The 288,358-nt window shown below is 39.2% G+C and overlaps 3 protein-coding genes and 2 pseudogenes across 5 annotated transcripts; 3 read left to right on the top strand and 2 right to left on the bottom strand.

The window, feature by feature from the left end:
• Positions 1-8,117: 8,117 nt before the first annotated feature.
• LOC118660744 (RNA-binding motif protein, X chromosome-like) lies at positions 8,118-11,486 on the bottom strand. The gene is made up of 2 exons (XM_036318418.1): positions 11,312-11,486; positions 8,118-9,199 (listed from the first exon to the last, which is right to left on the bottom strand). Exons 1-2 carry the CDS (start codon positions 11,484-11,486, stop codon positions 8,118-8,120), a joined length of 1,257 nt encoding a protein of 418 aa, XP_036174311.1.
• An 81,103-nt stretch (positions 11,487-92,589) lies between these two features.
• Positions 92,590-213,894, bottom strand: LGSN (lengsin, lens protein with glutamine synthetase domain). Its single transcript, XM_036318042.1, has 7 exons — positions 213,380-213,894; positions 208,964-209,101; positions 128,219-128,283; positions 106,264-106,393; positions 105,287-105,481; positions 98,714-98,880; positions 92,590-94,134 (listed from the first exon to the last, which is right to left on the bottom strand). Exons 4-7 carry the CDS (start codon positions 106,352-106,354, stop codon positions 92,929-92,931), a joined length of 1,659 nt encoding a protein of 552 aa, XP_036173935.1. The 5' UTR covers positions 106,355-106,393; positions 128,219-128,283; positions 208,964-209,101; positions 213,380-213,894; the 3' UTR covers positions 92,590-92,928.
• On the top strand, positions 175,983-176,238 carry LOC118660510 (annotated as a pseudogene).
• Positions 213,895-258,035: 44,141 nt separating the features above from the next.
• On the top strand, positions 258,036-259,105 carry LOC118660525 (annotated as a pseudogene).
• Positions 259,106-266,296: 7,191 nt separating this feature from the next.
• PTP4A1 (protein tyrosine phosphatase 4A1) lies at positions 266,297-275,423 on the top strand. 3 transcript variants are annotated; one of them, XM_036316433.1, is made up of 6 exons: positions 266,297-266,542; positions 269,937-270,478; positions 271,896-271,988; positions 272,301-272,431; positions 273,226-273,300; positions 274,037-275,423. In XM_036316433.1, the coding sequence occupies exons 2-6, from the start codon at positions 270,374-270,376 to the stop codon at positions 274,152-274,154; spliced, it is 522 nt and encodes a 173-aa protein (XP_036172326.1). In that variant the 5' UTR covers positions 266,297-266,542; positions 269,937-270,373; the 3' UTR covers positions 274,155-275,423. The 3 variants fall into 3 exon arrangements, with proteins under 3 accessions (XP_036172326.1, XP_036172325.1, XP_036172327.1); XM_036316432.1 differs by having other exon boundaries at positions 269,934-270,478; XM_036316434.1 differs by lacking the exon at positions 266,297-266,542 and adding an exon at positions 268,305-268,380 and having other exon boundaries at positions 269,934-270,478.
• Positions 275,424-288,358: the final 12,935 nt, after the last annotated feature.

Below are 288,358 nucleotides of genomic sequence, written 5' to 3'. Positions count from 1 at the left end.
CTTTTCTTCTTTTAAAACATATTTTTGAATCTCTGAATTTTTTATATTCTAGTAACCTGGTTCTCCTAAATCTATGAGAAATTTTAACATTTGAAAGAAATGTCAGTGATAAAAGTAAAACTATAATTGTCACAGACTTAGTCCTTTGATCTCTACTGTCCCATGTTCTATCAAGTTACTCAAATAACTAATCCATCCATGAGATTTGAATTTTCGGATTATTTATATACAGCTCCAGCACTGCCCTTTCTTCTTTGCTATATTCCAAATGCTTTTTTTTCCCCACGTCCCCCATCCCTTTAAACGCAACATGCTTAAAACATAACATGCGTTTATTCCAAGATTAGTTATCACTCAAGTTTCCATATTTTTGTCAGAGAAGTTATCATTTTTCTTTAAAACAACCTGGCGCATTCTCTCTCTCTCTCTCTCTCTCTCTCTCTCTCTCTCTCTCTCTCTCTCTCTCTCTCTTCTCTCTCTCCTGTTTATAATAATCTTTATTTATTCTTTAAAAAGAAAAAAACCTTGCCTTCTTTCTAGTCCAGACTTTACCACCTGAAAAAAGGAAGATAACACAGTTAACTTGTAATTTATTTACACTCTTTTCCTGCAGAATATAATGCAGGGAGTTTGGGATGAAAAAAGCCAGAGTTCCGTCTGCTCTCCTTAACAGCTAGACCTGTGATTCAGTAGACAGATGATATTTGCTAGGAGGAAGAAGCTTTATCTCTGAAAATCATTGGCAGGGTGTCCCTGGCAACGGGCTGTCTGTTGTAAATGGAACCCTGGATCTAAGAGGCATTCCTCCCTGGGGAATGTCAAGAAGGCCACACAACTCTCTGGAAGATAAGATGGAAATGTTTTGTACTTACTAGTAAATGCTTCTACTGTGTGAAGCGATCACATGGGCCTCACATAGAGACCTCATTGATTCCAGGACAGAGGCAAGGATCTGAGAAGCCACCCTTGACACCCGAGACCTCTCCTGTTTCTCTGAGCTCTTTGATTCCCTGCATCCCTGACATTAGTAAAATTTGACACTGAGGACAAGCTCTTATTCATGGGAGTCTGGTTTGACAATCTGATGCTGTGTGTTAACTCATCACTATCTACTACTTGCATTAACCAATTTTATTTATCCTCTCTAATCCCCTATAAAAACTATCATAAATAATTTTTTCTCAGATTCCATTTTTTAATCACACCTCTTCCTTGCTAATATCATTAATGAATGTCCACTGTCTAAATATTAAATCCAAAAGTTTTTATCCTAAAAATTAAAGGAAGGCAGCTGTGTAACAATCACAGTGTTTGTGTAGTGCAAATAGTGGGCCATTTTGGTTTTATCTGGCCACATCTTAGCACATAAAAATTAGGAAAAATATCAATTCCAGAAGGATTTAATATTTATATGAAAAATAAAAGTTTAAACCTTAGAGAAAATAATATTGATATCAACTTAAGAGCCAATCACTTTCTTCACTAGGGAACCATCTATTCCACAGTAGGGAAGGATTTCTTAAACAAAATACATAATCACTTATAATATAGAAAAATTAAACTAAGTTCAACTACATATAAAATCCACAGTTCTATTCATTATAAGGGACTACAGCCACCTTCATTTTATTTACAACATATACAAAAAACTACCCAAAAATCAGAATTCCATATATTTTTGTAAATATATACTTCCTATGAATCAGTAACAGGAACACAAAAATAAATAGGAAAATAGGGCCTTGCCAGTGTGGCTCAGCAGTTGAACATTGACCTATGCACCAGAAGATCACGGTTCATTCCCAGTCAGGACATATGCCTGGGTTACAGGCTCCATCCCCAGTGTAGAGCATGCAGGAGGCAGCCAATCAATGATTCTCTCTCATCGTTGACGTTTCTATCTCTCTCTCCCTCTCTTTTCCTCTCTGAATCAATAAAAATATATATTTTTTAAATGTGGTATGTTGGCATAATGAGTACCATAGAGAACATCTTAACATCAATCAATCTCAAAAATGTCATGTTGAGGGGAAGGAAGCCAATGCACAGCACAATAAGTAGAGTATGATTTCATTAAGTGAGTTCACAAACATTTTATAAATCTAAATATATATTTATAGGCAGTGAAACTATGGGGAAATCAAGACATTAATAGCACAAAATTCATCATATTGGTTACTTGTGGGCATAGGAGAGATTGAGGAAGGGAATTAGGGTGGGCAGATATATCTCAAAAGTAATGGTTAAGTTTCATTTACTTAAGTAGAGGAAAAGTACACAGAGTTTATTTTATTATTATTATGAATACCCTGCATAAAAATTAGAAATGTTGTTTTGTATATTTAACTTTTAATGCATCTATTATTAGCCAGTTTTAGAGCCCTGTCCAGAGATCTAGCAATACAACATAGTGTCTATTCACACATGAAAATTTGTAGAAAGTCAGTGTATTTTAAAAATATTAGTCTGTGGTGGGTTCTTCCTCCCACCATCCTTTAGAATCAAAGGCTTAAAAGTTGGTGCTTCCCAGATCCTGTCCTTGGCACAATTCTCTCCTAACTAATTGCATGTTCTTCATTTTCAATCTCATCCACTATCATTGTTTTAACCATCACCTAGGTGCTGATGGTTCCCAAAAATGTATTTTTCCTCTATTTCAGATTCACTTATTCAAGTGCATCTAGGACAATTTCTCTCAGTGGTTAATGAACACTCTAAGACCACATGAGTACATCTAAATTCAACTCCCTCTACTCCAGACAAATTCATCTCATCTGGTGTTTCCTTTCACAGTCCATAGCCTCTCATTGGCTGTCAGAAACTGGATTCATCTTCCTCTCTCCCTTAATAATCAATTCTCATCATCCTCCCTTCCTTAATAATTGATACTAAATCTTACTAACTTTACTTCCTTGTTATTTGTTTAATTTGTCCTCTTTCCTCCATTCACTGTACAAGGGCATGTTAGTGAAGGTCAGTGGGAGTATGATTGCAATTGTGTATATATGAATGCAACACTAGACAATCCCCTTCTCCTTAATCTTGCCCATCTAAATCCATTGGCTACACTGCTTTAAATACCATCTATTCAAAGTCATATTGTTCCCCTCCTTAAAACCTTCATTAGCTTTATCATCAAGACAATGAAAACAATTATATGCATTTCCCTTCCTAACTCAGCCTTCCCTGTTGCTGTGAATTCATTTGCCATGACCTAGTTTCTGTTTATGCTCTAATTATACCACATCATGAGGCTTTGTTTCTAAGTTTTCTTATGCCTGGAATGTGATTCTCCATGCTTTTGTAACTACTAATAGCTACTCGTCCTTGAACCTTAAAACTTCTTTTTGCCATTTCTTTCTGCTGCTACAGATCTCTGTGTATATTTCTATCAATAAACTTTCCATGTTCCTTTTAACATGTTGACATCTCTGTCTTCTCTAAACTATGATATCCTAAGTACACAGACTGTACTTCATCTTCGTACTCCTCTCGTTGTACACAGCGCAGGTTTGCTCATAGTATGTATTCTACAAATACTAGTTTAAATGGACTGTGGGGATGTTGAAGAATTAGCCTTATTACCTGAGGCATTGCCTCCTCGCTCTGTTTGCATAGTCTCTTTGAGTCTGAAACTTAGAATTAAAGTTGTGAATTATCTTTGTGTCCTGGACTATTGAGAGAGCGTTATGGCTCTTTGCTCCAAAACAGGTGTTTTAATTCCTTTTGATTGGAAAATTAACTTCCTTTCAAGGGGCTATTTTGGAAAGCAGAGGTCCCCGTTGACTGGGATTAAGGATATTATGACACTTCCTATGTAGAGCTATTAACTTTCTCCCTGGCTGCAAAATTCTAGGATATTAAAGTTTAATACTTCATACTAACTGTGCTCACCCTAAATTTCATTATTTTTTTAAGATTGTAGAAACTGGATAAAGAAAATAAAATTAAAAACTGTGGAAACTGAATAAATTAAATAAAATTAGAATTTTGTGGTGTAAATGAACACTTAAATTGGTAAAGATTATAGGTTTTGGCCTCAAGTAGAGCAGTATTCAAACCTTGTGTCTTACTAGAGGCCCGGTGCACAGATTCATGCACTGGTGCAGTCCCTCGGCCTGGCCTGTGGGGATTGGTCCAAAACCAGCTCTCTGACATCCCCCAAGGGGTCCTAGATTGGGAGAGGGTGGTTCTCGGGTGACACACCTCAGAATCGGGCTCCCTCCTCCCTGGTTCCGGGTGCATCACCCAAGAACTGCAGCTGCCAAGTCACCGCAGGTTGGCAGCTCCTACTTTGAACATCTGCCCCGTGGTGGTCATTGCACGTCATAGCTGCTGATGGGATGGTCAGATGGTCGATGGTCGCTTAGGCTTTTATATATATAAATTATGACTAATTATACTGAAATGTGGGGTTCAGGATACAGACTTCTTCTCGTGGGTTCCTGTCCAATGAAGATGAAGAAAAAAATTGTGGACTAACAGATTTCTTTAATAAAAATGTAGAAGTTTATTGGAAGCATATACAAACTTCATCTGGGCAGAGGTATCCCCAAAGAGGACCCCATGGGGAGGGGCCCCCAAATGGGAAAAGCCTGCTTTCTCTCTCTCTCTCTCTCTCTCTCTCTCTCTCTCTCTCTCTCTCTCTCTCTCTCTCTCTCTCCCTCAAATTTTTTTTAAAAAAATCTTGCCTTGTGTCCCTTTGTCTCTGGTTTACATGTGCTGCAGTTCTTTGTTTAAACCTGACCCTTTCTAATTGGACCATTCATTAATTTAGGACCCCCATGCTTTCCTCATTGATTATTTTGTTACATAGTATCAGCTTCAAAGGCCAAAGCTCACGTGGTGCCTCCCACTTTCTCTCCCCCTTATCTTGCAACATTCCCCTATTCTCTGTGAAAATGTTTCCTTCTTTCCATTATCCTGTGACTTTTCCTTATCCTCTGTGAATATATGTCTTCCTCCCCCCTTATCCTATGGCCTTTTTCTATCCTTTGTACAAGTAAGATACGCATGTTGGCATCTGCAAGCCTCCATCTATGCATTCCTCTCCCATGGACCCTCTTTATTTCTAAGACTCCCTAAACCTGCCAATTTTGTCCCTAGAATTCCTTTAATATGACTTTGTGTAAGTGGTTTAACTTCCTGAGCCTCAGTTTTCCTAGCTGCAAAATGAAGAACTTAATACATAACTCTAAAGGTTGTACCAAATAGTTTTATAGGCAAATTTTATCAAACATTCAATAACAGGTAATGTTAGGGAAGAGATGAGGAGACCTCTGTTCTTGTCTTCTTGAGGGAAAGATTTCAATCAAGACACAAAGTATAGAAAAGAATTTATTTGCCACAGCAAAAACATACTCAGGACAGTGAAACAAGAACCATTTCTCCCCTAGTTGCAAGTCTTATGGGGTCTCTTAGAGGTTAGGGAATGTGTGCCTGTGGAGGAGTGAGAGGGGGAAGGGACTAGCACTGGCAAGCTCTCTGGAGAGAGTGCACTGGGACCTTCATTTTCTGGAGTTTTAAAGACTGGGCATTTAGGGAAGGTCTTAGGGGTCTGATCAATAGAATATTCATCAGCTTTATGCTGATGTACCAAAATGAAATTTATTCTCAATTTGTCTGTCCTTGGGTGTGGTTGGAAAACAGCACTAATTGGATTTCTGTTATCTGTCTCCCTGAGTAGGGTGATTTTAGCTATTTACCCTCTGGTTGGGGAGGAGAAGTACAAACCATTTACTCATAAGTCTCCTTGGTTTAGGGAAGATAGGATTTACTAGATGGCTGTAAACTGCTGTTTAACTGTCTTAGTTTCCCTATTTCGTTTGTCCTGGAATTTTTCTAGCTTCTTAGTATGCTATAATAATAATTCCAATATTACACTAACTCTTCCATATAACAAAAAGGGGACAGGGGACAGTTCCTGTGTCAGCGGTCCCCAAAACCTGCCCACTAGGTTATTCACTAGGAAGATTCTCATGACTCGGTATAGAATCATATTTATAGCTATGATTTATTGTAGTGAATGAATACAAAACAGAAAATCAGGTACAAGTTTCCAAGCATCACACAAGGAATCACACAGGCATGCTTAATTTTTTCAGCAACTGAAAGCTGTGGGAAAATGTATAAAATTTTATCCATTAGGGAAGCTCATTGGAGCCTCAGTGTCCAAAGTTTTATTGGGGGCCGGTGGTATCAGCACCATCTGCCTGGCACATGCCAAAATTCCAGACACCCAAAGGAAAGCAGCTGCTCAGAAGAAGCCAATCTAACAACAACAAAAAATGCTCTTCATGTGGAAAGTAATAAGACTTCTGAAAAGCACTGTTGTGCCCAGATTTCAAGGTTCCCAAAAAGCCCATCAGGGAGCCAGCGAGTCTGATGCAAAAGCAAAGAGTCCTTCATTTCAAACTAGTTCGGCTCCCCAACCACACTCACCGATACAACAATGGTAAGCCCAGTGGCCGAAAAAGAGCGAGGCCTGATGGGATTGTGGGCTTTATAGTAAGGGCAGGGGAGGGGACTGTGGGCCTCGCCAATTGGCCAGGCACGAGTTGGGTCTTGTGACACAGGATGTGGTCATATTGATGGCGTGCACTTCCCTTGATTATCATTGGTTAGTCCAGAGAAATCCTGGGCGTGGCCAGCAGAGGCCTGGGCCTCCGGGAAGAAGCCCCCACCGAGCACATGGCTCTGCCCAAAAATGGAGGACCCAGGGCAAGATGGAGGGCGCAGTCCTCGCCCCCCCAAGGGCGAGCTGAGCCCGGGCTCCAGGGGCCAGTCCGGTTGCCGGGGGTCCAGCAGATCGACCAGTTCCAGCCCAGACAGGAAGTCCACATCCTCCGTCTCATCCCCGGGGGCACCGGCAATTGCCTCCTCCTCCATCTCCTCGGGCAAGGGCACACGCCCCGCCCCACCGCCGCTGCTGCGTGGGTCCAGTCCGGAGGCGGCGGGCGGCTGGCCTGCGCCGGGCTCCCGCCGTGGGCTGGGGATTCGGTGCCCGAGGCCGCCAGCAGTGTGGTCAGGCTGTGCCTCATGGGGCCCGGAGGCCGGCCCATGTAGGCCCCGCGATGACTTGCCCTTTCAGCACCAAAGAAAATTGAAATATATGGAGATACATAGAGATTTATGAAACAGAAGACATATCATTAAAAACAGAATAAATGTAATTTCAATAAAAATCCCAACACAGTGTTTCCTGGGAAGCTGATTTTAAATTTTTTATGGAAGAGACAGATACTTCTGAAAAAGAAGAATAAAGTAACATGACTTGACATATCAAAAATTAATCATAGGTGATGTGGTATCAGCCCAGGAAACAGGCAAACAGGTTCATGTAATAGAATAGCAAACACTAAAACAGACACATACAACTAAGGGAATTTGTTATATGGTAGAACCAACAGTATGGATCAAGTAGGACAGGTTACTACTTAATACATTGATTACATAAATCAGAGAAAAATACAACTGAGTCCCTCCACTCATGTCATGCTCAAAAATCAAGAGTTTGAGAACTTAAATATGAATGGCAAAATCTTAAAACTTTTGTTAAAATATACAAGAAATATCTTTATTACCTTGGCCAAAAAAAAAAATCTACTTTTTAGGAATCTAGATGGATGGATGGGTAGATAGATAAGTGGATAGATGATGATAGATAGATAGATAGATAGATAGATAGATAGATAGATAGATAGATGATAGATAATAGAGAGAGATATAGACTAAGCTAAAAAGAAAGCAAGAAATGGCATAATTTCCCAGATCATGTATTTTCTGAGGGAGAAGGGGATCAGGAAAAGACACATAGAAAACATCAGATAATTAAGGACATTGATCTATTTTTTTTCAAACATGTTTTACTTTATTCCTCTCAAGAACATAAAAATTATGAAGGGGGAACTTAACAGGAAATTTAAAAATGTAACACAATTTTTCCTTTTAGTAGTCCTTGGGTAGTTATGACAGAATAGGTTCCACTTTCTCTTCATTTCTTTGAACAGGGATTTTGGTCCAAAGTTTCGTTTTTAATATCTGCTTCTGCCTCCCCCTCTATCAGATCGGCTTCCTCCACATCCACCACCCCTGGGTGCTCTGCGGCTTGAACTGCTTTAGGGATCACGTGGAGGAGGGTACCCCCTTTCCATAGAAAGGGGAAGCCCTCTTTCTTGTCTGCCAACCCAATCACGACCACTTGAGTAGAGGTCACTTCGGCTGCTTGAGTAACTGTCTCGGCTTCCACCATATCCGTCACATGAGCTGCTGTAATCATCATAGCGACTGCTTCCACCATAAGATGGAGGGGGCCCTCGTGTAGGTGGAGCACTACGTGAATTACCATTACTGTCATATGAATCCCTGTAGGACCCACCACTTGGATGATCTGAATAGTCATGATCATGACCATAGCCATCTCTATCACTATAGCCTCTTGATGGATAGTCATCACGTGAACTGGAATGACCATAATCACAATAAGTATAGTCTCTTGGTGGTGAAGCATAATCTCTTGTATCACGGGAGCTAGGGTAATCTCTACTTGGGTAGCTGTCTTTAGTAGAATATCCATCATCTCTTGGGGACAAATAAACAACTCTACAGGAAGGCAGGGGTTCCCTTTGACGTGGGCCTCCATAACTATCTCTTCCATGAGATACAGGAGCTCTTCCTCCCATTCCACTGCTGCTGCGAACTGGCCCTGAAGGAGCAGATCTTTTAGCAGGAGGACCCCCACTTCCCGGTGGTGGTCCTCTTTTTACTGGAAGTGGTCCCCTAGAAGAACTCATGTTGAAATTCATGGAATAGCCACCATCATCCATGTGCCCTCCACGTGAGGGAGGTCCCCTTGTTCCTCCACTTCCTCCTCTTCCACCTCTAAGACTCCTTGGAGGGCTTCTGCTTCTTGGAGGTGGAGGCAGTCCACGCCTACCAGTTACAAATGATGGTTTGGTGGCTTGTTCTACCTTGATGGCTTTTCCATCTAAGGACTTTCCATTCATATATCTGGCTGCATCCTTAGCATCTGCTGGGCTTTCAAAGGTGACAAAAGCAAATCCTCTCGATTTGTTGGTTTCATGATCTTTCATCAAGAGTACTTCCACTATCCGTCCATATTTTCCAAATACAGCTTCAAGGGCTTTCTCCTTTGTTTCTGTATTGAGGCCACCAATGAAGAGCTTTCCTGGGCGTTGATCTATTTTTTTTAGACTAAATGGTAAAAATATAACTGTTCATTTCATCATTGTTTATTGTTATCATTATTTCACACACAAAAAACACTTTAGATTCTTACATATGTCTAAATCATTTCCAAAATGTTTTTAGATTGAATATCACAGTTCCAAAAGAATTAGTCAAAAAATCGCTATTCAATGTCAGTTACAGGAGAAACTATTGACACTTCCCCCACATGCTTTTCTAATCTGCTGCTTCAAAGAACAAGCATAGAAGAGGAGTTTTCTATGGATGTGATGTAAAGAACCCTAGTATCTGCTTTTGGAAATTTATTTTAGCCAACACATAGGAGATGAAAAGATGCGGGTTTTCTAATTTTGGATTTACACATAGATACATTTCATCTGCATGACAACAATCACCAGAGATAGCATATAGGATTTTCCTGAAAGCAGATGAGCTATTATGTGTAATTCTGATCTTTTAAATATTTCCCAAAGACCTTAAACCTCAATGTGCTGCAATTTCTAGTATTCCTGTTGGATATTTCAGATCAGTCTTTAAGTAGCCTGCAAGTGTAAGTGCTTGAAAATTTTTATCTCAGACCAGGAACAAAAATTAAAGCACCCTCAAGAGGCAGGCTTTATAAATGCTTTCAGTGAGAAAATAGAAATTTAATCAAAACAGCATTTATCTAATAAGCACCTTCTGCTCCATTTACCTGGGGAGTCAGGGGGAGCGGGACTTTGCTGGCAGCTGTGTTCTCCAATCTAAGTGCAAGCCGTTCAAGTGCTCTGCCGACATTGTGACTCTTTATTCGAATTCACTTCACTAAAAAGATCCAGCTAATACTTAACACAGCCTTTCCAGAGAACCTACAAATCTATGAACTGTCTACTTTCTCAAACATGGATGAAGCTAGTCTACCGCATTTTCTGAGAGGGTCTATTAGAACTGAGGCCTGTCCTTCCAACGTAAGAGCCGCAATTAAATTGCAACCTAGATCCGATTGCTGACATCTTCAGAGCATGGCATTTCGAATACTTTGAGGCATATGATGCACAGAGGGATCCATAATCATTGAGTTAGATATATTTTGTTGAATTACTAGCTAATAATCATAAGGGATCCTCAAACAGAAAACTATCCTAGGCCTCTAACATGACCAGCCCACAGTTTTCCAAAATAAGGTACAAGTACAACATATCCTGATGCTGCTTTAGTGCCCAATAAACTACAAGGTTATAGATTAGTCAATCTGATAAATCCACTCATAGTTTTGTAGTTCTATGATCAGTGTGCAAGGCTTTTTATAGCTCAGTAAAACTCAGGACAGCTTTACAACCCAAGACTAAACCTGTAATAAAAAGGAAAAAAGAGAAAAAAGATAGACACATATTAAAGAAAAATCTTCAGAAGTCACAGAAAGATGTATTTATATATTAAAATCACACATATCTAGAATCCAGACCACTACAAAGAACAGATAGTGAAAAATTTTTTCTAAAGTATCAAATACACACAATGGATACTCATTCAAAGATCCTAAGACACTGTTTGATCCTAAATGCCTTCAGGAAATAAAACATAAATTAAATCCTGTTTAGTGTGATTATGCATTTTATTATATCCTAGTTCCTTTAAAACTAACTGTGCAGGAAAAACCCAGATTTTTCCCTCTTACATAGGGAAAAGGCCAGTTCTTCTCTACTGTGTTTGTTTCCTGTGTTTCTTTTACTACCCAACACAATACACTTCACTTCTGAAACTTTTAGTTACCAAATGTATGGAGGTTTCCCCACAAAAAAGCCATTCTCTGTAGCACCAGCAGGGTGTCCCACAATTTAACTCAATTCTAACACTACCCCAGAGTCAGCATCAGATTCCACTGGTTAAGCCCAGTCCCAGAAGACCGCCCACCCCACATCTACCTCCCCCAACCCCAACACACACATACTTCAGATGCTAGTAGCAAGCCCAGGTTATCTGTCACCGGTGCTTCTGACTAACCAGCTCTAGGACGAAGGTCCCAAAGACCCCCCTCCTTGGCTTTAACTGATTTGCTACAGCAGCTCACAGGATTCAGAGAAAGACTCACATTTGCCAGTTTATTAAAGGGCATGAGAAATACAGAGGAACAGCCGGATGAAGAGGGTGAAGTCTGAGAGTGTCTCTAGCACAGGAGCTCTGTCCCTGAGGAGTTGGTGAGCATCACCCTCCTGGTGTGGAGGTGTTGGACCACCTGGAAGCTCCATAAATCCCTGGGATTTTACTAGTATGGAGGCTTCCTCAGTTTTTAACTTCATCTCTAGCTCTTCTCCCCTCTCTGGAAGATGAGGGGTGAGGCTGAAAATTCCAAGCTTCTCATCACGGCTTGGTCTTTCTGGTGACCAGCCCCAATCCAGGAGTCCGCCCTGAGTCGCCTCATTAGAACAAAAGATGCTTTAGTGCTGCTGACACTTGGGAATTCACAAGCTTTTTAAGAGCACTGAGGCAGGAAGTGGGAACAGAGAACAATATATATTTTTTCTGTTATCTCACACTAATCAATCATATTTTAATTGGGAAATACAGTTAAACAATATATTTTATTTCCAGTCCTTTCAAAAAATGCCCATAGTCTTTTAGGGCAATAGTTTTAGCATTTGTGTCCATTAGTTTACAAATATATGTGCAATTTGCAACCCGCATTGAAATGTTGATTTATTTTTGGCATGTTTGTTTGTTTCATCAATTCATTTTCCATAGGCAATATAAGGTCATTAAAATATTATGTGTTTATATTAATATTTTTATCTGTTCAAAGAAAAATGATTTAGAAGATGGAATTTTAAAATTCCATTCTTTTAATTCCTCAGTATTTTAAGGAAAGACAAAATAAGTTTAAGGATTTTTTATACAACTAATCTAGCAATTCAGTAAAAATTCAGCCCTTTCTTGAGGTTTTGTTGGGGTTTTCTTTTTTTTCAGTACCACTTTGGACAAACCTGAAATGAAATAGCATTCTGTTTGCATATGTTATTTGAATTATGAATTTCTTCTTAACTCTCTAATAAAAATAAGTGATTTTGATCAGAGAATGCCTCAAGGAAAGCTATCATATTGAAGGATAGAAGCTCCCAGAATTCTTTGAATAAAATGTCCATTATTCTTTGGATTATTAATGATAACTCTATACTATGGAAAAATAATGCCCCAGTATGCTTTGTGTTCTCTCTAGAGACAAACTGATTACTCAGAACACTGAACACATCTATTTTAGAATAGAAATGAATCACCTAAGGGAACCTAGAACTCACTACTTGGATGGAAGTATTGTTCATACATTTTCATTCCTGTTAGAAAATTCAACAATTCAACATGCCTGCCTTATAAAATTGCCATCATGTTAGATTAAATCAGAAGGGACTGCTTTCTTTATTATATTGCTTTTGCTTTGCTTATTTATACATTATATAACTTACACTTTTACTTTAAATTCCACTTTAGAGGGTATCATAAATTAGCTTGTCAGAAACAATTCAAACCTGAAAACTTTTATATTGCATTTAGAATGAAGCTGGTAACACTTAAATTTGGCCTAGAATGATCCATTAGATAAAATATATAGCATAAGGTATTCACACCAAGCTACTTATACCACAGATCTGTCTGCTGTTTTTCCTCATTGGATATCAAACTAACATTTCTTGAGCCCCTTAAGAGTTGATGAGGGGGGAGAATTTAATATTTCTAAAAATAGCACCACACAATATGTTTTTTAAAATAAGATTAATTCTCAGCAAAACTAAATAAATAAAATAACTTGGGCATTTTCAGGTTCTCATGTCTGGATTGAGTTTTGTTCCATAATCTGAACTCCTAAACATTTGTTATTATCTCTCAACTGGCTGCATTCTCTCTGGAAAAAAATTTTTTTCAATTTTAATTCTGATGCTTTGTTAACAAACATCATCCAATTTCATACCTGCTCAGTAAACAAAATGATGAACTGACAAGAAGCCCCTTCTTCAGTTTTGTGTCTTATTTCTAGTTATAAACCTACACTGATGTGTTTTAAAAAGTGTGGAGGGTGATTCATCTAGTCTCTGCCAAATTCCTATATCAAATCACCCACCACTGTACTTTAATGTGCTCTTCAATACATCATTTTCAAACTCAAAGTAATTTTTAAAATTTCTGCATAGAACAGTTAACATCATTTTTAATAATACCCATGAAAAGCAATGCTAATCTTTAATTGTAATTTTCATTGTTTTGAAAAGACTTGGATTGAAAAAGTCAATTAAATGAAAGTATATAAATGACTGAAAGTATATAAATGACTATCAACTCTACTGGGGGGAAATAATAGAATGTGTATATTCTGCTATCAGTAATTACTTTAAATGTAAATAGATTAAATTCCCCACTTAAAAGATAGATATTGGAATAAGGGATTAGAGAAAACAATCCAACAATGTACTGTATATAACAGTATCACCTTAGATCTGAAGACATAAATAAGTGAAAATAAATGACAGGTTGAAAAGATATTCCATGAAAATAATAACCAAAAGAGGATCAGGAGTGGCTATCCCAATATCAGACAAAATAGACTTTAAGTCAAAAGAGTTATAAGAAACAAAGAAGGATTAAATATTAATAAGAGTTTTAATACAGCAAGAAGATAATATTTTATATACATACATCCTGCTAATGTCACCTTTGCATATAATTGTTCATTATCTAAATGAACAATATTATGTTGAAATGTGATTAACAGAATCAGTAGAATGTCTTTCTAAATTTTTTTAAATATTATAATTCTAAATTTATGAGCTCTCCTTTTTTACTTGCATCCTATAATGATGTAATGGCAAGAAAAAAACACCAAACATCAATATCTCAAAGTTTTCATTCTTAAGATTCAATCTGGGTGGGACAGAAGAGATCAACCAAAGAGCTTGTAGGCATTTATGCATAACCCATGGACACAGACAATAGAGTGGTGAAGGCCTAGGGCAAGGGTGGGGATAGGCTAGAATGGGTCAATGGGGGGGGCGGGGGAGGGAAAGGACATATGTAGTACTTTCAATAATAAAGATTTTTTTAAAAATTTCATTCCAATAATATTTGGAATAATTTATATGATCTTAGATTTAAAGTCATCCCTCAGAATCCCGGGGTGGTATGGGGGGATTGGTTCCTGGACTTCAATGGACACCAAACTCCACAAATGCTCAAGTCCTTATGTGAAAGGGCATTGTATTTAAATATAACCCATATTTGCATAGAGGCTACAGCAGGTTATGCCTACACATCACTTCATTCATATGATTCAGCATAGTCAGTGGCACAAGGGAAATTCAAGTTTTGCTTTTTTGAACTTTCTGAGATTTTTTTCCCCAAATATTTTTGACCTGCAGTTGGTTGAATCCATGCATGTGAAACCTGCAGATACGGAGGGCCACATGTACTTATATTTCAGTTCTGATATAGTTGTATGACCTCAATCATGTTATTATTAATGCACAATCAGTTTCCTTATCAATAAAATCAAGTGTGTGTGTAATTGTTTACTTTTATAAGTTAAGTAAGAATAAGGGTGCAAAAAGACAGGTTTATGGCTCAATTGTGGCACAAATGTTATTAGAAGAAACAAACCTCACCCTTAACCCAGTGTTTCTGACTCTACCTCCCCTTGAAGCAGAAGAGAAAGGAGAATAAATAGGATTCTGCAGTCTCTTCTCCAGAGACTTATGGACCGGGTGAGGTCTAGTTGTTAGATGGCACAGGACCAGCAGCTGATAGGTTAACTTGTATACTTGGTAAGATTGCGGTCACAGATACAGAAGTTTTGAAGATGAGGAAATAATATGTGGCAAATACTTGTATAGGAGTCTATTCTCCCTAATTCTTCAGGGAAACCAATACTGATCTGAAACCTCCAAGACTAGAAGCCTTGGGAGAGAGCGTTCAGGGGCCGGTTGCTTAATATTGACATTGGAGGTCCCAACATAAGCAGTGGTTAAATGTCTTCTCAGGCAATAACTATAAGTAGATGGGAACTGGAAGAGAGTGAAGAAGGTGATACAGTAAACTGTACCTGACTGCTGGATTTATGAGAATATCTACAGTCCCATTTGAGTACTTCTAAAAATAATAGGAAATACATTAAAATACATTCAGCAACCTAGAGAGATGACGGTTCATGGGATTCTAAAGGAGATATAAACAGTTTTATTGATTTTTCTAGGCACAGGCTGGTGAAGCCTATGCCACAGGTGTTAACATTTTACTGAGCCCTTATTGTATTTATCTTACAAATAGCTTATAAATAATCATCATCCTTTCTCCCATCCCCTCCTCCATCTTTAATCCTGAAATACAGAAGGGACTGAGTCTTTGAGAAGTTATCTGGACTAATGGTTTGCCTCCAGACTGGACTGTATTTTAAAACTGATGTGTGTGTGTCTTTACCACTCACAACTCAGAAGTAGGAGTGTAGCACATAATTGCTGAGATATTGGTACTTCCCATAGTAATTGGGTGAGAACAAGAAATTTTTACAATGTTTATCTTTTTTTTACTATGAGTTGTAAATTTTGTAATCATTCATCTTTCATGGAGGAAATGTCAGTGTGTTTTTGTTACCCACACAGTGTTCAAGACTGAAAAAGAAAACTTTTAGACATCTACTCTAGTACAGACTGTGGCAATTTAAAATGTTCAAAGCCAGGTTAAGTCTTCAATTTGAAATATATTTCCAAATAACATAGCGCACTCAGAAATAAATTTAAAGAAATGAACACTGTCATCATTATATCATCAAGAAATTCAGAACAATTTAGCAACAAACTCTGGCATCTACCTAGGGTATACCTAATCTCTAACAATTATTTTATGCAGACATAAGTGCAAATCCATCGTTACTTTAATTATTTAATCCATTATACTTAAGGTTTTCCTAGCTTTGCTAACAACTTGAGTTCTCAGCTCTCATGCAAATCTGAGCTAGAAATACATCATGAGGGATCCTTGGGGATTATGCAGATATGTGTCATTTTTTCAGAGCACAGGCACTCACATAATAAGAATAAATTTCAAAAGCAGCATTCCTGTCTCATAGTAATTGCCAGGCCTCTCAATTTCCCATCATCTACAACCTGTAATTCTTAATATTCATGAAATATGAGCTACTGTCATTCTATTAAAACTGGCTCCTTTCCCATATTCTTAACACAGTTATACATATGCCAGACCCTAAAAAATAACGTTAGTGCTACTCATACTTTTATTTTTTTCTTGATGTACTCAGGAATCACATTATGTCATATCCTTGGCTTCCCACAGTCTAGCCAGGTAACAGTGTTAGGATGTTATGCTGTCTCTGTCATTGACTTTACAAATCCTTTGAAATGTCCAATATAAATTTGTCATTTGCTAAATTCTGCTTATAAAGAAAAAACATGTAGATCCATATTGTAACAAAATTTTTTCCACAATAATCCAATGAGATAACATCAAAATAATAGTTGGAGGAACTGAGTCTACATCTCCAAAATATTAAGTAATAATAATAAACACAACTTGCAAAAGAAGACTCCAGGATGTGAACTGAGGTATGTCTTATTTAATATGCCATTGCCCTGCAAAATTTCAGCCCAGAAACATGGGGTTAATGCCACAGGGGCAACTCTCAACAGTGGCTAAGAAGCAGGACAGTCAATGCTTGCCATTTTTCTGGATATACCAGTGGAATGAAGTCCTCATTCCTCAAAGCAGTGGCCTTGGGAATGTACCATAATTTTGCTTCTATATTCACTTTTCCCCAAATCTAACTCAGCTTCCTGAGATAATCTTCCCAATAAACTGCTTGCTCCCAAGACCTGTCTCAAGCTCTTTTGGGGGAAAAGGCAAACTGATGTCTGCCTTTCCCCCATATGTGTCTTGCTATCATAGTCAGTTGCCTCCTACGGAGGTTGATCCGAACAGAATTGTGTTGATCTAATTTTGCAAACTTCTGAAAGATATATGTTGAAAGAATACAAGATGCTGTAGAAGAACCTGATAGCAGTGAAAAGAGTGTGGGTTAGAAGATTGAACAGCCTATGAATAATTTAAGTGTCTTTGGACCAGTCAGTTATATATATTTTGGCATATTTCTTCATCTGGAAGAATCGAACTATGTCATTTATAAATTACTTCTGACCTAGGATCTAAATTCAGTATTTCAAAATCTCTTAGATAAGAAAAAGACATATAATCAAATAATAGGCATAACCTAAATTAATCCAAACTGGAATTCTGAAATGTTAAAGTTAGTTCTTCATGGTTAGCCAGTGACTCACAGTCTAAGTGATATGGCATGAGAGCATTTTAATAATTGCTGGACACTCTTTTTTGAGAACTTACACTTTTTTTTGTCAGCCACAGTGGAATTTAGAGGACTTTCTTCCTACTGACATTATCTAAGAGAACTGCTCTCTGCAGTTATACAAAAAGAGAAATACTGCACAATGAGATGATATACTGAGGTGAGGCATGAAAAAAAAGATAAATTTAGCAGATTATATATTTTGCCTATACAGGACATTTTTGCTGATTATTGAGATGTCAAAAGAAAAAAAAAAACATTGTTTCTGTAACTTTTGCATGTTAAGCACTCTTATCACTGGGAGTCCTAAACCAGTTCAAATTTGGAATAAAGAGGAAGTAGGTGAAGGAATCATTAACCTCATTGTTTCCTGGGTTCTCTTCAGTGTGTCATAAGTGAGTAGGATGTTCTATGTGACTGGAATGAGTCTTCTTCTCAAAAATCAAGATGATGATAAACAAGACAAATTGTAATGGTCTCTTTCAGCCAACTACTTTATGATAAGCCTAAAAAATACTTTGCTTTTGCCCTAGTTGGTTTGGTTCAGTGGATAGAGCATTGGCCTGCGGACTGAAGGGTCCCGGATTTGATTCCTGTCAAGGGCACATGCCAGGGTTGTAGGCTCAATCCACAGTTGGAGGCATGCAGGAGGCAGCTGATCAATGATTCTCTCTCATCATTGATGTTTCTATCTCTCTCTCTCCCTTCCTCTCTGTAAAAAATCAATAAAATATATATTTTTTTAAAAAACTCCTTTCCTTTTCTTCTCACATCCTTCTTTCTTCTGAAAATCCCCCTCCTAGCAAATGACACCATCATCCTTAATTTTTTTAGAAATCTCAGAATAATCCTTGAATCATCCCTCTCATTATCTGTTTTGGTCTGCTTGGAATGCTAACAAAATACCATAGACTGGGTGGGTTAAACAAAAAACATTTATTTCTCAGAGTTCCGGAGGCTAGAAAGTCCAAGATCAAGGTGTCTGCCAATTCAGTTCTGAGGGTTCTCTTCCTGGCTCACAGATGGCCCTCAAGGGCCTGCTGTGTCCTCACATGAGAGGAATAAAGAGAGAGTGACAGAACAAGAGAGAGAGAGAGAGAGAGAGAGAGAGAGAGAGAGAGAGAGAGAGAGAGAGAGAGAGAATCTGGTCTTTTATATGGACATTAATTCCTGGGGGGGGGGGGGCAATCTTAGGATCTTATATAAAACTAATTACTTCCCAAAGGTCCCACCTTCAAATATCATCACATTGGGTGTTGGGACTTCAACATATGAGTTTGGAGAGGACACTACATTCAGCCCATAGTATTCCACCCCTGCCCCCCAAAAATTCATGACTTTCTTATATGCAAAATGCATTTATTCCATCTCAACAACCCCAAAAGTCTTAACTCATTCCAACATCAACTCTAAATTGCATATTTGTATCTCAATATATAAATGAGATATGGGTGAGACTCCAGGTTACTAATATCCATCCTAAAGCAAAATTCCTCACCAGGTATGAACCTGTAAAGCCAAGTAAGCTATGTGGTTCCAGAATACACTGGTGGGCCAGGCATAGGGATAGACATTCCTCTTCAAAAAGGGAGAAATCAGAAGGCAAAAAGGGATCACAGGTCCCAAGCAAGTCCAAAATCTAGTCAGGTAAATACTAGTAGATCTTAAGGCCTGGAAGCATCCATCTAATTCTCTTTGGATTGATAATCTGCCTTCAGGACCCATGGGGATGTGGTCCTGTCTCCAAAGTTCTACCCGGTGGGGGTCTCCGGGGCGCTGCTGTTTGGCTTATAGAAACTGAAGTAATGTCCCTTCCCATCCCACTTTAAAGGCTGAGGAGGCAGCTCTGATTATCTTAAATCATCTTCAGGGTCATTCATTCTTAGTATTGAAGAACAGCTCACACTCACTGCCAAATAGCTCTATGCTCCAGTCCTGAAGTTTGTAAGAAATTGGCCAGCCTTCCTTCATTTAGTCCTGTCTCTGTTACTGTTCATTCAGACTGGTAGTGTTTCTGCTCAGGAGGCTGACAGGTCGGTGCTTCACACCGATAGTCCTCTTATCAAATGGTTGTTCAACCAAACCCTTATTGAGAACAATCCTTCGCAATACAGATAGACTGAGAATTTTCCAAATCTTTAAATCCTGATTTCTTTTTGTTTAATTTCTTCTTCGTTCCTCTCTTCTCAGGGTTGTAGTATAAACAGTGAGACAGAACTGTTAACTAGGCATTCCTCTAAAACTTGGCTTTGAAATTTCCTCAGCTAAATAATCCAGATTTATTGCCTACAGATTCTGGCTTCACAAAACGCTAGAACACAGTTCAGCCAAGTTCTTTGCCATTTTATAACAAGGATGGCCTTTTCTCCGTTGTCTAATAGCATGTTCCTCATTTTCATCTGAGACCTCACCAGAACAGCCTTTGCTATCTATATTTCTACCAAGGTTCTATTTATGATTATTTATGTATTCTCTACGACGGAAGTTTTCTCTACATCTCTCTCCTTTTCTTTCTAAGTCCTCATGAGAATCACCTTTGACAGCTCCTTTATGACAATCTTGGCTCTTTCTAGCATGCACTTCCAAACTCTCCCAGCCTCTACACATTATCCAGCTCCAAGCAAGCCTCTTCCATATTTTTAGATATTTGTTACAGCAGCACCCTACTCATCAGTATGTATTTGTCAGCATTCTCTAGAGATACAGAATCAAAGGAATTTGTATACACAGAAAGAAAAAGAACGCGTGTATTATAAGAATTGGCTCATGTGACTAGGGAGATTGAGAGAGCTAATGGTATAGTTCCAGTCTGAGCTCAAAGGCAGGAAGAGACTGATGTCCCAGCTTAAAGACATTCAGACTGACAGGGAGAATTCTTACTAAGGCTTTTAGTCTATTTAGCCACATTGGGGGAGGGCAATCTTTTACTCACTCTACTGACTCAACTGCTAATCTCATTGGAAACACCCTCACAAAGACACACCCAAAAATAACCAATCAAATGTCTGGATACCCCATGGTCCAGCCAAGTGGAAACAAAACTATCACATTATCCGTCTAAACTAGCAGCATCAAGTTCAAATTTTCATCATTTATTGTCTGGGATAAAATGTAATATCCAACCTAGCTCTCTCTCTCTCTCTGTCCAGCTCCTACCTTCCAGAAGTATGAGCCCAAAATACAAACTGATCACTACCATTTTTGGGATATGCCATCTGCTTACATTTCCTGTACTGTCCAATCTATCATCCTTCCTCACTCCTTTTCTTTGATTAACTGAATTATTTCTTTTCATCAACTGAACCTATATTCTCTTATCCTTTTGCATTTTTAGATAAATTCAAAATTCAACCCCTCACTCATTCCTTCATCTATCTTTAAACTATTTTAAGCTCTGTCTATATAGAGAAAGCGAAGTAGAAATATCAATAAAAATAGAGAATGTTAAGGGAAAAAAGGATTCATATTTATAAGACTTTTTTCTTATTATTCTGTATTTCTTATGCTCTGGGAGATAAATTCTGTGGACACCTCCATGGTGTGCCCTGCCTAAGGGCAAAGGAACAAGAAGAAGCTTCCAATATTAGATATCCCACCAGGAGGCAGGGGATACTTCAAGTTTTTCCTTAGGACGTCTTATCCCTTGGATTAAAATATGGTACTTTTAACAATTTACAGCAGATAAAGTAAAGCTTCAGACTTCAATTCTGAAGTGATGGCCACTGAGGAAGTGATAAAGCTGAGGGTCACGAAGGCAGGTGTTTTGTAGTATGCATCCTCTAAAGTAAGGAGACCCAGAACTGGCTTCATTAATTCCAGTGCACCCGCTGCCCCGGAATCAATGAAGCCATTGGATGCTCAGAGTGCAGAGAAAGTACAGAAAGAGAGGTAAGAGGGGAGGTCTGCTCTCCTCACAGGTTTGCACAGGTAAAAGCAGGCATGCTTCCTACCCCTAGGTACACTGCATAGAAGCAAATAGGAGGTTCTATTGTGTAAACTTAAGAAAGCAGAGTAAGATGTTCTGTCATGTTTGTCTTAAGCAACTATATCAGTTACATCAAAGGTATATAAAATGCACAATATGTATTTAAGTTAAAATGGATTAATTTTTTATTAATTGTATTAATTTTTATTACTAATTTGTATTAGTTTTTATTGAGAATACTAGCAATTTAGTTGTTTTGTTGTCATAAACTAAAACTTCCTAACTGTGGATATTTTTCTTTTTCCATCTAAATCCCTTACATAAGTAAAGGTGAGATATAATTGGCATCAGTAGTAGCCATCTGACCTAATTAACCTTAATGAGTCTTTAATTCCTTTTTTAATGCTAGTCCAAAAAGCATATATTTTTGCAATGGACTATAGAGAATATTAACTAATTATACAAAACCACCATTTCTTCCTGTTTTATTTATTTACTTAATTTTAATATATATATATTTTAATTATTGATTTCAGAGAAGAAGGGAGAGAAAAAGAGAGATAGAAACATCAATGATGAGAGAGAATCATTAATCAGGACCATGAATTGAACCATGACCTTCTGGTTCATAGGTCAATGCTCAACCAATGAGCAACACAGGCCGGGCTATTTCTGCTTGTTTTAAATTAAAGGTATATTGGTCACCAATTTTCTTAAAGAGCATTGAAATAACTAATGTTCAAATGTTTACAATGGAAAATATGAATTTGGAAACACTTGTAAATTTGAATACATTTGTTCTCTCCTTGTTTATTTTATCCAGGAAATGAACTTACCTGCTTTGAGCTAACTCCAGGTTTACAGATGTCACTTTATCATCAGAGAAGTAGACAGCAAGGTGGGATAGATGTGCAAGAGTTTTACTTAGGAAAACTCCTCTGAAGGATATAGTGACTTTCTCGAATTCAGTTACTTGAAATCCAGCTAAGCAAATTTACACCTCCTCCTCTCTCCCTCCCAACTCATCCACCAGGAAGATCTGGAAATAAACATTCCCAGTAATTGTCATTCCATTGATATAAGTAAATTCTATTAGGTGTGGGGTTTTTTTTAATACCAAGGGTTTGTTTTGTTGTTGTTGTTTCTAAATGTTTGCCTACATATATAACAAGTAAATGTTTTTCTATTCCCAACTCTTGAATAGGTTGGAAACTGAATACTTTTAGTCAAAAAGAAAAATCTTTCCCTTCCTACATCAATGCCATTTTTCATTTATTGCTTGATAAGTTATATTGTAATATCGTATTAAAATGTTTTGCTTGCAAACATAAAACATTTATAAACAGCAGATGTGTGCAAAGCACAGTCTCACAGATGATATCAGTGATGAACGCCTGTGAGTTTAACATAAATTATAATTTACTTTCTTTGTGCTCGTAGGTGGTTAATATGGAGCCAGTAATTAAGACTCTTCAATTATGTTTGTTGCCTTTTGCCTCGATTTTTATTGCATATTTGTCATTTAGAATTTTCTTTGTAGTCTACTGTCTTCTATTAATATGGAAGTTTAAATTACAACAAAAATTCACCAGCAAGGGAATTCAGTGGGATGTTAGCCACATCGAATCATGTGTCCAGAGTTCCCTTCAATCAAAAACACATGAGATCTATAATTTCAGCACTGATGCATGACTATAAAAGTTCTAAGATTGAAAGGCCTGCAGCTACTATTGAGTTCATTATAGAAAGCTGACAGTATTTCCTTCAGCATATGAAAGAAATATAATAATTGGCCTCTCCAGGAGATAGTTTTGTGTCTACTTTAAATGATACAAGTGTGATATTTAATTTCAGACTTTTTTATAACCTATCCTCTCACTGGTCCTCTACAGCAGCATCGTTCCCTAAATTTATTGGGTGTTTTAGCCAATCTTTTCAAAAACCAATTACCTTAGCAAAATGTCTCCCCTTTTTAATTCCCTTATCACATAATAAACATGAACTGCCCTCTTCAAGAGGGCTACTCAAGTTGATGGCAGAATTTCAAAGACTTTTATTTATTGTTTGTTTTTTCATGAAAGGTGCAATTATGGTGCTCACTGGCTTTTGTATAAAAATGCTGAGAAGAACAGAATTGAAGCCTCTGAGAAATGCTGACCTTTACTTTTCGTGTTTATAGGGATTTTTTAAGAAAAATGATCATATGAGGTTTAAATGAATGTTTTTCATTTTGTCTTTGGAGGAAACATCCTCATAGATTCAAGAATCGAACGCCTAATAAAAAAAACTCTAATCTGATAAATATACTCTTCTCCAGACTATTTTGATGATATACAGGATGGGGCAAAAGTAGGTTTATAGTTGTTCAAATGGAAAATAATACAATAATTAATTAATTAATTAATTAATTAATTAATAATAAACTGTGTTTCACATACTTACAAATGTAAACCTACTTTTGCCCCACCTTATATACTTTTTTAAAAATCCTTACCCAAGAATATGTTTTTTATTAATTTTAGGGAGAGAAGAAGGGAGAGAGTGAGAAAGAGAGAGAGAGAGAGAGAGAAACATGGATGTGAGAAAGAAATATTGGTCAGTTGCCTCCCACACGCACCCTGAAGATTGAATCCACAAAACAAAATATGTGCCCTGACTAGCATTAAAACAACCAACCGACGCCCCAACCAACTGAGCATCCCACCCTGTATACTTTTAACTTCATTATATTTTTAACTTCATTGTGCACTTTCCGGATTATAAATATAATTAGTGAAAGTATTCATTAATTCCTATCATCAAGAAAAATAAAGAAGAATGTTCATTCAAAAGCAAACTACTTATACAACCTCCCCCAAATTATTAAAAGCAATAATGCATTGCCCCATTAGAAAGCATCAAAGTAGGTCCTATGTTTTTTTCCCCCTGTATTTTCAAAATTTTCTCAACATTAGAATAAACAAAAAGCTTATGATATTTGGGTGGCAATTTAGATTTGTTTTCACTGACAGCAGTAAAATAAAAGGAATTAAAGAAAAAACTTACATTCAAGGTCTATACAAGAATGATATGTTTACACATTCAGATCCTGGTGCTGTCTGTGAAGTAAACTGTTTTTGTTGTGCTTCATGAGACTGGCTTTCTTCTTGTGAAATTGTTTCACTATTTTATAGCCACAACTTAAAATTAGATTAGACCAAACTCCCTGATCAAAGCAAAAATATACAATTAATCAAAACAATCACAGGAGTAGAGCGTGAATAGATTTCTCATTGTTTCTCAGTGTATTCTTCCATTTCAAACAAATACGTTGCAAGTCTATAGATGGCATGTGTATTCTCCAAAAACATTTACATTCATTCACCTGCAAGAGGCACAAAACCGAAGGCAACATTCGATACTTGCCACATAGCATACTAAACAAGACATTACGGAACCATCTTCTCCACTTGTACCAACTCAAGTCCACAAATTTCTAGAATTTCCACTATGAATTAATAACTAACCTTGTAGAAAGTGCTATAAAAATACTGTCAGTCTTGTCAAATAAAATGAGTCCTCTGACAGATACTAATCAAGGTACACCATTCATTAAAAAAACTGACTTTAGGAAAGATAAATTCTTGGTATCATGAAAAGAACCTAAAAGTGGGCAATGAGACACTTCAGGTGTCATCAAAGATCTGCCACCAACTCAGTATTTAACCTCTCTAGGTCTCTGCTTCTCCATCATCAGATAGAAGAACCTAATAAGTGAGAAAGTTGATAACATGCCATCTAAGCCACTCAAAGATATATATATATATATATATATATATAGTTTAGAGAGATAGATAGAGATAGAGATAGAGATAGAGATAGAGATAGAGATAGAGATAGAGATAGATGTCTTCTTGAACTAGTCTCAACCTCTGTGTGTCAATTCCTTCCTCCCTTCCCCCACCAAATGCAGATTTTTTTAAGATAGGGATATAGAAACCATCTTATATTTTGGGGACAGGATTGATATAAAAGCTCTTAGGAAGTACTTGTTTGATTGAGTGAGGGTACTGGGAAATCAGAGGTGTGAGTGGCCACTCCTTGTTTTTCCATAACTAATCTCTCACACAGTAGGTAGGTTTTACTTCTAAGGAACCTCTAACTTCCATGCTCTCATGACTCTTTTAGTTGATCTTGGCTGGAGAGGGAGGCATTGACATACATGAGGCCTGTGTCTAATGTTTCCTCTGCTGATTAAGCTGACTGGTTGGCACAGAGTTCCATCACACACAAGAGGTAAAGAACTAGGCTCATCATTAATCATATAGTGCAGGAGTCCTCAAACTATGGCCCGCGGGCCACATGCAAATACAAATATTGTATTTGTTCCCGTTTTGTTTTTTTACTTCAAAATAAGATATGTGCAGTGTGCATAGGAATTTGTTCATAGTTTTTTTTTTTTAAAACTATAGTCCAGCCCTCCAACGGTCTGAGGGACAGTGAACTGGCCCCCTGTTTAAAAAGTTTGAGGACCCCTGATATAGGGTCTATACAAGAAATAAATACATGTGTTGGTGGGCAGGGTAGGTAAGTTGTTTTATAGAGTACATTTAGGAAGGAACAGAGCGGTCATGTTGCCCAGGGATTAAAGTAGATTCTCTATTACCAGAACTCTGGGTTTGAATACCAGCTCTGCAGCTAACTGTGGGACACTTGGGAAGTTGTGTAACTTATAGCTCAGTTCCCACATATGTAACATGGTAACAAGGTCCTTGTGAAAATTCAATTAACACATGTAAAGCATATACTTAGTCACCCTTAATAGACGGTGATGTGAAGAAGTATTAGCAGGCCCAGCCTCCTGGACATGCCACCTGTGCAGAGGAACAGGGTGCTGAACTCAGTTGGGTCTTGTGTTTGGTTTAATGCTCTGTTATTGCTGCCTTGAAATTCCTAATAAGATTTTAACAAAGGATCTCGCATTTCATTTTACACTGTGCCCTACAAGTTATGTAATGTAGCCTGCCCTGAGAACTAGCCAGGCTGGTATAACATTTTTTCAACTCCATTACAAGGACTAGTTTGCAGCCATCCCTACTATACTGTTAACCCTTGAAGGTAGAAAATAGTTTTGTCCTTTATATACCATCACAAAAATAATTCCTCTGTGGAGAGTGAACAGAGTATACCCCATTCTCTGAATTCCAAGAACTTATATAGTAAAAAGCCATGGCAATTTGAATTGAGAAATGGCTCAATTGTGATTGGTCCCCATCTTCTACCAGGTCCCCATTCTCAATTCTGAGCAGAAACAGGTATTGTCTTGGGCAGGGAGAGAGAAAGGAATCCAGGGAAATGACAGGTGAACTACTCGAGATATGGAGAGGGCATACAGAGAGGCACAAGGGAGTTTCTCTTTCCCGCCTCTTTTCCTGAACCAAGGGACTGGAAGATTTCTGAAATCACTACCACTGCGCCAGAAGTCCCCGTCATTAACAGCACTCAATCCTTCCCACAGATATTTCAGCTGTCAGATAACTACCACCAGATGGCGCCAAATACAGCAAAGGTAGGACTTACCTCGGTTCCCACCCAGAATTCTGGTCTTCCAGAATTCAAGATTACCTAGCTGGGCATCATGCCATTCATTTCACAAATCTGTTTTGGCCCCAGCTTGTATTTGGTGGGGATATTGTTTCTGGAAAAAAAGTAAAATCAATACTCAAGAATTGACTAAATATAAGTTACAATTGAATGGGTTCTTCAAATATGTGCCTTGAATCCTATGAGGCATATGTGTGTTGTTGTTTTTTTCAACTTAAAGGTTACATACTCTATTTCTTGGCTTGAAGATTTGTGTCACCAAATAATATAGTAAAAGCCTTCTACGTTCTTACAAGAAAAGAAGCTATTTGATTGTGTTTAAACCAAATATTTTCAAATTATTAACATTTTCTTACTGATTTCTGCAGAAAATATCTAGGAGAATGTTCAAATAGCTATCAAAAAATATAAGGGTTCAGAAACAGGAAAATTTGTGTGGCCTTGGAAAGTAGAAAAAATATTCAAGGTCTAACATCTCATATCTCTGATATCACTTCAAATCCTCTGTGGGACAAGAGGTATTTTGTCATCTTCACTGAAACAACCAATTCAACAGCACATTCAAAAGATAGCAATTTTCCTGACTATTTCGCAGAGATAGTTGGAGAAAATATTCTTGTCACATATTACATAGCGAAAATGTAACAAAATCCCCCACTAGATGTTTGTATTTTTTATTCTTTCCCAACCCGACAACTTAATTTCTTCTCTTCCTCCACCTAGATACAATTCCCAAGAAACACACACAGTTGAGCTGAACAGTTCAGCATCTCCCTCAGCTTGCTTGCCCCAATTTACAATGATGTTACTCGTCACCTAGACGATGGGCACTGGCCCATCTATTTGAAGCCCCTTCAAGCTTCCACTCCCCCCTACAAGTGGTTTATCAAAGCATTTACATATAAAGTCTCCTACCTGCAAAAATCTGTTACTAAGAAATTAGAATTTCTTCCATGTTAAAACAAATTTAGACAAGGATTCTTGGGTATTTTAACCTGAGGATAAAAGTCTGATTCCAAACAATTTTTTATGGAGGTGCTAGGAAAAGGATTGAAGGACTTAATGACTATTTAATATCCTTTATAATGAAAGGCTAATATGCACATTGTCTCCTCAACCAGGAGTTTGACCAGGGGGCGGGGCCAGCTGGCCAACTGCCCGCAGCCCCTCCCCCTGGCCAGCCCCACTCCGAATCAGCCCCCCCACTTCCGCGGCCCCTCCCCCTAGCCAACCCACACCCACACACGAATTCGTGCACTGGGCCTCTAGTTTGTATGTATTTAACAAATACTAACAAAACATGCTATGTTGGACATCGCTGCTAAATGCTCTACAAATGTTAATTCATTTCAAATGGAGGCTTACAAATCCAAACTGCAATGCTAAAAGGCAGTAACTAGGCCTCCTCAAGCCTGCTTCTTTCCAACGTGCAGAATCTAAACTGGGAAACTTTCAAGGGTCTGCTAGGATAGTCAGTCCTAGCCCCTTCACACATAATCAGGTTCCATCTTCCTAACTCTGTTGCATTGGTCAACATTCCTCCATGAGTCTTTAGTCAACCATAGTATTATTAAGTATATTCCCTATGCTGTACATTACATCCCCATGACTTGTTTATTTGGTAACTGAAGTTTGTACCACTAACTCCTCTTCACCTTTTTACACCCATCTCCTCACCCCCATTTCCTCGGCAACCAAAGATGTGACACACACACACACACACACACACACACACACACACACACAGGAATATTAATTGGCCATGAAAAGAATGAACCAACTGATGGTTTGCTATAACTCTTGTGTATGCCATACTGTCCCCCCAACACACAGGACAAACTTCTGCTTCAGGACCTTGGCACTAACTGTTGCCTCAGCCTGAAATACCCTCCTTCAGAATGCTCATTCTCTATTCTTCTCCAGGTATTTCCTCAAATGACAGCTTCTTATTGAGGTTTGCTTTAAGAACAAGCATTTTTGTTCACTGGGGAACTTTTGAATTGGTATCAATAAATTCAAAAATACTGGTTTTTACATTTTTTGTTTTTTAATTACCATCTTCATGGCAAATAATTGATTGTCACTTCAGTCAAACACTTTAAGCCAGTCAAGGGATAGTCATTATATGGCAAGTTGTTTGTTGCTAGAAAAACAAAAATTCTCAAAGAAACTGTCTTCAAAAATTAGGTTTACCAGCTGCCTTTCTTCCTCTGTTCTTTCTTCTAAATTAAGTCAGTCGCCCACATGGAAGAAAACATCTTCCATGTTTTCTACATAATCCAGAGCTGAAATTGTGGTTGCTTTCATCAGTGCTGCAAGTGTTTAATTTAATAGCATCAAGTGTGTTATTATACACTACATTTACAATATCACGACAGCTTAAGATGTGAGATTTCAGGCTGTACTTTAAATTCCTTATGTTGAAAAGGAATAGGACTTGTTTCTGAAACTTTCAAGGACTGGAACGTTGATTTCTGAATCAATATGTTAGAGTCATTGAGCAACACTATCCTCATTGGGGTCTGAAATGTGAAAGTCAACCAGAAGTAGTGAGAATGGATGATAAAACATCATTTGCTCTATGATAGACCCACTGAGTGTGTGCAGTTAAGCCCAATCATGCAAGCATTCAATACATGGCAGACCACAAAAATGCCCAAATTAAAACTATTTCAATCAAAATGATAAAAGCATTTTGTGTATTCAAAAGTCAATTTCTCTGAAGGACCATTAAGCTTAATGGAAATAGTACTTTGACATTAAAGAACAATATGCATAAGCTTTTGTGAATATGTCTTTCAAATAAGCTGTGCCCTGAAAGCCTTATGAAACAAAATGAGAAAAATAATTAAATAATATAATGAATAATCATATAAATTATGTGAAGTAGTGCGATGCCATTATACAATGAATACATTCAAGTCATTCATTCACCAAACCAATTATGAGAGAAAGCAATTAAGGGAATAGAATGGGAGGAAAGTATAATTTCAGAGTAGATTTGAAAAGCAAAATAACAAGTTGACAAGATGTGCTTAGAGCCTTTCTGGTGTCAATACAAAATCCATCTGCACCTACAGATGGACATATGAAAGGCAGCATCCATATATACTCAGAGAATAAAGGTCGGAATATGTATCCACATCTGCCAGGTTAAGGAAAACATTTGCCAGAATAGCTAGCCTAAAGAGTTTAGCAAACCTCAACTTTGTTTCAATCTCCTTATTTTTCTTTTTTTTTTTTCTCAATAATTATTCCTAATAGATTTGTCTTTCAATCTGCCTCTTGTGTACCATTCCTCACATCTCAATCCCTTGCTTTCTAAGCTCCTTTCCTTTTGTCTTCTTTTCCCTATTGTTTTGCTTTTCCCATTTTAAATAAAGTTTTTCTTCAAATTATGAAAGGATAACATCAAATGAAGATTTGTAAAAGTCCTTCTACATTTTAATACTGGTCCTTAAATATTTTTTTCTTAAAATAATTATATCAAACTAGAGGCCCAATGCATGAAATTCATGCACAGGTAGGATCCCTAGGCCTGTCCAGCAATCAGGGCTTATCTGTGGGGCAACCGGCGGGGCGATCAGGAGCCCCACTCACACCTGCCTTGGACAGCCTGGGGCCTGCCATCTGGGGGCAACTCCTGCATTGTATGTCTGCCCCCTAGTGGTCAGTGCACATCATAGCAACAGGTCATTCCACCAGTCATTCCATCATTCAGACGATTTGCATATTAGGCTTTATTATATAGGATGATGTCAGTGTTGTATCAGTCAATTCACTTATTTTTAATTGAGTCTTTGTTAAGATTACCCTAGATCAGCCTTGGGCAAACTACGGCCCGCGGGCCGGATCCGGCCCATTTGAAATGAATAAAACTAAAAAAAAAAAAAAAAAGACCGTACCCTTTTATGTAATGATGTTTACTTTGAATTTATATTAGTTCACACAAACACTCCATCCATGCTTTTGTTCCGGCCCTCCGGTCCAGTTTAAGAACCCATTGTGGCCCTCGAGTCAAAAAGATTGCCCACCCCTGCGATACAGATGTTATAGCTCTCCATATCGTGGATTTTTTTAATACTGCCTTCCTGTCAATGGTCAGTGGTCAGAAAAACAGTAAACCTTGAGAATCATACTGTTTAAAAATCTCAAGGTTTCAGAGGAGTAGGCAGTATTAATGTTATTGGTAAACAACACATGAATTTTCCAGCTGATACGCCTTTCTTGTGAATACATTTTGGAGAGCTATTAATTCTTCAGAGAACCTTAACAAGACAATCTATGTATAATGGAAATGTGATTTGTTAAAGTTTAGGTTTACAAACAAAAGTCTATAACAGTAATGAAAAATCAATATTTCATGTTTCTAAGTCCATGGTATAAAAACTTCTATGTTGCTTCTAAAGGATTTTTATGTGCTTAAAAAAAAAAAGCCTTGAACCTTAGAAAATTTAACCAGATAAATCTGCACATTACAAATCTTAAAACTAGAAACCATATTATTAACTGTGAAACTATGTAATTAGTTTCTTTATGGGTCTTCAATTTTTTGCTAGATAAAATTAAAACTGCCACCAAAAATTGAGGCCATTATGAACATGACAGGTCATTTGTTGAGAAAAAGGTTATGTAGAAATAGCATCTGATAATTTGTTGGAAATATTAGCATATAGATGGCTATGGAATATGTGAAGTATTATCAGAAGAATTCTAATCAAAAAATTTGCCATGTATGTCAAATACAGTCCTATTCCAAGTGTAGTTCGGTTGTTAGCCCTAAGGGCAAGCATAAGCTACATGAAAGGCATTTAACCTGACGACAACTTGAGAAATTCAAAATTTTGTGGGTTTTATTTTTTAATCACAAAAATAGCCCAGATGGAATGGTTCAGTTGTTAAGCATCAACCTGTGAACAAGGAGGTCAAGGTTCGATTCCCAGTCAGGACACAGGCCTGGGTTGTGGGCTCAATTCCCAGTGAGGGGTGTGCAGGAGGCAGCCAATCAGTGATTCCCTCTCATCATTGATCTTTCTGTCTCTCCCTCTCCCTTCCAGGTGGTCTCAACAACACATTCCAATGCCAATGTTGCGTCCTTGGGGCAGCTACTAGTTCAGGGAAGGCAAGCTGGACAGAGGAAGGGGTGAGGACCCTCCAGTTGCCCTGATCCAGCTCCCAGGTCAACCAGTGGTCACGCCCCCTCAATGACCTCCACCAACAGTCTGTGATAGATGTAACTTCAAGGATGCAAACACAATGTTAACAATGAAATAACATTTGCAGAAGTGCTGGAAAAGTTAAATCTCAAGATTCTTGAATGACTAAATCAAAAAATATGCTCAGAAGGTACTAACATGGAATTTTAAAAGTTTAATACCATGATATAAGTTTTCTGTTGTAATTTTCTCACAGTGAAGAGGGGTAATGTGGCTTGTCTTATAAGTTCTCCTATAAATGACTCGGATTAAACTATCGACTCTTGACATTATAGTTTCGATGACTCAACACCCTAAGTAAAAGTACATTTAAATTAAATGCTTGGAGCTAAAATACAGCTAAATTCACATTATAGCAATTTCAAGTTATGCTTTATTGATCTCCAGCTCTTTAGAATTGACATGTGATTGTAAAATGAATTTTAAAACTGTAAAATAATTGAAGGCACATGTGACAGACTGTTGCCCCCACCCCACCCCCCATTCTGTTCTTCCCTTTTTCCACGATGAAAACATTTCGACTAGGCATCTAGCCACCCAGATGAAGACTGCATTTCCAGCCTCCCTTGGGAATATAACTGGCCATGTAAGTTCTCACCAATGGACCCTGCAAGAAAGAGAATGTGCAGTTCCCATAACATTTGTCTTTTAAGGAAGATTGCTTCCCTGACCTTCCGCCCTTTCCTTTTCCTCACAGCTAGAAGCGGCTGCAACAACTTTTAGATCCCCATTTTGGGACTGGAAGAGCAGCCCCGCAAACCTGAGGCGCGGGCCGACCTCAAGGCGCAGATCCCACCTGCCCACCCTGGACTGCGAATGTGCTATCTGGTTAGACCCCTCTACTTCAGGGCCTCTTTGTTATTGCAGCTTAGCCAATACCCTAATTAATCTAGGTCCTCCATGTATATATGAATGACTTTTTTTTAATTATTGTAAAAATTGACCTTAAGACTACCAGAAAAACACACTGTTCTCTACTTATTGTTGCAAATTCATCTGTGAGGCCACATGTTCATATTCTACTATTATTCACCATTATTGTACTGCTTTTTATAACAAGGATATTTTAGATTTCAAAATTATGAGACTTTCATTTAAGGGAGCAAAATAAATTTATGTTTAAAAGCAAAAGATTATTCCTGAATCGGCAGCAAAAAGAGTTTCATTTCCTCATTTCTAATCTTTAGTTAGATCATAGAGTAGCATGATAAACAGATAGATAATCTTGCATGAATTATGCATAAGGGAAAAAAAAAAAGAAAGAAAAGGTGAGAAACAATTGCCCTTTCCATTGAGGAAGTGTTAGTCAGTGCTGCTGAGCTGATGAAGCACTTTGGTGGAAAGCCCTTGAGTTTCACTTGATGCCCTACATCAAACGCATCATCTCAAGATGAGAAAAAAATGGCATCTGGTGTCAAAGGTAAGGAACCCATGTCGTTCCCCAGGGGACCACTGCTGTGCTGGTGAGTGACAGCCCAATCTACCCCACCCCCAGGGCACCTTAGTCTCTGTGATTATTGGAAGACCTTAAACTAATTCTAAAAAGCTAAACTCAAAAAACGGAGTCCTGTTTCTCTTAAAGGAAAAAGGCACAAATGTGTGTAATTTTTAAAGAAACTACTATAAATATACAGGTAAGATGGTAAGAAATGTAGAATAAACTCTTATTGCTACATGAAGTTCTCTGTGGAGGTTATGTCCGTCTTCTTTGTGTAGTTGTAATTTATTAAATTTCAGGAACACTCCCAAGCAGTTGCCCCCAACAACCTTAACAATTACATACTGAGACTGGAACTCAATTCAAGTGACTTTGAGGAAATTACAAACTGTTTCTAATCTTCAGTATGGGAAAATGAGGGATATTTTGATGTTGAAATTGGCAAAGCAGTTCATAGAAATCTTGGCATATAGCATATGCTTATCACATCTTGCTGTTATTTTATTTACACAAATAGGAGTATGATATATATATATACATACTAGAGGCCTGGTGCATGAAATTCATGCACGGGGAGGGGGAGAGCGGTCCTTCAGCCCTGTTTGCACCCTCTAACAATCTGTGACCACTGGCACCTAACCACTTCCCTGCCAGCCTGCTTGATTTCCCCTAACCACTCTGCTTGCCTGCCTGATCACCCCTAACCACTCGCCTGCCTGCCTGATAGTCCTTCATATTACACTTTTATTATATATATATGCCTAAGTGACTGAATGACCAGTCAACTGGTCGCTATGACACACATTGACGCCCAGAGGGCAGACGCTCAACACAGGAGCTGCCCCCTGGTGGCCAGTGTGCTCTCCCCTGGTGGTCAGTGTGCTCCCACAGTGGGAGTGCCATTCAGCTGACTGACCCATCCTGGTAGCCACCCGTCCAGCGCCAGCCACTCAGGCACCAATGAACCAGTGCCACTGGCACAATACCGACAGCACCACTGGCCTCCTGGATGTTTGCCTCAGGCACCATGGCCACTTCCCCTCCCTAGACACTTCACAAGGAAGAAACGATATAAAAGTGGCCACCAGGTGGCTCCTGACAACCAGCACGAATGTCAGCAGGACAAATCCAGATCCCCGGCTGGCAAGGGCATCCCACTGCCTGCCCAGAGGGCCAGTCACATCCAGGCCCCCTCCACCCCCCTCGGGCGGGAACTAGACACAGGGCTCATGGCTGGTAAGTGCCACTGTGGCGACGCCTCTCCCTATTGGACTGATGGGCACGAGCCTGCGCAGTGGGGCCAATATGAGTGGGAGCAGCAGGCAGGAGTAGCAAGTGGCATTGGACTGCGGGTTTCGGCCCAATCCCCACAGGCCACCTTGAGGGATCCGACCCATGCACAAATTCGTGCACTGGGCCTCAAGTATACATTATATTATGTATTGTATCTTGAAGCTTGTTCTTTTTTCCCCCATGCAGATATTTCCAAATCAGCATATACAGATTTACCTCATTCTTTTGTATGAACTCCATGGTAATCTACTTAGATAGATTACTAATATTCATGGAATGAGTAGTGGCACTCATGTAGTTTCCATTGTTTTGACATTATAGATAATACAAGAATGTATATGGGTATGGTTGCAAATATATCAATAGGGGTAAATTTCTAACAGCGCAGTTGCTGGGTGAAAACTCTTATGCCTTTTCTATTGCACAGGTTTTATAAAATTACACTTCAAAAAGTTAGCAGAAATATATAGTTAGTGGAACTATATCTCCATCTATTTCCTAATATCATTGTCAAATTTGAATGTTATCAAGCTCACTTTTTCCGAAAGACATGATAAATGGGTTTTGTTGTTTTAATCTGCACAATTTAATTACTAGTGGTCTTTACTTAGCCTCTTTTTTTGTGAAATGACTATGCAAGTTTCCTGCTTTTTTATTAAAAGATAAGAGCTTTTCATACACTAAAAAGAAGTGGACCTTTGCCATTTGTCTTTAGCCTCTGTTCTTTTTTTCCTTGTAATTCTTTTTAATTTTGTGTGGATACATTTGTCAGTCTTTTCCTAATGTTTTATGTCTTCCTTCATTTTTGTGGGTTTTTTTTTATTTCCATATTATTCTAAAAATTGTTCCTATTACTTTCTAATATATAGTTTTATATTTACTATTTTTTTTGGAATATCCATTGATTAAAAGTTTGGGTTATGCATTTATATCTGGAGACCTTCAGAAATATGATTTCCATATTACATAGTTGATACACTAAATGTACAAGTAGATGTGAACTATACATGTATTTATAATTGCAGTCTTAAGAAAAAGATTCTAGTAATCATCCAAATGTTATTAAAATTATCTTCTGAGCTTCATTTGGATATCTTAATATCTTTCCAAGCTATAATTTGCTACATATAAATAAGGTACTGTTAAACAAATAAAAAAATGTATTTCTTGCATTTCTACCAAAAACACTTCTTACCACCAGTCTTAATTATCTAAAATATCTCACATGAAGTTTCCCAACTCAAACAAGGTTAAGTGATGCTGAAAGTTTTTACAGGCCTTTATTTTTTATTCTTAAGTAAATGATTATCAGTGCAAACACTGGCAATATAACTTAGTTCATGACAGGGGACAGATGCTCAAGCCCGCGGAAATTATAATCAAATGCTTCAAACAGCTCAAAGTTTATGGCCACCGTTATTATTTCTATTTCCCCAAAGTAACAATCAAACTGCTATGTTTCAGAAATATAATGGAAGGATGTAAATAGTTTAGTCATACAATTACTATAACATTCACTAAAGCAGTGCAAATACAATATAAATTATTATTGAGGTACAGAAAAAAGCATAGGCCAAGTTCTCATATCATTTGTACTATCCTATATAATAAAAGGCTAATAAGGTCACATATGAATACCTTAATCAATAAAGAAAAATTAAATAAATAAATAAATATCTAATATGCAAAGTGACCAAATGGCAGAACAACCAGTCTCTATGATGCACACTGACCACCAGGGGGCAGACACTCAATGCAGGAGCTGCCCCCTGGTGGTCAGTGCACTCCCACAGGGGGAGTGCCATTCAGCCAGAAGCACTGAGCTGGGCTTATGGCTGGCGAGCGCAGTGGTAGTGGCGGGGAGCGGGCCTAAACTGGCAGTCAGACATCCCCCAAGGGCTCCCAGACTGCAAGAGGGTGCAGGCCGGGTTGAGGGACCACCCTGCCCCGAGTGCACAAATTTTGTGCACTGGGCCTTTAGTATAATATACCAATGTATAAAAATTATGCTATAAATACAGAGTTATACTTGAAAGCAAATTTATACATCTATGGTAGGGTGCTTGTTCTTTTTTAATTAAGTATATCTTTATTGATTTCAGAGAGGAACAGAGAAAGAGACAGAAACATCAATGATGAGAGAAAATCATGGATCAGCTGCCTCCTGCACACCCCACACTGGGGATTGAGCCTGCAACCTGGGAATGTGCCCTGACCAGGAATTGAACCCTGACCTCCTAGTTCATAGGTCCAAATTCAACCACAGAGCCATGCCATCTGGTGGGTGCTTGTTCTTTCATCAATTTGGGGATTTGCTATTTAGGGAGACCTATCAGCACTTAGAGCTTCCAGCATAACATAAAATTGAATGTGATAGCTAAACATGTTCTCTACAGAATTTACCTCCATTTTAAAACTTTAAAAACAACAATATTTGTGTCATCTTCATACTGTTTCAAAAAGACTTTCTCCCTAGTAACAAAAAATGACCAGAATACTGCACCCTCATTTATTTTCCATATTCTTTCCCTGCTTTCTCTCCTACTTTCCCTGGTGAATGGATATTTATATTTTCCAATGTACATAACAATCTGAGCCCCAGCTACTGTGTAAGTTACAAAGACCCAGAGGCTTGAAGTTGTGATTGTGAATTCCTCACTGTAGTTGTGTCTCAAGCAGATGCTGGCCTAGCAGCTATCTACAGCCATTAAAAACACAAAGAGAATTACAGGAGCCAATGGCTATGGGGGGAAAAAACCTCACGATGGGCCAGCTGTTGTGCTTTGAATGCTGCTGAAACACAAGTTCAGGAAAGACAATATGGGAATCCCAAAGTATTCAAGCACAGTGTAAATGCTTATGTTAGGAAGATGTTCTGTTTGAACACTGGGGGAAGGGCTCATCGGGTACATGAACAGGGTAGGAGGGACTATTTTGAAAATTACAGGAACTAATATTTCTATTGCCCTATAAAATGATTGAGATATGCCAAATTGGCCAGATCCTCAAGCTGTACTCTAAATTGCTGCATTTGTGGAAAGCCAGCCAAAATATTAAATTGGGTAATGTTAACAATATCATGTATTATGTGTGTTCTTTTGACTAGGATTGTATTTCTTACTGTTTGAATTGTGTGTGTGTGTGTGTGTGTGTGTGTGTGTGTGTGTGTGTGTGTTTCCTATTACCATTTTCTGATAATGAAATTTCTGGAGAAGGGGAATATTTCATTTTTAAGCTATTTTTTTAATTGTAAGAAATAGCATAATGTCTCTAAAATTTAAAATGTATCTGCTTTCCTAGATTAAAAGCTCAAAAATGATACAGCCAATTGACCAGCATGATACAATGGGGTTTAAAATATTATGTTACAGAAAATTCATTGCATAAGAAAATAATTGTATTACAATACCAATAGGCCAGCCAGCATGTCTCAGTGGTTGAGCACTGACCTATGAACCAGGAGGTCACAGTTGGATTCCCAGTCAGGGGATATGCCTGAGTTGTGGGCTTGATCCCTAGTGAGGGGAGTGCAGGAGGCAGCCAATCAATGATTCTCTCTCGTCATTGATGTTTCTATCTCTCTCTACCTCTCCCTTTCTCTCTGAAATAAAAATATATTTTAAAAAAACTTAACCCCAAAATAGGAAGTGCAAGTAGAATTTTCAAAATAGATTCTAGATTCAAGTTATGTCTTCAAAATATTAAGAATTCAGCTGAATCTCTAACATTACTAAAGAAATAAGCTTTGTTATGATGTAATAGACTATTTTGCATGTAACCCCAACTATCTTGCATGCCAACTATTCAGCTGAAAAGTCAGCTTTGGGATCAATTGGGGCATTGAATAGATACTTTACCTCAAATTCATGAATTACAATAGACCTAAAAATAACAGAAAACAAAAATTCAACTTGCAGAATTATTTCTATACTGGAGGCCCAGCGCATAAATTCATGTGCAGGTGCAGTCCCTAGGCCTGGCCTGTGATCAGGGCCATCTTCCCCAGCTGCCCACAGCTGGCCCCGCCCCCCGCTGTCACCCACCTCAGTTCCCCATTTGCCTTTGGGTGATTGGAGTCTGATGGCTGGGAAAGGGATCAAGAAGTCAGCTGTTCCCAACCACTTGCCGGCCCTGCCACTGCCGTGCGTTGCCCTCTATGTGTGGGTCGGCTGGCAGGGTGGGGGCCTTGGCCTGGCACCAGCCACATCCCCTGCCACCCACCCCCGGTTCCCCTTTCTTCACCAGGTGATCGGAGCCTGTCAGCTGGGCAAAGGGACTGAGAAGTGGTCAGTGCTCCTCATAGTGACTGGTCAAGCAGTCGTCCTGGTCGTTTGGCCCTTAGGGTCAATTTGCATATTACCCTTTTATTATATAGGATTGCAATGGATAATATAAAAATACAAAGTAAAAAAGCAGATGTTTTTCTTAATTATTTAGTAGAAAAAGTTGAAGTAAATTTTTAAAAAATGAAAGCACTTATAAACATTCTGGTTCATTTGTTTACTGGAGGGAAATTTCATGAGATGTGATGGGATTTCTAAATATAAGCGATTATTTTCTTGTCAATGACTCTGCTGTGCCCTGTCACATGGTTGGTAACAGATAGCTACAATCTCAGTGAACATAGATCACAGTTCATCAGGCTTTATTGAATTACTTCCCTCCCTCCACCTCGTCAAGTTCGATCTCATTTTGACAGTTGTTTCAATTTCAAGATTTCTGCATCCCACATAGCACATGTTTATGCATTACTGTGAAATAAAAATTCCACTGGTATATATCCCCCATACCCTCAAAGGTATTTTTTAGTGGCTGAGGAAGAACATTTTGGAGTAATTTATAACAGAATGGATTGAGCACTTACCAAATGCCAGGTCTATACTCCGCATTTAGCAAACATTATCTCATTTAAATCTCTCATTGTCCCTATGAGGTAGGTACTCAGTATTCTCATTTTACAGGTGAGGAAACTGAACTTAGGGTTGTTAACTTAGTTTGCTCAAGGTCACACAACTAATAAGAGTCAGAGCCCAGATGTGATGCTGCAGTGAATTTTATTAAATTCCTAGAGGTCATTCCTTATACCTATTATTTATGATTGTAGCTGGTTTTTAAACTTACATTCATTTGTCCAGTTTGCTAGCCTATAAACTATACTTCTCTTTAGATTTGTTTCCAGTTAAATGGGTTGGTGCTTACTACAGAGGCTAAATTGATGTTACTAATTCCTCTTCTGTTTACTGTTATTTTCTTGACATCTCAACTCCTACTTACTTTGTAAAAGGAAGTGTTCAAAAACCCAACCCTCCTATCCATGCAGGGAGAGTGCAGAAAGAACCAAGCCTGCAAAAGGTACCGACATGTACTATATCCCAAGCTAAGAGTGAGTTACAAGATGAAAATAGAATTATAATGACATGGAGAAAGCAGGTGTTCTCACCTTTAACTGGACTTTCTTCTTTTAAAATCCTTATTATTGAAAGTATTACATATGTCCCTTTTCACCCCAGTTGACCTCTTCTAGCCTGCCCTCATCCCCCACCCCAACCCTTACCATAATTGGACATTATTGAGTGTGATCTCACCATGAGGCAGTTCTGCAGTGATAAACATTCTCTTGAAGTCAGATGGCAAGTGTTTGAATCCCAACTCTAACACTGTATACCTCCATTTGCTCATCCATAAATGATGTAGTACCAACTCCATTGGGTAATTCTGAAAATTAAATGAGTTTACATATAAACAACCAGAACAGTACTCAGAACCGAGGAAGCACTATGTAACATTATTTAAAGAGAATTTCTAAAATATCTGCCACGGATTCTCGAATACTTTCAAGAGTATCTATAGAACAAACATCAAAAAAATAAACATAAAATAAAATAATAAACAAACAAACATCACTTCTTCTCTGAGAAAACACCAAATGGTGATGACATTGGTGCTGTGGGTGGGTCTGAAGGCCCCAGGGCCCCTGGAATCCGAGGCCCAGGCAGCTTCCATGGAGGATGTGGCAGAAGCCTAGAGGCCAGAGTCTGCCGGTGAGTCCGTGGAGCTTGCAGAGGAAAGGTCGAGGGCAAGGAGTGGAGTCCCATCACTAAGCTGGGCCACCTGGTCAAGGACATGAACATCAAGTGCCTGGAGGAGACCTATCTCTTCTCCCTGCCCATCAAGGAACCTGAAATCGCTGACATTTTCTCAGGGATATCTCAGGGTTGAGGTTTTGAAGGTTATCCTGGAGTATAAGCAGCTGACCAGAGGATCCGATCCAAGGCATTTGTCCTCACTGGGGATTACAATGGACATGTCCATCTGGGTGTTAAGTGCTCCAAGGAAGTAGCCACTGCCATCTGAGTGGCCATCATCCTGGCCAAGCTCTCTGTTGTCCCTGTGCTGCAAGGCTACTGGGGGAACAAGATGGGCCAGCACCACACTGTCTCTTGCACGGTGACTGGCCAGCTGCTGTGACTGTGCTGGTGTACCTCATTTCTGCGCCCAGGGGCGCTGGCATGTCTCAGCCCCTGTGCCCAAGACACGGCTGGTGATGGCCGATTTCCATGACTGCTACGCCTCGGCCTGGGTTGTGCTGCCACCCTGAGCAACTTTGCCAAGGCCACCTTTGATGCCATCTCCAAGGCCTGTCTATCTCACCCCAAACCCCTGGAAAGAGACCAGGTTCACCAAGTGCCTCTATCAGGAATTCACTGAGCATCTTGTAAAGACCCACTCCAGAGTTTTCGTGCAGAGGACCCAGGTGCTATTAATTAATTAATAGCATCAGGGTGTTTAAAGTATCTAGTGTTCTCAATTTTGAATGTTGCTGCTGATCCTCTTCTTTATCCCCATTGATACAGATAATAAGGAATTCACCAAGTATGAGAAAACCTGTTTACATGTCAACATCTACTATGTGGGTATGGGGCCGGGGAAGAGGGCGGTATTTGTTTAGATTTACTGAGTTGACTATTAATACTGTTCACAGACCCAACCTCTGCTAAGAACTTCTGGGTGAGCATAGTCTCAGACACCAACCCATCACAACTCGTCCTGGTGCAGACTTTCCTGTGCTTACCAGTGGTTCTCAACCTTCTGGCCCTTTAAATACAGTTCCTCATGTTGTGACCCAACCATAAAAGTATTTTTGTTGCTACTTCATAACTGTAATGTTGCTACTGTTATGAATCGTAATGTAAATATGTGATATTCAGGATGGTCTTAGGCGACCCCTGTGAAAGGGTCGTTCAACCGCCAAAGGGGTCGCGACCCACAGGTTGAGAACCGCTGGCTTAGGCTGTTCCCGGATAATGTTTAATGGTTAAGAACTCAGAATCTGACTGTGCTGGTTTTAAACCCTAGTCTTCCACTTAATTCCTGTGTGGTCTTCCACATGTTACTTAAGCTCCCGTCTATAGGATGCTGATAACAGTCCAATCTCAAAGGTAAACAAACTACATTGTGAAGGGCCTGGCCCGTGGTAGATTCTCTAACATTAGTTATTTTTCTGGTTACTATTACCTTTGTTACCATCATCTCTATCTTTCTTCATGTGCTCGGCTCCTAACAGAATCCCCATTCTCTCCCTATCTAAGAGAAATGAGCTTAAACTAGCTGTGAGCATTGGGGGATTAAATAAAGACACTGAAAAAATGAACTGCAAGAATTATCTATTAATCGTGCTGATTCTCCAATGCTTTCTCACAATTAGGTTTTAAAAGTTACTCACATTTTACTTTTAGCTTATTAACTGACCTTCGTTGTTGTAGCTGGTTTCAGCCAAGCAAGGACTTATATACATAAATGCATAACCTATGGACACAGACGATGACAATGGTGCAGTGAAAGATTGGGGGGGTGGCAAGAGTAGGGGGGCACGAATGGGGGGAAAGGGGACATCTGTAACATTTTCAACAATAAAGACAATTTAAAGAAAAAAGGGAGGGTGGTAAATTTTTTAATCAGCCCAGAGAAGAGTTTAGGGTCAAGTCTTTTTCCTAAAGGGCTTACTGGGGGAGCAGATGGGGCAGAGAGAGGAATAGGAAAATAATTTCAAAAGGGTGAAAACTTAATAATATACTATTATAAGTGTTAGGGGAAACGTGAATGACTTTGATATGGGTAAAAAGATTATTGAATGTCCTTTCAGTGGAATGTTGAAGGTTATATAGTTCTATAAAAATTTGTGTCTTTCATTGTCTTTGACTAGAATATTCTACAGCTCTGTAGAGATGGAAATTAATCTCTAGAAAACTAATGGGAATGCAGATATTCCTTGTCCACAGTAGTGTAAATGGTTCCTGTGCTGGACAATGCAAATGGATTTGTCCAGAAGACACATAAATCCAATTCTCATTTGAAGTTGTTGTGACATCTTACTGGTTCACTTATTAATTGATGACTTAAATAAAATAGTTCACATGTGCTCTATTTTACATTTGAATGAGAGACATAATTTTATTATTTTGAAAATTACTCTTTAATGAAAAGTACAAAATTAGGGCAGAGGATCAAATCATCAAATCTGCTGCAGTGAGAGAAGAAATTAAGAAGGATTTGCAGATCAATGTTAGGTTTGATCAAGCAATTGAATTGATATCCCTCCCCCAGGGAACTGGCTTTTCAGGCCATTTCACTATGGACATTCCCTTTGCTGAGACCACATTTCACTTGTGGTGACCACATTCCATTCTCTCCCCTCTGGGTATGCATAAAGAAGTCTCCGCCCAGGAAAAAGCCCCCCAAAAGTCCTATAAAAGCCTCTAATTCCCCACCACTGGGTGCTGGAGCCATCCAGGCTCAGCCACCTGGTGTGCGGATGATCAAATAAATTTGTAATCCCTCACCACTCTGGCCTCTGGCGACCTAACAATCAGCTTAACATGAAGGATATTAAAACATATAAGGAGAAATTTCCCAGCAAATAAGAAGGAAGGCGTTGTAGGCAGGGAAATAGCAAGCTTCATGACTCCTGAATGTGAAACAGCGTTTATTCACTCAACACAAAGTGAGGTGCGAAAACAGTTAAGACACAGTTCTTACTGTCAGGAATTTTACACATAAGTAAAAGACAAACAATTAAAAGGACCAAGTATGATTTGGTGTCATAAAAAGAAGCTAAAAATGACAAGGGTGCTATGACAGCACAGAGGAAGGGCATCAGATTTAGAAAAAGAAGGTTTTTTTTGGAGAAGTTACTGTTTGCAATGAATCATGAAAAATGACTAGAAATGATCTAGATAAAGAAGGAACAATGGATATCTGAGACAGAGAATAAAAGCATGTGGAATGTGAAACCTTGACCTTCTTGCAGGCTAGAAATATTTTGAATCAGTAGACCCCAAATGCTAGTCCTTGACAAAGTTTTCAACAACCAGGAGAAAAAGTGTTATAAATACCCTAGGAATGGGTCATGTGCAATCGATTGCCCAGAAGTATATCTTATTACGAAACGATGTCATGTATAATGTCCAAATGATATTTTTACTTTCCTTCCAAGTTAACATTCAGTCAATTCAGTGTCTGCCTCAACATCCGGAAACTCCCCCTCTTCTGTTCACCTCCCTTCCCCTCTTCTCCCTCCCTTAACCATCCTGTCCCTCGTGATCTTGATCTTTTTCTCTCCTCTGCTCTTCTCGCAGTTTTCCAGGTCCTCTCTGAACGTGTTATGTTAGGTCCCCAGTGTATGCCACTGGAGGGAAATTAGGACCTTCAAATAGAGGTATCTACGAGACAAACAAATCTTTCTCTTGCCAATATTGATTGCCTCTCCTAGATTAAATCTATATAGTATTATGTTAATAAAGTCTGTCTTTAAAATAAATCCCCTTCTTTTCCATAAGTGATGAGATGGAAAAAAGAATAAATATGAGGATAAAGGGGAAAAAAATTTCTTCTTTCACTGTTGTCTCTAAGGAGTTTTTATTTAAAAATAGAGCCAAATTTATTCAGTCTAGTATCATAATTTATTTTGCATTAGTGAATTCATGGCTCTGTGTGTGTGTGTGTGTGTGTGTGTGCGCGCGCGCGCGCGCGTGTGTATTTGTGTCTATGTTAAAATTTTCTCTTTGTAAAGATTAGTTATAGTTACTGGTACCATATTTTAATGTTTTATTGACTAAACTAAAAGTCACCAACCCATTTTTTAAAATTTTCTTAGTAAAACCCATAATGACTCATGAATGTGAAACAGCGTTTATCAGAGAACTAAACTGAATAATGCTAAAGGGATCTAAATCAGAGAACTAAACTGAATAATGCTAAAGGGATCTTCCAACAAGATTAGATATTCAAAACCACCAGAGCCAGGACTATGATCCAAACTATTATGGTCTGGTCCAGTGTTCTTTCTACGATTACATGCAAGATGAATATGCAACACATTACCTATAACTTCAAAAGCATTAGTAATACAAGCAATGTCAGTTCTTAGCACTGAAATATAATAGTTTAATATACATTTTGTTATTGGACTAAATTGGCATTCAAATTTCTCATCACAGCATTCATAGAGATCTTATAGAGCATTATAGAATTCTCTGGACTTGAGGAACTAAAAGATAATTCAGATGGTTATGCAATCTCATTTCAAGAACTCAAAGATAACAGGTCTAAATTATTCATCTGCACAGAATCCTAATAAAATAAGTGGGGTAGGTTATCTGTAAGGAGAGTTTTTTACTCCCCTTTAATAAAAAGAAAAAGCTTTCAAAACCTGAGCTACATGTTTCATGAGGGCAAAAACATTATACTCACCCTTCACGGGTGAAATACCATCTATTTGTAATGACTCACAGAGCCAAGTCAAGCAATTTGAAATGACAAAAGTAGGAAGAATTTTTTTAACCTTGTGTGTTTAAATAAAAAACAAAGATGAACCCAGAAACCATGAATTCTACAGTAATTTTAATGAGACTTTACCAGCACACAGATGCTCACATGTTGAAATTGCAGATTCTACTTGAACTGAAACATCAACTTATAAACACATTAATTTTTTTTTTTCCATTTTAAAATCTTCAACTCCCCTAAGACTATGGTCAAAAAAGAAAGCAACTAGTACGGTACCAACTTGTATCAGACAAGGCATCTGAGAGTCCCTCTTAAACACTATTAATTCAATGAAGGAATTAAATGATGTGTCTGTTTAAATTGGAATGCAGGTCATTTCTTATTGTTCCACAATATTTTTAAATTTTTGATTAGCATTTAAATTTCACTTAGCACAGTAACAACAACAAGAAATGAAGAACGTGGAGTGCTTTCCAGAAGATATTTTCGGCTGCAGCATAGTAAGTGGATGCCAGTGGTCTTTCTGAGTTGGAGCGTGTTACTCTCTCAAACTCACTTGGTGTGGTTCTCACAAAAGGAGCCAACATAGGCTCCTGGGGACACTGCTGCCCTTGAAGGGTCCATTTCAATGGTACATGTATATTCGCTCCAACTCCTCCGGCTGTGTGATCCTTTAAAACGACGTATCTTATTGCCCCCATGGGCTGCCAAATTTAGCAAATGAAAGGTCACCCAACTAAATTTGAATTTCAGATAAACAATAATCGTTTTTCATATAATTATTCTCCCAATATATGGGAACTCTACTTTTTCGGGATGGGAGGTGTCCTGGCAGGAAGTCTGGAAGGTTGTCATAAATTAATATTTCCCCCAGGCTTAATATGTCATACTTGAACCCACATTTCACGGTTCTCACAAGAATGTATTCCCTTGTTCCTATACCTCATAGAAGTCCTCTGGTGGAAGCGCTCAGGGCAGAGAGGCAGGCGGCTGGGGCTTGGTCCCTAACCAATATTAAAAGGGAAGGATCGACTTGTTGACTCATATCTAACTCCTCGGGATAAAGGGAAATGCAGGAAGCTACTTAAAGCCGGGTTGTCTCACATTTTGAAAAAGACGACGTACCCTGTTGAGGATCAATATGCTACAATAATGTTCACAGGCTTCTATGGGACAGAGGCAGAAAGAAGGTAGGCCCACGCTTTCACGAGCGAAGTATGTTTTAACTTTGGTAACAACTGTGCAAATATAGATGATCCTGGACTTAAAATGGTTCAACTTAATGATTTTTCAACCTCATGATGGTGTGAAAGCAAACACATAAAAAATCACATGAGATATTCAACACTTTATTATAAAATCGGCTTTGTGTAGGATGATTTTTGCCCGACTTTGTAAGCGTTCTGAGCTCATTTAAGGTAAGCTAAGGTGAGCTATGATGTTCAGTAGGTTAGGTGTATTACATGCATTTTCAACTTACGATATTCTCAATTTACGTGGGTTTAATCAGGATGGAACCCCTTACAGTGGCCCTCAACCTTCTGGCCCTTTAAATACAATTCCTCATGTTGTGACCCAACCATAAAATTTATTTTCGTTGCTGCTTCATCACTGTAATGTTGCTACTGTTATGAATCATAATAAATATCTGATATGCAGGATGGTCTTAGGCGACTCCTGTGAAAGGGTCGTTTGACCGCCAAAAGGGTCGCGACCCACAGGTTGAGAACCACTGCTAAGTGGAGAAGCATCTGTAACAGCAAACATTTCATTGATCTTATGCAGACTTGGCACTTTTCTAAGCATCAAACACACATTAACTTACTGAATGTTCGCAACCCTCAAACATGGGTACTCCATGAAGAAACTAGCCAAAGGGGCAAATAATTGACCCACTTCACACGTTATAGTTTAGGACCTTCGTTTTCAGGCTCCCAATGCTGTGCTCTTTTTCTTTTTCTTTTTTTCCCTCATATCTGTTTTATTAAAAACATTGTATTTTTAAATGATAGCAAGTCAGAATCACAATAAGATTACTTTTTGAGATATGAATATGATGCAAGCTCACGTAGATATAAGTACTGTTAGGAAAGAACACTTTGAGTGGTTCTGCTGACATAATTTTTCATAAAATGAGAAACACAGTCATCATTACTATCACTAGGACCCAAATGTCACTGATTTAATATCAAACAATATCTCCAGCTGTTCTTTATGCTATTTTAAAAAGACAACCAGATGCTTTGTTGCACAGTAATAAAACTACACTTGTTTCTTATTAATTTAGTCTATGTGTATGCAACAACATAGTCATACTCTCCTGTAAGGTTGTGATTTAAAGGTGTAGAGTCTCTTTCTGAAGAATCTGATGAGAAAAACGAATTTTGCATTTAGATTCAGCATGAATCTCTCTTTCCTGGTCTTTACCAGTTGTCACATTCTGTTTAGCGTATACTTTCAATATTTTAAATTTGGGCCACTTTGATCTGGGCACCTTTTTGAGCTTCATATTTTAAATCTTAAACGATGACTTCCACTCAGTTGAGGTCTATTGGGAATTTGCTGCATGTCCTCTACGCTCCGTGCCACACTGCCTCTTGCCAGTCTAAAAAGGACTGTGCGGTTCCCTTTGCTGAGCCTGTGTTCTTAACTGTTGTACCATACACCGCTTATTTCCAAAGCTCACTTTGAAAATCACTCAATATGGAAGAAATACAGAGACCCAGAGGTGCCATTTTCACAGTAGGTGTGGCAACTTGAAGTATTTCGGACATCTCTGGAATACTCCACAGATCCAAATATACTAAGGTTACTTATGTATTGCTGACAATCCCAAGTATTTGTTACATTACTTTTGATGTTAGACATTTTATATAGTTTACGCATTCAATTATCATAATCTCCATAAGAATTAATTATTTCTCCTTTTTTCTCATTTAGTTATATTTGCTTGTTTATTGTGGGGGGGTTCAATTTTTTGTAATTATAATTTTAAAAAATAAATACAATATTATATTATACTAGAGGCCCGGTGCACAAAAATTTGTGCACTCAGGGGGGGAGGGGGTCCCTCAGCCCAGCCTGTGCCCTCTCACAGTCTGGGACCCCTCAGGGGATGACCACCTGCTGGCTTAGGCCCGCTCCCTGGGGGATTGGGCCTAAGATGGAATCAGACATCCCTCTGACAGCCCAGCAGCCCTCGGGGGGTGTCCACTTGCCAGCGGGGACCAGGCCTAAACTGCAGTTGGACATCCTTAGCGCTGCTGAGGAGGCAGGAGAGGCTCCCACCACCACCGCTGTACTGGCAAGCCATCAGCCTGGCTGGTGGCTGAGCAGAGCTCCTCCCATGTGAGAGTGCCCTGACCACCAGAGGGCAGCTTCTGCATTGAGCGTCTGCCCCCTGGTGGTCAGTGTGTGTCATAGTGACCAGTCATTCCCAGTCCTTCTGCTGTTAGGGTCAGTTTGCATATTACCCTTTTACTATATAGGCTAGAGGCCTGGTGCACGGCTGGGGGCCAGCTGGTTTGCCCTGAAGGGTGTCCCGGATCAGGGTGGGGGTCCCGCTTGGGTGCCTGGCCAGCCTGGATGAGGGGATGATGGCTGTTTGCAGCTGGTCACACTCCCTTCAGGGTGGGGGTCCCCACTGGGGTGCTTGGCCATCCTGGATAAGGGGATGATGGCTGTTTGCAGCTGGTCACACTCCCTTCAGGGTAGGGGTCCCCACTGGGGTGCTTGGCCAGCCTGAATGATGGGCTGAGGGCCGTTTTCAGGCTGGTGGGTGACTGAAGCTCCCAGCCTCTTTTTTTTTCTTTTTCTTTTTTAATTCTTGGATTTATTTACCTTCTATAGCTGTCTCTGGAGCTGAGAGCTGGCTCCAGCTCTGAGGCCGTGGCTGGCTGAAAGCAGGTATCTGGGGTTTGTTTAGCTTCTATAATTGAAACTCTGTTACCATCACTGGCACTCTAAGCTCTAAGCCCACTGCCACTGAAAGCAGGTACCTGGGGTTTGTTTAGCTTCTATAATTGCAACATTGTTGCTTCCGGAGTTCAGAGCTGGGCCGCGCAGGCTGGGAACCTTGGCTTCCTCCATCGCCGGGGCAACCAAGCCTCATGTTCACTTCAGCTGAGTGGCTGCTGGCCGCCATCTTGGCTGGCAGTTAATTTGCATATCTTGCTGATTAGCCAATGGGAAGGGTAGCAAAGTTACAGTTAATTACCATGTTTCTCTATTATTAGATAGGATTAGTTTAAAGTGCACAACCTTAGACATTATATAACTTACTAAGTAATCACCCCAATAAGTCTAGTACCCATCTGACACCATACATAGTTATTACAATATTTTTTATTGTATTCCCTATGCTGTACTTTATATCCCCATGACTATTTTTGTAACTGGTAATTTTGCTTCTTAATCCCCTCACCTTTTACACCCATCCCCCCAGGCCCCTTCCCAAAATCTAGCAACCATCAATTTGTTTTCTGATTCTATTATTATGTTTCTGTTTGGTTTGTTTGTTTTGTTTTTTAGATTCCACATATAAGTGAAATTATATGGTATTTATTTATCTCTCTTTAAATCAATGAAACTGAATATTAAAGAGTTTAAATGGTGGTCACATACTAAGTGCAAACACTAGCAGTTGAACCCCAAACTCATGCCCCACAGCCTCTGGGAAATTGCTCGAGAAATATATGTTACAATTACATTTACTTACAGTTTGCTTTTAGAAAGTTTTAGTGCTAAGAATGAGCTGTGGCTTTGGGGGAATTTATACTTGCTGATTATATGTTGTGAATCCCTATTCAGACATTTTCTTTAAAAAATTGAAGACTTTCTTTCTCCAATAGGTATATAATTTGAAAATAGACTATTTCCTCCATCTGGCATATCTTGTTTTAGTCTCGTCTGGCATTTATTGGCATTGTATAAAGCAGTGTGTTTTAATGAGATTAGCACAATTTAAAGATAATATACTGTACATGGATTACTCTTATTTATCTAAGTAGCAGATGTACATTCTAAGGTTGTAATTTCACAGACAGACTAATTTTAGTAATTTTTAAAATAGTTGAATTCTAATTACCATGTACATATATATATATATATATATATATATATATATATATATGCATGTACATACATAATTACAGACAACAACATAACAGAACCTGACAGCTTACTCTGCTCCAACACAATTAATGTGTTCTTAGGAAATCTCAACTTAATAAAAATCTTATCTAATAACCATATAATTTAAAAAGCTGGGTCATGATGGGAGAAAGAAGGTAGAGACTCAGAATGTCTGGTTTGCATAACAGAATTATTTTTCCTGCAAGAATTCAATAATATTGAAGGGTTTTTTAATACAAAAAAATGCATGAACATCTTTATTTTAAAATTTCAAACAGTGCAGACAAAAACAGAGTAAGTATAGTTCAACTTCCCTTCCCCACACTCCCCTTGCCAGCTTCACTGGTGTATATTCTTAACCATCCGGTGTGTATTGTTCTACATACTTTTTTATGCCTTTCATACATAGATATATTTATCACACTATCCACCCATTCCTTTCCAAGTTGTTTTTCCAAAGTTTCAGCATATATCCACACAAAGAATTACACACAAATATGCAATATGTGCTTTATAAATAACAGCCAAAAACTTGAAACAACCTAAATGTCTATCAACAAGTGAATGAAAAACAAATTGTAGGATATCTGTACTATGGAACACTACCCAGCAATAACAAGGAATGGGCAATTGTATATGAAATATTTTTTTAATCTCAAAGTATTTACGCTGAGTAAAATAAAATAAACAAAAGAATACAGCCCTAACTGGTTTGGCTCAGTGGATAAAGCATCGGCCTGCGGACTGAAGGGTCCCAGGTTCAATTCTGGTCAAGGGCATGTACCTTGGTTGCAGGCACATCCCCAGTGGGGGGTGTGCAGGAAGCAGCTGATCGATGTTTCTCTCTCATCGATGTTTCTAACTCTCTATCCCTCTCCCTTCCTCTCTGTAAAAAATCAATAAAATATATTTTTTAAAAAAAGAATACATATTGGCTCCTAAAGGTTCGATTTCCAGTCAGGACACATGCCCAAGTTTTGGGCTGGATCCCCAGTAGGGGGTGTGCAGGAGGCAGCAGATCGATGTTCCACTCTCACATCGATCTTTTTCTTTCCCTCTCTCTCCCTTCCTCTCTCTCTAAAAACCAATTTTAAAATCTTGTTTAGAAAAGAATACATACTGTATGATTTTGTTTATATAAAATCCTAGTAAAAGGCAAACTAATCCATAGTGACAGAAAGCAGATCTCTGGTTGCCTGGGGAGATATACAGGAAGGGGAAAGGAGGAGAGAAAGAATACATAGGTGAAAAAGGAAACTTCCTGGGTAATGAAATTGTTCATTGTCTTGATTGTGGTGATGGTTTCATGGTATATCCATACCATGAAAACTTACTAACTGTAACTTCAAAAATGTGCAGTTTATTGTATATCAATTTTACAACACACACATACACACACACACACACACACACACACACACACACACATACACACACATGTTCTATGGAGGATACACCAAGAAATCCCTTCTCAGTTGAAATTCAAAATGTTCTACTCTATCCTATCCACAAGCAGACCACAAAAACAATAAAAGTATGTAGGAATTGGGACTAATGGTGGAAACAGTTTATTTTTTATATTGGAAACTTCTGCTTTATTTGATTATTTTGCACATGAAGGTACTTGTCTTATTTCAAAAATCATTTCTGAAGATTTTTTAAATGTTTGCAAAATTTATAAAAAAGAAACAACAAAAATATTTACTGTTGCATAACTGTCACTAGTGTGGCTCATTAATAACATTTCATACCATTATACTTCTAAGTTTTTTTTAGAAACTTACATTATTTTTTAAACTAGGGGCCCAATGCATAGATATGTGCACCTTGAAAGGAACTGTGGGCTGTGAGGCTGTGGGGAGCATGGGCTGTGGGTCTCAGCCCATCCTCTGTGCCCCCTCCCAACCCCTCCTGCCACAACCCCCAGTCCCCTGTCTGCCATCAGCCCCACTCCCGCTGCCACTCCCACACGCTGACAGTGTGGCCCTGTGTGGAACGATTGGGGCTGATGCGAGCACTGGGCAGGACCATGGCGCATGGGCACAAAGAATTTTCACTAACCACCATAGGCTCACCCAGATGACAGTGACTGGTGCCACACCTTGGTCTGGTGCCCCCACTCACCTGCTCCACCATCCTGCCTCGGCAGATACCCATTATGTTCTGCATACACCCCCTGGTGGTCAGAGCACATCATAGCGACCGGTTGTTTGGTTGTTCCACCATTCAGTCTATTTGCATATTAGGGTTTTATAGAGAGATTATGTTTAAATACTTATTTTTCAAGCTGATTCTTAGCAATGGTACTCTTCATTCAAATAGAACCTGTCAAGATTTCCAATCTATAAGACAGAAAAAAATTTCCTAGTTCAGGCCCTCATCAGTTTTGCTTTTTGTCTCAAATCTCAATATCTTGCAATCTTTTGATCATGATGCCAGAATAATATTTCTAAATGTATCCCCCTATATACAACTTTATAGTACAGCTCTAGCAGACCCAGCATCCTCTTTGATCAGTATTTTCTAACTCCCTTTTACTATCTGAAATGCAATTAATATGGAATATTACCTGTGGGTATATACATATGTAAAAATACATGGATATATGGTATGTGTGTATGAATGGAATATAAATATACATGTAGTCTATATGTTTTTTATATATGCCATATACTATATATATCCCATGTTCAAAGGCTGTTAAATCGCGTTGTTTACCCATATCTTCAGAAAAAAATCACTTCTACTGTCGTGGTAAGAAACCTGCTTTCCTAATTATAATGGTCTGGCCCTCCGCAACTTTAGCGTGAAATTATAGCTAATTTGCCTACATACATCAGGTGGTCATAATAATCTGGCCACTTCAGTGTATATACCACATATATTATTATTCACTGAGTGGCCAGATTATTATGACCACCTGACATTTGTAGGCAAATTAGCCATACACTGCATTGTATGGGATATGGAAGCCGAAGGCCTGTTCAAACACCTTTGCTGTCTGCAGTTACCAAGATAAAACGTCTCCAATTCACACAGGAACACAAGGATTGGACATTCGAGCATTGGAAAAAAGTCATGTGGTCCGATGAATCACGTTTCCAGTTGCATCATGCAGATGGCAGAGTGAGAATTTGGTGGAAACAGCATGAAAGCATGCACTCCACATGCATGAGTACAACCCTTCAAGCTGGTGGGGGCAGTGTTATGGTTTGGGGCATGTTTTCTGGCATGATTTTGGCCCTTTAATTCATGTGGAACAATGTCTGAATAACACAACATACCTAAGTATCATTGTTGATCAAGTTCATCCTATCATGTTGATGGTGTATCCCAACGGATATGGCTTCTTCCAACAAAACAATGCGCCATGCCACTGTGCTCGTATTGTGCAGGAGTGGTTTCAAGAACATGAGGGAGACTTTACCTTGCTTAGGTGGCCCCCACAATCACCAGATCTCAATCCAATTGAGCATTTGTGGGACGAAGTTAAAAGAGCCATCAGGCAGCTGGTTCCACAACCATCAAATCTCACGGAACTGGACAGTGCTATTCATCAGGCATGGTGTCAGATTTCTCGCATCACCTTTCAACATCTTGTGGAATCAATGCCAAGAAGAATTGTCGTAGTATTGAAGGCAAAAGGTGGCCCAATGAAGTATTAATGGGATGGTCATAATAATCTGGCCACTCAGTGTTTATTTTCTAAATAAATTTTACAATGATATCATCTAATATTTTGGTGGGAGTACTAAAATATTGGTATCAAAATCAATGAGGAATTTAAAATGAAAAACATATTTTTTCCTAATTGTGTTCAAAGCAGGGTAATAGGGGGTCAAATGTGCTTCTGATACATAATTTCATAATTTCTCTTAGCTCCTCAAACTTTCCTTTCCACCCATATTTTGACCAAAGCACATCCTCAGACTAGAAAGTTTAAAATCTTTGACTCAATGCAATGAGAAGACTGTTGTGGCCTGGGAGCAGCTTCAGTGATCTAGGCAGAATTTCCACAGGGCCTTGAGGAAGAAATAAGATTTGGATAGGATTTTAACAGGGAAGGCACAGTTATGTCAACTTTTACTTACTTCCTGAATTAAAAGTTTATAGTAAGCCATTAGGATGAAGATAAAATGTTATTGGTTGTTAATTTGGCTGCTTGCAAATAAGTTAGATAAACTGATACTGAACAGCCTACACAATTGGGACCCATTTTATCAAACTTATTTTCCAATGATTTACAAAAACCTTACTCTTCAGCTAGATTGATTGATTTCTACAAATGCCTTACATATGTGTTTGAAAAAGGTTTGGAAATCTATATACATAAAAGCCTAAGTGACCATTCAACAGTCTGACCATTCGACCAGTAGCAATGATGTGCACTGACCACCAGGGGACAGACGCTCCAACCAGTAAGTTAGCTTGCTGCTGGCGTCCAGCTGATCAGGATTGGAAGAGATGGGCCGGACACGCTCTGGAGCCCTCTCCCAGTCCCTCCCCAGCCCTGATCGTGGACCCGTGGGGTCCCTTGGCCTGGCCTGCATCCTCTCACAATCCAGGACCCTTCAGGGGATGTCAGAGAGCCAGTTTCATCCCAATCCCCACAGGCCAGGCCAAGAGACCCCCACCAGTGCATGAATCTGTGCACCAGGCCTCTAGGTGTAATAAAATGTAAATAGTAGCTCAATATAAACATGGTTCTTATTTGCATTAAGTAATCCATTTTAAAGCAACACACAACTTTATTGCTTTCTAAACTGAAACATATTGTAGGTGATATTTCAGAAGGTGAGGCAACAGAGTCATATTCGTATGACAGAAATACAGTAATATAGATGAGAAATGAGGAGGACAGTGACCTTTTGGTTCTCAACTGCAATTCCCATCAATTGTTACACAAGTTTTAGTTAATAAGAGTTTTATGTTTTCATTCCATAAATGCTTTGCTGCAATAATTATATTATTTGCTCACAAGTATTTGTTCTCTTGCCAATTTAGTTGTGTTTACTTTCCAGCCCACAGATATGACAGGCTTTGGTCACTGAGATGTGAGTGGACATAATATTTGTCATATCTGAGCTGCAGCTTCAAATCCAATTGCATTGTTTGGCTTGCCCTTTCTTGCTCCTGTGACCACAGACAGGAAAAAAAAAGACCTGTCCCAGATAAAAGCTGTTCTTTCCATCTCAGACACAAAATGAAAAAGAATTTAGGAGGATACTTGAACCTGATATATAACCTAGAACCTAATCTAGCTCAGTACAATCCACAGTCAAACCCTAAGCCCTCATGTAATATGAACAACAGAAAAAAATTATCGTTATTGAAACCTATAAAGGTGTTGGGGTTATGTTCTTGCAGCAGAAGCTGACAGTTAAAATTACATTTTTGTGATATTTTTGCACTATTTTTTTTTTACTGAGAATGATTAGCTGTTTCTAAACATAATAGCAAAATATATTTTTTCACCTTTTTAATATTAAAAAATAGTCAAGTGGCATTTGTTTACATTAACATTAAAATAATCAGTTGAAACATTCTATTCCGTTTCTTCAGGTTGCTTTTATATCATAGCATCAAAATTTGTCAATTTTTATATATCTGATGTGCTTTATTAATTGATGAGATTCTAAATGTTTAGTATTTTTTTGTTCAACTATGATCTCCTAAGTAAATTTTTTATGCTTTGGTTCATTATTTTAAAAATGTCAGTTTGTAACCCTGATTAAGTATGACCTATTGATTAACCAAGCAATTTTAAGTGACAATATGCTCAAAACTGTGTAACACAAATTTTTATTAATAAATTTTTATAAATGCAATCAAATGGACCTCTAAATACTCACTTTAAAGACCAGGCTATTGTAGATTAGCCTCTTAATATTTTTTAGTAGACCATGCACACAATCATAGGCCTAAAACTATGAACCATGCCTTGGAAATCTTTAAATTTATCTAGAAAATGTAAGAAAATGATATAGACCTGCTTAATGAGCAAGTATTTCATCAGCCATTATTTAAAACTAGTGGGCCTGGCTGCCTCGTGGCCCCACCCACTGGTCATTCTGAAGGTCATTCTGGAAGGTCATTCTGCCGGCTGATCTAATTAGCATATTAGTTCTTTATTATATAGGATTATGCCCTGGCTGGGTAGTTAGAGCATCATCCCATACACCAAAAAGCTTCAGGCTTGGCTCCTAGTCAGGGCTCATACCTAAGTTTTGAGATCCAACCCTGGTAGGAGTGAGTATGGAAGGCAACCAAACAATACAATATTTCTCTCTCTCTCTCTCTCTCTCTCTCTCTCTCTCTCTCTCTCCCCTCTCTCTCATCAATTAAAAACTATCCTTGGGTGAGGGTTAAAAAAGTAAATAATAAAAAGTAAATTTAAATGGTATGCTTATCAAGGACAACAAGGTTTCTGAAATTATTCCCTGCGTAACTAGCCTGCCAGCTTCCTGGATGTTTTCTCTGTTAGAGAAAAAAAACTTTATTACTCTGAGCCCAAGCATACTGGCATCACTCCTCCTTGCCCCAAGTCCCACAGAGGGGATGCCAATGGCTTGCAATGCAGGAGAGAAACTCTGAGTTTAGGGAACCTGAATATTTTGTAATGTTCAATAAGCATGCCTGCTGTTTGCTCCGGAGGGAGACACTATGTCTGTTTTCCAAGGCTGTTTGCTATGCAAACACCCCTGAAAAAGAGTGTGAAACAAAGACAAGTTAGCGCCTCTCATGCAACATGTGCAGAATCATAAGATTCCTGGAGGATTGTCTCCCAACACACTTCCAAATATGTCTAAGTGGACTCAAATTAATATAAAATAGATCAATAAAATCAATCATTTAAAATCCAAATTTTCAAGCTACAAAAATATTAATGAATATTTATCTAATATCTTTTTTTTGGTTCATTGGTATGATCTAACACTTTATTTTTTTTAATCTTTAAATTCTTTATTAGTTAAGGAATTACAAATGTGTCCTCATTCCCCCCCCCCATTAACCCCCATCCTTCCCCCTCCCCCCTCATGCTCTCATCCCCCTGTTGTCCATGTCCATTGGTTTGGCTTATATGCATGCACACAAGTCCTTTGGTTAATGAATATTTATCTAATATCTTTTTTTTTACATTTTTATTGAGAGGAAGGGAGAGGAAGAGATAGAAACATCAATGATAAGAGAGAATCATTGATCAGCTGCCTCCTGCACACCCCACACTGGGGATCGAGCTTGCAACCCTGACCAGGAATGGAACCCTGACCTTTTGGTTCACAGGTCAATGCTCAACTACTGAGCCACACCAGCCGGACTTATCTAATATCTTGAGAGAAGAAATTTCAAACATTAAAGTAAAGGAAATTACAACATAAAAGATTAATGAATTGTACACAAAATTTGACTTTAAACACAACAAACCACATAAATGAAAATAATTAGCAAGTGAGAAACTGGGAAAATATTTACAATAAATGTGATAAATAAATGCTTGGTATCCTTATTATAACAAGAGATCAAGATGAACAAGAAGAGTGTCAACTCTGCCCATGTGACAGCATGCACATCAAGAATTTGGCTCCTCTGGAGCAGATAAGGGTGAGCAGCTGAAACGGGTAACATGCAGCCCGAATAGGCAGAGGATCTTCAGCTGAGAGACTGTCTGCAGCTAGGAAAGACCGAGAACCCCCCAGGAAAAAAAGGACGGTTGGAGACTGCGGCTGAAACCTCTCCTGGTGCGCCAGCTAAGCAGCGGAGACTGCGCCATCTTGGGTGCTTGTTGCCGGCATCCAGAGACCAGCTACTAACCTGGAAACAAGGGATTCAAGCTGCGTGACTGCCTGAACTCAGAGGAGCACTGCTTCTTCTCACGGAAAGGTTGGACACCCCCTAAAGGTGCGGTTTGCAGTTCGGGTTGGAGGGAGGACCGAGCTCGCGCGCGCGGGGCGGAATCTGCGCCCCACAGAGTCCGCAGCCGTTGGGACCAGCGTGACCCGCGAGTGGGGAAGGGGCCCCACAGAGCTGCTGGCAGAAGGGAACGTGAAAAATGAGCCCATAGCTGGACTGGATGTAAAGGAGCAGCCTTGGACTTTGCCAATCTGCTGGCTGCTTGGTGCCAGGGGCGAGTGGGCGCGCGGAGACTGCGCGCGGAGACTGTGCGCAGACCTGGAAGGTGGAGGCTTGCGAATTCGCACAACTATCAGGCTCTTGTTACAGTTCCCCTTAGATCCGTGCATTTGATTATTAAACCCAGTGCATGGGATTCCCCAGTTGGGGTCATTCGCAGAGCCTGTAGGGGAAAGTTCTTTTTGGGGAGCCTGGGAAACAGCAGGCAGTGGCAAGGAACCAGCTCTGGGCAGTGGTCTTTCCCGAATCAGTGCCAAATACCATAGAGGGAAAAAAAAAAAAAAAAAAAAAAAAAAAAAAAAAAAAAAAAAAAACCCTACTGATAGAGAGGACTTATAGCCTCGGAGGTCAATCCAGACACACTGCCACCCAGAGGCAGAGCCACGAACTGTCTCTTCTGTGATCACAAATAAAGGCAGTCTGGTAAACAAATACAAGCCGCCTTAAAATCAGGTCTGTGGTTTACTGCACGGAGGGACAGTGTATCGCAGGGAAGTTCAACACTCCCCTGAATGCCTGGCAGGACTGAGGCGTGCCAAAAAGAAGAGTGGAAGATCTGAAGCACCTTCACTTCCGAATATTTTTATATATATATATTTTTTTAATTCTTTTTTCACCATTTCATTAAGAACATATTTTATTTTTTTATTTTATTTTTTATTTTTTTCATCACTTGATTTTACCTTTTTAATTACTACATTTTTTTAACCAGTATTATTGCTATCCTTTTACCATTTTTTCAAGTGTCATTTTATTTTTTATTTTTTTTTTCTTTATTTTATTTTGGGATTAGTGTTATACACACTATTTTCATCGTTCCTTTAGCATCATTTCTCTCTAGCTCACATTTACCCTTAAGCCAAAACTCTCTTCCTCACTTTTCCCCTTTTGTTGTCCTGTTTCTCTTACCCTATTCCTGCTTTGGATTTTACCTATTCCTTCTTTCTACCCACTGTCTAAATTTCACCCTACTTATATATCTAATTTCCAATCCCTCGCTCTCCCCATACAAATAGCCTCTTCCCCACCTCTATTTCATTCTCTTACTTTTTTTTTTTTTTTTTGTCTTTTTGTTTTATTCTTCTCTCCCTTTTCCCAATCTCATTTCGGCACTCCTTTTTGTTTTTTATTTTTCTCTTTAATCTTTTTCTCTTTTTTCTTCTTTATCCCCTAATTCTCTTCGCTCGGGGGGTCACCTTTATTTGGGGTTATTAATATCGTGAATGCATTGAGTTTGTTGCCTTGTACGTTGTGCCTTGTTGTGTTGTATTTTGTGCCTTTGAATCAGCGCAGCAGAGAGAGAACTACATAACCAAACACCTTGAGAAGAGAAATCATGGTGAAACAAAGAACCAACCCAAATATGAAAGAAAAACAGGCATCATCAGAAAAGGAAGTAAACGAAATGGAGGCAATGGAGGCAAACAACCTGTCAGAGAAAGAATTCAGAGTAATGGCCATAAGGTGGATGAAAAGAATGGAAGACCAATTCAACAATATGTGTAGGAACCAAGAGGAAATGAAGAAGAACCAAGAGGAAATGAAGAGAAACCAAGAAGAAATGAAAAACGACATCACTGCCATAAAGAACTCAATAGAAAGCATCAACAGTAGACTAGAAGAAGCAGAGGACCGCATCAGCGAGCTAGAAGACAAGGTAGAAAAAAATACCCAAACAGAACAGCTTCTAGAAAAAAAAATTAAAAAGCAGGAGGAAAGCCTAAGAGAACTATGGGACAATGCTAAATGAAACAACATCCGAATAATAGGGGTGCCAGAAGGAGAGGAAACTGAGCAAGGAATAGAAAACCTGTTTGAAAAAATAGTAACAGAAAATTTCCCTGATATAGGGAGGAAAAAACTCACACAAATCCAAGAAGCTCACAGAGTCCCAAACAAAATGAACCCGAAAAGACCGACACCAAGGCACATAATAATTAAATTGGCAAACACCAACGACAAAGCCAGAATCTTAAAAACAGCCAGAGAGAGACAGAAAGTTACCTACAAAGGATCCCCCATCAGACTAGCGACCGATTTCTCAACAGAAACACATCAGGCAAGAAGGGAATGGAATGAAATATACAAAGTCATGCAAAGGAAGGGTCTGAATCCAAGAATACTATACCCAGCGAGGCTATCAATCAAAATTGAGGGTCAAATCAGGAGCTTCACAGACAAAAACGGTCTACGGGAGTTTATTACAACCAAACCAGCAATGCAAGAAATGCTAAAGGGTCTGCTGTAAATAGAAAAAACAGGAAACAAAGAAGGAACGCAGCGGTAAAGAACAAAAATGGCGACTAACAAGTTTCTATCAATAATAACTTTAAATGTAAATGGATTAAATTCCCCAGTCAAAAGGCATAGGGTAAATGACTGGATAAGAAAACATGACCCATATATCTGCTGTCTACAGGAAACCCACCTCATCAAAAAAGACGCACACAGACTGATGGTGAAGGGATGGAAAAAGGTTTTTCAAGCCAATGGAAGTGAAAAAAAAGCCGGGGTAGCAATACTTATATCTGACAAATTAGATCTCAAAGTGAAGGACATAAAAAGAGATCAAGAAGGCCACTTCATAATACTAAAGGGAGCAGTCCAACAAGAAGAAATAACTCTGGTAAATATATATGCACCCAATATTGGAGCACCCAAATATGTAAGAAATCTTCTGGAGAAGATCAAGGGAGAGATTGACAGCAATACAATCATAGTAGGGGATCTTAACACCCCATTATCTCCACTGGACAAATCCTCTAAACAGAAACTCAGCAAAGAAACATCAATCCTAAATGACTCACTAGATCAGATGGAATTAATTGACATCTTCAGAACATTTCACCCCAAAGTCACAGAATATACATTCTCCTCGGGTGCACATTTGTCATCTTCAAAGATAGACCATATATTGGGTCACAGACAAAGTCTCTTCAAATTCAAGAAAATTGAAATCATATCAAGTATCTTCTCAGACCACAAAGGCATAAAACTGGAAATCAACTACAACAAAAACAATCCAAAAAAATCAAACACATGGAGACTAAATAGCATGCTATTAAACAACGACTGGGTCACCAGTGAGATCAAAGAAGAAATAAAAAACATCATGGCAACAAATGACAATGAAAACACAACAATCCAAAACCTGTGGGACACAGCAAAAGCAGTCTTGAGAGGGAAGCTCATAGCTCTACAAGCCTACTGCAAGAAACAAGAAACAATGAGAATAAATGACCTAACTCTACAACTCGAAGAATTAGAAAGAGAGCAACAAAAAAAGCCCACTGTAAGCAGAAGGAAGGAAATAACAAAGATCAGAGCGGAGATAAACGACATAGAGACCAAAAAAACAATACAAAAGATCAACAAAACCAAGAGCTGGTTCTTTGAAAGGATAAACAAGATTGATACACCTCTAGCCAGGCTCACCAAGAAACAAAGAGAGAGGACCCAAATAAACAAAATCAGAAATGAAAGAGGAGAAATAACAACAGAGCCCATAGAAATACAAAGGATTGTTAGAAAATACTATGAACAACTCTACTCCAACACACTAGACAACCTGGAGGAAATGGACATATTCCTAGATAAATACAACCTTCCAAAACTTAACCAGGAAGAATCTAAAAATCTCAATAGGCCAATAACTATGGAGGAAATCGAAGCAGTAATCAAAAAGCTTCCAGCAAACAAAAGCCCGGGGCCAGATGGCTTCACAGGGGAGTTTTACCAAACATTCAAGGAAGACCTAAAACCTATCCTCCTCAGACTATGTCAAAAGATCCAAGAGGAAGGAGCACTTCCCAGCTCATTCTATGAAGCCAACATCACCCTAATCCCAAAACCAGATAAAGACAATACAATGAAAGAGAATTATAGGCCAATATCCCTCATGAACATAGATGCCAAAATCCTCAACAAAATCCTAGGAAATCGGATCCAGCAGTACATCAAAAAGATCATACACCATGACCAAGTAGGATTTATCCCAGGGATGCAAGGATGGTACAATATCCACAAATCAATAAATGTGATACATCACATAAACAAATTGAGAGAGAAAAACCACATAGTCATATCAATTGATGCGGAAAAAGCATTTGACAAAATCCAACACCCTTTCTTGATAAAAACTCTCAGCAAGATAGGAATTGAGGGATCATACCTCAACATAATAAAAGCCATATATGACAAACCCACAGCCAACATCATAATCAATGGGCAAAAACTAAAACCATTCCCCCTAAAAACAGGAACAAGACAGGGATGCCCCCTCTCACCACTCCTGTTCAACATAGTACTGGAAGTACTAGCCATTGCAATCAGACACGAAGAAGAAATAAAAGGCATCCAGATTGGAAAAGAAGAAGTAAAACTGTCCTTATTTGCAGATGACATGATACTGTACATACAGAACCCTAAAGACTCCATCAAAAAATTATTAGACTTACTAAATGAATTCGGCAATGTAGCAGGATACAAAATTAATGCTAAGAAATCCATGGCATTTCTTTACACCAATAGTGAACTTACAGAAAGTGAAACTACAGAAGCAATCCCATTTACCATTGCACCAAAAAAATTAAAATACCTAGGAATAAACTTAACTAAGGAGGTAAAAGACTTATATGCTGAAAACTACAGGACACTGAAAAAAGAGATAGAGGAAGACATAAACAGATGGAAGAATATACCGTGTTCATGGATTGGTAGAATCAACATCATCAAAATGTCCATACTACCCAAAGCAATTTATAGATTCAATGCAATCCCCATTAAATTACCAACAGCATATTTCACAGATCTAGAACGAACGTTCCAAAAATTCATCTGGAATAAAAAAAAGACCCCGAATAGCTGCAGCAATCCTGAGAAAGAACAAAGTAGGTGGGATCTCAATACCAGATATCAAACTGTATTACAAAGCCACTGTTCTTAAAACAGCTTGGTACTGGCACAAGAACAGACATATAGATCAATGGAATAGAATAGAGACCCCAGAAATCGACCCAAACCACTATGCCCAATTAATATTCGACAAAGGAGGCAAGAGCATACAATGGAGTCAAGACAGTCTTTTCAATAAATGGTGTTGGGAAAATTGGACAGATACATGCAAAAGGATGAAACTAGATCACCAACTCACACCATACACAAAAATAAACTCAAAATGGATAAAAGACTTAAACGTAAGACGGAAAACCATAAAAATACTAGAGGAATCCACAGGCAGCGAAATCGCAAACATATGCCGAAGAAATTTCTTCTCTGATAATGCTCCTAGGGCAATGGAAACTAAAGAGAAAATAAACAAATGGGACTACATCAAAATAAAAAGCTTTTGCACAGCAAAGGAAACCATCAACAAAACAACAAGAAGACCCACTACATGGGAGAACATATTTGCCAATGATACCACCGATAAGGGTTTAATTTCCAACATTTACAGGGATCTCATGAAGCTTAACAAAAGGAAGATAAACAATCCAATAAAAAAATGGGCAACGGACCTAGATAGACACTTTTCGAAAGAGGACATACAGAAGGCCGAAAGACATATGAAAACCTGCTCAAAGTCACTAATTATTCGAGAGATGCAAATCAAAACGACAATGCGTTATCATCTCACACCTGTCAGAATGGCTATCATCAACAAATCAACAAACAACAAGTGTTGGAGAGGATGTGGAGAAAAAGGAACCCTTCTGCACTGCTGGTGGGAATGCAGACTGGTGCAGCCACTGTGGAGAACAGTATGGAGCTACCTCAGAAGACTAAAAATGGAACTCCCATTTGACCCAGTGATCCCACTACTAGGAATATATCCCAAGAAACCAGAAACGCCAATCAGAAAGGATATATGCACCCCTATGTTCATAGCAGCACAATTCACCATAGCTAAGATTTGGAAACAGCCTAAGTGCCCATCAGCAGATGAGTGGATTAGAAAACGGTGGTACATATACACAATGGAATACTATGCTGCGGTAAAAAAAAAAGGAACTCTTGCCTTTTGCAACAGCATGGATGGAACTGGAGAGCATTATGCTAAGTGAAATAAGCCAGTCAGAGAAAGATAAATACCACATGATCTCACTCATTTGTGGATTATAGAGAACAACATAGACTGATGAAAAGGGACAGACCCAAAGACTGAGAAACAGCAATCAGGCTATCAATCCCCAGAAGGAAAGTAGGGGAGGGCGGGGGTAAGGGGAAGAGATCAACCGAAGGACTTGTATACATGTATATAAGCCAAACCAATGGACATGGACAACGGGGGGATGGGAGCATGAGTTTGTGTGTGGGGGGGAGGTTGGGGGTTAATGGGGGGGATGAGGACACATTTGTAATACCTTAACTAATAATAAAAAAAAAAAAGATGAACAAGAAATATTAATCTCCCTTATCCCTAATAATTAACAGAATAAGTTCAAATAAACTATTAAAATTATTAACTCAACAATAGTCAAAGAAACAATGTTATTTATCAACAATGAGTTACCATTCTTTGCCTATCAAATTTTAAAAAGTCTTTTTGAATAATACTCAAACTTTTTCAATTATGTAATGAAATTAGAACATTCTTCCCTGCTGATGAGAGATTCAAATGTTGCATTTTCTACAAAGCAAAGAATTATATATCATTTTTAAATGCATTATGTATCATTTTAAAATGTTCTTAACTTATGATTTAGTAATCCCTCCTAAAGAAAAAACTACAAATATAAATGAATAAAGAAGCCACTACAGCATTATTTATATGAGTAAATAACAGGAATCAATCTAAATGTCTAAAATAAAGAGCTGAGTAAATTATGGCAAATGCATTAAGACTGAATATATATTATTTATATGCATCCATCTTTAATTCAATATTTATCAAAATTTAAATTTATTCTTTTTTACAACAACCTTGAGAGAATAAGAAATTGCTGACATGAGAACTTTAGAGAATATATAGCAGTTTAGTTTTATTTAGGTAAATAAGAGTTTAAAAATGTGCACCTCATGTTACAACAAAATGTAAAATAAAATAAGCTATCTTTAATTTCTATCTCTTTTAAATTTGTTTATTTAAGAGATTAAACATCTTATTCTAATAATGAACTTTTAAAATATTTTTATGAATTCATCACTTTTCATTAACATTATATATGCTAAAGGAAATGCTACTTCATAAAATTTTTATTAGAGAAAATAGTGTCTGTTGGCTGAAAGTTGTAAACTTTAGATTTTATTTACTGACAATGATAATTATTATAATCACACTGGTCTAGTTATGCTTATTCTAACCAGTATGAAAGGAGATATCTAAAGAATTTCCAACTTATAATAACAATTATGGTTAAGAAAACAATAAAGAATGCCACTTTTCCATTATAGCAGAATACTTATGAGATCTCAATTAAATGCAAAAATAATCTTGATATAATGTTAAGTGCAAAAAAAAAAAAGATTAAAATTGTAGAGCATCAGATTGAAAAATCTACCTGAAATAATTTCAGAAAGGAGCACCACTGTAATTAGCAATTGCTAATATGATTTGTTATAGGAAATATTTGTTTTTGTGTACTTATCTATATTTTAAATTTTTATATTGAGGAAAAATTATTATTAAAACATATTTAACAATTCAGAATATATCAGCTTCGAATTTCTACTCTATACAAAAGATGGCAACATATCTTGATATCTTGTGTTTTGAGAATTCCTCCCCACCCCTGGTTCTGCTCAAATTTCTCTTCCAAAAATTTGTCCTGATACCTAAAAGTCTCCCATTGGTATTTCCTTCCCATGGCTTTTTTCTAAAATATATACATGCCTCTCCAAAAGCTAAGTACTTCTGGTTATTTTCAACAAATCAGACTGAGCCATAATAATAGAGTAGTAACTTACCAAATGTTTTACTTTTGATGAGTGAAACATAGAGCAGAGGTAAGAATTAGGTGGAGGAACTATCACTAATGATGAACAACCCCAGAAAAGTGTAGCAATGGGCATCAACAATGAGTTTTGCTTCTTCCCCATTTTAACTATAACTGTCTCTGACATCTCATTCAAACATATTAACCTCCAGGATAATCTAATAGATTGCTTAACTGATGGCTATGCCTGTAATTTTCTATTTAAAAAGAAATTATGAGTAGTCCTCTAGCTCTACAAAACTTGATGATATTTCTTACTCTCTTTTTTGTACTATCAAATATATTAAACATAAACCAGTGTGTTATCAACTTTTTATTTTTTTTAATATATTTTTATTGTTTTTTTTACAGAGAGGGAGAGGGATAGAGAGTTAGAAACATCGATGAGAGAGAAACATTCATCACCTTCTTCCTGCATGCCCCCTACTGGGGATCGAACCTGCAACCAAGGTGTATGCTCTTGATCAGAATCAAACGTGGGACCCTTTAGCTCGCAAGCTGACACTCTAGCCCAGGGGTGGGCAAACTTTTTGACTCGAGGGCCACAATGGGTTCTTAAACTGGACCGGAGGGCCGGAACAAAAGCATGGATGGAGTGTTTGTGTGAACTAATATAAATTCAAAGTAAACATCATTACATAAAAGGGTACGGTCTTTTTTTTTTTTTTTGTTTTATTCATTTCAAACGGGCGGATCCGGCCTTCGGGCCGTAGTTTGCCCATGGCTGCTAGCCACTGAGCCGAATCAATTAGGGCTGTTATCAACTTTTTAAAACATATATTTAATTACATGGCTATACATTGTTTCCTGATGATGCTGCAACAAATCACCACAAATTTGGTAACTTAAAACAACACAAGTTTATTATTTTACAGTTCTCGAGATCAGAAGTCCAAAATCAGTCTCACTGAGCTAGAGTCAAGGTGTTGGCAGGCCTGGTTCCTTCTGGAAGTTCTAGGGGAAATTATGTTTCTTGCTTCTCACAGCTTCCAGAGGCTGCCACCATTCCTTGGCTTGTTGCCACATCACTCCAATCTCTGCTCTTGTTAGATTACCTTTTCTAATTTTGATCTTGCTTTTCTCTTATAAGGACATTTGTAATTACATTTAGCCCACCCAGATAATCCAAGATAATCTCACCATCTCCAGAGCCATATCTTTGGAGAACCATTATTCTGTCTATATAGTGCAGAATAATTATTACCAAATAACTTACTAGTATTTTATTTCTATGAAACTAATTATAGAGATATAAACAATATTATAATTTCATTGACAGCTGAGTAAAATCTAATACCTTTTCACTGAATCAAGTACATCATCAATATTTTTAAATAACATAAAATAAGTTTTAGAGAATGTTGTTATTTGATGGACCTACGATGTGTCAAAAAAGTGCATAAAATGACTTTAAAGTTAAAGCTGTCCAAACCTTATTTTGTGATCATTCGCTAAATCTGTAAAGGACTTTTTCCTTTTGAGTCTTTAAAGACCATTTGAAGATTAAATTAATTGTCTCTGGGTGTCAGTAATTTATTCAGAAAAGAATGGCATTTAATTATATTGTAACTAGTATAGTGGTTGTGACTGCACCCTCAGGACTCTGAAAATAAAAAAGAATGAATTAAATTGTTTTTTCTGATTAAAAGTTAGAAAGTTGCTAGGAGAAAGTAGTGCATGTTAGTAGAGAAGACAATTTTATTTTTTTTCTGATAGTGACAGGCAGTACGGGTAACAGAAAGGCCTGGAATAGGGGTTTGAGCTAAAGGAAGAAGCAGTGCAAAGAAACCCCAAACAGTACAAAACACAGTGAAATCACTTCAGTGACTAGACAACAAACATCTGACTTCTCTTTTCTGTCAGCTATGTCAGAAAAATGCTGCCTTAGAGAAAGACTATTATTTTTTAAGAAAAATAAAGTACTTTAAGTTCTCCAAACATTTCTCATAAGTTTCCAAAGTATTTAAGAAGAGGATATAGAAAACTTTACACTTACTTTTATGAAAGCCAGAATTTGTTCACTTTTTAAGAATTAACACTTTGGAAAATACAAATATTTCATTAATAATATTTAATTACATTTTTATTGGTTATTTATGATTTTCTTTAATCAGAATAAAATTTTGCTTGTATTTGTAGTATACCAAAGTGGTCAATCAAATGAAACAATAGACAGGAGAATTTCTGTCTGTGTATTGGCAATACTTAAAAATAGTAATTTATAATATGAATTTTGTTTCACAAGTATCATCAAATGCACATTGGATGCCCACTGTGCATTTAGTGTTCTATGCACTAAAAGCAAGTAAAATGGAAGTCAGATCATGTCATCTTTGCTCAAACTGGAATGGCATCCAGTGTGAGCCAGAGGAAAAGCTGAACTTTTTATAGGGACCTACAAGGCCCCGAATGTTCTGCGCCCCTCCCAGCCCCCTTATTTCCCTGCCGATCCTCAATCTGTCCACGTACCTGTCTACAACCTCAGCAGAGAACACTCCCGTCCATCTGATCAGGCTGGCTCCTGCCTGAGGACATTGCTGAGGCACTTTCTTCTTCCAGGTATCTACTTAGCAAACTTCCTCATCTCCTTCAAATCTTTGCTTCCATCTCACCATGACAGTGAGGCCTCCTCTGACTACCCTATTCAACACTGGGATATGGTCCCAGCACTGCCACCCACACAGTTCCAATGCCCTCTCTCCACTCTTTTCTTTCTTCCTATGGCACTTGTGGCTTTCCAACATCTGCTATAACTAACTGATGGGTTGATTGACTGATTCTTTTTATTGTTCCTCTCTTCTGCACTGTAATACAAGTTCTATGATGGCAGGAGTTTTTGTTATAATTTTATTATATTTAATGTATCTCAAGGTCATACAACTATGTCTGAGACAAGCCAAAGACAGGAATTTTTTTTAATTACACTTTAATTGTTGCAATAAATTGTAAATTAAACGACATTACTAACTTATTTTTGCAGATGGCTAAATGATTTACCCATATCACATAGCTAGTAAATAAACAATCTGAGCTCAAAATCTTAAACATTTTCCAACCTACCATGCAGCAATATCAGTTCTCATTCTTCAATTCAATAATTCTTTCCTGAGTACCTAAGTCACACTAAGCATAATACTGCAGTAATTATAAAGGATGATAAAATGTGGAACTTGTCTTCAAGGACCTTAACCTCTGATAGATTTTAAATGAGAACACTCACAATGTGGACTCAAACCCATCCAGTCATCCAGCTATATGTGCAGAATCCTTAAGCTTTATCCTGATCAACCTACCTCAGTTTCTTCTGTGATTCTTGGTTGGAAGTTTTCCGCATAAATAACAACTTCTCTAATATTTTACATTTTGAGGAAAGGAAAGTCTTTCTGAATTCTGTTTTCTCTTGAAATATTTTACAGACTATAATTACAATCAGGTCATTGGAAGTCCTTCCAACACCTGAACCCTATTTGTTCTGCAGAGTCTCTGTAAGGTGGGTTCTTATTGATCTATGGATTGTGGACAAGAGGAGAATGAATAATAACCTAAGTGGAACACTTCAGGCCAAGATCTCAGACATTCTCCAAAGCATCTGGAGCTCAAACTGGAAACTTAGCAGGTACAAATACATGAAGGCCAGTGTTATGGACTGAATGATTGTGTCCCTTCAAAATTTCATATGTTGATGCCTTAACCCCTTATGTATTTGAAATTAGGGCCTTAGGTAGATAATTCAGGTTATATTAGGTAGTGAGAGTGGGGCCCTCAGGATGAGATTAGTGCCAGAGGGCACTCTCTTTCTCCGTGGGCTTGCACTGAGAAAAGGCCAAGGGCACACAAAACAGACGGCTGCCATCTGCAAGTTGGAAGGGAGGTCTCACCAAGAACTGAATCTGCTGGCACCTGATTTTGGACTTCCTAACCTCCTCATCTGTGAGAAATAAATGAATGTCTGTTGTTTAAACCACCAGTCTATGGCATTTTGTTATAGCGTCCGAGCTAAGACAAAAGACATTAAAAAATAAGAGCACCAGATGAAATACCTGAAGAGAAATGTCAAAAGGTTCCTCTAATCTGCATCCCCTTCTGACTCTCTTAATAAAAGATCTTGTCAGAACAAGGACTCGGGTTTTTCTGTTATGAGAAGGGAGCTGAACTAATAAGTCTTTTAGAAAAGACACTGTGCCGTTAGCATGGGGATTGTTCATATTAGATGTGAGAAAATGTTTACTCCCTTGAGTCTGGATGTTACTTTGATTGCTCACAAGATCCTGGTTGGGTTTGTGAAATCCATAAAATCTCCTAATGTGCAAGCTGGACTCAGATTTCAAATAAATAAATAAATAAATAAATAAATAAATAAATAAATAAAGCATATTTTCAATTTAGGGTGTGGCTTGAAGGAAATAAGGGAAGGAGAGCAAAAGAGTGTTGTAGCTACTAGTAGTCTGTGGAGGATGAAAGATTCAGGCAGAAGCGATGTGGACAAATGGCAGTTCAGGTGAAAGGACAACCAAGAGAAAAAGCAGGCATCATGGTATAAAAATAGCAAGCAAAAAAAAATAAAATAAGGACTGTGAACAGTTCAGGAGGACTATGAGGTTTTGGAGGGGAATGCAAATAGTAGCTAAGGAATATAAATGTTCTATAGGCAGCTGTGAGCCATTAATGCCTTTTGTTCGGGGGCGGGGGGGCAATATCTGGACTATATCTGAAAGATTAATCTATGTGTAATAAGGATTAAATATCCATATCATTAGTGGAAAAACAAATAGTGAGAAAAGATATTGTGTATAAGATGTCAACACATTAATGCATGCAACTCATTATAAGAAGACATATACTTATTTTGGCATCCAAGAACCAAAACAGGGAAGGTAGGACAGGACTTGTGCATAGGTTCCCTAAATTACTTGCTCTTATTAAAATGAATGACCAGGTGTGTGCCTCCCTGTGAGACCGCAAATGTTAATAGGCTTTTGGATTATTCATTATTCTGCCTGAAAATTCCTCTGGAGAACCCACCCACTGAGAAGACCTGAATCCTCCAGCCTGGGAGAATCTGTCTTTTTGTTAATTATCTGAGTCCAATCCTCAGAGATGTTTTTATTTTGCATGAATAATGGAAAGCAAATGTAATAATGGAAAGTCCCCCCTCCCCCCCCTCCAAGCACTGCTCCTCAGCTATTGAGAAGAATGCCCGGTACTCTTAGCATATCCTAATGCAGTGATGGTGAACCTATGACACGCATGTCAGAGGTGACACGCGAACTCATTTTTTTGGTTGATTTTTCTTTGTTAAATGGCATTTAAATATATAAAATAAATAGCAAAAATATAAGTCTTTGTTTTATTATGGTTGCAAATATCAAAAAATTTCTATATGTGACACGGCACCAGAGTTAAGTTAGGGTTTTTCAAAATGCTGACACGCCGAGCTCAAAAGGTTCGCCATCGCTGTGACCTAATGCATAATTACCTTGGTCCATCTGACTCTGCTGGTCTCTCAGAAGTAGCGTGAGCACTGGAGAATAAGTCTCTCATTTAAGCTAGTTATTCTATAGTTCTGATCAAATACAAACTGCCTTTAATAAGCTATTCCTAAACAACATTATAATCTTATATGATATTATAAATGTCCTTCATTATAGAAGTCCATTTAAAGTCTTCTTTTCTTATCTTATCTTTGAAATGATTAATCTTATGTTTGCTCTGCAGTGTCTCTTGAAACTTGAAACTTTCTCCCCACAATCTTAAGCTATTGTGTGAATTCCACATCTTCCGTTCTTTCTCCCCCTGGAGTTACTCACCTCAAGAGCGTAAGTCTGTGGTTCTCACCTCTCTATTACCACTGGGCCTTAGCAGTCTTCTTCTCTGTTCCTTCCTCTTTTGTGTTTTCTGAGCCTGTGGTAGTTACCAATGGCACTTTTAAAATAGATCACCAATATTATATTATTTAAAAAGGGATAATTATATTATAACTCACTTGGGGGCATTGTATGTGGAGGTCATGTGAACAAAGGAAAAAACTTCTGTAATAATAATATTCTCTTTCTCTCACTCTCTCAAACTAGGCTATGATGAGATGATTTTCTATTGGCAGACAAGGAGATATCCTAAGTCTTTCTGCCATTTAAAATGACAGACTTTATCTTTTAATGAAGGAAAAGAAATGTAGTCAGCCTGCTGCACATACTCACATAGACTATTCAGTGGCTTGGATATATTGAAATTGATATATCAAATAGATACCGTATTTAATAAATATCAGAGTCAAATTCAGTTGTTGTGTTTTTCTATAATTTAAGAAACTTATCGGGTTTGGAGAATAGAAAAGGAACTCAACATAGTGAAGCCAAAATTGGTCTTTTAGGCTATTTTTGCATATCTAAGATAAAAAATAATAATTCTGGGGATGATGATTATAACAGTGATGATAATTACAAGTGTTCTTGGATAATTAGATGGAAGGCACTAATGATAGTATAAGGAAATGTTTCAAAATAAAATTGCATTTTTGAAACCACGTACATTTTTGAAAGCAATATAAGTACGACTAAAATAAAAGACAACCTTGAAATTTTTATTTTTCTTAATAGATGGTAATTAAGTTTTATGATTGTTTCAGGCTTGATATGCTTCTGCTTAATTATCCCTCTCCCCTTGTAATCCTCTCTCCATGTATTATTGCTCAGAAAATAATTTATGTATACACTATGAAAACAGCTGCCTCTTACTAAGTACCTTCCACAGGAGGACTGTTTTAGGCACGTTATGTATGTTCTTTTATAATAACTGCGCAAAAAAGGTGGTCTTGTACTCATTTCTTTGTTTTCAATTGAATTTATTGGGATGACATGGGTTTGCAAAACCATACAGGTTTCAAATGCACAACTCAATAAAACATCATCTGCACACGGCATTGTGCACCCATCACCCCACACAAAGTTTCTTCCTACCTCCATTTTCTCCCCCTTTGTCCACCTCCACCTAACCCTTACTCTCCTTTCCCCCCTTTCCCTCTGGCTATCACCACACTGTCATCTGTGTCTACGATATATATATGGTTTTTTGCTAATCCCTTCACCTTCTTTCATCCAGTCCCCCAACCTCCCTCCCTTCTGACAGCTATCAGTCTGTTCCATGTATCCATGTGTCTGTTTCTATTTTGCTCCTCATTTTATTTTATTCATTAGATTCCACATATATGGTACTTGTCTTTCTCTGGCTGGTTTATTTTACTTAGCATAATGCTCTCCAGGTCCCTCCATGCTGTTGCAAAAGGTAAGAGTTCCTCCTTTTTTATGGTCATGTAGAATTCCATTGTGTAAATGTACCACAGCTTTTTCATCCACTCACCTACAGATGGGCACTCGGGTATCCATGTCTTGGTATTGTAAATAATGCTGCAGTGAACATAGGGGTGCATAAATGCTTTCAAATTAGTGATTTGGGTTTCTTAGTCCCAGAAGTGAGACCACTGGGTCAAAAGGCAGTTCCATTTTTAACTTTTTCATGTTTTCCAGTCTGCATTGCCACCAACAGCATACTAGGGTTCCCTTTTCTCCACATCCTCACCAGCACTTGTTGTTTTGTTGACTTGTTGATGGTAGCCATTTTGACAGGTGTGAGGTGATATTGTGGTTTTAATTTGTATCTCTTTGATGGTTAGTGACCCTGAGCATGTTTTCACATGTCCATTGGCCATCTGTACGTCCTCTTTGGAGAAGTGTCTATTCAGGTCCTTTGCCCAATTTTTATTTCATAGCTGAAAACACAGCTCTCTCAAGTTTATATATGGTGAGTGAAACTCCACAATATAAATCCAAGTCTTTACACCATTAGGAAGTCACTTGATGGATTCATACTCAGGTGAGGTACGTTTATCAATAAACAGTAGTACATCTACCCAAGATTTTCTTCTCCTTTTCTATATTTCCTCCTATTCTTCTTCACTTGGAAGCTGTTTTCCAGCATAACTTCCACTTCTCTGTAAGCTCCCCTCCCCCTCTTCAGCTATGAATAGTAATGTCATAAGGGGTTCCTGTGGAACTCTAAGGATATAAGCCAGTAAAAATTATTTAATAATTGTCAGAGCAGATCAAAAATTCTCTGTTTATGAAGTAGCTGGCTGCGTAAAATATCACTGAGGAGGTATTTTCTTCAAAGCCTATCTTTGGGGACCCACTCTTAAGTAATTTTGCTTAGTTGAGCTGGGATGAGGCCTAGGAATCTGTATCTTTAATTGCTTCCGAAAGTGATTCTCATTCACAGGCAGATTTGAGAACTACTGGCTAAATCAAAAGCAGAATTGCTAATCAATGATTCCTTAAGGCCAAGATCAAAATCAACTCTGCTGCACATTAGACTCACCTTGAGAGATTATTAACACCCTAATGAAGGCCCCACCCCAGACCAATCACATCAGGATGTCAGAAGGCCGGACCTGAGCACCCAGGTTTCCGTGTTTTTTACGTCTCCCTGGGGAACTATAATGGGCAGCCAAGGTTGGGAACCAGTGCTTTAAGGGGTGGAAACAATCAACAATCGGCCAGACTTTGTTTTGTTTTGTTTTTCCCCCAGATCACCTCTCTCTGTTTCTTCTTAAACTCTGGGCTGCAATTGCAGAGTTGTCACCTGAATGAGATGACATGTGACATCTCTGTCTGCAGCTGGAGTACAGCTCCAACAGGAAACAGGGAACTGGGTCTGCAGCTTCCGATTGGCCTGTCTTCCACTGGATCAAAATAGCCATATGTCCAAAATGGAAATGTGTGTGTGTGGGGGGGGGGGGGGGGGCGGGGAAAGTATCCTAATTTCATTCATTTGCCCTACAGACATTTTTCTTAATATATCTTTATTGATTTCAGAGGGGACAGAGAGATAGAGAGGGATAGAGAGTTAGAAACATGATCAGGTGCCTCCTGCACATCCCCTACTGTGGGTGTGCCCGCAACCAAAGTACATGCCTGTGGAGAGTGGCTACAGTGTTTGGACAGGTTCAAGCCTCGGACTGATGAGAGGGCACAGTCCTCTCATGGCCACGTGCAAGTCCCAGCTTGGAGGGCAGAGCCAACAACTATACAGTGGGGCCTTGACTTAGGAGTGTCCCAACTAACGAGTTTTTTGAGATACCAGCTGTCTCTTGGCTGATTTTTTGCATTGAGTTGACAGAGTAATTTGAGTTAACGAGCTCCTTAATGAGCTCCTTAACGAGCTCGGTCTCAGAATGAATTAAATTCGTAAGTCAAGGCCCCACTGTAGTTGTAAGCTTGAAGCTATGGTCCGAACACATGGTCCCATGTGTCTGAGTGATGTGGGCTTGATAGAGTTCAGGTGCATGTAATTGAGTAGGCTCAAAACCCATGAGAATGTTGTAAACATCTCGACCACGCCCTTACATTGCCTCGTGGAATCTGGCTTTAAAATACAGACACAGCTTGCGGTTCGTGGCACTGTCGCTAGCTCTCCATCAGCGAGGCTCTCCATCAGGAAATAGGCAGCCAGTAGCTGAGGCTGAGTAGCGGGGAGCATCCAGGGTCAGGAAATCAGGAGCTAACGAGGTGATAAAGGACTGGGCGACTGTGAGTCACTAACCCCTGCAGGCATTTTCTCTGGAACAGGTTTGAATCCACTTATTAGCTAAAATCTACCACCACTCTTTTTTTTTTTCTTTCCTTTATGAGTTTGAATCTGGCCCAAGGTACTCTAAAATCACCTCAAGGGTTGGGATGCTTTCCTCAGTTCCTGTCACAAGACGGTAAAACAAGACAAGAGTCTGACGGGTGATTGGGAAGTAGAGAGAAATTGGAAATTATCTCCAGTTTATGTCTAAGTTGATTTAAATCAGAAGATGGGCCGAAACTCAAGCAGGACAAGCTCATAGTCTTATGAGCCAATTCAAAATGAGCTTTAAAATAAATTTAGAACCCAAAAGGCAATTTAATTCAAAATTCCTCTAGGCAGAAAACCAATGGGACTTTAAAACATGGTAAAATGCAAATAAAAGGGCAGATTCAAGGGTAAAAATATTTTACAAGCTCCAGTGACAGCACAAAAGCCCTATTTAAAATATAAGATAGTAGGAAGCTGATATTGTACAGCTTTTTATTTTTAAAGCACTAGACTGGAAATGAGCAGATCCTGATAGAGTTTTGGCTCTGCCAATAACTAACAGCCTTGAGTAGTCATATAAAATTTTCTGATCCTTAGGCTCCTCACTGTTGAAAGAAAGGTGAGAGATAATTGATATATTTCACACCCTCAAATGCTTGGTTTTGTATCTACTTGGGAACCTTGTACTTTAGATTGTCTAAAACAGTGATGGCGAACCTATGACACGCATGTCAGAGGTGACACGCAAACTCATTTTTTTGGTTGATTTTTCTTTGTTAAATGGCATTTAAATATATAAAATAAATATCAAAAATATAAATCTTTGTTTACTATGGTTTCAAATATCAAAAAATTTCTAGGGTTCTTCAAAATGTTGACACGCTGAGCTCAAAAGGTTCGCCATCACTGGTCTAAAAGGTCTACACCATTTGATTATCTTATAAAATGGAATTGCTTTAAAATTCAATTTGATACTTTAGTCTACCAACCTCAACTAACCCTATGTAAATTTAGTTTACAGAAAATTAATAGTTTTTGTACTGAAAAGGCAAGAAGTTTCCAGAATTGAGGAGATATTTTGAGGTTGGCAAAATATTTTTTCTTCAAATAGTTTTTCCTATATCCCCAAAACACTATAATTAAAAGAGACTATGAAATAAAGTAACTATTTCTCTCTGGCAAGAAAGAATAAAATGTTTACTAAATGATGGGTGGAATTTTTCAATCAATGCTTGGCCAGCATCCCATCTTCTTTCCTCCCACAACTTCCTCATGCTCTCTCCACCCTTTGTCCCACCATCATCTCGCCTCCAACCAATAGGAGGACTTCTCTTAGCCCTCAGTTTCTTCATGAGCTTGTGACTCAGAAAATTGTCTTGTTCCTTCCAGTAAGTTTTGCTCCTTTCCTCCATGTGACTCTAATATTTGACATCATAGAAGGTACTACTTTTATTTTTGAAAAATTCATATCAATCTTAAGGTATATCTTAAAAATAAAACTTTATTCTTATCAGAAAGGGTATGCCTCTGAGCTTTATTGCCTAATGTGATGGGCAACTATCCAGTTTTAAAATAAATAAAGACACTTGATTTGCCATGCAATTCATAGACGCTAAAAGGTGAACCCTAGTATGAATCTCCATTGATTGAGTAAAGCACAGTGAAACTTACCATGTAATTCTGTTGTAAAATGCTATTGATTTACTGTACAATAGATAGAAGCTCATGGCGTGGCCTTATTGGGAGACTCTTATTCACCGCAGTGTAGCATGAAACAACGGAGTCCCTCGGTGGCCAAACTCTCTGGTTTAGTATGGATCTCAGAGGACTTAATTGTGTCACTCCATGGGAACAAAGCTTGAACTTTCATTAATCCATTGTGAATTTCTCATTAGAGGCCCCTCTGTACCCTGAGATGCGGCTCCAACCAACCATGAACAATGGCAAGCACAGTCGTACTCTATGGATCTCATTCATGAAAAAAGCAACCTCGGGAGAATAGCTTCTGGCAGAAGACATGTGTGTTACTAATCTTTCCCTTAATAAGAAGGAGAAAGATTTTTTTTAATATATTTTTATTGATTTTTTACAGAGAGGAAGGGAGAGGGATAGAGAGAAACATCGATGAGAGAGAAACATCGATCAGCTGCCTCCTACACACCCCCTACTGGGGATGTGCCCGCAACCAAGGTACATGCGGAATTGAACCTGGACCCTTCAGTCCGCAGGCCAACGCTCTATCCACTGAGCCAAACCGGTTAGGGTAAGGAGGAAGATTTTACTCTCCAAAAAAATAATTTAATCAGAATTCTTAGCATAAAAATGCCAAATATGACAAGAGAAAGAACAATGTGATCATCTTTAGTGTTCATTCACTTTAAGAGTAGCTATGTTTTATAAATGCTTTGAGATTGCTTGTGAATATTTTAATTTTCTCATACTTGATTTTTTATTTAGAAAATTCTGTTAATCATTATTTAAACCATGTACAACTAAACGAGGTAACACAACATAAAATAGATTATTATTCTAGAGATTTTTTTTAAAAGTCTTCCAAGATTTTCAAATTTGAAAATTATATAAAAGAAGTCATAAAATGTGTAAAATTGTATGATATTTTTGGTCTAAATACTGTTATCAATTTGTAACATTTTATTTCTAAATTTAATTATAAATATCCCTCATTGGGAAAGAATTTTTATTCCAAAGGTTATCATAAATCTGGTGCTCTTTAGGTCTCCTTGAAATCTAATAAAATAAGCTCTTTTCAGAAGAAACCCCAGTGTCAAACATAATTTTTTGTGTATGTTAGGTTTATGTCCTTTATATAAATTATTCAAATCTGCCTTTCTCATAACCCTGCATATTTCTTCTTTGACTTAACATAAAAATGTACTTACTAGTAAGAAAATGAGTGAGTAGTAATTCATTTCAATTCTTTGTACTGTTCAAGAAACACATTTTGATTTAATATGCTACAAAGACTCCTTTCAACTTCACAGGCAGATGAAACTCCATGCTACATGGGATTTCTTCCATAAACTTTAGTTTACAAATGTTCTCTTCTTACGTGAATATAGAGTGTAACTCTGAAGAACAATGTCTGAGGGGCTGCTGGAATCTGATATACTACTATATTTTCTGTCAGTCAAAGACTAATTACCTCTGATGTGTATTATCCTATATAATAAAAGGCTAATATGCTAATAGACCGAACAGCAGAACAAGAGAACAACCAGTTGCTAGGATGTGTCCTGACCACCAGGGGGCACACAGGGAATATGGCAGGTGTCGGCAGCAGGCAGCAGAGCGCTGAACATGGCGTGTGCCGGCGGGCATCAGCCATGGAAGGATGATGGAGGTGAGTGGGGGTGCCAGATCAGGCAGGGCACTGGTCACTGTCATTGGGTCGAGCCTCTGCTGGTTACTAAAAATTCTTTGCTCCCTCACGCTGAGGTCCTGCCAAGCGCTTGCACCTGCTGCTGGCACCAGCTCCACTCACACCCCCTGCAAATGCCCAGTGCCAGCCCCGATCCCTCAGAGCTGTCAGCGTGTGCGAGTGGCAGCTGCCAGCCCCAATCACTCCTCAGGGCTTCTCCACCTCCTCCTGCTCCTAAGGAGAGATCAGGGCAGCAGCCGCCATTTGCACCCGCTGATGGCACCAGCTCCAATCACTCCACACCATCAGCGCATGGGAGCGGCGGCGGCGGGAGCCAGCTGCCAGGAGACAGGGAACCAGAGGCTGTGGCAGGAGGGGCCAGGCAGGGGCGTGGAGAATGGGCCAAGACCCAACCCTGTGCCCACCGCAACCTTGAGGCCCACAGTTCCTTTCAAGGTGCACGAATTTCATGCACTGGGCCTCTAGGACAGTGATGGCGAAACTTTTGAGCTCGGCATGTCAGCATTTTGAAAAACCCTAACTTAACTCTGGTGCCGTGTCACATATAGAAATTTTTTGATATTTGCAACCATAGTAAAACAAAGATTTATATTTTTGATATTTATTTTATATATTTAAACGTCACCTAACACAGAAAAATTAACCAAAAAAATGAGTTCACGTGTCACCTCTGACACGCATGTCATAGGTTCGCCATCACTGCTCTAGTAAGTTATAAAGTATATTTGTAAAAGTAATATATACTCCAAAAAAGTGCTCACTTATCCTGTCCAGAGTGATGAAAATTATTTGTAATGGGAAGAAGAAAAACAAACTGAGAAGCCAGAAGGCATCAGGGTTCAATGCTACAATTGGCCCCTCCACTTGCTTCCTCTATGCACACCCCCCTCATAAATGTCTCCAAGGAAACTCCTTTTTAAAGCTATAAACCCCCAGATGGGGAGATCTCAAACCATATGGACAGGGTGAAAGGGAATCCATGTTCTCTCTTGTCACAAAAAATGAGTAACACTGTAGTTCACTTGCAATCATTTACTGCATGCTTAACAAAAGTCAGGCACTATACTAGGGGCTTTTCGCGCATTATCTAATTTAATCCTCAAAGTGACTTTTGAGGCATTATTATGAACCTCGTTTTACAGATGCAGAAACTGAGTACAGAAGCATACAAAACCGTCCCACGGACACAGAGATAGTAAGTGGCAGCGCAGGACCCCGAGCCAGGCAGTCTAATCGCAGAGACTGTGCTGTACAGGACTCAACCCTGCACTGCCCCCATAGAGACAGTGACCATCCTTTTCCAAATTGTGCAGTTGTGTGTGTTCTTATGTAAAGGGTCAGCTCTGTTGTCAATAAACACATTGTTTTGCTCCCTTCTGTTACCATGTGTGTGTGTAGGTGTGTGTGTGTGTGAATAAGGCATTTCAGAAATTTAAGAATCCTTTAGAAGAATGTGGACAAATGCAACGTGTATAATGTGTTTTCCTAGTGTTAGTATATATCCTGACATAGCTGCTTCTGTCCTATGGGGGGAAAGTGAGCTTATTATTAGAGAAAATTAAGAGGCATTGAGGGAATTAAGAGGAATTTCATAACCCTAACCAGTACCAAACAAAAACTACATGACTTCTTGATCATGCAAGAATTTTGCCTCCTGGGAAATCAGATAGTTCAATAAGGTTAAGTGTGCTTCCAAAATTATATTCTTAAAAATATCCCCAAACTGGATGGGAGCATGAGTTTGTGTGTGGGGGGGAGGTTGGGGGTTAATGGGGGGGATGAGGACACATTTGTAATACCTTAACTAATAATAAAAAATATATATATATCCCCAAACCAATAAGTAACAAGCCATTCAATCAGAGACTTTTTTTATTTATTTTCTTTTGGGTGTGTTTTTTTAATTGATTTTATAAAGAGAGATGGGAGAGGAAAAGAGAGAAAAACATCAATGTTTCAATCGGTTGCCTCCAGAAAACGTCCTGACCAGGAATCGAACCGGCAACCTTTCGGTACACAAGATGGCACACAGCCATCTAAGCCACACCAGCCAGGGAGAGACTATTTTGTAGTCTTTCTCCTTCCTTAAAGGAGTAAGTAATGAAGTGAAGTGAGATCATTCACATGTCAAGAAGCATTTAAGTGTCTTAGCTGTAAACTTGATTAATAGTCATCACATTGAACCTAATAGCAGAGCAGATAGCATACTTTTCTGAAGCGTGTAAAAGCCTTCCTTGGGTATTAAGAAGATAGCCTAGGTGTGAGAACAGCTATTTGGCTTCTGTAGCAGTTTAGAATAGCAAACTTTTGCCCCAGGGGCACAAGAAACTAGCAGCATGGAAGTAGCATCTTCAAAACAACAGAAGCCTTCATGTGTGTGTTTTTGGCCATAGATTCAGGGCTTAGGGAAATCTCTGTGAATGTTCAGGCAGGTCTCGATCTTGAGGAAAAGTGGTTCTTAAACTTGGGCATGTGGAGGAATTGCCTAGAGCACTTGTGAAAACACACATTCCTGGGCCTAAGAATTTGCAGCTCTAAAAAGCCCAGCGGTGTGCCTCTGCTGCTGCAAGGACCCCTTGGAGCAGCTTTGCACTGTGTGAGGGCATCCTTGTAACCAGGGTGATTCCTCAACTGCCTCTCTTTCTCACTATGTTATTCTCTTTTCTCATACCCGAGAGACAGAGAAACTGCTCTGGCAACCACAGGACATGCAAAAACAATCTCTGTCCCCTGACCAAAAAACAAAAACAAACTATACAGTTGCCATGCAGCATAGGGCTTCCTCGACTGGGTACCTGAGTGTGAAAAATGAGTATCGCTGCAGGGGGACCAATTCTATCTCACCCTCCTCGAGAGCTGCAACTGTGGCAGGCGACCTTGCCGATTGAATCCTTAGGGTGTCGCTTCACACTATAAAGAGAAGCCAAGAAGATTCGAAGTTGAATACATGTGGTGTGCGACTCACATGTTCTCAGCAGATTTCAGTCAAGACATTTCTTTATTCTTCATTCAGCTTTAGGTTACTATTGATCCAACTCATAGCAAAATTTTCAGTAACCATTAGATGATCCAATCATACAATCATCCATTTAATGTTACATTTTTTAAAGGTATGTCCAAAGGAGCTCAGCACAGTACATTTTAGATGCTCCTTATCTATGTGATATAACATTACATGTAGTGTTTTTAAGGTAAAAAGTGAGGGAGGAATTATTGTAACAAGTCTTCTGCTGTAGATAAAAAGGATATCCTCATTTTATTGATTGAGGAATTGTGATTAAAAAAATTAAGTTATTGGGGATGTAAACTACAACATAGAAAATATAGTCAATAATATTGCAATAACTCTGTATGGTGTTAGGTGGGTACTTGAAACAGCAGCGGGACCACTTTGTAAAGTATATGATTGTCCAACCACTATGCTATATGCATAAAATCAGTAGAAGAAAATAATATGGACAGTACACTGTAATTGGAAATTTTAAACATAGATAGGTTATTTGTCCAAGATCATGTGCCAAGAGCATAGAGAGACAGCAGGCCTGCTGTGGGCCACCGTGTAGAGGGTGAGATGAAGCCATAGCTGAAGCTGCTCAGTGAATCATGTAGGTCCTTCAGTGGCTAGCAGACAGGCTAAGACTCAGAGGACCTCTCGTGCCAGAAAGAGCTGAAGGACTGAGGCAGCAGATGAGAAGGATCTGGGGGACGCCCTGCCTCTGTGAAGAGGAGACCCCAAGTCTCGCCAACCCTCCCGGCTTGAGCTATGGATGGCAGCAGATGATCAATGACCAGGTGTGACAAGGGATTTTTCTTAGAAGGAGGCCAGTGAAGACTTAAAAATAGCAGAGAACCAATATGTAGACTTGCAGCCAATAGGTCATGAGTTAAACAGTGGAAATATTGAGTTTGAGGTACCTGGGGGACGTTCAAGTAGAGGTGCATTTTGAGAAAGCAGTTTGGCAATCACCTGCTTGTAGATGGGAATGGAAGGTATGGAACGTACCATGGACAGTCACTGGGTTTTCACATCACCCCGCAAGGGTTCTCCTGCTCTGTCCCAGCTGCATTGCAATAGAGAGAGTAGCCATGATTGTACACTGTGGCTTCTCCCTTCCAGGCCACAGTTAACTGGGTGAGAGAGGGTACACTGCCCAAACTGAACCAGGCAATTTGGAATTGGAACTAGAAAAGTCCAACTTCAGTCAGGTTGATGATTATAAAAGATATAAATTTAGTCTGTGGTTTTAGCCACCATGTTCCAATGTGTAGAGGAAGAAACAGAGAAAGCCAGTCTACCACAAAAGAGAACACATACAGACAAGGATAGAGAGGAGAACAAAGAGAAAAACATGTTTTTGTTTATTTACAGCTCTGTGGCCCTTGGTTAGGTTCATCCCTGAGACATAGCTGAGGCAAAGGTCTTTGGGTCCACGAGGCAATTTTCTATCTCTACCAAAAAAAAAATATTTTTTTTAATTTAATCAAATTTAATGGGAACACATTTTATTTTAGAACTAGAGGCCTGATGCATGAAATTCATGCACTGGGGGCGAAGAGAAGGGAGTCCCTCAGCCCAGCCTGCACCCTCTCGCCGTCCAGGAGCTCTCCAGGGACGTCTGATGTGGGGAGCGGGCTAAGCGGGCGGTAGGACTTCCTTAGTGCTGCTGTGGAGGCAGGAGAGGCGCCTGCCACCACAGCTGCACTTGCCAGCCTTGAGCTTGGCTCAGGGCTTCTGGCTGAGCGCTACTCCCCCTCTGGGAGCACACCAACCATCAGGGAGCAGCTCCTGCATTGAGCCTCTGCCCTCTGGTGGTCAGTGCATGTCATAGTGACTGGTCATTCTGCAGTTCAGTTGATTTGCATATTAGCCTTTAATTATATAGGATGAGGAAAAGACTTTTTAGAGAGAAAAAAGAGATCCTGAATAATAACCAACATTAAATATCAGAGAGAAGTTTGCAGGAGTTTGAGAAGTGGTGAGAGAAAGAAAGAAAAAATAATAAAAAACCTAGAGACTATAGTGTCTTACAACTCCAGAGAAACCCATTTCAACAAAGGGTCAAATTCTGCCTGTCTACTAGTCATGAACTATAAAGAATGAGACGTGGCCAATGGGTTTAACAAGAGGGAGGTCACTGTTGGCTTTGGTGAGGACAGTTGGAGTGGCTTGGTGTGGAGCTGTGAGGAGTAAACAGTAAGAGAACAAGGATATGTGTAACCCAATCAATACATTTGATTTTAAAGAGGAGAGAGTATGAAGGGTTCTTGGGATTATTACAGGGTTTTGTTTTTCCCTCTTGGAACATGTGTGTATATGATACACATTGGAAACATGTCACATAGTTAAATTCTTATGGGAAAGGAACATCAGGAGATTGATACACTCGAGATACAGTAGAAAGGGGGTATTTGGTATCATTAGGGCCTGAGGAGGTCGGAAGGGTGGGATCCTGAGAACACCTAAGGGACACCTCTTGCATCGAAAGCAGAAGGAAGGGGGAACCATGGTGATATGATATTCTAGTTTACTCCAGAGAATTGAGGAAGTGGTTTTCCTCTCTCCTTTCTGACATACTTCTTTTCCTTCCCCAAGTCCTGGAGACATGAGCTCTGACACCCTTGTCACCCCAGGAAGTCTGTGATACGAGACCTTAGTATTATTTAATCAGTGTCACCCTCCTCTATGCTGTTAGTTCTCTTCTGCAACAATATAGTCTGTCCTCAACCCATAAATTTAGAAATAAACCTAATTCCCTCAATTAAATTGGAATCTCTCTGTGGGAGAAAAACATGTCTTATCCAGTTGTGTGCCTTCCTCTTCAGTACCTACCATACAAATGATTTCTCAGAAAAAAATTAGTTAATAAATTGAATAGAAATAGTACTTAGTATCTAAGATCAATAACAATTTAAAATCTCACCATCCTTTCTAACATCTGACACCAAAGCATCATCATTTCTGATTACCTCTTAAAAAACTGAATTGGTATATGTGTTTTCCGGTGAACTCAGAAAGAAAACTAGCCCTTTGTAGAAATTATGTAATTTGTAGAGGCTCTAGAGGCTTTTACCCTCTGATTCATATAAATGAACCTCCAAATGAGTAAAAAATTATAGATTTTTTTATATTCCTTTTATAGTTTATTTAATGTTAAACATTTCTTCTTTACTTCTTTTCAGAACTATTTATTCCAAATCCGCTGCAGAGTCACCCAGAATTTTTAAAACCTGGATTAATTTCAGACATCACATAATGCAGCTAATGTTTCCATGGTTTCATATTTCTAATGGCTCTCGAATATACCCTTCAGTATCAGTAATATCCTTCCAATGCTCCCTTCTGCTCTCTCCACTGATACTGAGCCTGTACTTAATAACTGTTAACCAAAACATATTCAAATATAAGTCATGTGATGGAAAGTGCATTTCTGCTGTTAGTATTTCTAATACACTTTTTCAATTTCTATTCATTTAAGATCTGGTTACTTTCATGTTTAATATTAGGTTTTTGTGATGATTTCTGAGCCACTAGGACTGACTCTTTAATGGTGCGCTGCTGCCCTCTAGCTCATGTTTGAGAAGTTCCTTACAATGTAACAATTTCTTCAATAATCTCTTGTATATGCCCACTGAATAGATATCCATTCTTTTTCAATGAATTATATATTGGCAGTTTTATGTAAATTCAATTTGCATGTTGATTAATTAAAATTATACATCTCTTTCCTTTCCAGATAAGATTAATATGATCAGTTGGTCAACTGATCATATTAATCTTAAAAGGAAAAATCCTTAAAAGGGAGGGGGAAAAAAATCTGTTTCTCATTGTGTTTTGTATTCTCAACCAATTCTCTTTTCACCATAATTTATACCTTTTCCCTTCAGGTAAGCTGCCTGTTTGTTTTTTTTAATCAGTGTGCTTTCCTATCTGTTATTCCTTAAGCATCCAGAGAGGATCAAATCTTCAATGTGCTTGGTAAATGTGCTTAGTGAATACTTGTCAAAGGCTATTTTTCAAGATGGAACAAAATAATTTCAGTTCAAATTCCAAGGGCTGTCAGAAATTTTATCAGGTATCTGTTATATTTAAAAAATTATAAAATTCTTTAAGGCTTGATGTACTATTCTTCTTGGAGAAATGTTCTGAAATAAATCCTGTTATGGAATGATACTCTTTTGTGAGAAGATTTCCCTGGCCTGGATAGAGTAGCTGGCAGGTAGCTATTACCTGAAAAATTCCACATATGGTTTGCTGAGATTTGTTTGTAGTCAAACTTATTAACTATAACTCAATGAAACTACATTGAACTGTATATTAGCAAAAAGGAACAGTCCCATTATTTAAGTATCTACCTGCATTTGGTGCCCAGAAGCCTTAAAATTGAAATGTAATGTGCAACATAATTTTCAGTTTTGTGCTCAGCTGAAACTGTATGGTGAATGGCTTTTGGGTATAGCACAGAGACGATGAGGCTCAAAAGGTGGAAGAAATCCACATTTGTCTCAACACTTAATTTCTTTGAGTCTTACTTCTCTTACTTTTAAAATAAACAGCATGCCCTTTTCGTGAAGTCGTAGAGAGCATCAAAAAAATGCAATGAACAATAAAGTATCAGAATGAAGTATGCTCTATACAAGGAGCTTAACAGATCTTTGTTTCATTTAAATTTCATATAAACATTAAATTGTTCCTACTCTTCTGACTAAGGAGCACTCCTTCCCTTTTTCCCCTCCCCACTTATCCAAGTTGCTTGCTCTCTGTGTATCTTTTATATGCTCCTTTTCAGTCAGTCTTCATTTTGCAGATTCTAGCTAGTTTAAGCAGGAAATGGATTTATAAAAAGATATTAGGTAATTCACAGAACCTGGGGAGGATCTAAAAATCAGGCTTGGAAGCTACACTTGACTGCTCCGGCGAGAACCTAAGCCACCACCACTGGGATGCTTGTCACTGCTGCCCCCTCAGGCCGACCCCAGTGGAGTCCCCAGAGGGTTGAATGATTGCATCAGATTGGCAGTCTTTACAGCACTGTGGCTGCAAGAGAAACTGGACAGGTGAACCTCTAGACAGGAGGCAGGAGACAAAAGGAGAGGAATCCCACAAACATGAAAAAGCTAACGGAGGGTTTCACATGGCCCAAAAAATCATGGCCATTTCTCCCTGCTCTTTGTTTTCTATGAACCCCATCATGTTGGTCAAATGTGTTTCTTCAGGAGTTTCTAGAAACAGAGAAGCTGTAACCAATAACAAACCACAAAATATTGATTCTCTCAGCTGTCCCCATCTCTATTTCTCACTCTCTCTGGGTATATGAAGGTATGTGAGAGTATTATACTGTCATAGGATAGAACTGTATTAAGCATATAGTATATAGGATGATGGATTAATCAATTGATTAATTAAATAGTTATTGAGTTCCAGAACATTGGCAAGGGACAAAAAATATAAATATAACTATAAATATGAATAAGATCTGTGCCGTTCATTCTTGGAACTCACATCCTAATTAGGAAAGCTGTAAGGTAAACCACTAATTATAGGCAACATGAGAGGAGCTTTAACAGGGAACATGCAAGGCACTGTGCGCATATGCAGTGTTTAGAGATACAGGTTCTAACACCTGTAACAGAAAACCCAAGATTAAAGGTATCGTTCGATAATACCTATACCACAAACATATTGGTAAGTCTGTTTTGTTATACAGGTGACTGGAGATATGTCAATAGGCTGTTGTGTGATGCTGATAAGTTCAGACTGCACTGTGTGCTTTCAATTTTTATTCATATTTAGTTTTTAGATCTTTCAGTGCTTTCAAATCATTTCAAGCTTCATTGTTATTCAGACACTCACTGTAAAATGAAATTTTAGATCATAAAATGTCCTTGAAAATAGAAACTTCTTACTATGATACTAATGTTTTACTTTCCAGTCTTAAAATATTATCGTTTTTAATTTACATTTCTCATGTATACTCATTTAATAACCAACTTTAAATTCAGTAATCACATTTTCCCCTAAGCTTTGATTAGAACAATTATAGGGAATGAAAATAAGAAAGTAATTTCTGTAAAGAGATCCATAAAGCATCCTTTTCAAGCCATAAAAGCAGCCTTTGAAGTAGGTTTTTGTTTGTTTTTTTTTTCAGCATTAGGGGTACAAACAAATTCTTTCTGTTCTGCTTAAGATACACAGATCCAAAACTCTCCCACTGTCTGCTTATCTTCTTTGTCTTGGTCTCCCCTGGTGCTGAGTCCCAGCAGAAGACTCAGCACACAAAAGGTGCCTAATAAGTGCTGCTGAATATCTGTCTGGCCTTCTTAGCTAGATTCAGAAGGTACCTAGAAGCATCAGCAGAAAGTCCCCTACAAAATAGAACCAACAACTGAATTTTTATACCTACCCCAATTTTTCTTTAGCCTAAACTCTCTAGGCCAATGTTTATTGCTGGTTTGCCTTATACAATAAGAATGAACATCGGCCCACACCTATGGGAAATCACCATGAAAATGGCCACACCAACTTATGCTATAAACTGACTGGTAGCACATGGCTGACTATTTTCTGTTATCTCACTACATTAAACCCTGAAGATAATATTCCCATAATTTCCTCACTCTGGCATGCTGAATGTTGTGTTTTTTTAAATGCTAATAAAATGTATAAGGGAAAAAATAAAGGCTACAAGCACTGTGATTAGCAGAGTTTTTTGTTTTTTTTAATCACATCTTTAACCCATTGACGTAAAACCAAGCCAAAGCATGAGATGTGTTTCACAAAGGCCCATAGACTCTGAATGGGTCTCTAGAATTCTGTTAGGGTGGGAGACAATACAATTTTTTTGCATGTGTGGATCCCTCTAACTCATATTCTCCTCTGCGAAAGTGGAAAGATTGAGGAAGTAGGCTTTCACTTCTTATATCTTTACTTGAGGCCTGATGCATGAGATTTGTGCACTGTGGGGGGAGGTCCCTCAGTCTAGCCTGCACCCTCTTACAGTCCAGGACCCCTCTGGGGATGTCCGCCTAAGCCAGCAGTCAGACATCCCTCTCACAGTCCGGGGTTCTTGCAGTCTGGGACCCCTAGCTCCTTACCACCCACCTGCAGCAGATTCAGGAGAGGCTCCCACCACTGCCTCTGCACTCGCCAGTTGTGAGTCCAGCTTCTGGCTGAGTGACACTCCCCCTGTGTATGTGTACTGACCACCAGGGGGCAGCTCCTGCATTGAGCATCTGGCCCCTGGTGGTCAGTGCACATCATAGCAACTGGTCATTCCACCGTTCGGTCAATTTGCATATTAGACTTTTATTATATAGGATTCTTTCATCCTCAATTTTTCAGATTTCCCACACACACCTACATTCAGACATATCACTCATACTCACACAGTCAGTCACACTCACACACAAGTAAGGTAGAATATAAAGTTTGTCACAAGTAATGAAGACCCTAAATCACTGTTCCTTTCAGGAGATAGAAGTTTGTTACTCTCTCAGATTACAATCTGAATGTGGGCAAATCGAGTTCTGCCCCACAAAACTGAGGTTCCCTCTTATTACTTCACCTTGTGTGGCCTCCATCCCCTGGGGCATTACTCCAGCCACCTGATCTGAGGCCAGCCAGCAGGAAGGGTAAAGGCAGAAAGATGGAGAAAGGACCAGGGGCAGAGCATCTGTCCTTTAAGGAAGTTCCTCAGAGCTTCCATACAGCACTTCTACTTCATTCCCCTTGCCCTGAACCTAATAACATGACTTTACTCAGCTACAATGGAAACTCAGAAATGCCACTTTGATTTTTCAAACTTTGTTCCCAGCTGACATATTTAGGTGTTATTACTGGGAAGAGAGGGGCGAATGAACATTGGCAGACAACTAGCAAGCTGCCATGGGCTTGCTCCCTCCTCTCCCTGACATGATGTAGTGTGTGGTATCTCATTCTCAGAAGATTCAGGGAAGATTTCCTTTCCTTGTTCTACCCGCCCTACACTACCTTCCTCTCCACCACTTCATCCACAAAGATCCTTATTCTTCTGTATACAAACACATTCCTGCTCAAAGAAAAAGGGGGAGGAGCAATTAGTGAAGGACAGACCAACTGTCACTATTTAAGCTACTGAGTAGAGTCGTCCCGTCCCCCCCCATCTGCGGTTCTGAATTTTCATGGTTTCAGCTATTCTAGCCACAATCTGAAAAGATGAAATGGAAATTTCCAAAGATAAACAATTCATAAGTTTTATTTATGTTTTTACTGATTTGAGAGAGAGACAGAGAACGAAAGAGAAACATCTATCCCTGACCCAGAATCGACCTCTCTGTGCACAGGATGATGTTCAACCAACTGAGCCACACCTGCCAGGGCAACAATTCATAAGTTTTAAATTGTACGCCCTTCTGAGTAGCGTGATGAAATCCCACACTGTCCCTCTCTCTCCGAACAGGACATGAATCATTCCTTTGTCCATCATATCCATGGTGTACATGCTAGCCACCCATTGGTCGCTCAGTAGCCCTGTGTGTTATCAGATCAACTGTCACAGTATCACAGTACTTGTGTGCAAGTCACCCTCATTGTATTTAATAGTGGCCCCAAAGCTCAAGAGTAGTGATGCTGTCATTTGGATATGCTAAAGAGAAGCAGAACGTGGTTCCTTTAAGTGAAAAATTATGTATCTACGTACAGAAAAAAAAAACAGTATATTTAGAGTTCAGGCCTATCCTCAGTTTCAGCATCTACTGGGGGGTCTTGGAATGTAATCCCACAGATAAGAAGGGGCTACTCTACTACAAAGTTGAATAGGAGAGTCTGAGCCAAATTCTAATCCTCAGCTCGTGTGTTTGCTATCTAAATCGAGAACACAGTCAGTTTTAATTGCACACAAATCTCCTGTTTGATCCTGAGCACTAGAATAGGGTTTTCATTTGCTGGTAAGTGGATGTTGGCATTTTTCCCAAAAGAAGCTAACCTTTAGTGATAGTTACAGTATTATCTCATTCAGGTCCGGAACAAATATTCTCTAGAGAGACACCAACCTCTGTGGGCAGCAGAATCAGTCATTTAAATACAAATTTAAGCTGCAAACATAGCCCTCATTATCTAGGCAGTTGTTCTCACACTTCACAAAGCACCAGCGGTATCTTTGAAATCTCTAGTTTCAAAGAAGGGAGCAAAGCACACAGAGCCCACCCACGCCCACACGCATACCCATTCCACCTTACTTTATAGATTGGGCTTCTAGGTGAGGCATTGTTTTAAAATATGGTTTTAAACACTTGGCCTCATCATTCCCAGCCTGAATTCTATTTCTTGTGGATTTTTTTTTTTTCTTATGGACCTTAAAGCCTTGAAGTTCCTTGGCCTTTGAATAGTTGCTGATGAAGAAGGGTAAAAAGAGAAGGGACATATGGGAACACTCTTGCTGACTTGTCATCATGACATATTTTTTGCCAAACTTATTTAACTTATTTGGAAACATCACAATGAGGCTTGCAAAATAGATCCCCAGTATGTCGTGATCCATGAGATTATACTCCCAGTCTATTTGTCTCCCTGGCAGTCACAACCTATCTGTATAATCAAAATTATTTTTAAGTGATTAAATTTTGCTTTCTAATTCTTAAGACATTTTTATTGTGTGAATATACTTGTTGCCTGAAGAAAAAAAAAAACTGAATATTTGATCGAGGTCAACATCCACAGGAAATGATGACCCCCTGGACAAGACATGGTGAGTTTGCGTAGCACAGCCCCACGGCAACTTTATTGTCATCAGCGTCCTCTCAGCAGCCCACTTCGTCTGTCAGCCATTCCATGGCGACAAAACAGAAGAGCGACAGCACTTGTAATCTCCTTGTTCATTACAAACGCGCCGTCTTTTCTTTCTGCTAGCTCGGCTACTGAGGTCACAAACCCGCATCTCTAAAGGAATCGGGAAGGGAATCCATGCTAAATAAAATACTCCAGGAATTTATTTCTCTCCGCGTCTGTGTCTTCATTTTCCAGCTCATATTTCTTCATGGCAACAAAATACCGAATGAAAGTTTCTCCGAGAGCCTGTCGCAGACACGGGTCTTCCTCCAGCGCCACAAGGGCATCTTCCAGCTTCAAAGGGATCTCAGGAGGCTTTGACGGGTAAAGCTCAGGGCTGTCATCATCCTCGGGGCCGGGCAGGGCGCCCTCGCGGCTTTGAAGTCCGTCCAGACCTGCTGCCACGGTGGCGGCCAACACCAGGTAAGGATTGGCCGTGGCGGAGCCCAGCGTGTTTTCTACCCGGGCGCCCTTCTCCCCGTGACACTTGACATTAAAGGCGCAGCTGTTGTCATTGTAGCCCCACGTTGTGGGCACGCCCTCCTGCTGCTCTTTGCTCTCCTTGGAGTAGCGTTTCCGGCAGCTGCGGGCAGGAGCCAGCAGGCAGCTGAGCGCGGCCGCGTGTTTCAGGAGTCCGGCCACCCATCGCCTCCCGGTGGCGGAGAGCGGCCCGGGGCCGGGGCTGCTGCAGAACAGATTGTTCTCCCCTCCCACATCCCAGAGACTGTGAGACAAGATTCCTGAATGGCAGAAGCCAGTCTCGATGAAAAAGCTGGTGATGTAGTTGTATTTCCGGGCCACTTCTCTGACGCCTGCTCTGAGGGTGAACGCGTTGTCGGCTGAACCGATGCCAAATTCGGGCCGCAAACAGATTTCCACCTGCCCGGGCCTGGTCGAGGAGGAGAAGCTCTCCACATGGGCTCCGGTGCGGCACAAACCATCGACGAGCTCCTGGATGAAGGGCTGGTGCTGGTTGTTGAACAAGGTTGCAGCGGGAAAGGATATGGTCTTGGAATTGATCACTTCGGGCGCCCCGAAAACGCAGAAGTCGTAGAGGAAAGCAGAGAGCAGGGAGAAGCCCGCGCCCTGCAGCTGGCGCAGCTGCCGCTTGGCGATGTACCGCGGGGACGTCAGCAGGGGCTCGCCCGTGACCGTGAACGTGTCACAGATCACTCTCGCCGTCCTCTCGGCCCATGGCAGCGCCCGAAAGGTGGACAGCTCGGGCATCAGGACGATGTCACTGTTAAAGCATGTGGCTCTTATGTGATCCACTTCGTGGCCCTGAGGACTCGGCATCAATTCGAGATAGCCTCGGGGCATGAAAACTCCGTGGGTCACTTTTTCCTAAAGTTAAAGGATAGAGCAATCAAGGTTTTGAAACTTGAAAGCAAACATAAATGGGGAAGGGAGGGGTGGTAAGGGGGAAAAATGTGTTTAACATCTATTAGTTAACATTAACTTAATTTTAATTTCTTGAAAGAAATCCCCAATAGTGCTTTTATAAACAACTCATTATTGTTAGCCTTGAAAGGCTTCATAGGCTCTGGAATCTGAAGATAGCCGTCATAAGTAAAAGGTATGCTGATTAGGAAAATGCCTTTAGAGCAAATGACAAAGGTCAAGTAAAGCCTTATGGAATTATTTGAAATGGTCGTGACCAAGAGTACTTTCCAAAGCTCTTTTTATATAATGGCATAGTTCCTAACGCTTCGGATAAGGCTTGCCTTTGGCTTGTCCTATTGTGATCCCCATGGTTAACTGCCTCTCAGAAGTCTACAGTAGAGAATTGGAAGTCCTCAGAGAGCTGAGTGTAGTCAGTCCTACAACACACACCTGAGAAGCCAGGTCTGCTGACAGCTACATTCCTCTCTTCATTCACTTTTACATCCCTCTAAGAATGAGCTACCTCACAGTCGCACAGAGTCCCAGAAGCCTTGCCTGTGAATGTGGACCTGTGTCTCCACCGTTACCGCTTCCAAAATGTTGTAGCTTTCAAGTCAGCATGAACTGGGGCTCACCAAATCTGATTCTAGTCCTGGCTCTTCCATTAATTATTTGTGTGAAGTTAGGCAACTTGGACTATGTACCTCGGCATCCGTGTCTATGAAACAGAAGCTAGACTAGGTGATAGCTAAGGTACTTTTTAGCCCTATACCCTCTTGGGTTCATGGATTAGGTCATTTATTTAACTTTTGCTATGTGCCAAACAACAGGAAAGTAATGAAGTTATAAAGTCAATCAGACACACACAAAAACCCAATTTCTAGAAATGGTGTAATAGGAATATCAACAAGGCTTCATGTGTGGAAGTTTACATTAATGGACAGAGGAAAAAGCCGACTAGAAAGTGTGGTTCCCATGATGCCAGTGAGCCTTTTGAGGTTAATAAAACGTACTGCCATTCTGCAAGCCAGATTGTTTCCTATATTACCTCCAAACCCCAAAAGCATGGCTACCAAGGAGGTGTTGGTGCTAGCAGACACAATCTACTAAGCCACTCTTCTGCCTTTGATTGTGAGCCACTGCCTCCTTCACTCTCCACTGTCTCTACACATACTTTCAAATGCCACTTGACTTGGCTGATCCAAATAGGCTTTAGCAGTAATAATGTTGAGTAAGGTGAGCACTACTCATCTGCTGCCTAATTTTTTAAGTCATTCATAGACTTGTCTATATAAACTTTACACACATAAACACATTATGGGATTTTAGGGTACTTTAGTATGAAATCCTTTCATTCAAGTTTTTGCTGTAAGAAATAATGTGATTTCCCGAACTCGTCAATTTTTTAGTTTGAAAATCTGTATGTTAGTACTGTATCTAAAATGAGGAGGGATGTATTTTATTCATGAGACTTCCAAGAGTTTCTGCAATTTAAATCTGTGTTTGCATGCACTTGATTGTGAACAATAGAGAACAGCTTGCTACCATTTTACTCTTCATGAATTTAAAGAATAGTAAAAAGTACCACTTTACCTTTCAGGTTATTTAATCTGTGTTTTTCTGAGCACTCTTTTTAAACTGTCATTTTCTTTATTCTTTTATGAACATTCAGAATGCAAACTACTCTTTCTTAATAGTGGGAAATACATAAGTATATACACACAGACTTTGTTCATGACAACTGTTATCTTACATTATGTTTAAAAATATAAACAGTTGGGCAATTTCACACCACAATATAAATCACCAGCGAATCAATAAAAATTCTTACAGAATAGCTCCAATCTCTATGATCACTGACATTTGGACCATATTAAAGGTCACCTTTTGAAACAACCAAAGAATTAATCATGCGTTCTATATCATGTTTTGATTAAGTCAAAGATAGAAAGAATCTGCATACAATTTAAACAAAAACTAATCCTTTGATAGAGCAGATAGTATAAGTTGGTTGCGTGGTTTAAATAAACTAATATTGGTAAGGCATTGAGCATAGTGCCGGGCACATGGTGAGTTTTCTCTAAAAAGTAGATACCATCATTTTCAGAGGTTCCCCATTTGACCTTTTCCAATTATATAACAGTCTTTTCCTCTACTCTTAGTAGATGGCTTGTTTAAAAAAAAAAATCAATTTTTTTTCAATTTTATAAGAAAGAACACTTAGCTCAAATTAACAATAAAAGGAAATATAAAAGCAGAGCTCGAGGCAGAAGGTGCAGTTAAAAAAAAAAAAAAAAAAAGAGGCAGTGGAAATGGAAGAGAAGAATCACTGACTAATGTCCCAGCTCTACCACTAACTGCCTGTACTATTTTTTTAAAAGCTTTCCTTAACTTCCCTGGGCCTTACTCTCCTCATCTATAAATGAAGTCAATGGATTAGATTATGTTATATCTTTCCGTGGTCTAACAATAACTCTCAAATTGATACTTTATTTTCCCCAAATAGAAAAAAAAAATTTAACTACTTTACAAAGATTAAAATTACTTTTCTCTAAGCCATTGGCAAATTCAAATTATTGACTCCACTCTTTATTTAACGAATTTCCCATACAGAATTGTATGTCTATACATATACAGGTAGCTTTATATATATACAAACATACAATGTTTATTTTTTTTAATATATTTTTATTGATTTTAGAGAGGAAGAGAGAGGAGAGAGAGATAGAAACATCAGTGGTGAGCAGACCTGGCTGCTCAGGTGTGTATTGTAGGACTGAGAAGGACTTCCAATTCTTTACTGTAGACTTCTGAGAGGCAGTTAACTATGGGGATTACAATAGGCCAAGCCATTGATCGGCTGCCTCCTGCATGCCCCTCTCCCCTACTCCCCACCCCTGGGGACTGAGCCTGCAGACTGGGCATGTGCTCTGACTGAGAACTGAACCATGACCTCCCGGTTCACAGGTCAACTCTCAACCACTGAGCCACGCCAGCTGGGACAGACACACAAGGTAAACATTGGTTCACACAGATTAACCTGTTTTTAATGTGTAGTCATGATAAATGTTCCAAAATCAATTTAATCTTAAAGTATAAATATTCATGCTACACATAAATACTCATTCTCATTTATACCTTCAAAAGTTCCAAAATAAATTTGAGTTGTTTTGTTAAAACTACTGTACAATCATTAAATAATAATAATGGTAATGAAATGTATTAGAAAACTGGGGTTAAGAATAAATAGCAATTGCCCTATCTAAACTCCAGAAAAATAAAAGTGGTTCTTATATGTGAGACATTGAATAAGATAATGGAAAATATTTTCAATAGCAATAAAAAAAATAAAATGCAGAAATTTTCTCTGTACATCAATTGTATCAATGCTCAGCAAATACAGGGAACATATTAAATTATATTTTCATAAAGGAGTTCCATTGAGGAACTAAAGTAAGGTTTTAAAAATGTAGTTTCAGATGCCATTAGTAGAATAAATGATTAGAAGTTGGCAAAAATTGAGTAACAAAAAGTTTTATATTGAGGTCTCTGGCAAGTACCTGAAGTGCCAGTTATGGTTTCTTATTGATTGAAAGAAAGTCATGTGAATTAGATCCTGGGCCTATCCACAGTAAATTTCACATTTTGTTATCAAAAGTAACCAACATTTGCTCTTGCCTGGATAAAGAGGAAACAACATCTGCAGGCTGATCTAAGTAATTTCTTACCAAACAAATTTGAATCTGTTAACAATTGTTTTAAAAGGCGTTTTGAAGACACCCAGTTTTTTTCCAGCATAAAGCCTATGAGAAAAACTACAATTTGATATCACAGTGATAACAATTACATATTTTTTAATTTAGAGCAGGCTTAACAATTATCTTTTTTATATAAGATTGACTGATGTCTCATTCCTAAAAAGTAATGTTTCAGTTGCACAATATACCTGTCATTAAAATGAAGACATGATATAAACTGAAAAAAATCTTAAAATCTTAGAACATATCCAAAACTACAATATTTCTTAATATCACTATTTTAAAGAACTTAATAGTCATTAAGTCATCCAACAATAGAGTATTTTCTTATCAGAAATAGAAGCCAAAAGGGATATGCTTTTTATCTAGCAAATTCTTTCTATTTAATTATTTTTTCCCCCTTTTATATTTGCTCCTGGGTCTTCTGTTGCAATTTTCTCATGTCAAACAAAATATAATCTTCATAATTGCAGTAAGAGAGAAAAGATAATTCTGTAGAGGGAAATTATTCAAAGCAGAAGGACTAAAATTACCAGTCTTAATTAGTTTTATATTTCTATTGGGTAAAGGAATGGCTGTTTGGGAGCTGAAATTATGTGTTCAGCTCCTTGGGGAGCAATAATGTGTTTGGGAAGGAACAAGAGAAGAAACAAAATGAAGTATTGGTTTTCAGCTAAACTTGCTGTGTAGATTACAATAAAATAAGAAAGAGTAGTAAGGACCATTGGCTTGCTAATGGTCATGAAATTACATTCAGTCATAACTCTACTTGTAAAACTCACCTGGAAGAAGTGTGCAGGGATACTCTTAGACCTGGACACCCCATGGAGATCTGTTGCTTCAAATCGCACAAACTGAAGGTGATTTTTGGCCATCTCTTTTTTAATGTGCTTCATTCTAGAGGAGAGTTGAGGTACCTTCAGAATTTGTGTGCTGTCCCCAGTGTCATCTGTAAAACAGAGAATGGTTCTAAAGCATTAGACCATGATGAAATGAGAAGCAAAAGGAGGCTGGATAGCAGTGGATTATTCTTTATGATTATTAACTATGACATTCGTGTCATTGGCTTAGAGCTAGAAATCTTACCTTTCTTACTTGACCTTACGTATTCCCAAGAACATTGTCTCTAAAGGACCTAGGAGATTGTTTATCACTTGGGACTAGGTGAAAGTTAACGTCATTTGCATAAGTACATAGCAATATCATATGTAAATACTTACTGAAAATGCCTTTGCTTATGGAAATTAGAATATATTTGCATAATTAGACAGCTTTGGCATCATATAAATCTGTATATAGATGACTACCATTGAAAAGAAAACACTTTGAGCTCCTTGAACTGGTAATATCTAAATTAAAAGTTCTGGGATTGTTTTGTTTTGTTCTGTTCTGTTTGCCAAAAGGGCTTTATATCTTTAAAATGTCTGAATCTAAGGCATCTACATCTTTCTGTCAAATTTAAAATTTGTGTCAATAAGCAAACAAAATAATTTTTCAAGAATGAGAGTGTAGGAGATGAAATATCTAGACTGAGTACTCAATTTTAACATTAGAAACCTAGAGCAACCAGAAAACAAAAGATGGAATGACAAAAGAGGTATAGGCAGAACCCCCCCCCCCGCCCCCCGGTACCAATAATCACTAAAATTAGAAGCCAAAAAAGTTTTTTGTTCTTTTCAAGACGTTTAAAATAGTCTTCAAACTCTAAAACTTTACAATTAGAAGAGACTTTGGAGGATAAATCATCTAATCCAATCAACTCATTAGCTTGAGTCCCAGAGAGGTACGAGGTGCCCCAAATCACACTCCCAGCTCATTGCCAAAACTGAAACCAAAATCTGAACCTTCGGTTTCCAGTGGGTAACGCATCACCATAAAATGACTGAATATATAATGTTATGGTGATGAGTTATAAAGCACATAGAAGGGTCAGGCACACAGTACCCATCACAAATGTTATCTGCCGTCCGCACCTTTGGAGAGGCAGCAGACTGTAGGGATTCATCTGCCAACCTCCAAATCCTGCCTTTACCCCAAAGACTTATGCTCTCTGTGCCTCAGCATTCCCATTGATGCAATACACCTATAGGCTTGCTATGATGATGAAAGCCTATAGCACAGGCTTGTTGTGACAAGTTATTTAACAGTTCCTGGAAGATAGTAAACACCATATCAGTGCTTCTTAAAGGCATACAGTAAGCACCATTACTGTAAGTCTAGTAATGGTACTGTGATCATATGTGAATCGAATACCCATCAACCTGTCACATCCCTGACAGTGAGCAGCTTTAATTTTAAAGTGATACCTGAGTATCCTTTTTGACATATAATTGGGCTTTAAAAATAAGCATAAAGATGGACAGTTTAAAATATAGATCAAGTAGATTTAAAGTACATGAAGCATGAGGAAAACAAATTACTGGTTTCACCTATGCAAATATATTAGAGATAATGTCCTGTTACTGATACATTTGGCTACACTGAGATTCCTGAGGGTTTATTACTACCTTCCATTTAACACAAACAATTAAGCTGTAGCAATTACAGTATTTCATGCTAAATTAGCAGTTGCTGTGTTCCCAACCTATTCTGAATGATTGGGTATTCAGCCCAAGTTAAATAATTCTCCTTAAAGAAAATAAAATTTATAAGCATGTTAAAATAGGGAAATTTTCAGATAATCGGGATTCTAAACGTCATGAGCAATTACATATAAGCTACAAATTTAGTTTGTTGTTTTTTAATTTATCTTTATTGTTGAAAGTATTACAGATGTCCCCCTTTTTTTCTTCATTTTTCCCCAATAACCTCTCCTTCTCCCCACTCCCATATTTTAACAACATAAAAAGTTAGAATGTCAGATTACAGGTAATCCTATTAGTCTTTTACCTTATCTGTATCTTCAAAGTTTCTACAATAAATGTGTTATTTTAAAAAAATAAAAATATCAATCCACTCAAGATAGATTGTTGTTGTTTTTTAGTTACCACTACTATTTATTCGGGACATAGTCTAGGGAGCTGCAGAAAAATCCCTGCCCTCATACAGCTTTATATTATTGAATGAGGGAACTGTAGACAATAAACATGCCATTGAATGCAAAGCTGAGATAATTTGTGGTGAAAAATGAATAAAACATAATCACCTAGAATATCAATTCTATGGGATTTGATCACAATGTGCACAGGTCCAACCATCGATTCGGTTGAAGATCACCAAGTTTCTCTATGGCTGGATAGTGAGTATATGTATTAGTTTGCTAGGGCTGCCATAGCAAATACCAGGTATCTTTAACAGAAATCTATTTCTTACAGCTCTAGAGGGTAAAGGTCCAAGGTCAAGGTGTCAGGAGGGTTGGTTTCTTCTGAAGATCTCTCTCCTTGGCTTACAGATGTCCTCTTTACATGGTCTTCCCTCTATGTGTGTGTGTGTCCTCATCTCTTTTTCTTATAAGGACACAGTCATACTGGACACCGGTCATATTGGATGTAGGGGAGACCCTACACAACTCACTCAACATTAATTACCTCTTTTAAAATCCCATATCCAAGTACAGTCACATTATAGGTACTTGGAGCTTGGACTTCAACATGTGAATTTCGGGGAAATTCAATTTAGTCCATAACAAATTTGATCTAGTTTCGTTCAGAGTCCTCATCACCACCTGCATATTGTATGACACATGTTACTGCCTGTCTTTCCCACTTGCATGTCAGCTCCAAGAAACCTGGGGATGAGGTTTACCTGCTGCTGTAACCCTAGTACCTGTAGCAGTACAGGCATATCATAGGCACTGGATGGCTTTCATAAGCAGGTGTGTGAGTCAATTAATTCATTCATTCATTCATCAATGCATGCTGTGTGATTTGACCTTGTCTAATTAAGAAGCAAAAATTGACATCACATATTTTGGCATGTTTCCTAAGTATCCATTTTTCATTTGAAAGTTCATTTCTTTCACCAACTATGAGAACCCTATCCAACCTAATTTCATTTTTAAGGCAGTAACTAATCTTGCTGCATCATTGTCTGAATTTCTTTTCTTCAAATAAATCATACTTGTTAGTTACAATTAAACCTTTTGGTCAGCCCTTCCTAGATGCCCATGATGAATAGCAGGCAGATAATTGCTAGTTCAGGGTCTCATTTGTTTTTCTTACAGTGTGGTTCCTGGGAGGTGTTCTCCTTTTCCATCCCCTCAGAGGACTAATAAATTAAATCAGTGTGCTTTTTAGAGGAAATTTTACCAGTGTGAATGTTTAGGGGGAAGAAATCAGAAAATGCATACAAAAAAACATAAAATCTCCAAGCTCTGTAGCAACTAGAAGGCTGTGTTCAGTGACAACAAGGACATAGTTCAGTTGTAGTGAGCAAGCCATAGTCACTTATAAAAGGCAGATTATAGGCATGTGGGCTTTCAGAAATATTAATTCAGAAAGTGCACTCTATAAGCATTCAGCTTATGGAATGCCGGGGATAGTCTGCCACGTTCCCTTCCCAGGGCCTGCTCCTCTTTATCCACATGTCCCCTCTGAGAGCCACCCTGCTAGTGCAAATGTACCCCACCCTTGTGCTAGCCCCCACAGTGTTGGAAAGCCCAGGTGGCAGAATAACCTGGTACAAAGCGGAGACAGAAACAATAAAATGTAGAAATGTGGGTGGGGGAGAGGGAGGAACTTTTCATATACATATGAAAATTCAGAGTAAGTATTATAGAGAAGAAAATACAACGTTGAAATTCCTTGCACTTACTTGGGGGGTTATTTTTTATGATTTAATTTTAAATTAATTTAATTTTAAATTAATTTAATTTTAAATTAATTTAAAATACACATGAATGTGTTTTGTTTGGGTTTGTAAACTTTTTGGTGCTTAGGGCTTTAAAAACTTCATCCTGCCCAGGGCCAGAGAGGGAGCTTCTGAATTAACTAAATTATGTCAGTAATGGTACCCAAGCACCTCGCTGATTTGTGCAGAGACAGCTCATGACACAAATTCTTTCCTCAGATTTTTTGACTTGAGACTAAGCCATGAAAAATTCCATCCCCCTTTTTGGCTGAAGGTTACAAATGGCTGTGGAAGAGCCAATGTGGCTGGCAGGTGTTTCTGAATTAGTCTTCCCAGTGTTTGAAGAATATTTTGAATGAGTTGACACTCAAAGATCAGAAAGTTTCATATAGAGATTTTGAGCTCAAGCTTTTCTTGATAAGACTCGATTTGAAATACTAGACGGATATGTCTTTACAGCAACCATTGGCTGGAGCTCTGAGGTGGCCTGGAGTGGTGTATGCATGCTCTAGTTCGTGGATTGACAAATACCTTCTATAAAGGGCCAGACAGCAAATATTTACAACTTTGCAGGCCAAATGCTATCCAACTACTCAACTATGCCATTGTAGCACAAAAACAGCCATAGACAATACATAAAGATTCTTTACAAAAACCAGCTCGCAAGCTAATTTGGCCCGCGGGCTATCGTTCGTCACCCTCTACTCTAGTTTCTCACAGCCAGCCCCGCTTCCTGTCTTCTTATACCGGCCCACCTCGCGCATTTGTATTCTTTACCGGGCCCGTGCCACTTGTGTTGATGATCCCTGATGTTTAGGGGCTGTCAGTGCCCATGCTTTTCATGGAGAAATTCATGAAACCAAAAAGCGCAGAGAAATGCAGAGATGGGAGATAGTGTGATAGGCCTCCCAAAGACTTTCAGACTATAAACCCTGGAACCTGTAGATTACATCAAACTGTATGGCAGAATGGACTTTGCAGATGTTATTAAGGTTATGTACAAACCTTAAAAATTAATATTGTTATGGATTATCCATATTGGCCCTTAAAGGCAGAGAACTTTCTCTAATTGTAGGAAGAAAAAAAATATTATTTTGCGGAAGAAGGGGAATTCAGAGAGATTCCAGACACGAGAAGGATTTGAGGCATTGCTGGCTGAGAGATATAGAAACAGAGAGAGGATTCTAGGAGCTAAGAGCCACCCCAATTGGCAGCCAGCAAGGAAATAGGAACCTCAGTCCTGCAACTGTAAGGAACTGGATTCTCCCAACAACCTCAATGAACTCTGCCAACAACCTCAATGAACAGCAAGTGGATAGTCCCTGGAATCTCTGGCTAAGAAGCTAGAGGTCCAACACTCTGATTTTGACCTTGCAAAACCTGTAAAAGAGAAACCAGCTCAGCCAACCCAGACTTGTGACATACAGAAGTCTGAGATAATGAATTGTGTTCTTTCAAGATGCTAAGTTTGTGGTAATTTGTTATGCTGGCAATAGAAAACTAATGTATATGGAGTCCTGACAGCGTTCACTCCCAGGCTCTACTTCCTCCTCAGGCCCTGTGTGTAGTAAAGAATTTCCCCTTGCCCAAGAAGAGCACTGGCCTTTACCTCTGGTCCCTGGGAAGTCATCTCTAAGCTTTCGGAATTTCCGGCCTGACAAGAGTAATTTACCGGGAGCTTCTGGCCCCACTAGAATATCTAGCAATGTCATTTATTGTTGAGTCATGGGGTATCAGCTTGACCCTCAGCAGGACTGAAGACTCAGGTCAGTCACATGGCCAGTTGGCTGTGGAACCCCAATAAAGGTTCTGGACATCAAGACTCAGGTGAGCATCCCTGGTTACAACACTCACACATTGTTGCCGAGAGAATAGTGTTGTCCATGACTCCACTGGGAGAAGGCAAGTGGAAGCTCTATGCTTAGAACTTTCCTGCACTCCCCCCATGAGTTACTTCTCTTGGCTGATTTTAACCTGTATTCTTTCACAATAATAAACCATAACCTTGAGTATAATCACTTTCAGTGAGTTCTGTGAGTCCTTATAGTGAATTATCAAAACTAATTTTGGGGAATTCCCAAATATGCAATTAGTGTCAGAAGTAAGCGTTGTTTGGTGGATACTGTACCTCTAACGTCACAAACAGCTATTTCCTTACTTTCCAAACCTGTTTGTTCAATCCTTTCAACATTGATTCCCTCATGGGGAGAAAAAAATACCTCTTTTTAACTAGTTTCTGTCATTTGGATCTCAGAGATTTTTAACTAATACATTCATAGTCCGAATTAGCCGTATCCCTATTAATAAGCCATAAATTTAGAATAACAGAATTTCACTTTTAGAAGACTTGAGAGATCATCCATTACAACCTTTCCATTTTCTAGATGAGCAGCCTTGTGTGTAAAGAAAACTGTAAAGCACTTTTATCAATGATAGCTGTATAAATTATTTAAGTATTCTGACTCCCAGGCTAGCATTCCTCAACCAACATCACATTATCTCTAATTCACATACACATTTAGGACTAGTGGCTGGAACTATATGCCAGTTTGTCCCAGAGTCCTTACCAGTACAGCTGGAGTCTGCGTTGAATTCATTACCAGGAGCCCTGGCTGATGTTTTGAGGGGTGAGGGTTTCATCTCTGCTGTATGATCCTGGGAGTCCTTGTCATCTTGCGGATGCGATTCATCAGAGCCAGGTCCCACAGCTGGGTTGCTCGTATCCCCTAATGTGTGACACACCATTTGTTCTTTGATCCTTTCTGTAGTAATACAGAAAAATGTTAAGGGATGTTGCCATTGTTTTCAGCTGTCTTCCAATGTGATATGGAGAGAAATGCTTGAGGAAATAATTTATTCCTAGGCGGTAAAATGCCAAATAAAGGGCAGTGAGCATAGTACACCCTGGTTGCAGGCCATAAGGGGGTGCAATGTCTCTAGAAAATTTAAAAATAATTTTAAAAATCTATAGAAAGTCTGACTGCTTTTGATTGCTGCCATGCACTGCCCTTTCCTACTGGCCTGCCTTGGAAAACACCACTGCTCCTAGAATGGAGCCTGTTGTCCAGTCTAACTCCTAGGTTCAGCACTGTTTCAGGCCCATGAGAGTCCAGCTGGAATTCCAACATGTGGTATGAAAACGTGCCTCCACCTTTACTGTGGCCTCCCCAATCTTCAGTAACGATCTTTGTGCTCATTCTCAGAACAGAAATGTGCTTCTCTTCTTACTTATGTGTTGCTTCTTTTATATTCTCTCTTTTTATCCCACTGTATCTCCTCATTCTTCCCCCTTTAAATTCTGAATATTTTGGCTGATTGTTTTTATATATTTACATTGTAACCCTGTATTTGCCATCTTTTATGTTGACTTTGTACAAATAAATTTTATTTGTTTTTGCTTCTTCCATAGAAGAAAAGCAAATGTATTATGAAAATGTGGACCAAATAGAGATTGTCATTGATGACATATTCTTGAGAGATAATGGTAGCAAGATATTTGAGATTAAGTGTCTCATGCTCTTAGCTGAACAGTTGTACAAACTACCTTTTGAGATGGACATATCCATTTCTCCTATTTCAGTTGAAGAAATATGTGATTTAGTGACTTTCTTTCTTGTCCTTCTTAATTTACTCATCCTGCTGCCTTCCGTCACATTACATTCATCTCTTGAATCCTGTAATAGTTAATAAACAAAAAGTCCAATAACAGATCATGCACACAACCAAATTTGGTTGTCAAGAAAGTATGATGATTGGAGAGCTAAATTTTAAAATTAATATAGGAGACTTTTATAATGAGGTAAATTTTGTCATTTCCACATCCAATTGAATAACTTAAAATTACAAAGCCCAACATTCTGCTGACAAGCTGGATATTCTATATCACCTTACACATGTGGTTTGGAAAATATCATGAAATAAATTAAGATCTTGTCCAACTAGTCAAGATTTCTATTCTTACTTTATACTCTGGGGTATTTTACATTATTTATTCCTTAATAATTTTGCATGTCAGCCCAAAAGTCTTCTTTTTTAGCATCTCTAATGTCTTTGACCAGAGGCATAAGTACCTGAGATTTGATTCTCTTCTCTCTTTTTTCTTACCTCAAACTTATTGCATCAAAATTTACTTTACTTCAAAAAAGCACTTCATGAAATACTATTCTGTAACTGTGTTTTACAGTGTAAAACTGTCATCCCTAAACTGTCATATAGCTTGATATGTAAAGAAAAAGATTTTTAAACAAAATAACCAAACCTCCTACACTCTAGTTATAATCTTTGCAAGGATCCCTTGATAGACTTGACATGGCCTATTTCCAGCAGGGGCTAGAGGTGAAGAGCTTCAGGGTTTTCATACCAGCAGCGGACAGAATCACCCCTGAGTCCCAGGACACACACAAAAAAATTGACGTGTTGTGCTTTTTTAAGCTAACTCTGGTATGTTTAATGTTGTTATACAATAGCATTATGGTTTCAGAGGAAAGAAAAGTGGCAGAGTCAGGGTCAAAAACTACATTCTAAAATGTTTTAAGCTATTGTCTTTTTTGAAGAGCATGTCCTGAGAAGTTTCATATCTGGGGGCGAGTTATATAAATACATGACCAGAGTCACTGCTGAGGCACAATTGTCCCCATTTATCAATAAAGCCAAGGCAAGTCAGCTTCTGGAGACTGAAAGAGGGGGTACAATTTTTACTTTTGTAACATTCACCTGTCTTCAGGTAATCCGGACCAAAAAGAAAAGATTCTCAGGAAAACAACAAAGACAATTCACCTAGTTACTAACCTGAGAATTGCACCAACAAAATCCCAAGAACTAAGTCATAGGACATGCCTCTAACTCCATAATAGACATTCAAATCAAAAGTTTTCATCAAATGAAGAATACCTTTAGTTCAGTCTTTTGACTTTCTCTTCTATACTAGGATAATCAGAGTATAGGCATAGCTATAATAACTGAAACAAATTTAGGGGAATCCCTGGTTTATCTTGCCTCAAGTGGAGTATTTTTATTCTCCTTAATCTTTCAATTACAGTCAGCTACAATATGAATGATGTTTCATTAAAAAACCTATGAGCCAGGATTCATGTGGTTTGGGTTCTAATTCTGACTTTTCAACTATGTAGCAAGTCCTTCTGGAGCCTTTGTATTTTCATCTAGAATCACCACCATAAAAACAATCATACTCAGCAAGTATATTAACATTTTACTAGCATTTCATAACCAGACAATATTATGTCTCACTTAGTACTTACAAAACACGCAGGGAACATTTGCTATTACCTATACTTTTGCCAAGGCAGAAATAGGTCTGCAGGAGTTACGTGATTTGTTCTAGGTCATATAACTGCCAAGGAAGAATGGGAATTATTTAAGGAACTTCCCACATCACCACAGCCTGACAGTTGAACTAGATGGAGTTCCAATTCTAATATTATCTGTGTGACTCATAAAAACTTGTTCACTCAACTTCCTCAATTATATGTTCTTTTAAAGTTGTATTTTTGTTGTTGTTATTTTTACTAGCTGTGCTAATGGTTAAATATTTCAACCAACATCTCTCAATATCATTCTAGATACCACTGCTGGGGAAAAATTAGGGTCATTACAGCTATCACTCTACCCAGGGGCCCTCTAGAACTTCTGCATACTCTGAGCAGCATTCCAGTCTTTTTGAGATCTTCTATGTGGTAATTGAGAAACTTTCTTTTCTTCTTTACTCTCTACTTTATAGTTTAATTGCCAATATTTAAAAATTATAAAATTTAACATAAAAATCCAGATTTCTGGCATTCTTTGGAGATTTGGAAAACTGGCATCACTGGGGCCACATTTTGTCATGGCAATGACTGGCTAGAGCCACATGTTGGCTCCTTCTTGGAAAGGGGTGTCAGCTCTGGTGTTCACCATCTAGCCCATCATGTCTCTCCATTATCTGCCTGGAATTTGAGTTTACTAATCCCTGAACAACCTGAATCACTTTCTTTACCACATGGAAGCCTTCAATTCCATCACAGTACTTTATTGTAAGACTAGAGGCCTGGTGCACGAATTCGTGCACCAGTGGGGTCCCTTGGCCTGGCCTGTGGGATCAGGCTGAAACCGGCTCTCCAACATCCCCTGAGGGGTCCTGGATTGCGAGAGGGTGCAAGCCAGGTCGAGGGACCCCACCAATGCATGATCAGGGCCAGGGAGGGACACGGGAGGTTGGCCAGCCAGGGAGGGACTATGGGAGGGCTCCAGGGCATGTCTGGTACATCTTGCCGGCTGGACCACAGCAGCAAGCTAACCTACCAGTTGGAGTGTCTGCCCCCTGGTGGTCAGTGCACATCATAGCAACTGGTTGACCAGTCAACTGTCTGCCCCCTGGAGGTCAGTGCACATCATAGTGAGCGGTTGAATGGCCTTAGCATATTATTAGTATATTACGCTTTGATTGGTTAAACAGATGGCCAGATGACCAGTCACTTAGCATATTAGGCTTTTATATAGGATTCTTCATGAAAGGGATCATGTTTTATTTGTTTTTATGTCTTTGCTTTTGCCTCATCCATAGCAGGTGATCCATAGTCCTCATTATTTGGGTTGATAAAATTTAAGTTGGTGGGGAGTTAAGATGGTTTTAATCCTTCTACAAGAAAGAGTTATAAAAAAAAAAAAATACAATTGTAGCCCTGGCCAGATTGGCTCACTGGATAGAGCGTCAGCCCTCGGACTGACGGGTCCTGGCTTCAGTTCTGGTCAAGGGCACACACCTCGGTTGCATGTTCAATCCAGGCCCTGATTGGGGAGGATGCAGGAGGCAACCAATTGATGTGTCTCTCTCACATCAATGTTTCTCTCTTTCTGTCTCTCCCCCTTACACTCTCTCTAAAAATCAGTGGAAAAATATCCTCAGGTGATAACACTTTTATTGTACCTACTATGAGTCAAGTCTCTTCTAAATGCTCTGTATATATTGATGCATTTAATTTCAAAACCATCCCTTGAGATAGATACATTATCATCTCCCATTTTAGAGGTGAAGAAAACTGAGTAAAAAAGAAAGATTAATTTGCTTCAAATCACATTTCTTGTAAATAGGAGAGTTAGGATTTGAACCCAGGCATTTGGCACTAGAGCACAAGTACTTAATGCTCCCTAAATGAATACTGTCAGTAAGACTGCTCCCTGGGGTGCTGCAGTGCTGGGAGGCTAGAGCAGAATTCAAGAGAGCTCTGCAGGACCAGGTGTTAACTATTTAGTGCATGGATTGTAGACAGGACCAAGGGCCTTAGGGAAACAGTAGGACAGCTAGAGAAGTTTGGAGAGTTTGGGGGGACCCTTTGCAGCTGTTACCTATAAGTTTGGAAACGTTTCTCAAGCAGTCAGCAATGCAGTTGCAGCTGACAAATCTTTTGGTTGCACGTTTATGCTGCACAAGCAGTGCCTGGTGCCTAGTAAGTACTAAACAGATGTTAGTCCTGATTGTTATTACCCAGGCACCATGCATTACTGGGTATTTCTATTGGGAGAATACTTTATGTTAGGTTACCTCATGGGCCCCTAACTTACAGGAGATGGCTCCCATTGAGTTAGACTCATTTATAGATTCTGAACTCAATAAATGACAGGAACCACTCAGGTGAGGTAATGTCAAGTAGTCTAAGGGTTCTCAGAGAGGAAAGTGTGTCCAACATTCTCGTACTTGGACTCTAAATGCTGCTATTCTTAAACAGGCAGGATATTTTATAAATAGAGTCATCAGAAAGCCAGAGAAACGAGGCCAGAAAAGGGGGCATATGAGCCGAAGATAGAGAGGGATGAAGTAAACCAGGTTGGAGGAACCATGAGCATAAGCACAGATATTCAGTTTTATTTGATCGCATAGCATAAATATGCAAATCTGATTCATGCTTAATGTAGATGATCTCAAAATTCTACAACAGGTTGATTCTGATTTCTTTTGACATTTCCACCAGAGAAGCTTTTCCCACTTCAGAAATGTTTCTGCTATCATCCCATCACATGGCTCCGTTGTCTCATACACAGGAGTGACCTTACAGAATGCTTTCTATTACAAAATATTTTCATAATGCATGTTTTTCTCATCATAGTTTTCTTTTGAAAGTTGCTTATATGGATTAATATAAGGTTGTCATTTTGCATTTAAAATCCATGGTTTGATCAAATTAACTAAAAGAGGCTTAACCTAAAGGGATTCTGCCAAGCATTAAATATAAACCCTAATTTGACCTAATAAGTTTCCTTTTAATAAAGTAACCAGTGTTATTTACATTCTAAATATCACTGATTTTATTCATTTACTTTTAATTTTCTCTAACAGTTAGCTTTTTAATGCCAATACTTTAAAAAAAAACAACTTTGTTTTGACCCCTATATATTGGCTATCGTCTGAGGTATAATCCTTCATACACTTGGATTTTGTTAAAGACAAAGGTGCACAAAAAAGAAAGCAAGCCAAGAAAATCTCACAAGTTTTCATCTCTGTTAGAAATAATGGGGGGAAAGGGATTAATGATTATCAAAAGAATATGTCAAACTGAAAAGAATGTGTCTTCAGTTTTCTTAAAGTATATTCTTCAAAGAAAATGGGAGGAAATGCATTTAAAATATTCACAGAAGGGATATTTCAAAGAGCATATCATAAACTTGCATCAACTGATCTAAAAGGATCCCTGCCTACTAACTCCTATTCTTACTCTGGCAACCTTGTCTGGGAAAAATAATTCAAAATACGTAAAGTTACATGTATGTCCAGTGCACCTCTGTTATAATAGTGAAGACTTGAAAGCAGCATAGATTAAAGTAAGAGGAGTTAAATACATTGTGATAATTCTGTTCAGTGAACCCACCATTTACTAGTAAAATTGAGTGCTGTCACTTCCCATTTTCTCACCTGGATTAACATAGCCATTACCAAACTGTTCTCCCTACTTTCAGTGTGCCCATTCTGCTATCCTCTAGAGTCTAGACTACTTCCTGAGTTACTGCTCTAAATCACAATTTTGGTCTTGTTATTTCTTTGCTTAGAACACTTACACAATTTCCCAGCACCTTCTGGAAAAATTCGAATTAGTATTACCTGAGATGCTGCATAACCCAGCTTCACCAATCTCTCCGGGCTCCATAACTGGTTATTTTCACCCACAAACTCTATCTCCATCTTGACAAAACTGGTTTTATCATTTCTGTGGCCAACATTGTTTCCTTCTTGCCCAGGCTATTTTTGATTATCTACTATTCTGGCCACTCCTCAAAATTAACCCAACTCTCTGGACAATTTGGTATAGCCACCCTATTCGAAGATGATTATTTTTCTTAAATCCCCAGTGAAAGTAGATCTCTTATTAAACTTTGTAGCCTGTTAAAATAAATCATAATTACTGCCTTTTTCATCAAAATTGGTAAACTGTTTAGTCTCCTATTAGAAATTTTATTTAGTGCTTTGTAAAATGATTATCAGTATAATTAAAGTAGCTTTCTTTCATCTACATACTTTTTTCTCCAAATCAAAAGCCAATAATTAGTTTAACTCAAGTATGGTGATTCCTTAAATACCATGTGTATACTTAGGTGCCCCTTCTAGAGGTAAGAAATACTGCAGCAATAAACCAAGGAACTAGGTAGGATTCCCAATATCCACTAGGGCAAAAAAAAAAATGAAGATATTCCAGATATTTGCGAGGTAGATTTGGTGGTTTGGTGCTTCACTCGATACAAAACTTTACTATATCTTCCTCTCTAAGAGAAAGAAAAGAAGAATGTTAGAAGAAAGAGGAAGGAAGAAGAGGGGAATTATCAAAAAGGAAATTGTCAACATTAAATGATCACTTTTCAAATGACATAACTGAGCCTCAGGAAGATTAAGGTCACTTACGTGGTGGACAAGAAAGGTAGACAGTTCTGGAGCCTTCAATTTCGTCTTTCAGGTGGAAAAGCCTCAGACAGGAGGGATATGGAAAACTAAAGTTTTTAAGGAGGATGGAACTGGTTTGACATAGTCAAAGCAGAGAATGAGAAAGAGCCAACTCAAGAAAGAAAAATGTTGAGTGTCCCACAGGAACTGGAAACCTTAAAGTTGTGGTGGCACCAATCCGCACCACACAGGTAAGTAATTTTTCTCCAGCAAAGCTCTGTTTGAGATGTTAAAAACATGGTTGAGGTTTGTGAGGATACAAACTCAGGAAGACAATGACAAAGTAAGTTGAAGATATTGGCAACTAAGAGACTAGAATAATAAAATAAGAAATCCAAGATAGATGGACTAGGAAGTGAAATTAGGAAAAACTGACAGGGCAAACCTAGTCAACGGACTGGAGATTTCTGGAAGGTGGCATTTTAAATGTACCCTTGTGCTTAATCTATTGCCTAGAATAAAATGGAAATTTAATATTTTCTTTTTTTAATATTTTTATTGATTTCAGAGAAGAAAGGAGAGGGAAGAGAGATAGAAACATCGATGATGAGAAAGAATCACTGATTGGCTGCCTCCTGCACACCCCTTACTGGGGTTTGAGCCCACAACCCAGGCATGTGCCCTTGACCAGTATTGAACCTGGGACCCTTCAGTCCACAGGCCAACGCTCTATCCACTGAGCCAAACCAGCTAGGGCTAATAAATATTTTCTAATGAATGAATGGCAACTAAACCCTACCATGTTGGAATACAAAGTCAGAAGGGACATTTGACTCTGATCTCTCTTTCAGAAATGATTCCAAATGAGATTTCTTTGGCTGTCCAATAGGATCTGATGATAACCCAATAAGCTAATGTAATCAAAACAACTTTCCTAGAGAAAATATTACATGGACGCCTTTGAACTTTCCTCAGGAAAGGCTTTTAAAAAGAAAAGTTTCTGCTGATGACAAGCTGCCCCCTAACAACTTTGTGTCTTGACCTCATTAATTTCACCTTTCCTTAGTGGCGGGGGGCGGGGGGGGGGGTCACTCTATTTATCCTCTAAACCACAACTTATCACCAGGCATATGATTATTTCCTTTAAGACATGGGCAAAATCTTATTTCCTGCATCTCCTCATAGCATAACTAAAACATGCTGATATCTCAAGAGAATTTTCTAAACATTAAGGAATGATAGTAAAGAAACATTGAAAAGAACCAATTACAAAATATTTACTCAGTCCTGGCAATTAACTATGTTTGTAGACTCTGATCTATTCCACATCTTACTCAAGACCCTGCCCAAACTATTCTCCTTTTTACATATCTAGTTCACCAGCCAGATAAGTAAACATGATTTGGAGCTTATTTGAAAACATATAACACTTATTTATGGCCTAGTAAGTGATTCAACCAAACTGTTTCTGCAAAGTCCCTTTAGTCTCATACAAAAATTAGGAAATCTCTGAGATCATTATGCACAAGGACCCAAAAGGCCACCAATTTCCAACTTACAGAAAATGAAGATATTCTTAGGGACCCATTACCCACAGAGCTATTTATCCTGAAAGTTAGACCTTCATCTGTATATTTTTAAAGAATTGTAATCCTTAAAGTCTATTGGATTTTAGGAGGCTCCATCTGAATACATGGACTCTCTGAAGATTTTTGTTGTTCTTTGTTCTTTATTACAAATGTAATAATCCTCATTGAAAAAAATTAAAAGGTACAGAAACTCATATAGTAAAATGGAAAACTAAAAATAAAATAATAAAAGTTCTTTATTTTCCTATAACCTTTAGGTTTTTGACAAGTAAATATTTTCAGAAAGAGTTGATTCTTATTACTATAAATAATTCTTATAATGGCTCATTTTCTAATATAAATTCTTTAATAGTTGTTTGTAGTAAATATTTACTGTGTCAATACTGATTGGGACCACACACATTTTAAAATATACCAAAAACAGAAATTGAAGAGAATATTTATAGTACATTCACACCTCTTATTGACAAGTGACTTATTGGGACTACTCTACTTGCATTTATTCAACAACTGAATACCTAGAATACTAGATGCTTTAGGATAACTAAAGATGAATTACTTGCTGTTTCATGGAACATAATATAATACATAATTTTTTTTAAAAGGTGTGTTAGCATGTGTTATATAAATGATTTTTTAAAAAAATAAATAAATAAAAAGGTGTGTTAGCATGTGTTGTATAAATGAGGAAGGTACTGCCAGAACCAAGATGTGGTAACTCACCTAATTTCACACCTAGAAAGTTCAGAATCCAAACGGATGGTTTGAAACTCTTCTTTCATTCTTCATGCTACTTACAAACTTTACAGACAACAAAACACTGAAAATTAAAGATGTTACCTTTAGGAATACTAAAGGCAGGGCAGTTTTATATAAAATGCAGCAGGAAATGCAACTCCTTTGTCTTTTAACTTTACACTTCAATTTAGCATTCAGTGGAATCTATTTCCTTTGAGGTAAAACTAAGCACACAAGGAAAATACAGATAAAATTCTTGGAAGTTACAGAAAATCAGAATTTTACTAAATATAATGATATTTAAAGAGAATTTTATAAACATTAAGAAATGAAATTAAAAGGATGGGCTACTTGGAAAAGTGTCATGTTTCTCATTCTCAAGCACATCTGTGGATGAGTGAGATAGTCCAATGTCAGGGATCACCAGATGGTTTCCAGTTCTACCACCAGAGATGCCAGCACTTTTACCATAAAATAACCTAGGTCCAAGCTGGGAGATTAGGTGGGACCCTGCTCCACCTATATATCCACATTCATCCGAGAATTATTGAGAAGCTATCATTACAAAGAGCCTCTGTGTGAAAGAAGTGCCACATGATAAATGGTGGGATGGATCCCTTGTCCATCCCAGCAAGATGGTAAAATACACAGTAGGAGCACCAAGCCCAGGGCAAATCCCACCTCTGGGGCAAGGCCATGCAAAGTCTGGCACAGAACATTCTGTATCAGAAAATGTGCCTGACCAGCCGTTTCACAAAAGAGAAAAGATTTATTTTCTACAGATATAGCACTATGTTATTTACATAAGATGAAGCTAAATAACAAAGGATGCTAAAAATTTGGTGAATTCCCTGAGGTTGGTATTAGCGCTGGTCTTATTTAGCATTTTCATCAGTAAATTGAATAATAAATCCTTATTTTTTTTCAGAGAAATTAAGATTTTGCAGCTAAATTATATTTATCTTGTATAGAGAGGATCAAAGTGATTTCTGAAAGCTTTGTGGATAGGCAGAAAAGCAACAAATATACTTCAAAGGTAAGGAAGACTTGCAAATTTTTTTCCTTTTTTAGTTTCTATTGAATTTATTGGGGTGACACTGGTTAAGATAGTGCAGAAATTTTAAATATACATAAAGTATATAATAATATTTATGAGACTGGGTTCTGTGAAATAAGATCCAAAAACAGAATTGTCGGTAAAGAGATCAACTAATGGGCTGCTGCAGATAGAAAGACTGGGCCTCATCAAAAAGAATATTTTAAATATGATGGGAGAAGGCATTCTATCTTTTAAAAATATAATAAGCCCAGAACTAGAATAATAAATATAGTTCCAGCCACTGTACCTTAAGAAAACCTTCATGGGCTATAAAAGAATGAGTATGGGTTTATATAAATCTATACCACATATAATTGTTATCATTATTATACCAAAGGCAAATAAAGTTTTACTATGCAAAAGAAAAAGTGTAAAACTCTTTAAGACTATAAAAATGAAAACTTAGTTGGAGATATTACTGGCCAGTCTACAACACAACACACAGGCATTCTGGTTCCAGTGAGTAGTCTTTTAACCACTATACATGAAACAGAAACCTATTTTTAACATTGAGAGAGGTACTTGAACTCAAAAAAGGTGGATTTAAGGTAAATAAAAATTAATATGAAATGAACTAAAAACCTTGAGATCTGAAAACAAAACTTTGAATCCTAAGAGACAAAACACATTTACAATACAAAAATAGAATCAGGAAGTTTTTATAGAGTTGCACAGAAAATAGCATAAAGCAGGGAAAGTAGGGTAAGTTGGGGCCATAGCCTCCCATAGAGCTGCATTAGTGCCCTGGTGCTGGGGTCCAACCCCAGCAGGTCCAGGGGTCACCAAAGGTGTGGACAGAGTCGGCGAAGAAGGAATGACACGGAGACAGCGTTCAGTTGATCAGCAGCCTAGCCAGGATCTCTAGCCAAGTTCTGGTCAGGATCTCCAGCCAGGTTCTGTGTCCATGTTCTCCAGGTTCTCCAGCCAGGTTCTGTAGCCATGTTCCCTTGCTAGGTTCTCCAGCCAGGTTCTGTCCAGGTTCTCCAGCCAGGTTCAGTCACTAGGTTCTAGTCAGGTTCTCTTGCCATGTTCTATCCAGGTTCTGTAGCCAGGTTCTGTCTCTAGGTTCTTCAGCCAGGTTCTCTCGCTAGGTTCTGTCTCTAGGTTCTGTGGCCAGTTTCTGTCCAGGATCTTTTGCCATGTTCTCTCCAGCGAAGTTCTTCTGTCTCTAGGTTCTGTGTAGGTTCTGTGTCTAGGTTCTGTGTCCTGTTGTCTTGTTACATCTGTATTAATACAAGTTGATTCCAATCCTATCAATCTCTATTCCAAAGGTTAGGGCGTTTCTTATCTCCATTCCAGGGAGTAAAGATTATGTAGCTTAAGCATGATTGTTCGTAGTTAAAGTGATTAATTACCCGCCTGGCACTTAGTTAAGGGGTTTTATTCCCTCCCTAACTTCAGGGGGAAATCCCTACCTGGGGAAACAACCTTTCTCAGAGAGGTGACCTTGGTTAAAACACATAGTGCCAAGAAGGTGAGCAAACATATTAAGAACAGTATGCCATATATGCCAGGTCCCTTGAAACAGCAAGGATGGACCGGGCTCCAGGCACCCTGGCACACAGACAGATACAGGCTGCAGAGCAGGATGGACCTCTGGTCTCACCCCAGGTGGCATCCGTTCCCCCTGCACTGTGGAAGCATCAGCTCTCTGTGTCTACCTGGGCAGGTGTTTTCTGGATGAGTCATAAGCATCTACAGGGCAGAGAACAGATCTTATCTTGACATATCAGCTAGCTCAGTGCCACACACAAGGTTTTTGATAAATAGATTTTAATTATTATGATACATTGCCATCTCCCTCAATTTCACAATCTCATACACCCATAAGCTCTATTTTTGGTGATAAGAATGTGTTTTTTAATCTATTTTCTGTTCAGCACTGCTAAGAATTTGGCTGAATGCATGACTTTATGACATTGCTTTGCATAGGGAAGCTCAGTAAAATATTCTGTATTGAAATACCAAATCTAAGATTAATAACTGTTCGTTTTTATGGGAGATTTTTGCCGATGAATTTGTTCTGCTTGGGAAGTGATCATCCTAGCGGATTTTCTTCACACACACTATCGGCCCTTCTGAATCCATTGAGCCTTTGTTCAGCTGCCGTGTTTTTGCAGTTAAGCTCATGCTGCTGCTGCCCACATTACCAGAGCATCTGGTATGGAACACAGTCTTTGCCCTTTTCCAGACATTAGTTAACTGGGAATGTCACACACCATCTCCTTCCCTCCTCTCATGTACTTTCTCTTCCTGAGAATATGGCCCTACTCAGGAGAGCACAAAGGAGGTTATTCAGTGGAGAGTCAGATCAAGTGGACGCCAAGGCTCACCTTTATTACATCTATTAAATATAATGTTCCATCCCAGTTATCAAGGAGAGAGAGTATGTCTCTTGCTGTGAAAATTCGTGTACCCTAAAATCATATTGTTACTTTTTCTATTCCCCTAAGAGTTCATCAACATTGGCCTAGGCCAGTGGTTCCCAACCTTTTTTTGGTCATGCCCCACCTAAGCATCTCTAAAATCCTTATATAATTCTTATTATTCAAAAAGTGAACTCCTCTTCACATGGAGGAAGCCTAAAAGGCCATTAATTTGGTCTAAACAAGCTTCCAAAGAACATGGCATCCATACAGAGAAAAATAAAAGAATGAAAGGACAGTTGAAGTACTGAGGAAGAAATCACTAAGAAATTGTTAAATAATAATAATATGAGGTGATATGAAAAAATAGCAAATAAAGTTTCAAAACATATAATGGAGAACTGAGATGCATAAATATGTCACAATATATATTTATAAACTGTATATGAGGCCCCTAGAACCATAAGAAATGAAAAAAATTCACTGTTAATATCTCTTTCTCTAATTGCCCGCCCTTAAAAATCAAATCCCTCCCTCCCCCGTGGGACTTGTGCCCCATGTTGGGAACCACTGATCTAGACTGATCTGGAGATAGCATGACTCTTAAGAGTTTTCGCAAAAGCTGGGTTGCCTAGAATCCTTGGCTAAAACTGTATGGGGGTCGGGGAGAAAATACAGTTCTACCATAAGCTCAGGAGTAACAAAACTTACTCCGATTTAATTAGAAACCAAAATTTCAAAAAGCTGATGATGTACATACTAATTACTCTCTTTCTCTAAGCCGTCATTTACAGCTACAAATTTACTTTCAGATAAATTGGTTGTCTTACACAAACATATGCATCATTTGATGCCTCTGACAATGACAGGTCACTACTTGATAAGCCACAGCTTATCACTCCAGTGAATCCCTTCTTCACATACTTACCCACTTTTTTCATGGCAAGTACACTTGTCTCCATACCAAAGCACACTGCTTATACTCAGTATACATGTCAGTGACCTCATTCTCCCTTAGGTTTTTTTCTACATCTGTTTTTATTGATTAGATAAAGAAGGGGAGAGAGGGGGGAAAGAAAACATGGATGTGAGAGAGAAACATCAATTGGCTGCCTCCTACCAGCCCCCTACTGGGGATCAAGCCCAGCAACCCTGGCAAGTGCCCTGACCAGGAATCGAACCTGGGACCTTTTGTTGCATGAGACAATGCTCAACTAATTGAGCCGCACTGGCCAGGGTTTCCTTAGGTTTTTATTGGTCTTCTCCACTAGAGGAAGAAGCAGTAAGGACCAGGTCTATTCTCTGCATGACACTATTCCAGTGTATTGGTCTACCACTGTGCCATACACATGGGAGGTGTGCTTCTTCCCTTATATTTCCTTAACTTCATCTAAAGAAAACTGACACCCTCCCAGACCTGAACACAGCACTCCTCCCAGTCTACATTTCAGCTTTTCAGAATAATCTGTCTGAAAAACAAGAGTAGAACTCAGAAACATTACACATAATGAGAATGCTACCTATTGACAACTGAGAGTTTTAATATATTCTAGAGCAGACGAGTAGGCTGTCCTATTTAAAATGCTGAACATTTGAAACTGCGGTCTGAAAGGGACCAAAGTTTTGCCACTCTGAAGCTGTCTTTTTAATATACTGATTTTAAGCTGTTTATTAAGAGGAAACAAACAACAACAACAAAAAGATGCAGAAAGAACCTTGGCCCTTCCCCTTTTCCTGCCCAAGAGAGTCAGATAAAGAAACCCGCTCCAGGAAAGGGATTTCAGGGTTTAGTTTAGCCTCATTTGAATTAAGCAAGCAGGAGGGCTTCAGGCAGAGGCCTGACAGCTAGCTAAGCCCTTCGTTCCATTGTTTCTGGGTTACCTAACAATAACTTGCCTGCCAAGTGCGCTCCAGCCCATTATCACTTTTGTAACTAATACCCCTTTTTTTCACCTTTTCTCTTTGTCCAAAATGTCATATACACCCAATTTTGCATCACTGTTTTGGAATTTTCATGCTTACGTGCATGTATTAAAATTTGATATTCTCCTGTTAATCTCTCTGTTCATTTGATTACGAGCCCAGCTAGAAGAACTTAGAAGGTGAGAGGAAGAGTATTAATTTTTTTAATTCTCCACAGCTCTCAATTTTAATCACTTAACCTCAAACATTTTTATTAGGATGAGACAAACACTTTGAGCAAAACAAAGATGATGCTCTTAATAACAATCAAAACAGGCATAAAAATTTTATAGCATCCTCATGCTTCTGAAACTCAGTGCCTAATGAAGTTATTTGAAATGATTATTAAAACTAAGCGAGCTTTCCAAATGCAAATTCTAAATTAAGTTTTTTTTATTATATTTTATAAACTCAGTGTGCAGTAGAGAAGAGCATTTCATCACAAACTTCTCCAAAGCAGACATAAAACAAGTATAACCATGCTGCCCTTATTCATACTGACAGTCAAATAGCTGACAGACAACAACAGAAAGCTTTGCTGTCAGTATTTTGGTAAATAACATTTTAATTATTAACTTCATACCTCCTGCAGAAGGTCCCCTTCATTATTCATCTCGCACTTTTTTATTCAAGTTGCCCTTGGAAACCACAATATCCCCAACCAATGCATTCACATGTATTTATATGTATACCTGAAACAAACACTGTAGGTGATGAATTCCATGGAGGCTCTTTCCAGAGAGGACTGGCAGGTAATAAAAGATGAACACCAGACTCTGATGTGTCATGCCCAAGGCACAGTATGCTGGAAACGCACTAGAAAAGTCGAATGACAAATGCTCCTTTATGCCTGACTCCCTACAAACAAAAGCATACAAAGCCTGAAACTGTGTTGATTGACTTTTTCTCCAACACATTGAATTTTTGTTATATAACAATTGTATTCTGGAATGAAATCTATTGTTAGACTCGGATGATGAACACTTATTATTAGACAATTGTGCAATCAAAGTCCCAGACAAAAGCACAAATGGGAAAATACAGCTGTCAGTGACCCAGATTTTTACCAGTGGCAAAAATCTACTCATTTGTAATTCTCATTTTTATTTGCTTTTTCAGGGTCCCTTCCGGCTTCTAAATTAATTCTGGCCCTTCGTTATATAACTGCAGCCATCTTTCTGTAGCCTTTCCAATTCTCCAAATGTTAGTCTCTGACAAGCCCCAGCCCTTCCCAGCTGGCCACAATGAGCATAGAATTATCTACAGGCTGCCCTACGTGGTCCCATTAACAATCCTAGCTCAGTCAGAGGAAGTAGGGAAAGCTTCTCAAAGGGAGTTTGAAGTTGTGACTTCAAGTACAGTTGATGGAGGAGGGGAGCGGAGGGGAAGGAGGGGTGGGAGGGGAGAGGTGTTTTTCCTGAATCAAATCAAATCCTCTAAGCATTTTTCATGTATGAGTGTACAGGCTCCATAGCTGGTCATTTCTGACCGGGATTTGTAGGCCTGAGGAAGGTAGGCCAACACTCCAGCCACTCAGCCAGGTCTTGTTCTATTTCTGCAATTGCCGAGTCATTATTTTATGTTGGTTGTAATCAACTCTCCTTTTTCCTTTGTTTCTTTGTTCATCTTTCTACCTGTCACTCCCTTTGTCCCTCTTTTCTACCTGATGAATTTCAATTTCTTCTCAGTTTTCCCTCCATGTCTCCTTCTAATCAAACCAAAATATTAAATTCAAACATACTGTTTATAGCAGTTGCTATATTGCTGACAAATTTTGTTCTCTATTCTTTCGCTTTTTATTTATAGTATTTTATTTTTTCCATCACCATTTATGCCCTCTATGCCCTCTTACACCTCCACCACCACTGCCCCCCCCACCCCACCCCCACACACACATACCACAGTCACCACACTGGTTATCCATGAGTTCTCTGGGTTTTTTTTCCTTTTTTGCTCAATCCCTCCACCTACCACCTCAACACCCCCTTTCCACCAGAGCTGTTTGCCTGCTCTCTATCTGTGAGTCTGTCTCTATTTTGCCTGGTAGTTCAGTTTGTTCATTAAATTCCACATATGAGTGAAATCATATGGTACTTATCTTTCTCTGACTGGCTTATTTCACTTAGCATAATGTTCTCCATTTTGTTCTCTATTTTTAATCACAAAACTGAGTCTTTTTAAAGTTTTCAATTCTCTCTTGAAACCTAAAAAATTAAATTGGCCTTTTTTACCTATTCACCCAGTTGATTTTTCATAATTTTATCAAAATCCAAATGCTGATTCTTTTATAAACTTAATAACCCATCTATTTATTTTATACAATTAAGACAAAGTAAAAAATTATAGCTGAAGTTTCCAGATAATCAACATTATTTATGTAAAACACGGCAATCTAAATGCTGTTTGCATCCACAGCCACACGGTCTTTCCTTAATCCTCTAAATTAATAATGAATCCTAATTCTAATATTCAAGATGAAATGGAAAATTGTTTTTCATATAACATGGGGTTGGTACTTTTCCGACAAACAAATCAGTTAAACAGTTAGATCTTAATAAGTTGTTAGACCTTATTTATTGCTCATTTAGAAGAGTTTTCGTATCACAAAACTCTTGTCCGTGTATTAGTGGCATGAGCTGCATGCACATCGTAAGTCAGAGATACTCATTTCCAGTGAACCTCCTCACTGAGCATCTTTCTAATTCTGTGGTCCTCCCTGGACCTGGACCCCATCATCCCTAACCTCCTAATCCAATTGCCTTTAGCCTCTCCTCATTATGACTGGACTCCTTCCTTCCTGACTCAAAACCTCAAGGTTAGGTGTTTTAAACAACTTTCCACCAACTTCTTCTCCCACCAGTCTAGTTGTATACTTATTAAAAATCAGTTGTACTTATTTCACAATTGCTTATTCTAGTCACACTGGTTATTGCAAATAAAAGTTTAATTAAATATTATGTAAACTAATGTAAAAAATATTTTTTTTCTTTTTTTTAAATTAAATCTTTGTTGTTCAGATTATTACAGTTGTTCCTCTTCCCCCCTCCCCCCCATAGCTCCCCTCCATCCAGTTTCCACCCCACCCTCTGCCCTTACCCTCCCCCCAACTGTCCTCATCCATAGATGTATGATTTTTGTCCAGTCTCTTCCCGCACCCCCCCACACTCCTTTCCCCTCTGAGAATAGTCAGTCCACTCCCTTTCTATGCCCCTGGTTCTATTATATTCACCAGTTTATTCTGTTCATCAGATTATTTATTCACTTGATTTTTAGATTCACTTGTTGATAGATGTGCATTTGTTGTTCATAATTTGTATCTTTACCTTTTTCTTCTTCTTCCTCTTCTTAAAAGATACCTTTCAGCATTTCATATAATACTGGTTTGGTGGTGATGAACTCCTTTAGCTTTTTCTTATCTGTGAAGCTCTTTATCTGACCTTCAATTCTGAATGATAGCTTTGCTGGGTAAAGTAATCTTGGTTGTAGGTTCTTGGTATTCATCACTTTGAATATTTCTTGCCACTCCCTTCTGGCCTACAAAGTTTCTGTTGAGAAATCAGCTGACAGTCGTATGGGTACTCCCTTGTAGGTAACTGAGTTTCTTTCTCTTGCTGCTTTTAAGATTCTCTCTTTGTCTTTTGCTCTTGGCATTTTAATTATGATGTGTGTTGGTGTGGTCCTCTTAGGATTCCTTTTGTTTGGGGTTCTCTGCGCTTCCTGGACTTGTAAGTCTATTTCTTTCACCAGGTAGGGGAAGTTTCCTGTCATTATTTCTTCAAATAGGTTTTCAATATCTTGCTCTCGCTCTTCTTCTGGCACCCCCATAATTTGGATGTTGGTATGCTTGAAGTTGTCCCAGAGGCTCCTTACACTATCTTCATATTTTTGGATTCTTTTTTCTTTTTGTTTTTTTGGTTGGGTGTTTTTTGCTTCTTCGTATTTCAAATCTTTGACTTGATTCTTGCAATCTTCTAGTCTGCTGTTGGAACTCTGTATAATATTCTTTATTTCAGTCAGTGTATGCTTAATTTCTAGTTGGTCCTTTTTCATAACCTTGAGGGTCTCACTAGATTTCTTGAGGGTCTCACTAAATTTATCAGTGGTTTCTAGAGAATTCTTGAAAAACCTTAAAAGTGTGGTTTTGAACTCTATATCCAGTAGTTTGCTTTCCTCCATTTATGTCATTTGTGACCTGTTTCTTTGTCTCTGCATTTTTTATGCTTCCCTGTGTTGATAGAGTGGTTTTCTGTGCTAGGTGTCCTATAGGGCCCAGTGGCTCAGGCTCCCCAATTACCTGAGGTAGACACTCTTGGTGCACCCCCTTGTGGGCTTTGTGCACAGTCTTGTTGTGGTTAAGCCTTGATTGTTGTAGGTATCACTGGGAGGAATTGACCTCCAGGCCAATTGGCTGTGAGAATCAGCTGTGTCTGCAGTGGGAGAACTTCTGTGCTGGAGACACCCTTCTGGGGCAAAACTTGCTTCAGTGGGGCTTTCGTGCTCACTGAGTCTGCCCCCTGAGGGTGTCCCTTATGGATCTGAGGAGTTGTAATCTGGATGGTCCAACTCTGACCACTGGGTACACTGGCTCTTGGATCTCTAAGGAGGTGCTAATTTAGCTTCTGCCTGAGGCTACCCAGCAGGTGCCCAGCTGTGAAGCAATGCAAGCTGCTGTGGGGCTTTGGGCCTTCTTTTGGAAGTTCTGGGTTTCTCTGACCCAGCTGCAGTTTGTTAGGTAATTTTCAGATTGCAAAGGTCTAGGCCTTTCATATGCAAAAGCCTCTGTGCACAGCTTGGGTGGGGGCGGGGTCTCAGGGGATCAACAGGGTGGAGTAAGCAGCTAGGCTGCCCCTCAGTCCTACCCTAAGAGGCCCAGCTTCTCAGTGTCCTGGTAATCGCTGCAAGTACCTCTGAGAGAAAGCCGCCCTCTAGTTCTGCCTGCTGCCAGACAGTCCAGTTTCTCCTGTATGAGTCTGGGTCCCCAGAGACTCACCCGGAACTGGAGTTCAGAGCAGTTGGGAGCTTGAGACTCCCTCCTGATTGAAAAAGACAACCGCGTCCTCAGCTGCCAGCCCTTTCTGCGTGCGCCTCCGTACCTCTGCACTTTACTTCCGCACCTCCTCTGAGTCTCAGTGTGCTTTTCTCTTTCCTTCTAATTGTAGAATTTCCACTCGGCCAGCCTTCCTGTGGTTCTGGATGATGTCCGTTTTGTCTTTTAGTTGTATTTTTGAAGTGGTTGTGTGAGGCAGCAATTTCCGGTTTTAGCTATGCCACCATCTTGGTTTCTCCTCCGTAAAAAATATATTGAATATTCTTTAAAACTAAGCTCGATGTTTAAAAAGATTTAAAAATGATGCATGTCTTAGTTTGAGCTACTATAACAAAAAAAAAACCTGTAGACTGGGTATCTTATAAACAACAGAAATATATTTCTCACAGCTCTGGAAGTGAGGAAGTCCATGATGAAGGTGCCAGCAGATTCAGTGTCTCACTGTGTACTCTGTGGGCAAAAGGTGAGGAAGCTTTCTGAAGTCTCTTTTATAAGGATCCTAATCCCATTCATGAGGGATTCAGTCTGTACTATAGACTGGCACTGTCCCTGGAGTGGGTCATGCTCACCAGTGGCCCTTTTTTTTTTCTTAATTTCATATAAACCATAGAATATATTTAATTCAAATTAAACATGAAACTAGAATAATGTCGGTGCTTATCAAGTAGCAATTACATAGTTTTTAAAGAACAGTACATTTCTTTCTACATCCTGGCAATCCAGCAAGGCACAGGACATCCAGTTGGCGGAGGTGGTGGACCCAGCAGCCACCATCGGCGCTCATGGTATGAGGGTTGAGACAGACTGCACTTCATGCCAACGACTCTGCAGCAAGAATGACGGTCCAAGGAGCCGGGAGGAAGCCAGTTGCACAGTGAACGTGTTATTAAAGGGACTAGTCACGCGCTGCTTCTGATTCACCCCGAGTGGCCGCCAGGGCCGCACTGCCTCCTCTAGGCCTGCTTGGTGTGTGTGGCGTGATGTCTTTCCCACGTAAAGAAAGCCAAGTTCCTCGAGACACGGGTCGTTCAGCTTCCGTGGCAGCACTGCTGCTGGCGCACAGGCAACGTCCTGCGGGGCCAGGCTCGCTCTCTGCCTGGAAAGCTGCTCCCTGCTGGGTCTGCAGAGATCCGCCCGCCTGCCCTGCTCCCTCTCCGGGAGGAAGGGCCGCGGCGGGGCTTTCTTCCCAGGGCGGTGCTTTCTGTATCATGGTCCATGTCCAACCAGAGGCGGCCCCGCGCGCCTTTGCTGTCTGAGCCTGAGCGCAGGTCAGGAAAGACGCTGCGAAGAGGATCTGACACCCTCGCATGGGCGGCCGTCACTATTTGGGAGGCAGTAGGCACTGCGCTGGAGAGGCTGCCATCCGCCGCTGGGTGGGCCCCCGGAGGGCGCGGGGGTGGGGTGTGTGGGGGCTGCTCCAGTCCCTGCTCCCCCGGCCTGGCCTGTGGCTGCGGCGCCGGCGTGGGGGCTGCGGTGGAGGGTGGCTGGGTGCCTGCCTAGGAGCCAGGCTGCCTGAGGCTCTCCGGGGCCCACACCGCTGTGAGGTGGCGCACGGCTGCCCGGGAGCTGGGCCTGCGCGGGCCAGGAGGAGACGGACTTCCCGTGGCTGGCTTCGGTGACAAGCTGGGTGCCTGCTGCGCTGTCCCTGGGGCGCTCTGGCCCCCGGGCTGGCCAGGAGGTGGGTTTCCTGCTTTCGGGGGTGCTGGAGCAGGTTTCTTAACAGCTCTCCGCAAAGTGTGAGGACTGGAGCCAGTGGAGCTGTGCGCTGGGCTGATGGAGAGCCGATGGGAGCCGGCAGGGGGCTGCCCCTGCCCCTGGCATTGGCCACCGGCCACCTGAATGCTGTTTCTTCCCGGCGCCAGCGTGGGCACAGCTGTAGCTGCAGAGTCCTTGGGCTGGGGAGGACTGCTGTCGCCTGGGCTCGGCCCCTGCTCCAGCGCGCACGCAGAGGAGGGAACAGGCCCACCCCCTGCGCTATAGACTCCATCGCCATACATGTCTAATAATTGCTGTTAAATTCAGTTTAGATGATACAATCATAAAAAATTAAGACAATTAATTAAGGCTTATTCTTTCAGATTGTCTTACAATGGTCTTTATGATTTTTCGTTACAAAAAATTACAAAAATCTTATTCTTATATGATGCACTACGATAACAGTTTATACAAAGAAAAGACAATATGGGATTCAAATCAATGGATACATGGTCAAAAGAGGCATTGTTCAAAATCAATATATTGACTAATAAATGCAAATTATATGACTTAATTTAAAATAATATGTGTAAAGGGAGTACTCTTTTTTATGATTTCCTATTTCAGCTGGCTTTCTTGATTAACCAATCAAATTTTTGCCTGATTGTTTAAGGGAGAACAGCTTCTTTATTTTTATAAACTTTTCTTTAAAAAGTGGATGAGCCCTTTGGGGAGAGGTATCGGATTTTAACACGTGCACTAACTTTTGACTGCCCCCCCACAAAAAAAAAACAAAAACAAAAAAAAACAAGAACCAATGCAGTATACAACACAGACTTCCCAGAAATAAGTGAAAAAAAAGACCAAAAAAAGAAGAAGAAAAGGAATAAACATCCAAAATAAGAGATTAAACAAGAAAAGAAAACAAAAGACCAGTCTAGGAGATCCAACATATGAATAATAGGAGTTTCAGACAAATATGAGAGAAAAAAATAAACGGGAGAAAATCTTCAAATACATTAATTTCCCAGAATTGAAGGTCACAAGTTTCCAGAACACAAGCGTACATTCAGTGCCAAACTGAAAAGATTACAATTAATCCACATCAAGGTTTGCCATCATAAAATCTTAGAACACTAACCCATACAATGAATGAGGAATCAGAATGAACTCAGACTTCTTAATGTCAACACTGGAAGCTGGAAACTGGAAGACAACAGAGAAAAGTTTTCAAAATCCTGTGGGAAAATACTTAGCACATAATTCTATACTGAGTCAAAACTTTCAATCAAGTAAAAAGAGAGAGATATTTCAGATACCACTCCTAAACCCTTTCTCAGAAAACTAATGAAGAATACGGTTCTCCAAAATAGGAAACTAATACAAAGAAAAGCCAAAGATCCAAGTACCAGGAGATCTAACATGGGGAGATTAAAGAGAATCCCTCAGAAATTGATAAAGTGGAATCTCAGAACAATAGCTGAATACTAAAAGAAAAGTAGTCAGGTATTTTCAGGACAAAAGGCCCAAAAAATATTTTTCAAGAAAAATAAGTTAATAAAATAACTCTTATGTTGGAATGTTTGGGGAATAATTGAGATTAACTTTCTAATATATACATAGGATACTAAGTAACTGGATAAAAGGTAATTTTTAACTCCATGGAAACCAAAATATAACATGGGCAAGGAAAAATAATAATATAATAATACTATATGGCTCAACTGTGAATAGCTTTACATAATCATAATAATGTAAATACTACATATTGATCATATTAAAATTACAATATTATTTTATTAGGAGGATTAGGATAATTGAAAGTGTGCATGTGCATTCAAGGAAGAGGGAGGAAAACATGTTAAAGCCTCATTAATTCAATGTGAAAAGTCAATAATAGTAATGTAGGTATAATTTTTAGAGATATTGAGTTAAAACAAAGAAATACAGCTAAAGAAATTGAGAATGGGTTGCCTTGGGTAGGGGGGAGTGGGAATGGTGGTAGAGTGAGGAAATTTGACTCTTTAAACTATAAGCAAATATAACTTTAATTTTTAAAATACATTTTTATTGATTTCAAAGAGGAAGGGAAAGAGAGAGATAGAAATATCAATGATAAGAGAGAATTATTGATTGGCTGCCTCCTGCAGGCCCCCACTGGAGGTCAAGCCCACAACCTGGGTATGTGCCCTAACTGGAAATGGAACCACAACCTCCTGGTTCACAGGTCAATGCTCAACCACTGAGCCACACCAGCTGGGCCATATATAACTTTAATAAACATGAAAATGGAAGGAGGGACATGAATTGTTTATATTCTTTCTTCAAAAAGTTCTATTATTGTATTTACTTGATTTTTTTCTTTCTTTTTTTTAATGTCATATTTAATTTCTTAATATACAGTTAGTCACTCTATCCTCTGGCTTTCACAAAACTTTACACAGTGCTTACCATATTGTACTGTTTTTTACCCGTCTTTATATCTCCCACCTAAGCTATGAATGCCTAGAGCAGTGGTCCTCAACCTTGGCTGCACATTAGAATCACCTGGGAATCTTTTTAAAATCCTGATTTCTGGGCCTCATCCTCTGGAAATTCTGTTTCTTTGTTACTAATGTTGTGGCCTCACCCCATAACAAAGAAACAGAATTTCCGGAGGATGAGGCCCAGAAATCAGGATTTTGAAAAGATTCCCAGGTGATTCTAATGTGCAGCCAAGGTTGAGAACCACTGGCCTAGAGAGTTTTGATTCTGTTTTGTAACTCAAGCACCTGGAACACTGCCTGTTTCACAGTAAGAGATCAATATACTTCTGTTGAATGAGTGAATGATGTCTGGGAGAGATTAAATTTATTATCTGGGAAAAAATGCCCAGACTTCTATTATAAGAATTAAGTATGTATTGCCAAAGAACATATAGTCTCTTATGCCCTCCTAAATCAAATTTTTATGATGGCTTAGCGTCCAGTGATATCCGCTATGCTCCTGTCAATCGGCGCAGCCACTGAAGCTAACATGAGTGCTTCCTTTCTATTAGATAAAGGACTGAAACATCTATTGTCAGACATCTTCACCCATAAATAACAATTTATATTCATGGTTCTTTTTTAGGTAGAGTCAGAACCCTTCACACAATTTATATACCAAACACTTAAATGTTCTCTGACTAGATTGCTGATTTCAGAACGTAATCTATATTATTTACGCCTATTTCAGGTTTGTTGAGAATCAGTCTAGGGTTGCTCAATTCAGAATAATTCACATGGAGCACTTAATACATAAAGAATGTGGAAGGGAAGGGCACAATAGAAACTCTGAGAAAACAGTCTGGAAAGTGTCTGAGTTTTGCACCATCCATTATTCTCGCCTGTTTGTATGGAAGGACATGAATGTTACCCATAATTTTAAATAGTGTTTTAAGAAGAAATTGTAAGTGATCTCTGAACCTCCTGGTGATCTTCCTTCATTGTGTCTCTTTACTTCCTCTTGTTTGTATCTTGGAAAAACACCTCTTGAATTTTTAAGCAGAATGTGACTCTTCATTTGTAAAATAAAAACAGATTTGAAAACTCAAAAGAAAAAAAGAAAGAATAATTCACAAGCTAAACACAATATTCCCACCACATTTCCTCCTAGATAAAAGACAGAATTAAAGATAAGTTGTATCTTCTACCTGATTCTAGATAACTTATGACTAATTTTATTCTGTAAAACAGAGAGAATTATAATCTATATGCAAAATAAAACAAAAAATCTAATAAGTATATTATACACTAGAATAATAAGGCCTAAGCTCATTTGAAAAATTGGTTTCCATTATATACTGGCTATAATAAGGATAGGTGGGTGATAATCTAAACGGTATATATCTCATTTCCATTGGTATGTTTTATGTTACATCACAAATAAACTTCTGTTGTCATCATACATTTTAAAGTAATATGTCTTTATTAAGCAAACATACTTTAGAAAAAGAAATGAAAAATTTTTCAAAAATAACTTCCTTTGACTCATTAATTGAGCTTCAGTGAAAGTCCTTGTGCCAAGACAATGCGTATCAATATCTTCACTTTGAACTGTGACCTAGATAAAGCTGGAATGTCCACACCGCTTCCTCTGTTCTACTTGTAAAAGTTTGTAATTACAACAAAAGCTTTACAAAATTTATAAGTATTTAGCACTGCTACATTATTGTAGTAAGTAAAATAGTATACACTTATGTGGTTAGTGCATACAAATGAACTTGTAAGTGCTTCACAGGTACTAACTCATTTAATCTCCCAAAAATCAATGAGGTACTACTATTAATACTCCCATTTTACAGATGTGCTAACAGAAAGCTTAAGTGTCTTGCTGACACCCCACAGCAAACGAGGATCTGAACTCCTATAGCAGTGGTTCTCAACCTTCTGGCCCTTTAAATACAGTTCCTCGTGTTGTGACCCAATCATAAAATTATTTTCGTTGCTACTTCATCACTGCAATGTTGCTACTGTTATGAATCATAATGTAAATATCTGATATGCAGGATGGTCTTAGGCGACCCCTGTGAAAGGGTCGTTTGCTGCGACCCACAGGTTGAGAACTGCTGTCCTATAGGCTGGACGAAGTCCATACTTTCAACCAGAAGGACAAGATGAGAGGGAATTCATGCTTTAAAAAAAATGCAGCACCTAAGAAAACATAAATATATACAGAAATAACATGAGGAAACTTCAATAACCCTTGTCCTTTTGCATTTGTGAGAACCTATCTGATGTCACACAGAATAAAGAAAACTCTTTTGGTCTTATTTCTTGGTCTAAAATTGTCTGATGTGAATGAGGAATTTATTTGACCACTTGCAACAAAAATCAAATTGTCAATCTAATTTAGGAAGGCACAGGTGGTTTATAGTTTTTAGGAGTGGTGTTTGATATCATATATTTAGTATTCCTAAATACTGAAGACTTCAGATAAAAGCAATAATGGTTTTTCACCCACCCAGTGTGACTCAGTAATTGAGTGTCACCTATGAACCAGGCAAGAGGTCACGGATCAATTCCTGGTTAGGGCACATGGAGTCTGTACAGGAGGCACCCAATCAATAATTCTCTCTCATCATTGATGTTTCTATCTCTCTTTCTCTCACTCTCCCTTTCTCTCTGAAATCAATAAAAATATTTTTTTAATAATAATCATGGCCCTTCATCTGTAGAAAGTTGGTGATAACTGAATATATGAGGAAATAGGAAAAACTTTAGAATTGTGTTTATAAAGAATTTGAGACCAATATGTATTTCATATATTTTCTCATCTTCTTCAAAAATTGTTAATTTGATTTTTTTTCTCAGTTTTTCAAAGAGAAAGAAAAAAATCCTTGAAGGTAAAAAAAATGTTTAAAAGAAACTATTGAAATATAATTAACATGCACATGTGACTTTAAGAATAAATCTGAGGAAAGAAAACCCTTGTGCACTGTTGGTGGAATTGCTAATTACTGCAGCCACTATGGAAAACAGATGGATGTTCCTCCCAAAATTAAAAATAGAACTACCATATGACCCAGTGATCCCACTTCTGGGTATTCATCCAAACGCAAATTCAAAAAGATATACACACCCCTGTTCACTGAAGCATTATTTACAATAGCCAAGATTTGGAAGTAACTTACTAAGTGTCCATCAATATATGTTTGGATAAAGAAGAGGTGGTACATATATACAATGGCATATTACTCAGCCATAAAAAAGAATGAAATCTTACCATTTGTGACAACATGGATGTACCTAGAGAGTATTATGCTAGGTGAAATAAATCAGACAGAGAAAGACAAATACCATATGACTTCATTTATATGTGAAATCGAAAAATAAATAAATAAATAAACAAACAAGACAGAAACAAACTCATAGATACAGAGAACAAGTTGATGGTTGTCAAATGGGAGGGGGTGGTTGGAGGATGGGTAAAAAAATGTGAAGGAATTAAGATGTACAATTGGTAGTAAAGCACAGCATAGGGAATATTGTAATCTATAATAATAAAAGCGTAATATGCTAATTAGACTGGACTACCTTCCAGACAAAGGAGGGCCTGCGAGGGAAGCCTGGGTCCCAGGTGCCTGCCAGCGGCTGGAGAAAAGCCCCAGTCCCAGGTGCCGGAGGGAAGCCGGTGCTGGCAGCCGGGGGAAGGAAGGCCTACTCTTGCACGAATTTTGTGCATTGGGCTTCTAGTAACTACACATGGTGACAGCTGGGTACTAGACTTATCAGGGGATCACTTTGTAAGTTATGTAAATGTCTAACCACTATGCTGTACACCTGAAACCAATGTAATATTGAATGTCAACTGTAGTTAAATGTTTTTAATTAAAAAATAAATTAAAAATAAACCTGGGTTTTTTAATTTTGTTGTTTATATTTGTTTTTGTTTGTTTTTTTGTTAATCCTCACCCAAAGATATTTTTTCATTGATTTTTAGAGAGAGTGGAAGGGAGGGGAGAGATAAAGAGAGAGAAACATCAATGTGAAAGAGATACATTGATTGAAAACCTGGCTGTTTGTTTTTTTTAATCAAGAACACCATCAAACTGTTTTGGTATAGGCCATATAGTAAATATTTTAAGCTTTTTGAGTCATATGGCCTCCACTGCAAGTACTTAACTCTGTCATTGGAGGATGACAACAGCCATAGACAATACGTAAACAAATTACTATGGCTGTGTTTCAATGCAACTTCCTTTACAAAACAGGCAGCAGACTAACCAGTGGCCCCCAACCTCTAATAGAGAGGACTTGATCCACAAATATATACACTTACTCTTTCTATCTCCCTTGAGACTTCCTACTTTCATTTCTATTAAAGTAAAAGTATGTACTGTAGCCCATACATATTATATATCATTTTTAAATAAATGTAAAATGATTAGAGAAGATACATGAATAAAACTAAGTTTGTTTTTTTATAAAATCTCCTTTCATCATGGTCCATATTCCTGGTAGAATTCTTATTTAACACATTGCCTCACATTCTGTTTAGAGTCAGCAATAGGATATGCTAAATGCAATATCCTTTCTTCTGATATGCTTTGTGTCTTTTATGAGGTTTATACATTTTTCTCCTCAGAATTATTTATAATTTGTTCTTTAAAATATTGATTAAAAATGTATTATTTAGCCCTAACCGGTTTGGCTCAGTGAATAGAGCATCGGCCTGCGGACTCAAGGGTCCCGGGTTTGATTCTGGTCAAGGGCATATACCTTAGTTGAGGGCACATCCCCAGTGGGGAGTGTGCAGGAGGCAGCTGATCGATATTTCTCTCTCATCGAAATTTCTAACTCTCTATCCCTCTCCCTTCCTCTCTGTAAAAAATCAAGAAAATACATTTTTTAAAAAAATGTATTATTTAAGGTCCAAGAATCAAATTCTCTAGAACAATTGTCATTTTAACCGGGAATTTTATTATATTAAGAGTTTATAAAATGTTAAATTTCACTCTTAAAAGTTTTAAAGTAGAAACAAATCGTGTGAATAATAAAGTCTACTATTTTATTACACATTTATGTGCATATATTTTATGACTTTTTGGAAAATTCTTGCCGCTTTCTTTGTTTATTCTTCATTGCTTTATTCATGTTGTCAACGTTGTCAGTTCAGTATATGCATGGCTTATAACTGCATCATAAACTACACAAGCAGTTATTAGAATCATTGGTTGTGCCTAGACATATGGTATGTAACCAAATCCATGATATTAACATGAGATATATTAAAAGCCTTACTGTTATTTAAAATCAGTTTCCAAGAAACCAAATGTCAGTAAAAGGCTTGGGGGAGGGAATAAATTATCAATAAATCCATATTCAATATTTCTCATTCACAAGCATTTGTTCAAAACCTACTATATTCAGGCTGTCTGTCAAAATGATTGAGCCATGAATATAAGATTCAAGTCTTTACCCGGTCTACCACTTCCCAAGATAGCATATGGGAAGACTGTTAAACTCAAGTACTTCTCTTGCCTGAATATGTAATCTAATTGAATGGATCCAAAGAGTGACTAAAATGATTAAACAAATGATGGGATTCATTTTATGAGAACAGATTGCACAAGCTAAAGTTTACTAAGTACCAACAAGGGGAAACAGTATGTTGTTTAACACAAAGTTACTGCCTTCTGATGAATTATTTAACAGGATTGGAGGAGCAAAGGATGCAAATTAAATAAAAGATTAAACTTTTTCTTTCATTGTAGGAGAAACAGTGGGAGAAAATAAAACCATAATGACTCTAGTTTTATTTCATGTTTATGTATATTATATGTTACAAAACAATATGTTGAGACGCAAAGTTCAATAGGATAAAACATGCCCAATGGGACTAAGGATATAAACTGATTTGTGCAAATCAGTCCATAAAAAAGAATGGTCTTTCTCACCACCTCCATCAATCACAGATACATGATTCAAGGTCAACATAGGCCATGAGAGAAGGATGCTCCCACTTTGTCCTTCTCCAGACATGTACTTGCTCTGGAAGCTGCATGGGTTTCTTCTCTTGTGTATGTTTCCAGTTGTGACAGACCACCGGAAGACTGCGACTAACAGCCTTTCTTGTAGAGAATATAACAAAAAATTGTGAAGAGTACCTGAGCTCTCCTGGTAGTTCTGGAATGGCTAATGACAAAAGCTTCCAGATGTCCCCTCACATACCCAGCACCACCTCTCCCCAGTTCTGCCTAGAAACAGCTTGTTTTCTAAGGAAACAGTAGATCTGTCTACAGGAATGAAATTTAAAATCCATCATTTGAAAAGAAAAAAAAAAAGCTTGGGTGGGGCTGAGTAAGTATCAGTGAATTCATGGATGAACAGAAATACACATTGGCAGAGGACATGAGAAGTGTTTTCTGTTTTGTCTTGTTTTGGTATGTGTGTGTGTTTGCCCATGCGTGTGTTTTGTCCTTTTCATTTGCTCTGGAAGGGGAATTTCTCCTGTCATCCTCCCCTTCAATAAACTTAAGCATCGTGTAGAAAACAATGTAACTCCTTGAAAAAGTACATGACAATTATGCAGAGTTGATCAAATAAATAACTAGTTCAAGTCACCTTACTTTAGCATTTCAATTATTGGCACACATCTACAAGCATTCATGTATTTAGCACAAACTTCATGAAGTTAAATGAAATCAATCATGACTGTGAAAGCATGAAATTCTGAGTCCCAAGGCATAAAAGGAGTTTGCACTCACTTGTAATGAGTTAAATATTATTCCAAAACAGCCAGAGCTATATTTAGGAAAAGAAGGGAAGTGCCACAGAATACATTTTAAAACATCACTAATTTAACAGATTTAATACTTGGTGTCCGTATTTCCTTCTCTTTCTGATGACAGCATTCTAATTACTGGCACAGGGCTTAAAAATTATTGAGGACCCCAAAACCCTTCATTTATGTGGGTTATATCAATCAATGCTTACCATATTCTAAAATAGAATAACAATAAACATAGTACCTGTTAACATAAATAACATATTTTTAAGGAAAAATACCTACATTTTTCAAAATATAAAAAAAGTAATCGAAGCTTGATTCCATTTAAATTTTTACAATTTTTTTTTTTAAATATCTAGAAGTAGAAAATCACTAGAATCTTATATCTGCTTTTGCAACACCACATGACATGCAGGCTCTGGAAAACTCCACTGTACACTCAAGAGAGAATGAAACTGAAAAGGGCACAAATAATGTCTTATTATGAAAATAATTTTGACCGCAGTCTCCTCAAAGGGTCTGGGGATCTCCAGGGGGCCACACTGAGAACCTCTGCTGTAGTGAAATAGCTAGCAGATTAAAGGCCTGAGCTCTAAATGACAACTTGCTCCTTAAGGGCAAATCACCAAATTTTCTTGATCTCGGTTCCTTCATGTGTAAAACAAGGTTTGGGGTGCGATGATCTCTCGGGTTCCACCTACTTTTAATATTCTGTGAGTCTGTTAAATATTAAAGAAAGGGAGACACCCCCTCAGTTCTCTCACTTATTCATGCTCCTTGTGGTATTCAAGTTTTATGTGACTTTTACTCCCACGCTGTAATTGTCATAGTAGGAATCTGACTTCATAAATTAATTTCAACTAAGCACCTATTTTAGTGATTAGGCCAGGTAAGAATTGCAAATTTTCTGAGAATAGAGTATCTGAAATAATTTTTTTAAAATAATTGCCTTCTTAAAGGTAATGTGAGATTTAAAATAGAAAAAGGACAATAGTGGGAAACTAGTTGATAGTACTGTGCCAAGGTTAATTGCTTAAATTTGATAAATGTTCTATGATTATGTAAGATGTTAACATAAGAGGAAGCTTGGAGAGGAGCATACTGGAACTCTGCTGTTATTGAAACTCTTCTGTAAGTTCAAAATTATCTCAAAAAAATAAACAAGGTGGCATTCTGGGTACTGTTACATCACCATGACTGAGATGGTGAGGGTGAGGGTAGAGCCTTCAGATAGCAACTATATGCTCTTCCGGCCCTCACTGTTGCCCAATTATTTTTCAAGAACCCCAAAGAAAAAGGAAACAACCAAGATATTTCAGAATATGATGCAATATCCCACATAGGAATTTAACTTTTAGGTTTAGGGTCATTTTAAATTTTATTACCAGTGAATATTAAAAATACAAATATTTAATTTGCCACTTGCTTTAGCAATTCAACTAGTTTCATAATGAGCCCCTTATTATGGATGGTGGTGCCATTTTATTTTGTTTGTTTTATTTTGTTTACTGCCCAGCATCTAAACCCCTTCCTATGTCTGGGGTGGGGGAAAGAGGGAGGACGCCTATGCTGAGAGTCCTGGAGGGAGCAAGAAACCGGCTCTCACGACACAATCTAAAAATATCAGATTCTTACATTTCTAACACCACAGCCAACCTGTGTGTACCTTATCTAGGAACGGGTTTTTGTCCTCTGATCAGCCAGACAGAGCAATCAATCAAAAGCATTGGTGCAAAGGAGCAGGGATAGAGAAGTGGATTTTTTGTTGTTGTTTTTGTGTGTTTGTGTGTGTGTGTTTGTTTTTTTGGTGTGTGTGTGTGTGTGTTTGTGTGTGTGTGTTTGTTTTTTTGGTGTGTGTGTGTGTGTGTGTGTGTGTGTTTTTGGTGTGTGTGTGTGTTTGTGTGTGTGTGTTTGTTTTTTTGGTGTGTGTGTGTGTGTGTGTGTGTGTGTGTGTGTGTGTGTGTGTTGAGGTGGTAGCAGTAGCTGAGTCAGTGAAGCAGAAGTGTCAGGGTCTGATGTTGGGGAACAGGTTACATCATGCAATGCTCGGTGGTGGAGTATTTTTGCCTTTAGCCATAGTTCAGTCTGTTCCTCTCCATTTCCTGAGGCCAGTTTCAGCTCCCCTAATGACTGCAAGAAGTCCAATGTCTTTACAAGTTCATTTTCTGCTTACATCAATCAAAGTCGATTTCAGTCACTAAGAACCCCAACTAATAACACACTCATTTATGTAACTCTAGAACTAGTTCAGTCCAAAGAATATTAGCAATAACATGTTTTAAATTAAACAAAGAACTTAAGCGCTTATATGCATAATCATGGACACAGGCAATAGTGAGATGAAAGCCAGAGTGGAGTGGGAGTAGGGTGGAAGCGGGTCAAGGGGAGTAAATGGGGGACATCTGTAATACTCTCAACATAAAAATAAATTTTTAAAAACTTTACTATTTATTTATTGACATATAAGATCATTTTAAATAGTTAAAGAGGGTTTGAAATAATCATGACATATGTGTTATTATTCAATAAACATGATTTATGAGACAAGAAGTATAAAGAGAATTAGCTATGCTTTGTGTCTAAGAAAAATATTAGACCTTATGTAAATATGTATATATGTATTTTTTAATTCAGTCAACCAATTGAACTTCAATGTCAGTAGCCAAAAACTGCCAAACAGAAAATCACTGTATGATCTCATTAAAGTCATTGAAGTATTATTCTATTTGGGGAAGTTCAATAATCAGCTTTTTAAAATATCACTTGATTATTGTTTTTTTGGTGTTGAATCATATAAGTTCTTTATAAATTTTGGATATTAACCCCTGCTCAGGTGTATCATTGGCGCATATGTTCTTCCATTTAGTGGGTTGTTTTTTCATTTTGTTGATAGTTTCCTTTGCTGTGCAAAATCTTTTTAGTTTGATGTAGTCCCACTTGTTCATTTTTTTCTTTTGTTTCCTTACCCAAGGAGATACATCCAAAAAAATATATTGCTACAAGAAATGTCCAAGATTTTACTGCCTATGTTTTTTCCTAGGATGTTTATGGTTTTGAGTCTTACATTTAAGTCTTTAATTCATTTTGAGTTTATTGTTGTGTGTGGTGTAAGAAAGTAGACTAGTTTCTTTTTTTCTTTTGCAAGTATCTGACCAATTTTTCCAAACACCATTTATTGAATAGATTGTCTTTACCTTATTGTATGTTCTTGACTTTTTTGTCAAATATTAATTGATCATAAAGGTTGATTTCTGGGCTCTCTATTCTGTTCCATTGACCTATATGTCTGTTTTTATGCTAGTACCATGCTATTTCAATTACTACAGCCTTTTAGTATATTTTGGTGTCAGATATCATGATTCTTCCAACTTTGTTCTTCTTTCTCAAGATTGCTGTGGCTCTTGGGTGTCTTTTGTGGTTCCATATAAATTTCTGGAATGTTTGTTCTACTTCTGTGAGATACACCATTGGTATCTTGATAGAAATTGAGTTGAATCTACAGATTTCTTTGGGTAGAATGGACCTTTTAATGATGTTAATTCTTCCTATCCATGAACACAGTACATGCTTCCAAGTATTTGCATCTTCTTCAACTTCTTTCTTCGGTGTCTGATAATTTTCTGAGTACAGGTCTTTTACGTCCTTGTTAAATTTATAAAAACACTCATAGATGCAGACAATAGTATGGTAATTACTAGAGGGAAAGGGGGATAGAGGCATGTAGAAGAGGATAAAGGGAGTATAAATGGTGGCAAACGGAGGTGAACACACAATACGATATACAAATGATGTATTATAGAATTATACACTTGAAACCTAAGTAATTTTATTAACCAATGTCACCCCAATAAATTCCATTAGAATTTTAAAAAGAAATAAGTAAATATTACTTGAGAAATAACAGGATTTAATACTATCCCTTTTTACATAAATTAGAACCATGCATTGAGAATCAGACATAATTACTTGCCTTCTAAATTCTGGCCCAGACTAAATCAGTTTGATTGTGCCAAACAGCACTAATTTGTTCTTCATCAAACAGGTTTCTTACAGTGATATCACTTCAGCTCTCAACCTTTAACATATTGGAGTTAATCTCCTCTGCCTCTTACACTCTCCCAGGCTTATCAGCCCTCATTGAGTTGAAAGTTTCTCCTCATTGATCAAAACATTGCTCCCTCTCAAACATGTAAGAGCCATTTTTAGATGCACATCTTGACTTTGCTAATATAATACATTTTTTAATATAAAAGACTTTAAATGTCTTATACTTTAATTGTAGTAATGCCTTGCCTACTCTTATCATAGTTAGAAATATAATAAATGGAACAGTGTTAATTATGATTTTATGCCAATAAGATAGTTGAAAGAAAACAGTGAGCTAATTCATTATGTATGCTTGCATAATTTTTTAATTGATTCATATTCACATTTTAACCTGAATTTACATAAAAGAGTAGGCTTTCAGTTACATGTTTATTATTTCCTATTTATTTTAATCAACCTGATATGATCTGGCATTTAAGAGTACATATTATTTTGAATTTTATGTTTATAAAAATGAACAGTCAAAAGTATGTAACTTAAGTAATGTGTATGTCAAAAAATGGATTACCCACCTCACAATTCCTTTATTTACAAATGCCCAGTTCTTTACACTCTTAGTTGCTCTTCACGGAAACTGGCTCTGGCAATATTGAATTTGAACTGGCAGATGCCCGGGAATAAGGTGAGGAGGGTATTCCCTAATCAAGCAGCAAAGAGGAGTCTCGGAATTTCCAGGAGAGGGAGGGATCTTTTGCAAAGTACAAATGGTTACTGTGGTAGGCAGAATTCTAAAAATGGGATCCCCAAGATTTCCATCCTCTGGTTATTCAATCAAGCACTAATCCATACACGACTATGAAGGGATTTTGCTAAAGCAATTAAAATCCCAAGTTATAGATTTTAAAATACTGCCATTACCAGGCGGACTTAATCTAGTTTTAAAAGCACAGTGTTTTATCTGACTGGCGGCAGAAGGGAACGTTGGAGATGGAAAGCACCAGAAGGATGCAGAGCACCGTTGCTGGCTTGAAGAGAGATACCAGGTGACAAGCAATTTGAGCAGCCCCCAACTGATCACTAGCAAGAAAATGGGAAACTAAATCCTACAAATAAAAGTTAAACTTAGCCTGGCCGGCGTGGCTCAGTGGTTGATCATCAACCTATGAACCAGGAGGTCTCTGTTCAATTCCCAGTCAGGGCACATGCCTAGGTTGCGTGCTCAATCCTCAGTAGGGGGCAGGCAAGAGGCAGCCGATCAATGATTCTCTCTCATCATTGATGTTTCCATATCTCTCTCTCCCTCTCCCTTCCTCTCTGAAATAAATAAAAAATATTGTTTACGTCAAATTTAGCCAAATATCTGAAAGACCTTGGAATTAGATTTTTCCCCAAAATCTTCATAGGAGGGCCCAGCCTGGCTGACACATTGAATTTGGTATTTTGAGACCCTAAAAGCGGAGAGTCCTGCCAACCCACTCTAACTTCTGACTTACAGAACTGTAAGGTAATTAATAGATATTATTTTAAGTGCCTACCTTTGTGGTAGAAAATGAAAATACAAAGGATTAAGAGTCAGGGTGGTTTGGACTTTTCAAGAACAAAGCTGTAATGTAGAAAAAAAATCAGCAATGCTTTTGAAATTCTGAGGAAAGGAAATCTAAAGTCATCTACCTAGTCAAGCTATCAAGAAAGTGTGACGATATACTAAGATGTCGAAGAACACATCCTTCATTATCATCCTTTATCATCAGGAGAGGTATAGGATGTGCTCCACCACAATGAAAGCAAACAAAAATGTAAGACATCATGTAGCTCAAGAAAGGGGATCCTACTCTTGGGCATGTCAAGAAAGTTCCCAGGGTGACAGCTGTACCCAAGAGAAACCATTCCAGATGGAAGAAGTCCTGAAGATCTGGGAAACATTCTTCAAAATAATGGGCCTTGTATGAACACCTAGTGGGTCTGAAGGTATTAAGAAAAGATTTTGATGCCCTAACCAGTTTGGCTCGGTGGATAGAGCATCGGCCTGCAGACTGAAGGGTCCCAGGTTCGATTCCAGTCAAGGGCATGTACCTTGCTTGCAGGCACATCCCAGTAGGGGGCGTGCAGGAGGCAGCTGATCAACATTTCTAACTCTCTAGCCCTCTCCCTTCCTCTCTGTAAAAAATCAATAAAATATATTTTTTTAAAAAAGAAAGAAAAGATTTTGACAATCGATTGAGAGTTTAGGCACAAATTAATGGTTAGTACAAAGAAGGACAAGCAAATGAAGAAAATAAACTGAAAATAACCCCAGGAAAACAAATAGGTAGCAAAGAAAAAATAATCATAACATAATATCGAGTTGAGCAATAAACATAGCTCTAGTCATGATTAGAGGCCCAGTGCACGAAATTTGTGCACTCAGCAGTGGGGGGGATCTTTCATCCTGGCCTGCACCCTCCCACAGTCCAGAAACCTTCAGGGGATGTCCGACTGACTGACGGCAGTCAGACACCCTTAGGTCTGCTGTGGAGGCGGGAGAGGCTACCACCACCACCACTGCACTCGCCAACCGTGAGCACACTGAGCACCAGGGGGCAGCTCCTGTGTTAAGCACCTGCCCCCTGGTGGTCAGTGTGCATCATAGCAACCGGTTGTTCCACCATTTGGTCAATTTGCATATTAGCCTTTTACTGTATAGGATAACATAAACACACAAAATACTTTAACCTTAACAGTGGGATTTTATTAGAACAATAGGGGACTAGAAGTGCATACTACTATCAATATTCTAATTCAAAGTCCTGCGTGTTCATCAGAACCAACCATTGTCCTCTGCAGCATTGGCTCATAGGGAACTCAACTATTCTACAACTTAATTTCTTTCTTTCTCTCTCTCTTTCTTCCTTTCTGTCTTTTTTCTTCTTTTTTTAGAGGAAGGAAGAGGAGAGAGAGAGAGAGAGAGAGAGAGAGAGAGAGAGAGAGAGAGATGAGTTGCCTTCCATACATGCCCCCCCAGGAACCAAACCTGAAACGTAGGTATGTGCCCTGACTGGGAATCAAGCCTTTTGGTGTGTGTACAGGACATTGCTCCAACCAACTGAGCCACATTGGCCAGGGCCACAACTTAATTTCTACAGGAAAATATATTCCAGGTCCTAATCAAGAAACTTCCAAATGAACTTTGGGAACCAACACCATTATCCCACAAAAATAAATAGACATCCCTTTAAAGAATTATTACATTAGCAATGGATAGATGAAAAACTAGGTTCAAAAATACTTTGGAAATTCTTGCTTTTCTCTTACACAGATTTTAATAAGGTGGTTTCTTTTTAATTTCTTCTCTTTTTGCTTTTTTTAAACTTTAAATTTATTATTTTTTAAATGCATAGTCAATAGTATTACATCTGGTTCAACTAGAACAGGGTAGTTCAAAGTAATAGAAGCTTAAACAAAATAGAATTTTATTTTCCTCTAAAAATAAAATTTAAACATAGGCAAGCCAGGACTTGTAGTGAGGGTCAGGGACCCCTGTTCCTTCTATCTGAGCCCAATTAAGGTTTTCCCACATGGACAAAATTGCTTTAGGATAGCAGTTGTTGTGTCCTTGTTTTAGCCAGCAGGAAGGATGGAGGGCACCAGTAGCCATGCCCTTCACTTTATGATCACAGCAAAAGTCTCATGCTTACATCCCATTGATGGGGAATCAATCACCTGGCTACCTTGCTGCAAGGTGGCTGAGAAGCACTGTCTTTATTATGGGCAGCCATACTCCCTGCTGGAAATCATGAGTTCTATTACTATGGAAGCAGAGAAAAACAGGCCGACTAGCAATCTCTCATTCAATACCATCTACACTAATAAAAGAGTAACGGGCAAATTGGTGTCACTCTGCTACGCCCACCAGTCGGCCAACAAAGATGGTGGTTAATTTGCATATGCAGGTGTGGAGCGAAGACTGAAGACAGTGTAGAAGGAAGCCAAGTGCTGCAGAAGGGAGCAAAGCGGCGAAGAAGGGAGAGAGCCAAGGCAGCAAAGACAGGAGCGGAGCTGAGGCAGAGGAGACAGGAGGGAGTGAAGCAGTGGAGAGGGGAGCGAGGCAGGTTTCACTCCCTTCTCCGCTGCTTTGCTCAGGCCACAGGAAGCCCTGTTCTTGCAGGAAGAGGCCTGGGGAAGCCTTATTCTTGCAGGAATCTTCCTGCAACGGGCCTCTAGTTTACTTAGTAATTTTCCCAACTTAACTAAAGACCATCCCTTTCATAAACTAAATTTTCAAAATAAATGGTCTGCTTCTTAATTCCATATTCCAGTCTGTTGACCTATTTGTTTATGCTTACACTAATTCTGGGCTATTTCATTTGGCATAAATTTAAAGTACACTTTAGATATCTGGTGGGGCAAATCTTCCTTTATGGTTCTTTTTCACAAGTTTCTTGAATTGTGTTCTGCATTTTCCCTTACAGATGAATTTCAAATTATTTTTAGGTTGTTTTTCCAATTGCAGTTTACATTCAAATTATTCTGTATTAATTTCAGATGTACAGAAAAAGCCAGTATTCTTTAAAAACAAAACAAAACAATTTGATACTTTGAATTCACATCAATTTGTAGAAAATTTAGGGAAAATCAACATTTTGTCAATTAAATGATATGATTATTTATTTATTCAGGAGTTCTTTGTGTCTTTTAGTTAAATTGTAAGGTTTTAATTGTTGATAAGACATTCAATTTTAAAGTCTATTTTTTTTCTGCTTCAGTTTATTTTTTAATCTATCATTATTCCATAAGTTCATTCACTTTTTCATTCACTCATTCAGCCATATTTTTCCAAAACAACTTATTCCAATAAAGGTTAGAGGTGTCTCTAAGATAAGGTACTATTTTTCACAACCATTGAAACACATGCTTCATGAAACAAAATTAGGTAATTAATGCCAAAGTCCTTTGAAAATTTGGAAAATTACCAAGTAAATTTCTGTTCTGTTCTTGTTTTCAACGAGTCACTACCTGGAAATGTACAAGCTGAATCTTGCGGTGACTAATCATGTTCTAAAGCCTGTTTAAATAAATGGTAACATTAAAAAATAATTGTTGAGTCACACATGACTCATACAGCAGAGTCCACGAGTCAAGAAATGACTTGAAAAGTGCCTAATATTAGAAAAAGGTTTCTCTGTGAATGAGAAAATAAGATAGAAGACTAAGTCTGTCTCTAGCCCTTGAAAGTTTTCTTAAATTTAAACAGAAAACATTTTTCTCCAGGAGATAACAAAAAACATTTATTATAGAAGAAAAGATAAGTGAGTTGATTGCAACTCAAAAGTGATTAGCTAAGCACTGAAGAATTTGGTCTTATTGTTATAAGCACCTCTCACTGACACCCGGGAGGTGTTACCAGACAGGACAGCCACCTGAGCCAGAGGAGAGGGCTGCCCCCAACCTTGATCCTTGTCTCTCATGTAAATGAATTTATGGGAGACATCTTGACTGCACTGTGAAAAGCCAATTTATTAAAGCATGCTTTTCCAACTTTATTGAAAAAGCAAAACAAGCAACTCTATACATTTGGCTTATGAAGTGCAGACAGGCTCTCGGCTCATCTGAAGAGCAAGTTGGGTGGGGATTTGAGGCATTGCATATCCTCCTGTCTATACGTCGCAGGAGTCCTCTGCTGAATATTTTGGTACAGATTAAGTCTCAAGGCCCCTTTTTACTTGGTTGGGGCCTTCCCAGAAAATCATGAGAAGCACCTGGCGACTTTGTCGTGCCAAACTTTGGTACTGCTGGCTTCTCCGCTTAGGAAGTAAAACTGCCCTTTTTCCCTTTCCCTTTTCCGCCTCCCTTTCTCCATTCTCTCATTAGGGAGTTGTTGTTTGTTTAACTACTGCTCTCGTGTCCTTGGGTGGGGAAGATAATGGCTTGTTACTTACAAGTTGGCTGTAAATTGCCCACATGGTTTGGCCTTGTTTTAAATTTCCTGCCTCAGTTTCCTTATTCCTCCCTCCCTGGAATCCCGTAACATAACTTAAAGCAGCAGCTCTGGAATCAATGACCTTGAAGAATGTAAGCCACAAAAGAAAGAACACAGACTATCAACCTGAACTGCAAAAGAGGTGGAACTGTAATTAAGCATTCCCAATGAAGAGCTCTGAACGCTGGGCACATTCTGGTTTCTATTTTGATTTTGAGTTAATGGTGCAACAAATATTTTTAAACATAAAATCTTTACATAGTACTGCTGGAGGTGGCAGAGAGACAAAAATGAATCAAATCCCAATCGGGCCTAGAAGAATCCACTATTTGATAGGAGCAAGGAGGCATTTATTAATTACCTTAACCCAAGGTGGAGATACAGATTTTTAAAACAAAATTGAACAAAAGCTTCTAAAGGAGAAGAGGTTAGTACAAAGGTCTTTGGAGGAGTTAGCATTGGAATGCAGCCTTGAAATAACATTTGGGATTTGCACTTGTGAAAATGAGGGTAAGGATAAGGGGGAGGAGTGAAAGCACTGAGCTGGCTGTGCACAGGACAGACGGTGGTTTCTCAATTTAATGACGTCTGAGGGAAGGTAGAGAGAAACCGGGGGGACAGATCTTGATTTTCAAAGACCTTCCTGAATGCAAGAAGAGGCCTTCAAAGTGTTGCTTGTTTTGTTATTGATTTAAGCAAGATATTAAATTTAATCAGAGCTGTGCTTTAGAAAGATTTATTGGGGGGCCCACTTTGATTTGTGAATTCATGGGCGTATTAAGACCGAATCGGAAAATGTTCGTAGCTGCCCAGATGAGAAGCATGGTCAGCAGAATTCTAAACCAGCCCCACATTCCCAGGCCTTGGTGTACACAGACCTTCTCCAGTTATTGAGTCAAGCACTACTCTGGGTGTTGCCATGAAGGAATTTTGCGCTGTAATTAAGGTCCAAAATGAGTTGCCCTTGAGATAAAGAAATCATCCAGGAGTGCCTGACCCAACCACGTGAATCCTTTAAATCTGTGGCCAGAGGTCAGAGCCAGGGAAGTTAGATTCAAAGCAGGAGAAGGGGTTAGACACAGGGAAACAGTCTTCTATCACTGGCTTTGAAAACGGAGGAGCTAAGGAGTGTGAGTGTCCTCTGGAAGCTGATAATGGCCCACAGTCAACTGTCCCCAAGGAAATGGGAACCTCAGTCATACAGCGAAAGGGGGCTGAATTCTGCCGACAGCCTGCATGAGTGTGGGAGTGGATTGCTTTCAGAGTCTTCATGCAAGAAGTCAGCCTGCCCAATGCCTTGCAGTACCTTGAGCACAGGACATCCTGCTAGGGCACCTGACCCACAGAAGCTGAGATGTCATATTTTTGTGTGACTTTAAGCCTCTGAGTTTGTGGTAATTTGTTAGCAGCAATAGAAATAGTAACAGTAATGAAATGTATGTCAATGTACTTTATATCATCTTAAAGCACCTGCTTTTTACTAAACCAAGTATGCAGTGTGCACTTAGAAAAGGCAACATTTGGGGACCTGCTTGGATAAGAATAAGGTAAGAATAACATTTCAATCCATTTCAGTTATTAGAGATCCGCCCAAACATTTAGAAGTGAATGGCTTGTTATTTTAAAACACTTTGAAATTATTCACTCAACAAGCAAAAGTTTAAAGAGTCAAGTATCATGTAAATTCAACTAATTCATAAGAAATATTTTTAAAAAGTAAATAAGCTTTGGAATTAAGATAACTACATTTAGAGTTATTTTGACCGTGTAATACTTAACAAGTGCCTTGATTTCTTTTAGTCTCACTTCCTTTATAGCTATGTACCTGTAATATGGAAATGATTACTGTACTAATTACTTCGTAGTATTGTGACTATTACCAAACTTACAAAAATATACAAAGACATATATAAACTGTCAAGTAGTTCGCAGATTTCAATGATGATTATTACTGGGTCTAGTCATAGTTGTTTATCTCAGGGCATTTAAAGTAGCCTGAAATATGGTTTCAAAGATTTTACAAATTTTACTTTATTTCTGGTTTGAATCAACAGCATAGTTAAAATAGTGCTCCATACATATCGCAGGATTACAAAGTAAACAATTCAGAAAACCAATTGGTAAGTAAAGTAAGCAGTATTTTATCCTAACAGTAAAAGCTTGGCATGCAACCACTGACAAATATATTTACAGGGGGGAAAAGTAGATATTTTCCTCATAAATATCTTGAATTTGAATCTTTAAACTAAAAGAAATCTATTTTGTCTTAACTTCTTTGAATTCAATTGGAGACCAGTGTATTTTTAAAATGGGGTCTTAAAAATTAAAAATTTACATATACTGTTGTCTTTTCAATCCTGAAAATGATTTCACCATACTGGGGAAGATTTAAGACAAATCCTTAGGATTTTCCAGTAGATCAGTGGAAGAATTTCTTATAATGACCTTGCAGATGGAGTACTTAAGAGTAAGTAAATGAATTACTTTCTAAAAAGGAATTGAGATAAAGATGGTGACTGCGGAAAAAGAAATGCAGTTAGAGGGAAGAGCGTTGTTATATAAAGTGAATTCTAATAGTATATTTCCAGGCAAACAGTAGGTGGCAACATCTACACAGTCTTATTTTTTGAAATGATTGTATAACATCAAGATAAAACAGGCTAATGATTCATGAAATATGGGACTTTCCAAAACTCACGAATCAGGAGCGATATTTATGCACGGACACGTTCTTTGTTTTTATTCTATTTTAGACTATCGTGCTGCTACCGTATCAGAAGGCCTTCGCTGAGATCATTAATCTTTACAATGTTTTATTCATGAGTCATATTAGATTGCTCATCTAAATGAAGGGACAGAATCTTTTTCCCTCACAGGAATTGGCCAGAGGAAGTGGTTGAATTAGATAAGGGGGAGGATTAATTGAGCCATGCATACATTTTTTTTAATGTTTAAAAATAAATAAAAAGCTGTAGCGTGACCTCGATAACTAGAGTTTGCAGCAAGTTGCAGCAGAAGGCACATCCCGTGGTCCAGAGCAGGCGGAAGCTGCCTGAGTTTCCTTTTCTCTGGGGAGCGCGCGCGCACACACACACACACACACACACACACACACACACACACACACACACACGGCCCACATCTGCCCCTCTCAGCAGCGCTGGCGGCTGAGGACCTGTGACCCTGTGCGCGGTTCTCGCCCATGAGCTGCCAAACCTACGAAGCCATTTTTGGAGATAAAGAGCAGACGTCACTGTGGGGTGTTTTTCTTTTCCAGAATGATGAGGCTTGTGATTGAATGTTTTCCAGGTTGGAAATCAGAGAGTAGCCCTGGAGGCGGGCGGAGGCGCTGCGCTGTGACAGCAGAGGTCAGTCACAGCAAAGGGAAGGAAATGGAGCAATCGGCCAGGACTTGCTGTGGCTTTCTTGGAGTTACACAATCCACAGGCAAGAGGCTCTCACACACACACACACACACACACACACACACACACACACACACACACGATAGCCTAATCCTAAGGGCCCCACAGGGTCCCCAGGGCACACAACATCTCCATCCCTGGTCAGAGTGCCTTCCTGGACAGGCTCAGATGTTTAAGACTCCCCCTGCCAGAGAATTGGTTACTACCACAGAAGTATGTTTTAGGGAACCATAATAGAATCTAAAGTGAAATTTCCCACTATATTCTTTTACAATTACTGAATTTTTTTTTCCTATTTTATTAATCCTGGAGTTCACTTTATCTTTAGAGAGAGAGAGAGAAAAAAAATAGTGGCCAAGAAAAGAAGGGGGAAAGTAAAATATTTTATCCCTACATTCTTTCAGCAAATATTTATTGAATACCAGGCACTGTCCTAAGTACTTTGGGTACAAAAGTAAACATAGCAGATCACGTCCCTTTCCTCATGGAAGGTGGAATCTGGTAGGAGCCAGCAGAAATTAAACAATAGAATGGTATATTGTGTCAAGTGGTGTGGTGTTTGTTCCCTAGAGCTGCTACAAGAGCATACCGCCACCGGGTGACTGACAGTAACAGAAATGTATTGCCTCACCGTTCTGGAGGCTAGAAATCAAAAACCAGGGTTCTGCAGGGCCCTGCTCCCTCTGAAACCAGTAGAGGAATCTGCCTTGCCTTCTCCTAGTTTCTGGAGATTTGCTAGCAATCCTTGGCACTCCTTGGCTTGTCTGTGTATACTCCAATCCTCCATCTTCACATGGCGTTCTCTCTGTGTCTCCTCACGTGCCCTTCCCTCTATGTATATCTATGTCTGTGTCCACATCTCCCCTTTTATAAAGACACCAGTCATAGTTGGACTAGGACCCACCCTAATAATCTCATGTTAACTTGGCTATAGCTACAAAGACCATATTTACAGATAAGGTCACAATCTGAGGTACTGAGGTTTAGGGCTTCAACATAGCTTTTTGAAAAAATCATTTCAGATGTCCTCCATTTCCCGTCACCCTTTGCCCTCCTCCACCCAGCCCCTATCTCACCTCTTGCCTTCTTGTCTAGATGCTTCACTTTTTTCAAGTGTTTTCTAAAATGTTGCCTTCTCAGTAAGCCTTTCCCAGTTACCCCATTTTAAATTAACCCCCACCCCCTGCACCCTGCAGCTACCTCCACTGTCCTTATTCCCCTTCTCTGTGTTCTTGTCTCCAAAGCACATCACAATCTAATGTTCAACTCATTTATTTTTATATATTTGTGTGTGTATATATATATATATATATATATATATATATATATATATATATTTGTATTGATTTCAGAGAGGAAGGGAGAGGGAGAGAGAGATAGAAACATCAATGATGAGAGAGAATCATTGATCGGCTGCTTCCTGCACACCCCCTACTGGGGATTGAGCCGGAAACCCAGGCATGTGCCCTTGACTGGGAATCAAGCGGTGACCTCAAATTGAACCATGACCTCCTGGTTCAAAGGTGGATGCTCAATCACACTGAGCCACACTGGCTGGGTGAAAGCAAAGATTTTTATATTTTTTTATTTACTCCCATGTCCTCTGGCATGAGAAGCATGCCTTGCACAGATTAACTGCAAAATGAATGTTTGTTTAAAGAACAATCATTTAAACTTACAATCAATCAGCCCTGGCTGGTTTACTCAGTGGTTAGAACGCCGGCCTGTGGACTGAAGAGTCTCAGGTTTGATTCCTGGTCAAGGGCATGTACCTCAGTTGCAGGTTCAATTCCTGTGTCTGGCCGGGACACAAGGGAGAGGCAACCAACCCATGGGTCTCTCTCACATCAATGTTTTTCTTTCTCTCACTCCCCTCTCACTATCTAAAAATCAATGGAAAAAATATTCTCATCCTCGGGTGAGGATTAAAAATAATGATAATAAATAAATAAACTTACAATCAATCAGCAACCCCTGTATCTGTGCTAAAGAAGAGTTGATTAAAAGGCATCAGCTTGTCCCAGATGGGCCACAACTGAATATTAACACGATGAGCACTATCTTCAATTACAGTTGTGGGAAATTCAGAGAAATTGTTCAAAATGGTGTTGCTCATATATTTGTTTTTATACAGGTGAGGGTGTGTCCTGAAGTCTTAATAAAAAGGGGAAGCGCAATTCAAGTCTGCTGTCTTATGATGAGCTGACTCGCATGGATAGAACTCAGAGAGCTTGACCCAGCGATTTTCTAGTTATTCCACCCAAGATTCAGCAGGATCTGTAGGTAACATAGGTCAAGGGACTATGACAGGTAGAGAAAGAAACCTTGGGGAAATAAGATAACACATTTCCCCTGCTTTTTGAATGAGGAGCCTGAATTTTTATTTTGCATTGGGCTCTTATATAGCTGTTATATAGCTGTCCCTGCTTGTGAGACATCAATTTTTATTGGCCATAAGTTTTGTGCAAACAGCAGAAAGAAAACATGAGATAAATAGATTGATTCTGTCAGAGTGGAAAGATTAGGAAACTTCTCAAAATTTTTAGTTCATTCTCTTCATCTTTTTCAATAGTTTCTTTTCAACAATGCAAGTTGTTAAACTACTAGTGGGCACATGTCTATCCAGACTTCTCTAAAAAATTAGAGGATAACCTAGAACATGTCTTGGATGCTTTTCTTCTAATAATTTCTATTTTCTATTTTTAAAAATATATATATTTATTTCAGAGAGGACAACAGAGAGTTTTAGAAACATCAATGGTGAGAGAGAATTATTGATTGGCTGCTTCCTGCATCCCCCACACTGGGGGTTGAACCCACAACCCAGGCATGTACCCTGACAGGGAATCAAACCGTGACCTCCTGGTTCATAGGTCAATGCTCAAGCCAGCCGGGTCAATAATTTCTATGTTCTAGGTGTTTTGGAGCAGGACTAGGGTGGGTCTCTGCCACAGCAATTAAAGTCAGAGGGCCTTGTTATATAAGGACCAAACTACATCTATAAATCACCAAATTAAAAGGTTTGCTTTGTAAATCAATGGAAATTATATTTCCCCTTAGGGCAGGGGTGGGGAACCGTTTTTATTTTTCTGCCAAGGGCCATTTGGATATTTATAATATCATTGGAGGGCCATATAAAATTATCAACTTAAAAATTAGCCTGCTGTATTTGTTCAAACATTTAATTAACTCACCCCTAATGCCATGGCAGGGCCAGGCCAAACGATTTCTCAGGACTTATACGGCCTGCAGGCCAGACAGTCCCCACCCCTGCCCTAGGGAGACTTATATCCAGAACAATTAGGAGTTTCTACTCTGGAAATTCTTTTTAGAAATAGGGCATAAATTTTAAAAATCAATGTAATCTCCTTTCAAGCCATCTGGTGTTGATTTGTCTGCTGTACCTCCTGAGAACTCAAAAGAACTAAAAAAGGAAGGAAGTAATAATTCTTTCTTCCCTGCAGCTGCTGAAGTAGTCACTAACATTTTTTCTACATCACCTGTAAATGAGAACCAGCATTCAAAACAATACAGTCTAAAGACGTGTTAGCCAAATATGGAATGATTTGTGTTGCTATGATGCAATGCTAATGACTTTTGGTCTTTTTAGTTCCTGTAATTGGGCAATGTAATTTCTCATGTCCAGGATGATGGTGGTGGTACGTAAAATACGTTATCAATGCTAAAGGACTCTTTTTGGTAACTGTGCTACGGTTACATAAGAAAATGGCCTTATTTTTATAACATACACATTGAAGTATTATTTAGTGGTAAAGGGAATCATGTCTTCGTGTCCGCAGTTTACTCTCAAACCATAAAAAAAACCACATATATTATTACATAAAAATGGATGGATAAAGCAAATGTGGTAACATGTTAACCTTTGTGGAATCAGGATCAAACTTATATGGGAATTCTTTGTTCCATTCTTCTGAGAGTGTGAAATTATTTCAAAATAAAAATGTTTCTCTGAAAAAAAAAAATGTTTCTCTGACATTTTCTTTCAAGTGGTTGGCACTCATTCTGCAAGTATTATTGATGGTGCTTTTAGATCCCCAAAAGAGTGGGTAATGTCTGACTAGCACACCCTTTGCTACCTGGCTGACAGCAATTGTGAGATATCATTGAGTTTAAGATGCATCACAACCTCTAAAAAGCTAAAATGGGGAAAATGTGCATCTTAGTTTCAGGGACCTATTTTAGTTAATATAACCAAATGGAGAGACCAAATATAAGCAAATGATGGTTTTCCCATTTAGTATCTGTATCTGTTTCCTGTTGCTGTTGCAACAAATTACTTACCACAGACGTAGTCGGCTAAAAGCAACACGAATTTATCATCTTACAGGTCTGGAAATCAGAATCCAAAATGAATCCTCAGGGCTGCATTCCTTCCAGAGACTAAGGGAAAATCCTTTTCCTCACATTCCTCAGCCTTACATCCCTTGGCTGGTGGGCGCTTCCCATTATTCTATCTGCCACTGTATCTCTGTCAACAAGTCCTACTTATGTTGGTTGTGAAGTGGTCAAAAGGTCAGTTCCCAGGAGAGGGGATATCAATTCAATCATTTGCTCAAACCTCACATGGCTGGGGTATTACATGTGTTCCTCCTTGATTTCTCAATCTCTCATTTAAAGAAATATTGCTGAACAAACATATGACCTTGTAAGTAACAGAAACTTGTGACTGGAAATTTAAAAAAAAAAAATAGTTGCTGATGATAGCATGTCAGGAAGACCTAATCTCTCAAGGAAGACAATATGACGCTTTGGAATAAGTATTTCATGGGAGCTCTGTTGAGGCTCTATTGTTTTTTTGTTTGTTTGCTTGTTTTGTTTTTAATTTTATTGTTTAAAGTATTACAGATAGTAGTACATATGTCTCCTTTCCTCCCCCCAACCATTGACCTTCCCCCAGCCTCCCCTACCCCCTGGCACATGCCCTCACCCCACCCCCACAGTATCTTATGTCCATTGGTTATGCTTATAAGCATGCATACAAGTCCTTTGGCTGATCTCTTACCTCTCCCACACACACACAACACTCCCCAGCCTTCCCACTGTAATTTGACAGTCTGTTCCATGCTTCTCTGCCTCTGTATCTATCTTTTTGTTCATCAGGTTACAATGTTCTTTATTATCCATAAATGAGTGAGATCATGTGGTGTTTTTCTTTCACTTCCTGGCTTATTTCACTTAACATAATGCTCTCCAGTTCCATCCACGCTGCTGTAAATGGTAAGAATTCCTTCTTTTTTATAGCAGCGTAGTATTCCATTGTGTAGATGTACCATAGTTTTCTAATCCACTCATCTGTTGATGGGCATTTAGGTTGTTTCCAAATCTTAGCTATTGTAAATTGTGCTGCTATGAACGTAGGGATGCATATATCCTTTCTGATTGGTGTTTCTGGTTTCTTAGGATATATTCCTAGAAGTGGTATTACTGGATCAAATGGGAGTTCCATTTTTAAATTTTTGAGGAAACACCATACTGTTCTCCACAGTGGCTGCACCAGTCTGCATTCCCACCAGCAGTGAAGGAGGGTTCCTTTTTCTCTGCATCCTCTTCAGCACTTGTCATTTGTTGATTTGTTGATGATAGCCATTCTGACAGGTGTGAGATGGTACCTCATTGTCGTTTTGATTTGCATCTCTCAGATGATTAGTGACTTTGAGCATGTTTTCAAGTGTCTCTTGGCTTTCTGAGTGTCCTCTTTCGAAAAGATTCTATTTAGGTCCTTTGCCCATTTTTTGATTGAGGCTCCATTGTTATTATTGTTGAATTTGCCGGGCAATAAAGAGACATGTTGCTGAGAAATAATAATTTAGTTGTGTGTGTTTTTTCACCATTAAGATGACCCAACGATACAAATGCTAGTAATTAAGAACTTCTTAAAGAAATGTTCCCAAAAAGTCAATAAATGTGCTGTAGGTTGTTGGTGATACTCATGGTTAGTATAGACTTTCTGTAATTATGTTAAATTAACACATGCACACACACATTAGAAGAATGCCTGACATCATAGGAATTTAATTCTTGTTTATATCAATTAGCCTATGGTAAAATTGGCTTCATTATGCATCATTTTGCATGAAGTCACAGAACCTATGGACGAGGTTGAGGACTTAGAAAAATTTTTATTCATATTCTTTAGGTTGATACATGAAACAAAATATACAAACATTCGTTTGTGTGGATATGTACATATTAGTTTGCATATAGTACCAACTTTATAAGCTTTTGGAAGATTAAGTAGGTAATGTATTTAAGGCACTCTGCACTTGGCAGGTACGTTATTTTAATAATATCATTAATTGTCTTTGAGTTTTAAAAGGTGTAGAAGGTACTGAATTTGGAAATGAATTAATTCTAAGTTAGTGAGTAATTAATTCTAAATTATGAATTCATTCATTCTAAGTGATTTCAGAAACACTGAGCTATGTTCTCTTTGCATTATATGATTCTTTATTCCACAGGCCCTACTTTATACCCAATTATCTTGCCCATTTCCTCTGCTGCTTTCTACTTATGCTTGAATTTTCTAGGTGTTGCCTCTGTAATAATTCAGATACTTCTCAAAGGCTGAGAAGAAGTTTTATCTTTCATTTTCACTTACCCAAAGGTCTTATTACTAAGGGCAAACCACAGAGCATTTCTGAAGAGGCACCCATGGGGCTCTCCGCAAAGAGTGATGCAAATAACAAGCACCCAAGAGTACTATTTGAAACCTAAGAAACAGCAAAAATAATCCCATCCTCACTCCTGTTCATCAGTACTTTCTATTTATTCAGGGCTAGCTGATGAAGGATAAAGATTGTCTTGATGAAGAACAAGCCCTCTGGCATCTAGAAAAATCACAAGGCTTGTATTCAATATTCTGCAATATAACTCCCTAATAGACTCAAGCAAATGGTAATAGATACACTCAGCCTTTTCTGAGCTTCTAAAAAACATCTATCCATTGCACTTCTCTTTAATTACTTTTCTAATTATCTGCCTGTCTCTTACTTGAGCCCAATAGAATTTTAAATATGAAAAAAAAAAACATTAGAGAATAGGCTTTAAATGAAGGGGAAAGTGGGAAATTTGGTGTTTGTTTGATGTGGGGTTTTTTTATCAACCCATCTACTTTCAGCATTTGAATCAGTTTGCTGAGTTTGCTGGCTAAAACAAGATTGCTGGGAGAACAACTCATTAAAATACACAGGGTGCATTTCAACCACTGTGTACATTCAGAAATGACCACTATTTTTATCGAAACATCACTTGGCAGGAGAAATTATGTTCCTGGATTGCCAAACCCTGAAGAAAACAGAACAATAGAAAAATATACTATGTGTGGTGCCTTCTTTCAGCTTTTCTAATCTGGAACAGACTGCTCCCATTTTAAGAAAATTACTTGGAGTGCAAAGGATACTTCAAAATGAAGCAGACAGATATTCACTGATTCTTTTTTTTTTTTTTTTTTAACATTATAGCAATCAAATTTTAGAGTAATTTTCCTCTTACTTAGAAGCAAAATACTGCTAAGGGAACAGGCTGTCTTCATCTGGCTTATAGTAAACATTTGCCACTTAGGATTCAGGAGCCAGTTGGATTTTTTAATCTTTGCCAATAGACACTAACACATCTCTGATAAATGATGGCAAGCCAACAGGGAAAGAGCAAATTGGGGGGAGCCGGAGGCCCAGCAAAAAAGCAGGCAGCAGAGCAGAGAAGGATAACCATCATCCATGTGCCCCGGGGGCAAATTTTCAGCAGCCAATTGCTGCCATGCTATCCCCTCAGTCTGCCTTTTGTCCTGGCTCCCAGAACTCAGCCTGGGTGAGTTTGTTCATTCAATCGCTTATTCAACTATTTTTTATTAAATCAAATAAAAATACAGATATTTTAATCCAACCCTTCTATGTCAACAAAGAAATAAATTATATACCTGATTTCAAGTAACTTTACATAATAAATGTTGGCAATGTTCCAGAATTGACTGGTATGAGATCATAATGCATAATCAGCCAAAAATGATATTTTCTTTTTGGCATTTCTAGAACTCATACCTCCTGTTCTCAATAAATAGTCAACAACCCAGCTGGCATGGCTCAATGGTTGAGCATCAACCTATGAACCAGGAGGTCATGGTTCAGTTCCCGGTCAGGACACATGCCCGGGTTGTGGACTCGATCCTCAGTGTGGGGCGTGCAGGAGGTAGCCGATCAATGATTCTCTCTCATCATTGATGTTTCTATCTCTCTCCCTTCCTCTATGAAATCAATAAAAATATTTTTTAATAAGATAAATAGTTAATAAATTTTTGTTGAGAACTTAACATGTGGCTGGTACTAGGCTCCATGTTAGGAATACAATGGTAGTCAAAACAGATATAGTGTTTGTCCACACTTGTTTATAGCCCAAAGGAACACCAGGATAACTAATCAGAGAATTACTTTATGGTGTGATAAGTACAGAAGAAATTCAAGTAGCTGATGATAGCATGTTAGGAAGACCTAATTAGGTCACCTAATTAGAAAGCGTATCTATCTAATTCTCCATGGAACCCACTGTGTGGGATGAAACTTTTTAAATCAAAAACAGTTTCCTGGAAGAAATGATGTCCTGGCTGAGAAAAGAAGGATGACAAATGAAGAAAAACTGGAAAAGCAATCTAGAAAGGGAACAGTATGTACAAAAGATGAGAGGTAGGCATGGTCAAAGGACCTGAAATTCAGTTTGGCTGCACAGCCTCAAGTGTAAGGAAAAGAGCAGGAAAAGATGAGTGAGAAGTATAGGCAAGTTCTACATATTAATCAGAATTATCTAGGTTATTCTCAATTAGCAACTAAATGCTAAAATATCAGTGATTTGACATAACTGGTTATCTCTCACTCAAGATACATATCCATTGTAAGTTGGAGTCAAGCTAGTAGTGGTGGGGTGCACACAGCTACTTAGGGATGTAGGATGATGGAGACTCACCATTGCATAGCTGTAATACCTGGGATGCCTGGCTTTCCTGGTCACCTTAGCACAGAAAGAGACATTTGATGGTCTCATATATATCAGCCTAGAAGTGATATACATCACTTATACCCACAGCTTATTGGCTAGCACTACTTACACCCTTCCCAACACCACTCCCACCCCCACCCAAAATTATAAGGACCTAGAAATCTAGGAAAGCAGATAGAATGTTTATACGAGCTGTGTCTCTGGTGTAGCCACGATATTGATGGCCTTTGTAAGTCATGTTTCCATAGTTTGTGATTTGTTCTGAGGGCAGTGAAGAGCCAATGAAGAATTTTGAGCAAGATAATCAAGGGTTCATGTTTTTATCTTTATTTTATAGCACTGCAGGGTTTCCTGCCCCATTGGACCATTGGCCCTTCTTTTTCTCACCTCTCCTCTAATTGGATAGGGGTTGTTCAGAGTAGTCACCATGGAAGGAATGCTAATAGGGAATTAAGATCCACAGGAGAACAACTGATTATACTTCATCCCTCAGTAAAAAACATATGCTTTTGAGTGCCTCGTAGAGCAAATGCCCCAATAAAAACTGAGCTCCTACTTATGATGCAGCAGCTTTGGGAAAGATGGCTCAGTCATGCACGGACAGGCTTTGTTAAATAGAACTAAATGAAGGAGACACCATGGGTCCTGAGCTCTGAATATAAAGAGAAACTACTGTTATTGGCATGTCCATTCCTTTCCTCTATACATCCAGTAGACACCCCATGCCATCAGACCCCAGTTAAAGAAGGGCCTCAGCATAGCATCCACAGTCAGTCACAAACCCCTCAGAGGTAACTGCTTGCATATGGGAGGGAAAATTGGAGGGAGAATGGATAAGTAGTTAATGTCATTTCTTTATTTACATTGCCAATAAAACCATGTCTTTTCCATTTTCTCAATGACTGACATTAACAGAAATGTGTCTAAGCAGATGATAGCAGGTCCTCTTGTCCTGTGGTCAATATCTAGTTGGTTATCAGAAACTCCTCAGAAGATTTTTAAAAAAATACAAAGCCCTCAGTTATGCACTCAATTTACTGAATCAAATTCTAGGAGTAGGACATATAAAGCTGTATTATTTTTAATTTGCCAGGCTTGGAATATGTTGCTCTAGTGCAGTGGTTCTCAACCGTCTGGCCCTTGAAATACAGTTCCTCATGTTGTGACCCAACCATAAAATTATTTTCGTTGCTACTTCATAACTGTAATGTTGCTACTGTTATGAATCATAATGTAAATATCTGATATGTAGGATGGTCTTAGGCGACCCCTGTGAAAGGGTCGTTCAACCACGAAAGGGGTCGTGACCCACAGATTGAGAACCACTGCGTCTAGTGAATGTAGGAATAATCCACCATGCAATTATTTTCTATCTGAAGAGCCACTATGACTTTTAGTCATTTGCAGTTCTTCTCATTATGTAAATGTGGGGTGTCTCAACTTACCTCTCCCAAGAACCAGAGAGCTTACCTCCCCACTATTGAATTTCTGTGCCACATTGCACGGGGGGAGGCACTCAGCAGACATCTCAAAAATACAGAATAGAAAGCAGCACAATCAAACTGAACTGGTATTCTGGATAGAGATGAGTCTGATACAGATCTCACAAGGAAAGAAACAGCATTTCTCCCTAGGGCACAAACCTATTTTTATATTCAAGCTATTGTCTTTTGGTAGACGGTGTCATAAGCATCACCAAGCTGAATCTACTGTTTGACAGGTAGTCTTATGTGATTGATTTGAGAAGATTCACTTTTTAGACACACTTTCTCAGCCCTCATGGGGAAGTTATGGAGGGGGTATGCCGGGGCTGACCAGCAGACCCTGAATGACAGATGAATGGATTACTCTGACACAGCATTTGCTGTGAAAGAGAGGGCTAAGGGACAGCCTGGCTAAAGGAACCAGGCAGCCTCAATTGCCTGACTTGTTAGACTTTTATTGTAGCAGCAGTTTGAGATAAAGTTTATCTTTCAGATATAATCAGTAGGGTGAGTAATATTGAGAGGACACATGTTTTTATAATGTCCCTTAAGCAAGGAAACCCAAAGATTAAGTATAAAGATTCCAGTAAACACCTAGGAGTCTGCATGTGCACAGATTTGTTTGGAAAGGTCAAGGAATAATTAAGGGCACCCCTTCGACACTCCCCTAAGACAGAATTCGGATAAACAGGCAGGTGGCCTTCCAACGCTTTCCTTTTCTCAGAATGTCCTCTTTACCAACTTTCCAGCCAAGTCTCATGTGCTCCCCAGCAGGGGTATTTTTATTTGTCAGGTTGGCCACCAAGGTAAAATTGTGTTTTATTGTTGCATCAAGATGAAAAATAGTTGTATTCTTTTTTTTCCCCCTAAATATGTGTGCCCTTTATCCTCATTCTAGCTGTCTCAAGTTCTATTTGCCTTTTACATGTTAAGTTTTTTGCTTTGCATTTCATACACATTTAAATATTTTCAGTAACTTCATGTCAACACAGAAACCCTATTTGGAAATAGAACTCACTTTGCAGGAGGAAAAAGATGGAATTTTTTTTGTCCAATGGAGAACCAAGCAAGTAGCTATCAAAAGTAATGGTTGTCAAATCTGTGTAATAACACTGAAACTTCCTAATATAAAATTTTACTATTTTTCCAATCACAAAGATAAGATATGCTCATTGTTGAAAAAGTTAGAAAACATCAAATCACAAAGGATGAGACTGAAATCAGCCTTTGGGTCCACTACCACATAATGGTTTACAACTCCATTCCAATCCCCTGTAGCTACCCTGCAGCATTTTTGAGGATGGACAGATGAGGACTAGAAGGCTCATTGAGTTCAGTGTCCATGTATAGCTTCACTTCCACCAAGCAGATGTACCCACACATATTTGGAAGAAGGAAAGAGGTCGTGTCTGCACTTCTGCTCTCTGCTGTCCAGCGCAGTCCCTCTGGTGTTAGTCTTTCTGCTTCAGTGTAACAGAGATGACAATGTCTGTTCCCTGGCTTAGTCACTGTACCATTTTGCTGGTGTAAATCTCAGCTGAGGTAACTTGGTCCTGGAGCCAGCAATCATGGCAACAGCTTCTAGATCATGGCAGAGAAAACAGCCAACCTGGCAAGTCTGACAGTCATTTCTGGAAACCCAGTCAACAGCCTGCTTCTTAAGCCTTTACAATAATTTTGTAAGCACATACTTCTCTTATAAATTTTCTTTCTAGAATATCTTTTTTTTACCTGCAACTGAACTTACATTGTATTAATGATAATCTCATAAATCAGGGTAATCACTGTTAACATTTCATTGTCCCTCTTTATAACTATAGCTGTATGCTAGTATATGTGCACACATGTAGTTTTTTTTAAGTGGAATGGTATAGAATATTAGAATATTATTTGCAACTTAAGAGAAAAGTTTATAATGGAAAATAAAGAGGTGGATGTAAATCAGTTTAAACTCGCCTGTAATATGTGTGCCTGTGGTCACAGGAAAACTGTTTGAATCAGAGTTTACAGTAGTAAGTAGGTGGTCACAGTACACTATGATCTACTTACTGGCTGAGGAAATACCTTTCTTTGTTCAAATGTAGCCACCACCCTGAATTCCCACATTAGGTTGACTTTGGTACTGAAAGAAGGATGTTCATATCAGGACAAACTTTGCCTTTTTCTCTAGACCCCACTCTTCTGTGAAATAACTTCTTCAGAAAAGCAATGTCAAACAGACTAGCATTTCTTCAGTGAAAATCTCCCAAGGTGAAGCCTTTTCAATACAACTTTTTGATGCTATTTTAAATTGTTTTTCCTAAAAGACAAAGGTTACTACAAATTACCTCATCACCATAGGTTTGCAAAGTAATCCATTCATCTGGAAAATTTTAAGTGGTACCAACATATGACCCATGATAACTCTTATTACAGTAAGAAATCATATAGAAAATGCAGGTGATAGTGGTTATCATCCGTCCATCTTGTCCAAACCTAGACAAGGAAGCAAAGGAACTCAGACTTGCTGGCAGAGTATGGCATTATACCTGAAAGCATAGTGTCATCTAGGGAAAAAGAAAGGTCTCTCTCCACCATTAGTTGAATGTCAGCAAAAAGTCACTGTGGGATAATATTGCTTCTTTAATTCCAAGGAAGATTTTCTTTCCTTACTAGGTGACAGCTCTTAATTAAGTATTATATAATGTTTTCACCCTCATGCTGGACCTATCAGCACATATATTAAGCTTTCTGGTAACTTAAGAATAAAGGCAATTCTCAAATTGCCATTTCTTTTAAAACCATCACTGTTTCTCTTAATTTTCCAGAGGAAAGGGAAGCATAAAATGGAATTCGCTAATATTGTATTTCCTCTGCAAAATCTATTAAATTGAGTAGGTAAGCATTTTAAAATATATAGAATGCCAGCCACATTGGGGAGAGCTTTATACTTCTAAATGCATTCAGATAAAATATCTCCCCACCATAAATACTTACCAGTAATATTTATTTCAACAGTAAAACTCTGTTTATCCAAAATTATTTGTTTGTATGTGAGCACACACACATATCCTTGTACCCAGGGTGACAAGTATATATTCACCAGGGAAAGTATACACCAGCACAGACTAGACTAAAGTTTAGAGATAAACATTTTGAACAGGCTTTTTGTTTTTATTCAGATATCCCACATTATCTGAGGATTGTAGTGCAAATCATGCCCTTATGACTAGAAATGAGACATAACAGATTACATTAATTCTGCTAAATGTTTACTGAATTAAACTCCTCTCCTATTTGTGCGGGACACAAGCAAGTCAAAAGTAGTAGAATAGCCCTAACTGGTTTGGCTCAGTGGATGGAGCATCAGCCTGCGGACTGAAGGGTCCTGGGTTTGATTCCAGTCAAAGGCACATGCCTAGGTTTCAGGCTCGGTCCCCAGTAGGAGGCCTGCAGGAGGCAGCCAATCAATGATTCTCTCTCATCACTGATGTTTCTATCTCTCTCTCCCTCTACTTTCCTCTCTGAAATCAATAAAAATATATTTTAAGTAGTAGAATAAATGCTATAATTATACAGTACAATAACCTCTAATATCCATGGAGTAATTTATAGCTTAATAACACCTTTCACCCAAGGTATTATATTTAATTCTCTAAATCTGTGAAATAACTGATTTTTACCATCTCCATTAAAAATAAAGTTCTGAAAAGGGTAAATAACTTATTTAGGGTTCAGTATGCTATCTGTACTATAAACTTAGGATTTGAGAAACTATTTTTTGAGCCACCCTTTCAAATTCTCTCTACCTCATTTTAGCTCTGGTTATCCATTACCACCCTCTCTCATACACCAACTCTCTCTTTTTTTCTTAATTTTTTTATTGATTTCAGAGAGGAAGGGAGAGGGAGAGAGAGAGATAGAAACATCAATGATGAGAGAGAGTCATTGATCATCTGTATGCCCCCTACTGGGGATGGAGCCCACAACCCAGGCACATGCCCTGACAGGGAATGAAACCGTGACCTCCTGATTCACAGGTCAATGCTCAAGTACCGAGCCAGGCCGGCCGGGCCACCAACTCTCTCTTAACTACTCCCTCTAACTTGACATTCTAAAAGGCACCCAAATGCCTGGCTTCATTTCCTAGACTCCACGTATGCTTATCATATTCATACTCTCCTCTGCTACTAACCCTTTAAACTAGCCTAAATTACCCATAAACCACAAGCCCATGATTACTGTGGATACAAATTGGCTGCCTTCCTAACAGTCCTCCTCAGCAGCTTCCTTGACTGAATGGTCTTGAATTCATTTGGTGTCTACCTCTTTCCATAACAGGAACCAAAGAGGGGTTACCCCATTCTCAGTTCCCAGGGTAATCCTGATAAGCCTATGCCAATAATTACAACCCCATTTCTTTGGTTAGGGATTGGTTTAAGCATGGTCACATAACATAATTCTGTCCAATGAGACATGAGAAGAGAGTATTGTTGTGCCCAGATTTCAAGATTCCCAAGAACCCACAGGGAGCCAGCGAGTCCGATGCAAAAGCAAAGAGTCATTTATTTCAAACCTAGGTTTGGCTCCCCTGGCCCCCCCCCCCCTTACTGGCACAGCAGCAGGTGGCAGAGAGAGGGAAAACTCTGTGTGGAGAGAGGTTTTATAGGGGGTTGGGGTAAGGGGAGGAGAAAGGACTGTGGGCCCTGCCGATTGGCCAGGCGTGAGTCGGTGTCTCATTACACAGGATGTGGACATAGTGATGGCGTGCACTTCCCTTGACTATCATTGGCCAGTCCAGAGAAATCCTGGGCGTGGCCAGCAGCGGCTTGGCTTCCGGGAAGAAGCCTTGCTGAGCACATGGCCAAGGTAAGATGGAGGGCATAACCCTTACCCTGGGGCAAGGTGGAGGGCGTAGTCCTCGCCCTTTCAAGTATATGGGAGAAACTTATGGGGAGGTTTTCCAACCTTGTTTTAGTCTCAATTGTGTTCTCCCAAAATTTATGTTGAAGCTTACGAAAGGGGCCACATGCTAACCTGACAAGCTCAGGGAAGGCCTGCATGGAAGTCTTGCAAACTCAAAGACCTAAAGTAACCACAAAGGATGGTCTGAAATTAAACTTTAACTAAAAGCAGTTATGCTTGGTAGTCGCATCCTAGGCCGGTATCTTCATTGACAAGGTCAACCTTTACCTTAACTGAGCCTATCTGTCTTTTTGCATCTATGATAACATATCCTTGAAATGTCTGGGTAAATTGTAACTTCCCTTTTTCTGAAACCCTTAGGGCACAGCCTAATGTGCCTGGCTGCCAGGACAGATACCATAGATTCCTTCATTGTTATTGTTATCATGTTAATTGTTGACTTTTAACTATCCTGTACCCATCTAAGTAAAAGAAGTATGTGTCTATCATTTTACTCTTTATCCAGTCCCAGAGTTTTCCCTGCTTTGCTTTCTCCCGCCTCTCTAATCTATCACCAATGGATTTCATGTAACCCACCTACAGCCCATCCTTTGATTGCAATGTATAAAAACAGATGAAAAACCACCATTCTCTGGAGCATTACCCCAATCCATTGAAATTCTGCCTCCCAGCAATTGTCAACAGTTTGGCTCAAATAAACTCACAAAAATTTACAGGTTTGAATGTTTTTACATTAACAAGCTCTAATCTCCACTTCCTCAAAATGTGATTATGTCTAGAGATAGGGCCTTTGACAAGGTAATTAAGGTTAAATGAGATCATATGGATGGGCCATTATCCAATCTGACTGGTGTCATAATAAGAGACAATTTGAACACACAAAGAGACACCAACAAGAGAAGAAAGCCCATGTGAGGATGCAGCAAAAAGGTAGTCAGGACCACCTGCAAGCCAAGGAGAGAGGCCTCAGGAAAAAACAACCCTGCTGACATCCTGATCTCAGATTTCTAGTCTCCTGAACTGACTAAATAAATTTCTGGTGCAAGCTGCCCAGCCTGGTGCTTTGTTATGGCAGCCCTAACTAACTAATGCAGGTCCTAGAGCTAAAGATAAATAGTATTAATAATGGTCAGGGAACAACTGGCTCAGAGCGTCTTTGGAAAAATAAGAGTGACCTTGTGGTTAGTCTAATGTGGTTGTAACAGACAAAAAGGCATCAGAACAGAAGATAATCTTGTCCTTAATGCAAACCTTGTGCTTTCGCTCAGAAGTCATCTTGGGATGCACATATTTAAGCACAATGCACATGCAGTAATAACTCCTGCTTAGTTTATAAAGATGAAATACAAATAGGAAGAAGAAAAAAGAGAAAGAAGGAGGAGGAAGAATTGGGAAAGAGCTAAACCAAGCATGTCAAACTCGAGGCCCGCAACAAATATTTTTTGTGGCCCAGCCAAAATAACGGTATGTATGTCATGACTTAAGTTTTACAATATCCTGTTATACATAATTATTAATAATGAACTACAACGTTTGCTAATGACTGATTACTATAATTGTGTTGCATTCATTTCCCTTGTGCCCCTTGCAAGCAGGCGCACAATTTCTCTCCACTAATACTAGCAGTGAATATTCTAGCAGCCGATTGCCACGTCATTAGTCTTGGACTGATTTGTTTGGTGTGCGCAACAGGAAATATTTCACTTTCAGGGTACCAGAAAAATAGGTTTATTGGTGTTACACTTATTAATTTGTGCAGTTATTCAGTGTCTGGTAAATTAATGTTCAAGAAATGCTGGGGTTGGACCAGGGGTCCCCAAAGGTGTGGACAGAGTCGGCGAAGAAGGAATGACACGGAGACAGCGTTCAGTTGATCAGCAGCCTAGCCAGGATCTCTAGCCAAGTTCTGGTCAGGATCTCCAGCGAAGTTCTGTTCAGGATCTCCAGCCAGGCTCTGTGTCCATGTTCTCTTGCTAGGTTCTCCAGCCAGGTTCTGTAGCCATGTTCCCTCGCTAGGTTCTCCAGCCAGCTTCTGTTCAGGTTCTCCAGCCAGGTTCAGTCACCAGGTTCTAGTCAGGTTCTCTTGCCATGTTCTATCCAGGTTCTGTAGCCAGGTTCTGTCTCTAGGTTCTTCAGCCAGGTTCTGTCCAGGATCTTTTGCCATGTTTTCTTGCTAGGTTCTGTCTCTAGGTTCTGTGGCCAGTTTCTGTCCAGGATCTTTTGCCATGTTCTCTCACTAGGTTCTGTCTCTAGGTTCTGCCTCTAGGTTCTGAGGCCAGTTTCTGTCCAGGATCTTTGCCATGTTCTCTCCAGCGAAGTTCTTCTGTCTCTAGGTTCTGTGTCTAGGTTCTGTGTTCTAAGTTCTGTCTCTTGTTGTCTTGTTACATCTGTATGTATACCAGTTGATTCCAATCCTATCAATCTCTATTCCAAAGGTTAGGGCGTTTCTTATCTCCATTCCAGGGAATAAAGATTATGTAGCTTAAGCATGATTGTTCGTAGTTAAAGTGATTAATTACCCGCCTGGCACTTAGTTAAGGGGTTTTATTCCCTCCCTAACTTCAGGGGAAAATCCCTACCTGGGGAAACAACCTTTCTCAGAGAGCTGACCTTGGTTAAAACACATAGTGCCAAGAAGGTGAGCAAACATATTAAAAACAGTATGCCATATATGCCAGGTCCCTTGAAACAGCAAGGATGGACCGGCTCCCGGCAAAGAAAAATAATTTTTATTAAAATGTTCTATTATTTTATGTTAATGATTACTCATTTATTGCAGCCTTTTGTATTCAGCACGTCTCTATCAAAATAAACCTACATTTCTATGGAAATTGAAGCTTTTGTTTTTTTGTGGCTCACATAAACTTAAACCTTGTTTATATGGCCCATGTTAGCCTTTAAGTTTGACTTGCTTGAGCTAAATCTTTTAAGTGTTAACTCATCTAATTTCTAGAACCACCCTATGAGGAACTAAATGTACCAGTATTGTCCCCACTTTGCATAGGAGGAAACTCAATAACGGAAAGATTAAGTTAATTGTCTAGAGGCACACAGTAAGTGGAAGAGCTAAAATAAATAGCAGGTCCATAAGAAAGAATCACAAGAAAGTTTAAATTTTTAAAGACTCCATTTTCTAGTACTACTCTTACATTTTGTTACTAATTGAGTAGAAAAGAACCTTACCTTAATTTACATTTTCAGATAGACAGGGGAGGATATTGGCTCTGATTCATTTCTTATCTTGTGTTTCTATGTGCTCATTTTTAAACAAGCAAAAGTAACATACACTCAAATTATAACACACCAGACTTATTCTGGCAAAACAACCCATTGTCTTCTGCTTCTACCCTTGACCCCATTGCAAAATCCACACAATCTGATATAATAGGGAGAGAGGAAGGAATAGGAAAATTTGAATAAACTGTGTGGTTTTAAGCTTAATGAAAGCATGGCTTATGTTTTGAACAATGATTCTTTGTGGTTATCCCAAATCCGATTTGTATACTGAACTCTAAACATGGTTGCATTTCAATATGAAGTATGTAAACCAGTGAACAAATTATATTTTGTGACTATCTTTACCAATGGAAAAGATCATGTCGCTACAATTATTCCAATACAGAAATACACAAAGATGGTGTATACAGAAATAAATTGTTAAAGATCATGAAATGCAATCATTTTTAAATTATTTTTGGCAATAAAAATAATATTGGTCAGTGCTCTCTGGAAATAAAGTGCATTAATGATAAGCACATGTTTCAAAATTTAACTCCTTTTTCTACCCCAATCCAATAAGAAAATGCTCTAGGTTGAAATTAATATGGCCTGAAGAAAAGTTACCTGCTGTGAATGCTAAATAAGGAGACTGTGGGAAGGAAGGGAAAGCATCCTATGGGTGTCAGAAACTGCATAAGAGAAAGAATAATTCTACAGCTGAGGGATGTGGGTTCCTTCTTTATGAATAAGCCTCTGTAGGCTTTGCTTAGGTATCTATTATTTATTAAGCTCCTGAGTGTGTTTGCTGCAGGTGGATTCTTTTTAGAAAGAAACAGAAAAATCTAAAGTTTAAAAAAATATCAGATTTAGAATAGTTGAAAAAAGGAAGAAAAAGATTCTATAAATTTGGGTTAACTGTTATCTCCATAAGGTACATGATTTATTGCCAAATTCACCATGTCAATGCTAGTGATACTTTTTTTATTATTAGCAGGGAGCATATTATGACAGACAAAGTGAATTTGTTTTATTGAAAATCAGAATTGAATGAGTTCAGATAATGTCTTTTAACTTTCTTAATTTACTCCATTCACTCAAATTTTATCAATGTGAGTGGGAGAATATGCACTACTTTTACTTTCCCTTTGAATTACAGGCCTCAGTTAAATACACAAACAGCATTACTGAATATTGCCAGATCACAACTATTGCTAATAGAAAGAATATTTACACAGGTAAGACTCATTTAAGGTCACATGAAATGTCACTTTTTTAAAAAACATGGTAATAGAGACATATTTGCTGTTATATAATTTACTTATACTATATAGATGCCGTTAGTAGTCAATCTTATGTGGGTCTCAAAAAAAAAAAAACAAACAACCCCAAAACATGACATTTTCAAATTATCTTAGTTGTTGTAGGTTTAAAGATACATAAGGAAGTCAGGTTGTATCTTAGCAACTACTCAGCCAGGCAGCTGGAATTCCAGTACAGTTTATTCAAGACACATACTAACCTTGGAGTACTGACAGCAGCTCTCACACCCAATACCTGCAGAAGCCTGTTCAGTAGTCAACCTCTATGGCTTCCTATGACAAGGACTCCATCTCAACTTCTGACTGGGCTGATCTTCATCTCTGTTTCTGCTACTTCTCTGACTGCATTATGACTTCTGAAGCCTCAATGGTTCTCTTAGCTTCTGCTCTCTTTTTAAAATTTTCCTCCAGAAATTCCAAAGAGAGATCAGCTTTGTGAGTCGGTCAACACACAATATTGACCATCCTTATTGGGCAGAGTGTAGTAATGGGCCACTTCATAGATGAATGAATAGTACTTTAGCTTTCCGTCTTGGTTCAAGGATCAATCCCTTCAATTTAAGTCACCTGGCCCCTAAGAGAAGGAGTCACGTGATACAAAAGCATGATGGTCCAGTGAGTATATAAACACTTCCCGCTGCTTTTCACAAAATGAGGCTATAAACATGGAAACTTTTCTCGGAAGAGTTTCTGGGGATGGTGGACACATAGAGGAATGTGGTCTTCTCTCCAGTGTATGCTTTCTTTGAAGAAATCGGTGACATTAAAGTTTAAAATTTTAAAAACAACAGTGCTGGTTTTATCCTCCCACACAAAAGTTGGGATTACACTTAGTTATTTTCAGGATTTTCTTGCTTTCTACATAGATTTAATTCTCTGTTAATGTATTGCTACATAATTGTCTCTGCTAATCTGATCCGTAGCCCAGGCTCCTCCACCTGGAAGGCTCCTTACTGGGGAACTTGACACTTTCCTCCGCTCTGAGTACACAGTACTTTCCTACTCCTAGCCCTTCCCTCCTTTCCTGCGCCCGCCCGACCCTTGGGTTCATTAAATGGCAAGAGCCTTCAGTTCAGCAGAGATGATGCCCAGACTCTCACATCCGTGTTGATCCACATGACCCTCAACTGGCACCCAATTCCAGAAAAAGCGAGAGCCAGCACTTTCTCTGGTTTAGCCATTCATTTATCCTATCCACGTAAGTGATTCAAGGCTTGACTGCTGCATTTATTTTGTTGTTGTTGTTTTTAATATATTTTATTGATTTTTTACAGAGAGGAAGGGAGAGGGATAGAGAGTTAGAAACATCGATCAGCTGCTTCCTGAACATTCCCTACTGGGGATGTGCCCGCAACCAAGGTACATGCCCTTGTCCGGAATCGAACCTGGGACCTTTCAGCCCGCAGGCCGGCGCTCTATCCACTGAACCAAACCGGTCAGGGCTAATTTGGCTTGTTGCTTTAATGGGCAACACCTGGCAACGCATCTTCCTCCAGCTTAGCTAGCACCCCTCCCAGGGAGGGAGGTATGGAAAGCCTGGTCAGGAGCCGGAACTCCCACACCCACCAGGCAACGGCAAGGTGGTGTCCCTCTTCCGCTGTTGGAGGGGTATCCGAGAAAGCTGGCCATAGCAGGAGGTTTAAAGAAGGTGCAGGATCTCATAACACTCAAAATGCCCAAGTTTCCATCAAAAATCACCCTAAATCCAAGAACCGGGAAGATCTCAAACGATAATAAAAAGACGTCAGAGATAATAGGATTACCTGACAAAGATTTTAGAGAAACCAACATAAAAACATTTCAGAGCAATTATAAGCACACCTGAAAGACGTTTTTCAAAAAGAAAATCTCAGCAAAGAAATAATGTCAACAAAGTAATAGAAGACATGAAGAAAAAGTAAGTATTCTTGTAATATCAAGAAGGAGGAAAGAAAACACATAGGTCATTACAATAGACTTTTCTTCTCTTGAGTTTTAAATTATGTTGAAGCAACATAATTTAATTATGTCTGATATCATTCTAAATGGAGAGAGTACAGGAACATAAAGGATAGTAAGTTTTCTATGTTTTATTCAAACTAGCAAAACGAGAAACTCAGTAGAAGTTTTCTAAGTTTTGCACATGTAACATAATACTAGAGCAACCACTCCAAGGTCTATACAAAGAGATACACTAAAAAATAATATAGATAAATAAAAATAGAATTTAAAAATTGTTCAAGTACCCTCCAAGAAGGGGAAAAATAAAGAGAATACAAAAAGAAAACAAAAATATTAAATGGCAGACTTAAATCCTAATATATTGATCATTGTATTAATGTAATTGGTCTAAATACACCAATTAAAAGACCACTCCCTTCCCCCTAAAAAAACCACAAACTACAATAACTCAATACAAAATGAATAAAAAAGATTCATTATAACTATTAAGAAAATTTAATTCATATTTTAAAATTCTCAGAAAAGAAATTTCTAGACCAGATGGTTTCACTAAAGAATTGTACCAAACATTGAAAGAAGAATTAACTACACAATCTCTTCCAGAATGCAGAAGAGCAAGGAACACTTCTCAATTTATTTTATAAGGCTAGTGTTACGCTGGGACCCACACAGTACCAAAAAAAAAAAAGAAGAAGAAGAAAGAAAGCTGTAAACCATGATTTGCAAACCACATATCCAACAAAGACTAGTATTGAAAATATAAAAACAACTGTCAAAACTCGCCAGTAAAAAAAAAAATAAATAAACAATCCCATTAGAAAACTGGCAAAAGATATGAAGAGACATTTTACTGATGACTATAAGCATATGAAAAAAGTTCAACATGATCAACAATCAGGAAATTGCAACATGAAAACCACAATGAGGTATAACTATACCATTTCAAAACGGCAACATTAAAAAAAAAAAAAGGAGTGACACTAAATGTTAGCAAGGATTCAAGAAACTGGATCACTCAGTGATTGCTGGTGGGAATGTGAAATGGTACAGCCACTCTGGGGGCAGATTGAGAGTTTCTTAAAAAGCTAAACATGCAATTACTACACAACCCAGCAATTGCATTCCTAGGTATTTACCCCAGAGAAATGAAGACTTATGTTCACACAAAAACCTATACATGAATGTTTACAGCAGCTTTATTCATAATAGCCAAAAACTGGAAACATCCCAGATATCTGTCACTGAGCAAATAATTAAATGAACTGTGGTATAGCTACCTTGTATGTTGTGTAATACTGTTCTGTAATAAAAATGTATGGACCTTTGATACTTGCCTCAACTTGGATAAATCTCCAGATAATAATATGTAGGCGATGGGTGGAGCCAATCCAAAAAAGGTTATACACTGATTCCATTATGCAACCTTCTTGAAATGATAAAATTATAGAGATGGAGAGCAGATTAGTAGTTATCAGAGGTGAAGAGGTGATAAGGGTGGATGTGGATGTAGCTATCAAAGGCAACAGGAGGGATCCTGGTGATAATAGGAAGTTATGTATCTTGACTCTGTCAATATCTTGGATATGATGGGTACTAGAGTTTTACAAAATGTTACCATTGGGGAAAATGGGTCAAGCATACAAAAGATCTCTCCGTATTATTCCTTACAACTGCGTGTGAATCTACAATTACTCAAAATTAAAATTCTATTTTTAAAACTTTTTTTTAAATGCAAGGGAAAAGATGACAGTCCTCAGCCAGTTAACATGACAAGGAAATACTTGGGGGGGGGGAAATGAGAGTGCCTTCGGTCCCAGACTATGACACCACAATTTTTCTCAAACTACAAAAAGGGGTTATTTTACATTGAATTTCATAAAGCATGTTAACTTCCTAGCATCCAATGTTTATGGCCCATAGGAATTTGGTTCTCCCTTTTGATTCTACAGTTCTGATACAAATTAAATTTATGTTGATCCAACTAGGAGTTGCTAAACCCCATAAAGCAATTATAGTCATAAAGAGATGCTGAAAATTGATACTGAAACTGTTCAACCCACACCCTCCTCCCACCCCTCCACCTCCTTCACACACACACAAAGTGCTTGCCTTCTGTGCATGTGCTGAGAGTGTATCCCAGGGAACCGTGGGTTGCATGAAGGTCTTGATTTTAAATTCTCCTTCATTAAATATAAGTCAAGAACAAACTATTACCATGACTTTCTGAATAACTACAGCATAAAATAGCTAATGAAACAGACATGCCCTGTTTCTCCATCTTTCATAGTTTGGGGCATTATCCTTTTGTATGCAGATGAGGGTCCAACACTAACAGTTATGTAAAAACTGACCGTTGGCCCTGGAGGGGTAGCTCATTTGGTTAGTGTCCTCCTGATGGTCCAATCCCCATTCAGAGCACATATATGAATCAACCAATGAATGCATAAATAAGTGGAACAACAGATGGATGCTTCTCTCTCTTTCTCTTTCTCTCTCTAAAACCAATTAAAAAAATAAAATAAAAAGACTGACCCGTGGGAAGTTATTGACCTTTTCTCTTTTCACAGTCACTTCTTTTTTTTCCCCCCAAGATAATAAATACCATAGCTATTGTTCTGCTGCAAATCTGTATTTTCCCTCACCCCAGGTGTAGAAAACTAAAAATATAAGCAGAGGCAGATTGAGGAAGGGGGGTGGCAGTTCAGGGGAGGATATTCCTGATCTGCCTCCACACAATTTAAAAAGTCTCAAAACAGAGTGTCAATTATTTAATGTACTAATTTGAAATGTTTGGAAAACAAACATGCAGAGCATGAAAACAGTTCATCGTAGTTTCCAGTCAAGTCAGTTCTCAGTTTTGCACTCTAATCCTTTTCTTAGTAATTCAGTGTTTTTTTAGTTACTAAATTATTATAAATGTGTTTTTCTCTTTGTGGAGAGCTTGGTTAAAATAAGATTATGAAAAGGAACACTGTCTTCTTGTGACTAAATTATAGAAAGCTGTTATCATAATCAAATTGCCTAAATGTTAAAAATAGTCTCACTTCCTCAAAACTCTGCACACAACTGAAAACCAATCTGAGGTAGAATGAGTAGATGAAATTTACATCCATCGGTTCAAATAAAGTGTAGCCTCCACTAGAGACCTGTTTTCTTCAAGTTGTGGATTTAAAAAGCTATTCACATAACCTAATTATCTCTACAGCCCAGTATTCAACAAATAGCACAATAAATAGTAACACCATCATTTTTAATTTGATATATAATTGAAGTCATGTGACAGAACATAAATTATAGCAGTTAGAGTATGCTGTTTTCATAACAAAAATAATTTGTTGAAAAAATAAAACAGCTATTTTTGTGATTTTCCCTCAGACTTAGACCAGCATTCCAGTGGCTCTAGGTGTTCGATTTTTTTGTAACCAAACACTACTATTAATAACACCTCAATATAAAAACAAAATGTTTTCACAATAAAGCAGGTCTCCCACCCACCTTCTTCTCCCACAAAATGCTGCTTGTATTCCAGCTTGTGTCCTCCTCCCTAAGTAAATTTGCTGTTAATTTTGTGGCTTGGGGAACAGGTATTTGTCTACAGGGCTGGACAAATGACTGAATAAGCACATAATTCTTTTAAATAAGCAGGACATTCCAACACAGCCCGCATAACAACTTCTAGGTACTCAATCTTGTGACCCAGAACTATCTGCAAATTTTCTGCTGTTATTCACTCACTCACATTCAAAGGAATGTCCTCACATATTTATGACTGGGAGAAAAATCAGAGTCTCTGATGTTCAAGTCTTACAAGATAAAATTTTGTCTCAGAAGCTGTGACTGAAAAATTTTTTCATCTAATGAAAGTATAGCAAGTTTTTGACCTTGGCAAAGGTCAAGGAAAGCAGGGGGGAAGTCAATGTTTGACTTTAATCATTCTAGAAACTTTTTAAAAAAATATATTTTATTGATTTTTTTACAGAGAGGAAGGGAGAGGGAGAGTTAGAAACATCGATGAGAGAGAAACATCAATCAGCTGCCTCCTGCACACCCCCTACTGGGGATGTGCCCGCAACCAAGGTATACATGCCCTTGACTGGAATCCAACCTGGGACCCTTCAGTCCGCAGGCTGACACTCTATCCACTGAGCCAAACAGGTTAGGGCCATTCTGGAAATTTTTTATTTAAATCAGCAACTATTTACTGGGAACACACTCTTTACTAGGTACTATATGAGGAATAGCAGTCAGCATAGCCAGGCATGGTCCCAACAGTATAGATTGCCTAATCAAAGACAATCATCAACACATTGAGCAGCAAGCTACCTCAGGGACATCTTTAGGAGTCAGCAACATGACAGAAGACAGCAAGACCCCAATCAAGAACTAGAAAACTGCCCTTCTTGACACCCCCTTCCCTAACCAGACCAGACCAGACCAGGAACTGTTGGCAGAATTAGCTGGACTTCCACTGCTGTGAGGAGACAATGACCACTGATGTCTCCATGTGTGAATGGTACCAGTAGGTGTACTAGTCCCTCTGCCATGTCCTGGGTGTCTCTGCCTGGGATGATCACAGGGCAGAAGGCACATTTCCTGAAAAGATCTGAACTGGCTCCACCCCGCCTCTCCTCTGTCCTCCACACTTTTCTCAGGGAGGTGAAGGGGGATCTGGGAATATCCCATCCTGAGATCCTAAAATATGGCTTAACTCATAATAAATACTTGTTGGAAAAGTGTAAAAGAAAGACAATTATCAATCAGGTATTACAGGTAGAAAAAGTATGACAAAAGTAGCTCTGGCTGGGTGGCTCGGTTGGAGTATTTTCCTGTACACCAAAAGGTTGCAGGTTCAATTCCCTGTCAGAGCAAATACCCAGGTTGTGGGTTTGGTCCCTGATCAGGATGCAACTAATTGATGTCTCTCTCTCTCTCTCTCTCTCTCTCTCTCTCTCTCTCTCTCTCTCTCTCCCCCCACCCCTTCCTCTCTCTTTAAAATCAATAAAAACATAGCCCAGCCCGACCGGTGTGGCTCAGTGATTGACTGTCAATCTATGAACCAGAAAGTCATGGTTTGATTCTGGTCTGGGCATATGCCCAGTTTGCAGGCTTCATCCCCAGTGTGGGGCATGCAGGAGGCAGGCAATCAATGATTCTCTCTCATCATTGATGTTTCTATCTCTCTCTCCCTCTACCTTCCTCAATGAAATCAATAAAAGCAAGAATAATAATTTTTAAAAAAACACATAGCCCAGTGCCAAGACTGACCAGTAGATCCTGAGTGATGGATGAATGGATTACTCTGACACAGCATTTGCTGTGAAACAGAGGGCTAAGGGACAGCCTGGCTAAAGGAACCAGGCAGCCTCGATTGCCTGCCTCATTAGGCTTTTATTGTAGCAGCAGTTTGAGATAAAGTTTATATTTTAGATACAATCAGTAAGGTAAGTAATATTGGGAGGACACATTTTTTTGTAATGTCCTTTAAGCAAGGACACCCAAAGATTTTTTTTTTTTTTTTTTTGGAGCTCGTTTTTATTTTTTATTTTTTTTTATTTATTTATTTATTTATTTATTTATTTATTTATTTATTAATTAAGATTTTTAATTAAATCTTTATTGTTCAGATTATTACATTTGTTCCTCTTTTTTCCCCCCATAACTCCCCTCCTCCCAGTTCCCGCCCCACCATCCGCCCTCACTCCCCACCCACTGTCCTCATCCATAGGTGCATGATTTTTGTCCAGTCTCTTCCCGCATCTCCCACACCCCTTTCCCCCCCAAGAATAGTCAGTCCATTCCCTTTCTATGTCCCTGATTCTATTATAATCAACAGTTCATTCTGTTCATCAGATTATTTATTCACTTGATTCTTAGATTCACTTGTTGATAGATGCATGTTTGTTGTTCATAATTTGTATCTTTACCTTTTTCTTCTTCTTCCTCTTCTTAAAGGATACCTTTCAGCATTTCATGTAATACTGGTTTGGTGGTGATGAACTCCTTTAGCTTTTCCTTATCTGTGAAGCTCTTTATCTGACCTTCAGTTCTGAATGATAGCTTTGCTGGATAAAGTAATCTTGGTTGTAGGTTCTTGGTATTCATCACTTTGAATATTTCTTGCCATTCCCTTCTGGCCTGCAAAGTTTCTGTTGAGAAATCAGCTGACAGTCGTATGGGTACTCCCTTGCCAAAGATTAAGTATAAGGATTCCAGTAAACACCCAAGGGGTCTGCACCTGCACAGACTTGTTTGGAAAGGTCAAGGAATAATTAGGGGCACCATCTTCGGCACTCCCCTAAGTCAGAATTCCAATAAACAGGGCAGGTGGCCTTCCGCACACTTCCCTTGTCTCAGAACGTCCTCCTTACAAACTTTCCAACCAAGTCTCGCATGCTCCCCAACAGCCCAGCTGGTATTGCTCAATTGGTTGAGCATCATCCCATGAACCAAAGGGTCACTGGTTTGATTCCTGGTCAGGACACATGCCTGGGTTGTGGGCTCAATCCCCAGTGGGGGGCCTGCAGGAGGCAGCTGATTGAGTTTTTCTCACATCGATGTTTCCCTCTCTCTCTCCCTCTCCCTTCCTCTCTCTCTAAAATAACATAAATCTTTTCTTTTAAAATCAATGAAAACATATCCTCAGGTGAGGATAAAAAAAACTAGACTAAAGTAATAAAAATATGGCACTGGATGCAAGGTTCACTCTTTGAATGTTGGGATTACATAAACCCAGATGCCATATCTTTATTTTCTCAATCATGAGAATCCTTTCCCCTTCGCTTCTTTGAGCTCTTTTTTAATAAGACATATTTTATTGTGTCTCCTCAAACCAGCTGTAAACAAGATCTATGAAAGGAATATGCTATATCATGTAGGACTTGAACCAGATAAAGAGACTCAGAAATCACTTACAAAACAAGTTCAAGACAGTGGTAGCAGGAGCTGATTCACCTGCTTAACGATGCCACCAGAGACCCAGGCTCCTATGATTCCGCTCCGATCCTTGTCCTTCACCTTCATGCCTGTCCCCTCATGATTGTAAGATAATTGATGATGCCCTTTGGCCATCATGTCTTCATTCAAGCAAGGAAGGAAAGGAGGAGTAAGGGGAAATGCCATCCATACCTGAACCCTTTTATCAGAGAAGCTAAATCTTTCCAGAAATGTCAACAACAGGCTTCCCCTTATACCTACACGCTGAGCTCCTTTGCCTCAGGCTCCTGATGAGTTTGGACAACTGAGGGACCTGAGCAGAGATTGGAGGGTGAGGTTGAGAGGATTCCTTCCCTGTTCCTCCCTCTGTCCCCTTAGAGCACTGGCAGCGGCCACACCTCCCATAACCGCAGCTCCAGCTGGGCACCCTCCTCCATGGCTTCAGCTCTCTGGACTCTGGTAACAACACTCTATCGCTTGCCTCTTCAGGTCTTGGGATGGTAACAGCCCTTGCTATAGCCGGTCTCTGGATGCCTCATTGATACTTTTAACCCTTCCCACATCTCCGTAAATGGACTCTTCATTAAAATGTTTTTATTTGACCGTCTGAGTAAAATTCTCTTTCATGCCAGGACTCAGACTGAAACACAGAGACCTTTAACTGCAACAGAGGCTGGAAATATAGGGAGAAGAAAGCCATACTAACTCAGGCAAAATATGATCCATTGCCAGGAGTTGGGCATATGCCACCATGGATGAATGTATAAGTAGAGTAACAAAACAAAACAAAAAAAAAACAAACAAAAAAAACCCAGCAGAGACATAGGGATTGAGTGGCTGCCTATCACTGTCTACTACACATAATTTACAATTAGGGTTAGTTTAAAAGCAACCTGTGTGATTGTGTCTTTTTCATTTTTTATTGCCCTTCAACTAACTCAATGTCTGTCAAAATACATTTCTGCTAGTAAGTAGATAATAATACCTTATTCTTATAGAAAGCTTTGCAGTCTACAATGTACTTTCACCTATATTATTCCATTTGATCCTTGCAAATAGCCCTGGGAGTAAGGCAAGACAGGCATTTTTATCCCCATTTTACAGATGAATAAACAGAAGCTCAGAGAGAATAACCACATTGCCTTGGGCTACACAATTAGTAAGTGGTGGGACTAGAAAGCAATTAAATCAGGCCTCAGGGTCAAGTCCTGGCCAAGTGCCTGACTCTGGGTTCAGAGCACAAAACCTAACCTGTGTTGGTTAGGGCCATGCAAAGAGGAAAAGCAACATCTTCCACAGCTTCTCTGATTCCTGATTGCCAACATCTACCAGCAGAAAAAATGGAGGACTCATGAGTTTCCCTACATCTAAAAGTTTTGGTACATTGTTAACATGACCTTGAACTTTGCAGTTAATGCTGGATGTTAACTTGATGTTGGTTGGGGATTTTATTTGATCCAAGAAAAATTCAGTTTATGTAAAAAAAGTGAAGTTAATAAGAATCACTTTTCCACTTAATAGTAGTTAGCAAAACAGATTTGTTTGTTTTTTGAAATCTTTCTAAAATAGTGTAGACTCTGCTAGTCATATGCCTACCAATGGCAGCCTTTCCTTTTTTATAAACAGTTGTGAAATGAAATATCTGCTAAATGTGATATTCCATTTGTGAGGGCTGACATGTCCCTTCCACACATAAAGTACAAGTTTTTTGGGTTTTTGTGCTTTTAGGTTTTTTGTTGTTGTGTGTGTGTTTTTTTGGCTGGGGGGGGGGGGAGGGGGGACGGGTTTATATCTATTGTGACCACTCAGAAGCTTTTTATGTTTATGTTCAGGTTCTCAGCTACAGGTTTGGGTTGGGGATGCCAAAAGTATGGCTACTAAATAAGCGTTGTCACTCTATTTAGAATTTAAATGGTAGTCTACAAAATAGAACATCTGCTTTTACCACCTTATTTGACTTTATTTTCTTAGGATTTATTCAGGATTTTTAAAAATTCAAAACATGTATATGAATACTTTTGTTACAATCATTTATTTAGAAAATAAATATTATATAAGTAATATTTTTCATGTCAAAATCTTTTGCTTATTTATGCCTCTAACCTCTGAACAATCTTTGTGGAACTCCCTAGATATTTGAGTTAGTTTATAGATGCTAGTTTCAGGTATAAGAATGCTATAAGCAAATTATTGATAATTAAATAATGGCATTTATCCCTAACTCAAGCTAAGAAATCCAACTAAGTTGCCCATTAGACTTTCAATGCCATTCTTCAAGAAATTAAAAGAGCCTATTCAGCTGTGATCATTCAAAAAAAAATTAACAGTAGTCATTTGATTCTCATTGTTCTCCAAATGTATGTTTCTTTCATTAAACTATTATTTTGTATAGCTGTACATAAGGTAATATTTCATCTCAGAATGAGATGCTTTTAAATTGAGAACAAAACAATCTCTTCTTCCAGTTACAAAGTACTTGGCAAACCTTCAGGATAAAAGCACTGTGCAAATATAGAGCCTTACTGTCTCACTATGCCATTTCACAATGTCCTAAATGTCTTTTGTTGTGCTACGGGAAAATAATATAACTTGGAAAATACTCACCAAGTACAAGAGGAGATCTAGACACCTTAAATTCCTATATCAGAGAATCAGCAATTCAGATTTGTATATATTAAAAAAAAAAACTAAAACTTAGCTTATACCTAAATCTCCCCTGGCTTCATCCTCATTTACTGAATATTTCATGGAGGATTAAGCATCTTTCAGCATGAGTCAAAGGAACAACTTTCTGGGGTATTTCAAACCAAATCTATGAAAAGTTAACAAATTTGGTTCAGTGACAAGATATATTGAACCCACATTTTTATCTTCACTTTTACCCAAATAGCTATAAAATGACAGTTACCAAAATGTAAATGGATAAACCCACAGGGATAGCAGAGAACAGGAGATTCAACAATGATACAGGGGACATAAAAGGAAAAAACAAAGAAAAGAAAGAAAGATGGGGAAGAAATACCTAGGATAATGATGAATAAAATCCCAAGATGAAAGTTGTTCAAAATAGCTAAAAAGCAACAACCCCAAATTGGATCAAGAGGACAAAAAATCAATATCTGATGTACAAGCTATTCAAAGAGATTTCTTTTAGTCTATAGATAGAATTTGGGGATGAATTAGTGATCAAATCATTAAAAAAATAGAAACAAAGCTAATTCTGAAAAATGCCAACTCCTGGAAATACAAGAAGTTGAACAAAATGTGTAAGTATAGTATAGTATGTAATTTAGCAGTAGATAATAGTCACATCCTATCTAATAAAAGAGTAATATGCAAATTAACTGTCACTCTGCAACAAAGATGGCAGCGCCCATAGAAGCTTGGCAGGACTCTGGCAGTGTCACCCCAGAAACGTGAGCCCAGCAGGCAAGCGGGCTTCAGGCAGCACCCAGCAGGGCCTGCTGGGTGGTGGTGGCAGTGACCTGCAGACAGTACCCAGCAGGACCTGCTGGGCTGTCACTGTGGAGACCAGGGAACAGGCAATTGGGGCCACAGGCAGCACCCAGCAGGGCCTGCTTGCACATCCCAGTGGTGTGGAGCAGGCAGGCCCCGCAGAGAGCAGAGAACCATGGGGAGTGGGCCCAAGCTGTCAGTAGCACATCCCCTGAGGGTTCCCAAATTGGAGAGGGTGTAGGTTGGGCTGAGGGACCCCCCTCACAGCCCTCCCCCTACCCCGTGCATGAATTTCATATACCAGGCCTCTAGTAATAATATAAACACAGATTATTGACTGAATTTTAAAAAGTATAATTGACAGGACTTAAAATACGGAACCAAGAAAGACAGAACCAGGAGGCACAGAACCTCCACAGAACGTTCTCTAGAGACAGAAGAACTTCGCGGGAGAGAACATGGCAAAAGATCCTGGACAGAAACTGGCCCCAGAACTTAGGAGACAGAACTTAGAACACAGAACTTAGATTGAGAGAACATGGCAAAAGATCCTGGACTGAACCTGACTACAGAAATTGGCAAGAGAACCTGACTAGAACCTGGTGACTGAACCTGGCTGGAGAACCTGGCTGGAGAACCTAGCAAGAGAACATGGACACAGAACCTGGCTGGAGATCCTAACCAGAACTTCGCTGGAGATCCTGACCAGAACTTGGCTAGAGATCCTGGCTAGGCTGCTGATCAACTGAACACTGTCTCCATGTCATTCCTTCTTCGCCGACTCCGTCCGCACCTTTGGGGACCCCTGGACCTGCTGGGATTGGACCCCAGCAATATTTTAGGCTTTTCAGGCCATAAGCCTCCCTCACAATTACTCATCTCTGCTACTTCGATTGTTAAACACAGCAATATACACTATATACATGGATGGATGGGCTCCAATAAAGTTGTTTTGTACAAATATAAAAAAAAAAAAAAGTATAATTATATTTTTTAGGGGATCTGAAACATAGAGAAGTATCTTAAAATGTGTGTGTGTGTGTGTGTGTGTGTGTGTGTGTGTGTGTGTGTGTGTAAGGGAGAGAGAGAGAGAGAGAGAGAGAGAGAGAGAGAGAAAGAGAGAGAGAAGGACAGAGAGAAATCATCTCCTTTCTTAGCAAAGCAATAGATAATGTCAAAAACTAAAACATTAAATCCTTAAGAAGCATGTTATCTACAAATAAAAATACCAAAAGAAACAGCTAAAAGAATTGAAAGTGGTTCTTTCGGGAAAGCAAAAGTCAAAAATTAAAAGGGACAGGGGATGACAGCCTGTTTATATAATACCATTTGAAAAGTATTCATTAACTGAAATAAATTTAAAATTCCAAAAACCAAAGTTATTTTAAAAGAGCAACATACAAAGAAATATACATGAATATATTTTATGCATCCATTAAGATAATTATCTGATATTTTAGTTTATTGACATGATATAGTAATTGATTTTTCAAAATTTAAACTACTAGTAAACTTGAATTCCTAGAACAAACTCATTTGGCCATGCTGTATTATGTTTATCACTATATTCAATTTTCTAACAATTTGTTAATTTTTTACATTGCATCTAGGTTAATGAGGAATACTGGAATGCCTTTATCAGAGTAATGCTGGCCTCATAAAATGAGTTGGGACATGGTCCCATCTTAATTTTATGAAAAAGCTTGTGGAGAACTAGTTTTAGTTCATCCTTAAATCAAATAGTTGGTAGATTGCACTAATGAAGCCACCAGGGCTGGGATTTTCTTCATAGAACAGAGTTTTATTATAACTTCGGTAGTTTTTAATAAATAAAACTAGAACTACTCCAGTTTTCTGTTGTTTTTTGCATGAAATTTTGTGGTGTGTGACTTCAAGAGAATTGGCCTAATTATCTAACTTTCCAAGTTTATTAGTACAAAATTATTCATAATATTCCTTTATTTATGCCTATTAAAGCACCTATAGCTGCTGTAATGTCTATTAGTTCATTCCTAAAATTGGAGTCCTAGAGGCCCAGTGCACGAAATTTGTGCATGGCGGCGGGGGGGAAGTCCCTCAGCCCAGCCTGCACCCTCTCCAATCCAGGACCCCTCAGGGGATGTCCAACTGCAATCCAGGACCACTGGCTCCTAACCGCCCACCTGCCTGTCTGCCTGATTGCCACTAACTGCTCTCCCTGCTGGCCTGATCACCCCTAACTGCTCTCCTCTGCTGAACTAATCACCCCTAACTACCTCTGCCTCAGCCCCTGCCACCATGGCTTTGTCCGGAAGGAGGACCAGACAACCGGAAGATGTCCGGTTGACCTGGTCTAATTAGCATATTACCGTTTTATTAGTATAGATTCTTTCTTCTCTCCCTTTTTTTCTTCTCAGTCAGACTACAGATTTATCAGTTTCATTGACCCTTGTAAAGCATAAGTGTTTCTTTCCATTGGTTTTTCTTTTATTTCTTTACTCACTACAACACTAATTCCTTCTCTTATTTTTAGAATTTCCTTTCTTACTACTTACTTTGAGCTAAAGTTTTTCTTTTTCACTAGTTTCTTAAGATTGAAGCTTAGATCATTGATTTGACTTTTTTTTTTTTCTCTAATACAACCATTTACTGCAAAAGAAATTCCCAACATGTACTATTCTGGCTATACCAACAAATCTTGATGTATTTTATTTGTATTTAATTTAGTTCAAAATATTTTATAATCCAATGTGGGATCTTGCTTGAGCCATGTTTTATTTAAAGTATATTATTTAATTTTCAAATATTCGGGATTTTCCATATCTTTCTGTTATTAATTTCTACTTTAATTTTATTGTAGCCAGAGAACATGCTTTGTATTATTTCACTTGAATCCAATTAAATTTATTGAGATTTGTGTTGTAACCTAGAATGTGGTCTGTCTTGGTGAATGTTATATGTGCATTTGAAGAGAATATATATTCTGCTGCTGTTACATGAAGTATTCCACAAATATTAAATAGATCGAGTTCATTGTATTGTTCAAGCCTCCTATGTCTTTACTGATTTTCTATTTGTTTGTTCTATTAATTATTAAGAGAGGATTGAAATCTCCAACTATAATTGTGATTTATGTATTTCTCTTTTCAGTTCTACCTGTGTTTTACTTCAAGTATTTAGAAGTATTTTTACACTTAAAACAGTTATATTGTTTTGTTCTTTTATTTTAACCAACACATGCCATTATACTTAATCTTCAGACCAAACTATAAACTAAGTACTGTTCTCATCTCCAAGATAGAGCGCTCAAGGTGACCCTGTACTGCCTCTCTTCCCACCCTGTTCAATACTACCCTGTACTGCCTCCCCACCCAGCCTATTTCCAAAGCTCTCAGCCTTCTTCTCCTGATGCTACTTCTCAAATATGTCCAGGTCACAATCTCTCCAGTGACAATGTTTTTCATTTGCACGCCAATATAAGTAAAATATCCCAATAATATGTCCTTTTTTCCATCACCACCATGCTACCCAATTAGACTATCAGCATTTTTCACAAGGAAAATAAAAATGTAGATTGAACCCTTGGTTTCCCTGAATTGGTTCTGGGAACCTCCCCCACCCCACCCCCCAAAAAAGATACATTTTCTTATGGCTTATCTATAGATACCTACTTTTGTTGTTGTTGTATGTCAACTAATTTCTGTTTAGATAAAATAATATCTTATGTATTGACAGATAACAGGTTTAAGGCCAAAACCTATGCAAGAAGATTTTTCATTTTATTTAAGGGACTAAGCCGCAGCATCCTCACCAACAGCACCGTCTTCACATCAGTTATTAGTTTATGTCTCAGAAGTGATTGACACTGTGAGCAGCGTTTCCTGGAATATGCCACACTGCCCTACAAACTCAGTGGAACCTCCTCATCCTACCGCAGGTGCAGGTGCTTGGAGCTTGAGCTTGGACTGCATGGCTCATTGCCCTGCTCCTGAGAGACTTAAAAGATGATAACAAGCCATCAGCTCTGGCAAAGAACAGGGGTTTGGAAGGTGTTCTTTATAGAATTCCTTTCATCAAAGCAGAGAAGGGAGGAAACAGTTACTGGGCAAATAGGTCAGGCCCCAGCACATTGCTGCTGGCTTCTCTGAATGAGGAGTTCTCTATGCTTTACCCTGAGCATATATGTCAACAGAAGAGTTTAGAGTCCCTTAACTTCTACTCAGGAAATCAAACTGCTTCTCCACCTGAATGCGGAGAAAACAGCCTTTAATACAAATGTTTATTCAAAAGCCAAAATGCCTAACTCTACTAGGACTGTAGCCCAGATATCAGCACTACCCTAACTATTACCTCTGGAGACCAAGACCATTAAAATCGTGAATACGTGGAAGGTGGTAGCTTAGCCCACACTACACCAAATTGCTGGCTTGACTGATTTTTTTTTTTCAGACTAAATGATTTGTCATCTTATAGATGTGTTTATACTTTCTAAAATATATATGCTAGCAATGAAATAATCCAGATGTTTTTCTAGTTAGAATTTTTAATTTTTTTAAATCACAATTAGTACACCATAGGGATATAGTCAATAACATTGTAATAACTATTCAGGTGGGTACTAGAAGTATCAGGGGGACCACTTCATAAATTATATAATTGTCTGACCACTATGCTGCACACCTGAAACTAATATAAAATAATATTGAATGTCAAAAATAAATACAATAAGTCACTATCAAATTTAACTAACACTTTTACATGCTGATCACATGCCTAGCACGAGGTTAGGAACCTTTATTTATTTTGTTTAATAGTAGTAAAAACAATGAGCTAATATTCCAACAATTTTTTCTACAGAGGCTATCATTTAATTTTAAGAAGTAACCACATGTAATAGCACTGGAAACAAATGCTGTGTCTACAGTTTTCTAAATGTCTTCATCTCCGTGTCCACAAGTATGACAGTGTTGTATCTCTATATACCTTCCTTCAGAACACAGGGTGGGCAATAACTCTCCTTAGAGAAGAGCACTGAGCTAGGAGTCTGAAGATCGTGGGCCCATGAACAGCTAAGGTTGGATGGAAGACTTTGTGAAAGTCACTCCAACACCCTTGGTCTGTTTCACTGCCTGTGAAATTAAAATATTACACTAGGTGCTCACCAGAGGCCTCTAATGCTAAACTCTAAAAGATCCTTTAGAGAAAAAATGTACTTTGGAAACAACCAAGCAGGTATATGATTTTTGAAGTGTTAATGATTGATAGGTTGTGACACTGAAATCAGTAAAACACGAATCAAATATTTACACATACCTCCCATGTGGTGTATTTTCCATTATGGGAAGGTATTGGGCAATGGAAAATTTCTAAAATACTTTTACTGGAAGAGATTAATTACGCTCAGTTTTGTGTTACTATTATGTAAAGTTTATACTAGAGCAATAAAGATATGTGAAACCCTCTGTTTATTTATGGACTAAAATATCACATTAAGAATGGCCTAACAAGTTGTTCTCAGACTGAGGCTTATGATTTGCTTAAGAATAGAGTGCTTTTCTTTACATAAGATGGTGATTTAACCTAAAAGACAAAATCTATTGTTGTTGTTAATATTGTTAACAATTATAATTCAAAATATCAACAACATTTTCATTTCAAGGCACTGTTCCTTGAAGTTATCCTAAAATGGACGTCAGAAATCAGGTTCACATTTTTAACTCAGCCTCTGACATATGAAGCAGTAAAATGTCAAGCCATTTCAATTCTCTAACAAAATGGGGGAGGGGGAGAATGCCATTCAGCGAAGTACCCCAATTCCGTATGTGGACAGGTAGAGACCATGTTACTTGTTCTCCATGTGTCAACATGAAAAACTTTGAAAAACACCCCAGCTGCCTAAATGTTTATTACAAATTGATTATCATACTCTTTTAAATTTTAAATTTTCTGTTTAAATGTTCAAACTGTTCATTCTTTCAGGATGAATTCTGCATGTAGATGATGCATTTTTAAAATTTTCCCCTTTATTTGCCCTGAAATAACCTTTTGAAGCTTTAGTGATTACCGAATAACGCTGGAATTTAGGGATTTGATGACCAGGTCCACCTTTCCCCCATCCACATACACATTGTGGAACAGACTTTGATCCTATCTCCTTCTGGGCCTTTTCCACCTCAGAATCCTATTCTTTTAAATCTGCTTCTAGGTGGAAATTTTCATTCTGTAATTTTTAATTACCTTTGCCCTACTGAATCTTATTTATTTACTTTTAGAGTTATTGTCTTTCTTGAATATGTTGCTAAAAACACTGGTTTCTTGAGTAAAAGAAAATGATGCTGTTTTTCTTCATTCTAGTAAGTTTCCTAATAATATCCAATATTCTACTTGTCTTGTATTAAAGCAACCCAGTGAGTGCTTAAATAAAAATCTACATCCTTGAATTCAAATTGACATCTCAGTATTCTTTACCTTGAAATCGTATTTCCTCTCAGTCATTACTGGACGCTGACCATTACACTTGCCCATGCTGAACACTATTCTCACTTACTTGTTCATTTTTATTGTTAGGAGTTTTCTCAGTTCCTTCCCTTCCACTATCACTCAAATGGAAACTGTGTTTCCCAGAACACAACAGCGGGGCGTAGGGGAGGACAGGGGGGCGCTGGGGAGTATAGGAATAATCACAATGGCAATCAGGCATCAGGATTTTTCTGGTTCTGTCCCAATATGTTCTGTGGAAAACTGAGCCTCCCCAAAAATTAAGAATGTGTTCTTCTAACTGTTCTTTCAATGGCTCTCTTCTGTTCTGGCTCATTGAAGTGATGTTAGTGATGTTCCCAGTGTCCTTGACCTCTAAGGCAGTAGCCAGGATGACATCATCTACTAAGATCTCTACTGCCCCACGCCAAAGCACGCTCTCTGCTGTGATCCCCTGAAGTCTACACTGAATGGCTGCCATGGGGGCAGGAGGGCAAGTGTGCCCCCAAGAGCTTCGTCTGTAGCTATTGGCATGACTGTCATTGCCATTTGCACCCTAGATATCTCCGCTCTTTGGATTTTCACTTGTTCTCCATTCATTGGAATTTAGTCTAAGGAACTTAAACTACTAATAAGGGATAATGCCTCCCCTCAAACACTGGCTGACCAGTCTCAAACCAAACTTATTCACATCAACACTGTGAACTTTCTTTTCACATGATGAGCTATTTCTGTGAAGTTCTTTGTTGCCAGAATGTTTTTTACATATACATGACTTAATTTAACCCTTATGACCATTCTCAGAATAGGTGGTGCCACCAATTTTACAGATAAAATGACAAAAGCATCAAGAAATTAAATGAATTAGAGGCAGAGCTGCCTCAAACAGATTGTCAAACTGCAGCGGGAAGGCCGGGGAGGGTTAGGGGGCAGGAGGGAGGTGGGTAAGAGATCAACCTAAGGACTTGTATGCATGCATATAAGCATAACCAATGGACATAAGACACTGGGGAATAGGGGAGGCTAGGGGACTGTCAAGGGCGGGTTGAAAAAAAGGACACATATGTAATACCCTTTGTAATACTTTAAGCAATAAAAAAAAAAAAAGAAATCAATCCTATATAATAAAATCCCAATATGCTGTGTCAAAAAAAAAAAAAAAAGAAAGAAAGAAATTAAATGAATTAGCTCATATCACATAGTTGGTAAGTGGCAGAGCCCAGCATTAAATGTGCTTTTCAGACCCCAAAACCTTGAAGTACAATATGCATTCTTCTCCACCTTCTAGGGTTTTGTAGGTTAAATATGCTGCTTCCTAAACAGCATATTACACTGCCTCAGTGTCAAGGAACCTTGGTGGCCTGATGCCATTTCTTCACAAAACATGCCCAAACGTGATAGAATCCTAAAGCAAACACAGTTCTTGTTCCAACCCAACTCTTATATGTAAAAGTGTTAGGATGTAGCCATAGCTGGTTTGGCTCAGTGGCTAGAGTGTCAGCCTGTGAACTGAAGGGTCCCAGGTTCAATTCTAGTCAAGGGCACATGCCCGGGTTTCGAGCTCGATCCCCAGCGGGGGTCATGCAGGAGGCAACCGATCAAAGATTCTCGCTCATCATTGATGTTTCTATCTCTCTCTCCCTCTCCCTTCCTCTCTGAAATCAATAAAAATATTTTTTTAAGTGTTAGGATGCAGTCAAGGGAGCCTGTGCTTTTTTTGGAGACAGACCCAGGCATAGAGATACATTCTGCACATATTGGTAAGATCCTTGAGCCTCTGTTTTTCTCCTCTATACAATTGTTCAGTAAATATGTTCTGGGATTGGAAATGGGCTAGCACTATTAAGCTTTTCTCTTCCTTCTCTTTTGCAAGCTTCAGATCTTCTCTGAAAGTCATAAATAAGCCTTCTCTAATTCTCCCAGGCTGAGCATTAACTCTCTTACACTATCAACTTATCACCATCTTCAAACCGCTCTCAGCCTCCATATCACATTGCTTAAGAATATCAACAGATCTGTCTTGCCCAGTAGGCTGTGAGGTACTTGAAAACAAAGATTGTATCTTACTCAGGGTGTACCCCTAGTGTCAGGAAATAATATGTCTTCTGAAAAACCCCATGACTAATACCTGCTGTTTACTAATATGTCACCCTAGATTTTGTTTTACGTTTCCTAAGCCTCATTCCTTAAGAAGTTTATTTCAAACTTCTCACCTACATATTTGATGGCAGAAGAATGTGTCCAGAGGGTTCAGAGGCCTAACTCTACACAACTTACTTGCCATAAGTTCAAATTTTAATATTTTAATTTATCAATTTGTTTCCATTTTGCTATCTACCCCATAAAAACAACGTGACCAAGATCATGATCAATTGCATCATCTAGAATGAAATTTTTATTTTAGTAAATGTGAATTTATTTTCAGATGTGTCTTAGGAGAAAATATGACAGGCTAACCAAGCCATTGATTTCATGGATTTTTTTTTTTTTTTACAACGTGTGAAGGTGGCCCAAAGGTACAAACTTCCAGATATAAGATAGGTAAGTCCTGAGGTCATGATGTGCTACATGGCAACTACAGTAAACAATACTGTGTTGTATATCTGAAAGTTGCTAAGAGAGTAGATCTTAAAAGGTCTCATCGCAGGGGAAAAAATTGTACCTATGCGTGGCAATGGCTGTTAACTAAACTATTATGGTCATTGTTTTGACCATATACATAAATCAAGTCATTATGTTGTACACCTAAAACTAATACAATGGCATATGTCAGTTATATATTTTTTAAGTTATAAAGAGTGTACTTGAATAGCCAGCTGTTTGAAAAATAATGCTATATTGATTTGTTTTGAGAAGGAGAGAGAGAATGGTGGCAGCACAGGTTAAAGCCAAACACATGAGTTTAAATCTTGGCTTCCCCACTACTAGTCATGTAATGTTGGCAACGTTCTTAACCTCTTTGTGCCTCTGTTTCGCCATCATCCAGACGGAGGTAATGATTGTACCTACCTCATGGAGTTGTTGTGAGGATTAAATGAATTAATATATGTTACACATTTAGAGCAGTGCCTGACACATATTAAGAACTATGCAAGTGTAGGTTGATATTATTATTATCATTTAAAAGAATGTTCTATATTATTCATGGTAGGATGAGGTTCCACTAAGCTGTGCCAAGGCTTGTCGTGCCATCTCTCTCACCCTTGTGCATTGCTACCTCCATCTAGAGATGCTCAGACTCCTGTTTGAGAAGCAAGTTGTGGTAGGTTCTTGTAAATATTTAGGATCTTCAATAGCGCCTCTTTACCACAATATAAAAGTAATACTTTGTTTTCTCTTAAGGTTTTACAGTCTTGCAAGGGCTTATGTGTTCCATGTGACTGCTGACTCTCTGGCATATTTATGAGGCATGGTGTTATTTGGGAAACCACATGGCTGGGGAAAGCAGGTCATACTTTGTATGCACTCACCAAACCAGGCTTTGATGTGGACACTTTAACTGTGTCAGTAACTCATTGTGGGAAATGAATGCCACATGAGTTGAAAACTCAACCTTTATATCGTGCTTTGTAGTGTAACAAAGTGTTTTGAATATATTGTCTTATTTAATCCTCAAACAAATCTGAGAAAAATTAGTATATTCATTTTGCAGAAGAGGAAACTCTGTTTCAGAAAACTTAAGTAACTGACCAACAAACTTTGGGCCAAAAATGAATGGCACCAAATTTTCAAACAGAATGTGGTTTTCATATGTATCTTTTAGAGGTAAGCATTGAAATGTTAATAAGATGATGATATGGATTTTCTTCAAAATAATCTATTCAGGAAGGAATCATAAATGATAAGAAATTGACTAGGAGTTCATCAATATTGAAGTGAGATGACAGATATTTAGGGTTCATTATCTTATATTATCTAATTTTTTCCACTTTCTTTAATTTTCCATAGTTCAAAAAAAAAAGAAAACTTAAACAAGATATTTTTTGCAAGTGCTGTTTTGGGAACCCAAATGTCCACAGTATGAACTCTGGCAGTGTTCTTTGTCTGCTGTTTGTCACTGGGCAGTTCTGGGCCCAGTTTCCTCATCAATAAAATGGTAATAACAATAGTACCTGCCTCATAGGGAAGTTGTGAGAATTAGATGAGCTGCATGTAACCATTGTTTGCAGCTATTACAGACATTATTATTCTGATTCCCAGGTGTTTGATTTTTTTAAAATAATAGGCTAATATCTAATTTGAACAAAATATTTTTAAACTCATTCATTCCTCCAATAAATAAGCACCTAAATAATGTTCAGTACATATTCTAAGCACTGGCGATAGAGAGGTAAACAAAGTGAGCAATGTACCTAGCCTTATCTAGCTCAAATGCTAATAGGAAGGAAAAAAAAAAGATGTGTGTGTGTGTGTGTGTGTGTGTGTGTGTGTGTGCAATGTGTTAAATGCTAATGGAAAAAACTATAGTTGGATAAGGGGAATAAAGAGTGACAAAGAGGGAAAGCTATTTTATATAGGGTGATCAAAGAAGTGGCCAGTGGTATGCCAGACCCTGCTCCTGTCAGCTCATGAAAACCAATTAGGGTTACAAGAAATTTGTAAATCAGTTGTAAAACATTGTCATCACTAAAAATTAAATTGTATGAACTTAAAATTAAATTTTAGAGAAACAAAGTTAATAAATACTTAAAACTCATCATTTCCTAACTATTTTATTAGATTTTACTGGTACCCGTGGTCCTGAGGTACTTGTGTCTACTGTATCTATTGGTAGAAATGCTACATCATGGTGTGTGCTACCTACCACTGCAACCTCCACCTTAAAGGACATCATTTTAGTTGCCTCAAACTGGCCAGGGTGGGAATATTTACACCAGGAAATTCAACAAATGCAACAAATCAGGATTTGTTTTATTGTGTGTTGATAGCCAACCTAAACTTCAAAAAATGATGAATAAAATGTCAACAATACATAGGAAACTTAAAACTGTGTTACAATGTACATATTAGCATCATTTTTTTTTTCCGGAGAGCCAGTTGTTAAACATTTACCTGCATCCCACAGGGCAAACCTCTCTGTTAAAGTGATAGGTGATTAATAAAGTGATAAGGAGACTTGGAGACGAGAGTGAGCCTTTCAGACAGCCTGGAGAAGAGTGTTCCAGGCAGAAGCAGCAGCAAGTGCAGGCCAGCGTGGCTGGAACCAAGTGAGGAATGTTTAAGGTCAGAGAGCGAACAAAGCAGGTCTTTGTGGCACCTGATAGATGATTGTAAGAACCACCTTTTAATCTGGGAGAGATGGAAAACCCTTGGAGGGTTTGGAGCAGAGAAGTGAACTGATCTGATCTGACTTCATTTTAATAGGATGCTCTGGCTGCTGTGGAAAATACACTACAAAAGGGATACACAGGAGCAGAAAGACCATTTAGGCGGTAATAATCCAAGGGAGAGGTGAAGGTGGTTTTCAACTTGGTGGTAAGCAAGATGCTAAAAATGGTCAGCTTTTAGCTATTTTTTTGTTAGAAGAGCCAACAGGACTTGCTGAAAGATTGAAAAGTAGATATAAGAGAAAGGAAAGTCAAGGGTGACTCTAAGGTTTGGGGCCTGGGAAGGATAGATTTGGTGTTGACCAGGATGGAGAAGACCAGGATGGGAAGATTTGGAGTCTGGCTTGGCTTTGGACATCTTAAATAGAAGATGCCTAGTAAACATTCAAATAAAGATATTTAATAGCTACTTGGATATCTGTGTGAGTTCAAGGGGAAAGTTTAGGCTAAATGGATATATAGCCGGTGTTCAAAGCCATGAGTCTGACTGAGATCATGCAGGGAGTTTACACAGGATAAAGGTAAGGTCTAGGAGGGTTGCGCCCGGCAGCACTCCAGCATTAAAGGGTCCGGGAAATGAAAGGAACCAGCAAAGGAGACTGAGGAGGTAGGCTTGAAACATTGGAGAAGAACCTGACACTATAAAGCATTCATTTAAATTCCTATTTATTTCCTTGTACCCTGGTTCTTTTTGACAAAGGCTTTGAGGCCATAAACAATGAAACAAATAATAAGCTAATAAAATTGACATTTAAAAAAAAAAGTTTGTGTCACAAAAGAAAGACTAGAAATATGTGAACTGTGAGAACTAGTAGCATAGTCACTATGAACTTTACATTTGGTTCTGACTTTTCCAGGACTCACAGCAAAAAGGAAACGCAGTCAGTGTATCATTTCACTAGGGCTGCCATAGAAAACACATATAATTGAGAGGCTTAAGCAACCGAAATGTATTTTCTCATAGTTTTGAAGGCTGGAAGTCCAAGATGAAGCCGTCGATAGGTTCGGTTTCTCCTGATCCTCTCGCCTTCTCCTGATAGCTGCCCTCTCCCTGTGACCTCCCAGGGCCATTCTTCTGTGCATACACCCGTTAGTGTCTCTTCCTCTTATAAGGCCAGCAGTTCTATTGGATTAGGGCCCCACACTTTTGACCTCCTTTTTGCCTTAATTGCCCCTTTAAAGGCTCTAATCTCCATTATACATTCACATTGCAGGTTAGGGATTCAACACATGAATTTGGGCGGAGCCTGGGTAAAGACACAATTCAGTCCATCACAATCAGTGACACTGTTTTTATTAACAAAACTCTAAAAAATATCCTCATTTAGGATTGTATACTATAAATGTTGTGTTAATCCTCTTTAAGTCAGTGTTATTATAGGGTTTCTGGTTGCCCTAGTGTTACTTTTAATAATTTTATTAAATGTACATGAGAGAAAGCCAGAAGGAATATTCCTGTGCCAAACAGAAGAGCTAGGAACTACTGGGCCTGCTGCAGTGTGCTGTCTTTAGAAGTGCAAATGCCCCCTCTAGGAAGTAAAGGTTATTGTTACTCTGCTCTGATTGCATCTTTAGGCTTTGATGCTGAGGTAGTCAGGCAGGAAGAATTCTACATAATCCTTACTAAAAACCAGTTCTGATGTTGGGAGGCAATGCCATAAGCAGCCCTATCCTTACTAATAAAAGCCTAAGAGGTCGTCACGCCATGATGCCCTCATGCCATCACAAGATGGCTGCACGCACAGCAGGCACATGCAGGTGGGCGGGGCTCGGCTTGTCCCCCGGCTCAGTGAGGTGAGCCCTGCCTGGGGGTCCTGGGAGTCCCGCCTTCTGGCTCTGCGCAGTGTGGAGGCAGGACCCCCGCCTCTGGCCTACCTCTTTGGGGCAATCAATTGCAGGGCTCCCGCACTGTGACAGGGCACAGGCCAGGCTGGGGGAGCCCCCCCCCCAACCGCGTGCACAAATTTCATGCACCAGGCCTCTAGTTAGAAATAAAAGTAAAGATCAAAGGCCCAGAAAAAACACTGTGGACCAGAACCACCAATATTTAAGATCTGAGAGAGAGTCACAAACTGTATTAGTAAAATTACCTATTCAAAACATGACTCCTTTATATTCTCTAGGAAATGTATAAATGCATTTTTATATTTTAACCTGAAAAAATAAATGTGTAAAGATTCTTGAGACTATGGCTTCTCATGGTTTACGGGGGCATTGTTTCCCCCATCTGTTTCCTTGCTCTGATAACCTTAAAAATGAAGTAGGGCTTATTTATTCTGGGGCCCAGGGGTGTTATGGAGTAGAAATATCACTGTAGACTATTCCCATTTTGAGGTCATGCTTAGGAAGAGCATCCTGAGGGATGACTAGCTAGTAGCACTCCAGATGGAAATAAGTGCCATGAAGAGAGAATTCTATAAGGAGAGTGGTTACTTGATGTTATTGACTCTGAATACCAAGACCTTGAACACAGTTCATACTCAGCCCTTCAATCCAGATAGTGTAACTAAAATCCAGATTCTTCTACCTGCCACAAGGAAAGCCAAACTCATGAGACAGGTTCTGGTAAAAGGAAATAGGTTTATTTGAATGCCATCATCTCAAAGAAAATGGGGGACTTTCCCCAGTCCTCAAAAAATTATTTTAAGATCTCAGTGCAGGTGGAGGTTTTTATAAGGAGGGAGAGGGAAAGCAGAACAAAGAGACCCGAGGGAGGGACTGTGGACATGCAGGCAGTCCTTGCGGGTCCCAATATGGATTTTCATGGTCAGTGTCCTTGAGTTGGCCATCTGTTGTTGGTTTTTTAATCAATGAATTCCTGTGTCTGTGTAGTCCATGTTTGCCAGGTCCTTGAAGGTCAGGCTGCTCCTTAGGTTCACATAGGAACTGAAACTGCTGGATTGTGAAGTATACTTAAAAAAACTTTTGAGGGGGAGAACCAAGATGGTGGCATAGGTTAACGCCGGAGTTTGCTGCTTTGAACAACTACTTCAAAAGTGAAACCAAAAAACGGAAGGGACATCACCCAGAACCACAGGAACGCTGGCTGAGTGGAAGTCCTACAACTAGGAGGAAAGAGAAATGCATACGGACACTCAGAGGAGGGGCAGTGCTGAAGTCAAATTCTGAGGTGCGGAGTGCGCGAGCGGGCTGGCGGCGGAGGGCGCGGTTGGCGTTTTCAATCGGGAGGGAGTCGCAGACTCTGAGCTCCAGATCCGGGCGAGTCTTTGGGGACCCAGACTCAAACGGGAGAAGCGGGACTGTCTGGCTTCGGTCAGAGCGAGTGCAGCTTTCTCTCCGAGCTTTGCAGCGGGTGCTGGGACTCAGAGAGGCAGAGCCCCTGGGGACAGGACTGAGAGCCGCCATAACTGCTCTCTCCGGCCCACCCTGTTGATCCTGTGCTACCCGCCCCGCCCAAGCCCTGCACAGAGGCTTTTGCCGGATAGCCTCAGGCAAAGGCTAGATTAGCACCTCCTTAGAGGACAGAAGTTCTCTCACTGCTGACACAGCTGATTCGCATAGCCACTTGGCCTGGAGGTCAAACCATCCCTGGAATTAGCTACAACAATCAAGATTTAACTATAAGACTTCGAACAAAGACCACTAGGGGGTGCACCAAGGAACCATAACAAAATGCGGAGACAAAGAAACAGGACAAAATTGTCAATGGAAGATATAGAGTTCAGAACCACACTTTTAAGGTCTCTCAAGAACTGTTTAAAAGCCGCCGATAAACTTAATGAGATCTACAAGAAAACTAATGAGACCCTCGATCTTATATTGGGGAACCAACTAGAAATTAAGCATACACGGACTGAAATAACGAATATTATACAGACTCCCGACAGCAGACCAGAGGAGCGCAAGAATCAAGTCAATGATTTGAAATGCGAGGAAGCAAAAAACACCCAACCGGAAAAGCAAAATGAAAAAAGAATCCAAAAATGCGAGGATAGTGTAAGGAGCCTCTGGGACAGCTTCAAGCGTACCAACATCAGAATTATAGGGGTGCCAGAAGATGAGAGAGAGCAAGATATTGAAAACCTATTTGAAGAAATAATGACAGAAAACTTCCCCCACCTGGTGAAAGAAATGGACTTACAGGTCCAAGAAGCCCGGAGAACCCCAAACAAAAGGAATCCAAAGAGGACCACACCAAGACACATCATAATTAAAATGCCAAGAGCAAAAGATAAAGAGAGAATCTTAAAAACAGCAAGAGAAAGAAACTCAGTTACCTACAAGGGAATACCCATACGACTGTCAGCTGATTTCTCAACAGAAACTTTGCAGGCCAGAAGGGAGTGGCAAGAAATATTCAAAGTGATGAATACCAAGAACCTACAACCAAGATTACTTTATCCAGCAAAGCTATCATTCAGAATTGAAGGTCAGATAAAGAGCTTCACAGATAAGGAAAAGCTAAAGGAGTTCATCACCACCAAACCAGGATTATATGAAATGCTGAAAGGTGTCCTTTAAGAAGAGGAAGAGGAAGAAAAAGATAAAGATACAAATTATGAACAACAAATATGCATCTATCAACAAGTGAATCTAAGAATCAAGTGAATAAATAATCTGATGAACAGAATGAACTGTTGATTATAATAGAATCAGGGACATAGAAAGGGAATGGACTGACTATTCCTGGGGGGGAAAGGGGTGTGGGAGATGCGGGAAGAGACTGGACAAAAATCATGCACCTATGGATGAGGACAGTGGGTGGGGAGTGAGGGCGGAGGGTGGGGTGGGAACTGGGAGGAGGGGATTATGGGGGGGAAAAAAAGAGGAACAAATGTAATAATCTGAACAATAAAGATTTAATTAAAAAAAAAAAAAACTTTTAACATGTAAGCTCTAGTTTTGAGAGAAAAATCAAGTTACAGTAACAGTCCAGGTTTAACATTTACTAAGATTAATATAGGTTGCTTTATATAAGTACTAGAGGCCCAGTGCACAGATTCGTGCACCATTGGGGTCCCTTGGCCTGGCCTGTAGGGGTCGGGCCAAAACTGGCTCTCCAACATCCCCCAAGGGGTCCCTGATTGCAAGACGGCACAAGCCAAGGGACCCCACCAGTGCAAGATCGGGGGCAGGGAGGACTGCAGGAGGGCTCCAGGCCATATCCAGCCCATCTTGCCCAGTCCCAATCAGCTGGACCCCAGCAGCAAGCTAACCTACAGGTCGGAGCATCTGCCCCATAGTGGTCAGTGCATGTCATAGCGACTGGTCAAGCGGTCAAACAGTAGGAGGGACTATTAGCATATTAGGCTTTTATATATATAGATAGCAAATTTATTCCTGGTTACAATCGCAATACATAATAATAGTAGGGGATCTTTACTTAGGAATTTGTTGAAGATGACACAACAGTAACTAAGGATCACTAAACCAACATTATATGTTCCACATAACACCAGTCTCATGAAATGCTATGTCAAATATATTGGGAAAATATCATGGACTTTATAGCTAACATACTGTAGTTCAAATTTTATTTTTTTTATTTTTTTTTTTCAATATTTTTAAATTTTATTTTTCAATTACAGTTTACATTTAATATTATTTTGTATTTGTTTTAGGTGTGCAGCATAGTGGTTAGACAATCATATACTTTACAAAACGTTCCCCCCAACATTCCCAGTGCCCACCTGGCACTATACATAATTATTACAACATTATTTAGTATATTCCCTCTGCTGTGCTTTACCTCCCTGTGACTGTTTTGTGACTACCAATTTGTACTTTTTATTTTTTTTTTTTAATTAAATCTTTATTGTTCAGATTATTACATTTGTTCCTCTTTTTTTTCCCCCCATAACTCCCCTCCTCCCAGTTCCCACCCCACCCTCCACCCTCACTCCCCACCCACTGTCCTCATCCATAGGTGCACGATTTTTGTCCAGTCTCTTCCCGCATCTCCCACACCCCTTTCCCCCCCAGGAATAGTCAGTCCATTCCCTTTCTATGTCCCTGATTCTATTATAATCAACAGTTCATTCTGTTCATCAGATTATTTATTCACTTGATTCTTAGATTCACTTGTTGATAGATGCATATTTGTTGTTCATAATTTGTATCTTTACCTTTTTCTTCCTCTTCCTCTTCTTAAAGGATACCTTTCAGCATTTCATATAATCCTGGTTTGGTGGTGATGAACTCCTTTAGCTTTTCCTTATCTGTGAAGCTCTTTATCTGACCTTCAATTCTGAATGATAGCTTTGCTGGATAAAGTAATCTTGGTTGTAGGTTCTTGGTATTCATCACTTTGAATATTTCTTGCCACTCCCTTCTGGCCTGCAAAGTTTCTGTTGAGAAATCAGCTGACAGTCGTATGGGTATTCCCTTGTAGGTAACTGAGTTTCTTTCTCTTGCTGTTTTTAAGATTCTCTCTTTATCTTTTGCTCTTGGCATTTTAATTATGATGTGTCTTGGTGTGGTCCTCTTTGGATTCCTTTTGTTTGGGGTTCTCCGGGCTTCTTGGACCTGTAAGTCCATTTCTTTCACCAGGTGGGGGAAGTTTTCTGTCATTATTTCTTCAAATAGGTTTTCAATATCTTGCTCTCTCTCATCTTCTGGCACCCCTATAATTCTGATGTTGGTACGCTTGAAGCTGTCCCAGAGGCTCCTTACACTATCCTCACATTTTTGGATTCTTTTTTCATTTTGCTTTTCCGGTTGGGTGTTTTTTGCTTCCTCGCATTTCAAATCATTGACTTGATTCTTGCGCTCCTCTGGTCTGCTGTCGGGAGTCTGTATATTCGTTATTTCAGTCCGTGTATGCTTAATTTCTAGTTGGTTCCCCAATATAAGATCGAGGGTCTCATTAGTTTTCTTGTAGATCTCATTAAGTTTATCGACGGCTTCTAAACAGTTCTTGAGAGACCTTAAAAGTGTGGTTCTGAACTCTATATCTTCCATTGACAATTTTGTCCTGTTTCTTTGTCTCCGCATTTTGTTATGGTTCCTTGGTGCACCCCCTAGTGGTCTTTGTGCGCAGTCTTATAGTTAAATCTTGATTGTTGTAGCTAATTCCAGGGAGGGTTTGACCTCCAGGCCAAGTGGCTCATCTCAAATCCCCATTCATAGCCACTTGGCTATGAGAATCAGCTGTGTCAGCAGTGAGAGAACTTCAGTCCTCTAGGGAGGTGCTAATCTAGCCTTTGCCTGAGGCTATCGGGCAAATGCCTGTGTGCAGGGCTTGGGTGGGGCGGGTCGCACAGGATCAACAGGGTGGGCCGGAGAGAGCAGTTATGGCGGCTCTCAGTCCCGTCCCCAGGGGCTCTGCCTCTCTGAGTCCCAGCACCCGCTGCAAAGCTCAGAGAGAAAGCTGCACTCGCTCTGACCGAAGCCAGACAGCCCCGCTTCTCCCGTTTGAGTCTGGGTCCCCAAAGACTCGCCCGGATCTGGAGCTCAGAGTCTGCGACTCCCTCCCGATTGAAAACGCCAACCGCGCCCTCCGCCGCCAGCCCGCTCGCGCACTCCGCACCTCAGAATTTGACTTCAGCACTGCGCCTCCTCTGAGTGTCCGTATGCGTTTCTCTTTCCTCCTAGTTGTAGGACTTCCACTCAGCCAGCGTTCCTGTGGTTCTGGGTGATGTCCCTTCCGTTTTTTGGTTTCACTTTTGAAGTAGTTGTTCAAAGCAGCAAACTCCGGTGTTAACCTATGCCGCCATCTTGGTTCTCCCCTGTAGTTCAAATTTTAAAAGGCCTTTTGTGATACTGTGATTTATAAAAATATATACACTTGGTCATTCCATTGATCAAAGCATATTTCTTAGATATATTTGATCTTCATTCATAGTTCATAATTCACATAGCTGCCAAAAATCCATGGAATTTCCTAAATAGTGCTAGTGATGTGTCTTTTGTTATGTTAATGAAGTGACTTTCAGAGAGCACCTAAGAAAGAGGGCTAGTCATCAAGAGACCCACCCTCTGGTTGGAGGGTTGAAACTTTTAGTCCCACTATCTAGCCCCCCACCCTCCTAACCTCTCCTACCTGATGACCCCACAATGGAGAGGTGCTTTTGGAACTTGAATCAACTGCAAGCAGGCAATGACTTAATCAATCATAACTATGTAATGAAGTCTCCACAAAAACCCAAAAAAGTACAGCTCACCCTTTTTTGGAGAGTTTCCATGTTGGGGAACCAGAATGTTTTCATGTGCCACCTTACCGGGCCTCAAGTTCAACATGGACAGAAACTTCACCTGGCTGTTGATTTGTATCCTTTAAGCGCCTTTGTAATAAATCAGTAACCTGGTGCGTAAATGGGTTTTCCTGAGTTCTTTGAACCACTCTCATAAATTCATCAAACCCGAGGAGGGATCCTGGGAATTTCTGATTTATAGCCAGTAGGTCAGAAGTACAAATATCAACATTGGCATCCTGAGTTGGAGGGCTCATTGAAACCTCCAATTTGTAGCCGGTTGGTCAGAAACACAGGTAACAATCTGAGCTTGCAACTGGAATTTGAAATTGAGCTCTTTTCCTGTGGATTCTGATTTTATCTCCTGGTAGGCACCATAAAAATTAAGTTGAATTGTTCAAGAATTCCTTATTGGTATGGGAGCTGCCACACACACATTGGAATTGGTTTCAGGGGACCATTTCACCATTAAAACTTTGTTTAAAAGGTCAAATTTACTTGACCAAAAAACACTTTTTTTCATGAGATACTTACTAATGTCTTGATAAACTAAAAAATATTTTAGAATAGTGACAATTTTTTTTAGAACAACCCACAGTAAATACATTTTTCATTGTAACCCACTTACCTAACTGTAAGAAAATCTTCACAAAATAACACTAAAAATATTTTTTCTACTTATTTATTTTGTTTTTACAACATGAGTAACAACTACACTAAATTTATTTCATGCCCTATTAAACAATTATAATGCAGTTTTAAAACCACCACTTTTGATGATGATGTTCAGGATTTGTTGTAGGCAGAAATTGGTGCAATGATTTTAAGTATACAGAAGAAGTTCTGTCCATGGCCCTTTAAGTCAGCTGACCAACCCATGTGAGCATGCACCTATTCTCCCATTAAAGCAAGCTTAGACCACTCTTTTTTTTTATTTATTTATTGCTTAAAGTATTACAAAGGGTATTACATAAGGGTCCATTTTATCCCCCCGCCCTAGTAGACCACTCTTTGATGTTCTTCCAACTGCTTCCCAACTTTTCCACCAAGGTACCTTCATAATAGCAAAGGAGAAAAAGTAGGTATGCAACCCTGGATGGCTACAGCATAACATAGCCCAACAGCCCATGGCAAGAGTAAAATGTCTTTCATGCCTTAGATTTTACCTTAAAAAATTTATGCAAAATTTGCACTTGACTGAAATGGAGTAAGTAATGTAATGTATTCTGTCATTAAATACAATTGAAGTTCCAGGAAGGGTGTTTCTACATATTTTCCTGCTGAGCCCAAGGAGAAATTTTGTCACACTGTTCCGAAACAATTGATTAGGATTGCTCTTATTCTTCCACCCTAATTTGATCTGGTGTTGTATATCTGTCTCACCATTTCTCTAATCCTCACATTCTAACTTCATTTCCTGCCTCTGTAGCCACAGATTTAGCAATCTTTTTCATTCACCTTCTGTCACTTTGAGGTTTTGTTTGTTTTCTTTTCACCTCTGGCATTTTGGATCTTTGTATTTCTTTATGGTTTTGATGATGCACAATATTGTCAAGTCTTGTGTCTAAAGCCTTATTCTAGTTCCCTGTCCAAAGACACCCCATACCAAACTCCAACCTTCAATCCATGCTTGACTCAATCCAGCTTGATCACAGCTTCATTGAGTTTACTCAAAAATAGAAATGGGAGCCCTGGATGGTTTGGCTCAGGGGATAGAGCATCGACCTGCAAACTGAAGAGTCCAGTTCGATTCAGTCAAGGGCACAGGCCTGGGTTTCAGGCTTGACCCCCAATAGGGAGCGAGCAGGAGGCAGCTGATCAATGATTCTCTCTCATCAATGATGTTTCTATCTCTCCCTCTCCATTCCTCTCTGAAATCAATAAAAATATATTTAAAAAATAGAAATGGGAGATGGGGAGTGGGTAGGGAAATGCTATCAAGATTCCAAGGACAAAATGAACTAGATTTATTTATTTATTTTAAATATATTTTTATTGATTTCAGAGAGAGGAAAGGAGGGAGAGAGAGAGATGAAAACATCAATGATGAGAGAGAATCATTGATCGGCTGCCTCTTGCATGCCCACACTGGGGATCCGACCCGAAACCCAAGCTTGTGCCCTGACCAGGAGTCAAACCGTGACCTCCTGGTTCAGAGGTTGATGTTCAACCACTGAACCACACTGGCCAGGCTGAACTAGATTTATTGATGCTTAAAATGCCACAATACTGGACCTAGTAGAGGCATTCAAACATGGGTTTAAAAGAAATAAGCTGGGGCATATTAAATACTTTAAGAGTTTATTTGAGTAAAAATCAATTCAAATCTGCAGCACCAAACTGGAAGTGATTAGAACACTGCACTGACAGGAGCCAAGGGAGGGCTCAGAAGAGAAAATGTGGAGCCAAAGAAAGGAAATTATTTGACTGGCTATAGTTTAAAGCCTAGTTGGCTATTTGTCATTGATTGCCCTTAGGTTTCAATTTCATAACATTGAAGCATTTACAACCTTAGATTTCTACTTGTATATATGTAGGCCACCATGACAGTACAGCCACCTCGGTCTAATGGCCTCATTGTTTAATTAATTTAACAAGCACTACCCTCATGTATCAATAGAATCCTGTCTATCTCTGTGAATTTCTTAGAGAGATACAAAAATCAAGCTATGGAATTCCTGGACTTTCTGATACTAGTGTAAGCCTACCTATGTATCTATAACTCACAGTTTGGGGAGAAGCCTCTGATCCTATTAACCAGTAAAGGCCAAAAGGCAGCTCGCTCCTTAAAAATTACACTCAGTTCCAGGCTATCCTTTAAAAGTTTTGGCATTTCTACCAATCAGGGTGTGGTGAAGGGTAAGATGGACCTCCCAGGTCAGCCAGGAAAAAGTCCACCAACTAGCTGTGCTCCCGAGGAAAGGGAGTTTGACACACTGTCCTGGACTCAACTGAGGGAAAGTCACAAAAGGCTGTTTCCATTAGAAGGTGTATTACTGATCCACTCCCAACTCCAGCCCATGCTGAAGTTCAGAGCTTGACCAACAACTCGGTTGCACCAAGCCACTCTCCTGCCTCTACCACATACCCCATATATACTGTCTGGGGGAAATAGATCACAGCAGATTTTATATCAGTGTTTACTTCCTCATCACTATGAAAGAGGTGAAATAACCCTTGGCCAATGTGGTTAAGAGAAGAGTCTCTGATGTCTGTCTTCCAGACTGAGGTCCAGGTGGTCCTCATTCCATTTATTTCCATCTGTATATGCCACATGGGATTCGTTCCACACAGTTCTTCTTATGATGTCTCTTTCCTAGTTGAGGCTCATTCTGTCTCTAAAAAATTGTCCTTGCTTATACAGTCTCAGTGTTAACTGCAAATAACAATTATGTGCCGTAATTACCTAGAAAAACCAAGAACTACAATTCCATCTCATAAACCTCCAGATTCAGATACAGACACAGTCTCTAAAACCAAAATCCCCAATGGGCAGCCCCAAGCCATGTATTGCCTGCAGTGTGCCCATGGGTTTGTTTATAAGTTGACTTGGTTGCCAATATTTAGAAATCAGAATATTTTTATTCAAATGTTCACTTTTTTCATGAAAAATCAGAAGATCGTGCAAAGCTTGGCCCATATTCTGACATTCCCATATGACCCACAGCTGAGCTGAGGAGCATGGTCCCCTTTAGATGCTGCTGCCCCTTTTCAATTCAACCCAATAATCACCACTCTGTTTTCTCTCTAATATACAAACCAAATGTGAACTGCCATTTATAATTATATTTGCATTGATTTGCTTATAATGCAGAAATATTTCTTTGCATTCATACCTATATCAATAGGGGGAATAGACTATATCAATAGGGGGAATAAGAGGTAGACTTCCTCACAGATTTTGTAAGAAATGAGACAAGAGTACTTTTTTTTTTTTTTTTTTGGTGAAAGTAAGATATATTTCCACAGGTATGATATGCAAAGTGTATTTTAAATGAAGACATTCACATTAAGACATCATTATAAAACAAGCCACTACAATGCATTCACAAAGCTGACTGCCCTCACTCATATAGCTCTTCATACACCCTGCACCCTAACCTCCACCTTTATCGCCCATCCCACCCCATTGACTTTTGAGTTTGTAACTTATGCTCTAAAAGTATAAATCTAGAAAAAGACACCCACATAAATGTCAAACATCACTATGTTGTACACCTAAAATTAATATAATATTGTGTGTCAACTATACTTTAATTTAAAGAAAAAGAAATGACACTTAACTACCCCCATCACTAGCCCCATGAACCCAAAATGCCTGTCATCCAATAGTGACTACAAAACATGGAGAAATGATATGTGTATACTTGGAGAGGCTTGGTAAAACTCAATGACTTAATGATGAGATAAAAAATGAGGCATTTGTGGAGGGCGGTACCCGGTGGAAGGGCTCAATGGGAAAGGGGAGGGATTTCTGTAATACTTTCAATAATAAAGATAATTTTTAATAAAAATAAATGAGGCATTTATACTGAGCATTTCAAACAGGTTGGTGGTGAGTTTTGTCTCCTGTTCTAGACCAGTGCAGAACTATGTGGAAATAAGGACTGAAGGATATTTCAAATTGGATATAGAGAATTCCAGATGGGACAAGGGATGACTAATGGATGTGGCAGGAACACATTTCTAACAGTTAGGCTAATGGTAGTTAAAGAAATCCCCCAGCACTGATTAGGCAAAAAGGAGGAGGAGGAGGAAGAGAAGAGGCGGCGGCAGCATAGGCAACCTGGGCTAAGTCAGAAAATATTTTGGGCAGATTAACATTTAGTCACACACAGGTTGTGATGCCAGCAGGCCACGCTCAGGACAGTCTGCCCTAGAAACAACTATGAGCAGGCGGTGCTGACATCCTGGCAGGCCCGGCAAGTGCTGTAATCAAGGACAGCCCTTCCCAGGAAGAGAGAAAGCACAGGTCTGGAGCAAAGTTCGAATTCCTGGAGCAAAGGTAGAATACCTACTTCTTAGGCTAACATATTTCTGATTAAGGGTGCACTAGAGAGAAAGGACATTATTATATAGTGGTTATTTTTTACAGTTAGATGTAATGAAGACATAAGAGATAGAGGGTTAAGGAGATTCTTCACTAAGCAATAGAATCATTGAAAGTTCACCTTGGTGTAATGGTACTGCCTCATAATTATATGACTTGTTTGTTGCAAGTTTTCAGACTGGGTTCTCCTAGCAATTCCAACAACCTCGTCATGTCATAGAAGGCCTGATGTGACAGAAGTTGCTAGAGCAGTCTGACATAACCAGGACTGTTCAGTTGACTTCTTCTCCTTCTCCTCCCCCTTCCTCCTCCTCCACTTCCTTCTCCTCTGTGTGCTTCTTATTTCCTTTCCTTTCTTTACTAATCTGTATCCTTGAATTAGATCTATCTTAAAGAGAAATCACAATAAAAGATGAAAATTTTAAACATGAAGCCCTATATACCTTCAAAGGATTTATGGAATTAAATGCATGGCTCTTCAGTGAACCTCCCTAGATTATAAGAGTTTCAGCTTAGTACAATTAAATTAAATTAAATTAAATTAAATTAAATTAAAAAGGCTATTTAATGCAAAGAGGGAGAATTTTAGAAGGTTATTAGAATAATAAGCTAAAAGAGATTTCAAATATATAGTAGGTGATCGGCAAACCTATAGTGACAAACAGTAGCTAAGTGGTTGTCAGAGACTAGGGAAGGGGCAATGGGTACAAATTTCTTTTTAAGGTGATGAAAATGTTCTAGAGATAAAGTTCAACTCTTTCTCTAGTATTTTCCCTAACAACACTATGGGCCTATGACCTGTTTATATCCTGATAAAATCCTAAATTTCCATTATCTATCCTAAACAGGTTGTAGTACAGATCCTTGTGGGGTTGTGAGCAGTAATCAGAAAAAATATTGTTCTCGGGAACAAAGAGCCAAAAATAATCTGGAGATGAAAGTGCTGCCTTGCCATCCCCATGTATGGCTCATTCTAATCACACAAATGATCATAGTTTATTCTACTCTAAATAACCAAGAATTTAAACTTACTCCCTCAAAGGGAACTACAAAAATCTAACACAATCTTGAGTAAACAATGAAGGTGTTGAGTGGTTTATGAACTGGACACCCCAATACAGACATAAGTAGAAAGAATTATAATAATTATTTCAACATCAGAACACACACTATCGAGTTTTGTTTAATGATAGACATTTAAGCTTGTGTCAGTTTCATGCACACTTCTTCCCTATGTCCCATGTAAATAAAAAGACAATTTTTGAATTATTTCCTTTGGTAAAGAAAATTGGGTTCTTTACCATCTTCTCCTTGAACTTGCTTCAGGCATTGTGCTTTGTGTTGTTATTTGAGAGGGATGAGGTTAAGGAGGTACTGCCTGTTTCCTATGATTACATTCCATAACCTCTTTATAACTAACAGCATTTTTGAAAGCCTAATAGATCAATTAGTGTGTTAGTCTGTACAAACCTGTTTTTCTTCCCCTCTGAGAGCCATGAATGTGAAAATGAAGGTGTATGAGAAGATTATGTTTAAAAGAGAGGAAGAGGAGGAAGAGGAGAGGCACAGGGTGAAAAAGGCTTGTAGAGAGTTAGAGCTGAGACATGGGATTTGGGCTTGAAAACTGGTTCAAAATCCCTGAGATTGGGGAGTATCCTGACTATTCATAAGTGGGAGAAATCACAGGCCTCAGGATCCTGGAAGTCTCAAATAAGCCTGTTGGATTTATATTTTAGTTCAAAATCAAAGCCAACTTCATTTCTGTGTCTCCTGTTTTATTTCCTCCTACTGAAGAACTTCCATACAAGGAAGCTCCTGCCTCCCTTGGCCAGCTCTGTATTCCCTCTGTCTGGTGTCTCTGGGGTGCCCACACAAACCAAGCAGGCTTCTTCTGTCCTTTCTTTGTGTGGCTATGTCATTACTGTATGGGTAGTAGTTTAAGAGTCTTTGGACTTACTGTTTCTTCTTTGAGGAAAGGCTCTTCCTTAGATGTCCTCATGGCTCCCTCCCTGTCACAGATTGGGTCCTCCAGGAAGCCCACCCTGAAACAGACATCTGTACACAGGATGTGATGAGGGGTGTTCTTGGGATCAGCCTTGAAAAGAAGGGAAAGGAAGCAAGGAAGGGTCAGCCACAGCTGGCCCTAGGGCTCTGTCAGGTAGGTCCTGTTTGAGCTTTTAAACACCCAGCTTGATCATCATTGGATGTGGGCTACCTGAAGGAAGGCCATGCCCTTGAGAGAGCAGCTCTTTGCAGCTGAGGCAACCCCTGAAAGTTCTGACATTGAAGGCTGTCTGGTGACAACTCTCCAGCAACTGGGGAAGAAAGTGTTTCTTTGGAGGGGAATCTGAGGAGAAGGGAAGGCACATCTCTGCATCTATGAATCCCTCACTTCATGCAGACTCTGCGTAAAGGTTACCACTTCAGAGAGGCCTTTCTGACAACGCTTTATAAAATATCATCCCCATTCCTAGGTTTCAAACAAGATCCCAGTCTTCGTTTCCCCTTACCCTGCTTTATTACCGCTTGACATAGTGTATTTTCATTTAAGTGTATATTTTTTGCATATTCCCCTGACCCACACATACATCACACATGCTAAATATGTTTCATGAGAGCCTGAACTTCAGTACAAATGTATATGTCCGCAGCACCTAGCATATACAACAATTTCTGACAAATGGTAGGTAACCAAGAAATATTTATTGAGTAAGTAAATCAAGTCTGTCTGCCACCTAGATCCCTTCATTTGAGGGAAATACCCACTGAGACAATTAGTAATTCTGTTGCTTAAGGCTGAGATTCTTAGGTACTATCCAAAAAGATTTAATGAGCAGAATAAAACAAGGATCTTAATATCAAATGGTGCTAAGGTTTGACCCACTAAAAATGCCCTCTAATGCTAGAAGAAGGAATACAAGCAAACTTATTCTAATATAGGAGGGACCTGCCTTGAGAGGCCATTAAAAAAAAACTCAATGTACTCATTTGTTAGGGCAGCTACAAAAAAGTACCACAAACTGGTGGCTTAACAACAGAAATTTATTTTCTCACAGTTCTGAAGATTAAACGACAGGGATCGGGGTGTACACAGGATTGCCTCTCTCCTTGGCTTGTAGATGTCTGTCTTCTCCCTGTCTTCACATGGTCTCCTGATATGTCTGTGTCCAATTTCCTCTGCCTATAACACCAGGATATTGGATGAGGGCCCAACTGAATTGCTTCATTTTAAATTAATTGCCCCTTTAAAGACTTTATCTCCAAATATAGTCACATTCTGAGGTACTAGGGGTTAGGGCTTTAACATATGAATTGGGGTGGGGGGACACAGTTAGCCCATAACACACAACCAGAGTTAACACAAAATAGGATTAATAACAAAATAGATGTTAAAATTAATTCATGCACTACAAATCTACTGTAAAATAAATGAGCATCAGCCCACATAGAAAATTCCAGAAGGCTGCCCTGATGTGAAAGCTAGTTGACAGAACATAATAAAGGAACTAGGAAGCCTTACAGGAGTACTTTCAGTCTTTTGGCAGGTGGACAGTCTTAGTCTAGCTTCAAACTGGCACTGAAAATCTTCACTCTGCACCAAAGCACATGTTAAAAGAAGACTTCCTCCCACATCTGCTTTAAAATTACAACTAAACTACAAAACAGCCATCATTCAGAACCTCCTGAAATCTAGCTGAATATAAGTCCTACAAGTAGGGATTTAAAGAAGAAACTACATCAAGACTAGTAGTAGGGGCAGAGACGTGGAAGGGACTGGTCTCACACTCAAGTTATGGATAAAAATTGGGAGGGCTATCTTAGCCCCTATGAAGAATGATGGGTCCCAGCCCCACACCAGGCATCACAACCCAGGGTCCCAGTGCTGGGAAAGAAGTCCCCATAATTTCTGGCTATAAAAACCAGGGGGTGTTATGCCTGAGTCCCAGGAAGTTCATCTTAAAGGGTGCACACAGACTTACTTGCACTCACTCACTCTGAGCTCCAGTGCTGCGATCATGGCTCAAAATGTACCAGGGACATATGAGGCAGAAATGAATTATCTGGCATCAAGACAAGAGCTGGAAGGGCAGCTTTTTCTCAGACAAAAGTTATTTTTGTTTTTGTTTTTGTTTATATTGATTTCAGAGAGAGAAAAGAAGAGGTAAAGAGAGATAGAAACATCAATGATAAAAGAGAATCATTGATCAGCTGCCTCTTGCATGCCCTACACTGGGGATCGAGCCCACAATTCGGGCATGTGTTCTGACCAGGAATAAAACCGTGACTTCCTGGTTCATGGGTTGATGCTCAGCCATTGAGCCACATTGGCTGGGCTCCCAGACAGAAGTTCTGCAGAAGTCATTGCTCCCTTGATGAGCCCTTCCCCCACAAAGTCAGCAGGTATGTGCCCATATCTGAGTTTCCATCAACCTGGCTAACACTGTTCACCCCACCCTGGTGATTCCCTGAGGCCTCACCCCACCCTCCTTTCGGAATCACCCAAGTTGTTTCCAGTAGCTTTTTCATACAAATTGCCTGTCTTGGCTCATGCTTCACTTTCCTAAAATCTCTCAAACAAGCAGCATCTGGCCTCATCATGCCCAGTTGCTCTCTCTAAGTGGCCCCAGGCCCAGTACTAGCAGCAACAGGCCTTGATATGCACCTTGGCCTCTCCTGGGCCACCTCCAAGCCCAGCATAAGTAGAAAGCATCTTTAAGAAGAAGGAGGGGAAAAAAATCATCAAAAATATGAACAATAAAGTGGCAATAAATACATATCTATCAATAAATAAATCTTTTAAAAATACACAAAATAAACAAAGAATCAGAACAGAAACAGATTAATAGATACAGAGAACATTGTGATGATTGCCAGATGGAGGGGATGTTGGGGGAATGGGTGCACAAGGTGAAAGGATTAAGAAGTACAAATTGGTTGTTACAGAATAGTCATGGGGATGGAAAGCGCAGCATAGGGAATATAGTCAGTAATACTCTAATAACTATGTATGCTGTCAGATGGGTATGAGAGTTATCAGGATGACCACTTAGTAAGTTATATAACATCTAATCACTGGGGTGTACACCTGAAACTAATAAAATATTGTATTGCCTTGACCGGTTTGGCTCAGTGGATAGAGCGTCGGCCTGTGCACTGAGGGGTCCCGGGTTCGATTCCGGTCAAGGGCATGTACCTTGGTTGCGGGCATATCCCCAGTAGGAGATGTGCAGGAGGCAGCTGATTGATGTTTCTCTCTCATTGATGTTTCTAACTCTCTATCCCTCTCCCTTCCTCTCTGTAAAAAATCAATAAAATATATTTTGAAAAAAGTAAAAATAAAATAAAATATTGTATGTTAACTATAATTTTAAAATAAAAACTAATTTAATTTTTTTAAAAAGATTTACTGTCCAAGACGTTATACTGAAGAATGACTTGGCCCCAGGGTGGATAACTTCTGAGCCAGTTACATCAGTAACACCTGCTATTATTGTTGGGAGGGAAATAGTGAGGCCTTTACAAAGGAACCCCTGAAGTGGCTTCAGTATTTTGGAATTGAATTAGGGGTGAAGTGCTGAGTCAGTATAACACAATGTGGACACTTTTCTCCTCCCTACCTGCCGCACCAATCAAACCTTCAGAGATTGAAGGAAATTGTGGATGTTACCCCACTTTTTCTTTTTACTTAAAAGGACACTATTATGTCTTCTAAGATCTTGTTTCTTAAAGTGTGACCTTTTCCAGCAAGAGAGAATCACCTGGGGTCTTATTAGAAGACAGCTTGGCTCTCCAGAGCCATTCAATGTGATTCCCTGGGGATGGGATCCAGTAATCTGTTTTTGTACCAAACTCTCCAGGTGATTCATATGTGCAGTAAAACATCAGGAGCATTGTTTTTACTTGATCAGAATTTCATATCCAAAATATTTACTTTGGGGGATAGATTTTTTAAATACTCTTTAAGGTAGAGGGAAGAGAAATATTAGTTTTGTTTCAAACATAGTGTATAGGGTATAAATGTCATGATGCATAACCAAATGTTATTATGAATACTCTTACTAAAGTCTATCACATGACTAGGGGCTCTACTATAAAGTAAAAAGCATAGGGAAGAGTGGGAGTTGCCCCAGCTGGTTTGGCTCAGTGACTAGAGCATCAGCCTGTGGGCTGAAGGGTCCCGGGTTCAATTACGGTCAAGAGCACATGTCGGGATTTCGGGCTTGATCCCCAGTAGGGGGCGAGAATGATGAGAGAGAATCAATGATTCTCTCTCATCAGTGATGTTTCTATCTCTCTCTCTCCCTCTCCCTCTCCCTCTCTGAAATCAATAAAAATATATTTAAAAAAAAAAAAAAAGAGGTGAAGGACCTACCTGTCAAGCAGCCAAGCAGATCCTGAACAGCAGCCACCATTGCAGCTGCTAGGTCAGTATGCCAAACTTCCATAGATGCAGCCAGTACAAGACAATTAGCCCAAATGGATTTGAACTGTTTATTACACTTGGCACTAAAAACAGCATGAGCTCCGTGTTCGCAGTGGTTCCTCTTGCCCCTCAAGTCCCATGGCAGCAATGCAAAAGTAGGCCCAGGTAGGCACTGCATGCCCTGTGTCACATCAGGGAACCTCCAGTTTAGGAAAACACCAAGCTATTTAAAGGGAGCTACTAGAAACCTGTTCATCCACCCCTACAGAGAGCGACATTATCTTTATATCCTGATCAGAAAACAAATCTGCCTTCTGACTCAGAGGGAGATGCTATCTTTATTACCCTGGACTACCTCCAAGACAGGAGGAAAACTACCTTTCTTATCGTGGAGAATAAGCAAATTTGCTCTCTGCCTGGAGCAGCTTTACAAATATCTTTAAACAAAGCTACCCATGCTCTTTGCTCGGGAGGCCTCCAGAAATGTGAGATTCATCACTCAACACTCCTTTTTTATATGTCTTCCTTCCATGACTCACAGGGTAGCCTGGGTGTTAGGAGAACTCAAGCCTGTCTTCTTTCCTGCACTTCAGAGGGTAAATCTTCCTATTTAATACTTTGTATCATCAAGAACTCAGGCTTCAGACTTTTTAAATGGAGTATCCTATAGCCCAGGCAGAATCTTACCTGGAGCCTTATCATATAAAACGGATCAAAGCAAACCTACTCCCTCAAAGGAATGAAGTGATGCCCGCTTCTCTGCACTTCCTTGAGTTAGATTTTGGTCCATGTTGGCCTCTGAACATCCTCAAAACCTCCTACTCCTCAAAACACAGTTGAAAGCCACCACTATACTGAAGAGTGATGTTTTGTAATTACTAGCACTCCTCAGCAGGTTGGTAGGTTGTCAGACAATGAGAAAAAGGTTGCATAGGTTTGAATAAATAAAACACAGTTTTTCCTGGCATCAGCGCAGACAGGAGAAAGCTGTTCTCATTAGTCACTAAGTCATGGAGGCAAGTAGTTTGGTTTCTGTTAACAGAAAATATATCCTCTTTAAGGGCAGCCTTAAAGAGTAATATTCATTTCTGTACTCATTTACTTATTTATTCACTCATTTATTTTACTCAGCAAGAATATTGATATTGATAACCCACTAAATATATATTGTTAGTATGTAAAAGTGATTAAGACATGATCCCAATCAAAGAAGGGATAAATAAAAGCAAGTATTATATAAGTAACAATTATATAATTTTTATAATTATGTCCATGTGCCTTAAGAGGGTATGATGTGTTTTTATGACGTTTCTGCTGCTTGACTTTGAATACCTGAGACAGTCACCTAGAGCGTGTGCAGCAGTCCTCTGTGATGAAGAAGACAGAAAGGCTAGAGGGACACTTTTGTTTTTTAATCTACTACTGGCTTTGAAGGCATTGACTCATAAACTCTGAATACTCATAATCTTTCAATTTTCTGATTAGCTAACCAAACTGTGAATGGAGACACCTTTTCCATATTAAAAACATCCAACTGCTTTTCTAACAGGATAAACTCATAGTCACAAATAACCTAAGCAGAGAATAGCTTTTCTCAGGGAAGGGTCTAGAAGCTTGATACGGATAATGCACACCTTTTATCAAAAATGACGATCATATCACCAAGTGTTCTAGATACACTATATCATTTAGTTGAATTCTCATAGCTACTTTATGAGTAAAGGGCTATCCTACTTTTGCAAGTGAGAAAAGGGTGGGTCAGGGCTGTTAGGTAATTTCCCAGTTGCTGCCAGAACTAGGAGGCAGAATCCGGGCCTGTCCTCCCCATTCCCAGGCTCCTCAGAGCCCTGTTCCTTGCTTGATGAGCAGACAGCCCTGCCAGCACCTCTTTACCCAGCTATCTTTTTAGCTTTTACTATCAAGGGAAACTCATCTCCTTTCGTCTTCTCTGACCAGTAAGTTCGCTACCTCTTTCTTTTCTAAATAACGTCTAGAGAAATAGGAGAATATATGTGACTTGGAGTATGAATTCCTCTCTTCATGATTCAAAAAGACTTCTGCAATAAAGAAAGGAAATAAATTGGCAGAAAAAATTCGCACGAAAAGCATTAAATCTTAACAAATTTTGAACAGATGAAATAATTTTTATCTTTATGTTGATGACACAAACGTTTATTGAAGATGAATTTTCTCTTTCAATTTTGAACTTAAACAAGATAGGAAATAAATGTAGCAGATACCAGAATGGGTACAATCATATATTTTTTTACTAAGAATCATTAAAATAGTGTTGATATAGTACTAAACAAAAATGCACACCTTTGGATCATTTTTAAAATATAACATATTCAGGAATAAAGGATTATAAAAATCAATTCATAGAATAGTTTAACTAACCTAAATTAATATTCTTGCTCCACAAAATTAATTTTGCATGTAATACATTCAATAATTACATTCTGCTAAAAATATAAAAGCATTATTTGCCATATTTATATAATTGATGGTTCTGCTATGAGTATGTCTAAGTTGCCAAGAATAAGATTTCTTCTTATTCAAAAACTAATTAAATCTATATTTTACTTTTAAAATATAAAAATAATCAAGGAAATGCCATCAGGCCTACACTCCCTTTTGTTGTTAGACTGGCCACGGGGTGTTACTTCAGTGAAAAACCATGAAATGACACGTTAGTCTATTGAATGTACTTGTTTACACAGGAAAAAAAACATATTCCAGCCCACACGCAGAAGGTTCGATCAAAAGTAAAATACTCGGTTTGAAGTCTTTGCACAGTTGCCGACTTCACTGATTCACCGGTGCCTGAAGAGCATATGCCTCTGTGTTGCTTCCAGGGAGATAACAATCATACCTCCTTCCCGTCTGTTGTCACTGGTACTCATGTGGATTGGCACCAGCAGAAAAGCTCAGAAGGAGGGGCAGTTCCAGAATAAGAATGTGTGGCACCCACCTCCAAAAGTGAATGGATCAAGTCAACCTTATGATTTCCAGTCAAGCAAAAGACACAGGGAAAGAAAACCCTTCCTTCCCGTCACTGAGCCTGACTTCTAACCACACCCCAACCAGAGTTCTTTGTCACCTGACGGAGGGGACCTCCCTCTTCTCTGACATTAACAGACTGAAGGAGTGCCCCTCGCTGGAAGCTGGAAGTTCACCAAGACCCCAGCCGTCCTAGATCCATTTCAGGACTGGCACTAGGAAGTCAGCCCTCCAGTTCTGGCAATTCTTACCTCAGCTGGGAGACACTAGGAATTTTCTTCAAAAACACCAAAGCTGAATTCTAAAAGAGGTCCAAAGGGGCTCTGTAAACTCCTTCAGAACTCTCACAAACCCTCGAGGACTGTTTCCTCTTTTTCAAACAAATCTTAACTATTGTCACTAAAGCTGAATGGACAGAAGGCAGAGGAGTTAATGCGTCTTTTAATCTATCATAAATAATCAAAACTTCCTGGGCATGTTTTCTTAATGGCAATCAATGTATTCCTGATAAATTGCCTATAAGTGGAATCTCTGCATGTATCATGTGCCAGTATGGACCCCCAGTATAGATTTATATATATTTTATTGCCATTCTATTTCAACTCCAAGTTAGTGTCCAATGATTTAGCATCATTGTCACTGCTTTTTCCTCCTTATTTCACACCTTCTCTCCCCTATCCAAGCATGTTCAAACTTCCTCAAATACTTTTTAGTAAAGGTGGGAGTGAGAATAACTTCCCTAAAGCAGGACACGCCTATCTCTACGTTGAGTATAAAGGCTAACAAGTTCAAAGTAATCTCAGTAAATGCATTGCCAGCCAGCCCCGCCCTCCAAGCAGCTGTTATACGAGCTTATGCTACATTTAATTTATTAACCTGGGACAAGCTAATTGCATAGTTTCCACAAAATAGAACATGTTGTTCATAGCAACTACATGCTAATTCCTTTGAAAAAAACTCACTAATTATACAGTGACTTTGCATCTCCCAGCAATTGTATGATTAACTGGTGTTACATGTTCAAAGCTCTGAGTGAGCTCAGCATCAAGGCAGACAGAGTTCTCTGGCGGGGTTCATGCACAAAAGGACCTTTTACTATCCTACCTCTGTTCTCCTAGACTTTGCTTCTTTACTAAGGCAAGTGGGTTTGCACACGGCCCCACTGAGCTAGGAGGGGTTGCCTTGACATTTAAGCAACCGCATAGAGGCAGCAAACCTTTCCCAGGCACAGAACAGCGTGTACTCACAGAAGACAATATCAATGGTTGCCCAGTAAATCTACATCTATAAAAAGTTCAGCAAACACACAGGTGTAATGGCTTGAGTTTTATATCTAAATACAACTACAAAATCGCACTTCAGGCTGAGTACTTCTGAGAAATGATTGCAGTTTTTAAAGGTGTTTGAAAGTACATGGCCTTCAGGATTCTTTTAGCTCCTAAAGCTAAGAAAGAAATGTCATTTTTGCCTGAAGTGCTGATTTGGCTTTGAACATCACATATTCTGAATATTCCGTTTCAGGTTAATGTTTATACAAGTGAACACCCTTGGTGCTTTTAATTGACATTTCTCTAATGTCTTATGGTTTCCTCTTTCCTCTCCCCAAATCCCTCATTCAGCACTTCTAGGTCTGATCAGAAAATGGGCATATTTTGTCATCACATTATTTTTCTCTGCATATCTGCTTTGGTTAGTTGCTTCAACAGAAATGATTCTCGGGAGAATGAGCTCACAAAGACTCCCTGTGGGCTTAAAATAAAAAGTGTTTTCCTTATAAAATTAAAGGGAAGTAAAGAAAAGGCAAAAGTGAATAAAGCAATGATTTTGCAGAGCATAGATTTCTTAGCCAAGTTTTATAACGTGCAATCAGCAGTCTGAGTCAGACTACAAAACCCTTTTCTTCTTCCCCACTCTTCAGGTTGGATGGGGAAAATGTTCCTTCTATTTCAACCCTGGTAGTTTGGGGTTGGCACCTCTCTAGGACTCTCCAGGTTTTCAGTCTGATAACTTGATTTCTGCTATTTAATCCAGGTGTGGAAATGTTCAGGCCATCCCTGTGATACTGAGTCATTGTGTACATTGGATTTCTGGTCTCCCTGGAGGATGGTAACTCCAGCCTGGAGGGGGAGACTCCCCGCTTGACCTTGCCTGTACAAGGACATGGGTCCCCAGCTATCTCTTCCTGCTCTCCGTTTCTGGCAAAGTCGTGGGCCTGCTGGCCTGACATGCCTAAGCCCCATGAATGATCGCCCTTTCTGACTTGGGTATCTTTGATGATTCATTTTCAAGTGGCCCCTGGGGAATGATTTCTGACATTCTATAAACTATGACTTTATAAAAGCAAAATTGCTTTTCAGAGGCAGATTTAATTTTCAACAAAGGAAAAGGTGAGTCATTGGATCTTCGCCTCCCTCGGAGCAGGAAGAGAAGGAATCATCTCTATGGTTCCTTGGATCCTTTTATTTACCCCAAAGCAGCAGCCTCCAACAATTTATCATTACAAGTCCTATATACTCACTAAGCCTCAATGTAAAAGATGTAGAATAAGCAATATATATGTTGTTCCATAGAGTAATATATATATATATATTCCCCCAAAAATGCACACACACACTTTGAATAATTATAAAGGCAGTGTTTATTAAAAGACATTTCATTTTCAAAATTGTATTATCAGATGCTAAAGTGTCTACACTTTGGGGGACACCCTGTATACATGGGAGCAATAGAGAAGTAAAAGAATAAAAAAGTAAAGAGAAATAGTGGGACCTATCAAGAACATATATATAGGTGGTTCAATTTCCAATTTTAATTATAGATCCACATTTAAAGGTATTTAAGAATTGGCATCTCACCAATTAGTGAAAGGCCCACCATCCAATTTCTAAAAAGAAATAGCATTTGAGAATTTATAAATCATGCTGCTCCACTTCTAAAGAAAAGGTGTGTTATAGGCAAAAACTTTTACGTTGCTTTTACAATCTATAGGGTCTGATCAGTTTGTTTATTTCAACTAAAGTCTGGTAATATAGACTTGATATTCTACTAAATTAGATAATATGAGTAGAAGAGTGTTCTGAAACAAGATACTTGCTAGGAGAATATTGACTACTGGTTTCAATATCAATAATCCCTATTTTATAAGTTTTCATGTCTTGTTTTCGTAAATAATAAAATATCATGTATTTTGAGCTTTTGAGAGTGAGGGGAGAGGGATCTCATTGTCTGTACTTTAAATAATGACAAAGATAATTCATTGTCTATTATCTATAAAACACTGTACTACACACCCTATAGATTACACTGATTTTCTACTTACTACAAGCTCTATAAAAAGCAATTATGAGTACAGCTTATGTTTATTGAGCACTTACAAATGTCAGACTTTGCATTTAGGATTTACATGGATTATATCAGTTAATCTTCATATTAACCCCAAAGAGTACCATTTTATCCCATTTATAAAGAGGAAATAAGGTGCAAAAAAGCTGAGCAACTTTCCCAACTTCTTGCTTAGCAAGTAGCAGAGCAGGAGTTCTTCCCGCCCTCCCTCCCCCCCACCCCCACCCCCATCCCAACCTATTCACTTACAACTCTGCTGCAAGTCTGCTCCCTCTTCTCAAATGTACTTCAATCTAATGAGAGGAATAGTATAAGGATCATCAAAGAAAAAATTGAATAAATACTGCATACACCTGAAAACATGAATGTAAATTATTAAAGCTGTAGAATGAAAGATTGTATGCATGAGTGCTAAGTGGGAATCTCACAGGTAATGCCTTGTGACCCCTCCTGTTTTAATTTATAAAGCTACTTAAGGCATATTCTTTTCAGCATTTTGCATGTATACGAATTCTTTCTCAGCTGGATTCTGACATGACCCATGGCAGACTGTGCTTTCTAGTTTAGGAATCTGCAGCTGATGGCACATACATAGTAAGTGCTTTATAAATATTTTTGGAGTGAATGAATGAAGGACTTATAGGCAATTAAGACAATTTTGCATATGGCTCTGTGGAATGGCTATACACAAAGGAGTGGCAATAGCTTAAGTGAGATAGCAAAGGCCTGGATAAAATAGATAAGAAAGAAGGGATAGAGTCAGAAAGTAGGTTATAAAGTAAGCAACATTTATGAAGTACTTACATTTAAAGTGCTTTTGAGGTACTAAACCCTTTACTCTTTATCACAACAATCCTACAAGGTAGGAACTATTGTGATCCCACTTCTTGGATGAAACACAGGTAAATAACTTACCACCACCCAGGCAGGAAGTGTTGTGTCAAGAACTCATGCAGGCCCTAGCCAGTTTGCTCAGTGGCTAGAGCGTCGGCCTGCAAACTAAAGGGTCCCACGTTCAATTCTGATCAAGGGCACATGCCCGAGTTGCGGGCTCAGTTCCGCCCCCCCTCCCCAGTATAGGACCTGCAGGAGGTAGCCAATCAATGATTCTCTCTCATCATTGATGTTTCTATCTCTCTCCCTTCCTCTCTGAAATCAATAAAAAACAAAGGAAGAACTCGTGTGGTTTCATTCTGTCATTGGGTATACAGGCTCCAAGAGTACTTTGAACATCCACATGGGCGTTAAGAGTAAAAAAGAACAATGATTCAAGGATGGCAATAAGAATCTTGATTGGGTTGTTAGACAGTTATAGCATTGCCTAACACAGAAAGTTGGAATCGGAAAAGTACAGAAGGAAAGTGAGCAACTGTGCTATTTTTTCCACATTCAGCCTGTCACCTTCAGAACATTCCCAGGAAGGCATCTTAGGAAAGGAGGACCACAGAAGACTGGTCTGGGAGTTGGGGGGATGGAGCTTGATAATAATAAAGGAACAACAGCCATTTGTATCACCATTTATATTTTGTGAGAATTACGTTTAGTGAGATAATGTACATTCTAAATTCAATGGCCGAACATGGTAACTCTCTTCACATATACAGCTATTTGACAAGCTGTTTCGTTGTTCTTCACAGTTCTAGAATGTTTTTATGTTTCTTAGTTGTAGAGGAAAAACTGAGACTCAGAGTTTTAGGGACTATCCAGTGGTCTCCCTTCTAATAAGATAGATATACAAACAATTCAAAGCCTGATCTTGTCAGGTAGATTCCAGAATAAAGGAAACCCAGTCAGAGCGGCCTTCCCTACCTGGCTGCACAAACTCCAGTCACCCCACTGGATCACTCTTTATCTCATCCTCTATTGTCTTTGGCAGCAGACTACCCGAACATTCCCCACCCCCACTGGCTTATCTGTAGTTCTGCTTATTTTCTATTTGCTCCCACTGGAACATAACTTGGGGGGGGGGGGGGGGAGGCTGTGGGGGGGAGAGAATGGTGCGAGGGCACAGGGGGGTTAGTCTTCTTCTCTGTTTACCTACTGAATGCCTGGCAAGTAGTAGGCACTCAATCACAGTTAGTTGCAGAAATTATTGAAATCCAAATCCCCAAAGCTAGTAGTCTCATCAATGGCAGTGGAGTAATGTGGTTCCTTCCCCTCCCACTGCTCTGGCTGTGAGATAACTGCTAATTCACAAGAGGTAATGTGGGCAGGAAATGAAAGAAAACAGGAACGAATTGGGGAGATTTTAAGGAAACTCTTCCCAACAGTGAAAAGTGCTTTTGGATTGAGCAACTCTGGGAAGATTGTGGTGTGGCGTGATGTACAAAGCAAACCGGATAGCAGCAGTATACCAAACAGTCATTGGGTACTTACCTGAGTTTATACTGAGTTTATATTAATAAATTCATTAATTTATTATCAGCTCCTACCAAACCCACATGTTTTAACAAAAAATTACATGAAATATAACATCTCTAGAGTTTCTTCCCCACTTCCTATATTCTTCGGGGAATTTTTTTTTTTTTTTTTAATGTGTAAAAGTCAAGCAAATCTTTATGCACACATTGTTTCTGGGATGTTGTGTGCCACACCCGAAGGTAAATCAGCTCTGATTCACAAGCTTAGTCAGTGATCTGTCCATGGCATGTACATGATCCACAATGCAATGCACAGAATTTTACTTTAAGCATTTGAACTATGATAATTTTCACCTCAATGTGTGGGCATGTGTGACCTCCCATTGGAAAGAGAACTTTAGGAATTTGTATAAAAGCCAGAGTGCTGTACCAGCCCTCCCAGTTCTACTGCTCAGCAGCTGTGTTGCAGCTGGAGTCTGTGAAATGGGAAGAAGAATTATCTCTAATGGATAAACTTGTGAGAAGTAAATAAATCATGTCTGGCAAGAATAATAACTCAAAATTTAGCTATCTTATCTTGTCCTCCTCTAGGGATTAACCCCCCACCTGTGATAGCATTATCATTTCTCTTCCCACAAGTCCAGATCTCTGATTTTGTCTGAGATTCAAAGATTGAGGAAAAATCATTTTTGCTCTTCAATAAACTAATCTGCCTTCTTCCCTAAGACAACTTTATTATTATGTAGATCAGTGAAGTTCTTTATTAATTGTATCCCCCAGTAATAGAATAAGGGTTTTATTTTGCTCTGCAAACCACAAGTTCCATTAAAGTGCTTCTTCCCCAAAGAGGTATCATTCTTGGGGTGATAGGGGCAAAGAGGAGACAAACAATAAAATAAATCAAAAAATGCATAATTACAAACTGAGAAGAATGGTATAGGTATTTTTTTGTGATAAAAAATAATCAAGGGATCCCTAGCAGGTTTGGCTCAGCAGATAGAGCATCGGACTTCAGACTGAAGGGTCCCAGGTTCGATTCTGGTCAAAGGCACATGCCTGGGTTGTGAGCTTGATCCCCAGTAGGGGACATGCAGGAGGCAGCCAATCAATGATTCTCAGTTCTCTCTCCCTTCCTCTCTGAAATCAATACAAATATAATTATAAATAATAATAATAATAATAATAATAATAACAATCAGGGGATCTACTTCATATTATATGGTTAGAAAAGGCCTGTTTGAAAAGATGGCATTCAAAGAGAGACCTAAAGAATGAGAAGGAGCCCTGGTCAGTGTGGCTCAGTTTGTTAGAGTGCTGTTTCATATACCAAACAGAAGACAACTGATCTCTCTCTCTCTCTCTCTCTCTCTCTCTCTCTCTCTCTCTCTCTCTCTCTCTCTCTCATCTCCCAAAATCAATTTAAAAATAAATAAATAATTTTTTAAAAAGGAAAGAGAAGGAACCAGCTTGGCAAATGGTGGAAAAATATCACTCCATGCAGAATAACATTCTCCCTTTCTTCTCTCCAATTATTTATTTGTTTTGGAAATCAGCATGGGTACCTTTATGGTATGGAACTTCCCCTTTCCCCTCCCTGAGATAAATAACAGTTGGTTTTAGCCAATCATAGTTTAATGCTAGTCACCTTCACCGGTGATTTGGTTTAGGATGGGTGTGAGACTATATTCTGTATTCTGGCAAATGAGAACATAAGCAGAAATATGATAGAAGGTTCTGTAAGCTTTGTTTCTTTGAAAGAAAGTGGCTCAGGTGGTTGGAGTATCATCCCATACACCAAAAGGGTTGCAGGCTGGATCTCTGCGTGGGGCTGTACGGGAGAAACCGATCAATGTTTCTCTCTCACATCAATGTTTCTCTTTCTCTCTCTCTAAAATCAAAAAACATACCCTCTGGTGAGAATTTAAAAAAACAAAAAAAAAACCACAAAAACCTAGAGATGAGAGCTTACTGTCACCACCCCTTCTCTCTCCTTACTTTCAATGTAGAATTGATGGATGGAACTGTGGCAACTATTTTGAGACTGAAGCAACAGGCAAAGTAGATTTTGTATGGCTGGATAGAAGTGTTGGCTCTTTTGAGAAAAAGCAGAGAGTTAAATCGAGGTATAATTGTCACTGCCGGGAGCCGGTCCATCCTTGCTGTTTCAAGGGACCCAGCATATATGGCATACTGTTCTTAATATGTTTGCTCACCTTCTTGGCACTATGTGTTTTAACCAAGGTCTCTGAGAAAGGGTGTTTCCCCAGGTAGGGATTTTCCCCTGAAGTTAGGGAGGGAATAAAACCTCTTAACTAAGTGCCAGGCGGGTAATTAATCACTTTAACTATGAACAATCATGCTTAAGCTACATAATCTTTACTCCCTGGAATGGAGATAAGAAACGCCCTAACCTTTGTAATAGAGATTGATAGGATTGAATCAACTGGTATAAATACAGATGTAATAAGACAGCAAGGCCGAAACCGGTTTGGCTCAGTGGATAGAGCGTCAGCCTGCAGACTGAAGGGTCCCAGGTTCGATTTCGGTCAAGGGCATGTACCTGGGTTGCAGGCACATCCCCAGTAGGAGATGTGCAGGTGGCAGCTGATCGATGTTTCTCTCTCATTGATGTTTCTAACTCTCTATCTCTCTCCCTTCCTCTCTGTAAAAGTTCAATAAAATATATTTTTAAAAAAAAAAAAAAAAAGACAGCAAGACACAGAACTTAGAACACAGAACTTAGATTGAGAGAACATGGCAAAAGATCCTGGACTGAACCTGACTACAGAAATTGGCAAGAGAACCTGACTAGAACCTGGTGACTGAACCTGGCTGGAGAACCTGGACAGAACCTGGCTGGAGAACCTAGCGAGGGAACATGGCTACAGAACCTGGCTGGAGAACCTGGAGAACCTAGCAAGAGAACATGGACACAGAACCTGGCTGGAGATCCTAAGCAGAACCTCTCTGGAGATCCAGACCAGAACTTGGCTGGAGATCCTGGCTGGAGATCCTGGATGGGCTGCTGATCAGCTGAACGCTGTCTCCGTGTTGTTCCTTCTTCGCCGACTCCATCTACACCTTTGGGGACCCCTGGACCTGCTGGGGCTGGACCCCAGCATGTCACATCAAACTTCATCCAGTTTTTTCTTTATGCCAACTGGACAACTGTTAGGACAATAATTCTCAAAGTCTTTTCGTAATAAAGATTATGATATTTGATATCCTATGACTCATTCTATTCCATTTTACATAATTTCTGTGAGAATGAAATTCAGGCATGGGATACAAATAAGCCTTCATCTTCATTGCCAAAAAAATGCATGAAAAAAGGAAAGGTATTATGATATATTAAGTCTATTGATAAGGATTACACCTGATGATCCTATAGCCCACTGCATGGGAGAACGTATTTGCCAATGGAACTCCCATTTGACCTTATAGAATAATGATACAGATGGAATTGACAATCAGGCCTTCACTTTCTAAATATGATATATCAAGACATTCTTCCCACACAAAGTCATCAATGTTGCTGAACCGTCAAAGTGAAAAATAAATAATCCTGAACTTTGCATTCTATTAAGTCCCATATGAATAAACTCACTATATGATCCTCATTCCTGGGAGAATTTGAGTCAAATCAAGTTCCATAGGCCTGGAATTTTATACCTCCGCACTTAGTAATACAAATCTAGCCAGAATATTTCTGTGGGACTTAAATAATAAAAAAACAATTAGTAATGAAGAAATAATTCCAACTAGAATAAGACCTATGCTCTCATCTGTTAATTAATTAACCATTCAATATTGGATATTTTTAAAAACTTATTGTCATCCTTTTCATATTTTTGCCATAAGATAATTATTAAAAACACCTTCCTGGCGTCTTTTCTGTTTTGTTGTTGTTGTTGTTGTTCAATATTAATTTTTTCAGTCTGGATTTTTCTCTATAAAATGTTTGTATTTATTATTAATAAATATTTTCTGCAGGGTTTTTTTAAAAAGTGTTTAAATAATTAAGAATGCCATTACTTTTGGCTATGGTTTCATACTAGTTAACTTAGAACAATAAAGTCAAGTTTCCTTTAACCTGCCTAATTGGTAAGGTACACCTTCTGAATGAGTCAGAGTTCTACAGATGCAAACAACAGAAACAGGCTCTAGTTAATTTATACAAAGGAAACTTCTGAAAGATATCAGACCTCATTATCTGGCAGCAAGGCTGGACAATTAGACTTGAGAATGTGCAGAGCCTCAGTGAGGCCAGTGGTGCAAGATCCAGGGATGATGGGAATGGTGACATGGTGGCAAAAATCCAGGACCTAGCCCCTGGATTAAATGAGGTCCTATTATTTTCTCTGTCTCTAATCTTCTGCCCAAGATTTAAATTCCAGGGAATAAATGTTTGATTGACCTAGTTACAACTGTATTCTCAAACTTTGATTAAGAAAGTACGGGGACCCTGGAGTAAAAGTCCATCAGGCTGAATCCAAAATAATGATGCTAATACTACTACTATTAATACCGCCACTACTGGTGCTAATAATAATAATGATAATACAATTATAGTTCCTTTAAAAGAAATGCAGTGTTCTTAAGAAGGGGAAATGAATGCTGGGCAGTCACAAATTACAGATAACAAACACCATTCTTAACCATTTTTTGTATATGTGCATACCTATTTTCAATGCATGCTTAAATGAAAATAATTATTTACATCCATTCTAAAAACCCAGGGAGCTCTTTATCATTTGCTTGGCAACCTCAGTCTGAAATATAAGAAGTGCTAAGTGGATTTTATTCAAGCTGAGTTCAGCATGATGGAAGCTCTGTATATTAACAAAATCAGTATTTTACCTGAGTTTCTCCCCATTGCTGGTGGTGACACAATCAGCTGATTTGATGAGAAAGTTGTTTGTCACACATTCTGTTTAGTCATAGTGAAAGGTATATATGATGTCACCTGAAATGATAAGATCCACTGTGATTCATTTCTCTCCCAAACTGGCCAGTCATCACCATGGACATGACATGGCCTTCCTACTCCTCTTTGTTGTTCTATAGGATCCAGAATGTTCACCTCATCCCACATTTGACTCTCCCTAGTGTTTCCTTGCTTCTGCTGCTAATTTGCTTTTTCCACCTTATCAATATCTCCCCCACCACCCAACCAAGCATTGTAAAGAAAGGCCAGTGATGTTTCTATGTTTTTCTCTATCTCTTTGGTAATGAAATCCTGTAATTCTTTATTTTTATGGGACACAGGTGTCTTGGAAGTCCTTAGGCTTAGAAAGAAGATGTGCCAAATGTGCTAAACTAAGGAGAACAGTTACCAGCTGTTTCACAGCTTCAGACTCATCAAGGAGCTTAGTGAGAGAAATACTTTAAAAGTACTTATGTTCTTTGCTTAGGTTTTTGATAGTTGACAGTATTGAGAAATAGTCCAATTCAATCTGTTGGGTAGCTTTAAGAAAAAAATGAAATGTTTTATTACGTATTTATTTTTCTCAGGGTAAGGAGAATTAAAGTAACTGTTTAATTTGTTGATGAGACAATTTTCTTATCCAGTCTGTTATTAGAAAGTTCTCTATCTCTGAATGCTAACTCAGTTATTTTATAAATGGTTAAGTTATAAATATTTTCAGAGAAGGAGTATTCTTGAAAGTTATCAGAAATAATTTGCATAAGCATTTATTCATTTTCTTTCTCAAATAATGGAAACAGCCATAAGAATAGTTTGGGCTATCACTGACATATACCATTGCTTAGGCAGAGCATGCATAACTTAGTCTGGGAGTCTAAATGGCCCATAAATGATTCACTGACCTTTCTAAGAGGTTGGTTCCCTTCAAAGCTAAGGCAAAGCTCATGTCCTACTGCCTAGTTAGTATCCCTGCAATCTTAAGGCAGCAGGGGTGAGGGAACAGAAGAGTGAGAAAAAAAGGGTGGGAGAGCCAAGTCAGTGATGCCTTTACCAAGACAATCTTTCCATTTTACCTCTGCCAGGCCACTGACATAAACACTAAGCCATTCCTGCCTGCCCCAGAGTCCCAGTATATCCATACAAAGTCAATGACCATCTGCACTACTCATAACATTGCCTACAGGGAGGATTTTCTTTCAAGACTGTCTTTCCATCCCTGGCTGGGGCTGTGATGTGGTGGCAATCCATTTTCCACTAATGTATTGTGAGAATTTGTGTGAAAGCTAGGTTTAAGTTGTCTCTCCTTCCATCACTTGGTCATAGGAGACCACCCACTCTCTCCACACTCACCACCCCCACCTGAGGCCCTAGGTGTATAGTAAGTTGAGTGAGGGGCATTAGTGCAACAGTGGCAGGTGACGTGAGAGTTTGAGATACATGTATGTGTAATTTATTCATGCCTTCTGCACATATTCAGGTTGGATCCCAATGTTTCATTTCTATCATAACTCTGCTGATACATTCACCCAAATTTACCACTCATTGTATCATGATGGGCAGCTCTAGTGTAGTCACCTGAGGATCCATGACCAGGCACACAGTTTCTACTAGAATCTAATAATATATCCCGAGACAATTTTTATATGAGACCATTTTTGTCATTCTAATTCCTAGACCTCCTAAGTTGTGTTAGATTATTTTAGGACAGTCAAACTGAAAACATAACAATACCATTCATATGCCCCGTTTTCCTCCACATCAACTTCCTAAAAACTGGTGATAGAGATAGCAAGATGACTAGAGGACAGAAATAAAGCAAGACTTTTCACTGCATTCCTTTTAAACGTTTGAACTTTTGCATTTTGTGAACAGATATCTATTAAAAAAATAAAATAGAGCAATAAGCTGTCAAGAATGAAAATAGCCCTGACCAGTGTGGCTCAGTTGGTTGAGCATCGTCCCATGAACCAAGAGATTGTCTTTCAATTCCTGGTCAACCCACATTCCTGGGTTTCAGGCTCCATTCCCAGTAGGGGGCGTACAGAAGGCAGCTGATCGATCGATCTCTCTCTCTCTCTCTTTCTCTCTCTCTCCCTTCCTTTCTTTTTCTCTAAAATCAATTAAAAATACTTTTTAAAAAGATAGTATTTTTTAAGAAGAGTGAAAGTAAATAATCCAATAAGCTGTACTTGCATCTACTAATGTAACTTTACATGATGGAACATTAATGTCCATTAAAATTATATTTTTAGACAACGCTAAATGATAATGTTTAGGGATGCATAGTGGTTGATAAAATATAAGGAAAAATAAGGAAATTATTACCATAAAATATATTAGGGCTATAGATTTCAATGGGGAGGGAGAGAGTTATGTTAGAAGTGTGTTTCTTGGGTGACTGAGAATGGTGGTGGCTGCAAGAATGTTTGCCTTATAATCATTTATACAGTTCTTTGTATTTGTGTTGCATTAAACAATATAAACATTTTAAGAAAGAAAGTTATTTTTAAAGATTTTTAATAAGATGGGAAAATACAACATAGAATTAAGTGAGGAAAAGGAAGATACACAATTTATATGCAGTATGATTAATAGATTATGGCTATAAAATTTTAGAGCTAGAAGAAATAATGAAAAATCATATTCCCACACATCTCTGTTTTACAGATGTAGAATCCAAGCAGAGATAAGTTAACTGACTTGCCAAGGCCCAGGATTAGTCAGGCCTGGGACAGGCCCGGTCCGGCACAGGCTCTGCCTCGCTGTCACACTGACGCCTGCCTTGTGTGGAGGCAGAACACAAAGCCTTGCTCTTTAAGGCAAGTTCCACCGACTTTTCAAAGCAGGGGCGTGTGAGGATTATAATTAAGCAATAATGCCAACGAAATATAAACTTGTAATGCAATAGCAATCTAATAAAGCAAATGTTAAAATTAATATTGGAGAACTTTTATTTTTCAATTTTTTAAACAAAGAAAGCAACAAACAACTTAGAATTTCTAGAAAACCTACTTGAATTCACTTACATCTAACATAATAAAGGTAGCTTGTGACCACAATGAAGTCCTTCATTGCTGCTTTCCACGATGTAAAAATAATACAATATATGCAGCAACTGCTCTAAATCACGCTTGTTTTGACAGGCTGTTTCTGAGTTCCACCTCATTTGCACTTTAGCCTCACTTCTGTGCCATGTAGACCCAAGCAATTTGGATAAACACCACATGACCTCAACTGTACCTCCCAGAGGAGAACAAAAAAAAAAAGAGAGAGAGAGAGAGAGGGACAAATTAATCCTCCTAAGTTCCAGTTACCACCTAACTTGTTTCTGTTTGACTATTTTTCATTTCTAAACACTTCAAGTTTTAACTCCTTAATGTCTAATATTTGAACTTTCCTATCCACATTTTACTCCCTGAAAGGTAATTTCCAACCTCCAACCTTCATTGAATACCTACTATGTACCAGACACCATCCTCAGGGTTATGAATACAAAAATAAGTAACACACAGTTTATTCCCCCAAGAAGCTAATTATTTAGTGGAGCAGCTCGACAAATAAGCAGATGATGGCAATAAGGTGTGGTTGGTGTTATAAGAAAATCATGCTCTGCTCATGGCACTTTTTACCCCAGGAGAAAATATTTGCTAATACTTACCACAAGCGTCTGGTTCTTCATTTCCATCCTTCTGTACAACATCTTAGATTCACAAGATTAACCCAAGCAAAGTCCTACAGATCCCAATCCCCAATTCATGAAAAATTTAAAAGCAAATAGCCTTCTAGCTGAATGTGCAAAAACAGACAAGTAAGGACTTCTTAGTATACAAATTCCTTGGACATAATTTCAAAGACTAGCATAAAAAAAATACTCCTGATTTACCTCTATCTTTCCATGAAGCGGCTAGAGAATTAATTCCATGAAGAAGGGACTATAGAATTTACTACCCATCATCCATGTCTCCCCTTATGAATAGAATCTCAATTTTATTTGGGTAGCAATGTGTACAACCTATAATACTTTGTGAGATAATTACTTTCCCAAACTCCTTTCCTGTTGAGGGCACAGTTCTGCCAATGAGATTTCAAGAAAAATCTGCTGGGGGGCTTCTGAGAGTTTTTCTGTGTTTGTAAAAAGGACAAGAATAAGACAAGAGCTTCCTTGGCCATTTCGTTCTGATTTAAAAGCAGATGAGATGTTTGGAGCTATGGCAACCATGACACAATGAGGAGACAAGAATAAAGACAAAAGCCTGCATGCTAAGAACACAGACAAAAAGGAACCTGTATCCTTGGTAACATTTTAGAGGGCTGGACAATGGACTGCCTGTCATAAATTTCTGTTAGGTAAACATTACATGTCCCAGTGGTTTAAGCAACTTTTTTAAATTTTTTATTTATTTATTGGTTTTTAGAGAGAGAGATTTGTTTTGCCACATATGAATGCTTTCCTTGGTTAATTCTTATGTGTACCCTGACCAGGGATCAAACCCTCAACTTTGGCACATTAGACAAGTCTAAGCAACTGAGCTACCCGGACAAAGCTAGGCCACTTTTTAATGCCTATTGTGTTACTTGTTGCTGAAAGCATCCCTAATGCAGATAAATGTCTGTCTTGTTCACCTCTCTAGCCTTAGTATTGAGAACAGTGGCTGATATGTAGTAAGTGGTCTAAGAATATTTTTTGAAAGAATAAAGAATGAATGGCCCTAACCAGTTTGGCTCAGTGGATAGAGCAATGGCCTGCACACTGAAGGGTCCCAGTTTGATTCCAATCAAGGCCACATGCCCAAGTTGGGGGCTCGATCCCCATTGTGGGGTGTGCAGGAGGCAGTCAATCAATGATTCTCTCTCATCATTGATGTTTCTATCTCTCTCTCCCTCTCCCTTCCTCTCTGAAAGATAGATAGATAGATAGATAGATAGATAGATAGATAGATAGATAGATAGATAGATAGATAGAATAAATAGATAAATAGATAGATAGATAGATAGATAGATAGATAGATAGATAGATAGATAGATAGATACTTTTAAAAAAAGAATGAATGGATTTTAGATCAGAGACTAAACATCATATCTAAACTTGTGGGTGGTGATTTATATTGAATTTTTCTTTTTAGTATAATCTCTCTGAAAACAAAAATGTGCAATAAAAATTTTATTTGCTTTACACTGCTTTTTCCTTGCTAACAAAATGCCCTATTTGTTTACCCTTAAAAACATCATCCAAGGGAGGATAGATCCCTCTCCAGTCCCAGAAAAATCAGTCTTGATTGGTCCAAGGAAATTGTGGTAGTCTCATACCTTTTGCACAGCTCCTCTCGTCATTTTTTTTTAAATATATTTTTATTGATTTCAGAGAGGAAGGGAGAGGGAGAGAGAGATAAAAATATTTTACTGGTCAGTGATTCTCATCATTGATGTTTCTATCCTCTCTCCCTCTCCCTTCCTCTCTGAAATCAATAAAAATATATTTAAGCCCTAACCGGTTTGGCTCAATGGACAGAGCATCGGCTGCAGACTCAAGGGTCCCAGGTTTGATTCTGGTCAAGGGCATGTACCTTGGTTGCAGGCACATACCCAGTAAGGAGTGTGCAGGAAGCAGCTGATCGATGTTTCTAACTCTCTATTCCTCTCCCTTCCTCTCTGTAAGAAATCAATAAATTATGTATATTTTTTAAAATGCTACAGGGGGGCGGTGAGGGGTTAGGGCATGTGCAGGGGGGCAGGGAGAGTAGGGGAGGCCCGGGGAAGGTCAATGGGGAAAAAAAGGAGACATATGTACTACTATTTGTAATACTTTAAACAATAAAATTTAAAAAAATAAAAATAAAAATAAAAAATACTACTGACCAGTAAAATATTTTTTTAAAAAATTTAAGCTTTCTGAAAAGGAAAGAAGGAAGGCAAGCTTAATTCATACTGTGTTCTATGATTTAGATTTTTTTTTCTCAAGTAAGGTATTAGAGAATCACAGAAAAACCATCTAAATTTAATAATAATTTTCAAATAATTATAGAAGTAGTATGACTTGGTTTATTCTAAGATGTGCTGTCATTAACTTAAAAATATATCTTTGGAGAAAAAAATCATAATAATGCTGTGATTTTCCTACGGTACATAACTTTTTCCTATTTATTCTTTTTTTTTAATATATTTTATTGATTTTTTACAGAGAGGAAGAGAGAGAGAGAGTTAGAAACATTGATGAGAGAGAAACATCGACCAGCTGCCTCCTGCACATCCCCCACTGGGGAAGTGCCCACAACCCAGGTACATGCCCCTGACCGGAATCGAACCCGGGACCTTTCAGTCCGCAGGCCGACGCTCTATCCACTGAGCCAAACAGGTTTCGGCCTATTTATTCTTATTAACCCTTTTGAGAACCTTGTTTTTTATTATATTGCTTAAAATCTAAGCCATCAATAGAATAGCAAAGCATATTTTAATGAAGTTTCAACCTGTTGCAACTCTGAACAAATAGAAGATTGAAAATAAGACTTTCATCTGTCAGCCAAGAGAGTTTCTAAACCCGTCACTAAATTCTGTGAATCCACCTATCCAAAAGGTCAGCAGAACTAAAGGCTTCATTGCACAAGTTGATACCAGTACCATGTTCTTTGCCAAGAATGCTTGGTAAAATAAAGGATTCATTGTTTCCATAGATCGATACTAATTTAGTTGAGGAGACAGAAAAAAAGTCAAATAACTGTTGTAAGGTAAAAGCACTTCAAAGTAGTGCTTAAGGGCTCTGAAGTGTGATAGATCTGGGTTTGAATCTTGGCTCTACCAGCTGTTAGTCAATTTAACTTCGCTATGATCCAATTTTTCCATTTGTGAGATGGGAACAATAATAGCTCAAGTGTTGCCAAGACTGCTGTCTGTATCTCCATACCAAGTCCCCCTTCTTCCTTAGCATAAACTCTTAATTTTTAGCTAGACACACAAATGACTGAAAAAGAATCTCTCTTACAAGTAGGTATGTGGTATAGCTCTGGGATACATATGAAAACGGGATGTGCTACTTTCCGGGAGAGTCTTAAAGAAAGGGGGTGTGACTTCCTCACCCACCTTCCTACAGCTGGAACATGGACATGATGACAGGAGTTCTAACAGCATCCTTTGTCCACGAAGTCACTTTGGGAATGGAAGCTACATTTGCCAGAGGTAGAAGACAGAAAGAGCCCAGCCAGCATGACTCAGTGGTTAAGTGTTGACCTATGAACCTAGAGGTCACAGTTGGATTCCTGTCACGGCACATGCCTGGGTTGCGGGCTTTATTCCCAGTGTGGAGCGTGCAGGAGGCAGCCGATCAATGATTTTCTATCTCTCTCTCCCTCTCCCTTCCTCTCTGAAATCAATAAAAAAAAATATATTTTTTTTTTTTTTAACAAAAGAAAGAGACTGAGCTCCTGCCAACATGTCTTAACAGCCCTGGACTGACTGCTTCTATATCTAAACAGGAAAGAAAAATAAACCATTTGACTTAAGCCATTGTTTAGGGGTATTTAATTCTTCTCTCTCTGTTAGTGTTTATCCTAATTGATAATACTACCACAAAGAAAGGTTTTGAGAATCAAATGCGATCATGTGCCAGCTATATAGTAAGTGCACAACAAATGATACATTGTTGTTGTTAAAAGATAATATGGGCTAAATAATCAGGAGAGTAAAATATGTCTGAAAAAAAGGCTTACTTTTCAGACTAGTGGCATTAAGGAATTATAAAGACACCTTTCAAAGGATAAACTCTCTTCTGGGAAGCGACTTTGATGTTATTAGAATAAATTGCCTGCAATAAAGAAGAGGTCAAACAGACCTTCATGAGCTCCTAATCCCCATGGTAACCACATTTTTTCGTACACCAAGTGTTGCCTAATGTTCTCACTGAAGGACCCTGAATATGAGAAATTTTAAATGGAAAAAAAGGCATGTACATGTAACAGCCTGTGAAACAAAACCCTCTCAATGGTGATGGGTCGTCTAATGATAACCTCAATTAATAATAAATACCCCTAGCTGGTTTGGCTCAGTGGATAGAGCATCAGCCTGGGGACTGAAGGGTCCCGGCTTCGATTCCAGTCAAGGGCACATGCCTGGGTTGTGGGCTCGATCCCCAGTAAGGGGAGTGCAGTAGGCAGCCCATCAATGATTCTTTCTCATCATTGATGTTGCTATCTCTCTCCCTCTCCCTTCCTCTCTGAAATCAATAAAGATATACTTTTTAAAATAATAATAATAATAACACTATGCACAAAAGAACTATTCTGGCAAAGGAAATAACTCTAAAAACTCAAAACAAGGAGTATTACTTAATATAAAATACATAAAGTGTTATATATAATTACAAATTACATAATATGCATTATAGATATTGATGGAGAATTTGAAAATACAGGGGCAACCTCCCTGTCCCCAATTATAGACTATGTCCAAAATTTTGTCATAAAATCGTTTCTAATAATGCAACCTAATAGTTTTTCAAAGTATTCATTGACATCATTTTCACCTTTTCATAACCCTACTGCTGCCACAGTACATTTTAAACAACTATTTTACTCTGCCTAATAGTAATTACAATACCAATTTTGTTGGTTTTACTTTTATAGTTACTTGTACCTAAACTCACAGCCTAGGTATCTTGAAACCCTGGCACACAGAAAAAAAGGCAAAAATTAATTTTATAATTGCTAAGTATAAAATTAGCATTTTAGCCAACTACATTGCAAAGAAAGAACTAGCAATGGAATCTAATAGTGTAAAGATATTGATTATACTCCATCTCATCAGGGTTCATGGTTTTTTGAGACTGAGACAAAAAAGGAAGTAGGTATCAGCATCAAAATCTTATAAAAAAAACAAATAGAATGCTCAGAAGTGTTCAATAACTTGACCAAAGTCTCACAGCTTGTGAGCAGCCCAACCAGGATTTGATTCTAGATCTCTTTAACTCTATAGCTAGGGCTCTTTCCAGCAAGCCATTCAGCCTCTACCATGTACTAACAACAAAGAGGATAAAAGCAGAATTTTTCCTTTAATACTTGAAATAGTGATGCAATAATCATGAATGTACCTGGGAAGTTGCAGAAAGAATAAAAAGATGACTCAACACTGAGATATATTCACTGAGAGATTTCAATCAAAGAAAAGGTACACTTAAGGACCAATATGTTTTGAAATTCAGTATCTTTCAGATTTTATAAAGAAAACAGGAGATATATATATATATATATATATATATAGAGAGAGAGAGAGAGAGAGAGAGAGAGAGATATATATATATATATATATATATATATAATACATTATAATACTCTTCCAGCAAGATTTGAACAGTACCCCTTTATCAAATACTTCTGAAGCAAAGCAAATAAATATTCACACTAAGAGTGATAAATAAAGACTACAAAAGTCATGTAAAGCCCTGGCCAGGTAGCTCAGTTGGTTAATGGCTAATCCCAATACACCAAGGTTATGGGTTCGATCTCCAGGAGAGGCACATACAAGAATCAACCAATGAATGCATAAATAAGTGGAACAAAAAAAAATCAATGTTTCTCTCTCCTTCTCCTTCTCCCTCTCCCTCTCCCTCTCTAAAAAATCAATAAAATAAAATAAAAGTCTCACAAAAAGTAGTTTACATTGCTAAATGAATTCAGGTCAGATTTTGAGTTTCTAAAATACTTCCTCTTTTCATAGCTGTTTGGATTTCCTAATTGCAGGTGAGGGACTTGGACCTCTAGAATGGCCTGTCTTACCAGGAGAGAGAAATACTAATGATAAAATGACTGACTGGTTTATCAGAACTGACTTTCCTTGAACAGTGAAGATACGTATGCCAAGTTTGTGCCATATACTTGGCACAAGTTTGTTTCCTGCTGTGTGACTCAAATGCAGTTCATTATGCAACCCACTTGAATTAAAAAGTAGGCTATGAAAATGAAATACAGGTCACTCTACTAAAATCCAGGTAAGCTATTAAGTAAATCCCGTGTGACTCTTCCAATTCATGGCCAAAACTATAGTTAACTTGCAATATTTACACTTAACTTGCAAATAAACAATTGAGAAAATTAAGAGGTACTGTAACTAGATTATTGGTCCCCAAAATTCAATAATCAATGTACCATCGAGGGACTTGGAATAAACATTTAACCCATTAAAATTCAGCAGACAATCATTTCTACCCTATAATTATATAAAACTGTGGAGTGACTTAATGTGTCATCATCTGTCATCTGTTAAGAAGCCTCTATACCTGGGCCAACATATTTTAAAACTACAAAATTTCCAAGTAAGCATATAGTTATCAAATAAACATTTACTATTGGATCTCTTACATTATTTTACTCCAGTTTACACTAATATTTTTCTCTCCTCTTCTGTGCATCTCTTTTTCTGTTGTTGTTAATCCTCATCTGAGGATATATTTTCCATTGATTTTTTTAGAGAGAGTGGAAGAGAGGGAGAGAGAGAGAGTAAGAGAGAGAGAGAGAGAGAGAGAGAGAGAGAGAGAGAGAGAGATGTGATTGGTTGCCTCCACCCACGCCTTGACTGGGAATCGAACCCACAACCCTGTGCACAGTCCAATGCTCTAACCACTGAGCAAAACTGGACAGGGCTCTGGGCATCTTTTTTTTTTAATTCTTTTTTTATTTATTTATTTTTTTTATTGCTTAAGTATTACAAAGAGTATTACATGTGTCTCCTTTTTTTCCCCACCCTTGACAATCCCCTGGCCTCCCCTACCCCTCAGTGTCTTATGTCCATTGGTTATGCTTCTATGCATGCATACAAGTCCTTTAGTTGATCTCTTACCCCCCCTCCTGCCCCCCAACCCTCCCCGACCTTCCCGCTGTCGTTTGACAGTCTGTTGGAGGCAGCTCTGCCTCTGTATCTATTTTTGTTCATAAGTTTATAATGGTCTTTATTATCCAGAAATGAGTGAGATCATGTGGTATTTTTCCTTCATTGACTGGCTTATTTCACTAAGCATAATGCTCTCCAGTTCCATCCATGACGTTGCAAATGGTAAGAGTTCCTTCCTTTTTAGAGCAGCATAGTATTCCATCGTGTAGATGTACCACAGTTTTCTAATCCATTCATCTACTGATGGGCACTTAGGCTGTTTCCAGATCTTAGCTATGGTGAATTGTGCTGCTATGAACATAGGGGTGCATATATCCTTTCTGATTGGTGTTTCTGGTTTCTTGGGATATTCCTAGAAGTGGGATCACAGGGTCAAATGGGAGTTCCATTTTCAGTTTTTTGAGGAAACTCCATACGGCTCTGGGCATCTTTTTATCTTCAGTCTTCCTTGAGTCTACAGTGGGGAATATTTTCCCATTAGATGTACATGATTTTTTTTTTAATGTTGAAATATGTTGGCCCTGGTCTTTAGGAGATTTATCATTCACTGTGGCTAAAAGCTAAGAAAATAATAAAACAGTCAAAAAAAAGTAGACAACTGAAAAAATTTGGGCCCAATTGTTTCCCTTAATAAACTTGTGACCTGTGTTTATGGTATTATTGGCTATCTGACAATGGTTACTATCCTTTTTGAGTTTTTGCCTAGTAAACAAGTGATAAAGAGACCACTTAATTACCCCATGTGCCGTAGGCTGTGCTACGTAGACAGTTTTAAAACTGTGCAAGAAAAGAAAAAAAAAAGCAACCGAGGTTTCAATTATTGCACAGAAAATAATGTCTGGCTTGTCATATCCTAACAAAGTAAATCAACCTTTTTTCAACTCTCAATTCAGTTTTTCCCCTTAATCTAATTCTTTGTTTATGTAGCATCAGGAAGAGGCAGCCATCCTTCTGTGTACAAATGCACAAAAGTAGCTAATTAATCAAAAACAGAATAGACATAAACAACACCTGTAAGAAGGGCAAATAACAGATGGTTAAATGCCATAACTAAGTTTTAGCAGTATTACCATTAGCCATCACAATTATTTCTTTCCTAAAGGAACATAGTTTGGATATTGCACATATTTTTAAAAAGGCTCCTTGACCTGAATAAATTGCAAAATAAACAAATATGCCTACTATTTCCCTGCAGTAACTCATTAACAGTTTAAATTATGCTCACCTACTTTCTGGCTCCACCAGGCCCTTCGTTGCCTTGTCCGGTATCCGTATCCAGAATGGATTGTAAATACCTTCAAGCTAGTTTTCAAGCCAACAAGTAATTAATATATACTTTATATATTCATGTGTTTTTATGGAGCACTTAGGGACAGACTATTAGACCAATGGGAATCTTATAATAAAATGTATTAACCCAATTCTCTGATTACTTAGGAAGAATAATTGATGGCCAATGAGTAATAACTTGCTCAAGGGCACACAGTCATTCAGTGGCAGAGTCCAGACTAGAGCTCAAGTCGGCTAACTCCTCCCCAGGGCTCTTTCCCACAGGCTCCCTCAGATGATGTTTCCCGGATTTGATCACATCATATGGGTAGAGAACCTTTAAGTCCTTTGTCTTCCACACTGGGCTCTCAAATTTCCGTAGTCCAACGCCACATTTATGCTTTTCTGATGTTATGAAGTATTTTTAAAATCTTTATAGTTGAAAGTATTATATATGTCCCCTTTTTTCTCCCACGGACCTCTTCTAACCCTCCCCCGCCCTCACCCGAAGCCTTCACCACCCTATTGTCTGTGTCCATGGGTTATGCATACATGCATACAAGTTCTTTGGTTGATCTCTTCCCACCCAACCACTGATTTTATGAGATTTTTAAAAAATATTTTTATTGATTTCCAAGAGGGAGAGAGAGATAAAAATATTAATGATGAAAGAGAATCATTGATTGGCTGCCTCATGCATGCACTACAACTGGGGATCAAGGCCACAACCTGGGCATATGTCCCAACTGGGAATCGAACCATGACCTCCTGGTTCATAGGTCGGCTCAACCACTGAGCCATGCTGGCCCAGAGATTTTATGAGATTTTACATTTTCTCCAAAGCGTTTGAAGAGCTATACTTCCAATTTAAACTATTGTTTCTGCTATTTATTTGAATTTGGCTAAATCATTTTTGTAATTATAAAAGTAAAGATAAAAGTCTCAGAAGTTTGTAAAGATAAAAGTTTCAGAAACCATTTCCATGACGTAAGAAGGACCACCACCTATCTGCTAAAAGATATTCTAGTGAGTGAAAAAAAGATGATAAACAATAAATAAGTAGTCCATGAAGTAGATAAGTCTTGTTAGGAGACTCTAGTCATGACTCAGACAGAATAGGCTATGTTGGCAAATGCCAGAGTTCTTTGTCACTCTCACCAAAACTTTGTCACTCTCACTAAAACAAGCTTAAATAAGCAAAGAGCAATGGGAAGCACTTTCTCTTTGAGCTGGAAAAGGACTCTGTAAGTTAAGTATTTCCCTAAATAATATAATTTGTATTAATTAAAGGATCACAATAGCAATGTGGAGTAAAATAGTGTAATGGCCAAAAAATCAAGCATTTGCTCTTGTATCTATCCAGAGTTGGCATTCCTTGGGCAGGGGAGGTGATACCATTATGCTGTTTGCTACAGTGGAAGCTTCAATTACCATGTAAGAGGGTTCAGACATAGAGGTCTCCTTTAAAAGATTCAGAATCATCAGAAAACAACTATGAAATAAGGGCCCAGGGTGTTTACTACATTTTACTACTTATTATGCTCTTTCTCGTGTATGGTACATACTATATTTACAAATGAAATCTTATATCAATCTGCAGTAAGCCCCCTCAAAACAGGATCAAGATGTCTTATCTGCCTAGAGTATTCCATGTAGGAATTTTAAGCTGATCCCCGACGACTAGAAAATACTGTTTTGTCATTCCCAAGTTTCCAAGATATGATTATGAAAACAGTAGAAGTAAACCAGATATAGAAAAGGTAGAACTTTACCAACAGGCTTTTAATTTGGTTTATGAAGTGCACAAAAGCCTCGGATACATATTAGCAATGCACATTTACATGAAAAATAATTCCATATTCAAGCCCAGTGTCTTCTTGACGGCTGTGGCAGATGCATTTCCACATCAAGATTGGCCTTTTGCATCTTGAGTTAATCAGTGAGGAACTTTAAGGTGCTATATCTAAAAGCAGTTTGAAAAAATATAATAGATATAATTTTAATTATTGTATGTATTTATTTATGTCCAGCCTGTCTCAAGCAAAATAAAATGTGAAACCAAAAAAAAGTTACTGAAAACAAATGTTAAACAACTTATAATTTAAAAAAATATAAAAACAAAATTATTAAAACAGAACTCTAAGCTTCTTGGTAGCTACAGCAAAAGATAAATTCAGGGTGTTACTTTTTTTCTGTCCTTTTGCCTAATAAGAGAAAGTACACAAATTCATGTAAAAAGATAGATTTTTCTTGTCTTGGTATTAAATTCTAGGAGAAAGAATATATAAATGCAAAAAAATACAGATATTAAATACCATAATGGACAACACTTTCAATTGCAGTCTTTGTAGATACCACAGAGGCAGTCTTCATACGAGCATTTCTTAAAATGGAAAAAAATTAAGGAAGCAAAATTAATTCATGTCTCAGAGAACTAAACTAGTAGGGTTGAGCATTTCACAATCTCTTGTTCGAACTTGATTCAGGAATTTAGCTTGGAAAAAAACGAGAGCAGTATTTCTGAAGGTGTGATTTAAAGAGCCCCTGAATCAGATGGTTCAAGGTTTCTTTTGAAAAATGAAGTTTTCTGGGCCACACTCTAAAACTACCAAATCAAGATTTCAGGTGTGGACCTCAGGAATCTCAATTGTAAATAAGTTATCCAGGTGAATTGTATGCTTATGATGCTGGTTATTAATAATCTCTCAGGATCAACCTCACCCTTTTACATTTGGCCTTCTGAAGCTGAGGCTGGGTCTTGGTAACCACCTTCTTCTTTGCTCCCCAGCTCCCTGCTTAACTCTGCCAAATAGAGGGACAACACAAACGGGGAGTTAGAAGACTAACCCCTTCCAATTTGCCTGTCCTTCCTGTCAGCACCAGCCATCTTCGGCGCTTCACTTCAGCAGTTCTAATTGCTCTGGTAGCAGTTGGTTCCAATTTCCACTTTATTTCTATCTCCCAGAACCAGCCCAAGGTGCCCCTCAGAGCAATAGCACCTTCTAAAATCTGGGCCCAGATTCACTGGACTCTCCTCTCAGTTCCTGAGGTACCAGCGCCAGCCAGGAGGCTCCCTCATCTCAGAGGTCTAAGTTCCTCCTCCAAGCTTCTGGGATCTAACCTTTTCCCCTTGCTCCCCCAGGCCTAACGGTGGTAACTGTCTCCTGCAAGTATTCTCTCTGTGTTAGGTTTGTTCCTTTCTACCCTGTCAGTCTTCCAACACCTATATAACCAATTCCCTCTTAAAATCATTGGTGTGGTTTCTTTTTTCCTGACTAGGACGCTGCATGATAACTAATGGTAAAGCTTGAGTTTTAGTGGCTTAGAAGATTAAGGAGACAACATATCCCTTAGTCAAGGGGTCTCTCAGTTATCAATTGTTCAAAGTCCTCTTTTGGTACCAATAAATAAAAGACTAGTACCAAGAGCTTCAACTACTACATCGTATTACCTCAAGAAATTTCCAGAAGTTTTGGGGGCTCTAGATAAGCACACAAAAAGGTTGAAATTCTGTTATCAAAAATGAAACATATTTTACATAATCTTTCCCAGGTTCAGAACTAATCCAGTTCTATATAGAAGTGGCCCACTTATGAGTCTGTGAGCAGAACAAAAAATTTTCTCAAAAACAATTTTTATTCTTCTTAATGCTTTCCATAGGAAGCATTACTTGCATTATCTGCAAGACAAAGACCAGACCTTGGCCTTCTATGTAAACCCATCCATGACGTTATGCCCACATACTTCTTCAAACCCATGTCAATCATATTTATTAGGGCTCTGCCTCTGCCTGAGCTAGTTGTTCCCTGCCACACCTTGTGCATAGATTCCTGCCTCCCTACCTCAGCTCAGGCAGTTTTCTCTGAATATACAGATACTAGAGAGTGAACAGACTGGGAACACAATACATGTTGGAACTGGCTTCCATTGCCTTCCTTCTACAGAAAGCTTTCCTCAAAATTATCCTTGTTTGAACTGCCATAGCAGTTACTTTATGTATACATTTCATACACAGCACATATTATCTTGTGAATTGCCTGAATATATGTACAATCTTCCCTCCTAGATAATAAATTCTTGAAAGACAAGCTATGTATTCTATTCATGTTGTATCCCCACACTGCCTCACAGACCTTGAATATGTTTGTTGAGTGAATAAATGACCTATGAGTGGTCATCTACTTTTTTTGTGTCATTCCTTTCTCCTCTACTATATTGTAGATGTTTCTAACTCTTTTGCAAATTTGTGGGATATAAATAATATCTAATATACTTTATATTATATCCACAAGGTTACAAAATATTTTTTATTTGTCTAGATCTGCATAATACATTAACTCAGTGGTTCTCAACCTTCTGGCCCTTTAAGTACAGTTCCTCACGTTGTGACCCAACCATAAAATTATTTTTGTTGCTACTTCATAACTGTAATGTTGCTACTGTTATGAATCATAATGTAAATATCTGATATGCAGGATGGTCTTAGGCAACCCCTGTGAAAGGGTCGTTCGACCGCCAAAGGGGTCGCGACCCACAGGTTGAGAACCACTGCATTAACTTTAAATTTTGGTGCCAACTCTGTGGAACCATTTTCTATTTTAACCAAGGAATTTAAGGCTCTGAGAACTTAAACGACCTCGTGCAAGGTCACATAATGAGACGGTGATATTCCTGGAACAAGACAAGGGCTCTTTTCACACACTTCACATGGTCTCTCAAGAAGTTAGTGCTTAACAATGATGATGACAGTGATGAGCTCACCTGACAGATTGCTCTTCTTCCTCTGCAGCCTCACTTCAACACCAGCAACAGCCTGAAAAGAGTGACTCACCATTCCCAGCAGCAGTGCCAGTTCGTGTGCTGGGATTCTTACCACAAGCATAACGATCAGGCCAGCGAGTCAGATTTCTGCTGGATTTAGAAAAGCATCTTTATGTTCATAAAAGGAACCCAATGGGTTGCTGTTAGTACTTCAGCTCTTGGATCCCCATCACCCCTTCACCCTAGCCAGGAGCATGGCTATGGGAGGAGGAAGGCAGACAGCGGAGAGGTAAGTGTGGCTTCCCTATGTCCCCCTCTTCCTCATCTTAAAGCTTAGAGTGGTTGCTGGGTAGTCCAGTCCTATGTATCCATTCATAAAGTCTTACTGGCCCACAAGATATCAAACACATCAACAACACGGAGGGGCTTGAGCACAATGAATATATTTTCTGCTCCTGTTGAGCTCTCTGAAAATATGATTAATATACACAGTTAGTGGCACTCTCCACAGAGGACTTGTAGTGAAGAACATGTTTTATTTCATAGTTATTAATAACTTCAGAGAGCTTTCCGATAATTTCAACAGATACCCAGGTTCTCCAGAGTGCCAGAAATATTATAATTAATATCTAGTTTTCCTCTATATCATATTTGATACATAAGATGGCCTTGTTGCAAGACAAGTATTAGATTAGAACCAAGACCAAGCCTAGTGAAGCTTAATTGCCTACATCAGTTCAAGTAGACAACGTCTTTCAAACTTTTAAGCAAAAGAATGGCCCAGATTGCTTAACCTTTCTCACCCCCACCTCTCCTTTGCCCTCTTTGGCCTCTCCTGCCCTTTTCCTAATCGCCTGGTCTTCCTGGTCTACCTAGCTCCCTTCTAATCTCCCCACCCTTTCTTTCCTTTTGTGAAGGAGGGGCTTTGCATTTTGAGAAATTGCTTTGTTTGCTGCACTCGCTCTAAAACCTAGTCTTAGGAGCCAATCCTGTTTGCATAAAATAAAAGTTAGAAAACTAAAAGTTTCTTGAACCAAGGGTGGAGGGAAGAGTTATAAAATGTATTGCACAGTCCATCAGCCTCGAGTTCATGCTATCAGCAGAGAAGTAGGTACAGATTTCATGAGTAATTCCGCATCTTCTCACATCTTATATTAGTAAAAAATATATGCTTAAGAGGAGTTGACAGAAACTATCAGAGAACTAAAAATTATAAATTAAGTGAAAAAAATATGTCTACAGTTACTGGAAGTTAGTATTTTCACTACTAGAGAAATATGACATTTTGCCATTATAAATTATTATGTAATTTTGCTTTTCACCATTATTTAGGTGCCTTTTTAGGATTATGAGCAATATTTCATTTTCTGACAAAAAGAAGATTAGAATCACGAAGATTAACTATAACCGAAAATTAGGGCCAGGATAATAACAGTGTCAATTCCTGAAAATGAGCACATAGAAAATCAATCCAAACAAACTGGCAGAAATAAGTCAAATTGGAACCATGTTAAATGCTGTAACGATGAAATGCAATCAAGACAGCCATGAGGTTAATTTACTTAACGATCTTTTTCATCCACTGAGTCAGCAGATTATCCCAAGGTGAAGAAAAGATGTAGGTGTAGCCTGGTAAGGGGAGAATTGTGGGACACAGCTACAGACAAAGCCGGCCTGAGAAAAAGGCACAAAGGCTAAATATTGAATTTATTTGGTGTTACTGGGAGGCAGCCAGAAGGGTTTGCCCTGTCTTTCACTCCCACGTGTATAGTTTAAAGAATGTCCTTGAAGACTTGGGCACCCAGACATAAATGGCTGCCTGGTGTGTCCACACAGACTGTTCACTGCACAACTCCAGCGGGTGCCCTTCACATAGACTACGATGTGCAAGGAGATCCCTGTATTTGGGAGATGTGGCAGCCCTTCTATGATAAACTTCTGGGTCATGTAGAATAAAAGAAAAAAGTAGGATTTAAAATATATGGGAGCTCTAATTGGTTTGGCTCAGTGGGTAGAGCGTCAGCCTATCTGAAGGGTCCCAGGTTCGATTCCAGTCAAGGACATGTACCTTGGTTGCAGGCATATCCCCAGTAGGAGGTGTGCAGGAAGCAGCTGATTGATGGTTCTCTCTCATTGATGTTTCTAACTCTCTATCCCTCTCTCTTCCTCTCTGTAAAAAATCAATAAAATATATATTTAAAAATAAATAAATAAAATATATAGGATATATACCATATACATACATATATTCATATATATAAAGTATGATAATGATTTTTTTTTCAAATAAAACATAGATACAGACATCCCATACACCAAAAGGTGGCAGGTTTGATTCCTGGTCAGGGCACATATTCAGGTTTCAAGTTCCATCTTCAGTTCCTCTCTCTCTCTCTCTCTCTCTCTCTCTCTAAAAAAAAAAAAAAAGCAAAAAAACATAGACATAGACATAGAAAAATGACCAGGAGATACTACCCCAAAATAATAAAATTTCTGGAAGTATGACTGAATTTATTTTTTCTTATTAATCATTTTCTGAATTTTCACATTGAATAAATAGGCATCTTTTTAAATAAATTAACAACATTTAATAAATTAGTAGCTTAAACATCCAAAATGATACTACTTATAGCTTCAATATTATAAAGTGTGGAAGATGTAAGAATTAAAATGATTTCTATATGGATGGAAAATCCTTTAGAAAAAAATGGGTACTATTTTTCTATATGTCTTTACATTTTAAACTAGTTTTACAGTTTAAACTATTCAATAAAATATAAGGCGTAGCTTTGGTTTTGAAAGCCCTGAATTTACCATAAATGCTAGAGAGCTTGTATACTGCTCATCCGTAGTTCCCTCAGTGCTGCCAATCTATAGGGTTTGGCATCTGTCTAGACCTCAGACCTGATCACAGCAACTGGGGTCACCAGATTTCTGGTTTACAGCCAATGGAGAGAGGGCTCTTCCTCCCCTAAACCAATCACAGTCAAGAGGAGGGGACTGATTTAGGTTCCTCAGGATTACGTGAACCAGGGATGGCTATGTCACCACTACATCCTGAGGAATGGGTGGAATCAAGGACAAATACAGGTTTTGTGAGGCATGAAACTTACACAATCTGGAGGTTCTCTTTAAGTAAAACAATGAAAAAAGTACAAATTCATGAAAATGAACATTTATGTAAAAATTTTTAAATCATAAATTTAGAAAAGATGCAAAATGCCATAGATATTCCAGAACCCAGAAAAGAGAACAACTTTTTTATTAATTAACTTCCTGACACATTCCCTAGTACATATACTTTTTTCTACATTTTTTGGCCGCACCTGTTTATTGCCTATTTGTATGACAATTGTGTAATATTTAATTTTAAAAATCCTATATAATATAGATGTAATATGCAAATGGTCATTACATAACGACCAACTGCGTCTGCAGAAGGGTGGAGCAGTGAGCTACAAGCAGGAGGAGGTGGAGAGCTACAGGAGGAGGCAGGGCAGCAAGCTATGAGGGAGGGGCAGGGGGAGGAGGAGCGGGGGTGGGGGGCAGCTACAGAAGGGCAGCAGCGAGCTACTGGAGCACGGATTCGTGCTCAGGGCTACTAGTAGAAATATAATTATCTTTCCTCTAGCATCTATAATTTGAAATTGTTTTCATTATTGATAATTTCAAACTTTCTCTAAGCATCACAATTTGTTATCAGTGAAGTCATACAAATTTTTGGTTATCTTATTAAGTTTACTTAGAACTCCTTTTCACAAATGTCTATAAAATTTGGAAGAATTTTCCATGGTCTACCTTCTGGATCCATACTTCTCAAATGTTGACCCTCCCCCAGCCCTCACATACAACCAGTACCATGCACTACTACAGGGCCTGCTTATCTCTGCATACATCCCATGCTTACACTGGCACAGCACAATGGATGATAAGATTATTTCTGGAAGCCATTTCTACCAAGTCAGCTAACAGTACATGGGAGTAATCGCAAACCAGGTAAATATATGCCATTAAACCCAAACAAAAAATATTCTCTATTCACCATCACCTTAATTAGATCTCAAAAGTGCACTAGGACACTGCACATCTCCCCACTGAAGGGCTGTGATGAAGGGAAATTTTGAGAGTGAAACAAAATTCTGTCCTAACTAGTGAATACTAAAATATCCAATTGTTACAATTATTTTTATTGAATTTTTAGAGAGAGGGAGGGGTAGAGAGAGAGAGAGCCATTGGTTGCCTGCCACATGCTTGCCCTAACCCAGGATTGAACCCAAAACCTGGGTATGTGCCCTGACCAGGATTTGAACCCCCCAAGTTTGGGTGTAGGGACAATGCTCCATCCTGAGCCACACCGGCCAGGACCCAATTGTTACACATTTAACAAAAACACATGTTAAGTCAGTATCAAGATCCTATTAGATTGCATTTTTGGGGGGAACAAGCTATTTAAAAACTATTGTCTGGAAAAAAAGAAGATAGTGCACATTGTTTTTACTACTATGATGATGATGATTGCTCATTGGTTGATTGGATAATAATTAGGTAATGTATTACATTCCTGATGTAAGCCTACATCCAATGGCATTAGGAAGGAGGGGGTATTTGAGATATACAGGGTATCTCAAAAAATGTATACACACTGTAACAGCTGATAACTTAATTTTGAAAATAAAGTATGTTTTAATAAACACTGCCTTTATAATAATTCAGTGTGTGTATACATTTTTTTGGGGGGGGACACCCTATATATCACCAGACCCTGCTGACATGATGAGGGTGTCAAAATCTATAGGTATTCATTTTCTGCTTTAAAATACTTAATTAAAAGGAATAGTGCTTCCAAATTATAGCATTCATTGCTTCATGTTGGATATAAGGCTACTTAACATTTTCATCACTTGTGTGGTTGGTAGACTAAAGCCCATGATTATTAAACTTATAGATAATAGCAAATTGGAATAAGTGGTTCTTACTTTAGAGGACAGGATTAGAATTTTAAATGACCTTGAAAAGGTGGAACAAGAATCATATAAATAGACTGATGAGCAATTGTATTGAGAAATGTGTGGGGAAGCACACGTGGGAATTTTTTTAAACTACACAAACAAAATGTAACAAAATCTTGAACAAACATTTTTTTAAATGCAGAACTCACCATCCATCACAAATTGAATACACTTGAGTAAGAATAGCAATGACATTTTTCAAATGCTTCATTTTGGAGGTAGTTTAATAACAATGAAAGTGGAAGAAAACAGAAAATAGTATACTTTCTCACTCTATCTCGTACCGTGCAATCTCTCCTGGATCAAGGTTTACTCTAATTTGGGAGAAAATGATTTTCTGAGGACAGTTGACTACACACAGCTTCTGCATGTGATAGATTTCTCTACTGAGTAGAAGGAATGTCAGAACAATGGCACAGGGGGCCTAAAATTGGGGTCTAAGTCACTTTAATATTTATAACACATTCATGCATGACATTGCACCAAGTACTACAGGCAATAAGATGCATAGAGCATGGTGTCTATGGTTAAAAGAGGATTTAGAAGAATTAAAAGCACAGCAATAGTATGCATTTTCTTCCTTAATTGAATAGTAAGTAAATTTCACTTATTACATAACTAAAATTAGAAGCATTTGTCAATCATTGTGTGTCATTAAAACTTCTCCAAGGTCAATATGTGATAAAAGAAATACAGCAATATTTCTAAAAATGAGTGTGATACCCACAGCAACGTCACAAACACAGAGTAGCTTTGATGAGTTAGTCACTAGGACTGTGCCCCACATATATCAAAGGATCAGAAAGCTGACAGTGAACATAATGGCTAGTTAAAAATCAATACATAGGTTTATTTTTGGCACAGGTCATTTCATTACTCTGCTTTGCTGGTATTTAAAAGCCAGTCACAAAGGTTTAAGTATGGCTGATTAACTTTGCTGAGAGAGTAAAAATATATCAAAGATTGGATTAAAATAATGAGATTAGAAACCATCTGAGCCAAGAACCCCATGGGAAACAAATCTGCATTGTTTTATCCAGTTTTAAATGAATTACAGTGTTTTCCTGCTATAACATGTGTTTTATCCTCAGGATAATAAATGCTCTAAAGAAATTTCCTACTCTATAGAAAATAAGTATCACTACAGGAAAAAAACACCTTAATTATTATTCATTATATTATTTGCGTATTATTTCTTTTAAAATAATAATAATAAATGTAAGGTCTGGGGGTATAAAGTATTGAATAGGCATAGTAGTATAGGGTCCTTTAGTAACTTGAAGTTCTCCCCCAAAGTGCTCCAGATTACAAATTCTCCTCTGAGCAAAGTCTCTCTCAGGATTGATGTCACTACTTCAAGTGGAATATTTTTAAATTGTATTTCCACCTAATTTTAAAAGATCTCATATCAAATAAGTTAGGGAGTGCCTTTGGTGGGGGAAGAAGGGAGGAAATGGAAGTAGGGATTGAGAATAATGGTGAAAAGTTTTTTTAAAAAAACACTAAAATGAGAAGAGCTTTTATGGACTGATAAAGTGGAATGAATTAAGGAAAATAATGTTCTTAATTGTTCTAAATTTTAAAAATTATTTTTAAAAGGGAGGGTGGCAGTATTTTCTGGGGAGGACAAAAGTTACCTAACACAGTGGTTTTCAAGTTTTCACTGGAGCAATGGTTCTCAAAATGTGATCCTGGGCCAGCATCAGCATCCCCTGGGAATTGTTAGAAATGCAAATTATCAGACCCAGTCCCAGACTTAAAGAACCAGAAACTCTGGGGTGGAGCCCGATAATCCTGTTTTAACAAAGACCTACAGGTGATTCTAATGCATGATAAAGGTGGAGAACCATATTAGTAACACCTGGGAGTTTTTAAAACTACCAGTGCGCAATCCCAGCCCCAGACCAATTAAAACAGAAGCTCTGGGGATGGGGCGTTGACCTCAATATGATTTTCAACACTTTCCAGGTGGAGAGTCACGGCCTTGGAGATCCCCTCTTCACCCCAGAGAAAGGAGCCAAATGGCTGAGCTCCAAAACTAAGCCTCCTTCAACAGGATGACTTGACTCGAATTATTTTGTTTTACTTTTTTATTATTATTGTTGATTTGAGAGAGAGAGAGAGAGGGTGAGTGAGAAAGAGAGAGATTGTTTGAGCGAGAGAGAGATTGGTTGATTCTTTGTATTTTTCTTTCTATTTTTTTTTTTTAATTTTTTTTGATTGGTTGATTCTTAAATGTCCTCGGGGATCAAACAAGGAACCTTGACGTATCAGGATGCTCCTCTAATGCAGCGGTTCTCAACCTGTGGGTCGCGACCCCTTTGGGGGTCGAAACACCCTTTCACAGGAGTCGCCTAAGACCATCAGAAAACACATATATAATTACATCTTGTTTTTGTGATTAATCACTATGCTTTAATTATGTTCAATTTGTAACAATGAAATTGGGGGTCACCACAACATGAGGAACTGTATTAAAGGGTCACGGCATTAGGAAGGTTGAGAATCACTGCTAATCAAAGGAGCTACCCGGCCACAGTTGTTTTACTTCTTTTTCAATGAAAGACTTTCTTAAAAGAAGTGTGAAAGCTCTTTAATATGAGTGAAAGGACCCATAAGACACAGTGAGAACATCTCAACAGCCAAGAATCTGGAGAAAGAGCCAGGCTCTAGTGCAGTGGTTCTCAACCTTGGCTGCACATTAGAATCACCTGGGAATCTTTTTAAAATCCTGATTTCTGGGCCTCATTCTCTGGAAATTCTGTTTCTTTGTTACTAATGTTGTGGCCCCACCCCATAGCAAAGAAACAGAATTTCCGGAGGATGAGGCCCAGAAATCAGGATTTTAAAAAGATTTCCAGGTGATTCTAATGTGCAGCCAAGGTTGAGAACCACTGCTCTAGTGGCTGGGGTGGGGTTGAGGGGTGGGGGAGTCCTATAATAGGAATACAGGCAGGCCCAGACAGAGGTTTAAAATAACAAAAGGTGGATATGGTGTCACAGACAAATTCCTGCATTAATCAGAGTGTACCTGAAGTTAGCCTTGTACAACCAAATGGAAATTAGTCAGATATAAAGATAAGTTATATCTAAAATTATTTTGCAAAATAGTGGGGAAACTTGTCAAAATTTGTTGACATTAAATGTACAGGCAAATTTCCAAGCACTTATCTCAGCCATTGAAGTTCTTTGGAATATGAGCTAGGCCCTAGCTGCTAGGGTGTTTACTGGGAGGGAAATGACTAATTGTTCAAGAGGCCATGTTTCCCAATTTTTCAGTTGAGATCTGACATCAAGAGAAAGAGACAGACGACCTAGCTGGTTGCTAAGTGGTTAGAGGGTTGGTCTGAGCACAGAAGAATCTCAGGTTTCATTCCCCCTCAAGGGCAGATACCTGAGTTGAAGGCTCCATCCTGGCCCTGGTTGGGTTGTGTGTGGGAGGCAATCAATCTATGTGCCTCTCTCACATCATTGTGTGTATGTCTCTCTCTCTCCCTCCCTCCCAGCCTTCCTCCCTCCCAGTCTCTCTAAAAGTCAATGGAGCCCAGCTAGCATGGCTCAGTGGTTGAGCACTGACCTATAAACTAGGAGGTAGCTGGTTCAATTCCCAGTCAGGACACATAGGAGGGTTGTGGCTCAATCCCCAGTGTATAGGGTGTGCAGGAGGCAGCCTTTCAATTATTCTCTCTCATCATTGATGTTTCTATCTCCCTTCTTCTCTAAAATCAATAAAATTATATTTTTTAAAAATATCCTCAGGTGAGGAGTAAAACAAAAAGAGAAAGAAACAGAAACCCAGGACTGTTCCACTAATTTCTCCAGCACCAAGATTTCAAGATATTGCACTGAAAGCTTAGCAAACATTGTTAGAGGGATTTCCACTCTTCGTAAAAAAAAGAATAGAGCTCTAGCTGTTTTGGTTCAGTGGGTAGAATGTTGGCCCATGGACTGAGGGTCTGGGATTCCATTCCGGTCAAGGGCACATACCTCGGTTGCAGGTTTGATCTCCAGCCCTGGTCAGGGTGAGGGTGAGAGGCAACCAATCAATGTGTTTCTCTCACATCCATGTTTCTCTCTTTCTCTCTCCATCCCTTCCACTCTCTCTCTATAAAAAATAAGAATAGACATGCAAAAACTGAGACTGAAGAATTTAATGATTGGATTATAAAGAGTGAATGTGGAGATTCAAAGTTAAAAGAAATTAGAAATTCTACTTTCAATGAAAGACATTTAGTGCTGTAGATACATGTCCCAGTATTTAAGCATTATAAATAATAAATAACTTATTAAAATTTTTGTCCCAACATACAAAATTCTGCAGATACCAAGAAATAACATGCAAAAAATAAAAATTTTAAAAATGGTTGGAAAAAATAAATAGTTTGCCGGGGGGGGGGGGGGGGGTTGTCTCAAGAGTATAATTTATTTTTAAGATAGCATCAAAACTATGCTTTAGTTTTTCCCTACAACAATAGTAGACTTCTTAGAACACAGATTGCTGGGCCCTACCTGAAGAGTTTCTGAGACTGGAGGTCTGGCTTGTCGGCCATTTTTCATTTCTAAACAAATTCTCTGGTGTTGCTGATGCCACTGCTCTGGAGACCACATTTGAGAAGCTCTGATTTAGAATACTGAGTACATTCTAGCATGTACAAAGATTCACAAAGAGATGTAGATCAAGTCAATAAATATATTTGACCCACCACCTAACTGTGCTGGGCTGCATATCTGGCGCTTCGGCCAGGCGGGGCACACTGTGCTCTCTGTTCCTAGAACACATAGATAGGAAGGTAGTCACTGTACTGATGCTGTACTGTGTCGGGAACAATTGTGTAAACAAGGCTTTGTAACTAACTTTGTGGTTTTTGCAAATAAAAACGCTGTAACTCCTATAGTCGGCACTGCAGTTCAGCCTTTGCTTCGGCAAGGTGCCATAACTGTAGTCGCTGGCCAGTTTAATAAAGGCTCCTAAATCTTCATCTGAGTCCCTGGTGGTCGTCTCCGCGGGTTGCCCCATTACACTAACCTACAATATTAAACATTACAATGATTTGAAATCCCCTATGTTAATCTTTTCTGGATTTCATTCCTCTCCCAATTTCAGTGCTGGGGTAATCATTATCCTTCATGTTTTATTGTTATTCTTCGTGGTTTGCCAGGAACTACTGCAAATCAACAAGAAACAAGAAATCTAAACTTAAAAAAAGACTAGGAGTTTGGCATTTCAGAAGAAATTCAAAAGTCAGCAAATACACGAAGACATGTCTGAACTTATTAATATTCAGAGGAATACAAGTTATTTTAAAAAAAAAAACTATGAAATAACACTTTTAAAAATACTATGAAAAAAACCTATGTATTTGATGGGCAAAATTAAGAACCTGGGTAATGCCAACTATTAGAGAGTTTGAGGAGAAACCAAGATGGCAGCATAGGTAAACACTGGAAATTGCTGCCTCCCACAACAACTTCAAAAATACAAGGAAAAGAATCATCCAGAATTACAGGAAGGCTGGCTGAGTGGAAATTCTACAATTAGAAGGAAAGAGAAAAGCACACTGAGACCCAGAGGAGCTGCGGAAGTAAAGTGCAGAGGTACGGAGGCTTGAGCGCGCACGCAGAAAGGAGCTGGCACCTGAGGACACGGCTGTCTTTTTGAATCAGGAGGGAGTCACAAGCTCCCGACTGCTCTGAACTCCGGTTCCGGGAAGTCTCTGGGGACCCAGGACTCATACGGGGAGAAACTGGACTATCTGGCAGCGGGTGGAACTCAGAACTTGAGGGTGGCTTTCCCTCAGAGGTGCTTGCAGCAATTACCAGGACACTGAGACTCAGGGCCCCTTAGGGCAGGGCTGAGGATCTGCCATAGCTGCTTGCTCTGCCCTTTGATTCCCTGAGACCCCGCCCCACCCAGGCTGCGGCAGAGGCTTTTGCATATGAATGCCCTAGCCCTTTGCAACCTGAAAATTACCTAACAAATTGCAGCTGGGCCAGACAGACCCAGAACTTCCAAGAGAAGGCCCAAGGCCCCACAGCAGCTTGCATTGCTTCACAGCTGGGCCTCATCTGGGCACCTCCAAACCCCAAACAAGGAAGAGGAATCTGCAGTTCTCTTCATAGCTCCTGCTGGGTAACCTCAGGCAGAGGCTAAATTAGCACCTCCTTAGATCCAAGAGCCAGTGTACCCAGTGGTCAGAGTTGGACCATCCAGATTACAACTCCTCAGATCCATAAGGGACACCCTCAGGGGGCAGACTCAGTGAGCACCAAAGCCCCACTGAAGCAAGTCTTGCCCCAGAAGGGTGTCTTCAGCACAGAAATTCTCCCACTGCAGACACAGCTGATTCTCACAGCCAATTGGCCTGGAGGTCAATTCCTCCCAGTGATCCTACTACAATCAAGGCATAACTACAACAAGACTGTGCACAAAGCCCACAAATGGGTGCACCAAGAGTGTCTACCTCAGGTAATTGGGGAGGCTGAGCCACTGGGCCCTACAGGACACCTAGCACACAAAACCACTCTACCAACACAGGGAAGCATAAAAAATGCGGAGACAAAGAAACAGGTCACAAATGACAGAAATGGAGGAAAGCAAACGACTGGATATAGAGTTCAAAACCACGTTTATAAGGTTTTTCAAGAATTTTATGGAAACCGCCGATGAATTTAGTGAGACCCTGGAGGATATGAAAAAAGACCAACTAGAAATTAAGCATACACTGACTGAAATAAAGAATAATATACAGAGATCCAACAGCAGACAAGAGGATCCCAAGAATCAAGTCAAAGATTTGAAATACAAAGAAACAAAAAATACCCAACCGAAAAAGAAAAAAGAATCCAAAAATATGAAGATAGTGTAAGGAGCCTCTGGGACAACTTCAAGCATACCAACATCAGAATTATAGGGGTACCAGAAGAAGAGAGAGGGCAAGATATTGAAAACCTATTTGAAGAAATAATGACAGAAAACTTCCCCTACCTGGTGAAAGAAATAGACTTACAAGTCCAGGAAGCACAGAGAAGCCCAAACAAAAGGAATCCAAAGAGGACCACACCAAGACACATCATAATTAAAATGCCAAGGGCAAAAGACAAAGAGAGAATCTTAAAAGCAGCAAGAGAAAGACAGTCAGTTACCTACAAGAGAGTACCCATACGACTGTCAGCTGATTTCTCAACAGAAACCATGCAGGCCAGAAGAGAGTGGCAAGAAATATTCAAAGTGATGAATGCCAAGAACCTACAACCAAGATTACTTTATCCAGCAAAGCTATCATTCAGAACAGAAGGTCAGATAAAGAGCTTCACAGATAAGAAAAAGCTAAAGGAGTTCATCACCACCAAGACAGCATTATATGAAATGCTGAAAGGTATTCTTCAAGAAGAGGAAGAGGAAAAAGGAACTCTTACCATTTACCACAGCATGGATGGAACTGGAGAGCATTATGCTAAGTGAAATAAGCCAGTCAGAGAAGGATAAATACCACATGATCTCACTCATTTGTGGAATATAATGAACAACATAAACTGATGAACAAGAACTGATCCAGAGATGGAGAGGCATTGATTGGACTGTCGGGCCTTGGAGGGAAGGTAGGGGAGGGTGGAGGTAAGGGGGAAAGATCAACCAAAGGACTTATATGCAAGCATATAGGCCTAACCAATGGACACGGACAACGGGGGGGGGAGGGGGGGGACAGGTGAGGGCATGAGCGGGGGAGGGGGGGAGTAGGGGGTAACATGGGGATATGTAATATCTTAATCAATAAAAAAATATTAAAATAAAAAATAAAACAAATAAAATTAGATGTAGAGAGTTTGAGTTACCGGAAGAGACAGGAATATTTGTGCCTATTGGTGGAAGAGCACATTGATGTAGCCTTCCGGAAAACAACTCAGGTACATTCCCTTGACCAGAATCAAACCTGGGAGCCTTCGGTTCGAGGGCCAATGCACCCCATTCTCTCGGGATGCTTATTGTATTTGTTGGCATGGGATACATATTCATCATCATGGACTTGTTTATCCCACCAAGTTTTCCCTATTTTTGTCTGAACATCTCCCCCATTTTCCTAGACCCACTTCCCTTCCACAGCTCATGCTGGAAGTCATAACCTCCCCCTGAAATCTCTCTTGGAATCCTCAGTCTCAGTTGATTCCCCTCTGTGTTCCCTTGGCACTTACTCTTTCCCCTCTTGTGGCACTCTCAGGGCACACACTAAGCCAGCGGTTCTCAACCTGTGGGTCGCGACCCCTTTGGGGGTCGAATGACCCTTTCACAGGGGTCGCCTAAGACCATCAGAAAACACAAATATAATTACATGCTGTTTTTGTGATTAATCACTATGCTTTAATTATGTTCAATTTGTAACAATGAAAATACATCCTTCATATCAGGTATTTACATTACAATTCATTACAGTAGCAAAATTACAGTTATGAAGTAGCAACGAAAATAATTTTATGGCCGGGGGGTCACCACAACATGAGGAACTGTATTAAAGGGTCACACATTAGCAAGGTTGAGAACCACTGCACTAAGCACTTTTGGAGCGTTTGCTATTAGTAGCAGTGTTAATATGGCCCCGTGCTGCTTTTCCACACATGGACTCTCAGGGGTCCTTGTTTGTCTCCATCGCAGCCTGTGGGCTACAGAGAGCCTGAGACCATGTTTTGTTCTGCCTCATATTCTCAATACCCAGCACAGCCCATGGCACCTGGTAGAAATTCAGGAAAGGTCTATTGAATTAATAGAAACACATTCTTTTTTAAAATTCTTTATTGTTTAAAGTATTACATATATCTCCTTTTCCCCCATTGACCTCATCCCAGCCACTCCCACGCCCCAGCACATGCCCTCACCCGCCTAGTGTCTGTGTCCTTGGGTTATGCTTATATGCATGCATACAAGTCCTTTGGCTGATCTCTTACCCCCCCACCCCCTCCCAGACCCCACCCTCACACACTCTTGATTTAATTACTTTTATCAGGGACAAAATGTTGACTAGATTTGAAAGCTTAAAAAAAAGATTAGGCCTCTTTGGCAGCTGGTCACATGGTGAGGGTGGGGGTGAGGGGTCCGCTCTAGCTTTCGGCCTGTGTCTACGGTCGGGCCCGTGCGGTCCAGCTGCTCCGGACAGAGCTGGAGTGTATGGCGCCGCAGAAACTGGCTCTTGAGCCCAGATAACGGTCCGCCCCCGCAGTTCCCTGCGCGGGGAGAAGGTCTTCTCTGATTTGAGAATGGCTACCCCTCCATATGAGCCCGTGGCTGAGATTGGTGTTGGTGCCTAAGGGACGGTGTACCAGGCCCGTGATCCACACAGTGGCCACTTTGCGGCCCTCAAGAGCGTGAGAGTCCCCAGTGGAGGAGGTGCCGTAGGGGGCCTTCCCATCAGCACAGTTCGTGAGGTGGCCTTACTGCGGCGGCTGGAGGCTTTTGAGCATCCCGATGTGGTCCGGCTGATGGATGTCTGTGCCACCGCCCGAACTGACCCGGCGAGCAAAGTGGCCCTGGTGTTTGAGCATGTGGACCAAGACCTACGGACAAGGCACCCCCACCAGGCTTGCCAGTGGAGACCACCAAGGATCTGATGCGCCAGGTTCTAAGAGGCCTGGATTTTCTTCATGCCAATTGCATTGTTCACCGAGACCTGAAGCCAGAGAATATTCTGGTGACAAGCAGTGGGACAGTCACGCTGGCTGACTTTGCCTGGCCAGAATCTACAGCTACCAGATGGCACTTACACCTGTGGTGGTTACACCTGGTACGTGCTCCAGAAGTTCTTCTGCAGTCTCCATACGCAACTCCTGGGGACTTGTGGAGCGTTGGCTGTATCATTGCAGAGATGTTTCATCGAAAGCCTCTCTTCTGCGGAAACTCTGAAGCTGACCAATTGGGCAAAATCTTTGACCTGATTGGGCTGCCTCCAGAGGAAGATTGGCCCCGAGATGTGTCTCTACCCCAGGAGCCTCCCCCACCCCTACCCCCCACACACACACCCAGAGGGCCCTGCCCAGTGCAGGGATACCGGAGATGGAGAAGTCTGGAGCACAGCTGCTGCTGGAGATGCCAACGTTTAACCCACACAAGCACTCCTATCTACAAAAGGAAGAAGGTAGCCCAGAGTGAGCAGTGGAGTAGCTGCAGCAGCACCAAGAGAAGAGATGCTGTCATTTACCTTCCTTTGAACACTAGAGCGCAGAGCCCCCCACCAGGAAGCGCTCTGTGTCTTTTTACCTGAGGCTGTGGAGACACTTCCTCCAACTTTTTACAAGGATTATCTTGCTGGCTGCCTTAATGACATTCCCCTCCCTCCCCTCCTTTGGGGATTACCCTTCTCCAGCCTTCCTGTTTCCTTACACCAAGGAGTATGCCCCTTGTTCTCCCCTTCCTTACCTTGATTTTGGGGTCCTTTTTTATATGGGGGGGAACAAAGGGGGAAAATAGATTAAACTGGGAAATAGGAATCACACATAGAACCCCCAGTGTTTGCTTTTGAATCTGTATAATAGACTTAAAACCAAGAGTGTTGGGGGCCCATTCCTGATTTGGTATTAACAGAGAGGTGTGGCCAAAAGGAGATAATCTGATCAATTTTAAAAATTTACCCACCCCTCAGAGTATAAAAGGAGTCGAGAGAGGCTTGGGTCATCCAGTTGGAACTTTTCTTCGGAGAGAGCCAGACTTAACCCAAGAGAACAGCTAGAAAGAGGGTGAGTTCACCATTCCAGCTATGTGTTAAAGGACCTTAAAGTCAAGCTTCTCGGGCTTTAGAAACTGTTGACAGTGGTTCTCTTGGTGGAGTGAGGCCTGGGTACAAATGGAGGTGGGGGTATTTCTAAATGTATCTGTAATATTTGATTTTTTAGAACTGTGTACATGATTTTTTTTTCATTTTTTTAATTTATCTTTATTGTTGAAAGTATTATAGATTTCTTTTTTCATTAAAAAGTTTCAATTTGAACCCTAGTCGGTCTGTCTCAGTGGATAGACCGTCGGCCTTTGGACTGAAGGGCCCCAGATTCGATTCCAGTCAAGGGCACATACCTTGGTTGCAGGCTCCTCCCAGGTCAGGGCGCATGCAGGAGGCAACCAATCGATGTGTTTCTCTGGCATCAATGTTTCTGTCTTCCCTCTCTTCCACTCACTCTCTCTAAAAATCAATGGAAAAAATATCCTCTGGTGAGGATTTAAAAAATCAAACAACAAATTGTTTCAATTTGTAAAAAAAAAAGAAAAAAATAGTTTCAATTTGTTACTAGAGGGTATTTCTTCTATTGATTTTAGAGAGAGTGGAAGGGAGAGGAGAGAGGGAAAAAAGGAGAGAGAAACATTGATGTGAGAGAGCCACATCTATCAGTTGCCTCCCGCACACATCCCAACTGGGGCAGGAAACCTGCAACACAGGTACATGCCCTGACCAGAATCAAACTTGAGACCTTTCAGTTCGAAGGCCAATGCTCTAACCACTGAGCTGCTGATCAGAGCCAGGATAAGTATTAAGTATTGGTGAAGCTTAGCATAAGTAACTCCATTTTTAGCCTGTTTCTTTTTAACACTTTTAAGGGCCATTTGTAATGATTTCCAGAATATAAAAAAAGCTTTGTGCGTGGTTTCAGGTGCTAGGATGCACCTACCACAGATAGTTGCCATGCTGCATTAAGACCTATCATGGTTTGATTCCTGGTCAGGGCAGGTTGCAAGCCTGGTTCCCAGTCAGAGGCGTGCAGGAGGCAGCCAGTCAATGATTCTCTCTCATCATTGATGCTTTTATTTCTCTCTCCCTCTTCCTTCCACTGAAATCAGTAAAAATATATTTTAAAAAATAGCCAGATGTAATTGAAGAAAAATTATTACAAATATTGTAAAATCTGTTCTTAAATGACTATCACTACCACTGATCTGTCAGCAATGTATTTAGAGATTACCCACCAGTCCACAGATCACATGCCATGCTCCTCAATTAAACTTTAATATTATTTAGCATTTCTTTGGTACACCTAAAAGACAAATGTAATATTTTCCTTAAATTTCCAAAAAGTTAGTCCAGTCTTCAAGCTTACATTTTTGCAAACCTAAAAGTCTACTTACACTCATTCAATATAACAATTTAACAATATTACAGTAAACTTGCTTTAGGTTTGCCATGTTAAGTTTTTCTCAGAGTGTGGTTTCTGTCTGCTTATAGTGTACAAAAGGGAGGATGATAGCGGAGGTGAAGTAAAGTCTAGAATTCTCTGTGAAAGTCTCTGCCAAAGAGATCAGCTTTTCACTATCACTTTGGGTGAATCTGTACTAGATCAATAATTTATTCCTGCATCACTGATACTATTTGTCCATTCTTTTGTCTTGTTATTCACTTCAAGGAGGAGGGAGGGGATTATTCTAACACAATAATGAAAATATGAATTATTAAAAGTCCCACAGAGAAATTTTCAAACATAGCAAACTAACTAAATAAACAATCTGTCCTCTCAGGTGATACTATCCAAGATAAGCCAGCCTGTTATCTTAATCACTTTCTTGATTTCACCTACTAATCTCACTGTCTGCTTCCAGATCCAATTTCTCAGGGTTTCTGTCTACCAAATACCAGCACTATCCTCCAGAGATCCTTAATTCAAGCATGGAAGAATATTAGCACAAAATACACTGATTGTTCATTAGATACCTACCACATACCAAGCACTGTTAGGCACAGGGAAATTAAAAGGACGTAGCCTCGTCCTAACCAGTTTGGCTCAGTGGATAGAGCATCGGCCTGCAGACTGAAGGGTCCCAGGTTCAATTCTGGTCAAGGGCATGTAGGGGTTGTGCAGGAGGCAGCTGATCAATGTTTCTCTCTTATCATTGTTTCTAACTCTCTATCCTTCTCCCTTACTCTCTGTAAAAAATCAATAAAATGTATTTTATTTTAATTTAAAAAAATAAAAGGACGTAGCCTCTGCCTTGCAAAGCTTTATGGAGTATAAGGGAGACAAGCGGAGTTGACAAAATGATTATTCAAATGCAGTGAATGCTGCAATACAGTTATATAAAAGGCGATACCATGGAAGCACAGGGAACAGGTTACTGGAGAGATCAGGAAAACTTCATAAGAGAATTAATGTATGGTTTTAGGGGAAGTAGAAAGAGAATTTCCCAGGTAAAAGGAATTGTAAACCATGGAGATGTGAGAAAGATTGGCATATATTTTGGAAATCACAACTGGTTTCAAAAACTAGAAGAGTTAACAGTGGAGTAGAGGGTAAGGCTCCCGAGGCAAAGGCATAATTTGGAGGGTCTGAAATGTCTTGCCAGGGTTTGGACTTTCTCTAAAAGTTAACGGTGGCCCATTGGAGGATATTTAGTAGATAAATGACCAAATCAGATTTGTATTTTTTTAAAGACACTGACTTTTTTAAAATACAGGATGGATTAGTTGAAAAGGAGACTAAAAGTAATACAATCAAGATATTTCAGCACAACTTAGTAAATATTGTTGAAGGAATTAAGAAAGGGAGGGAAGGAGGCAGGGAACAAATGGAGTAAGAAAGACTCCGACAGTAAAGAGTAGAAAGAGGACAATTTCTTAGAGATTTAGTAGATAGACTCAACGTAGATTAGTGGCAGTCAGATAGAAGAAAAGAAGAGCCTAGCATGACTGCTAGGTTTCTGGCTGGGGTATCTGAGGAGCAGAGGCGCCAGTCACTGGTATCAGGACAACAGTAAGATGAACAGGCCTCATGAGGGGAGGGAGATTATTGGTCAGTTTTAGCCATGTTGAGTATGAGGTAGTTGGAGTTTTTTCCATAAAATATATTTATCTGGAACTCAGGAGAAAAGCTTATTTTATTTTATTTTTTTAAATATATTTTTATCGATTTCAGAGAGGAAGGGAGAGGGAAAGATAGAAATATCAATGATGAGAGAGAATCATTGATTGGCTGCCTCCTGCATGCCCCCTACTATGGAACAAGCCTGCAACCTGGGTATGTGCCCTTGACCAGAATCGAACCTGAGACCCTTCAGTATGCAGGCCAACCGACGCTCTATCCACTCAGCCACTCTCGCTAGGGCGAGAAAAGCTTATTTTAGAGTCATCATTGAATGTTTAGAAGTTAAAACCAAAGAAGTTCTTTAAATGACTTTGAGATTAGGGAATGGCAGAGAAAGAATAAGAAATATCTCTTAAAATACTTCCTCATGGCCCCAACTGACTGCTCATAGCCCTAGTCCCGTGGTCGGCAAACTGCGGCTCGCAAGCCACATGCCGCTCTTTGGCCCCTTGAGTGTGGCTCTTCCACAAAATACCACGTGCGGGTGCGCACTTACAGTGCGATTGAAACTTCACAGCCCATGAGCAGAAGTCGGTATTTTGTGGAAGAGCCACACTCAAGGGGCCAAAGAGCCGCATGTGGCTCGCGAGCCGCAGTTTGCTGACCACTGCTAGTGAAAGGAATGAAATCCTCCATTCCTTTGCTATGTGTGGTATAACGAATCATTCAACATTTATTAGATCTGCTGTCCTTGTAAGGATTTCTCTTCACCACCAGAATATGCTGATTTGTTGTCTTCCACAGTGTTTCGTCTTCTATACAGATCTTCCTTATAATGCTTTTAACAGTCTTCTGTATCTCTCAACTGTGGGCTTTTGCATTTTGAATAGTCGGATGAAAAGTCTTGCCTACCATGTGAACTCAAGGATAGCGTTTTGCTGAGATGTAACTTACAACTGGGCATCTTGTTTAGTGGGAGAAGGCATCCATCGAAGGGTTTCTTCTGCAGCATTGGCTTTCAAAGATGTTTTCTTTCAGAGGTGTGGACCACTATTTGCAAGCCTACTGGCTCAATCTGGAGATCCTCTGTTAATAAATATGGATGCTGATGCTTCAAGTACAAATCTACAGTGCTTTGCATCTGGCAACTACATGAGTCTCCTGACTAATGTTGGGATGAACTACTGGTCTCTAAGAATCAGAAGCTTAGGGGGAGAGATCAACCAAAGGACTTATATGCATGCATATAGTAAGCCTAACTAATGGACACAGACACCAGGGAGGTGAGGGCATGAGTGAGGAGGCGGGGTGGGGGCGGCAATTGGGGGGTAAGGACACATGTAATACCTTAATCAATAAAGAAAAAAAAATTTTTTTTAAAAATCAGAAGCTTAAACTATTGGGCTGATTAAAGCAGACACCCTTAGTTACAACAGTGAACCACAATGGCAGCTGCCGGAGTGACAGGCCCATGATTACTTACTGAGAGAATTTAGTGAGCTGGTCAGCAAGACCATGTTCATTCCTTGTTTAAAGTGTATCCTTTCTCTCAGTAGCTTTCTCTAGTTTTTCATCTTTTTCAAAGTACAACAAGGGGTACCTCATCTGAGAGTCTGACCCCCAGAGGCTGATGAGTCTACTTAGGAGTTTGAGCCCAGCTTTTAGAGCTGGAGTGAAACTGGCTGGCTACTTCATGTCAGCACTGCTGTGGTAATTATAGCGTCTGTGGATCCCAAGGCTCACAACCTGCATCACAAGTTCTACAAGGAAACTGTCTAATACTAATTTGGTTATGCTTACCATTTGCTAAACTTATATCTTGTTATCACCAACCAAATTCCTTTTTTGAAAAGTCATTATATGAAAAAGTTTCATATTGCAATTATCATCACTGTGTGGACCAACTTTTGTAGTGAAAGTAGCTGACAATATGTGTTTTCTAACTACACTGCTATAAATGATGTTAATTCTTTATTATGATGTTAATTCTGCTCATGATACATTGCCTATATTTTCTCCTGGGTGAAATTAATATTTTAACTTTGCCAAAAGTCTTTTGCCATATAGAAGTTTTAAATTTTATAAAATAAAATCTGTCATTTTGTTCTCTGACCTACTTAGGAAGGCGCCTAACACCCCAGGATCTCTTTTGAATCCTCCTATATTTTTTAGGACATAATATTTTAAAATGTTTACTCCTTTTATAATTTCATTACGAAGGGACATATATTTCTCAAACTCTTTAGCTTTCTTTGACTTAGATGGATTCATCGGCAAGTAATTTCTTTAAAATGAAGATAAGCAGACTTTTGTTCCTGTAAAAACCTAACCCAATTCTTTTTTTGAAAGTACTTTGTAGAGCATATGTTTATTTAAAAAGTTGAATAACGATGCAACCACACTCTCTAAATATAAGTGCTAATAAATCTTAAGAGGCTGCAGTACACCGAAGACACAATTTGATCCCGTAAAAACCTCTCCAATCTGAAAACAGCAAACAAAAGGCCTCAGTGTTAGTGGAAAACTGAGTTCTTCAAAACAGGTAAAAGTCCTGTTTACTCCTTCCAGAAAGCAGAGGAGAAGAGGGTTTTCAGATTGCAGATGACAGAGTTGCCCTTGTGTGGCACAGGACACTGGTGATAAGGCTCTCCTTCTCAAGGCCCTAAATGATGAGGACAGTGGGACAACAGGACTGAACACGAACACAAAGGAGAGCTTTAGCTCTGACGCAAGAGAATCACATCAGGCCTTGACAAAACGAAGCATTCTTATTGTTAAAATGCTTCCTAGCACAACGGATGCGTGTGGTTTCGAAATGCCACAGTAGAGCCAATGGCCGTTGCCAGCATCCGAAGCGCAGGAGACGCGACCCCCAAAAAGACCAGAGCGAGCAGAGGGTTTTATCTGCATCACGAGCTACCCTCCCTGGCTAGCATCGCATGGGGTGGCGAGGCGACACTTCCGCTGCCAAGTGCCCCCGGCGGCCAGGATTCCCCTGGTCGGAGCCTGGGGCCGTGGCGTTCGAGGTGTTGAGTCATCGGGTACAGCGGTCATGCGACATAACGATGATGCGATGACGGAGATCGGAGGCCAAGGTGCACCGCTGGCAACGATGACTGCGGTGATGACTTAGGGTCGAAGCCGGCAGGGTCGGCACTGAGACTCGGTCCCAGCCCTAAAGGGACTGCATTCGAAGTTGGAGGCAAACTTCATGCCTTCCGTGCAACGTGTGCTGCCCTCGGTGGTTTTCGCAGGAACCAGGGTTGGCGGCGCGATCCCCCACCACCACCACCCGCCCGATCCAGAGATCGGAAGCTGCGCCGGCTCCCATCCCTCCCCGCCCCCGAGCTGGCCCACCCCCCGGAGTCCTACTACGGCCCCCTCCCTCCTTCCCTCCCGCGCCCAGGGGCGCCTCGCCATTCATCAACCGGTTCACGCCGGCGGCAGCCACCGCGCGTGACGTCGACAGGGGGCGGACCTCCGCCCCCGCGCTCGGGCCCCCGGCCGTGATTGGCGGCCCGGGCCCCGCACCGCCGGCTATAAAAGGGAGGGTTTGTGACGCACGGGAGCCTCGGCGCGCGTATTGGCCCCGTGGACTGCGGACCGGCTCGGCTGCGCGCTCTCCCGGAGCGGTTCACTGCATGGTAGCGTGGTGCCCCCGCCGCCGTCTGCACTGCCGCCGCCGCCCCGCCGCGACCACTGCCTCCCCCTGCCCTGCAGCCGTCTCCACCGCCGCCGTCTGGGTCGCCGCCACCTCGGGACCGGCTGTATGATTAGGCCACAATCTTCAATGAGTAAACATATTCCTGTGAGTATCCGTCGCACCGCCGCCTCTCGGGCCGGGACGCCACGACCGGCTCCCCCCCGGCCCCGCCGTCGCCTTTGTTTCAGAGCCCGGCGTCCGCTCCCCGCCGCCCGGGCCCGCCGTTTCCATGTGTCCCGGGTGGGAGGGAGCCGGGCTACGACCGGCCGGTGGTGGTGGCCGGCTGCGGGGACTGCGGTGGAGGGGGGCGGTTGGCGGCGGAAGGCACCGGCTTCCTCGTCCTTCCGAGCCCGGGGCGGCGCGCTCGGTGGGGCCGGGCCTGCGCTGCGGGCGGGTGCGGGCGGGCGCGGGCGGTTCAGGCCGCCGCCGCCGCGGGCCGGGCGGGGCGCCACAAAAGCCGCTTTGTGACCGCCGCCTCCGCCCTTGGCCCTGTCGCCTGGCGCGCCCGGGCCGGGCCCCGCGGCGTCCCGAGGCCCCTTTGTTTGGCCGAGTGAGCGCGGCCCGCCCGGGGCGCGGGAGACGTGGCCCGGGGTGGGGCGCGGGCTGCTCGTGTCACTGCGGAGCCGGATACGGGCAGGGCGCGGCGGCGGCGGGCTCGCCACCAGACCCGGCCCGGCGTGGGGGTAGGCAGGGCTGCCAACGGCCTCGGTCCGGACCTCCCGGGGGGCCCGGCGCGGGACAGGAGCCCGGTGCAGCCACCTTCGTGCTCCGCGGCCGGGACCGGCGCCTCCGCACAAAATGGCCTCGGCGTCCGCGCCTGACTGGGGGCGCCGCGCGAACCCGTGATTGCGGCGCGGAGAGGGGGCACCGCGGGCGGGCCCCGTGTGCGCCGGGCGGCCCTCGGGGGCCTGGAGCGGAACGACGAGGTGAGGGCGCCGACTCCCCGCCCCGCTCGCTCTCTCTCGCTCGCTCTCCCCAGCTCCACCTGGCAATTGGAGCTGTTCCGGATCTGCGCCCGCTTCGGGCTCCGGAATGGAGGGAGCAAGCTGCGTCTTGTCCTTCTGGGCAGGTCGGGCAATGGCCTGGGAAACTTGGCGGGGCGTCCCCGGCCGGGCCCCGGCGCGCGCGCTCCCTGCCGGTCCTGGCGTGGCCCTGGCGGGCGCCCTCCCCGAGGGCTGCTCCTGGAATCCCTCGGCGTGAGGTGCTCCCGGTGGGCTCGGGCCGCCGACGCCAACCCGAGCCGGGTTGTCAGGTTCGCCTTGGGTCCGCGGAAGCCTCTTTCGCTTGTGCCGAGGGTACGCACTCAGTTATGTGCCACCAGTGGGCCTGCGTGGGACCCAGATCCTGCGGCAGTGCTTCCTGTAACTTTTTTATATGAGTTTTCTGCTTGATGGTAGTAAGTTAGTTGGAAAACCAGAAAGCTAGATCATTCCCGCATGGCAGACGTGCTTTATTCTAGATGCATTATCTAAAGATGGTGGACAGGCCCCAGCGAAGTAAAGCTGTCACACAGGTTAACTGCCTGGACTCTGCGATCTGATCTGACGTAAGCTTCTGAAATTGCCCTTTCCCCCGTTTTATATGCAACTCGTGAATGAGAGGAGACATTCGCTGGTGCTTCTGAGCTGCCTGTTAGAGAACGCGTTTCCTCTGGGGAGGGCTGCGGGTGCCTAGGGAAGAAAGGAAAGGTGATAGGTGTCAGTGGGGCCTGCTGGTCTGGTAGGTGCTTTCCACCCCCCACCCCCCTCCAGCCGCTGGCTGGCTCCACTCTAAAAAAAAATAACAAATTCACTAAGTGAATTACTTCTATATTGTTTTCTCCTCTTGCTGATAAAACTGCTTACAAATTGGCTTACAATTGCAAAAGAATATTACCTGGAAATCAGAATACTGAGAAGACTCATTGCCTTTAACAGCTTTACAAGTGGCTTCTTTAATTTAGGGTATGTCATCAGAAAGTTGCAAGAATACATGTGTTGTTTTTTTTTTAATTCAAGGAAAGTTATATTTAGGATTTGAGGTGAGGTTAGACTTGGAATTATTTCCAGGTTACTATAAGAGTAGAGTCCTTAATGATAAAAAATTAGTAGAGTCACTAATTTTTTAACCCAGCTAGCAAGTGAAGTAACAACCTCCAAGGGCTCATTTGAGCAAATTTGGAATAATAAAAATTATCTTACAGAAAGACCTTTGTTTTGGCAGAAAAATGACCTTGGTTTCTGACTGGATATTTTCTGTGATCTGCTAGATTTCTGTGTGGGTTATTCAAATTTCAGCTAAGTTTTTCTAGAAACTGTGACTAACATGGGAGTCTATTTAAAGATGTAAGTGAAAATAGGAGCACATAGTTTAATTTTAAGACTTTTAAATGCTTATATTTAAATTTAAATGTAGAAAATTAATGGAAACTTTTGTTACAAAATTTTATTTTATTTGGCAATAGACCCATGAGAATAAATATAACCTTTTTGGAGCAGTGGCTGGCTGGCACTTTGTGCTCTTGTTAACATGCTAATAATATTCCTTTTCTTCTAAGTAAGCAAATTGCTTATGAACAAGACTACTTGGGAGGAGATAACATTTGACATTGATGCTTTTTGTGTACATATTCTGAGAATAACTTGTGTGTATTCATTTAATGTTTTATAGCAACAGAAAACTGATTTAGTTCTTGACGGGGAACTTGGGAAAAATATGTTTGTATTGGTGGTAGTAGTTACCTTGGTTTTGAGACCTCTGAAAGAAGTGCAGAGTAATTTTCACTACCTACCACTTCTCTACTCTTGAATTAGATTTGGTTTTAAGCTGGATGAATGAAATTTTGGTCTTAAAATACAAGAATATTATTGAAAATAGGAATTGTTTTTTTGTTTTCATTTATAAACATACATTTTTATAATACTTCACATAACAACTTTGTTAACTTCCAGAGACTTAAAATGAGGAAAATCTTTAAAAGAAAATGATAAATTAATTGGTCATTAAGGATCAAATGACATAATTTATATGTAATCATTTTCGAGAACCAGTTTTTTGTTTGTTTTTCAACAATATATTGGTTGTCTTTAGAAAAGTAAGTAAATTATGGGAAGACTTAACAGCTTCAAAGTTTTCATAAACTTTATATGTAAAAAACACTTTATTAGTTGAAAAAATCAGTATAGAAAGTTGTACATATATTTTGTAACAATGTAAAACTACCAACTAACTATTAAAAGGGACATTGTCCAGATATGGTAGTGGTATTCTTTGAGGGAGGAGTGTTTTAGATCACTAATTTCAACTTAAATAATCTTATTTGTGAATGCTTGTTTTATGCATATTGATTAAACCTGTAATTCTTGTATTATTTTTGTAGTTCAAGGAGAAGTTAAAAAGGTAGCTTGGACCCAAATTTGAAAAGATCATTGTGTACTTAGTACTTTAATAGAGTAACAAGTTCCTTTTGAATTGGAAAATAACTTTCTCTTTCTCTCTCCCTTTCTTTTTTAAACAGCAGTTCTGTGGTGTTCTTGGTCACACATTTATGGAGTTTCTGAAGGGCAGTGGAGATTATTGCCAGGCACAGCACGACCTCTATGCAGACAAGTGAACTGTAGAAATTCATTACTACTCCACCAAGAAGCCCCCATATGAGTGGTTAACCTGGACACAGAGGTGTTGAATTGAAAACTGCAGAGCATTTTACAAGAGTTCTGACCTGGATGGGGTAAACCTCAGTGCACTTCCTTTCTATTGCCTCAGTATTACTGGATTGAAGAATTGCTGCTTCTTGTTAGGAGGTTCATTTCATTTCCCATTACTCCCAACTTCACTCAAAGCACTGAGAATTTCAAGTGGAGTATATTGAAGTAGACTCAGTTTCTTTGCATCATTTCTGTATTCAATTTTTAAATTCTTTCATAACTTTATTGAGTGTTTTTTAACTAAATTATCATGGCTCGAATGAACCGCCCAGCTCCTGTGGAAGTCACATACAAGAACATGAGATTTCTTATTACACACAATCCAACCAATGCGACCTTAAACAAATTCATAGAGGTAAGGTTTGATACTTTTTATAAATTTTCTTGAACTGTTTACAGTTTGATAGTGGAGCTTTTTGTATAACAGAATATTTTGGAAAATTCTGAGATAAATGCCTACAGTTCCAAGTCCCAGAAATGAAGTATCAGTGTTGTCTTTAAGTTAAAGGTAAATTGTTACACATTTCACAAACATGTACTTGAGTTGCTTTAGATTTATAAGTTAACATCTAGTTCTTCATGCCTCGAAGTTTGCTTACTTTAGATTTATGTGGACAGTGTTAATAGTATGGCTCTTGTTTATATGAAATTTGTAGGAGGTGGGTTGCCATTTACATGGATTGTTTATATATCAGCTTTGTGTAATGGCTAATACCATAAGCCAAAATTAATGTATATCTTGGACCCCATTTGATATATACAATCCAATTTTCAGTTAACTAATTCTGCTTCCTAGTGGTTGCTGTCACCAAAACTGCCTCGCTGTCTGCCTCTTTTGACTTTAAGGAAGGAATGTAATGCTGAATGATGTATTTGGACGCATATGTATTTTACAAATATGTGCAGATGCTCAGAAACAATAGGCCTTGCAGATCATAGAATAGTCTTGATGTCAAGCAATATATATATAATTTTTTTTAAAGGACAGAAGAGTTAAGATTTTAGTAAATGCAGTATGATTCTTGAAGCCTATATTAAGTGATATGAGGTTTGAGTCTCTGAATATACGTACTTTTAAGGCTCTAAATTACATACTGTACTGCACATGTAATTTAAGGAGTTAAGTCAAGTCATTCCTTTGGTTCTGTTTACTTTTATTTCTGAATCACTTCTAATTCTCTTTCATTAGTGCTTCATCTCCAACTAACCAGTAGGTCACCATAACTATAAACAAAACTTCACTATATGGAGGGCCTGGGATTTTTTTGTTGTTAGTTAATCTTCACCAGAGGATATTTTTCCATTGATTATTTTATTTTATTTTTTTAAAGAGTGGACTGGAGTGGGAGAGACAGAGAAACATCAATGTGAGAGAGATGACGCATCAATTGGTTGCCTCCCACACACCCAGCCAGGGCAGGGGATCAAGCCTCTGCAACCCAGGTACATTGAACCTGGAACACTTCAGTCCTTGGGCTGACACTATATCAACTGAGCCAACCTGGCTAGGGCTGGGAATATTTTTTTTTTAACTTTTAATTTATTAAAAAATGTAATGTTTAACATTCCCTTATCCTTTTATGCTATTTTAGTATTGTCATTTTTAAAACAAGATCTCACTTCCCTATTAAATTTACATAGGTTATGCCATTCATTTCATGATTTTTTGGTAACCTTCAATACCTATTGGAGAGATACTCAAAATGGCAAATGGTGACAATAGTGACATGGTATAAAGGTTACTGAGTATTTTTTTTATGTGTTTTATCCAGGAACTTAAGAAGTATGGCGTTACCACAATAGTAAGAGTATGTGAAGCAACTTATGACACTACTCTGGTGGAGAAAGAAGGCATCCAAGTTCTTGTAAGTATTTGATAATTCCTGTCTTTATGATACTGTGCTATAAAAGTTTATTGAAATAAATCATTGACTTAAGCTTAATTTTTTGAATTGTCACAAAATTGTGCTGTATCTTAATTTCAAAATAAAGGTGAAGCTAAGCAAGGGTTTGAAGCATTAAAAGATTTTTATAAAGATTTGGCATTTACATTTCATTGACATTGGAGTATCATGAAACAAGTTTAAATATGTTAAGATGCATTTGAAAATGAGTTAAATTTAGAATTATTAGTGGTATTATATTAAAAATCTAAAATGTTTCTTTTTTTGACTTAGGATTGGCCTTTCGATGATGGTGCACCACCGTCCAACCAGATTGTTGATGATTGGTTAAGTCTTGTAAAAATTAAGTTTCGTGAAGAACCTGGTTGTTGTATTGCTGTACATTGTGTTGCAGGCCTTGGAAGGTAAGAGAATTTCTCAAATCCAGTTAATGGTATTGGTCTTATTTTTAGTAAAACTTGATGCTGACTCCAATAAAAACTCAGTAATCACTTTGTGAATCAATTTACTTTGTTAAATTACTTACTGAACTAAATTAAAAAGTAGTACTTTAGTACAGCTGGAACTAACTAATGCTATAGCTACAATTTACACTTGGCTCTATGTGCATAATCACTTATACAATTAATCATGTGTGCTAGGTTATATCCATGGTATTGGAGTCATTGTTAAGCCTATTGGGAAGAAAGATTGTGAATTCTCTCTAAGGTAGTTTGCATGTGGTGTACTTTTGATACGGTCCTTGATCCTAGCAATCTGATTCGGTAGGAACTAGTTACCCTAGAAAGCATATTTCTAGAAGATCTTTAGAAAGGAGTTAATGACATTTAAAAACAAAATTTTTTTTAAGTAGTAAATATTTTTCAGTGCTTGGAATTTAGGAAAAAAATTGTCTGCAGTTATCAACACCTGTGCACTCCCCTAAATATTTTCAAGATTCTTTTCCAATAATACAAGCTTTAACTTCTAGGCTTTGTAATAATTAAGGGCATAGTTTATTTTTGATTCTAGATAAAATCTAGGTTTGATATGAAAATACTGGTACTTAATTTTTTAACGTAAGTTAATATTTACTACATGTATTGCTTATATAGGAAGTGTAATAAATAATAGTATTGTATTAGGGAATGTTTAGAATATTGAATTATTCAGGGCTTGGTTTTGTGAAAATGATTTATCAAAATTCTTGCCTTACCAGAGCTCCAGTGCTTGTTGCCCTAGCATTAATTGAAGGTGGGATGAAATATGAAGATGCAGTACAGTTCATAAGACAGTAAGTAATAAATTTTTTTTTACTTTTTCATTGTATGGGAGTGAGTTTAATTTTATATTACTGTGAAAGCAAATTTTTTTCTAGCAGCTGATCTGACCATTTTTAAGATAGTGTTAAAACCTAGAAGTAAAGATCTTTTCTCTTTTTTGCATTCCATTTACACATGTATGCTTATCCATATTTTTGCATTAGGTCACAGTGTAGTAATCCTATATAATAAAGAGGTAATAGCAAATTGACCATCACACCCTCCCACAAGATGGCCACCCCCGTGTGGTCACAAGATGGCCAGCAAGGGGGAGCAGTTGGGGGTGACCAGGCCTGCAGGGGAGGGCAGTTGGGGGCAATCGGGCTAGCAGGGGAGCTGTTAGGTGTTGATCAGGCTGGCAGGGGAGTGGTTAGGGAGTGATCGGGCTGGCAGGCAGAAGGGGTTAAGAGCAATCAGGCAGGTGAACGGTTGGGAGCCAGCAGTCCCGGATTGTGAGAGGGATGTCTGATTGCCGATCCCGGTGGGATTGGGCCTAAACTGACAGTTGGACATCCCCCAACGGGTCCCAGATTGGAGAGGGTGCAGGCTGGGCTGAGGGGGACACATGCACACACATACACACCCCAGTGCACAAATTTCGTGCCACCGGGTACCAAAAGAGTGGTCATAACTGCCTATAGCACAGTGAATCTTATTAATGGAGGGCTTTTGCTTTAATTACTTACATGTTTTGTTTTTTCCTTTCAGAAAGCGGCGTGGAGCTTTTAACAGCAAGCAACTTCTATATTTGGAGAAGTATCGTCCTAAAATGCGGCTGCGCTTCAAAGAGTCCAGTGGTCATAGAAACAACTGTTGCATTCAATAAAACGGGTGCCTGATGCCATTGCCTTGAAAGTGGAACTTGAGATAGGACCTAATTTGTCATATGTATTAGCCAACATGTTGGCTTGGTGAATAAGTCTAATGAAGCTTCCAAAAGAGGGTTGAAAATCAGTTTTACCAGGCCACAAGCTTGATGGAATTGCAACCTCTGTGTTTGGTTTATGATCAACCTATTTTGACACAGCAAAAGATTCTTACTGTTCAGCATTTAAAATCTGCTTATCATTTGTACCAATTTACTTTTCCTGAAATCATGCAGTATTGAGTTATGTCTTTAAATCTATTCCCATGTCAGAATCTCACTAAAATATAAGAGATTTAGAAAGATTAGGTGCCAAAATACCCAGCACAATACTTGTATATTTTAGTTTCATACAGAACTAAAATCCCAGGAACTATGAACACTCTGGACCTTATGTGGTTTATCCCTTCAGTCATTTCAAACATAGAAAGTAGGGTCTATATGGTTATTTGCCTGCTCACTTTATGTTTACATCTCCCACATTCATACAAGTATACATCAGGTTTGCTCAACTTTTTTGATTTTTATACAAAGTCTTATTTAATGTCTTTTTATAAATCTCATTTTGTGCTGTTATGGAAAGCCTCCATTTTGAAAATCTGCATTGTATAGAAGCACATGTCTTTAATGTCTCCAGACAAAAAGCCTTACAGTTAATTTTAACGTTTGCACTTAATGTGCAACCTATAGGGAGGGCCTGAGAAAAGAATGAGAGGGGGCTATTAAGTATTTTTAGTAAAATGTTGCCTTTGTCTTGTGTGGAACATGTAGAATATGCTCTTTGGTAAATATTTTTTTAAAGGTAGACATGCTTTATTGTAGCTAAAATGATTCTTAATCATAAAAATTCTGAATTCTTGTATTTTTTTCATACATTCTGAAGTTTACCAACTTATTTTTGTTTGAAGTGTGATTTTTTTTTTTCCTTCCAACCCTCTTGCAAAAAAAAAGAAGTGGGTTTCTGCTAATGAATTGAGCAGACATCTAATATTTTATATGCCTTTTGAGCTGTGTAACTTAATATTTGGATACTTGATAATTTGTTTTATTATGTAATTGATAAAATGGTGATATGTATTGATGTTAGTTCAACCATATATTTATACTGTTTGGGAATGTGTGGTTATAGTTCTGTGGGAGAAATAATTTGTCAGTGTTCACCAGCTTGTAAAAATTTAGTGCGAGAGCTTAAACATCTAAATAAATGAGATGCATTTATCATCACTGACATTGTTTTTGCTTAAAATTAACTTTAGAACATGTTAAGACTGAATTGGTTTCACTTAGTAACTAGCACCATTTGAAGTAGTTTTTTTTTTCATGAATGATTAAATGAAGTTGTCATTTTAGTAAGCTCCTTATAGACAATTTCTTAGGGTCATGACAATTATTTATTAAAAGTGCTTTTCATTTTAAACTGCTTTTTAGAGATTTAGATAATTTTGAACCATTACGTACTATTCTGTACTGAGGAGAAACAGTATATATAGAAGGGGAAGTCCTTGATTTGAAGTTCAATTCCACCAAATAACTGGTTAGGGTCAACTTCTGAGCTTCAATTTTCTCATAAATTAATTATATAACTATAGGTTTTTAATTAATTTAAACAAGTGTTTGGCACAAGAGGGCTTGATAAATGTTTCTTTCAGTAATCTGAAACAAGCGTACATAGGTCATCTTAAAAGGTCCTTGTCTGTGTCTTTTTTAAAACAGTTACAACCAAATAAAAGACTGAAATTTGAGTGAAAAACAGTATTTGTGTTTTAAAGATTTGCTTCCATCTGTTCAGGACAGTTCAGCACTTAACATACTCCATTCTTGAAACTTACAGCAGGGTAAAAGGATAAGAGGGGACCTTGGAATCCTTGGTTTTTTAAATCTTTGCTGTTTTGTGATTGGGGCTAAGTTATTTAACCTGGCTATTTTATTACAGGAATACTCATATCCTGGGAGATTTCTTATCGTCTATCTACACTAATAAAAGAGAAAGATGCAAATTGACCATACCTTCATGATGCCCGCCAGTCAGGAGTGAGTATGCAAATTAACCCAACAAAGATGGCAGGTTAATTTGCATGCGCAGGCTCGGAGCAGCATGGGGCGGGACGCTTGCGTCATCGCCATGGCAACGAATCAGATGTTTAACACTGCCCCAGCCGCTCCAGGCCTCTGGGCAGCATGGGAAGGCAGAAAGGCGGCTCCAGGCCAGAGCGAACAAAGTGCTAGCAGCCAGGGGAACGGAGGCCCATTCTTACATGAATCTTCGTGCATTAGGCCTCTAGTGTGTGTGTGTGTGTGTGTGTGTGTGTGTGTGTGTGTGTGTGTATCTACACTAATAAAAGAGAAACATGGTAATTGGCGTACGACCGCAACCCTTTTCATTGGCTAATCAGTGAGATATGCAAATTAATTGTCAGCCAAGATGGCGGCCGGCAGCCAGGCAGCTTGAAACTAACATGAGGCTTGCTTGCCTCAGTGACTGAGGAAACCAACGTTCCCCGCCTGCGGCTGCAGGTCTCTGAGCGGGCAGTTTAAGAAACATTGTAACAAATACCGCTGGACTTCAGCCAGCAGATTCGCAACATTGTAAGCAAAGGCCAGAAACCTACTTTCAGCCACGGAGGCCTAAGAGCTGGAGCCAAGCCTCAAGGTAAAGCTGGCCCAGAATAAAAAAGAAAAAAAAGGAGCGGATGGGAACTTCAGTCACTCCCAGCCTGAATACAGCCCTCAGCCCCTCACCCAGACTGGCCAGGCACCCCAGTGGGGACCCCCACCCTGATCCAGGACACCCTCAGGGCAAACCAGCTGGCCCCACCCATGCACCAGGCCTCTACCCTATATAGTAAAAGGGTAATATGCCTCCCGACACCAGGATCAGCGTGACGGGGCAGCGCCCAAACCCCCTGATTGCCCTGCAGCTCTGTGTGTGACAGGGCGGGGCCCCAACCCCCTGAGCAGCCCGGCTCTGTGCCTGATAGCGGGGAGCTCCCCAAACCACCCCCCCCCCCCCCACGGGCCCTGCTCTGTGTGTGACAGGGTAGAGCCATAACCTCCCCATCGGCCCTGCCCTGAGTGTGACAGTGGCGGCGCCCCAACCCCTTGATCGGCCCTGCTCTGTGGGTGATAGAGGGTGGTGCCCCAACCCCCTGATGGGCTCTGCTCTGTGCGTGACAGGGGGTGGCATCACAACCTCCCAATCTGCCCTGCTCTGTGCATGACGGGGCGGCGCCCCAACTCCCCAATCGGCCCTGCTCTGAGCCCGACCAGGGGCTGCACCTAGGGATTGGGCCTGCCCTCTGCCACCTGGGAGCAGGCCTAAGCCAGCAGGTCGTTATCTCCCGAAGGGTCCCAGACTGCGAGAGGGCACAGGCCGGGCTGAGGGACCCTCCCCTCCCCCCCCGAGTGCACAAATTTTTGTGCACCGGGCCTCATATATATATATATATATGTATATATATATATATATATATATATGTATATATATAGGCTAATATGCTAAGTGTCCAATTGGTTGCTATGATGCACAATGACCAACAGGGGGCAGACGCTCAACACAGGAGCTGCCGAGCTGCAATGACTTGGCAGCAGAGGTTCTCAGGTGACACACCCCAAAACCAGAGAGGAGGGAGCCCCGATTCCTCACAGGGCCACATGATTCCACCTCAGCTGTGGGTTATGTTGTTGCTGAGGCATTGTTGGCCCCAAATCTGGTTTACTGCACACTTGCGTTTGCCTTCCACACCCTGTAGGACAGCAATTTTGCAGAGTGCCCTCTCGCACTCCTGGACTCCTCGAGGGATGTCATAATCGGTTTTGGCCCAATTTCCATAAGCCAGGCCAAAGGACCCCACCGCCAGAGGGACCCTGCTCACTCCACAGATGCCCTTTGAGCCACACCACCACCCCAGGTGTGGCTCGCCGGGGAGGGACTGCAGGAGGTTGGCTCCAGGGTGAGTTTGACCCCTCTCACCCAGCCCTGTCCTGCCGGCCACCTTCTAATTAATTTCCTTTCAATGTGCACAAATCCTTGCACCAGTCACTAGTACCTAATAAGAAAGAACTATGAGTTGAGACCTTGTATATAGGAAGTTATCAGATGGTGTTTTAAAATTTGGTTACTTGGTTTTGGACAATTTCCCTCATTAGGATGATATAAATAGTGAGTAGTTGACATGTTGCTGACATGTAAGTAATGTGATTACTAAAGCAAAACAAGAAAAATGCAATCTTCGTTCAAAGAAAAACTTACAAATGCCATTGGCCATTTTGCAGCACACTGCAGCCTTCATTTATTCCCCCCAATAGTCGCTTTTCCTAAGTGCTTTTTTATTCCCACAACTTCACACAGCCTGGGCATGCAATCACATCTGATCACATCCCCTTCCAGCCAGACCACTTCAAAAGGGTATTTTGGTCCCGAAAGTTGGCTACAGAATCTCATTTTCTGGGTTTTGTTTTAAATGTAATTTTAAATATGAAAGACGGTCTCCAGATTTTGGTCACCAGTGAGTAGTACCCCACTCCTTTTCATAATTAAGAGAATGTTTTCTAGTCAAGTTTCCGGCAGTGTAATTTCAAAGTGAAGTGGGAGCATAAGTAGCAAAATTTCTTTACATATAGACAATGAAGTTTTTAGTTTTGAAAAAAATACACAAAGTCATGTTTGCTATACATGTTTATACTATACATTCCCTGATTCCTTGAATAAATGTGTGTGTGTGTGGTGTGTGTATGCTTCCTTATATCTGAATGAAAATTAATGACTGATTTAAAAGGATCTAACAATGTTTCTTTATTATGGTGGGGTAACTAACCTAAGCAGAATATTGGAAGAAAAGCTAAGGAAAATGTATTTTTAAAATGTGTGTGTGTGTGTATGTGTGTGTGTGTGTGTGTGTGTGTGTGTGTGTGTGTATCCTATATAATAAAAGCCTAATATGCTAAGTGTCTGGTTGTCCGGTAGGCCATTCAACCAATCAAAGCATAATATGCTAATGATATGCTAAGGCTGCTCAACCACTTGCTATGATGTGCACTTACCACCAGGGGGCAGATGCTCTGACCTGTAGGTGAGCTTGCTCCTGGGGTTGGGCCCATCAGGACTGACGAGATGGGCCAAACATGCCCTGGAGCCCTCCCTCAGTCCTTCCTTGGCTGGCCAACCTCCTGTGTCCCTCCCTGGCCCAGATCATGCATCAGGTGGGTCCCTCGGCCTGGCCTGCACCCTCTCGCAATCCAGGACCCCTTGGGGGATGTCAGAGAGCCAGTTTTGGCCCGATCCTGCAGGCCAGGCCGAGGGACCCTATTGGTACATGAATTCGTGCACTGGGCCTCTACTTAGATAAATTATATATATAATTTTAATTAATTTCAGAGAGAAAGGGAGAAGGGGAAAGAGAAACATCAGTGATGAGGATCATTGATTGGATGCCTCCTACACACTTCCTACTGGGGATTGAGCCCAAAACCCAGGCAGGCATGTGCCTTGACCAGGAATTGAATTGTGACCACCTGGTCTAAGGTTGATGCTCAACCACTGAGCCACACCAGCCAGGCAGGAAAATATATATTTGACCTCAATGAAGTAAGCCAATTGTATGCATTAAGTTTTGAATGGAAGAATGAATAGTAATTCTATAATTTGATATATATTGCCAGACTAGTCAGTTAATATAGTAAGGAATGCCATTTATTAAGGGTAGTATTGTCAGGTGACTTTTATAATTTGACTAGAGGCCCAGTGCACAAATTCATGAACCAGTGGGGCCCCTCGGCCTGGCCTGCGGGATCAGGCTGAAACCAGCTCTCCAACATCCACCGAGGGGTCCCGGATTGTGAGCGGGCGCAGGCCAGCTGAGGGATCATAATTCACCGGTGCATAATTGGGCTGGGGAGAGACGCGAGAGGTTGGCCAGCTGGGGAGGAACCGCCGGAGGGCTCCAGGGTGTCTTGTTCAGTCCCAATCGGCTGGAACCCAGCAGCAAGCTAACCTACCAGTTAGGGCATCTGCCCCCTGGTGGTCAATGCACTTCATAGCGAGCAGTTGAGAGGCCTTAGCATAACATTAGCATATTACAGTTTGGTTGAACGGCTGACTAGTCAATCGGACACTTAGAATATTAGGCTTTTATTATATAGGATTATCTAGTAATCCTATATTACCCTAATTTTATACATAAAATATTTGAGCCTCCAGGTAGATTACTAGCTAATAAGTGGTAGAACTCAGGGGTTTAAAACTGTGTGACTATTCACTACACACAGCTATGACTACACGTGCCTGACCATTTTTTATGAAACCAGTTAAAGCTTTTGTATGAGTTCAACTGCTTTTGTAACTCATGCTCATTTTCCTTAACTGTTAATAAAAACCATGTGATGTTATCACTTTCATTTCGATCGAACCCTTTTCTGTTTTTGCAGAAAAACCTTTTTGAAGTAAATCAGAATAGGCTAAGAAACACCCAATCTGAAAGTAACTTAGATTTATTTCTCACTTAAGCTTCACATACATTATAGGGACCCATACTGATGGAACATCTACTCTGTGGAACAGAGCTAGTTGTGACCAAAAAAAATGGGGTGGGGGTGGGGCAGCTTTGGAGTTTCTCACAATTAAGTTCTTGACTAAAAATCATAACACTTCTATTCAACTCATTGGGCAGAACTAGTCACATAACCATTCAGCACAGAAAATGCAATCCTATCATGTGCTGATAAGCCAGAAATACACATAGCTACCACATCTGAATTTTAAAAGTGGACTTAAAGAGTGTATCCACAGCATCATCCCATGTAACTGAAATATCAAGCATAAGGGGACAAAGTTTTTAAGCAACCACAACAGTGGTTGAAGTTTAGGCACTAATGTGTGCTTATTAGGGAATCATGGGTGCTTATTTAAGCATATTTAATATTTTCAATATAACTTTATCTAGTTTTGGTAATTTGATGTCCTGCCAGACTAGAGGTGGTAAATAAGATGCAGAGCACAGAGGAGAGAAGCATATGGGTAAGATATACTTGTCAACTGGATATTGAGAGACTTGGATTATATAACTAAACCGAATTCAAAAGGCACAGCCATTTGGGACACTCAATGCTGACTTACAGCCTTAGGCTTGGATACCTCAGTAGACCTTCAGGCCATCAATGTTGAACACAGCACAGAACAATTACAGATATTGCTAATGGTTATTCTTAGTCATCAAGACTATAAACCATTATATTTGGCTTTGTTTATTTTAAGGCAAGGACTATAATAGTCTAATGTGTTCAGGGATGTTTTTAGATATATTGTTAGTAAAATGGTGCCATGAATAATTAAGGTTGACAAACACTAGACTTAGGCTAAACTTAGACATTATTTACTGCTAAATTATTTAGAGTCTTTATACTTTTCTACTGCTAATGTGAATTTTTAATCTTTCCAAGAAGGTAATATAATATTTAACCATTGTATAAATCAGCATCCTGGAAGGGAACATGGCACACTCACAGTGGGAACTGAGAAACATTTAATAGAGGGAAACCAACAAGGGAGAATGCAGTATTATTACCATCTCTAGACCTAAAGATGCAAGGGAGGCCTGGCTGGTGTGACTTAGTGGTTGAGTGTGGACCCATGAGGCAAAGGTCATGGTTCAGTTCCCAATTTGGGCACATGCCTAAGTTGTGGGCTTGATTCCCAGTAGGGGGCGTGCAGGAGGCAGCCATCATTGATTCTCATCATTGATGTTTCTCTCTCTCCCTCTCCCTTCCTCTCTGATGAAAAAGATACTTTTTTTTTTTTTTAAATATTTTATTGATTTTTCACAGAGAGGAAAGGAGAGGGATAGAGAGTTAGAAACATCGATGAGAGAGAAACATCGATCAGCTGCCTCCTGCACACCCCCTGCTGGGGATGTGCCCGAAACCAAGGTACATGCCCTTGGCCGGAATCGAACCCGGGACCTTTCAGTCCGCAGGCCAACGCTCTATCCACTGAGCCAAACCAGTTAGGGCGATACTTTTTTTTTTTAAGTGCAAGAGAGGGGGAGCAGTTAACAGAAATGGAGGAACAGCGACATTGAGAGGACAATCTCACCGAAGCTGTGACCTTAGCAATAAGACAGCCAACGAACTAGTGCTAATCCAGCAGGAGGGAGGCAAGAAATAAATACCCACCCTCATTTCCGATCCCCTTTAATGTTCTGCTAGTCTCTTCTTTCCCCCTCAATCCCAGAGGAAGGCACAGGGCAAAGGAAGCTGTAGTATATATAGATCAGCCCTTTGGGCACAGAGCAGAAGGGAGACGAGAGAGAGAAACAGAAAATATCCTACACAACTATGAATCCCTGTGTTTGTTTGTTTTTCACAGATGACCTGGACTATAGCATTCTACAGAACTCACTTTGGGAAAATTTGACATTATCCATTTATAAAGACAGCCAAACACATTTTTCTAAAAGGTGACAATGGAAGAATCTACACTAATATGAAACTGTTCATTCATTCCATTTCAATTTAATGAATTAAGTGTTGATGGAGGGAAGGGGTAATGGAGTATAGTTTTCCCAACAAAATGGTAAGATAAACAACATATGTCCATTTCATTTTTGACTTATGCACTATGATCACAGTGTTGGTCATTTTTGAGTAAATATCCCAAAGACAATTTTATCTTAAAGCTTAGACTATGGCATCCTTATAAATTTTCCTTTTGAAATTGTTTTAACTCTATCAATTACTTACAATAGTTTTGTTGTGATTTAAGCAGTTCTCTTTTACTGACTTCATACAACCCCAAAACTTAAATTTCAGTTGCATATGTTTGCAGTGTTGTTTTTAAATTAATGAGACAGGGGGAGAGAGAGAGAAACATCAAGCACTTGCCCCAACCCAAGATAAAACCTGCAAAATCTGGGTATGCCCTGACCAGGAATTGAACCTGCCCCCTTTTGGTGTACAGGACAATGCTCCAACCAACTAACCACATCAGCCAGGGCTGTTTGCATTGTTTTATTGGCTACATTGATTAGCAAGAAAATTACAACTGGGTTTGAATGTAATACACATGTTAGTGTAAATTGAGAAATTCTTATAGAATAACTTTATAAATGAGTGCTCATTAATGAGAATACTATACTTTTGTTTCCCTAGAGCTTAATTTATATAAGGACTCAAAAGAGTCCTAGTCTGAAGAAATAAGCAACAGCATTCAGCTCCCATTTGATTTAATGGGACCTGGATAGGTGTGACTCACTAATTATTCCATTCAGTTGTCTGTGTTCATTAGAAATTTGCTCACACTACAAGTCCACCAATACTGTTAATAAGATGATCCCACAGAACTTCACCAACAACTTCCATTTCTTGTCAACCAAGAATTCAGCCTGAGGGAAACAACTCATCATAACGCAAACTATGTAACATGATAAAACCTGTAACTAGTCTTGCTTCCAGTTTAAACATATATAAATACCTATTTCCTTCGCAAGGAACCACGTAGTCCAGGGAAATCTCTATTAGGGTATTTCCATAATTTGAATTCAATCATTAGGAAATCAGCATACTAACAAAATAGGCCTGTAAGACAGTCTGTTGTATTTTTATTAGTTCGTATTTTATATATATGGCTTAATTGATATGTTCACTAGAATTTATTAAAGTATTAAATGCCAAATTTGATTATTAGATTCTTTTCATCAATTTAATACATACATATTCTTCTAGGAAAGGACTTTTTCTTTGTAGAAAGTAGTAGAGAGAATCTGGCTTATTAGTGAGGCTAGGAGCAAGAAGAGAGGCAAAATTCTAGCCCTGAGTGAGCTATTGAAAATTGCAATCAGCCCTAGCTGGTTTGGCTCAGTGGATAGAGCACTGGCCTGCAGACTGAAGGGTCCCAGGTTTGATTCTAGTCAAGGGCACATGCCTGGGTTGCCAGCTTGATCCCCAGTAGGGGGGGGGGGTGTGTGTGCAGAAGGCATCCTATCAGTGATTCTCTCTTATCATTGATGTTTCTCTCTCTCTCTCTCCCCCTCTCCCTTCCTTTCTGAAATCAATACAAATATATATTTTTAAAATTCCTTCAAAAAAAAAAAAGAAAATTGCAATCAACTAGAATCAGCAAATGTGTATTAATTCCATAGCTGTTCATGGAGTGAACACTATGTACCATGTATCTGGCACTGAAGACAAACTGATGAGGACACACATGGTCCCTGCTTTCATGAAATTTAAACTAGCCAATCAAAATTTAAACTTGAACTGCTGGGTATAGCATAACCAAAACAAATATATCTAAACATATACAATCTCTCCCTAAAGATTTTGATTGAAAAAAAAAAGTATATTTAAATACCTCTGCTGCAAAAATATATTCAGATAGTTTTCATGGGTAGCTATCAGATGAATGTCATTAAAAAACAGATCCAAGGAAAGCAAATATTTAGACATTCATTAAATGATAGCTGTAGTTCTGCCTGATACAGATGCTGTGCATGCAAATAAATACTGCCAGTTTTGATAGGCTCATTGGTGTGTCAAACCCATCACAGAACTGCAGCTCAAAGAGCAAAAACTTGATAGGATGATCTTCCAAGTACAACACTTGCATTGAGTTGCTTGACTGGTTTCGAGCAAATCAAGTTGTTCCTGTGGAGGATCTAAAATTACCAACAATTTTTACATGGAAAATGATTATGCCCACTAATTCTACTACCTGATGGATTTAAAAAAAGGCAATTATGACATTTCTAACAGCCCTGAGAGTACAATCAATAAAAGCTGCTTCTTTCTCTGACTGTTTTTTTTTTCTTTGAAAATTTCATCTTTTATGACTAGCTATAAGTAAACTAGTACGAGTAACTTTTCTTTTGTTGACAAAATGTTGTGTCATCCATTTCAAGCATTTGTGATGCATTGGCTACAAATATTGCTTATAAATTTATCAGAAGAGAAAATAATTCTTTACTTGGTGACTTACTTTGCTGAAGTTCTCACTACTCTCACTTTTTTTTTAAATTGATTTTTACAGAGAGGAAGGGAGAGGGATAGAGAGTTAGAAACATTGATGAGAGAGAAACATTGATTAGCTGCCTCCTGCACACCCCCAATTGGGAATCGAGCCTGCAACCCAAGCATGTGCCCTTGACTGGAATCAAACCTGGGACCCTTCAGTTCACAGGCCGGCACTTTATCCACTGAGCCAAACTAACTAGGGTTACTCTCACTTTTTTAAAAATTTATCTTTATTGTTGAAAGTATTACAGATGCCCCCCCCCCTTTTTTTTCCATTGACGCCCTCCACCCTGCACCCATCCCTCCCAGGCCTTCACCACACTACTGTCTGTATCCAAGGGCTATGCATATATGCATATAAATTCCCTGGTTAATCTCTCCCCACCCTGCCCCCTATCCCCATCCTCCCTCTGAAATCCGTCAGTCTGTTGCATGCTTCTATGTCTCTGCATCTATTTTATTTTGTTCATTAGATTCTACATTTGAGTGAGATCATGTGATACTTATCTTTCTCTGACTGGCTTACTTCGCTTAGCATTTTCAGCTTTTGGAATTCTAAAGAGAAGCCACTTGTTTCACTTACTGCTTTGCACGGGCCTGAGAGAACTAATTTCCTCCATGATGTGGAAGGCACAGGAACACTTAACTCTACCACAACTAACACAAAACTAAAAAGTACCCTGTTCTTTTTAAATCAGACCTGTGGTCTTATTATCCTATTTGAACTATCCGAAACCCAATAGAAAGGAACGTAATGTATTTTTCTTAACCCTTCCAACATCTTATTTCTTTTACTTCTTTCCACATTTTTCTTATGCTTTTATGTTATGCTCTAAATAAGTATGATTCCTTTCTGAGTTATCGCTTGTTTTAAATTTTGAAAGTAAACAACAATATGAAAATTTTTAAGACATATTGAGACGAGGGTAGTCAAATGGTTATCCTACCCTACCCTGAGACATATTTTGCAGCCATGAGGAAAGCCATTGCGGAAACAATAAAGACGGCAGAGCAGAAAGATCAAAAGATTCCAAGTGTTTCAGTGGGAAAACAGAGCCACTGTAAACATAATGAGAATAAGGGATTTGTTATAAGAATATTACACCTTATGTAAATATAAGAATTGTGGAGACAGTGAAGGCCTGGTAAGGGAGACAGAGGATCAGAGAAATAAGAACTAAGCATTCCACCTGAAGAACTGGTGTGAGTGGACAACTTGGAGCTGGCAGAGAAACCAAGAAACCCAGCCAAACTGCTTCCCAGAGTGGGACTGCATAGGGAGTGCTCAAGGAGAGAGGGCTCTTCAAAGTGTCACCTCTGGGGAAATAGTTGCCTTTGTGTAGCTCTCATTTCTGGGTCTGGAGCGGAGTGTCCAGGCTTTTAGGTCAGGAGCTGCTATTATTTGGCAGGACCAGCAGGTGGCAAGAGAGGCAAGACAGAATGGAGACCAGGAAACAGGATCCCCAGGCATCTCTGCCTCTGCTGTCACCCAGTCTGGCAGCAATGACCTTCTGAGCAAGATGGCTTCAATTTCATATACTTTACAAATCTCATACGAATTCTTCTTTTATCCAATTCTAATCTGGAACCACATAGGAAAGGGGATTCTGGGAAATGTTCTCAACCTTAGCCAAGAAAGGGGATAAACAAACAAGGTGTAATCCTTACCGAAAGTCTAAATTTGGTGGTTAAAATCAGTAATAAAGACAAGTTTGGAAATGATATCAGTTAACTATCCCTTACAACCTTGCCTTTCCCTCTTTATTATAAATGAAAACCAATTTCCTTAAACTTGTAGGTCAACTTATAAACTGGCCCTCGCTGGTTTGGCTCAGTGGATAGAGCTTTGACCTGAGGACTGAAGGGTCCCGGGTTCGGTTCCAGTCAAGGGCACCCGGGTTCGGTTCCAGTCAAGGGCACATGCCTGGGTTGTGGGCTCCATCCCTGGTTGGGGCCTTGCAGGAGACAGCTGATCAATGATTCTCTCTCGTTAATGTTTCTCTCTCTCCTTCCCTTCCTCTCTGAAATCAATAAAATTAAAAAATTTTAAAAAAGAAAATATAACCTGCCATACCAAGCCTGCCCTTTAATGTGCACTTTGCTTTTTGGTTGACCTTCATACTGTTTAGACGGGATTTCATTTTCACTCTTATAAGTATTGATAGGCAAGTAATAAGGCAAATGAAAGACACAATGTGTTTTTTTGTTTGTTTGTTTTTACAATTGTTCAAAATATATTTAACCTTTAAATCTTATAGAATACAGCTTAGTTTTTCTTCAGTGATTCAATAGGGTTTCAAAACCATCCTTTTTTCCTTAGGAACCTGAATTATTCTTGTACATATCATAGAACAATCTCATCTATAATATATTGAATATCTAGGTACATGGATGTTTACCTTTTGGTTTTGGAGTCATTTCAAGAACACCGTATATTGTGAATATATATACACACATGCACATACACACACACACAAATACATGGTCATTTATATTTGCAAATTCAAATATCACTGGGTTATAACATGGTGAGTTCTGCACAGACTTCTGGAAATACCTTTTTTCAAGAAATAAAAAGGATTTTAAGTATAATAATATTACCAAAACTGTACTAACATAGTATGATATTATAAAAGTTGTAGGAAATATTAAAAATCTGCAAATAACAGGATTACTTCTATTATATTCTAAAATATTCTTTTTCCTAGGACACATGTGTTTTGTCTTGAGTGCCACATCCCACCAGTGATATCTATGCCCATCATAAAGCGTCTGTAAACTCCCACTGATGTCCTGTGGGAGCTAAAAAGATAATACTTTTCCTCCCACCATCTAAGTTCTTCTGCCTGGGCTAATAATCAAATCAACAGAGACAGGTTAACAGGAGAAAATCAAGTTTTAATACATGTACATGGAGAATTCACATAAGTGAACTGGCGTTTCCCCCCCAAATTAAAAATGGAACTGGCATTTGACCCAGTGATCCCACTTCTAGGAATATGTCCTAAGAATCGTGAATCGCCAATCAGAAAGAAAACATGCACCCTATGTTCATGGCAGTGCTATTTACAATAGTTAAGATCTGGAAATAGCCCAAGTGCCCATAACTTGATGAATGGATTAAAAAGCTGTGGTACATTTACACCATGGAATACTATCTATAT

Source organism: Myotis myotis, unplaced genomic scaffold (assembly GCF_014108235.1).
Source record: "Myotis myotis isolate mMyoMyo1 unplaced genomic scaffold, mMyoMyo1.p scaffold_m19_p_7, whole genome shotgun sequence".
Lineage (NCBI taxonomy): Eukaryota > Metazoa > Chordata > Mammalia > Chiroptera > Vespertilionidae > Myotis > Myotis myotis.
This window is presented reverse-complemented; position numbering and strand designations above follow the sequence as displayed.

Coding starts and splice junctions, on each gene's coding strand:
- LOC118660744 (XM_036318418.1), bottom strand. CDS start 11,486: ATGAAGTTAAAAACTGAGGAAGCCTCCATACTAGTAAAATCCCAGGGA. Junction 9,200..11,311: donor CTTCATCCGGCTGTTCCTCT/GTATTTCTCATG, acceptor TAAAAAAAATAG/ATCAACGCCCAGGAAAGCTC.
- LGSN (XM_036318042.1), bottom strand. CDS start 106,354: ATGAGTAAATTAAGAAGGACAAGAAAGAAAGTCACTAAATCACATATT. Junction 105,482..106,263: donor GGATATGTCCATCTCAAAAG/GTAGTTTGTACA, acceptor GTATTACTACAG/AAAGGATCAAAGAACAAATG. Junction 94,135..98,713: donor TCCCTGCACACTTCTTCCAG/GTGAGTTTTACA, acceptor CTTTAACTTTAG/GAAAAAGTGACCCACGGAGT.
- PTP4A1 (XM_036316433.1), top strand. CDS start 270,374: ATGGCTCGAATGAACCGCCCAGCTCCTGTGGAAGTCACATACAAGAAC. Junction 271,989..272,300: donor AAGAAGGCATCCAAGTTCTT/GTAAGTATTTGA, acceptor TTTTTGACTTAG/GATTGGCCTTTCGATGATGG. Junction 272,432..273,225: donor TGTGTTGCAGGCCTTGGAAG/GTAAGAGAATTT, acceptor TTGCCTTACCAG/AGCTCCAGTGCTTGTTGCCC.